A 260,019-nucleotide genomic window follows, 5' to 3' on the forward strand; every position below is an offset into this window, starting at 1 on the left:
AATATCTAAGGGGCTGCCCACAGAGAAGAGGGGGTCACCCTATTCTCCAAAACACCTGAAGGCAGGACAAGAAGCAATGGATGGAAACTAATCAAGGAGAGAATCAAACTAAAACTAAGGGGAAATTTCCTGACAGTGAGAACAATTAATCAGTGGAACGGCTTGCCTTCAGAAGTTCTGGGGGCACTATCACTGGGGTTTTTAAAGAAATGATTGGACGACCATTTGTCTGAAATGATATAGGGCAGGGGTAGGCAACCTTGGCTCTTTTATGACTCGTGGACTTCAACTCCCAGAATTCCTGAGCCAGCATGGCTCAGCATGAAAACCTCTCCCTTTCCCCTCAGCATGGTTGGCTCAGGAATTCTGGGAGTTGAAGTCCACGAGTCATAAAAGAGCCAAAGTGGCCTACCCCTGTTATAGGGTCTCCTGCTTGAGCAGTTGGTTGGACTAGAAGATCTCCAAGGTTCCTTCCAACTTTGTTACTCTGTTATATCTAGTCTGTTTACTTTTTACATTTAATCCAGTGGTTCTCAACCTTTTTAATGCCGCGACCCCCAACTGGTCGTAAGTCGAGGACTACTCAACTGGTCATAAGTCGAGGACTACTCAACTGGGACTTTTGGTGGGCTCAGCAGGGCAGAGACAGCCTGGACAATTCCTATTGGATTTTGAAAGCCAATAGAATTAGACTTTATTCAAGAGAGTCTATTCTATTGGCTTTCAAAAGCCAATAGAATAAAAGGGAGTAGCACAGCTAAGGAAAAGGGGGGGAAAATGGCGGACTATGTTGTTTGGCGACCCGCGTGAAATGCTCGTTTGACCCCAAATGCGGTCCCGACCCACAGGTTGAGAACCACTGATTTAATCCATGCTACACGCTCCAGCAGACATAGGCTAGTTCCTGCCATTGTGAGTGTTGTACAGGAAGAGAGTCTTTTCTCTCGTGACACCCATTTTCCAGCCTTCTATGATTCCAACTGACCCTTTGACCTTTCACAAGGCTATGAAGACCTGCTTTTGTCATTGAGCCAGAGGCCCAGATGATGCGGATAAGCCCATTTCTTGGTTATATTAATTATGAATGATCATTAATTGTTGCTGTTGGTTGCTTTTCCCAGCTGCTATTTAAGTTATTTATAGTTTTGCTATATTGTTTTTACTCTGTTTTTAAGTGTTGTTAGCTGTTCAGAGTCATGCACTTGAGCAGGGAAACCTATTAAATGCATGCATGCATGCATGCATGAATGAATGAATGAATGAATGAATGAATGAATGAATGAATGAATGAATAGTATTAGTAACTAGTTAAGCCTCCTGCTTGCTTTCTCTATTTCTCCAATTGTATAGTGTCATTCCTGTGTTATTGCATCCAATAATGCTCATGTTGTCAACGTGCACAGAATTATCTTGGCAAAACTCTAGTAATAAATCTTCTGTGGAATTATTTATGCTCAAATCTTTCTGCAACTTCAAGTTCCTCTGCTTCTTCAACTTTTATATCTTTTCTAGATGTTTCATTTAGGATTTATTGCTCTTTGCCATAGAAATTCTCAATGACTTATGTCGTAAGTGCATATGCTTGCTTGGCATCCATGGGACAGCCACTCATTCTGATTTACATAATCCTGTTGTTTGTTAGCTGAGTACAAAGCGATGGCTTTTGGAAATCATTAACATTATCTTGTGGCCTGAACTGTACCTTGTTTAATCAAATAATTTGAAATGGTCCATTGCAAGAGACCTAAGTTCATATTCCTAAAAGCATCCAATTCAGTGTGCTTAAACAATTTCAAGTTTTTATTTTGATTCTTGCTTTTCACATTCTGTTGTATCAACCCTTCTTCAAATACAGCCATAGTGAGCGTTCCTCTTTCAACCCAGTTAAAAGACATCCTTGAGACTTCTGCCTATGTCACCACCCATGAAAATTCATCCCATGAAAATTCAGTTTTTTCAATAACTAAAGCAGGTTTTCTCAGCTTGGTCATCTCATTGCCTGGTCCCCCAACACATCTAAATTTACAGTCATATCCATAGAGTTCATCTGATCACGACACAGAAAGCCATTCCTTCCTTCCAAACTGGAGTGTGAAGTTCTTCAGGGACTCTCATTTCTGCAGCCATCCACCTGCTTTCAAGGGTCCAGAATTTTCAGGGGTTCTCAACCTTGGCAACTTTAAGAGTTGTGGATTTCAACTCCCAGAATTCCTCAGCCAGCAAACCTGGCTGAGGAATTCTGGGAGTTGAAGTCCATAAGTTTTAAAATTGCCAAGGTTGAGAACCCCTGGTCCAGATGTTTACCCTCAGTTCACTCTCTACCTCTGATCTTATTGACAAAGGTGACCCCACCAGGACCTCATCCTCCATGGGCATCACTCTCAAGGTCCCTGAAGCTTCTGAGCACTCCTACCCTGTCATGGCAATAATCCCAGTGGGAAAATGTAATGGTGTGTGGGAGTGACTTTGAGGGATGAGAAGAGATTCTGCCTAAGGAATGATCAGGCAAAAGACAGAGGAGCTCCCGGCAGCTTACCAATCAAAGAAAGAAACTTAGGAAGGATCCACCTTCGGGCTGTTAAAAGTGACAGTGTTAGATTTTTATTTTGTATTGTGTGTACTCCAGACTTGCAAGATTCTTGCAAGGTATTTCGGCTCAGTGCTCCTCCACATCTTCATAAATAATTGAGATGAGGGGTTGGAAGAGCATTTGTCAAATTTGTGGGTGACACAAAGCTGGGAGGAATTGCTAAAATTTGGAAGGAGACTCAATATTCAGAAGGCTATTGACAGACTTGAGCATACTGTATATCCTATAGATCAGGGGTGTCAAACTGCCAGCCCGAGGGCCGGATGCGTCATGCTGAAACCACGCCCACCCCATTGCTGACAATGGAAAAAAAGTCGTGTCGTGTGATGTTGCGAGTTTGACACCCTTGCTATAGATTAAGCCCTATTTAGCAAGATGCAGCTCAATGATCCTGAACTTAGGCAAGAAAAACCAGATGCACAGGTATAGGATAGCCTGTATTTGGCTCAACCGTACCACCTGGGAGAGGGATCTTGGTTTCCTGGTAGACCACCACCACCACATCATCATCATCATCAATAACAACATCATCATCATAGATTTGGAAGGGACCTTGGAGATAATAATAATACCGTATATGCCGGTGTATAAGGCAACTTCCGCGAGCGCTAAAATCGGCGCCAAAGACGGGGGTCGTCTTATATGCCGAGTCGTCTTATATGCCGGAAATACTGGTAGTTTCCGGCATATAAGACGACGTTCTAGGAATGCGGCCTGGCGATAAAGACGGGGGTCGTCTTATACATCGGGTCACCTTGTATGCCGGCATATACGGTAATAATAATAATAATAATAATAATAATAATAATAATAATAATAATAATAATAATAATAATTCGCTATTAGTCAATTGCAAAAGGCGGCCTTATTAGGAACTGCTTCCATCCTGCGACGATACCTGTAATACCATCAAACATACACATCTGCCTATCCCAGGTCCTGGGTAAGGACTCGATAGGTAGACAAAATGCCAAATCCAGTCTGAACATCTGGCTGACTGTGCGATGAATGATAATAATAATAAAGTTGGAAGGGACCTTGGAGGTCATCTAATCCAACCCTCTGCTCAGGCAGGAAAACCTACACCATTTCGGACAAATGGCTGTCCAGTCTCTTCTTTAAAAATTTCCAGTGTTGGAGCATTGGAGGCAGGTTGTTCCACTGGTTAATTGTTCTAACTGTCAGGAAGTTTCTCCTTAGTTCTAGGTTGCTTCTCCCCTTGATCAGTTTCCATCCGTTGCTTCTTGTCCTGAAACCCTATACCATTTCAGACAAATGGCTGTCCAGTTTCTTCTTAAAAACTTCCAGCATTGGAGCATTCACAACTTCTGGAGGCAGGTTGTTCCACTCATTAATTGTTCTAACTTAAGTATGAGTCAGCACTATGTCGCAGCCATCAAACAGCTAACAGAGTCCCAGTCTGCATCAAGATCATGGGAAGTGATGTTATCACCCTTTAGAGCACTAGCGGGACCCCATTGGGAATACTGTGTCCAGTTTTAATCACTACAATAGAAAAAAGTTGCTAAGAGCTTAGAACAGTGTTTCTCAACCTTGACAATTTTAAGGCATGTGGACTTCAACTCCCAGAATTCCACAGTCAGCAATGCTGGCTGTGGAATTCTGGGAGTTGAAGTCCACATGCCTTAAAATTGTCAAGGTTGAGAAACACTGGCTTAGAAAGAGTGCAGAGAAGAGCAGCAAAGATGATAAGGGATCTGGAGGCTAAATGGTATACGATGAACAGCAGTGGATGGAAACTAATCAAGGAAAGAACCAACCTAGAATTAAGGAGACATTTCCTGACAGAACAATTAATCAAAGGCGGGATGTCAGACTGCCGGCCCGCGGCCGGATGCATCATAGCAAAACCACGCCCACCCCATTGCCAGCAATGGCAAAAAAAGTCACGATACGTCGTGACACCTCACGTGGCTTTGTGAGTTTGACACCCCTGAGCTAAGGGATCTAGGTATGTTTAGTCCAGGGGTCTTCAAACTTTTATGACTTGTGGACTTCAACTGCCAGAATTCCTCAGCCAGCGTGTTTGGCTGAGGAATTCTGAGAGTTGAAGTCCACAAGTCATAAAAGGGCCAAGCTTGAAGACCCCTGGTTTAGTCTAAGAAACAGGAAGCTTAGGGGAGACCCGATAACAGCCTTCCAATACTTAAAGGGGTGTCACAGGGAAGAGGGGGTCAATTTATTCTTCACAGAATATGTACATGATGGGACAGCTAATACTGATAGCTTCGTCATCCATGATGTCAAAAGAGCCGAGGTGGCGCAGCAGTTAGAGTGTAGTACTGCAGGCCACTTTAGCTGACTGTGTTCAGCAGGTCAGCGGTTCAAATCTCACCGGCTCAAGGTTGACTCAGCCTTCCATCCTTCCGGGGTAGGTAAAATGAGGACCCAGATTGTTGGGGGCAATGTAAATATACACATTGCTTACTGGTGTACACCGCTTAGAGAGTGCTTGCACTTAAAGCGGTATATAAGTGTCATAAATAAATAAATAAATAAATGTCCTGGATTGCTTTTTAATCTTGAAACAAAATGTATGTCCAGCTGGCATTGGAGGTCTATTTTGATCCCATCATCTATCTCCATTGGTTGCCACAAAAAGCAACAACATACAGGCTTATGATTCTAACACAACACCCCAAGCTTTGAAGTTGCCAAGCTGCTGTTACTTCTTGCACTTTTCCTATTTGCTAGTGCAACAGTTCATAGAACTGAGCCGCCAGCTAATGGAATTAATTGATTGAACAAGGCTGATGAGAAGCACGGGAGAACTCCATTATTACAGCAACAGCAGCAAAAAAAAAAAAAAGGGGGGGGGGAAGCAATTAGGATGGGCACTATAGAAGAGAGGCAGAAAATAATCAGCAGATAATTATTTTCCAGTCACCTGTTAAAATTGACTTGACCACCAAATACAATCACAGAACAAATATTAAAAGAAAGGGGAAAAATATCAATAAGCTCACAGAGGGGAACAAAATATTGGCTCAAAGGCGCGTGTTTTGGACAGCAAATAAAAAGAACATGATGACAACAATCAATCATGAACTCCGTAGAGATTTTGTGCAGCAGGGCACCAAGGACTTTTATTATTAATGAGCATAATTTGGTGTGATCTGAAAAAGAAAGGGCCCACGCACATGGCCAGATGTTATTGCTGGTCGCAGTGAACCATTTAAAATACACCCAAATGTGGGAAATTTGTAAGCAAATTCATGTACCTTTACCTCCTTTGTCAATGATGATAATGATGATGATGATGGTTGGTCATGCAGCCAGATGTTTAGACTGGATCTGGTATTATTATCCACCTACCAAATCTTTTCCATGGGCCTGGGATAGGTAGATGTTGTCTGATGGTGTTAAAGGCATTGTCACAGGATGTAAGCTGTTACAAGGACAGGTTCCTTTTGCAACTGATGGTGATTTTGGCAATGTCAGTTGTTTCAAGTAATGCTGAAGAAGGTGAAGGAGGAAGAGGAGGAGGAGGAGGAGGAGGAGGAGGAGGAGGGGGGAAGGAGAAGGGGAGGAGGGGAAGGAGGATGAAGATGAAGATGAGGAGAAGAAGAAGAGGAAGAGGAAGAGGAGGAAGAAGAAGAAGAAGAGGAGGAAGAAGAAGAAGAAGAAATAGAAGAAGAAGAAGAAGAAGAAGAAGAAGAAGAAGAAGAAGAAGAAGAAGAAGAAGAAGAAGAAGAAGAAGAAGAAGAAGAAGAAGAAGAAGAAGAAGAAGAAGAAGAAGAAGAAGAAGAAGGAGAAGGAGGAGGAGGAGAAGTTAATCTATAATTAGATTGACAGTCAAAGACTGGTGGAAACTGAATAATCCAAGTACTAACCAATGAACAAAGAAATATTATTGTAGATAGAAAAATGTGAAATTACAGCTGCCAGGTCTTTAGCTGCTGTAGGCCTTCATGTGCATCAGGTTCATAGAATCATAGGCTGGGAAGGAACGTGGAGGTCTTCTAGTCTAACCCCCTGCCCAAAGCAAGAGTCCTTATACTATCCTGGAAAACCTCCAACAATGGAACACCCACAACCTCGGGAAGCAAGCTATTCCATCGATTAATTGTACTCACTGTCAGGGAATTCCAGGCTGGATTCCCTCCGATGAGCTTAAAGCCATATCTTCTGGTCCTGCCTTCAGGTGTTATGGAGAATAAGGGGATGCCCTCTTCCCCATGTCAGTCCTTCAAGTGTTGAAAGATGGCTATCATGTCACCCCTAACCTTGTCTTTATTAGGTTAAACTCAGCTATTTCCCTTAGCTATTCACTGTACAATTTAGTCTCTTTGTTTAGCCTCTCTTCTTTCTTGCTTTTCTCTGCACTCTTTCTAGGGCCTCAGCATCTTTTTCACATCATCCCTAGGCTCTAGAATGTCATAATATGTCACTGTAGCATATGTGCTGATACAAGCACTGTGGCCATTTCTTTTGGGTCCTCTCCTTTGGGATTGCTCTGTGTCGCCAGGATTGTTTCCAGAACATTCTGTGTGAACAGATGCAGGACATGTGCCTAGGCCAGGGGTAGGCAACCTTGGCTCTTTTATGACTCGTGGACTTCAGCTCCCAGAATTCCTGAGCCAGCCATGCTGAGGGGACAGGGAGAGGTTTCCAAGCTGAGCCATGCTGGCTCAGGAATTCTGGGAGCTGAAGTCCACAAATCATGAAGGGGCCAACGTTTTCCCCAAGCTGGCTCAGGAATTCTGGGAGTTGAAGTCCACAAGTCATGAAGGGGCCATAGTTCCCTCATGCTGGCTCAGGAATTCTGGGAATTGAGGTCCACGAATCATAAAAGAGCCAAAATTGCCTACCCCTAGCCTAGGAGCATGGAAGGCTTTCTCAGATTTGCGGTGCTTATGATTAAGAAAGGGCATTTGTTGAGGAAGTTGAAATAGAAAGACGAATGAGCTGAAAGAAGGATTCATGCTAGTAGGAAACAGTCAAAAAAAAAAAAAGACAAAGCTCCAAGAATTTTTCCCTGGGAAATTCAAGCCTGTGTCTGTGTTTGATGGTTAAGCAAAGCCCTGGAGACCAATATTTCATTATTTGCAATCATTTATTTCATGTCAGTTTCACAGTCTTTGCGGCAACAATACAGCTCATCTCCTCATATGACAGTCCTGTGCATGATTTTAATTGTGGCGCTTTGATCTCCCGAAGCTATTTTCTGTCCCTTCCTGGTACCCATCACTTCCCCTTGAAGCAGTTGGAGGCTGAGGACTGACCGTATGACCAATGGTCTTCTTATTAACCAAAACGTTCAAAATCAATTATTAGCAAGATGCATTCCAGAAGCAACAGGAGAAGTAGTTTATGAGGAGAGGAATGGAAAAAATGAATGAACACGATTTGCAGGGAAAGATCCCATGCCTGCTTCTTGTTTTTCTTGCAAGCACCGTTCCAATATTTGAGGGTCTTCTACAAAGACAAGGGGGGGTCAAACTATTTTCCAAAGCACCAAAAGGCAAGATGAGAAACAATGGTTGGAAACTAACCAAGGAGAGAAACAACCTGGAACTAAGGAGAAATTTCCTAACTGTGAGAGCAATCAACCAAGGGAACAACTTGCCTTCAGAAGTTGTGGTGCTCCATCACTGGAGAACTTTCAAAAAGACTGGACAACCATTTGTCTGAAATGGTATAGGGCAGTGATGGCGAACATTTTAGAGACCGAGTGCCCAAAAACCTTTGCAGCATTGTATGCACAAAGATGTGAATAAAAATATGCGTGTGTAAATATAAGCCGTCCAATCTCTTCTTAAAAACCTCCAGCTTGTGAAGTCAATTCATCCCACTGGTTAATTGTTCTGTCAGGAAGTTTCTTCTTAGTTCTAGGTTGCTTCTCTCCTTGATTAGTCTCCATCTGTTGCTTCTTGTCCTGCCCTCAGGTGCTATGAAGAATAGCTTGACTCCCTCTTCTTTGGGGCAGCCCCTGAGAGATTGGAACACTGCTATCATGTCCCCCCTCGTCCTTCTCTTCATTAAACTAGATATACCCAATTCCAGCAACCGTTCTTCGTATGCTTTATGTTTGCTTCTAGGTGTTTGCAGATCTGTTTCTTCATCTCAGTGAAGTTGACAAAATAACTTTTTTATGTCATTACGCTTCTCATCTTTAAATCCTCCCCCCCATGTTTAAAAAAACTTGTTAGGAACTAGATAAGTGAACCATCATGGAAACCTAGTATGTTGGTTAGAGGATGCAAAATGCAATTTGCAGCAGACAATAGCAACTCTTTAACTTTGTGCATCCTTTGGAATCAGGTTTATTACATCTTGTTTTCAGAGCTTGTCACAGCAATGCGTAACATCTGCGACGAAGACTTGCTGCTCATAAAATCATGGGATGAAATTTCAGCGTTGGAGCTGCCTGACCTTCTGCCAATGTGCCGTTCTTCCTGCTATGGCTACACAATCTGCTGTGGTTTTGGAAAGCTACACAGCTGGAGGTGTATTAGCATGAGCTGGACTTCATTGTTGATTACCTTTTATTGCACCAGGGCTCTGTGGCAGTGAAATATCCACATTTGCTCACAGCAGGAGAGAAGACCTTTTTCTCACCTGTCACCGTTTTTTTTTTTTTTTGGTCATTTTTTTTTAACCAAGTGACTGTTGACTCCGGGAGATGGTCCCTGAAGTTTTAGTAGTAGTAATAATAATAATAATAATAATAATAATAATAATAATAATAATAACAACAACAACAACAACAACAACAACAACAACAACAACAACAACGGCAGGAATTAAGAAGAGGGAATTAAGCTATTTTCCAAAGCACCTGAAGGCAGGACAAGAAGCAACGGGTGGAAACTAATCAAGGAGAGAAGCAACCTAGAACTAAGGAGAAACTTCCTGACAGTGAGAACAATTAATCAGTGGAACAGCTTGCCTCCAGAAGCAGTAAATGCTCCAACACTGGAAGTTTTTAAGAAGAGACTGGACAGCCATTTGTCTGAAATGGTGTAGGGTTTCCTGCCTGAGCAGGGGGTTGGACTAGATGACCTCCAAGGTCCCTTCCAACTTTACTACTATTATTATTACTAATTCAAAGCAGGTATATATTGACCTCAGCCCTTCCCCACAGACACTGACAGAACTAAAACTTGTAAGTTAACACAATCCGTGCCAGTCACTGGCTGCTGATAAGGTTCCCCTATTTATTCATTTATGGGTGCAGAATTGGTAGCTTGGATTCGATGTATATTAAAATATCTCACAGAACTTGTCAATGGATATATCTTATTTACATCTTTATTTAAACTTTTAAACAGTACAACTTTCAAACATTCATGTATTTATACATACAGGCACTGTGCATATATTTATATTTATATATATTTATATAAAAATATTTTTAACCCAAGAACCTAAGAGTCGAGAAGATTTTATTGCTACATTTTAGCATTTACATGAGAACGCAACCGAACAAAACAAATTTGAAAATCTCAAGCTGCTGAATAAACTACACTTGAACAAAAACAAAATTATAAAAATATAGCTTCTGAGACTCTTAAAAGAAAAAATAAATCGTCCAAGTGCCAATGAAGTACCGCTGTGCCTATAATTATTACAATTTTGTAAATAACTGCTATAAAAGCCGAAGAGCATTTTTTTTCCTTGTAGCTTTAAAAGGTATAGGAAGATAAAGTATGACAGAAGCCCTGTTTTCATTTTCTGTACAGAAATATACATTGAACTTGGAGAAAATATCCTATCATCTCTCTGTCTCCTGCACACTCAACAAAAACGCTCCCTTGTTTTCATGTGGGATGATTATATCTGGGCAAAATATGGTTCTGCTCCTAGTCCGGGGGTAGGCAACCTTGGCTCTTTTATGACTCGTGGACTTCAACTCCCAGAATTCCTGAGCCAGCATGGCTCAGCTTGGAAACCTCTCCCTTTCCCCTCAGCATGGCTGGCTCAGGAATTCTGGGAGTTGAAGTCCACGAGTCATAAAAGAGCCAAGGTGGCCTACCCCTGTCCTAGTCTTTCTGACTCCTGGGAGGTCTGTAGGAAAGATGCATTCACATCTTGAATAAATGCGAATTTTGCTGTCCTTGTAATTTGGGAATCTCAAGATGGCATACAGGACTGTATCCCATTCAAATTGCATAGAACTGGCCGAACGGGCGAAAGTCAAGAGAAATAAGACAACAGAATTTCTTCTGCAGTCCCATTCTCTACCCTTACGCCAGTGTTTCTCAACCTTGGCAATGTTAAGGCATGTGGACTTCCAACTCCCAGAATTCCACAGCCAGCAACGCTGGCTGTGGAATTCTGGGAGTTGAAGTCCACATGCCTTAACATTGTCAAGGTTGAGAAACACTGCCTTACGCAGTGAGGAGCACGGATGGAGAAACCTGTGCTGTCCTTATCCAGGGAATAGGTAGATTCTTCCATGCAGTGGGGAATCCATTTTCAAGGTTTCCAATCCTACATTTCCAAGCCTACCAGTGTTGAGTTACCCAAGGAGGAGAATCCTTTTCACGCCTTCTTGTACAGATTGGAAAATGTCAACGGTTGACCACCAGATGCCTTGTAGGTGTTCTGAATGTGAAACAGGGCTAAGGACAGCCTTCTCCAGTGGGGCCATTTAGACCTCTAGCTCTCCTAGCCCCCTCAGCTGGAATAGTCAGTCCAATGACTCCGTTGAGCAGGTAAGGTTTTTTTTAGGTACCCACAAATAATTTGCAGAATCTTCCCCTTTATCAGAATACAGAGATCTGCTGCATGTTGCAAGGAGAACCTAGTACTCATAGAAAGTCTATTCCCTTCACAGAAGAGAATGGGATGCCTGGAGCTTGGACTAAGCCAGTCCCCAAAGGCAAAATTTGGAAAGATGCAACAGGATAACATCTCCAGTGCAAGTGTCTATAAAACTGGCCAACCCACTTCTGTAGCTATAACCTTAAACAACACAGAAGAATACCTAATTATAGATCAGATTACAGAGCGGAGGCTAATGGTATTTAAGCCAAGGAGGACATCAGGAGTGGATTTTAATTATCTTGCATTTGGAGAAGTGTTTAATTAACATTGCAATAGGGCAAATGATTGTTCTTATCAGAAATATATGTAAATGTTTAACAGTACAGTAAAGGTAAATAACAGGATGTGAAGGCCTAGTGCATTCTAAATAAATAAATACTTTAGAATTTGTTAGGAGATTTATTTAGAAGTCTTTTCTGGATGTTTTGCATTTGAGAGAAAGATGCACTTTCCGGAAAAAAAATACCAATGGGCATAGATAACTGGTGTTTACCAGCTAATACTCTGATTTTAACATGTTATTAGTCATTTTTCTCAATGCTGACATACCCAAATACTAAGCAACACAGGTAAATAAGACGTTCCCAGATGTAACTAAGAAATGGTTTACCTCTAATATTTTTTTCAAAGTATAGGAAAATGCACTCCTGATTAAATTTTTGGAATTTATCCACTATATTTGACTGGTTTAAATACACACTGTCACACATATGCACAAATTCAACAAGTAAGCCATCTTTTCACTCATATCAGTTCAATCTACAGGAGCTACATAAAGAATATATCACAATCGCTTTTGAAACACAAGCAGACGTTGTCTTCACCAGACTAGGAAATCCACCATATTTGATGTTACACTTTTTTTTTTACACCCTCTTACAGATGAAGATACTTTGTTAATATGGAAGCCACCATGTGACAGTCCAATTTTTTTTCTTCCCAGTATATGCTGCGGGAAACAATCGGGACTACCGCATCTGAGCAACAAATTCTGAACAACCACTAAATGGCAGCAAAGAGTCACGAACAACTCTTAAAACTCTCTGCTCACACCTAGTGGTTCAGCTGGTAGTTGCAGGCCAGATACAGCAGCCCTGAACATAAGACAAAAAAGCAATGAGAAAGTACTACCAGGTACAGAAAATATATCTCTTAGAACAGGGGTCCTCAAACTTGGCCCTTGTATGACTTGTGGACTTCAACTCCCAGAATTCCATGCTGGCTGAGGAATTCTGGGAGTTGAAGTCCACAAGTCATAAAAGGGCCAAGTTTGAAGACCCCTGTGTTAGAACATGAACCCTGTAAAGAAAAAATGAGGCTGGTAAATTCTTTTTTGTCCCTCTCATGTGATATATTTTCTGCTTAGAGCAGTGTTTCTTCAACCTTGGCAACTTTGAGATTTTAACTTCCAGATTTCCTCAGCTAGCCAGCCGGGTGGCCAAGGATGAGAAACACTGGCCTAGAGTGAAAAATTTGGAAATACTGAACTAAGCCATAAGCAAGGTGGAACTGGCCGTTTTCAATCCCGGAACTCAAAGCTAGGGAATCTGTGGTTCTCCAAAAAGTTACAATTTTAACATCCATGACTACAAGCTTGCTTCACAGCCACAAGTTCCTCAACTTCATACTTGGAATAAGTTCTGTTTGATGCTCATTCAAGATTTATTTCTCAACCAACTGTTACCTCCTTGGATTTGGAATGTCAGTTTTTTGCTTTCACTTCTAACCCCTTTAGATTTGGGAAATAATGGCAATTGCTCAAATATTTGCTCTTCCACGCTCAATACATCAACTTTTTGGACTTCTGATGCCTTTCATATAATGCTCTTTTTTTTAAACACAAAAACAACAACTCATACTTATTTTTGAAACTATTTCCCACTCCCAAAATCTGATTCTACATTACAATTGCCTATAACATAGCAATTATACAAATTCTAGCAAGCAGTGTTAACAATGGTATGGGCAGTCTAATTTTGTATGTGATTAAAAAGAAAACAACACAAAGCAAGTACTGCAGTACTCCTACTAACCATTAGAGCAGGGGTCTTTAAACTTGGCCCTTTTATGACTTGTGGACTTCAACTCCCAGAATTCCTCTGCCAGGCACGCTGGCTGAGGAATTCTGGGAGCTGAAGTCCACAAGTCATAAAAGGGCCAAGTTTGAAGACCCCCTGCATTGGAGCAACAGATTGTCATTTTGAAACCGTACATTCTCCAGCAAGATTGGCTGAGTCTTTTTTCAAACGTCCTCGTGCGTGAGTAAGGGTTGAGTAGATGAAGCGCTGCTACCCACTGAGTTAATTCTTACGGAGTGATCTGTAGCATTTCCTTGACTACAAATGCCATTTGAAACATTTGAGTAAATCTGGAAAAGATATGAATTAGAATCAGCCTATTGGACACAACACCAAACAACCTATACATTTTTTGCATTTAATCTGCGAAAGCGAATGCTGTCTTGCCTTCAACAATCTGATAACGTGTATTATAAAAGCCCAAGCCACTGTAATTTTAGTGACTGCTTTTTACTGGCTCAGAACATTGATTCTGTTTATGATTTCTTGGCTTCATATCTACATTTTATAGAGATTTCAATTACCCTATCATGAGAGGCAATCAACAAACATCTCTTTATAGTTATTTCAATGTACGTATGCGATGCTATTAATAATCTCAATATTGTTCTGTTTTTTAAAAAGATAATTTTTACTTTAACGCAATGCTAATAATAACCTCAACATTTTTTTAAAAAAAAGATAATAATTTTACTTTAAGAATCTGTCTGTCAACGCTGCTAAATCGGATGTTTTTGCATTGACAACAGATGGAAATGTAGCCATCTTTTACTTTTTGCTTTTAGAGTTAGATCAGGGCTTTTCAATCAGTGGTACGGGTACCACCTGTGGTACATTGGCACCTGGCAGGTGGTACGTGACCATCCTAGAAAAGTGGTAGCAGGGGAGGGGAATGAGAGCGCCAGCGGGCGGGTAGGCAGGTGTCTTGCTCAGCTGTGCCTTGGGGGGCACTTTTTTCAGTGCCATTGTAACTTCGAACAATCACTAAGCGAACCATTGTAAGTCGAGGACTACCTGTACTTTATCACTTTTTTCCTTTTTTTGGTCATCAAGTTTTTGACAACTTGCTAGGCAACTGGTGGTACTCGGATACTGCCATATCCTAAAAGTGGTACAATGGGTGAAAAGGTTGAAAAGCCCTGAGTTAGATGATGCTGGGAGGGGGGATGTGAATGAGAGTCCAGCTAGACATAACAACACTAAACCTAGCGTGAGAAACAAGTTTATTGTAACCAGGGCTGATAAGGAATTGGGGGGCTGGAGAACTGGAGAGGAAGTCTGCACTTCAAGCTAATTGGGGAATGTGATTTATGACTGTTATTTGGAGGAGGGAATTGTGTTTTGATACTATGTGCCCAGGGGAGGGGAATTCAGTTTTTGGCTTCAATTATGCAGTGCCGATGTTATACTACTCAAAATAAAGGTTCTTTAAGGTAAACAATGACTCATAGTTCTTTTGAAGAGTTTCATCTGTCGGAACCATGACACTGTCCTCTTAATTTTGCGAGAGGTACAGTTTCCATCTATAAAATTAATAGTGTTTAATTCAAACATCAATTTATATATAGAGAGGGAGGGAGGGAGGGAAGGAGAGGGAGAGGAAAATGCTCAGGGCTGCAAGAACAGTTTTGCATTCACCTTTAAATACACTTGTTTAGATTTGAAAGTCTGCCAAGCACCCCGGATTGTGATCATGTGACCGGAGAGATGCTGTGGTGGCCTGAACTTTGAAGATTGGCCATAAGCACCACTTGCTCAGCACAGTTTTAAGCCTAAATGATTGCTGAAGAAGTGATTAAGTAATGGCCACCTGTAGCTAAAAGTTGTTTGAAGAAAAGGAAAAAAAACACCCTGAATAATGAAGGTAATGTAGGCTGCAGAACATGAAAATGACTAAGAAGAAAGAAAAGCAGTTCAGCGCAGGTCCAATTTTGATTTTGATTTTTAACTTGTAAATGTTAACCTTGTTTCTAACGGCACTTTTAGTCGTGTTTTTATACGATGTTATTTATCTTGCCTGTAAACCACTTAGCGGCGATGAAGCGGTGAGCAAATTTGATTGACGGATTCATAAATAAATAAATGGAAAGGCAGCACATATTGGAAGTGAAGCTGATAGGACCGGGACAGTGAGAAAGAGGGTAAGTTGGGAATTCCCCTAAGTGGGCCGTGTCAAACTCCTAAAGAAGGACCAGCCATGTTACAGACAGCAGTGAATTCAGGCGGTCCTTGAGTTACGACCACAGCTGGTCGTATTTGAGCTAAGTGAAACATTTAAATAAGTTTGCCTCATTTTACGACCTTTCTTGTCACAGTTGCTAAGGGAACCATTGCCTTTGTTATGTTAATGACACAGTTTTTAAGTGAATCTGGATTTCCCACGGACTTTGCTTGTCAGAAAGGCTTTTTGGATTATGATTTGGTGGAACATTCAAAAGATTTTTAGAAGGAAGATAAAGTTCACCCCTCAACTGTTTTTATTGGGTATTTTTGTGGACTTAAATGATAAAGAAACTATTTTGATGTTGAATTTATTAACTGCTGCAAGGTTATTAATAGGTTTATACTGGAAGAAAGATTCTTTGCCTACTTTAGAAGAATGGGTATTTAAAGTATCTAGTTTTGCAGAAATGGCAAAAATTTCTGCTTATTTAAAGGATCATACACAAGAAAGATATATTACTGTACGGAGAAGATGGATAGATTATATTCAGAAAAAGTATGGAACTAAAAAGTTTCATTTATTTTATGAATGAATATTATAGTAAATATTATAGAGAATTTTCTTATAGGTTATTGGAGTTAAAGGTTAAGTATGATATTTTCTTTTTTTCTTATTATTATAAATCTTCTTATTATTAACCCTGTATTCTGCTCTGGGAAGTGAAGGGAGGGGGGTTGGGGGTGGGGGGGAAGAAATGTGGGGGGGTAAGTGTAATATAGATAATGGTTGCTTATAGGGGTGCGGCCTGGGCACTCCCCTTATGCTGCGTTCATGGGTTTGATAGGGATGAGAGGTGGGCAAGTGTAGAGAGGAAGTAGGGCAGTGAGAGGAGAGGGGGAGGGGAAGAGAGTAGGATGGGAGGTGAGAAAGAGGAGGGAAGTAGGGAATGTTTTAAGAGAGGGTGGACGCGGCCTGGGGGGAGTGGGCAGGTCGTACCAATGGTTACGAATTCATCTTATTTCAAAACTGTATTGTATTTTTTTTTAATGTTTACATGGAAAAAATAAAAAACTTTTAATGACCCTGGGACGCTGCAACCATCATAAATATGAATTAGCTGAATTTTGATCATGTGATCATAGGGATGCTGCAATGGATGTTAAGTGCGAAAAATGGCCATAACTCCCTTTTTTCAGCACCACTGTAACTTTGAACAGTCACTAAATGAACTGTTATAAATCGAGGATGACCTATAGAAGTAAATCTTAGTGACTTGCAATAGTCTTTCCAATTCCCAACTAAGTACTTATACAAAGGCTATAGGTCAGTGATGATGAACCTTTTAGAGACCGAGTGCCCAAAAACCGCCCCCCCCCCCCGCCCGCCCCTGCCCACCCGCAGGGCCACCCACGACCTCCACGGCCCACCCCAGCAGATCGCCCAGGCGACCCAGCAGCACCATGGTGGCCACACCCTCTGCCCACGCCCCGCAGCATCATCTGTGCATGACGAGGCGCAAGGGCGGAGTCTTGTCCCCGCTGCGATGTCCTTGGCTGCGCTGCTCTGTGTGGGCTGCGCTCTGGGGTGACTCTCCTCCAGGGGGGCTGCTGGTGAGGAGGCCATGGGGGAGGTGGGGCTGGGGTCACAGCGCACATGCCCACAGAGAAGGATCTGAGTACCACCTCTGGCACGCGTGCCATAGGTTCATCACTACTGCTATAGGTCTAAATGTGGCCTATACCAGTGGCGTCCAACCAGGGACCAGTTCCATGGAGACAGGTTTTTCCCTGGACCGGAGGGGGTGTGGTTTCATGTACTGCCTGCATCCCACGGATGGGGCTTAGCTTTTTTGCACGGCCCCATTTCTGGCATGCCACGGACTGGTGGTTAGGGACCCCTGGCCTATACGGATTGGAATCTACCTCACTGGCCATTTTCAGTCACATTAAAAAAGCCATGTGACACATTCACACCAAAAGAAACATTTCATACTGAATCCAAACAAAATAGTCACAGTGGAAGCAAAATAACTACACACCCGCATGTTTTTCAAAAAAGATTCCACTTGTTTTAACACCCAGCTTCACACTTCCTCACTGATGAACAAAGAGATGGCTTCAAGTGTGAAAACGCAAGGAAGCATCAAGAGGAGACAAAACAGCTGAGTCCAGCTGCAATCTGTGCCTTCAAATGAGAATATAGCCATACCAGCAACAGACAAAAGAAGAGAAAAAGTAATCATGGGTGAATCACGAGCACGATGCCAAAATGGACAACCTAGTACAGGATTTATTAAATTTGTCTGGCCGCCCATTTCACAAGAAGTGATTCTGGGTGGCATACAATGAAAAAATATAAAACAATTTGTTGTTGTTAATTGCGAAGTCGTGTCCGACCCATTGCGACCCCATGGACAACGTTCCTCCAGGTCTTCCTGTCCTCTACCATCTTCTGGAGTCCATTTAAGTTCACACCTACTGCTTCAGTGACTCCATCCAGCCCTCTCATTCTCTGTCGTCCCCTTCTTCTATTGCCCTCAATCTTTCCCAGCATTAGGCCCTTCTCCAGGGAGTCCTTCCTTCTCATTAGGTGGCCAAAGTATTTGAGTTTCAACTTCAGGATCTGGCCTTCTAAAGAGCAGTCAGGGTTGATCTCCTGTAGGACTGACCGGTTTGATCGCCTTGCGGTCCAAGGGACTCGCAGGAGTCTTCTCCAGCACCATAATTCAAAGGCCTCAATTTATAAAACAATAACATGTCAGAAATAGTCATGTTAAAAGGTTAAAAAAAACAGGCAAGGGAGATACCTCAAGATATCACCGACCCCCTAGGCTAGATCACATAGCTAGGTTTTGAGACACTTCTAGAAAATCAGTAGGGATAGAAATGATGTCACTTAGGGGGTGCATGGCAGAGAAGGACCACCGTGTGCAGTTCCCTGACAGATGGGATCCATAACAGGCATCTTGTGCCCAATGTGATGGGACATTTAAGCCATCGTCAAGAAATTCAGTCAACAAGACCGAGGAAGAAGTAAAGTTGCTGATAAACAAAATTATTTGGAAAAGTCAATAAGAATCAAGGATAACTAAGTCCTTATACCTCTACGGCCTGCCGTAAATTGACAAGCCAGAAATCCCTCTGCAACCAATTGTCAGCTTCATTGGAACAGCACGTTGCAAAACATCTGGTCAATATACTAAACTCATATCAGGAAAACACTGAAATCTGCCATAAACAACTGTGAAGTATTTACGGAAAGGATTACAAGAAAAACGATCAAGACTCGGTTAGTAGAATAACAAAATGCAATAAGATCCCAATGTATTGGGGTATGTATGGAAGGAAGTAAGAAGTGGGGTGCCACAGGGTTTCATCTTAGGCCCAGTACTCTTCAATATCTTCATAAATGACTTAAATCAGGGCTTTTCAACCTTTTCACCCATTGTACCACTTTTAGGATAGGACAATATCCGAGTACCACCAGTCGCCTAGCAAGGGGTCAAAAACTTAATGACCCATAAAAAAAGGAAAAAAGTGATGAAGTACGGGTAGTCCTTGACTTACAACAGTTCACTTAGTGACTGTTCGAAGTTACGATAGCACTGAAAAAAGTGCCCCCCAAGCCACAGTCGAGCCTGCCTGCATACCTGGCGGTGCTCTTCCTCCTGTCCGAGGTTTTCATTGTTGTGAGCATTTCTGTTGAGGATTGGCAGTGGGGGTGGGGTGGGGTGTGAGGTGTTTGGTTTTTATTCCCCCAATCTGCTGGGTGGTTGCAGCAGTTTTTGGTCACTTCACATAACCCTGGGACACTGTGACCGTCATAAATATGAATCAGTTGCCAAGCATCTGAATGTAAATCACAAGACCCTGGAGATGCTGCAACATTCCAGCTGATTGTTGCTTCTTCTGCGCTCAGCAGAAGTGCTAGGATCAGCGCCGAGCTCCAGCTGGAGCCTGGCGCTGATTCTGGTGCTTCCACTGAGCCCTGACAGGCCTGAAGAAGCGCTGATCCTGGGGCTTCCGCTGAGCCCTGACAGCCCTGCAGCTCCAGCTGTCTCTTGCTCAGGCTTGTGCGGTGCTGCCACCAGTTCAGCTCATTCCCCTCCCCCGCTACCACTTTTCTAGGATGGTCACGTACTACCTGCCAGATGCCAATGTACCACAGGTGCTACCTGTACCACTGGTTGAAAAGCCTTGACTTAGATGAGGGAATAGAAAGGGAACTCATCAAATTTGCAGATGGCTCTAAGCTGGCAGGAATAGCCAACACCCCAGAAGACAAGGTCAGGATCCAAAAAAGTCTTGACAGACGTAAACAACGAGCCCTATCCAACAACATGAATTTTAATGTGGAGAAAAGCAAAGTTTTACACTTAGGCAGGAAAAACCAAAGGTATAACTACAGATTGGGCAAAACCTGGTTCAAAAAAAGGAACATTGAGAGGGACCTTGGAGTCCCAGTAGATCAGTGGTTCTCAACCTTTCTAATGCCGCGACCCCATAATACAGTTCCCCATGTTGTGGTGACCCCCAACCACTTATACATCACTGGGTGCCAGGGGCGTGGCCAAAGAAAAGGGGGAAAAATGGCGGACAGCCTTGTTTGGCGACCCCCGTGAAATGGTCGTTCGACCCCAAATGGGGTCCCAACCCACAAGTTGAGAACCACTGCAGTAGATGATTACTTAAATATGAGCCAGCAGTATACAGCAGCAGCCAAAAAAGCTAATGTAATCCTTGGTTGTATAAACAGAGGAATAGACTCAAAATTAGTACCGCTTTATAAAGCCTTAGTAAGGCCACACCTGGAATATTGCATCCAGTTTTGGTCACATTACAAAAAAAGATGTCGAGATTTTGGGAAAAGTGCAAAGAAGAGCAACTAAGATGATTAAAGGCCTGGAGATGAAAACATATGAAGAACGGCTGCAGGATTTGGGTTTGGCTATAGTCTAGAGAAAAGAAGGACTAGGGGTGACATGACAGAAATATTCCCGTATCTGAGATGCTGCTACAAAGAGGAAGGGGTCAACTTATCTTCCAAAGCACCAGAAGGCAAGACAAGAAACAATGGATGGAAACTAATCAAGGAGAGAAGCAACCTGGAACTAAGGAGAAACTTCCTAACCGAGAGGACAATTAACTAGAGGAACATCTTGCCTTCAGAAGTTGTGGGTGCTTCATCAATGGAGGTTTTTAAGAAGATACTGGACAGTCACTTGTCTGAAATGGTATAAGGTCTCCTGTTTGAACAGGAGGTTGGACTAGAAGACCTCCAAGGTCCCTTCCAGTTTTAGTCTGATTGATTACTGGAAATAAAAAGGTAGAGCAGCTGAACACTGCATAAAGTGCTACTGCACTGGGAAAAAACATGACATTCCTAGCCTCTGAAGACAATGAACACAAAAGGAATATCCAGAAAACAATTTAAGTGGAAACAACTAATCTGAAAAGGTTTGGAATACAGAATTCCTTGGACAATAAAAAAAACAATCAGCGGGATTAATGACAGGATCTGTCCAATGGGAAATTAAGCATTACTTTTAACTGGCTTGATGACAATTAGTTTATTGCAGAAATGATGCATGGTTATATACTATTATTTGTTTTGTGCATTAAACAATTAATTTTTGTTTTGTTTTTGTTGATTGCAGATGGCAATGAAGGAAGTTCGTATAGAACAGTGCTTCTCAACGTTTGTGTGACGGCGACCCCCGTCACACAAACGTGCCGCGCATGCGCGGTTGCGCCCCATGCGTGGCGCGGTGGCGCCCCATGCGTGGTGCGCATGCGCGGCGGCGCCCCCATGCGCGGTGCGCATGTGCAGCGGCGCCCCTCGAGGGGGAAAAATGGCGGATCGCCTTGTTTGGAGACCCCCGAGAAATGGTCGATCGACCCCAAATGGGGTCGCGACCCATAGGTTGAGAACCGCTGGTATAGAACAACCAAATATTTGGTTATTATGTGACCCACACTGGCCTGAAACAATGCTAGGGGGTAAAGGCTTCTTGTCTAATGCCTAGAATTGTAGGTGCGTAGTTGTTTTGCTGAAACTTTGCATAAGCTATTCCGTTTTAATTCCACCTTTTAATTTGTAAAGTTCTGTGTGGCTTATTGAAATTCGACTGAAAATTAATTCCACTATCCTTAGCATCACTCATTACCACACAGTCATACTGGGAATGTGGTATGCCACTTGGATTACAGTGTGGCTTTGGAATAGCAACTGCTAATTTGTGTTAAGCAACTAAGATGGTTTGTCTCATTTCCCTTCCTTGCCTGGCTGACAGTTGAAAGACTGCACTCACTGTCTCCAATTTCCTAAGATACATATTTTTGACAGAACAATGACAAACAGCACACCAAGGCTGCAAACTAAGATTTAAACTCTGCAGTTGATTAGTTGTGTTCCATTTGTATTATAATGCAAAAAAATAATAATAATCTACACTTGGAAAAGCACTCTTTGAGTGCAAAGTAGTCTCTAGTTTTATTGGTTTTTCCACGTCTTTGCTAATAGACTGGTATTTGCTTACAGGTAGTCCTCATTTAACAACCACAATTGGGACTGGCAACCCAGTGGCTAAATAAAACAGTCATTAAGTGACACCACAACTGTGCTTTGTTCAGCTTACCTCAGCTTTCTTTTGCTTTACAGACTTGCGACGGTTAAACTGTAAAGGTGAGGATTCATCATAAAGTGACCTTTTCATCAGTGTGGTGAATTGTGAAATGGGTTGCTAAATGAGGACTACCTGTACAGATAGGCCTCGACTTACAATAGTTTTATTTAGTGACCTTTCAACATTAAAACAGCACTTAAAAAAAGGAACAAAGCTGTTTTTGCCCACTTACGATCCGTGGTCAGGTGATCAAAATTCAGACGCTTGGCAACTGACTCACATTTATGACGGCTACAGAGTCCTGGGGTCATGTGACTCCCTTTGGCAACCCTCTGACCCGCAAAGTCAACGGAGAAACCATATTCGTTTAACAACTGGGTGATTAATTTAACCATCGCGGTGATTCCCTTAACAAATCTGGCAAGAAAAGCCGCAAAATGGGGCAAAAACTCACTCAACCAATTTCTCGCTCGGGAACATAAATTTTGGGCTCAGTTGTGGTTGTTAAGCCGAGGACTCCCTGTATTACCTTTCACTAAACGGGCAGCTTTCTTTCACTGAGTTCAAGGGAAAAGTGTCAACTGCTTTTTAACTGAGTTCGGTTAAAAGGTTAAGTTGGCCGGGAACTACAGTATATTACAGTGATGATGAACCTTTTAGAGACCGAGTGCCCAAACTGCAACCCAAAACCCACTTACTTATCACCAGGGGCCAGGTGGGCGTGGCCCACTGGGTGGGCGTGGCCATGGTGGTCATGGCAGACTGGTGGGTGTGGCCAAGGTGGGCGTGGTCACCTCACTGTTGCTCGTGGAGAGGGATGCCTGTGGGGGCCAGGCAGGGTTCGGGGAGATCCAGGGGGTCTCTGGCAGGTGGGGCAAGTGGGCAGGAGGCTCGTCCTGAGGGGTGAGGCAAGGCAAGGTGAGGCAGGGCAGGGGGGCCACTGTTGCAGGGCGAGGCAGGGGACGGAGTGGCTGCTGCCTGACACCATCAGCCCCTGCACACAAAGGCCAGCGAGCGCATGGGGGCCAACAGTGTCTGTCAGCAGCCACAGCCTGCTTGCCCCTTGACCAGTGGACTCTGGGGCTCCGGAGCCCGCCACCAGAAGTTCAGAGAAGCCGCCTCTGAGCTGGACAGACGGCCAACAGCTGAGGAGGCGATGCAGGGGGTCGTGCCCGGGAAAGAGGAGAGCATGCAAGGCCAAGAGGGATGGGACAGGGGGGAGCGAAACCAGCCGTGCTGGGATGCCTCCGGCCACGTGGGACCTCGGTGAGTTAGTGGGCGGCTGGTTGAAGAGCGGCAGTTGCCATCTCCGGGGCATGGCACGCGTGCCCACAGAGAGGGCTCCAAGTGCCGCCTCTGGCACGCGTGCCATAGATTCACTACCACTGGTATATTATAATAACATTTGCTGTCCCCGCTGCCAATTCTTATCCTCTGTCCAGTTTGGTTTGGTTTGGTTTGTCCTCATGTGAAGTGGGGCAGACTGAGTAAACAGCAAAGGAACAGATTATTAAACCCTCTGGCTTCACATACTTCATCCCTTCTGGTGGTCACAGGAAACTAAGCCACCCCCCCCCCCCAAAAAAAAGACAGTGATAAGAACGTGCTGAAGTTAGGACAGGTGTGTGTTTTGGTTCTGACAGGCAGTTAGCCCATAAAGTGGAAAGTTGTTGCACAAGTCAACAAAAAGACAGAAAGAGAAGAACACTTTTGTCAAAGCTCATCAACTTCTGCTGAATAACTGGGGGAGGCTGTGTGTTTTGACACTTCTATAAGTAAGTCCTGGACTTGTAACCGTTCATTTAGTGACTTTTCAAAGTTACACCGGCACTGAAAATGTGACTTAGGACCGTTTTTCACAGCTCCCACCTCTGAAGCATTCCCATGATCGTGTGGGTCAAAATTTAGATGCTGGGCAACGGGTTCATACTTACGACCGCGGTTGCATCCCGGGGTCACGTGATCCCCTTTTGCGGCCTTCTGACAAGCAAACTCAATGGGGAAAGCATTCGCTTAACAACCAGGTTACTAATTTATCAACTGCGGCGATTCATTTAACAATGGTGGTAAGAAAGACTGTAAAATGGGGCAAAACCCACCTAACAACAGAAATGTTGGGGGCTCAATTGTAGCCATAAGTCAAGGACGGTTTGTATTGTATCCTTCTGTTTTACTATGGTTGGTACAGCGCAGTGGTTCTCAACCTTTTTAATGTCGTGACCCCCAACTGGTCGTAAGTCGAGGACTACTCAACCGGTCGTAAGTCGAGGACTACTCAATTGGTGCAGCACCGTTTGCAGAATGGGACTTTTGGCGGGCTCAGCAGGGCAGAGACAGCCTGGACAATTCCTATTGGCTTTTGAAAGCCAATAGAATTAGACTCTATTCAAGAGAGTCTATTCTATTGGCTTTCAAAAGCCAATAGAATAAAAGGGAGTAGCACAGCTAAGGAAAAGGGGGGAAAAAATGGCAGACTGCGTTGTTTGGCGACCCCCGTGAAATGGTCGTTTGACCCCAAATGGGGTCCCGACCCACAGGTTGAGAACCACTGGTATAGCGGGAAAGAGAATGGGTCCCTTTTCCAATTCTCTAAACTTACCGTTTAGTATTTTTTTAAAGCTTTGATAAAGCTGTACTTCAAACTCAACCTCTTCCCAAAAAATTCAGCGGCCCACCAGGCGTGCTGAATAAAGTTGAAGGGCAACCTTCTTTCAAAAGCCAGGTCCCTGCTTTTATCTGAAAGTTATATGATTTATCTTTTGGACGAGACGAATGGAACGCCCCATAAAAAAGATCTATGAACAACGAACACCCAACGTTGACCCCCGTGGTCTCCCTTTGGGAGCTTCGCCGCAATACTCAATGCTCACATGACTTGTGGTGTCGGAAATCTGTTGTTCAATCAGTTGTACAATTTGCTTGAAGGTTGGCCTCTTCACAGGATCGGCATCCCAGCAACTCTTCATGGTGTTGAAGCTACAGAAACAGTTAGAATGAACCGAATGGATATCATTCATCTTCTTAAATATCACAATCCTTTTTCGCTAGTTCGTTTTGCTAACCGTTGATAGACGTTTTCCCATGTTTTAAAATAGACTTTGAGTCTTCTTTCTAATAATAGTAATAATAGTAGTAAAGTTGGAAGGGACCTTGGAGGTCATCTAGTCCAACCCCCTGCTCGGGCAGGAAACCCTACACCATTTGGGACAAATGGCTGTCCAGTCTCTTCTTAAAAACTTCCAGTGTTGGAGCATTTACTGCTTCTGTCCATTTCTGCACATTCTAAAATTTTCCTGATTATGAGCTCATCAGATGGTATGTTTTCATTTTTCCAATATTGATATTTAATAAGATGAATGATATCTACTGATTAATTGATACTCTTTGTGATTACTGTTATTCTTATTGACTATAGCTATTTACTATTACATTAATTACTGTTACCGAATATATGTACCTGGACAATAGTCTGCTTGCTAAAGCTTGGAAATGTTATTGGGGCCAACCCCATTGTTGTATCTACCCCTATCCCAACCCCATCCCTGAACCCCACCCTGAACCCCAATACCTATACTGACCCTATCCCTCCCCTAATCTTATAAAACTTAATAAAATATTGTATGTATAAAAAAGAATGAACATCAGTCGTAATTTTTAGAATGTTTTTAGAGCTTTGAGAAAAATTCATAGGCATGCAATTTGGTTCATTTTTCCAAAGCCAACCGTTAAGTTTAATCACCAAAAGCATGAAAATGCCTTCTCAAAAGAATTCTGAAAAATGCAACGTGTGTCTAAAGACCCAGCCTCCCATTTGTCACACAGTACTATATCAAGGATAATCATTGTGCTTTTATATTATATTCCTTAAACACTGAGAGAATTCTGCTATGGAGTGTGCTGGAATTGCATATGCATTTTTTTTTATTCCCAATGCGAATGAATGCTAGTATCACAGTCTGCAAGGGTTCATATCTCCTTGAAGTACATCGTAAGGAACTCTAGAAGAGCTGAACTTATTTTATTAAGTACTGAGATAGGAATTGGTTAATTGTTCTAACTGTCAGGAAGTTTCTCCTTTGTTCCAGGTTGCTTCTCTCCTTGATTAGTTTCCACCCGTTGCTTCTTGTCCTGCCTTCAGGTGCTTTGGAGAATAGCTTGACTCCCTTTTCCTTGTGGCAGCCCCTGAGATATTGGAACATGGCTATCATGTCCCCCCTCATCCTTCTCTTCATAAACTAGACAAGATCAATTATTAAATGGATGAACTGGCTATACACCAGTGAAAGCCAGTTGCACCAGACCATAGTGAAATGGACATAAAATTTGGCTTAACTGTGGTGATGATGGTTGCTGTTATTCAGATCGCTGCTATTTGCATAAAGAAATCAAATAACCTCCATGGACCTTCTATGCATATGAGGTCACACCACAATGGGTTAATTTGAAAACATTTGGAAATATTGGACAAGGTCTACTGACAATTTGCCATGGCCAACTCACCATGGCCAACGCTCCACAGGACAATTTTTTTTGTGGGAGAAAAGTTACACTAATACCGAAGAAATTATGAAAAGAATAATTAAAGAAAGGGTGCAAAAGGAAGAACAGAATGAAATGTAAATGGTAAAAATTAAAATAAATTTTAGTTTATTTTAAATAACTAAATAGAATTGTTAAATCGTCCCGCAGTGAGTTGTATGTGGTGAATTTGCCACGGCGCGTCGGCCCCAGTGAGTTGGCCATGGCAAGTTGTCCCCTTTCCTCAGACAATGCATGCGAGCATGAATAAATGTGGGATATTGACTGAGCAGGACGTGTGGTCACAATGGGACGAAACGAAAGCACCATGGCTAACTGTAACTCTGTTTCTTTTCCCCGGTATCAATTCAAACAGAATTCTACAAAATTGGCAAACATATGAAAATGCGAGAAGGTACCTATGATTTAGTCTATTACTGAAACTTTAAAAAAAAACCAGCCTAAAATAAAACAAGCATTTTCATCAAAATCTGATAATTGGTGTTTTGAAATGTTAAATAAATTCAGACTCACATTTCTGGAGGGGCGTATTCCGGACTAAACATTCTGTATCCTTCCTTAATATTTTTATAGAACTTGGAATCCACAGGCATTCCGGGATAGGGACTGCTTCCTATTCAACAAGAGGCTATCCATTAGTGTATCGTTTTAATTACATATTTATTTGTATTTATTAACCACCCAGTCCAAGGGGCTCTGTTTTTTTTTATACTCCTCCTTTTTTTTACAGCAATTGCGTAACGGTAATCTACTATTTACATTTCCCCCCTTATTCTTCTTTAGAATATTTGTTCTTATTGCCCCGTTATTTCTTATTTACATTTTTCTTCCTTCACGTTCTACTTCTTACTAAGAATAATTCGTATTATTATTATTATACATAAATTTTCAGCCCCCCCGCAAGAGGCTCTGTTTTAAATGGATTTATGTTTTTAAAATGAGAGTGATAAAACATCCGGGAAACAAATACAGGTAGTCCTCAACTTACAATCGCAATTAAGCCCCAAATTTGTGTTGCTAAGTGAGACATTTGTTAAGAGAGTTTTTGCCTGTTTTACCTTTCCTGCCACAGATGTTAAGTGAACCCCTGCAACTGTTGAGTTAGTAACGTGGTTGTTAAATGTATCTGGCTCCCTCACTGACTTGGTATGCCAGAAGGCGCAAAAGGGGATCACATGACCCAAGGACACCACGACTGTCATAAATAGGAGTCATTTGCCAAGCATCTGAATTCTGATCACATGACCCTGGGGATGCAGCAACAGTCATCCAAGTGTGAAAAATTGTCACAGGTCACTTTTTTCTATGGTGTTGTAACGATGAATAGTTACTAAGTGAACTGTTGTAAGTGGAGGACTACCAGTATATAGGACATATTTGATCACCTAAAGAGAAGAGTTCCCAAAGCAGAATTCCATAAGACCAAACGTCGCTCTCAAAGGTATACACACATTCAAAAATACTCTCAGGTGCCATCCATTTGACGGGAAGCCGTGCCTGGGTAGACAAAGGAAGGAAGTGTTACAGAAATAATGGATAAACGATCTTACCCTACCCAAGGTGAAAGTCAACAATTATTTGACAGAGGTTTCAACGGATTAAACATTTAGTCTGATGCCTCCGTTAACTTTCACTACATGTAATTGTTAATTAATCCTATTGTTATAAATTTTGTTGTTGTTGTTAAGTCATGTCCGACCCATCGCCACCCCATGGACAACGTTCCTCCAGACCTTCCTGTCCTCTACCATCTTCTGGAGTCAATTTAAGCTCACGCCTATTGCTTCAGTGACTCCATCCAGCCACTTCATTCTCTGTCACCCCTTTCTTCTATTGCCCTCCATCTCTCCCAGCATCAGGCTCTTCTCCAGGGAGTCCTTCCTTCTCATTAGGTGGCCAAAGTACTTGAGTTTCCACTTCAGGATCTGGCCTTCTAAAGAGCAGTCAGGGTTGATCTCCTCTAGGACTGACCGGTTGGATCGCCTTGCAGTCCAGGGGACTCACAGGAGTCTTCTCCAGCACCATAGTTCAAAGGCCTCAATTCTTTGGCGCTCAGCCTTTCTTATAGTCCAACGTTCACAGCCATACATTGCAACTGGGAAAACCATGGCCTTGACTATACGTACTTTTGTTGGCATGGTGATGTCTCTGCTTTTTAGTATGCTGTCTAAAATTGCTATAGCTTTCCTCCCCAGGAGCAAAGGAAAAATTTGCATGTTATCAAATATATCATAAAAACAGTCTGCTATTGCTGGAAGGGACACTACAAGAATATTAAAAATTAATATACTATTTTTGTTCCCATTCAACAATTAAGAGACCAAATGCCCCTGAGAACTTGTACTTTTTTCCTTTGGGGAAGAATATCAGCAATGGGAAGAGCAGATTGAAACCAAACAAAAAGTGGGAATTATTGTCTCTCTTTTACCCTCCCTTTCAGAATGAACACATTTGATTCTGGAGGGAATGGTCAGTAAATTAATAAATTAAGGATAGTGCCCAAACTTTATAAATACTCTTAAACATGCTGCTAACTTCAACCCCGGGCTAAATTAAAATTTAGCTTCTGGGCTTGTTAGCTAAAGCTTCTGTTGATGAATAATACACGTTATTTAATAATTATGCAGCAAATTGATTCTATCAGAGAGGAAACGTAGAAATGGGCACTGATTGTCCATATAAAATACTAAACAATCCCACCAAGATATTGAAAGAAATGTTATTTCAAAGGATTTTGAAACTTCAATCTGTCAAATAGAAGTGACTAACAATCTGCTTTTCATGAATGAGTGAGTGAATTCCTTTCCTGGCTGCTCCATTGGGATACCCTATTATTTGACCCTGATTCAGTTTTATTGCAGTTGTATCTGAGCGCCACATTCTCAGTTGTGTGGCCTGGTATACATTAGATTTAATTTGCCACAATCCTCCAGTTAAACTGACCAAAGACTTTAACTTGAGGAAAACCATTTTCCTGTATCCTACGGCTATTGTTTTCATGAATCCCATATATTCTGTATTTCTATGAATTTAAAATTCATGTCTTCATCCAGTTGCAAATCCTTTCAAGTCAAAATCTTGTAAACACAGCTTTAAATTATTACCCAAAGAACCATATAAGCCGTTTTAAGTAATCAAGCAAAAGTTGGATCTTGGACACAACTTGGACTAAATTTAAAAAAAAAAACCACTCTGGAATTTGGGTGTTATGTTTTTTTAATCACTACTCTACAATTCGTGTTCTTTGTTACAATTTCTATAGCAAAGTATTGATTATTATTGTTGGCTTTGTTACTGAAGTGTAAACCAGACTACTTTAATGGATCTTATTATACATTTCATCCAATGATAACCACTGCGTGATACAAGAACCACAAATTTATTTTGAAGTTTAGGAAAGTAAACTTCATTCCTATTCTATGAATTCTATGAAGCAACAAAGCCTTTACATTAGAGTGGTAAACTCTAGATCAAGAATGAATGTAAACATTCATGCTAAAAGCCAGAGGAAATGCTGACTCCTGTCATTTCTGAGACGGATCGGTATTTCCTTAACATGTGCTTTAGGTTAGATCAGATACAGAGAAGGAACGTCTTCTGCCTTCTTCAGATTTTTCTAAATCATTCCGACCACAGAACAGGCAATTCAAGAGAGCGAAAGCTCCTAATCCAAGCAAATGGGATGCAATTTACCTACTGTCCATCTGCAAGCTCTTATCCTGCAACCAAGTTGTGGATAATTAGCCAGAGGCTAGAAATTGTATCTGATCTCACCGTTCATTTGGTCAGCGCACACTGTTGTTATTAAGGGGCTTTCAGACACGAGTTTGCGTGCTTTTGTGTAATAATATTGGTTAGCTCTCTGAAATGCCTGCGTCCCATTTTGAATTTAACGGGAAAAAGCAGTGGCAGAAAAAAAAAAATCTGCTAAAAGGAAAAAACACAGGTTTTTGTGTTCCAGCCTAATCATCATCACCACCATCATCACCATCATCCCAGGTTCTGGGTAAGGACTCGATAGGTAGACAAAATGCCAAATCCAGTCTGAACATCTGGCTGACTGTGCGATGAGCCATAATAATAATAATAATAATAATAATAATAATAATAATAATAATAATAATAATAATGGTAAGCTGTTGCAAGAAGATTGCACAGACTGACTACAAGCAGCGGCCTGACAAAGTAGCAACAATGGTGCATTGGAAGATCTGCAAAAAATATCATTTGCCTGTAAGCAAAAACTGGTGGGATCATAAAATAGAGAAAGTCATAGAAAATGATAAAATTAAACTGCTCTGGGACTTCAGAATTCAAACAGACAAGCACCTGCAACATAACACCCCAGACTTAACAATTGTCAATAAGAAAGACAAAAAAGTCTGGATAGTGGACATGGCAGTGTCTGGAGACAGCAGAATAGACGAGAAAGAACTGGAGAAGATAACAAAATACAAAGACCTACAAATAGAAATAGAAAGACTGTGGCAAAAGCAAGCAAGGGTAGTACCAATAGTAATAGGCTCCTTGGGTGCAATCCAAAACAACTGGAGCACCACTTGAACACCATTGGCATTGACAAATTCGCTATTAGTCAATTGCAAAAGGCGGCCTTATTAGGAACTGCTTCCATCCTGCGACGATATCTGTAATACCATCAAACATCCACATCTGACTATCCCAGGTCCTGGGTAAGGACTCGATAGGTAGACAAAATGCCAAATCCAGTCTGAACATCTGGCTGACTGTGCGATGATCCATAATAATAATAATAGTAGTAGTAGTAGTAGTAGTAATAATAATAATAATAGTTGGAAGGGACCTTGGAGGTCATCTAGTCCAACCCCCTGCTCAAGCAGGAAACCCTATACCATTTCGGACAAATGGTTGCCCAGTCTCTTCTTAAAAACATCCAGTGTTGGAGCATTCACAGCTTCTGGAGGCAGGTTGTTCCACTGGTTAATCGTTCTCACTGTCAGGAAGTTTCTCCTTAGTTCTAGGTTGCTTCTCTCCTTGATCAGTTTCCACCCGTTGCTTCTCATCCTGCCTTCAGGCGCCTTGGAGAAAAGCTTGAATTTCATATGAACGTATCAATACATTGGGATGTAGAACCTTAATATGAATAAGCTTGCTTGCTGGAGATGATGGGAATAGTATATAAATACTTCCTCAGCCACAGTGCACACTCAAAGTTTGCAGTGTTGCCTTACTGGACATTGATGTTTCTCCTTAGTTCTAGGTTGTTTCTCTCCTTGATTAGTTTCCATCTGCTGCTTCTTGTCCTGCCTTCTGGTGCTTTGGAGAATAGCTTCACTCCCTCTTCTTTGTGGCAGCCACTGAGATATTGGAACACTGCTATCATGTCCCCCCTCGTCCTTCTCTTCGTTAAACTAGACATACCCAATTCCAGCAATCGTTCCTTATATGTTCTAGCCTCCAGTCCCCTGATCATCTTTGTTGCTCTTCTCTGTACTCTTTCTAGAGTCGCAACATCTTTTTTACATCGTGGTGACCAAAACTGGATGCAGTATTCCAAGTGTGGCCTTACCTTAGATGAACTGAATCTTTATTATCAGGGAAGACTGCTTCAATTGCATCACCAATATACAGGAAGAGATTACAAGGGCAAAGAAGAGATGACATTGGGAAGAAGTTTATATCGGGGAGACCATTTACAACCAAGCTAATGCAAGTCAGCAAGAATCTCCTTTTTAGCTTCTGTTTGGGAAACCAGCCAAATCAGGGTGTTCCCTCCCCAAACATTCCAACTTTAGAGAGAAGAATCACCTACTCCAGAGCTAGTTGGTGTGATTTATGGTCCATAGACTAGAGTTTGATGCTACCACCAACAGATAAGAAAGAGTGGGTTGGATCAAACATACTTACATTTCCTTTCACCACGTAATTTGAGTCATTCCTGATGTCTCTTGCAAGGCCAAAGTCACATATTTTTGTTATCCGTCCATGTGTAAGCAATATATTCCTTGCTGCCAGATCTCTGTGAATGCACTGAAGGAATACATTTCAAGAATGTACATGTTAGGCAAATAAACCAAAATAACCATCAGCACTGCAGATTACTATATTCAGTGATTCATAGCAGAAGGTAAGTTTTTTGAAGGTAAGAGTATAAGGATTCAAGAAAACACAAAACAGGTACATGCAGTCATTATATATACGAGATGGTCCTATATTGACACAAAAAATATGCATTTCAATCTTGTACACATTTTTTAAAAGATTTTATTGAATTTTATAGGGTTAGGGATAGAATAGGATCGGGATGGGGATTAAGGTTTAGGGTGGGGTTAGGATCAGGACTGGGATGAGGATCAACATTGGGGTTATCCCCCAATAACATTTTCAATCTTCAGCAAACAGACTATTGTCCGGGTACATATGTTCAATTAACAATTTGATATAGTAATAAATAATTGTAGTAAATGTAATAAACAATAATCACAAACAGTATCAGTTAGTCAATGCATACCATTTTTCTTACTAATATATATTCAAAATAACATATCACATTCATTTCTCACTAGTTTGTTTTCCTAACCATTGGTAAAAATTATCCCATGTTCTAAAGCAAACTGAATCTTCTTTCTCTTTAATCTCCAAGGTCAATCTATCCATTTCTGCGCATTCTAAGATTTTCTTAATTAAAACCTCTTCAGTTGGTAAATTTTCATTTTCCCAGCATTGGGCAAATGCTATTCTCACTGCTGTCAGTATATGCAATATTAAATATTCATTCTCCTTCTCATAATTAGGCCCTAGTATTCCTAATAAAAACACTTCTGGTTTAAATTCTATCTGTCTTTTAATCATCTTTTCCAACCATGTATGTATCTTAAATCTTGTACACATTTCTGTTCACAAGTCATATCATTTAAGATGGCAGTTGGTTTTTTCCTTTCTCAACCCTCTGATAGGTCAAAACATGCTTCAGAAGAATGTTCTGTGGAAACCAATGGCATAGGCTTCTAGGTAAACTTCAGGTTAGGAATGTGTTTATTCACTATTTCTAAATTAAAGTACAATCTTATGATTTCCGGGACAGAATCTGTGGGCCACAGTATCATTTGGTTTCTTCTTTCTGAGTCTGGAGAGAGGATTTTGATCTTGGGAGGAGTTATATCTAATTTTCTCCTTTTTCTACACCAGCCCACAAGGTTGGATCTTGTTTAGATTTGGAAATTCTTATCGCAGAAATTGACAGAAATTACAGATGTTGGAGGAGGAGGAGGAATAGAAGGATCCCTCCTCCAGGTGCCAGTACAAAAGACTGTGGATATCGACAGTTTTTGCTTATTTATTTCAAGTAACATAGGGCTCCTCACAGCAAGACATTGCATGTTTGAGGCCAAACATGCAATATAACATTTTTAGAAGTTATGTGTAACCGGGCACTGAAGAACTTGCAGGTTTCTTACCTATCTGCAACTGGAGATGCCTTGCCAAAAATTGGTGCTTACACACTGCCTATCTGATATACGGGCAAAGACCTAATGATTTTACAGGATAATACAGGGATTTTACTTCTCTATTTATTAAAAGCCTAAGACTGAAAATCAGGCTTGTCAGTTGTTATATTTTTTCTATCCTGCTCTATGGAGTAGAGAGTTGGTCTCTGACAGAAGGCCACCTGAAGAGACTAGAACAGGGGTAGGCAACCTTGGCTCTTTTATGACTCGTGGACTTCAACTCCCAGAATTCCTGAGCCAGCATGGCTGGCTGAGGAATTCTGGGAGTTGAAGTCCACGAGTCATAAAAGAGCCAAGGTTGCCTACCCCTGGACTAGAAGCATTTGAAATGTGGATTTACAGGCGGCTGTTACATATAAGCTGGGTTGACAAGATCAGAAATGAAGAGGTGATAAGCCGTCTGGGAAAGCCAAGGGAAATCATCAAAACAATTAAAAAACAAAAATTAGAATATTTCGGACATGTGATGCGACACCCAGAAAAATACGGCATACTCCATTTCATCCTCCAGGGAAAGATGGAAGGCAAACGAGGTCCAGGCAGAAGAAGAACGTCGTGGCTTCAAAATCTAAGGGATTGGTTTGGACAAAACTCAGCAGCACTTTTTTGTGCGGCTGCTGATAAAAACAGGATCGCCAACATTATCGCCAACATCCGATAACGGATATGGCACAAGAAGAAGATTTATTAACAACGAAAATACAGAGAATATCATGATTCTTATACGAAAGGCTTTCCTGGGAGGAAGTATGACAATTTAATGTCTGTCTGTCTGTCTGTCTATATCAATTTTCTTGAGTTTCAGAATAGCATATGCACAGTGCTGGAAAAATGAGAATATACCATCAGAGGAAGAAGTAATAAGAAAAATCCTGGACTGTGCAGAGATGGACAAATTAACAAAAGAGATAAAAGAAAAGGAAGATACAGAGTACTATATAACATGGAACAAGTGGTATGTCTGGTTGGAGGCTAGAAATAATAGAGGAGAATAAATATGGAAAAGTCAAAAGTGAAAATATGTGTATAATAATGTATAATAATAATAATATGAATTATTCTTAGTAAGAAGTAGAACATGAAGGGAGAAAAATGTAAATAAGAAATAACGGGGCTATAAGGACAAATATTCTAAAGAAGAATAAGGAGGAAATGTAAATAATAGATTACCATTATGAAATTGCTGTTAAAAAAAGGAGGAGTATATATTGTGTGTGTATGTATGTTATGTTTTGCTTTGTTTTGTTTTGTCTTGTTGATTAAAATAAAAAAAAAATTAAAAAAAAAATTTCTTGAGTTTCTACTTACATTTTTAGATGAAAGAAAGCTCATCCCTTTTGCTACCTGGTAAGAAAAACTTAATAGATCTTCAACATCCAGAGCCAGTTCATCATCTTCTAAAATGGCAACAGTGACATCCTGATTAGCCAATGACCCTAAGCAGAACATGTGGAAACAGTAAGTGGAGAAATTATGCCATTTGGAAACAGAGCAGACATTTTATCAGCAGAGCATGGCACCAAGACCCTACAGAAATGCTATTCAGATACACTGTCATTTAGCTTTTTTTTAAAAAAAACAAACAAACCAAAAAAAAGAATGTAAATTCTCCCAGCCAATATAACACTGTAAAATTGCTTTCACTTCTTTTTAACCTAAATTTTATTTTAAGTGGTTATGTGTAAACAAATATCAACCATTTCAGAACAAAAGCTCCCACCCTTTTTCCCCCCCCAAATTACCTAGCCTTTTAGTGGTTTTGGCGTGGACGATTTGAGAAACCCCGGGTTTCATGTCCATGTACTCATTGGTGGCATCACTGTGTGGAAAGCAGAAGAAATATGAGACTAATCCATACACGGAGTTCTTTGCATCTCAAATAAAGAACATCTTTTATAAGAGCAAAGGAAGCATGTAAAAATCTTCAGTTGCTAAATATCCACATTTCTTGAAAAGAGATGGAAATCTATTATTAACCTGTTGAAAGGTGAAGATATTTGGCTATGGGACTGAAGAGTGCTATATTTGAATTCTGACATTTTAGGGGAAAGGATCTTACAATTAATCATGAAAAGACAGTTTAAATAATAGGTTATTTGAGCTGAATGAAGAAGGTTAATTTTCTTTATGGAGCCAAAAAGCTTTCCCCTCTTCTAAAAGCTATTCTTGTTGTAGGAAATTCCTTTTACTAATTGATTGACCTCCTGAGAAATGATTTGTCACTGACTTTGTTTGAATAACACAAATTAAATAAGAAAGTAGCAGATCGTAATGTTAAGAGGTCATTTTGTGTGCAGGTAATTTTTTTTGTTAGGAGGAATAGTTTATCTTGACCTGATAAGTTTTTTATCTGATTATTTAAACCTCTTAAAAGAATTTCTACTTCATATTGCACACTTTGGGCAAAAATCATTTAAAAAGTAAAAGGTTTTGATATTTTTTAGCTTGGAGCACCTGACCATATAGCTATCTGCATCTTGTCTAACTAGCTGACAGATCCAAGCCAACTTTGGCTAGTTCAAAAAACTAAGAAATGGATTTCTTTAGCACTTTGATAGGAAACCGTGTAATAGTAAGTACAGTTGCTGTGGGCCTGAATAATTTGGATAATTAAATAGAACAATATTTGTGACCCAATGGGTTAGTTGGAAAAGATTCCCGGAGGAAATGAACTGGACTATCATTCTTAAATGAATTTGTAAGTCTCGAACTAAGCAGATTTGTCCCAACAATCCACTTCAACGAGCTGTTTTGCTTCACCAATACGAGTTGCTTTGTTTTAACACAAGGCACCTTGCCATCTCCAAAATGTCAAGGCTGATCTTCCTTGAAATGGCCATTTCATTTTGCAAACTGGGCCTCTATATAGGCAGGCATAGAAATCCTTGTTCTCAAGCAAAGTGAAGCACTGCGGCTTCTTTTCCACTTAGAAGGGATCTGTAGCATATGACCAGGCAGAGCCCAAGGGAAGGGTCAAATGCATCATCAGTCATGAGTCCCTTCGTACCCACAAGAGATGTTAAGTCCAGCCCACCTTGAATTCCAGTGACTCTTTATCTACCACCAATTTGCTTGGGACTGTTAGTAGTTCAGATTCTTGTAGAGCAGTGGTTCTCAACCTTTTTAATGCCGCGACCCCCAACCAGTCGTAAGTCGAGGACTACTCAACCGGTCGTAAGTCGAGGACTACTCAACTGGTGCAGCACCGTTTGCAGAATGGGACTTTTGGCAGGCTCAGCAGGGCAGAGACAGCCTGGACAATTCCTATTGGCTTTTGAAAGCCAATGGAATTAGACTCTATTCAAGGGAGTCTATTCTATTGGCTTTCAAAAGCCAATAGAATAAAAGGGAGTAGCACAGCTAAGGAAAAGGGGGAAAAAATGGCAGACTGCATTGTTTGGCGACCCCCGTGAAATGGTTGTTCGACCCCAAATGGGGTCCCGACCCACAGGTTGAGAACCACTGCCCTAGATATTCTTATTAAACTCCGACTACTGTGCCCATTGTGTTTAAGATATAAATGCTCCCTGTCTGGATTGCAAATATCTTAAATCAGTAGTTTGTATTAAAACTGATGCTTTCCTAGAAAGCTATTTTCTATTCTAGAGCCTCTGTTTGCCTTATAATGGAAACATATCAGGAAACCAACTCCATAGGACTCTATAGCAGTGATGGCGAACTTATGGCATGGATGCCAGAGGTGGCACGCAGAGCCCTCTCTGTGGGCACACACGCCGTCGCCCCAGCCCCATCTCCTCCCACAGCCCCCTCCATACCAGCAGCCCCCCCAGATAAGGAACGCAGCCAAAGAATGGCAGCTGGGCAGCAGGGACAAGACTCTGCCCTAACGTCTCATCATGCGCAGATGATGCTGCAGGCCACGGGTGGAGGGTGTGGCCATGGCGCGACAGGGCAACCTGGGCAATCTGCGGCGGGCTGTGGAGGTGGTAGGTGGCCCTGTGGGTGGAGGGTGGGGCAGGGCAGGGTTGTGGTGGGCAAGGTGGGGCGGGGTGGGGGGCAGGGTGGGTTTTGGGCACTCGGTGTCTAAAAGGTTCGTTATCATTGCTCTATAGGTTACAGCAGGAGTGGGTAACTATGGCCACTATATAACCTGTGGACTTCAACTCCCAGAATTCCTGAACCAGCATCCCTGGGTTACAGTAATACACTATTACAAGTCTGTCTGTATTTTACCCTCCCTCCCTCTTACACCCCACCCCACTGAGTCAGGGAGGAGTCATTGTTCTTAATTCTACCTATTTTCTCGCAACTTAAGGAACGCTTCTGCACATGTTGTTTCTACAAGATTCTGAATATTCCCTTCACGGCCATCTCTATGGCTCCCTATGGTTTGGCAAAGTGCTAAATTATAAACCCCCAACTTTGTTTCTGATCTCAAATCACAATACTCATGTTTCCACAGCTGTGTCTTACAATTTTTTCATGACAAAATAAAGACAAAAACTTAGTTTCCATTCAAGTTTAACACATCAAAGTTACTCAAAAATACATCCCCCAGTGTGAACTACTCAATCCAGCTATTCAGGTGAAACCATTATACAAGTATCTTGACCTATTGTCATTATCTAGGTCAGGGGTAGGCAACTTGGCTCTTTTATGACTCGTGGATTTCAACTCCCAGAATTCCTGAGCCAGCATGGCTCAGCTTGGAAACCTCTCCCTGTCCCATCAGCATGGCTGGCTCAGGAAATCTGGGAGTTGAAGTCCATGAGTCATAAAAGAGCCAAGGTTGCCTACCCCTGGTTTAGGGCAAGGATCTTCAAACTTGCCCCTTTTATGACTCGTGGACTTCAATTCCCAGAATTCCTGAGCCAGCATGGCTCAGCTTGGAAACCTCTCCCTTTCCCCTCAGCATGGCTGGCTCAGGAATTCTGGGAGTTGAAGTCCACGAGTCATAAAAGAGCCAAGGTTGCCTACTCCTGACCTAGACTCTCTACCATTCTACCTCTCTTTTTGAAATATATAGTATGTGGACAATGAACTGTTGCTCAGCCCCAGATGAATGTGTATAAAACTTAACGATAACATCAGAAGAATAATTGAAACTCCCTCTTAAATAGAAGACTAAGTGCTAGACTGGCACCATTAATGCAGAATCTGCATCTTTGTACAGAAATCAGCTTATCTGGTGGATTTTCACCCAGACTATTGAATAAGATTACATGAAAGATGCATAGAGTATATATACCGTACTGGACACGATTCTGAAGAATTAGTGAATTTGTAAATTAAAAAAACCCAACCCTTCCCTGCCTGCCCACCTCTCGTAAAAGAGGCGCAAATCTGTAAAAGCCAAAAGCAAACAAAAATGCACTGTGATTCCCTGGGAATAACTGCCAATTCTGACAATACAGCCTTACTACATGTGCTCTTTTTGATAGAGAATGTTCTTATAAACAGCAGTTTCTTCAGGCCTCTGGAAAATAAAGGATTCCCGTTTCCTCCTTAGGAAATTCAAAAGGTCACCATAACAGCAATATTCAGTGATGACCAGAGTAGGACCTGCAGATGTAAAGGAAGTTGAAGAGTGGGTGAATTCTGCATTCTGTTTGAGACTTTTTTTTTTAAATTAAAATAAAAAGATTATTTGTCTACATATACAAAAATGGGCCTTTTCAAACCACACTACGGATTTGTGATTTTGGCTTGAAAAGTCAGAGCGAAATTACATCAGCAGCATCTTTATTCCGAAACTGGGTTTTCATCCCAATTAAAATGTGGTCATTTCCAATTAATTATTCCTGCACATCAATAGTACTGCAGTGCAAACACACACACACACACACACACACAAAGTAAACTGTGTGATAATGGCACAAACCAGATACATCTGCGTCATTTTAAAGTCTCCTTCCTGAAGGAACATCTCCGTTCCAAATACAGGCTTTTAACACTTATTCTTTTGATTTAGCCCATTTATTATTCATATAGTAATGTTAGAAACAACATTAAATATTATAGTTCTTAGTGTAATAGGGGAAAAAAGCACACATTTGGACAAAACAGCCTATTAAGACTGAAAGCCAGATGCTTGTGACTTTTAGAAAATATTAAAGATTAAAAAAATGGCAGAATCATGTTCTCTATAGTACAAAATATTTATTAGCCTGGCGTCTAATAAAAAAATGGAATATATAATATTATTATCTGGAATTTCAATTATTGAATGCTGGGATGATGCAAGTAGATCGTAACAATTCTCTTAACTAACCTAAAGCTTATTTTGGTAACTAGCCTTCTAGAGCAGTTTTTCTGAACCTTGACAATTTTAAGGCATGTGGACTTCAACTCCCAGAATTGCTGGCTGTGGAATTCTGGGAGTTGAAGTCCACATGCCTTAAAATTGTCAAGGTTCAGAAACACTATTCTAGAGAGTTTGTCAAAGTAAAATTACTGCTTGTTTACGCTGAGATGGACATCATAAAAAGACCTTTAACCACTAGTTGGGGCAGAAAGACACAGATAAAGATACAGATAGCTTTATTTACTACATAATACAGTACATAATCAAAACAAAGCACACAGTTTGAAGGCTCCTGATCAGTATTCTTGTTAAGTCAAATGAATTCACTCTGAAAATACTCCATTTTTTTTTTCTCCACCCACAAAAGGTAAGCCTGCATTATATGTCTATCGTGAGCCTTTGGAGTGCTCTTCCAGTTTGCTCTTGATTAGTATTTGAAGCTTTGCAAACTTTTGTGTTACCTGAACACGCTGATGGCTCTTTTATATTTAGATTAGGCCCATTCTGTCTTTATGACACTTCCCCATCTTGAAGTAAGGTGACCATCAGTACAGTATGCCGACTCGGTTCAAAATGGAAGGATTAATTATTTAGGCTGAGATACACAGACATTAGGACAGGAAGACCTGGAGGAATGTTGTCCTTGGGGTCGCGATGGGTCGGACACGACTTTGCAATTAACAACAACATAACAACAACAACACAGATATTATGAATTCCTTGGGGTGCCAGAGTAACGAGTCCCAGGAGAAATGAAAACCAGCTTTTTCCCTCTTTGCTTGGCCTCAGATACTCAGTCAACTCTGAAGTGTGAATGGACATCCCTCTCTTTTCTTTTGAAGGTACTCAAACACCCGTCAAAATCCTACCTCCAACAGTACAGGCTCCAAGCAGGTTGACAATATTAATGTGATTGCCAAGATAACTCAACACCTTCAGTTCTGACATCAAGGCTTCTTTTTCGGTGAAATGAGCACTGGCTAGAAAAGAAAAGATGGAACTCAACAAATGGACGTGAATAAAGGAAGGAAGGAGGAATGTTAGATACGTTTCCCATTTTTGAGTTTACAGTGTAAAAAAAAAACAGTAAAGGTAGGATAAAAACCAACAAACAAGCCTATTATGTAGTATTCCAGGGGTCTTCAAACTTGTCAACTTTAAGATTTGTGGACTTCAACTCCCAGAATTCCTCAGCTAGCCAATGCTGGCTGAGGAACTGGCTGAGGAATTCTGGGAGTTGAAGTCCACAAGTCTTAAAGTTGACAAGTTTGAAGACCCCTGTAGTATTCCAATGTCCAATGACAAGAATGAATCTGGTCCCATATTGCTGGACAGATGCCAAAAGTCCTACCTATGTAATGTTAGCTTTTAAAAAAAAAATAATTTAAATAAATGATTGGGAAGCTAAGTTAATATACACAAATTCTTCTGAGCAAATAGAGGCCAGGAACATACTTAGGGAATAAAATGATGGCGGGTCTAGCACAGGGGTAGGCAACCTTGACTCTTTTATGACTCGTGGACTTCAACTCCCAGAATTCCTGAGCCAGGAGGGAAAGCAACCAGCTTATAGCCACCACAATATTTTGAGTATTTTGTGAATGGCTTTAAGGCTGCTGTTGTACCTGCCCTTTGGAACAACAAACCCCTGCAGATTTGTTTGGCCCTGGCCCCGCAGCTCTTTCCTATGTCTTTGAAGGACATAGGAGCTTGTAGGTTGGACGAGCCTATCACTGTGATCCTTTTTGACATGATGGTGATGGGTTCAGGTTTTTATTACACTTGAGTACCATTATGTGCCATTACACATGATTAATGCATCGGTGTGGTTTACTGTTATTGCTTTTGTCCTGTTGATTTGAATCTTATGATCTCTGCTACAATTACACTTTGGATGCTATATAATAAATACCTATACCAAGCTCTTAAAGGGCCACAAGTGCCAGTAGGTGTATAATGCTCCTGGGGCATTATGTCAGATTCTTTCCTTCCATGATACAATGGTGTGCAGGAATATCCGAGAGAGAGAGAGGGGGGGAGGGGGGAGAGAGAGAGGGAGGGAGGGAGGGAGAGGGGGATAGAGGGAGGGGGATGGAGGGAGGGAAGAGGGAGGGGGAGAGAGGGAGGGAGGGAGGGAGGGAGAGAGAAGAGAGGGAGGGAGGGAGGGAGGGGGAGAGGGAGAGAGAGAGGGAGGGAGGGAGAGGGAGGGAGAGAGAGAGGGAAGGAGGGAGAGAGGGAGGGAGAGAGAGGGAGAGGGAGAGGGAGGGAGGGAGGGAGAGAGAGAAAGAGAGGGAGGGAGAGTTGCAGCCAGGGCGGCTGGTTAGGTAAGAGGCATCTCAGCCGGCAAAGGCAATAGGGACACGCAAACACCTCAGAAGGACTTCTCTGGAAAGTAAAGGCAAGGGGGGAGGGAGAAGTCCTTTGAGGCTTGCAAGATTGATGCCCGCCTTTCAAGTCAGTTCAGACAAGAATTCAAAGTCATGAGTAGTAACACTATCTTCATTGTCAAGTCAGAGTAGCAGAATCTGGCAGTCTCCTTTTGTGGAGGCTCAAAAACACCGCAGACTGACCTTTATTTAATAAGCGCCTCACAACTTCAAAAAGCAACCTCACTTTGATATATGAACAAGTGCACTTACTGGTTTTGAAAATGTCTTACTATATATTTTAATTTTGAAGCTCTTAAACAGGGGTGTCAAACTGCCAGCCCGCGGGCCAGATGCGTCATGCCGAAACCGCGCCCACCCCTTGCCGCACTGGTGGGATTCAAATATGTAAACAACCGGTTCTCTGTGTGGATGCCGCCTCCGGAAGTCCGTTCTGGCCCTTGGGCAATAAAAAATTAGCTACCGGTTCTGCCGAAGTGGTGCGAACTGGCTGAATCCCACCACTGCCATGCTGGCGATGGGGACAAAAGTCGTGATACGTCGCGTCGTGACACGTGACTTTGCGAGTTTGACACCCCTGCTCTTAAGGGACAAACCCAATTCACTCCAACTGTCCCCCAAAATAAGGCAATGTTATTTAGGATATTGACTTTTCTGAGGAAACAACTTGGTTGGTGCAAATTCTTCTCCAAAGAAGGCCTCCTGATCTACTTTGTAATTTTACAGAGAATTAATCAAGACCATGTGATGTTCAAGGTAAGCTTCAGAGGGTTTTTTTTTTTTTTTTTAAGGAATCCGAGTTTCAAATGGTTTCAAGAACAGTTGATATTTTACAGTAAATATTGAGGGATGGTGCTGACTTTACTGTTTTCCTTTCCACAGGAAATGGAACATGGAAAAAATTCTGGTTACCTCTTTCCTCTTCACAAAAATAAAAAGAACACTAAGAGGTTTTAATGAAGCTTCTTTGTTCTCTTTGCTTCTTCACGGAAGCTTAAACACTCTACACTCAGACCACCCAGTTTTGGCTCACGCATGCTTTCAGTGTGGTTACCTGTCTCCAGATGTGGCCACGTTTCATAGCACTCCACAGTTTAGGCAATGAAAAAGGTTTTATTTTTGTTTTCAGACTTCTTCTATTAACTGGGAACTGTCAAGAGCTTTACCTGACAAGAAAGGAATTCTCCATCCAAGAACAGAACTAGCTATTTCCCCAGGGCATTTTATTTCTGAACGCCTCCTGACCAGGATGAGGAAGTTCAAAGAAACAATCTTCTTCCAGTGTGGCCAATCTGTGGCCTACTTTCAGTCTGCTCTCATGATTTCCTATTTTCCTCTATTCTTCTCCCTGCCATCCAAGCTAGAACCAGATATCTCTCTTCATAGGATTGCCAAGCTCATCTTCAGCCTCTAGAATGAAGGTTTCTGTAGTACTGTCAGCAACCTGATACCCAGCTTTCATATTGTCCCAAAATGCCTTTTCAAGGGGCATCTGGACTTCCTTTGTTTTTAATAATAATAATAATAATAATAATAATAATAATAATAATAATAACAACAACAGCAGCCTTGGGTGCAATCCCAAAACAACTGGAGTACCACTTGAACAACATTGGACTTGACAAATTCGCCATCAGTCAATTGCAAAAGGTGGCCTTACTAGGAACTGCTTCCATCCTGCGACGATATCGGTAATACCATCAAACATCCACATCTGCCTATCTCAGGACTCGATAGGTAGACAAAAATGACTGTGCAATGATTATTATTATATAATAATAATATTATATAATAATAATCATAATAACCACTTGAACACCATTGGCAGTGACAAATTCGCTATTAGTCAATTACAAAAGGCAGCCTTACTAGGAACAGCTTCAATCCTGCGACGATACCTGTAATACCATCAAACATCCACATCTGCCTATCCCAGGTCCTTGGTAAGGACTCGATAGGTAGACAAAATGCCAAATCCAGTCTGAACATCTGGCTGACTGTGCGATGATCCATAATAATAATAATAATAATAAAGTTGGAAGGGACCTTAGAGGTCATCTAGTCCAACCCCCTTATCAGGCAGGAAACCTTATACCATTTCGGACAAATGGCTGTCCAGTCTCTTCTTAAAAACTTCCAGTGTTGGAGCATTCACCGCTTCTGGAGGCAGGTTGTTCCACTGATTAATTGTTCTAACTATCAGGAAATTTCTCCTCAGTTCTAGGTTGCTTCTCTCCTTGATTAGTTTCCATCTGTTGTTTCTTGTCCTGCCTTCAGGCGCTTGGGAGAATAATGTTTTCCTCGAAAACGTTTCACTTCTCATCCAAGAAGCTTCTTTAGCTCTGACTGCAGTCAGAACTGAAGAAACTTCTTGGATGGGAGGTGAAACATCTTCAAGGAAAAAGAAAGTAAGTCCAGTTGCCCCTTGAAAAAGCACCTATGGGTCAACCACGACCTGGATAACTGAGAATCTCCATAGACATTTGTTTGATATTGATACTCGGCTGCTGATAATATGTGCTTGATGTCTGCTTTGGTTCGGAGGGCAAATCACTCTAAGAAAACAGGGTTATAGGAACCTTTGGAAGAGATTTTAAAAATAAACTAAAGGAAATCCAAGGAACTTACGTTTGAGCATTTTCACTGCCACTCTTGTTGCTGCATCAGGTTTGAATAGACCGTAGGCAGTAGCTTCAACCACTTTCCCGAAAGCTCCAGCTCCTAGAATCTTGCCTAAAAGGGCCCCCCCAAAATGTGAAAGATAAGCACAAAGCTTCCTCCAAACAGATCATCAACAAAATTTGACCTCATGTAAACTTTTCTGTTGGGTTTAAGGGAAAAAGACTTGGGAGAAAGGATTTGGAAAATTTTGAGGTTATGGATGTTGCGGGCAGCAAGATTACTTGATGCACAAAAATGGAGGGACGCTTCGATCCCCACAATGGAGGAACGGTTGCAAAAGCTGGTGGAGTTAGCAGAGAGGGCTAAATCGACTGCTTTGATAAAAGGAAAAAAAAAAAAACAACCACAATTACTTTCGTTTCTACTTGGAAACCGTGTCTGGACTTTGTGCTTGAGGTGGGGGAAAAAAATGAAACTTTGATTTTTGGGTTTTACTGATTGGATCAAGGGTCTTCCAACTTGGCCCTTTTATGACTTGTGGACTTCAACTCCCAGAATTCCTCAGACAGGCATGGCTGGCTCAGGAATTCTGGGAGTTGAAGTCCACGAGTCATCAAAGAGCCAAGGTTGCCTATCCCTGTCCTAGCTCCTTGATCCTGCCTTTGTACTGAGATACCATAGGATGGATCCCTTCTCTGGAATGAACTGGTAAATCAAAACAATAAAAAATAGACTAGGAAAAGAAAATATTTATCACTGATGTAAGGGTACTAAAACCAAAATCAGGGCATCCGGCCCTCTCGATTCCTGGCAAATAGATGGGGAAGAAATGGAGGTAGTGACAGATTTGATTTTTCTGGGCTCCAAGATCACCTCAGATGGGGACTGCAGCCAAGAAATTAAAAGACGCTTGCTCCTGGAGAGGAAAGCTATGGAAATCTAGACAGCATACCAAAAAGCAGAGACATCACCCTGCCAACAAAAGTATGTATAGTCAAGGCCATGGTTTTCCCAGTTGCAATGTATGGCTGTGAAAGTTGGACCATAAGAAAGGCTGAGCGACAAAGAATTGAGGCCTTTGAACTATGGTGCTGGAGAAGACTCCTGCGAGTCCCTTGGACTGCAAGGCGTTCAAACCGGTCAGTCCTAGAGGAGATCAACCCCGACTGCTCTTTAGAAGGCCAGATCCTGAAGTTGAAACTCAAATACTTTGGCCACCTAATGAGAAGGAAGGACTCACTGGAGAAGGGCCTAATGCTGGGAAAGATTGAGGGCAATAGAAGAAGGGGACGACAGAGAATGAGATGGCTGGATGGAGTCACTGAAGCAGTAGGCGTGAGCTTAAATGGACTCCAGAAGATGGTGGAGGATAGGAAGACCTGGAGGAACATTGTCCATGGGGTCGTGATGGGTCGGACACGACTTCGCAATTAACAACAACAACAACAAGGGTACTAAAAGCATTATTTGATTGCCAGGAAGATTAAATATCTGCAAACTAACCAAAACTGAGGCAGTTTCTTGGAAATTCCCATTTCTCGTCATATGGAAGCTGTGTTGGATCTATGTAGATATAGTTGTTTCCATTAATTTCATCGACCACTTTCCACTGTACCTCATATTTAGGTTTCTGGAATACAGACGTAACTTTTTCAAGTACTTAAACTGGTAATGCAGTGGCAGCAAAAAATGGCATTCTAACAAGACAAAATTGCAAACAATTCTTACCTGGAGATATTTATAAACAAGGATTATGACCATAACACACATCAGTCCTGCTGCTACACCAAAGCCAATTAACAATGGAGTGAAAAGGCTGCGACTATTTTCTTGTTCTACAGACACATGTAAAAATATGAAAACTTGTTAGCAATTTGGTTTTTTATTTTTTTTATTTTTATACACTTATTTATAAATTGCTTTCATGCTGGCAAGCCTACAAGGCAGCTGGCAAACTTTAAAAAACAAAAGCATTATATGAAAATCAGTAATATTAATTAATTCTACACTAAAATTGACATTCAATTGCTTTAAGAGACTGGTGAAAAAGATGGCTTTTAAGATTTATTCAAATGCTTTAAGAGACTGATGAAAAAGATGGCCTTTAAGATTTATAAATGTTGAAGATTTGTGGTGGTGCAGTGATTAGAATGCAATAATTCAGGCTAATTCTGCCGACTGCCAGCAGTTCGATTCTCACCGGCTCAAGGTTGACTCAGCCTTCAATCCTTCCGAGGTCGGTAAAATGAGGACCCAGATTGTTGGGGGCAATATGCTGATTCTGTAAACCACTTAGAGAGGGCTGTAAAGCACTGTGAAGCGGTATATAAGTCTAAGTGCTATTGCTATTGCAGCAGCAGATGTCAAACACAGGTAGTGAAGGATTCCGTAGCAGGGTTTCTCAACTTCAGCATTTTAAAGATGCATTGACTTCAACTCCCCAGCCAGTATATAAATTCTGGAAGTTGAAGTCAATGTATCTTAATACTGCTGAGGTTGACAAACACTATTCTATAGTCTGGAGGTAAGATAGGAAAGGTCCTCTCCAGTATCCAGAAAGAAGAGCCTTTTGAAGGGTATCTTCAAAGAGGACTCTCCTTCTGGTTTTAACATTTGGATAGAATAATTATTAGGTTATTATTTATTTTATTTATTTAGCGTATGGCATACAAGGCCAGGAAGCTCCAATGTTATGCACACAGTAGAAATCCTGGCAGCCGACAGTCGCTAGTTCATTTGTTGCACCGGTGCATCACAAGAGGGCAAACTAGCTTACACCAACTGGCTTGCAGTGTCAGCTCATCCGGGACTTTCCCCTGCCACTCCTCCACCAATCGCATCTGGAAAGATCCTTGCTCCTGGGGAGGAAAACTATGGCAAATCTAGACAGCATACTAAAAAGCAGAGACATCACCCTGCCAACAAAAGTGCGTATAGTCCAGGCCATGGTTTTCCCAATTGCAATGTATGGCTGTGAAAGTTGGACCGTAAGAAAGGCTGAGCGCCAAAGAATTGAGGCCTTTGAACTCTGGTGCTGGAGAAGACTCCTGCGAGTCCCCTGGACTGCAAGGCGATCAAACCGGTCAGTCCTAGAGGAGATCAACCCCGACTGCTCTTTAGAAGGCCAGATCCTGTTGAAACTCAAGTACTTTGGCCACCTAATGAGAAGGAAGGACTCACTGGAGAAGAGCCTGATGCTGGGAAAGATTGAGTGCAATAGAAGAAGGGGACGACAGAGAATGAGGTGGCTGGATGGAGTCACTGAAGCAGTAGGCGTGAGCGTAAATGGACTCCAGAAGATGGTAGAGGACAGGAAGGCCTGGAGGAACATTGTCCATGGAGTCGCGATGGGTCAGACACGACTTCGCAATTAACAACAATATCCATCTACTCGCAAAAAATGCTTTTGAACTGCTAAGTGGGCAGGAGCTAGGGACAAGAGACGGGAGCTCACCCTGTCCTACAGAGCTGGACTCGAATCACCAGAATGCTGGCAATTGCTTAGCACATCCAGCATCATTAAGCCTCTGTGCCACCATGTCCCGTATTACTAAGTGAAGCCATCTCTTAAATTAGCGGCTCCCAATCTTTTCTACACCCCACACCCCTAGAACGCGTGATATATTCTCGCACGCCTTACAAAAGTTCAAAATAACAAATTGTGCATATACACTATAATTCTGAAACTGCTAAACCCAAGTCCCCCCCCCCAGAATATCGTCTCACAGCCCCCGATTGGGAACCACTGTCTTAAATCATCAGATTTCAAAGCATTTAAGGCTTTAATGGTCAATACCAGCATCTTACATGATTCCTGGGAAGCTCGTGCAATCTTAATATATGCACTATATGATCCTTGTGTTGTACATTAATTTGCAGTTTAATTGCCATACTTTGCATTAATTACACCAGATACTTTCAAGGGCAGCTCTATCTAAATCAGATAGTATTGTAGAAGTAACGGAGGCATGAATATTCACTGTCAAATCCAACCAGCTCAGGAAGGGTTGGAACATTACTAGCCATAACTGTCTGAAAAAGCTCCTTGTCACAGCTGCTACCTGTCAATGTTTGGATAACTGAAAATGAAGGAGCTCTTCTACATTGTGAATCTACTGTCACCCAAAGGCAACCTGAACCCCCAATCCTCAAAACAGTTTCTTATTTGCCCCCCAAAAATTCCCTCAATAGGCCTTCTAATCTCATCTTGGGAAGAATTCACCAATGGCTTTAATTAGATGTTGACTAACATCCGGCCCTCTCAATTCCTGCCATATAGATGGGGAAGAAATGGAGGTAGTGACAGATTTTATTTTCCTGGGCTCCAAGATCACCGCAGATGGGGACTGCAGCCAAGAAATTAAAAGACGCTTGCTCCTGGGGAGGAAAGCTATGGCAAATCTAGACAGCATACTAAAAAGCAGAGACATCACCCTGCCAACAAAAGTACGTATGGTTTTCCCAGTTGCAATATATGGCTGTGAAAGTTGGACCATAAGAAAGGCTGAGCGACAAAGAATTGAGGCTTTTGAACTCTGGTGCTGGAGAAGACTCCTGCGAGTCCCTTGGACTGCAAGGCGATCAAACCAGTCATTCTTGGAGGAGATCAACCCTGACTGCTCTTTAGAAGGACAGATCCTGAAGTTGAAACTCAAGTACTTTGGCCACCTAATGAGAAGGAAGGACTCACTGGAAAAGAGCCTAATGCTGGGAAAGATTGAGGGCAATAGAAGAAGGGGACGACAGAGAATGAGGTGGCTGGATGGAGTCACTGAAGCAGCAGGCATGAGCTTAAATGGACTCCAGAAGATGGTAGAGGACAGGAAGACCTGGAGGAACGTTGTCCATGGGGTTGCGATGGGTCAGACATGACTTCGCAACTAACAACAAAAAAGCATAAGATACAAGACTGAACTTTATTGATTACTATATGATAACAGCCCAGGTACTGGATCGTAGTCTCCTCAAAATCATGTAGATATGGTGCAACAGGAACAATTGGAATCAAGATGAAATAATGTCCCCAATCCTATCAAGTGGTCGACAGACTACCATGGTTGATAGTATCAATACTAGAGATTCACTAATACGAACTCTAATACGGCTCCATTATTATTAATCAATATTAGGATGCATCTGGAGCTATAGAGCCATTAAGCCTTCTAGAAATGGAGTACAGTATTTGAGACTGTCTATAGCTGTACAAAATTTCTCCGGGAAGGGCTTTGTTTTTCAATAATCTTGTAACTCCTCTTCTACAATACAGACACATTAGTCACTCCTCTTAATCATAGGTGCAAGCCCTAAAGGTTTAATTAATTAGCCAGACGAAGCAAAAGTCAAATAAACATCTGCTAGTCGTCATCTCTCTCTATCCCTGTCCGTAACTTTGAGATTGACTGATAAAAAAGATTCAAAAATAACAGGATGAGCAGATGTGCCAAAATTTTCATCTTCCTGCCCTTCTGACAAAATCTACATTGAGACAGATCCAACTGACACTGTCCACAATGAATGATAGAAATCACTCACAGGGGTTCATTGACTCTTCTGCCTCCTCCCCACACAACGTTCTACTAATTCCGCAGTGTGCAAAACCAAGGCTGTTTTGTGCAGACACAATGGAGGCCTCCATCCAGCCACCTCATTCTCTGTCATCCCCTTCTTCTATTGCCCGCAGTCTTTCCCAGCATTAGGCTCTTCACTGCCTCCACTACTATAGAGCAGGATTTCAGATGAGTCCAAGTCCTGTGTGAACTGATCCATCCTTAACATCCAATTTGCTTTACTCTCAGCTAGCAAGTAAACCTTCTTGACCTCAGGGAGGAAGGCACTTAAGTGTTACGGTGACAATACCAGGTTCTGTGTTCCAAAATCCACCAAGGCATCGATAGTACTGTCAAAGTGGGAAAATCCTTAAACATAGTTAAGAAAGCACTCAGATCCTGCATCAATCCATTTTAACCATTTACTCCATCTTTCCAGGAGATCAAAAAACTGGTCAGAAGTGAGTTTTTCATGACTGGAATGGAGTTCCTCCAACTTCAGACCACAAGTTCCACTCAAACAAAATATTGTGCCCTGATGTATCTGTGAAGCCAGATACTAGTTAGGACAGACCTTTGCCTGGCACGATGGATATGTTACCTTTAGTTACTCCTGCTTGGAGAACCTCACATAAACATGTAAAATCTCTAGGGCAGTGGTTCTCAACCTGTGGGTCGGGACCTCATTTGGGGTCGAATGACCATTTCATGGGGGTCGCCAAACAACGCAGTCCGCCATTTTTTTCCCCCTTTTCCTTAGCTGTGCTACTCCCTTTTATTCTATTGGCTTTTGAAAGCCAACAGAATAGACTCTCTTGAATAGAGTCTAATTCTATTGGCTTTCAAAAGCCAATAGGAATTGTCCAGGCTGTCTCTGCCCTGCTGAGCCCGCCAAAAGTCCCATTCTGCAAACGGTGCTGCACCAGTTGAGTAGTCCTCGACTTACGACCGGTTGAGTAGTCCTCGACTTACGACCGGTTGGGGGTCGCGGCATTAAAAAGGTTGAGAACCACTGCTCTAGGGCAATAGGCTTAAGGTAATCCAATACCATGCCTAAGATTATCTGGCTAATTAAAGAAGAGAGGGTGTCAGGTAGTGGTATGGATGCTATAGTAGCAATGTTTCTACACTGGCTCAGAATGTACTGATTGCTGAATGGAGTCTCTGATCAGAGAGATGGAATTATCTTAGACCAGTGTTTCTGAGTTTTGAAAACTTTACAGATGTGTGGACTTCAACTCCTGTAAAGCTGGCTGAGGAATTCTGGGAGTTAAAATTCACACAAAGTTGCTGAAGTTGAGATGCATTGTCCTAGGCTCGTGGATTTCAGCGGCTCAGGAATTTTGGGAGTTGAAGACCACCAGTCGTAAAAGAGCCAAGGTTGCCTACCCCTGTCCTGGACCATAGCTTAGACGGCTGTTTTAAAGAATGGTCCAGAGCTGGCAGAGGTGTTCTTTATTCTTCTGACAGCTACGTGTCTGTTATATACATCAGGTCAATGCTCTGTTTCAGAATTAAATCCTTAGTAACCAAAGTTTTACCAGGAAACAACCTGGCATTGAAGAGGAGGTATTTTAAGTTGACAAGCTCCTAAAATTGTCACCTTGACTTCTTTGGTTAGACTGCCTCTTTACCTGCCCTTGCCAGTTTTTATTTTAAGTTTTGTCCCCAGACCTTGTGACTTCCAATTCAATTCAATGTTAAAGCAAGGAGCTTTCAGTGTGATCTATTCAGGTGAGCACAACAGAGCCTGAAATTTTAGTTGTAAGTTATTCTGGTCTTAAGTCAAGTTACTATGTGACCAGACTCGATATGACAAATATTTTATTATGGTCAATCACATGGCCGTTAAGCAAATCATGTGGTCACTGAATCCAGCTTATCCAAAGGGCGCTTTTGCCAGAAAAGAGCAAAAATATTTGCAAAACGTGATTACATGACCGCAGAGCATTGGAAAAGGTTGCCAAGCATCCAAACTGCAATTACACAACCTAACTTTGATGACAGGTCATAAGTAACTTGAAGTCCAAACAGTCGTAAGTTGAGAATTACCTGTGAATGCAGACATACCTACTTTTGACCAATACCTCATTATCAAAATAATAATCCTATAATAAGAAAAAAATGAATTTTTGGGATGTTTTGATTTAAGCATTTAAATACCGCTTTTCATCTCATTCTGTAGGAAAAGGTAAAAATATTTACGTTTCTTAGAATACTTAATATAAAATGCAAAAAACAAGTATTATGGAATAAGTTGTGACAAAAATATATGCATTTGGTTATCAACATCATGAAGAAACTTGGCGATTTAAGTTTCCAAAAGCTTGCAAGAATAAATACTGTATTCGGTTTCAGAAACTACTCACAAAAATTACCTTTAATGGCAAAGTTAAAGAAAGCTGAACGTCTATCAATGGTATTGGAAGCTTCACAGGTGACGGTGCTATTGCTCTTGAACATGCTGGTATCAATAGTACTTTCCACAATTATATTCCCAAAGGAAGAAAACGTTGAATCTTTATATTTGGTTTTTACATTCGCTGGAGAAATATTTGGTGAATCTGGACACCTGGGGGAAAAAAAAACAAATCACCTGGATGAAAAACAAGAAAAGAAAAACTAGCGTACATTGAGAGGCAAGCAGACTTAGGGACAGCTCTGCTGTTTCTGGCTCCAGATTCTATTAGACACGTTGTTATTCCCACCAGTTATCTTAGCCAGTTGGAGTCATTTTTGCTCACATGGTGCCATGTGCTTCCATTGGCCGTTCTGTACGGCAAGTATAAAAAGACACCATTGGTTGAAAGACCCTATTGCTGTGGCTCAGGATAGGTAGAAGACAGCTGGACACATACTCCTTCGATGCTCTTTTTCTATAGAGATATTTGAAAAAATATATCCTCCCAATAATTGATAGGTATCCTGGCCGTTCCAACACTGCTTATCTCCAGGGGCTGCTTAAGCACAAACCGGCTGTAATTACGGCGCAGGTGGCTAGATTCTGTGCAGCAGCACTGGGGATTTGTCAGAAACATAAATAAGATGTTAGGTTTAGAAACATTTTTCTAATGTTTTTTTTGTTTTAAAATTAATTTTATTATATGTGTTCTAATTCATCATTAGATCACGCTCAGGGCATTTTTTATATATGTACGTATGCAAGTAAACTGGATATTTTACTGTTTCTGGCCATGTGGCTGTACTAAACTGATTTGAATTTGAATAGTACTTTCTACAATGATCTTGGAAAGGAAGAAAATGTTGAATCTCTATATTTAGTTTTTACATTCGCTGGAGAAACGTTTGGTGAATCTGGACACCTGAAAAAAAAATCATCTGGATGAAAAACAAGAAAAGAAAAACTAGTGGACGGGTATCCCAAGGGTTATAATTTGGCATTTGTACCAACTGTTTCTCATCCCAGTTATGCAGCCATCAATATTCTTGCCTGGAAATTCTTGGGAATTCTAGTTTAATGCTTATCCTAATGCAGCCACGGGAGATTTGGCTACTTTTAATTCAGATTCACTGAAATAGTCTTATGTTAATCGTGGCAATCTTAAATCTGATTAATTTCACAGTTTGCGCTAAGTATAATTAAAATCTGGATCCAACTCGGTATATACCTTGAAAGTGAACAAATCTGCTAATCTTTCATTTATTTTCTTGTGAACCTAATTTCTTTTCATTAATTTTCAAAATATAAATAAAAAGTCCAATACTTCTCACTAATTACTTAGGGCATGTTGGTGGGAGTGAGATTAGAAACTTTCAACCTATGCGTTCTGAACCCCAAACATGAGTATACATCAGCAAAATCTATTGTGGGACTGAAAGGCAGAAGACCTAGCATTAGGCAACTATCTGACAAGAGATCGCAGTTGTATAACTTACAATTATTAAGAACAGAATTGGGTTCTTAAAAACTGTTCTTTCTGGTATAAATAGAATTTTGGTCAGAGTGGAGTGGAGTGGAGTGGAGTGGAATGGAATGGAATGGAATAGAATAGAAACAGAATAGAAAAGGGAATAGAATAGAATAGAATAGAATAGAATAGAATAGAATAGAATAGAATAGAATAGAATAGAATAGAATAGAATAGAATAGAATAGAATAGAATACGGAATAGAATACGGAATGGAGAATAGAATAGAATAGAATAGAATAGAACAGAACCAGAATAGAAAAGGAAATAGAATAGAATAGAATAGACTTTATTGTCACTTAAAATGTACATTAATACATTAAAATGAGATTTTGTTGCATACAGCTTTCAAAGGGTAACCACCTCCACTATACACTGCGTAAAGATGACAACAACAACAACAATAAATATACCCACATACGTACACATATACGATCCAGAGAAACAACACAATCTAGTTTGGATGTATACATTTACATGACGAGATAAATGAATCTTGTGAGTTTACAAGACGAATGGCATAAGGAACAAAGCTGTTAACAGAATCTAGTAATTCTGCTATAAATACTTCGAAACCTCCTCCCAGAGGGGAGCAACAGAAACAGACCGCAAAGTGGGTGTGTGGGGTCTCTAACAATGCTCCGAGCTCCAAGCACATATAAGCGCTTGCAGGCAGTATCCTGAATAAGGGGAAGCAGGCTTCCTATAATCTTCTCAGCTGTCTCTACCACTCTCTGTATGGACCTTCCATCTGAGGCTCTGCTATCACCAAACCAAACCATGATGCAGGCACAGAAGAGTCTTTAAGGTACTCTCATTATATACTGCCAACATCACAACCAGAGATGGTTTATGATTAACTTGAGATGTCATGATTGCCGCTATTAATAAAAAAAGGCCTTCGTTAAAATAACTTCTGAAAAATGTTTTGGATAGGAAAAACACGGTAAATTAGCAATAATGTTCAAAACATCACCAAAATAGCAAGTATTTGTATCCCCACTTGCAAATGAATTACCTGCAATCAAAATATGTGCAATCTTGTTAGAAACATGGACAATTACTTTGTAGTTATTGTCTAAAATTGTGATACATTACATGTTACATGATTCTTACAGTTTGATTAGCAGTTAAGGCACCAGCTTAGAAACCAGGAGACTGTGAGTTGTAGTTCCCATTTAGGCCTAACAGCTGGCTGGTGACTTCGGGCTATTCTGTCTCAGCCCAAACTACCTCATAGGGTTCTTGTTGTAGAGCTACAATGTATGTATATGATGCTGCAATCCTTGTGAATAAGGACTAGCGCCAAGTGCTCAAATTGCAAGCATGTGACCCCACGGTACGACGGTTCCAGTTTTGAGGATAGCTCGTAAATCACATTTTTCAGAGTGTTGCCGTAACTCTGAACTATCATTAAAAAATAGTCTCAAGGTCGAGGACGACCTGTACTGTACAGACATCTAATGAAGGTGTAAACACAAACAGAACCCCTCCACCACAAGAGCCTTACTGGCGCAGTGGTTAGAATGCAGTATTGCAGGCTATCTCACTGCTCACTGTCAGCAGTTCAATCCTGACCGGCTCAAGGCTGACTCAGCCTTCCATCCTTCTGAGGTTGGAAAAATTGTTGGGGGCAAGAGGCTGACTCTGTAAACTGCTTAGAGAGGGCTGTAAAGCAGTATGTAAGTCTAAGTGCTGTTGCTAAGGCTACTACTGTCTAAATTGTTTTTATTGATCACGGTCGTGTGTCTCCAACTCCCATGAATGCAAGGCACATTAAAAAGGTCCTTCTTGTGTACTGTTTGCACCTATAAGATTGTGCTGGACTGGATTGTAGCCAGCTAGAACTGTGTTAGAGTATAAATATTTGTTTAAAACCATTTTCGTTGAGTTTATGCTGTCTGGACCCAGAACTACAAGGCATCTTAGTTCAGGTTCCAGAATAAAGATTCTTCTGTCCAAGAAGATATAGTTATCAAGCAAGATTAGTGAACAGAAGTTCAGTCTCTTTTCCTATCTTTCATCCCTTATAGGGGAAAATTATGTCAATGAGAACAGAATTTGCTGTGGGGTAGAGTGGGTTAAGACCCTTCCTTCTCCACCCCACACCTCACTTCCAATGGAAACCCCAAGAAATTTACTTTCTCATGAGGTTTCAAGTCATGAAAAAAACCAACACACATTTGAATGTTAAGAGTTGATTGTATTGCTTCCTTATTCTTTACATTTAATCCAAAATCAAAATAAATGTGTAGGATCTCTTACCTTTGCTCAGTGGCTGGGCAAACATACCAGTTAATAGTAGGAGCAGGATATCCGGAAGCCACACAGAGTAGCATGCCATTGCTAAGTCTTTCCGAAGTGACAATCTCCGGTTTGGCTAGAGGATGAATGAATGAATAATAAAAAAGAAAAAAAGAAAATAAAGAGGACAGTTTATGAGAACTCACTTCCACTTTGCTCACATTTCAGCACAATTCAATTGTATTGCAATTATAGGGTATTATAAGATTTTTTTTCTTGCATTCCCATTTCTTCTTCTTTTATTTGTATGGTTTAGCTAACGGTATAGCTTTTCTTGTAAAATTTAAATCTATAACCTTTGTTCTTGTTATTACCTGTATTTTAAAAAATATAATAAAATTATAATTAAAGAATTAAGGAATTGATGTTAGCCTAAGCATGCATAATCATGCAAGCTGTGACCTAATCATGTGCTTATCAACTTCACATTTTTCCTAGGGACTCAGTGTGTTTGATACCTTTCCCCTCAAAAGCGTTCTTAATAGCACTTGAAAGACACAATAACTTAATTCTATGCAAAGTCACCTTGCATATTGAAATTTTGCACGCTGCTCTCTATTATGCTGCAGCAAAGAGAAATAGCAGGCTTCCGTAGAACTGCTGGATCCCTCTTCCCTGTTCAGCATCAGAAGCTGTTACCTCAGCTGGGGACCAGATACAACTTTTCTGGGTGTTTAGCACCCAGGGAAATGTGGCTTGCAAAAGGGAATTACAGGATGGACAGCAGAATTAAGTGTTCCCCATTGCCTTTTTCTTGCAAAACATCCCTTCTTAATACTAACTTTCCAATGCAGAAGGTGCTGGACTTCAGAACACAGGGTGTTTATGAAACATATAGTCCAGGGCTAAAGCAGGCTAATTTTATATCCCCCATTTTAGAGCGTGTGGCTGAAAAGCAACGATTTTCCTAAGGTAGGTTAGCAATATTTCCAAGACCCCTTTTCCAAAACCCTCTCCAACTTCATGGATTTTTACTAAACCCAAGATTTGCAATTACTGCAGTAAATCTTGCATGAAAATTGAGACTCTAGAAAGAGTACAAAGAAGAGCAACAAAGATGATTAGGGGACTGGAGGCTAAAGCATATAAGGCAGTGGTTCTCAACCTGTGGGTCGGGACCCCATTTGGGGTCGAATGACCATTTCACGGGGCTCGCCAAACAACGCAGTCCGCCATTTTTTCCCCTTTTCCCTAGCTGTCCTACTCCCTCTTATTTGTGGCCACACCCACTTGGGGGTCACCACAACATGGGGAACTGTATTATGGGGTCACGGCATTAGAAAGGTTGAGAACCACTGATATAAGGAAAGGCTGCTGGAATTGGGTATGTCTAGTTTAATGAAGAGAAGGACGAGGGAGGACATGATAGCAGTCTTCCAATATCTCAGGGGCTGCCACAAAGAAGAGGGAGTCAAGCTATCCTCCAAAGCGCCTGAAGGCAGGACAAGAAGCAACGGGTGGAAACTGATCAAGGAGAGAAGCAACTTAGAACTAAGGAGAAACTTCCTGACAGTTAGAACAATTAACCAGTGGAACAACCTGCCTCCAGAAGCGGTGAATGCTCCAACACTGGAAGTCTTTAAGAAGAGACTGGACAGCCATTTGTCCGAAATTGTATAGGGTTTCCTGCCTGAGCAGGGGGTTGGACTAGATCAAGGCTTTTCAACGGGTACCACCTGTGGTACATTGGCACCTGGCAGGTGGTACGCGACCATCCTAGAAAAGTGGTAGTGGGGGAGGGTAATGATCTGAACCGGTGGCAGCACCACACAAGCCTGAGCGAGAGATGGCTGGAACTGCAGGGCTGTCAGGGCTCAGTGGAAGCACCAGGATCAATGCTTCTTTGGGGCTATCAGGGCTCAGTGGAAGCACCAGGATCAGCACCAGGCTCCAGCTGGAGCTCGGCGCTGATCCTGGCACTTCTGCTGAGCCCAGAAGAAGTGCCGATCATATGGAATGTTGCAGCATATCCAGGGTCTTGTGATTTACATTCAGATGCTTGGCAACTGATTCATATTTATGACGGTCACAGTGTCCCAGGATCAGGTGAAGTGACCAAAACCTGCTGCAACCACCCAGCAGATGGGGGGAATAAAAACCAAACACCCCCCCCCACCCCAACCCCACTGCCAATCCACAACAGAAATGCTCACAACAATGAAAACCTCGGACAGGAGGAAGAGCGCTGCTGGGTGGGCAGGCAGGTGTCTTGCTCGGCTATGGCTTGGGGGGGCACTTTTTTCAGTGCCATTGTAACTTCGAACAGTCACTAAGCGAACTGTTGTAAGTCGAGGACTACCTGTACGTCATCAGTTTTTTCCTTTTTTGGAGGGGGGGGTCATCAAGTTTTTGCTTTTGACACCTTACTAGGCGACTGGTGGTACTCAGATGTTGCCGTATCTTAAAAGTGGTACAATGGATGAAAAGGTTGAAAAGCCCTGGACTAGATGACCTCCAAGGTCCCTTCCAACATCATCATCATCATCATCATCATCATCATTATTAAATGCTAAAGTTTCAAGACTCCTAAAAACTTGAAAGATTTAGATTTCAGGCCTGTTTACATAGACATTAAAGTAATAAGCTTACTTTCTATATCTGAACTTAATTCAATGCAGTTGCTGCTGGGACAGGGACAAATATTCTGACGTGCTCAGCTACCAACTTGTTGACTTCTGTCTTAAGTTTCAGGTGACATTTCGGTCTCCCCCAACTATGGCATTGTGCTGGCTTGTTTGTTCTCTCACTGAAGAGATCTGGGATCAGGTTGATACCTAAGCCTGCTACCTCTGCTTACGCTTTAGCTTAAGCGGAGTTAAGGTTATTTGAAAGATTCCAGGATCATCATTCATTGTGCTGGTTTATTTAAAAGATGTTTTCCATTAAACGATAGCAAGACTGATGACTTAGTATGCTGGTACATAGCTAAGACGTATAAACAGATTTAATAAAGTTTGTGATATTTCCGCCCCAAGACGTTATACTTTCTTGTATTACATTTAAGAAATCCCAACATTGTTGCATTTAAAAGATTATTATCTGAGCCCGTGGGAAGACAGAGGCAATAAATAGGATCTGCAGACGTTTAGATTACCTGTCTTTGAAATAGTGTTCAAAAGAAACAGGTACAGCAAGGAAGGCTTTTGACAAACTTTTCCCTAACATCCTGTAAGGATTTATTTAATGGAGCAATTGGACAGCTGTAACAGGAATCAGGGCCAATATAATTATAAGTATCCAGGGCTATGTCTTGATATTCATTGCCAAATCTCAGATGCAAAAAACCCCCAAGCTTTTAACTGTAATTCCTGTACAGAAGTACAGATGAATGTTCCGTTATTTGCCTGAAAAGGCTTCAGCTTATTGGGGCTATCTCAAGGCAACAAGCCAAAAATGCTGGCCTCTCAGGAATCAAGATATAATATGGCCACAGTCTCTAGTGGAAGGTTTCCCCAAACTGTGAGGGGTACTTGCCTTAAGGACTGTCCAGGACCTTTTATACGTCATCCGACTTACAACAGTTCATTTAACGATCATTCAAAGTTACAACAGCACTGAAAAAGTGACTTAGGATCATTTTTCACACTTATAGGGTTGCAGTATCCCCGTGGTCACATGATTTACATTTGGATGCTTGACAGCTGAATCAAGTTTATGATGGCTGCAGTGCCCCAGGGTCATGTGAACACATTTTGCAACCTTCTGACACGCAAAGTCAACGGGGGAAGCCTGATTCACTTAACAACCGTGTTGCTAACTTAACAACTGCAGAAAGATACATCACTGTATGGAGAAGATGGATAGATTATATTCAGAAAAAGTATGGAATTAATAAGTTTCATTTATTTTATGAATGAATATTATAACAAATATTATAGAGAATTGTCTTATAGGTTATGGAGTTAAAGGTTAATTATGATATTTTCTTTTTTCTTTTCTTTTTTTATTATTAAATTTTGTTATTATTAACCCTGTATTCTGCTCTGGGAAGTGAAGGGAGGGGGGTTGGGGGTGGGAGGGAGGGTAAGAGGGGGGGTAAGTGTAGTATAGATAATGGTTGTTTATAGGAGTGCGGCCCGGGCACTCCCCTTATGCTGCGTTCATGGGTTTGATAGGGATGAGAGGAGAGAAGGTGTAGAGAGGAAGTAGGGTCTTGAGAGGAGAGGGGGAGGGGAAAAGAGTAGGAGGGGAGGAGAGAAAGAGGAGGGAAGTAGGGAATGTTTTAAGAAAGGGTGGACGCAGCCTGGGGGGAATGGGCGGGTCGCACCAATGGTTATGAATTTATCTTATTTTAAAATTGTATTGTATTTTTATAATATTTAAATGAAAAAATAAAAATTTTCAATAATAAAAAAACAACTGCAGTGATTCACTTAACCTATGTGGAAAAAAAAAGTCATAAAATGGGGCAAAACACATTTAACAAATTTCTCACTTAGCAGCAGAAATGTTGGGCTCCATTGTGTTTATAAGTTGGGGACCACCGGGAGTTGTACATGTCTTTATTAAAAATAAAGTTTTATTGCTTTCTTTTCCCAGTGTTCATTTGTGTTCAGTTTGGTGTGTGGATTTTTAAGGGATGTATTTTAACATTAGACTGAAGGCTGGTGGGATGGCAAAAACTTTAGGAACCCCCTATTGTAAGTGGAAGGTTTTTCTCTCATTGAGGATAAGGGAGCATACTAAAATTTCTAAGCAGAAAACTTCCACGTATTGTACTCAAATAATTAATATTTGAGTTTCCTGAAGCAAAGCAACTAGGTCCTGTGTCTCTTCTCTGTTCCTTTACCAGACATAACTGGTTAGTCTCTAGCAGGAACTGAAAAAAAAAAATCCTTTCTTTCTGTATCTATTATTTCTGCCAAAGCATCAAACTAAACAACCCACCTTTTGCAAAATTGCCAGGACTGATTTGCAACATGACTCCACTGAGTGAAAAAGTCACACAAATCCTGGACAAGGGAGTGTCAGGTAAAAACTGCCCTGGGCAAGTTTGACATCTTTTTAGTTCACTCTCAAACAATCACAGTCCAAAACAAGTCTCTCTCCCACTCCACATTTCCAGAGTTGTACTTTGACTCTTGCAGCTGAAATGTTGATGCTATTTTGAGAGTAAGATTATATAGACCATGCTAATCAGGACATTATAAAACAGAATGCTATAATGTGTAAGATGTTAAAAAGTTGGAGGGATGGGCTGCACGCTTGTTGGTAAGCCAAAATTCTTCAAAATTATTTGATGTCAACGTGACCACAATCATTGCAAAAATAACTGATTCTATTGCTGTCATGATGGGATGATCAATGTCTGTGGAGAGTCTCAATCATCCAGATCCAGGTTGTCCCAAAAGTGCTTTTCCAAAAAAAGCAACTGGACTTCCTTGATTGTTTTTCCCTGGAAAATATTTTGCTTTCATCTAAGAAGCTAAATGTTTTCAACGAACCTCCCCTCCCCCCAAGAAAGTCCAGTTGTTTTTTGAAAAATCACCTTTGGGATATTCTGTTCAATCTTTTCTTGCATTTTAAGTATTTCAGGCAAGTCCTATTCTGGGCTCCAGGCCTGTATCATAGATACACACTCTTTGTTATTACCTAAAGCAACTGACATGGAACTGACAACATGCAGAATTCTGACAGAGACATCCCATCAAAATTTATAGTATAATAATTCTGGACTATAACAATGCAAATATTGCAAGCATTTCTGCCTAAATTCAGGATAAGCTGAATCCCTCCTTAGCTGTCTACCTCAGTGGTTCTCAACCTGTGGGTCGCGACCCCATTTGGGGTCGAACGACCATTTCACGGGGGTCGCCAAACAACGCAGTCCGCCATTTTTTTCCCCTTTTCCTTAGCTGTGCTACTCCCTCTTATTTTATTGGCTTTTGAAAGCCAATAGAATAGGCTCTCTTGAATAGAGTCTAATTCTATTGGCTTTCAAAAGCCAATAGGAATTGTCCAGGCTGTCTCTGTCCTGCTGAGCCCACCAAAAGTCCCATTCTGCAAACGGTGCTGCACCAGTTGAGTAGTCCTCGACTTACGATCGGTTGAGTAGTCCTCGACTTACGACCGGCTGGGGGTCGCGATATTAAAAAGGTTGAGAACCACTGGTCTACCTCTTAAATATTGGATCAAACCTTTTTCAGTAGTAAATACACAATTTGCTATTAAATCCTGAGCCAGTCTAGATTCCGCAATCTCATTCCTATGCCTCTGTCAGAATCCAATCATATTTCATCTTTAATTATCAAATATAGAAACTCCCAATTCTGCCTTCTTTGGATTCTGCCATAAGAGGGAGAGAAGGGGGAGAACAAAGGGGCTTTATGGCCCTCACTTCCTTCAGTACACTTCAAAGAGCTGAATGCTGAATGTGTGTTTATTGTAACATCAAAGCGTTAGCACTAGAGGACCTTATCATAACAAAGCAGGGTATTTGCCTTTCATGTAGTTACCTGAAGTCTCCATCCAGACGGAAGAAAGAAGAAAGGGGGTGGAATTGTGATACTTGAAACTATCACTGGAAGGGGGGTTGATTGGGTGGGACTACTGGGGAACCCCTTAAAACCTTGAATGGGAGAGCTTGAACCCCAAGTCCTGTCTAGCATGCCTGCAACCATTTTCTCTTAATAAAGGATTCCTGTTGGAAGAATTATTCCAAGAGTTCTGTCTTCTTAAGATGCAAAGTGGGGTGGGTCCTTACAGCCTCATTATTATTTCCCCGCAGTTCCAAACATTGAGAAATAAGTCTAGAAAATGGCACATCCAGCATATATGCTTTGCACTAACTTTGAAAACTCTGCCTCAGACAACAGAACAGGTTTTAAAAGCCCATTTTTTAACTGACAGCTACTTGATCATGATCAACCATTCCTACATTGCAACATAAAGTAGTGGGCATCAGGAATAGACCAAAGAGAGCTTGTTGGATGTTTCTGTAACTGTGGGCCAAGTCATCATATGCTGGAAAGAGATTGGCTCTGTATGCAATAGCCCAGCTGCCTGAACATTTCACAATAAGGTGGATGGGAATTTTGTTTAGCGCCACGTTCAATATCATTTCATTCCTCTGGATCAATATTGCAAACTGAAATCGCGTTGGAACCATTAGCCTTTTCATCAAACATTAATGGGCATCTTTATCTTTGAAAATAGATAAGCAAAGAGGGGAATTCCATAATCAAAGGCTAGAAGTTCTTTTTCTCTAACCCAGAATTATTTTGATGGTTCTTGTTGGGGTGGAGTGACTCTATTCACGGTCAAACTGGTGTAATATATAGTTGGCTCTCTATTCATATCTTACACTGGGAACAAATTCCCTCCAGTAGGCAATGATGATAAAACACATACTACCTCCATATTTATTTGTTCTACTAATTAGCAAGGAAAAAAAGAGAGAATTCGATAGTAAACTGAATGCAAATCAACTCAGTGACACTAAACGTGCAACTCCTAAGACAGAGAAATGCTGAAGCAACTTTTTTAAACCTCCATTTAACCATGCTTGGAATCTGTCTCAGCAGCGTTTAATAAAACTAATGAAATTAGAAATTGAAAGCATTTAATGGCAAATTATTGATAAGAGGAATTGGAGTATGCAAAACAGCTTAATGAAACATTCAATAATTAATCTGCTGTAGTTGAAGCCGTCAGCAATATATAGCTATTAGCAGGTTTTTTCTCTCTACATAATAGGGGCAATTAAAGACAATGGAGTGTATACAGCCCATCCTTGCAAAGTAGCTCCCAGGATGAGGGTTTGGGGCTTCTGTTTATACTGTCTGGATCAGGTTGTATCACATTCCTTTGGCTACAATACAGATGAAGATGTCAACAGAGAAACAAAGAATTCTAGGAAATTGCAGGTTAGAAGCATTTCCATTGCTCGTACAAGACACTCATTGTTAAGTGTCAGTGAGTCTCTCCTAGTTAAAGCCTGCCTCTCAGGGATGCTGTGTCTTAAAACAAAAATAATCTTAAAACAAAAATAATCTAGTTTTGGAAGGAAACGCAGTGCCGCCGCAGCTTCAGGATGCTGCTGAGTAAAAATGGCCTAAATGGAGGACACTCTGGTCGTTCGAGTACGTAACACTGCAGGAAGGGATGAGCTCCCGTCATTCGTCTCTAGTTCCTACTCTGCACACCCAGCAGTTCAAAAGCATTATTGCGAGTAGATAAATGGGTACCACTCTGGGAGAAAGGCTAGCTATGAAAAGAGGAGGTGCGAAACTGAACGAACTAGCAATTACGCTGTCAGGACTACTCTGTAAATCAGAGGTCCTCAATCTTTGGGGCACCAGGGACCGGTTATGTGGAGAAAGGTTTTTCCATGGACCGAAGGGGGCGTGGTTTTGTGTGCTGCCTGCATCCTGTGGATGGGGTTGTCCTTCTTTGTGTGGACTTTTTTATGGCATGCCATGACCTGGTACTGGACCTGGACTGGGGATTGGGGACCCCTGCTGTAAAGTGTAGCTTTCCCTGACAAATGTGTGCCATATGAAATAAACAGATAAACCTAACTCTTGCAAGAAACTGGAAATATAAAGGCAGTAATGAATGATAAAATATTTGAAGCTGGACATATTTTAAATTTTAAAGACATATACGGGTATGCAATTCTTCCATGTTTAAATAGACCAAGCAATTTTTCCTTAATTGAAAATAAAACCCTTGTAATTGACAATCAGAGAAAGTATTCTGAAAACACTGTAATTATACAGTAATTCCAACTTATCACATATTTTATGTCAGACACACTGGCACTGAGCATGCAGTATCTTTTCAGAAACTAAATAATATGATTGACATGTTAGTTAAAGTTTACAGCTTAAGGCCAAAATATCCAACCTAACACAGTCAGCTGAAAAATAACAGTAGGGGAGAGAGGTTGAAGAAATATTAAAATTAAAATACATTTTAAAATTATGTAGAGAAAACCATGAGACTGTATTCTGGTTAATTCTAAATAGTAGTTCTGTAAATGTAGGATTTTTTTTCTTACTGGAATTCTAAATAAGTAATATAGCTACTCAATAGTAACTTAATGGCTTAAACTCTTACAATCTTGTCTTACAAAGTGGGGACATGCAATATACCTTACATACAATACAACACATCTTACATAGAAAAATGTTTTTGCATATCAAATTTAAACATTTAGTTCAAATTTAATTCAAACTTTTAATTCAACTTGGCAAATGCAGATTTAAGACTGACTTTAGTATTTGCAAACTAAGGTATATACCGTATATGCCGGCGTATAAGGCGACTTCCGCAAGCGCTAAAATCGGCACCAAAGACGGGGTCGTCTTATACGCCGAGTCGTCTTATACGCTGGAAATACTGGTAGTTTCCGGCGTATAAGACGACGTTCTAGGAATGCGGCTCGGCGACAAAGACAGGGGTCGTCTTATACGCCGGGTCGGCTTGTACGCCGGCATATAAGGGTGCTTTGTTATTTACTCCTGATTTTTTTTTGAGGTGGGGTACTTCTGAAATAATTTAAATTGCAAGTCACCTTGTTGAAACAAGAGATTGTCACAACTTAAAGCAGGACTAACGATGGCAAAAGAGGAGAGAGATTTTGGCAAACTTCATTTTGAAATAATACAATTAACATGTAATGTTATCTACTAACATATAACATTAAGATGTGGTTCACGCTAAGAAAGTAAAACATGATTGGAAAACCAATTGTTTGATGAAATTCAATACACAGCATTAGAAGTAGGCAGCTATTTTAGTGCTTCATTAGGAACAGGGACACAAAGTTGTACCACCAAGAATCACCAATTTGCTGTAAGGTTTCAGTGGCATAATATTGGGATATTTCAAGGGCTGTAAGAAAGGAATTGAGAGTCATATCCATCTGAATGATATTGAAGCCATTTGCATTCAAAGGAGCCGTGGAGGCGCAATGGACAAAATGCAGTATTGCAAGCTAATTCTGCCGACTGCCAGCAGTTCAATTCTCACCGGCTCGAAGGCTGACTCAGACTTTCATCCTTCCGAGGTCAGTAAACTGAGGACCCAGATTGTTGGGGGCAAGAAGCTGACTCTGTAAACCACTTACAGAGAGCTGTGAAGCACTGCGAAGCGGTATATAAAGTCTAAGTGCTATTGCTAAGGGGCTATCTCCTAATTTGCAAATCTTACTTTATAGAACGCCCTTCATTTCAGCCATCAAATCAATAGAATCTCCATGTGCAATTTGCTTTAGTTAAAGGCAAAACTTGGTGGCAAAGAAATGTCATAGACTGCTGTTACTTACTGTTTACATAGACATTAAATGTTATAGAGGAATTGGCGTCTGAGTTGGAGACAAAAAATGTATAAAGACCTCCTTCTATTTCCTTTAGCCGCGTAAGGTGAAGCTCACTGGAATAGCTACAGGAGGAATAAAACAGCAACCTTCATTATTCACCTCATGGCAGGCAGTCTAGGTGCATTTTATAATATACTGCTAAAATTAAACAGACAGCTTATGCATGGGTTTATACAATCAGGTGCAGTGAGAACTGTGATTTTTTTTTCTATTTAGTCCCTTTGAATCATTTCGGTTTGCTACATGGGAAGCTGTCTGAAAGCTCCTAAATTAATATATTTATATATTTTAAAATGTCAATGTGCTTTTACAATTTGCATAGTTCATGTACACATTTTAGAGAAAATTAAGATTTAAGAAACTATGTGAGTTCAAGTTGTATTCAGAGTACTCAGCGTGAATTGGTTCTAGGAGGTGCAATGAGTACCAAAAACAATTGAGTACCAAACAATTTTTTTCACATAAGGAATAATGTAGTGCAGGGGAGGTCTTCAAACTTGGCAACTTTAAAAGTTGTGGACTTCAACTCCAAGAATTCCTCAGCCAGCCAGGGCTGGCTGAGGAATTAATAATAACAATAAAATTGGAAGGGACCTTAGAGGTCATCAAGTCCAACCCCCTGCTCAGGCAGGTAACCCTATACCATTTCAGACAAATGGCTGTCCAGTTTCTTCTTAAAAACTTCCAGTGTTGGAGCATTCACCGCTTCTGGAGGCAGGTTGTTCCACTGGTTAATTGTTCTAACTGTCTATCTGTTAATTGTTCTAACATCAATTCTGGGAGTTGAAGTCCACAAGTCTTAAAGTTACCAAGTTTGAAGACCCCTGATGTAGTGAGTCACAAGGCAGCCAACAATGACAAGATCTAGCTTGTGCATTGAGTACCAAACAAACGATGAGTAATGGGACAAATTTTTGAGTTGAAGTCCACAAGTCTTAAAGTTGCCAAGTTTGAAGACCCCTGCACTACATTACTCCTTATGTGAAAAATTTGTTTGGTACTCATTGTTTTTGGTACTCATTGCATCTCCCAGAACCAATTCACGCTGAGTACTCTGAATACAATCAAATTGTACCACTGTATTTCTCAATTTGTTTTACAAATTCCCACAGCGAAAGCCAGACAAGTTGCCACCAATAAAAACGAGCTTGCCCCATCGTTTCAAAATAAATGCTGCAGAATTGAGCTCAGATTGTTTCCTCTGGAACAGTGGTTCTCAACCTGTGGGTCGGGACCCCATTTGGGGTCGAATGACCATTTCACGGGGGTCGTCAAACCATGCTGTCCGCCATTTTTTTCCTTTTCCCTAGCTGTCCTAATCCCTCTTATTGGTGGCCACAACCACTTGGGGGTCACCACAACGTGGGGAACTGTATTATGGGGTCACGGCATTAGAAAGGTTGAGAATCACTGCTCTGGAACAAAGGTTGAGGGGATGTGCAACATTTTTCTGAACACACAACACCGCAGGTTCATATCTGTGTATGTCACTGAATCTCTGGTTGCTGCTCCCCCCCCTCCCCACATGCAGAATAGGCTTTACCTGACTAGCAAAAAAGCTTCTCCGGACACTGACTATCCTTGAATGAAGGATAACATGGAAACAAATTTTGAAGCTATTTCTTATTACTTAGCAAAACTAAGCACTATTATTTGCTATTTGGAAAAAAAGGACCCAATCTACAGGCAGAAGTGGCAATATCACAGTTAATTTTATCTCACATAAGCGACTGGCAACAGTGGCTGAGCACCAAGTTTACCAAAATGATCCATCTGTAGCCCCCCCCCCCCAAAAAAACCATTTAGATCCAACGCTCCTTGTAAACACGGAACAAAGTGAAAATAACCTAGAGTTAGATACTTAGCTACTGCCCACTGTTTTAATTTCCTCCAAAGTGTCTGGACAATTCGCCACAGCCAACTTGCCATGGAACAACTTGTGGCGGGATAATTCAATGATGTATTAATCATTTCATTCAGTAAACTTTTTAATGCAGGCATTATTAATGCAAGAAAATGAAAAATTAGAACTAGTAAACCAAAGCTTCAACCTTGACAATTTTAAGGCATGTGGACTTCAACTCCCAGAATTCCACAGCCAGCAATGCTGGCTGTGGAATTCTGGGAGTTGAAGTCCACATGCCTTAAAATTGTCAAGGTTGAGAAACACTTAGAAGGAGCAGTTGCAGCTTTGGAAGTGGAGAAAGTTGTACACTATCTAAGATTCCAACATCTACCTGAAGATAAACAAGAAGATATAGCAGAAGTGATTATTAATTTACTGGCGGAGGCCTTAAAAACAGAACGCAGGCTACTTCTGCTGACTGCTGGCTGCCAGCAGTTCGAGTCTCACCAGCTCAAGGTTGACTCAGCCTTCCATCTTTCTGAGTTGGGTAAAATGAGGGCCCAGTTTGTTGGGGGCAAGAGGCTGACTCTGTAAACAAGCTGTAAAGCACTGTGAAGCAGTGCTAAGTGCTATTGCTATTTCCGGATTGACTTTCTTTATTTTATTATTACTGGGCCATGGTTCCGTTGAAATTAATTTAACTTTCGCATTTGTTGAATTGTCCTGCAGTAAGACGTTCTCACAGTGAGTTGGGCATGACGAGTTGTACCACAGCAAGTTGGCTGTGGCGAATTGTCTCATTCTGCCTCCAAACTGCTACAGGAGTTTTTTTTTTAAAAAAAAATGGAGAAAATAAAATAGCAAGATAACATCCTGGCTAAGCCTCTTTTTAAACATCTGATGTCTCATAGTTTTCAGGTAAAAAGGAAGAGTGGCCAACATAGTGTATCCTAGGAAAAAGAGATTCAGTTAGAGAAGGGGAAGTTGGCAACCATTAGATTCCAAAAAAATCAGGAAGATCTTTTCCAAGCCAAGTCTGTATAATGCAGTGGTTCTCAACCTGTGGGTCGGGACCCCATTCGGGGTCGAACGACCATTTCACGGGGGTCGCCAAACAACGCAGTGCCATTTTTCCCCCCTTTTCCTTAGCTGTGCTACTCCCTTTTATTCTATTGGCTTTTGAAAGCCAATAGAATAGACTCTCTTGAATAGAGTCTAATTCTATTGGCTTTCAAAAGCCAATAGGAATTGTCCAGGCTGTCTCTGCCCTGCTGAGCCCGCCAAAAGTCCCATTCTGCAAACGGTGCTGCACCAGTTGAGTAGTCCTCGACTTACGACCGGTTGAGTAGTCCTCGACTTACGACCGGTTTGGGGGGGGGTCACGGCATTAAAAAGGTTGAGAACCACTGGTATAATATATTCCTACAGAAAATTAACAGAACGATCTCCGTACATTGATACTTTGGTTCCACATCTTGCATTACCTGTTTTTTTTTTTATTGAAAAGTTTTATAAAAGTTACAATATACATCCCAAAACCCACCCACCCAAAACCCCCCCTCCCTCCCCCACTTCCCAGAGCTGAGTACAGAGTTACAAATATAATAATCATACTCTAACTAACATTAACCAACTATATAAATAACCAGGTCCATAATGCGCTTTAACTCCAGGAAACATAATAATATAAACAAGTTAATATCCTAATTATTAAACAATACAATATCCAAATTGTTAAACAATACTAATACTAAAAATAATAATAAAACTAATAAAAATTCTACTATAATAAACTCATAATAATAATAATACTCTAAAATTTACTCATAAACTAAATGGAACTTTTTAGTCCCATATTTATTCTGAATATAATCTATCCATCTTCTCCAGACCGAAATGTATCTTTCTTGTGAATGATCCTTCAGATAAGCAGAAATTTTAGCCATTTCTGCTAAATTTGACACTTTAAGCGTCCATACTTCTATAGTAGGCAAACAATCCATCTGTTTTCCTTACCTGTTTTTGTCTATGTTTGTGACTCTCACATAATGATCAGATGAATTCTGCAGTGTTACATTCATGTATAGCCACGTTTCTTCTTCTGGTTTAGGATACGCTTCATACGTTACTACCAAGCCCAGACTTTCCCCGTCATTGACATAGAGTGTTGTATTTGTTGAAGTTGATAAACTGACATATCCTTTACCTGGTGGAAAATTTTTAAAACCTCTCTTGAGAATCTTTGTATATTAACATTCATAAAACGCTAAAGCCAAGATCAACGAATAAAAAAATCCAAATAAATTGCAACTTGCAGAAAAGCAAGCCTTATTAGTTAATGAGTGCTAATGACATTTTACTGAATGAAGGGAACAAAATAATGTCACATGCTTTGCACGCAGACTGTATCTTTATATACCATCTACACCTATCGGATCACCACTGATTTCTGGAGGCAATTCAAATCAATGAGTATTTATTTTTACTTTATCCCATTAATACAGCCTACTACTTGCCTGGATGGGTTCCCAACAAGGTTGGCATGAAAAAAAAAAAAGACCAATAAACATAAAACAAAACCAGCAATAACTAATTATCAATTATAAAGATAACTTCATATTAATATCACAGAAAAATCATATTAGCTCCAGAACAGCAGAAATTCCCCCCCCCCGTTTCTTAAATAACACATGTCTACAACAGATACTTCAAAACAAATGACTACGATTAATCAAGAAAATCATAACAATTGGAACAATCACTCTGAAAGCGTTACCTTGTTTTAGCTACTAGCCTATCATTTAAGGATTTTTTTAAAACAATGATGCATCTCTTTGTATTTCTAGAAATGTGTCCATCATATTTGTCACTGTTAATGGCAAATATTGTATCTTCACCGTCAAAAAATTCTGCAATATGACATCTAGATTTTATTTACTTCCTATGTAAAATAATACGTAGCATCTAAGCAGCAGAGCAAGCAGGGAGGGGAAAAAAGCCCTTTTTGCCAATTACAGATAAAGACATGTTCGGAATACTTCTGCTAATTACACTACCTGAATATGCTGCTAATCAGTTTAGCACTTATGGTAATTTTAATATTTAAAAAGTATTACGTGTCACAGCAATCTAGCACTCTGGGGTGGCTTTTCAAGAAAGCATGTTAATAAACAGCAAAGTGTAAACATCTTTGATGGCTTCTGGCAAAGGGTGTGCAAGACACAATGGACCCAGCTTTTTAGCGAGGCTCTGGAAACCAACACTAAAATGGATTCTTTGGGCATAATCCAGTATAATTCAGGGAGCAGTTTCTCTGCTCAATTACCAGATGAGGCTTTATTCCACAGGCTTCCCATTATGAAAGTATGTAAGAACCGTACTTTTTCACAGTAACCATCGTAATTTTATAGTCCCTTCTCTCTTGTCTTCTTAAAAAATTGCTCCGCAACATTTGATACCCAAAACGTTTGCACTCACATGACTGCAGTGTTTCCCAACTTTGGCAACTGCAAACTGTGTAGACTTCAACTCCCAGAATTCCTCAGCCAGCAGGATCCAAAGCCTTGTCCTTTAGTCAGTACCATCTTTTTTTTTTTCTCTTCCCTTTTTTCAATTCAAGATTTACGTGATTTTTTTTTTGGAGTGATCTCATGCTTTAAAGACAAGGCAGAACTTGGATAAAAGCTGCTAATAGGGGCATGCCAAGGTCTGGATTTGAAGGGCAAAATATCATTAGTTCTCTATGATCTGTTGAGAGTTCTCAGATCAAACGTATTTTCTCTTGGAGTTGCATGTCCATTGCAGAAAGGAGCCCTATGAACCCAGGAAAAGGAAAAGCTACTTCCAGGCATTTATTATTGGGGCTACAAGCAATATACTACATGCTCCTAATCCCATTTTGCCTTTCAAATCTAATTCTCTGCACAACCAAAAAACTGTTATTTAATATAGTATTTAAGAACTTTAGAAGTATTTAAGACTTCCTAACACTCAGAACAATTAACCAGTGGAAGAGCTTGCCTTCAGAGGCTGTGGGTGCTTCATCACTAGGTTTTTAAGAGACTGGACAACCACTTATCTGAAATGTAGAGGGTCTCCTGGTTGAGCAGAGGGTTGGAATAGAAGATCTCCAAGATCCATTCTTATTCTGTTCTGTTCTATTCTATTCTAATTCTGTTCTTATTCTATTCTGTTCTATTCTATTCTGTTCTGTTCTATTCTATTCTAATTCTGCTCTTATTCTATTCTATTCTACTCTACTCTTGTTCTGTTCTGTTCTATTCTATTCTAATTCTGCTCTTATTCTATTCTATTCTATTTTCTATTCTATTCTATTCTTGTTCTGTTCTATTCTAATCTAATTCTGCTCCTATTCTATTCTATTTTCTATTCTATTCTATTATTGTTCTGTTCTATTCTAATTCTGCTCTTATTCTATTCACTTGTTCTGTTCTGTTCTATTCTATTCTATTTCTGCTGTTATTCTATTCTATTTTCTATTCTATTCTATTCTGCTTTTGTTCTGTTCTATTCCTATTCTATTCCTATTCTGATTCTGATTCTGATTCTGATTCTATTCTATTCTATTCTATTCTATTCTATTCTACTCTTGTTCTGTTCTGTTCTATTTTATTCTAATTCTGCTGTTATTCTATTCTATTCTATTCTAATTTAAACATTACTAGCAAGATTTCTTTTCAGGTAATTTATGTATTTTCCCTTTTAAACACATTAAAAAATTAATAACAACTTTTAAAGGAACTCAGGGCTATTTCTGACACTAAGGCAGGGATTCTCTGATTTTTTTTTTAATAATTCTGTCTCAAGTTTTAAACCTACTTCTTATGTCACACAGCAACCTTCTTTTGTTGTGGAAACACAATGATATAGACATTAAGAGATACATAAACAAACACTTGGGAGAAATTTCTTCACACAACCTGTTGTTCTGACACAGCTCACGTTCATCTTAAGGCGAGTTTGAAATGAAAATATTCCTGACTGTACCCCATGACCTAATAGGTAACAGGAAACTTTCATAAAAGACACAGTATGTTTCTAAGATAATTACAGGTGCTCCTTTACACAATATAAATTGGATGCCAAACAGTAAATAAACCTCATGATAGCTCTGTGTCTATACCAACATTTTATTGTGTGTTTACAGTGTTCCAACCAAGACTGATTCTTTTTTGTGTGTGTGTGTAAAAGGAAAGCAGGCTTTGAATCTTCATGCTTACCAAGCCTCATACAACACTGGAGAAATTTTGGAGAACACTGGGGACCCCCCCATCCAGAGCCTTATTCTGCCAGCAGACTAATGGGATGCTTTTATGGATTACAGTCAGGCTCTTTATGTTTGATCTGCCAAGTATGTTTTTTGGCATATCCATGAGGATGTGATGGATTTTCACAGTGCATGAAGGTAAAGGCAACTGCCAAAAAGTCACATCATTCTAGAAGTATTGATTAGGCCTTTCAAAGGGACTTTAGCTAAAGGAATACTTTTTTTATTAGAGGTCTATGGAGATTCTCAGTCATCCAGGTCACAGTTATTCCACAGATGCTTTTTCACGAGGCAACTGGACTTTCGTGTTTTTCTTTGAAGATGCTTCGCTTATCATCCAAGAAGCTTCTTCAGCTCTGACTGGATGGTGGGGAATGGGAGGCTTTATATTCAGAGCTGAAGAAGCTTCTTGGATGAGAAGCGAAACGTCGTCAAAGAAAAACAAGGAAGTCCAGTTGCCTCGTGAAAAAAAAAGCACATTTGGGACTTCTTTATAGACTTCCAATTCTTCAACTAGGTAGACCTAGGAGCAGATCTCCAGTGAATGGGGGCATGTCGTTCCTACTTCTCCCTTTTCCATAATAATAGAGTAAGAGTTGAAAGGGACCCTTGGAGGTCTTCTAGTCCAACCCCAGCTCAAGTAGGAGTCCCTATACCATGCCACACAAATGGCTGCCCAATCTCTTCTTAAAAATCCCCAGAGATGGAGCACCCACAACTTCTGGAGGCAAGCTGTTCCACTGTCAATTGTTTTCACTTTCAGGAAACTTCTCCTTAGTTCTAGGCTGGATCTCTCCTTGGTAAGTTTCCATTCATTACTTCTTGTCCTGCCCTCAGGTGCCTGGGAGAATAGATCAAACCCTTCTTCTCTGTAACAACCCCTCAAGCACTGGAAAACTTGCTATCATGTAATCCAGAGGTCTCCAATCTTTTGAGCACCAGAGACCAGTTCTGTGGTGAAAGGTTTTTCTGCGGACCGGAGAGTGCATGGTTTTGTGTGCTGCCTGCACCCCATGGATGGGGCTTTGCTTGTTTGTGTGGACCAGTTGCTGGCATGCCACAGACTGGTACTGGTCGACAGACTGGGGGTTGGGGACCCCTGATGTAATCCACAGTCCTTCTCTTTGTTGACTAGCTATACCTAGTTCCCACAACTATTTGTCATATGGTTTAGCCTCTAGAGCCCTTAGCATCTTTGTTGTGGTTCTCTGCACTCTTTCTGGAATCTCAACATCTTTTTTAATTAAAACTGGATGGAGTATTCCAAGCATGATCTTGAAACCAACACTTCACGTGATCTTTAGACTATCCCTCTGTTAGATGCAGCTGAGGATTGCATTGGCTTTTTTGGTATCTGCAGCACACTGTTGGCTCATACTTAAATGATGTCCATTAGAACTCCTTCATCCCTCTCAGTTACTGCTGTTGAACCAGGTACCACCTATTCTATAGCTGTGCATTAGAGTTTTCTTGCCTAATATAAAACCTTACTTTTCTCAACACTGCATTGCATTGTGTGAGATAAGGCCCAATGTGTGCTATCCCGCTCATGCATACACACATACGCATATCATGGGTCTAAGGCAATGTTTTCCAACCTTGACAATTTTAAGGCATGTGGTCTTCAACTCCCAGAATTCCACAGCCAGCATTGCTGGCTGTGGAATTCTGGGAGTTGAAGTCCACATGCCTTAAAATTGTCAAGGTTGAGAAACACTGGTCTAAGAAATCTTTATTAAGGCTTCCAAGCCTGAATGGGTATTCCCCAGCAATTCCCTGTGCTGGCACCAGTTCAATCACAGCAATTTCCACAGGCTATTCAAATGAAGGCAACACTGGTCCTCAAGGCAAAGGCAGTGTCAAGGTTCTGACTGATGAACCCAACCAAGCAAACACCTTCAAGACTCTCCAGGCTCTTAATGCAAAGCTTTATTAAGTACACTGTTTTGGCACATATGAAAGTAAAACCAGCTCTGGCAGGACTCCTCCCAAACCCCTATAGTAAAAGCATTAATTTATTTCTCCTCTCTCTGAATCAGGTCATGTTGCCCAATCAATCGCTGCATTAACAGAGGGATAAAATCAAGATCACGTGTAGTGTTAATACCACTTTACAATGCCTTGGTGAGGCCACACTTGGAATACTGCATCCAGTTTTGGTCACCACGATGTAAAAAAGATGTTGAGACCCTAGAAGGAGTACAGAGAAGAGCAACAAAGATGATTAGGGGACTGGAGGCTATAGCTTACATGGAACGGTTTCTGGAATTGGGTATGTCTAGTTTAATGAAGAGAAGGATGAGGGGGGACAGGTTAGCAGTGTTCCAATATCTCAGGGGTTGCCACAAAGAAGAGGGAGTCAAGCTATTCTCCAAAGCACCTGAAGGCAAGACAAGAAGCAATGGATGGAAACTAACCAAAGAGAGAAGCAACCTAGAACTAAGGAGAAACTTAGTTTCCATTGTCATTGGTTCCCACAGTTTGCTTTCTTAATCTTTGAAATCTGCATTCCAAACCTCTGCCCTCCCCCTGAGTTTGTTGGCAAACTGAGAAGCAATATCAGACTGGGCTTTGAAACTTGACAAGTAGGTCCGGTCCACCAGGCAAAGGCAAGTTCCAAGACAAAGGCAAGTCCACAGCTGAAGAGACACGATCCAAAGTTCAAGGCAAGAAAACACAGCAAAGAAACAAACACATTGCTCCCAACATTGTCTCCATCTGTCTGCTGTGCTAAATAGCCAGCTTCTGGTGGAGCCCATCAAGAGGGGCAAGGCTATCTCCTCACGAGTAATTGAGCTGACCTTCACTGTTCTTTGCCTTTTCTCTGCCCTACATGTTCTTGGATCAGGTGCAGAAGGCAGTTCCTCTTCCTAACCAGTTGCAACTCTGCTTCAACCAAATCATTCTCATGGCTACTCACAGCCACTGACCAACTCTCCTCTTGACTTGCCTGGAACTGGTACATCCTCCTCTGAGCTGACATCTGGAGAGGTATCTAGGGAAGCGTCCGGGGGAAGTCATCATACGGTGTTCAAGTCTATCATGGTCTTCTGAATCTTGAGCCTATCTTCCAAAGTGCTAGCTATTCTCCTCAGCTTGCTGTTGTCTGCAAATTTGATGAGTTCCCCTTCTATCCCTTCATCTAAATCATTTATGAAGATGTTGAAGATACTGGACTTTAAACAGAACCTTGGGGTATCTCACTGCTTACTTCCCTCCAGGCAATTAAAGTTCTATTGAGGACTATACATTAATGCAGTTGGTCAGACAGTTACGAATCCACCTTGTGGTGATGCTGTCTAGCCCACATTTTTTTATCTTATCAAGAAGTAGGCTGTGGTCTATTTTGTCAAATGCCTTGCTGAAGTCCAAGTATACTATGTCCACCACATTTCGCTGGTCTACTAATTTAGTCACTTTTGTCAAAGAATGCAGTAAGGTTTGTCTGGCATGATCTGTTTTTGACAAACCCGTGTTGGCTTCTAGTAATAGCTTTGCTTGTTTCAGTGTATTTGCAGATCCATTGTTTGATTATCTTTTCCAGGATCTTCTTAGAAATTGATGTCAGGCTGATTGGTATGTAGTTTCTTGGATCCTTGTTTTTTTTTTCCCCTTCTTTGAAGATGGGATCACATCAGCTCTTTCCCAATCCCCTGGAAGTTCCCCAGCGATGACTGGGCCTAGTTCACTTCAATATGGCACCAATATGACTCTAACACCACTCAAATATGGCTTCTTCACTGACTATAGAAGCATTATTGTAAAAGAATACAGGCATCCTTTGCCTGCAATTACATCTTTAATCCCAATTGATACATTACATACTTCATCTGAAAAATTTACATTATGCCAGGATTTCCCACTCTCAAAATACAAACTAAAACTAACCCAAGCTTCCTTTGCAACTGTATGATCCACAAATCATCACATTCCAAATACTGAAGAATCAGCCTGATGATTTAAATAGGACATTCTTACATACATGCAAACTATGCAATGCCATTCTTAATTATGATGCACATAGTTACATGTAACTCACATAATTGTTTAAGTAGAAGCACACAGCTAATACTTAGCACTGACACATTTATTCGTTTAGAATTATTTATATCCCATTTTTCAACTTGAAAACTCTTTTAGTACAATTTATCAATGAAATACTGGTATTTGGCACTGATCCTATCAGAAAGTAAGTAAGATCACCTGAATTTAGAAATTTGGAGATGTGAGCTTCCACCAATCCCCAGCAAAGGTTTGTGACGATGGCAGCTGAACTATCTGGAAATTATAATCCTGGCTAATATGATCAAATTATTTTCAATTTCCCAAGTGTGCGCGTGTGTGTGTGTATATGGCATCATCACAAGAGTTTTATAATTATGGCATTGTGGAAATATGACTATTACTACCCTACGACTACATACATGCAGAAACTCAAGGAAATGTTCTTTTTTACATGGACTTTGTTTTTACAAAGAACTATATCTGTATTGCAAAACAGGAAGTGGGAGGGTTAGAGTTAAAAACATATTGAAATTTACATTTCAACATATATTCCAACAATATAAAATGTGTAGCTTTTGCTTTACCCCTCTCGTCAGCCAACTACTGACATCATCAGGGCTTAAAATAGGTCAATGGGAGTCTCCTTTATAGTGTTAGTCAGTTTTTGCACACGGCTCCTGGACCTCGTCACCGGTCCATTTGGTAGTCCTAATTGGTTAAACTGTATATTGGTTACTTTCTTGATGTTGTTTGGTGCTGCTGCTCCGTTACTTGCTTCCCTTCCTCCACTCTCCCCCTTTGTGCATATGTTGTTATCTATCTCCCCACTGCAGGCTCCTAAGGTCCGCGTAGGAGGTCTAGGAGCCATGCGCAAAAACTGACTAACACTATAAAGGAGACTCCCATTGACCTGTTTTAAGCCTTGATGATGTCGGTAGTTGGCCGACGAAAGCTTGGCATTAGATTAAACATTTTTAGTTTAAATTTTTCCTGGTGTTCGTGTTTATTTGTTTTTATAATATGACTCTACCCAGGATTCGTGTTTTTAATGAAATGAGCAACATACATACATACATATATACATAAATACATACACACATACATATATATTCAAGAAGATAATCGAACACCAGGATAAAATACGAACAAAACTGCTTTAATATACTTAGCTTTTGTCGGCTAACTGCCATCGTCATCAGAGTAAAATGCCGGTGTTTTGGGAGCTTGCTTATAAAGCCAGCTGTTTTTACGCTATGCTCATGGAGCGAGTTACCGGTCTGCCCGTCCCAATTGGCCGTATTGTTTCTAGCTGTCCTGCATCAGTCCGTGTTTTCTTAAACTCAGGGATCATCCCTCCCTTACGGTTGCTCTCCTTGTTCGCCTAGTTCGTGTCCAAGTGCCTGTTGCTGTGGGTTGGTTCTCTAACGCCTCCTGTCCTATGGCCACCCCTCCTTTTAGCTGTGCCCTAGCGTAATTAAGAACATACACACACACATACATATATACATGTGTATATATATATATATATATATATATATATATATATATACATATATACATATACATGTGTATATATATGCACATATATACATATACATATGTACACACACACATATATGTATGCAATGTTAATATTTACCTATTACATTCAAGGTTAGCGTGACATTAGAGGTTCCAAAAGCATTGGTTGCTTGGCATGTGAAGGCTCCAGAATCATTAACTCCCACTGAACGGATGCTCAGCGTTAATTTTTGTTCATATTCATAATCACGCACATTCTTGCTTTTGCTGGAAAGATTCTGTCGGCAAGGGAGAGGAAAAATTACCATCTAAGATACAGTGTACATAGCATCATTCTCAAATAAATTAAAAATAGACGTAATTATAACTTCGCCATATTAATATTCATAACTTAAAACTTGAATAATAAGACATCATGACAAACCTGTCACTGGAACCTCTCCATAGAAGACATCTATAGTCTTAAAACTGTCTTTTTTTGGGGGGGGGGGGGAGAAAAATATGAAATATGAAGAAACCTCCTTAGGATTGTTCTTACTCTGCTCGCTTTGCTCTATATTTTGTATTTTTGGTATATGTGATGGTCTCTTGAGGTAATAAACCCAGAAGGAAATGTGTCCTAAAAACATTCCCTAACGCGAAGTGCTTTCCAAATTAAGTTTGCAACATGGCGGCCCTCATAAGCCGAGGGTATGTGTGTGTGTCTGTCTGTGTGTCTGTGTTTTAAAACTGGTATGTGAGCTTCTTATAATTGGGAATAAGTGGTATGAGAGAAGAACAGAGAAAGTTCAGTAGCTTCTACAATGTTCCTGAGGTAACACTGAAGAAATTTCAGACTCAGAGGGGTTCCTGATCAAGAAAACACAGCTGTCAAACCACTGTGGTATTTTTTTTTGGTTTGGTTTGTGAAGTTAGCATGGACCAATGACCCCTGCTGTGGGGGTAACAAAAGAAGAATGTTCTATTCAAGGAAGGAAAGATCCTATTGAGTTGGAATATCTATTTACAAACTAAGCATCTGACTTCCCAACTGCGTTTAACAGGGAATCTGAGTGTTACCAACACAGTACTGAACATGCTTTTTTTTTTTACACAACGCAAATTTCAACTCTACCCAAATATTATGATAGCTTTTTATTAACATGTGTTAAAGCAAATTTAGTTTTAAACTGCTGAAAATTGGTTTTCGAATGTAATATTTAAAATGATATTGGGACTGTTTCAGAACTCTTTAAGATGTAGGCCCTGTGTGGACCACATACGTCAGGGGTCTTCAAACTGGGCCCTTTTATGACTTATGGACTTCAACTCCCAGAATTCCTCAGCCAGGCACGCTGGCTGAGGAATTCTGGGAGTTGAAGTCCACAAGTCATAAAAGGATCAGGTTTGAAGACCCCTGACATACGTTATATGTCTGCTTTACTTCAGAATGGATGAATTAGGATCAGTCAATAAATAAGCACTTAAAAGACAGGAATTATGCCAGCACCAGTGGATTAGTAGAGAATGGCCGGTAGCACTCTTGGGATGTATTATCCAAATTGTTACTTTCTTGAGACTGTATCTCCACCATTGCCACACTGCACCAGTCTTCCTATTTACATGAGCGGCTGATTATATAGTTTAATCACTGCCATTAACAGTTGTCAATTAAGACTGAAATGGCTGTACTTAGCAAGGTTAGCTGGACTCTTTGGGGAACTTTTCCTATATAGTGAAATTTAACTATCTACATATTTTTAAGCTATATAGGGCAACTCTGGGCAACTTACAATATAATGAAAAGCTTAAAGGTGTTTTAAAAAACTATTAAAATTAGAATGAAAAAAATTGAAGGTTAACAACCAAGTCGATGGGCAGCCTGGGTGTGACCCTGTCAGTGACCACCAATGTACCAGGACCATCTCAGGGCCCCAAGGCAAGCAGGAGAACCAAGTTTTTAGATTTTTCCGGAAGCCAGGAATACGGGGGGGGGGGGCACATCGCAACCTCTGACGGGAGAATATTCCGTTCCAGAGGGTGGAGGCCACAGAAAATTGTGGTTAATTTTAATAGCAAGAATGGCTGCTATTAAAAGTATTTATTTAGAAGTGTGCCTTTTACGGGTGCCATATCGGAACTGAACTCCTTATATATAATTAATCTTAGCCAAAAGGCCAAGCAGCCTTATACCCTTTTGAGCCAACTCCAACTTGCCCCATGTTTGATTTGAGCTTGGCTTAGATCAGTGTTTCCCAAACTTGACAATTTTAAGGCATGTGGACTTCAACTCCCAGAATTCCACAGCCAGCGTTGCTGGCTGTGGAATTCTGGGAGTTGAAGTCCTCATGCCTTAAAACTGTCAAGTTTGGGAAACACTGGCTTAGATCACCGAAACTTTTCATTAAGAACTAGAAACATGCGTATATAGACACACTATGTTTCAGTTGCCTACCACAGGGTTGTTTCACATATCCAACAATCCAGAACAACTTGTGTTCGTTTCTTCTGTTTCTCAACTCTCAATTCCATACAACAACTGGACAGAATGCCCCCTATTATTTTCCTTTAATCTGACCACATCCTTGCAAGAATTGATCTCTTTGCTCTACTTTCCTGTCATTTATCACTTGGGTTTACAACGTGACATTCATGTACATTCACACCCCCACCAAGTCACCTCTAATGTACTTCAAACATTCCTTATCCATAAATACAGAACACGGTGTAAGGGACATGGAATACCCTAGTCCAGTGATGGCGAACCTTTTAGAGGCCGAGTGCCCAAACTGCAACCCAAAACCCACTTATGTATCGTTGGGTGCCGGGTGGGCGTGGCCCATTGGGTGGCCATGGCTGCGGTGGTAACGGCAGATTGGGTGGGACTAAAAAATTCAATCAATCAATTCCAACTCTGAAGATCTTTTTTTTCCCGTGAGAAGTTGAAATTGATTGATTGATTGATTGAACCTTTTTTTTTTGTACATGGCGGGGGAGGCCTAAACGAAAAGGTTTTATAAAACTGAGCTGAAGGCCCAAGACTGGGGCGATGGCGTGCGTGCCCACAGAGAGGGCTTTGCGTGCCACCTGTGGAATGCGTGTCATAGGTTCGCCACCACGGCCCTAGTCTTACACCACACTCCCTGTTGAACCATTCACATAAGCAGGCCATTTATTTTTAATCATGGTTTATTTCCACTATATGTGGTCTCTTATCCCATTCAGCATTCAACTTTCAACTCCTTCTTCATACAAAGCATTCCATACACTTTGCTAACTATATTGTATACTTTCTGTAACACATGCACAGTAATCTTCCTTACTCATATCCATGCACTTCCCAATGAGCAAAATTTTGTTTTCTACACCACACAATTTGAGAATAGCATTCTATATTATGCTCAAATGGTGCTCATTTTCATTTCTTGTACTCTTTCAATCACAATTCTCTCAAATGCTGTCCCTGGAACACTTAGGAAAGTTATTTTTTCTTAGGCGGCCCAGTCCAGTGACATGGGTGGTATGGGCAGCCCAGCCCAATTTTTTTTCTCTTTTTATGATCTCATAATCCGCTGCATAGGGATGAGTTGGGGCAATGGGATGGAGCTGAGCGTTTGCTGGCCAGATGCCCTTCCTGATGCCTACGTGGACCTCACAACAGATATTTTCTCTTTGCGCCCAGAGAGAGAAATATCTGCCGCTACCTAGGATCGAACTCACAGCCTCCTGATTGTGAGGTGAGAGCTCCATCTCTAAGCCACCACACCACTCTTGGAGTAGAACTTTAATAATAATAATAATCAGGGCTTTTTTGTCATAGAGCTCCCAGAACGGAGTTCCGGCACTCTTTTTGGATGGAACCTTGTAGAGTAGGCAAGGCGGGTTATATGACGTGTGTGAGTTCCACCACTTTTTTTTTTTTTTACAAAAATGCACTGATGATAATAATAATAATAAATAAAAATAAAAAAGTGCTGCCTCCGTTTTTTGAATCCATTCTTGTTATCCTTTAACACAGGGAAACAAAAATATTCTTCCAATCACCAGGCACAGCTACAATCTTCACATGCATTAAACATGTTGACAACAACTCCACATAAACTACACCCAGTTTTAACACTTCTCCAGTTGTATCAAGTCTACCTGCACTCTTCCTATTTTTCAACATTCTCGCAGTATTTAGGACAGGATTTTTATTGTTCTTTTTTTCTTGAATGCTAAACATTTGTAGTGTTTGCTACAGTTCTATTCTTTGACATTCAATATCAGTGGCGTTACATAAAAATTTCAAACCTATTTTTTCCAGCAATTCATTTGTTTCATTCAAAATCATTTTGAGTATTTAAAAATAAACTTATATACTTCATTCCACTTATTTTGCTATGGATTCCTGCTTCCAAAACAGTTATTAATTTCCGTCAAAGCTTTTTTTTTTTTTTTTGCATTTTCTCTGTTTCTTAATTTTGACTATTCCTTGCTTTCTTGAATTACATTCTTTGTGACTACCTTTGCGATCTGTATACACATATTCTCTGCTCATCGTTTATTGCAGCAATTGTTTTCTTATATGTATCCCTTTCTCATCCATATCCTCTTTCATTTCCTCATTGTACCAAAACTTTTTTCAATTTCTTACTTCCCATTATCTTATCTTCATGCAGCTGTTCTACTTTCACTTCTATTCAAGATTTGTCAGTGCTATTATTCCAACAGTGATGCCTTGCGTGAATATTACTTTATCAAAGCTGATATATACATCTCAGACATGTTTTTAAGTTATTTTTTAGAAAGACTATTCTTTCAAGTACATTGGTACTTATTAGGTATAATAAACTCACCGCATTGCCTTGAAAAATCCAATTAGCTTGCAAAGAACTATCTATATCCCTGATTGTACATGTAACTTCAAATTCTTCACCTTCTTTGAGAAGTTGGTTTGTTTTGGATAAGGTGATGGATGGTAAGGATTTGTGAACTAAAAAACAATCCAGATGCACATTGTTGTCATTATTTGCAAAACCTTCACAAAAAGGGAGTTGGAATCGACAGTTCTTAATCTTCCAATAAAGTATCAGATTTGCTAAAGATATTTTAAATATCGTTGACATATCACAGTTGTACTTTAATCCAAATGAAAATGTAAAAACATTTATAGGCACTACCTAACAAACACAGATAATAAGCCTGCCCTGTATTTAATCTTTCAAAAAGACTGATGGTGAATTAGAAAACTTTCTAATACCATTTTATATGGCTACTATTCACAGTCTTGAATCCACTGATGGGATCGGAGAATATCTATTAGTGTGAACTGTTTTTCTAATTATCTTACCTTTAAATACAGGCAGTCCTTCACTTATGACCATAATGTAGACATTTGTTAACTGATTTTTTTCCCCTGATTTATGACCTTTCTTGCCACAGTTGTTAATCACCACAGCTGTTAATTAGCAACACGCTTGTTAAGTGAATCTGGCTTCCCCATTGACTTTGCTTGTTGCAAAAGGGGATCACATGACTCCTGGTCACAGCAACCGTCATAAATATGAGTCAGTGGCCAAGCATCTGAATTCTGATCATGTGACCATGGGGACGCTGCAACGGTTGTGTGAAAAATGGCCATAACCTCGTTGTAAACTCGACTGATCACTAAACCAACCATCAGTCAGGACTGCCTCTAAACTAGATACACACTGTTTGCAAAGCTGTACAAGAAAAGGGATTATACACAATGGTACGACCATAACAGATATTTGAGTTCAATTGAATGTATTTTCACCTGGTCTCACCACAAGTGTTATATCTTTCGATCTTTTTTCAACTCCATCTTGTTGTGCCACACACCGGTAACAACCTAGAAATGATCTCTGTACATTTTTTATGGTGATTCCCTTCTGAGGATCAGGAACTAATGTCATATGCTCAGGCAGAGATTTGTAATGGCATCTTTTCAAAGTGAAATTCGAAACATCTGGATCTGTCACTGGGCACACAATAAGAGCATCGCTGTCTTCCATTTCAAGTACTGTGGGCTTGTGAAAGAACAGAACCGTTGGGTCTGTAATAAAAATTAAAAAAATAGACATTAAAACAGAGTAATTCCTACAAAGGTATAATGAGCCACACTTAAATTCATGCGATATTTTGAATAACGTCTAACTTGGATCCAAAGTTGTTGTACACTTTCATGTTTTTTTATACCGTACTTGCATTAGAAGCAACTTTTTATATGCATATATTTAATGTTTCCTCTATATCAGAAATGTCAAACACAAGGTCCGGGGGCCAGACACGGCCTGCAAAGTAGTTTCATGTGGCCCTTGAAGCCATCCTGGAAACAGTGAGGGAACGGCCCCTATTGCCTTGGCCCTGGCCCAGGCCGGCTGGGAGCCAATGTACAATTTTGTGGTGGCCATCTATGCTGAAATGCATTCAGTCTTAGCTCTACAAGGCCATCTAGAAACAGCAAGGAACCAGCCCCTGCCATGTCGGCCCCACCCCCTGGGTGCATGCTGGGGAGGTGTCACCCTTTCTGAGGAATGAAGAAATGGACCATGCCTTGGCGTTTGCCCCGGTCCCACCACCTTCTGCCAGAGATGCTCAGATCTGTCCCACTCCTGCCCAGGCCCCCACAGGCACCCTTGACGCAAACGATGTAGAGCTGGCCATGCCCACCCAGTAGGCCACACCCACTCCATCCACACCCACCCAGTAGGCTACCCCCACCCTGGCCACACCCACCTGGCCCCCCAAGGGCAACCACAATGCTGATGCAGCCCTCAATGAAATTGAGTTCGACACCCCTGCTCTATATGGAGCATCAATGAAATGTCAAAAAGAAGGATTGCAGGAATAGGGTACGGCTAGTCTAGAGAGAAGAAGGACTAGGGGTGACATGATAACAATATTCCAGTATTTGAGGGGCTGCCACAAAGAAGAGGGGATCAACGTATTATCCAAAGCACCAAAAGGCAAGACAAGAAAATGGATGGAAACTAACCAAGGAGAGAAGCAACCTGGAATTAAGGAGGAACTTCCTAATAGTGAGAACAATTAACCAGTGGAACGGCTTGCCTTCAGAGGTTGTGGGAGCTTCATCCCTGGAGGTTTTTAAGAAGACACTGGACAGTCACTTGTCTGAAATGGTATAGGATTGCCTGCTTGAGCAGGGGGTTGGGTTACAAGACCTCCAAGGTCCCTTCCAGCACTATTCTGACTGACTTGATTTGTTTTTAGAAGCAGGGTGCTGCAGTTGCCAAAAATGCCACTGCAGTCCTAGGCTACATCAACGAAGGGATAACATCAAGATCACAAGCAGTGATAGTATCACTCTGTACTGCACTAGTGAGGCCACACTTGGAACAGTGTGTCCAATGCTAGTTGCCAGAATACAAAAAAGATGCTGAGACCCTAGAAAGCATGCAGAGAGCAACAATGATAAGGGATCTGGAGGCTAAACTGTATGAGGAACAGTTAAGGGAACTAGGTACAGTATGCCAAGCCTAACAAGAGAAGGATTAGGGGTGATATGATAGCTGGCTTACGGTACTTGGGCTGTCACAGAGAAGAAAGGACCGATTTATTCTCCAGAGTACGTGAGGAAAGGACAAGAAACAATGGACAGAAGCTTGCTTTAAAAAGTGTTCTATCCCAGCCTATAGCCGTCCTTGTTAAAGGCACGAGGACCAAACCTCTGTTGATAAAATAGGCTGGAGACTTTAAAACAACACAAACCCTTTTTAATATGGGTGACAAACCTGCCAAATAGGCCAAAACACAAACAGCAAAACTCAATCCAAATGAAGGAAATAGTCCACAGGGAAACACGATGCAAACAGAAGAGTAGTCACAAGCAAGACAAACAGACCAGGATCCAAAGAAGTACTTTGCAAACGGTTGCCTTCAGCAACCAGCCCCGCCCACACCTCCTCTTTTTATACAGCAGTCCCAAGGCGTTGCCTCTCAGTGCCTTCTCCTTTTACTCTGGAGTTGCCGTATTGACTGCTGCTGATTTACTCTCGCTAATTGACGACGTGTGCGTGCATCAATTAGCATGTCCATCAGGTGTGAGTCCTCCGAGTCTGACTCATTCTCCTCACACAGCTGAGCTTTATCAGGAACACGACTGGAGGGCCCCGGCTCTGCATGTGAGTCCTGTAATTCATCACAGCCTCCCTCTGCCCCTGATGGCCCTTCAAATGCCTCCTCCACCTCCTCCTCAGATTCCTCAGACTCAGCTGTTGGGAGCACAGGCCAGCACGGAATCACAACAAAAAGATCCAAAACATTGGACATTGGTAATGGTATAATAAGGGCTTCTGCTTTAGGCAAAGAGTTGGATTAGGAGACCTTCCAGGTCCCTTCTGGCCCAAGTATTCTATGATACTATCATAGAGTCAAGGAGAACAACTTAAGGTGAAACATATTTAGGATTTCCTACACAGAAGAGAATTTTGAGGACAGGAAGTAGATAACTGATAATGAAATACTTGAGATTTGATGTGTCTTCCCCACTTTTCCATTGTACTCAACAAGAGATGGGTTTTTTTTTTTCTTTTTTCTTTTTAATGTTGGACACGTCTATTTTCATTCTGTAAGAGATTTCTGCTCTGGACAAACAAAAGGAAAAAAGAAGCAGGAACTTGGCTTGGTGATCATATTGGAAAAAAAAATGGACATTTGTATGAAAAAAAAAAATGAGAGGGTACCACGATGAGGCCAAAATGGAATATTCTAGTTGAAGTGTTCATGGAGAGAGAGGCTATAAAACAAGGAGAAATAGCTTAAGCGAACTAAATCATAATTTAATGATAATTACTATCTTATCAACTGTACTGCTCACAGTTTGAACCATCTGGCACTGTCTTTCCTGTACAACATCTTCACTGCAGAGCGAAGCATAGAATATTCTGATTTATACTGAGATCACAAAGCACCATTTCAACCATTCTCCAATTTCGAAGAAGTAACAGCCTGTCAGGTGCTGCTTTGAGGTTAGATATGATTCTCTTTTGGCACTTTGAAATGCCACGGTTTCATACGCTGTGCAAATGTGAACCCCACTTGTTACAGCAGTGTTAATGGGAGATGCATTTGTTAATCTCTTCTTTATATAAAGAATATATAGGGCAATTCAAATCTTTGCACACATACTTAACCAGTTGCACAATCCTTAACTAGTTTTTAATTCCAGTTAAAATCCTTCCTTTTCTACTTGGAAAATTAGTAAGAAAGAAAAATAACATGTTTTTTTTTATTCTGTCACCAATATAGAACAATATAATGTAAGAATGTAGTATAGGGGGAAAATCTACAAGATATTTAAAGTATTCTTCCCTAATTCCCATAATTGCTTACTTATTGGTAGTTGCATTGTAGTTGAGCAGACCTGGAGGCATTAAGTTGGAGAAGATCAAGAGGTTGATAAAATGTTTAGGAAGAAGGCTCTGAACATCTTCTCTAACCCAATGCCTCCCAGTATAGGTAATTACAACACACATACCAATGAGCATGCTGGCTGGGAATTATGGTAATTGTAGGTGAGGATACTCCAATTCTACCTCTATAATGTCATAGTTCTCGGACTTCAGTGATAGACTGTAGCTGCTGATTCATATTCTGCTCAGAATTAAAAAATGTTATGGCCTAAAATATTTGATTCTCTTAATTCAGAGAAGAGCAACTAAGATGATCAAAGGCCTGGAGCCTAAAACATGAAGAATGGCTGCAGGACTTGGGTTTGGCTAACCTAACCTAACTTTAACTCTAAAGAAAAGAAGAAACAGGGGCAACATGATAGCAGTATTCCAGCATTTGAGGGGCTGCCACAAAGAAGAGGGCATCAAACTATTCTCCAAAGCACCAGATAGATAGAAGGACAAGAAACAATGGTTGGAAACTGACCAGAGAGAGAAACAACCTGGAATTAAGGAGAAACTTCCTAACGGTGAGGACAATTAACCAGTGGAACAGCTTGCCTCTGGAAATTGTGGGTGTTCCATCACTGGAGCTTTTTAAGATGAGACTAGACAGTCACTTGTCTGAAATGGTATAGGTTCACCTGCTTGAGCAGAGGGCTGGACTAGAAAACCTCCAAGGTCCCTTCAAGCTCTATTCTATTCTATTCTATTCTATTCTATTCTATTCTATTCTATTCTATTCTATTCTATTCTATTCCTTTCCATTTCATCCCATCCCATCCCATCCCATCCTAATGTTATTGATTGGTAACTTTTGTTACAGAGGACTCGTGTGTGTATCCCATACACACATATGCTTTGCATATACTGTATGCCAGCACCGAGAGGAGAATGCTGCAAACAGCATTGAACTGTTGTGATGCAAACCCCACCTCTTTTCTACATATGCCTCAATGTCACACCGGGCTCCGAAGGGTGCTGTTCCAATAAATCCGAAAGACCCAGTAGAATACTACAATGCACTGTCTTATAAATAAGTCAGCTCCCTAGTCTTAAGTCTGCAAGTGTAATGACAGAAAGGTCCCATGCAGATCAATCAATTTTAAACTCCATTCAGACATTAGACAAAGGATTACAAGTCACCGGGGACTTGTTGAGCTGGTGATCTTTGATCATCAAAAGCATCCTTACTTTCAGCAGTGATGTCCGTCACACAAGGAGAGCTCACACAAGACACCCCACCTTGGATTCCTTTGCATGCACAGGTTTAAACACAAAGGTTTCCTGACGTTGAAAGGAAAGATGGCCTAGATTAGAAGGTGAGACCTCATCTGTGTGACTTTCAAAGGCTTATCACTGCTGTCCAAATCACAGCATTAACTCTATCGAATGCCTGAGCAGTGTCTTCTTTGTGGTCTGGCGAGGGGTCTCCTTTGTCAAACCAGGAATCTGTCTGCTTTAGCAAAATGTAAAGAATTGAATGACGGCTTGTCCAGGTTCTGAGAAGACTTCTTACTAAGTTCAAAAGCAAATCTATTGACGATTATGATTTTAGCTTCTGGATTTCAACAGAAATAAAGGTTTTTAAGTAGGGAATGATTTAGGCTGTTGCTCATTCTATGCCAGTGTTTCTCAACCTTGACAATTTTAAGGCATGTGGACTTCAACTCCCAGAATTCCACAGCCAGCAATGCTGGCTGTGGATTTCTGAGAGTTGAAGTCCACATGCCTTAAAATTGTCAAGGTTGAGAAACACTGTTCTATGCAAACTCAAGTCCAGAAGAAATAGTACAACTGTATCTTTCCTCTACTGGAAATCAATGAGCTATTTTTAACTACTGCGGGGACAGTATCACAAATGAAACGGTGTAGCTCTGACACACACTCACAATCACAACAATTAATTATTCGGCTCCCATTTTTCATATCATCCTAATCTGTCCGGTGGTGATGGAAAACAAGGTTAGTGTTTCCAACAAGGTTCAATTTCCTCCTGTTTGTTTAGACCAGGGGTAGGCAACCTTGGCTCTTTTATGACTCGTGGACTTCAACTCCCAGAATTCCTGAGTCAACCATGCTGAGGGGAAAGGGAGAGGTTTCCAAGCTGAGCCATGCTGGCTCAGGAATTCTGGGAGTTGAAGTCCACGAGTCATGAAGGGGCCATAGTTCCCTCATGCTGGCTCAGGAATTCTGGGAGTCGAAGTCCTCGAATCATAAAAGAGCCAAGGTTGCCTACCCCTGGTTTAGACGTTAGTTAGAAATGTACCTTAAACAATACAATTCATATTTCAGTAGATTCCTCTGAATAGATTTTTCCATTTCACAGATGTTTAATCCCTTTTTAATTGAGCAGAACATTAATAGAGCTTAATTGATAACATAGTTGTAATCTATTTGCCAAACCACTCTCTTCCCAACCCATATCCTCAGCCTTTCGATAAAGTGCTAAAATCTTTCTTATTTTCTTGTTTATTTGCCAGGAGATGGTACATATATCTGTGTTTGCTGCTCCTTTATATTTTCCATCAAATTTCCACAGTATCTTGATGGGATTTGTGGAAAAGCAGTATAGAAATTACTGTTAATAAATTTAAAAATGCAATCTAGAATGGTAACAAAATTCTTACATGCCTACATTTGTTTGATGGTAAAGTCTATAGACTCAGCACCACAGAAAAGGGGTTTTCTTAGATTTTAAATTATTCAGTAAGTTGAATGCTATACTCAAGTATCGCTAAAGAGCAGTTTCCAATAATGATGTTTTTTTAAAAGGTAAAATGCAGCATCAGAAAATATGGATTTTCAAGCAAAATACCATCAGGTTCCCATACCTAGACATTGCTAAATGTTGTCTTTACTTATGAGAAAAAAAGTCACAGATTGAAGTCTCCTAATAATTGCTCCAGATTATTTCATATCAGCAAAACAACGGTTTTCAGTGCAATCTACTCATTCACTCAAATGCCAATTACTGGCTGTTGAAGAAATGTAAAACGGCGCATACATGTGTGGAACAGTCCTTAAAATATGCCAGCAGAAGATTATGGATGTTCTGGCAAAACACAGAACTTATTTTTGTGGACGCTTCCAAAAATCCCTTTAGAACTGTAAAAGCCCATGGAACAGCTGCCCACTGTCCCAGAGGACTCATCAGAAGCCTATAATCCAAGTCTTCTCATCTTTTATTTCATTCTAGTCTCCAAAGCCTTTGGCTTCACTGGGGCATCGTTCCAATCTGCATATGCAGACAGGCACAGTCTGAATATCAACGAGGAGAACCAAGCCTCAACAGGATCCCTTTGGAGCCACACTGCTCAAGGCAAATTTAGAATAAAATCCTATGGACTTCATCCTTTATGGAAGCTCTGGAGTAGCAAAGGGAAGGTGTGCTACAGAGGGCATCTATGGTATTTTTCTATGGCTGCCCTTATCTTGCTTTTGGCCTTGTAGAAGACCATCAAAGCCTGTTTTTCTACCCAGAAACTGGAATAGAGTGAGGAAGTTTTGCCTTGGTTGCTGGGGCTCCCAAGGGGTGACTGAGGCAGCAGTTTTGGTTGTGTTTTATAGATTTGTGGTTTGTGGCTTTTATAGTATGGGACTTTATTATTATGGGCTGCCCAGACTTGGGTTTTAAAGTGGGCAGCCCATGCAAATATAAGAAAGAAAGAAAGAAAGAAAGAAAGAAAGAAAGAAAGAAAGAAAGAAAGAAAGAAAGAAAGAAAGAAAGAAAGAAAGAAAGAAAGAAAGAAAGAAAGAAAGGAAGGAGAGAGAGAGAGAGAGAAAGAAAGAAAGAAAGAAAGAAAGAAAGGAAGGGGAGAGAGAGAGAGAAAGAAAGAAAGAAAGAAAGAAAGAAAGAGGAGAGAGAGAGAGAGAGAGAGAGAGAGAAAGAAAGACATAGATCCCAGGATTCGATCCTAAAATTTAACTTGGGTCAAATAACATCTTTCAACATTGGTGTCAGAAAGGGGATGGGGGAAATTGTGGAGACTTTTTCAGCTTATTCTTCACTGAATTAGCGTAGCCTCACTAGAGGGCTGGTACATATGAGTCAGCCCTAAAAGGTCTACAATATAAACTCATAATTATGTTCAGCATCCTCTTGGCTTCAAATGCCAAGATGCTCGCCAACATCTAGTTGCCAGATGCATGGGATAGAGAAATCAAGCACTAATCCGTTATCTAAATATTCCAAAATAAAAAAAAATAGATATTTCTTTACTAATACTATGAGAAAAAAAAAACTATGCCTGGTAATCTCAGATGGCACAGCATATTCAGGCCTTATCTTATACAGCTACCAGATCAAAAATCAATACTGCTTTGCCCTAATCACATACCTTTTGTGACGAATGAATGCCACAGCACAGTTCTCTGATGTCAAAACAGAAGGCAGAGATTCCCCTGTCCATATCTAATTCGAGTGGCTACCGGGCCAATTAAGTTCACCCACTTTTTGACTAAAAGGGGCGTTGTCTTACCTGAACGCCTTTTCTCAGCATGTAGATGTAGCATCCACCGGTGGGTTATTTCAGCCTTCCTGCTCAGAGAGACTAAGTTCAAAGTTCAGCCACACCTCCCTTAGGGCGGTCCTTCCCCAGTTTTAATGAGGCGAAGCAAATCAGACGCAACAGCTCCTCCTGCAATCTCACCTGCCTAGACTGACTGTTAAGGGTGGGTGTGGATGCTACATCTACATGCTGAGAAAAGGCGTTCAGGTAAGACAATGCCCCTTCTCCAGCAGATGTAGCATCCACCGGTGGGACATACCAAAGCCACCCATGTCCCTTACGGGAGGGACAGTCTAGGCGTGTGTCCCCTGGGAGGAGACAACCTGCTGCAATACCCTTCTGCCAAATGAGGCTTCCGCAGCAGCAAACCTATCAAGTTTGTAATGCCTTATAAATGCTGGAGAACAGAATGTGCCTGACCATTATCTATGCTTTATTTTCCTGGCTAGTTTAGATCAGGGGTCCCCAACCCCCGGTCCGTGGACGGGCACCCGGACGGTCTGCAGAAAAAACTTTCTCTGGTGCTCAAAAGGTTGGGGACCTCTGGTCTAGATAAACCACTGAATGTCACTCAAGCATACCTTATGCCAGTGGTGGCAACCCTATGGCACGCGTGCCAGAGGCGGCACTCAGAGCCCTCTCTGTGGGCACATGTGCCCACACCCCAGCCCCACCTCCCCCTGTAGCCCCCTCACCAGCAGCCCCCCAGAGGAGAGTCGCCCCCAGACGCGGCCTGCGCAGAACAGCGCAGCCAAGGACATTAGCAGCCAGGCAGCAGGGACAAGACTCCGCGCTCATGCCCTGTTGCCGCAGATGATGCTGTGGGGTGCAGGCGGAGGGCATGGCCACCATGGTGTTGCAGAATTGCCTGGGTGATCTGCTGCAATGGGCCGTGGAGGCGGTAAGTGACACTGTGGGTGGACGGGACAGGGAACAGGATGGGGTGGGTGGGACGGGGTGGGGCGGGTTTTGGGCACTCGGTGTCTAAAAGGTTTGCCATCACTGCCTTATGCCCTTATTTATTTATCACCTATCGGGCATGTCTGAGGCTGTAAGACAATCAATCTTGCCACTTTTAGGTAGAACATAGAATCTGGAACTGTGGCTATGTTGGGTTGAAGGAGAAGAAGTAGAATACAACGAACCTGGGTGCATAATAAACTCTTCTGCTAGTTATTCCGAAGTCATGCTGGATTCAATCAGGCTTACACCTTGGTAAATGCGTTTAGGTTCACCCTCTAGAAGTGCCCTTTGATTATGGTTTTGGAAGCCAAAGTAATAAACAAGGCCTGTTATAAAGACATCATATGATTTCCTGTCACTAGCTTCCCTTGCAGGGATGTGTGCTGAAAAACAATGACTCCTTATTTTCATTACGGCAGAGGTCGTACCGGAGGGAAATGGAAGGGGAAGCATTTTACGCACGTGTGCGTTCACACAAATGGGGCCGCGAGCAAGCGTGACGCAAACAGGGCAGTGCTAGCGAGTATCACACGGGCGCTAGCACCACCCCATTTTCACCGTGTGGTGCCCTGGTTTTGCTGCATAGTGCTCCGTTTTCGCCGCAGTAGTGACGCTAGCACAAGTGGTGGTGCGTGCCCTGGTCAGCCTGTTCCATGGCCCGCTGGCCACGGCCCGGTAGTGGGCCACAGCCCACAGTTTGGGGACCCCTGATCTACGGTATGAACTTGCCTGAAGGACAGCAATCTTTCTCTAAGAATCTCTGAAATTTAAAAACAAGGTTGACTTGAGAGGCAGACTGAAAGTCTTATCTGAGATGGCAGATTCAGATTTGCAAACTGATTCACCTCTGCCACTTGTTTACATCTCTGGACCGTCTCTAACGTCAAGTGGCAGTTTCAAAAAGAGAAGACATTCTCATTTAGGGCTATGGTGTAGAGCAGGGATGTCAAACTCGCAACATCACATGACGTGTCGCGGTTTTGCCATTGCCGGCAATGGGGTGGGTGCGGTTTTGCTATGATGCGTCGGGCCCGTGGGCCGGCAGTTTGACACCCCTGGTGTATACGAAAAAGAATTAATCTACTCTTCTCATGATCCTGAATGGAGCCAGGAGAACTCTTGGCTCATAGAATATTTAAAATGAATATTTAGTGTCAATCTATAATTTTCCATGTTATCTGTCTTCAATAGCCAGAAAGAAATACTGTATGTTGATTACATCACAGACACTCACAGACACTTTCCCCCAAACAGCACCTTGAAACTGATACCATTTTAGATCAATATTTTGCCAGTGTCTTGCAGCTGTCCAAGAAGGCATGTATCCTGTTTTTAGAAGGTGGAGCATCCACCAGAAGTAATAGCTATCTTTCCCAAGTCAGCGCTGTCCAAATGGATTGGATTGCTATGACTGTACTAGCTGGAACAACTGGGCAATCAAGCTTTGCCTGGTTTTTATGTTCATGTGTCATTCATAAGAAACAGGTGGAATTCCAGTCACGCTGTCATGACCACAACTTGAATCTTTTAAGCATACTTTGTGGAACCCCCGGTTGCAGAGATAAGGAGTGTTGTCTTACCTGAACGCCTTTTCTCAGCACGGAGATGGATAATCCACCAATGGGTTTAGACTGTGTTCCTGCCCAATCAGATCAAGTCAGCCAAAGTTGCAATGCCTGTCCTGGGCTACAGTAACCCAGTCTCGACACAAGCAAAGCCATGACTGACAGCAAGACGTGTTGGCTCATAAATCTAGCCCTAGGCCAGTGGTTCTCAACCTGTGGGTCAGGACCCCATTTGGGGTCGAACGACCATTTCACGGGGGTCGCCAAACAACGCAGTCCACCATTTTTTCCCCCCTTTTCATTAGCTGTGCTACTCCCTTTTATTCTATTGGCTTTTGAAAGCCAATAGAATTAGACTCTCTTGAATAGAGTCTAATTCTATTGGCTTTCAAAAGCCAATAGGAATTGTCCAGGCTGTCTCTGCCCTGCTGAGCCCGCCAAAAGTCCCATTCTGCAAACGGTGCTGCACCAGTTGAGTGGTCCTCGACTTATGATCGGTTGAGTAGTCCTCGACTTACGACCGGTTGGGGGTCGCGGCATTAAAAAGGTTGAGAACCACTGCCCTAGGCCTAAGTAACCTGCAAGGGCGGGAGTGGATTATCCATCTCCGTGCTGAGAAAAGGCGTTCAGGTAAGACAATGCCCCTTCTCCAGCACTGGAGATGGAGAATCCACCAATGGGACATACCAAAGCCTACTGTCCCTGAGGGAGGGGAGCAGGCCGGTCTGGTGTGGCACTTTGAGGTACGACCTGTTGGAGAACCCTCTTACCAAAGGAGGCCTCCGCCAAGGCGAACCTGTCAATCTTGTAATGCCTTTCAGCATGACAATGATCCCAAACACATTGCCCGGGCAACGAAGGAGTGGCTTCATAAGAAGCATTTCAAGGTCCTGGAGTGGCCTAGCCAGTCTCCAGATCTCAACCCCATAGAAAACCTTTGGAGGGAGTTGAAAGTCCGTGTTGCCCAGCGACAGCCCCAAAACATCACTGCTCTAGAGGAGATCTGCATGGAGGAATGGGCCAACATACCAGCAACAGTGTGTGCCAACCTTGTGAAGACTTACAGAAAACGTTTGACCTCCGTCATTGCCAACAAAGGATATATAACAAAGTATTCAGATGAACTTTTGATATTGACCAAATACTTATTTTCCACCATAATTTGCAAATAAATTCTTTCCAAATCAGACAATGTGATTGTCTGGATTTGTTTTCTCATTTTGTCTTTCATAGTTGAGGTCTACCTATGATGACAATTACAGGCCTCTCTCATCTTTTTAAGTGGGAGAACTTGCACAATTGGTGGCTGACTAAATACTTTTTTGTCCCACTGTATTCAGACATTCTGTTTAAGTTATGAGGAAGAGTTACACACAGTAGCTCAAAAGTGTTTTATTTGACATGCTGCTTTCCTAGGATTATATACATATATACAGTAGTGGCCAAAATTATGGAACAGTAGAAATGCCACCTTTGGTTACGTTTCCACCACTTTTTCTTCTAATTTCTTTATAACTGTAGCCTTGTTCACTTAATAATACTATTTTACATCGCTTTCTGGGCAACCAATCAACTCTTTGCACCATTACTTTAATTTTATTATGTTTTACAAGCTTACTAAATGAAAGAACACAAAAAAACCCAACCAACTTGATAGCGATCACATAACACACTGACAAATGTCCTCCTCTCAGCTTCAATACAGGACATCAATCACTGAATCCTACTGTGATCTGATTGGCTCATTGCCAAAACAAGATGACACCTGATTGGCTCTCTAAACACTCAAGCTCATTGGCTACAATCAGATGAAGGAAAGCTACCTGAGATCAACCTAAGCAAGTTGTGCTTCCTTTTTCTGGTTATTTGGCTATAACATTTCACAGAATACAGTACAGATAACTGAACAAACTATGTTGCATTACATTCTTGATTAAATTATCTTTCCATTGATATATAATTTTATGGTACTACTCCAAAAAAAGTGGTGTTATTAGCCATCAAACCTCAAAAATACACTTTTCCCAAAAGGTTTCCACAATTTTGGCCACTACTGTACGTACATACATACATACATACATACATACATAGTCCCTGCAGATTTTACTCCACTGGTCGTTGCCAACTCTAGGCAGTAGTGCTCATTTCCATTTCAAGACCTTTTGAGCCAGCATTGTTCAAAGACATTTCCACATCACATGGCTAGTGTGACATCACAGAGTGCTGTTACCGTCCCACTGAAGTGGTACCTATTTATCTACTCGCATTTGCATGCTTTCAAACTGCTGGCTTGGCAGAAGCTGGAGCAAGGACGGGAGCTCACCCGGTCACATGGTGCGCGGGTCTCAAACCTGGGCTGCTGGTTTCCCAGCCAACAAGCCCAATGTCTTAACCACTGAACCTATAAGTATCAACGGGATGACTATAAACGTAAACCAAATCCAGCCTTCACGCCTAATGCTTTTTAGAAAAGGCCTATTTGCGATGAAGAAAGGGAAAATGAGGAAATAAAAATGAAATTACCTTTAACAAAAACATAAACGGAGCTGTTCAAGTTTCTTTTGTTCTTGCATATATAGGTTCCTGTGTCTGCTGGTCTTGCTTGAGTAACATGCACTTCTTTCGTTCTGAAATTCTTTAGCCTCGCTGAGGGGTCAGCGCTGTAAAACCGCCAGGTCACTGGGCCACCGTCAGTACAGGTCAGCTTAAATTCTTGCCCGCTATTCACAACCAAAGGAGATCCTGATGGGAAAATGGACAGTGCACCACCTGCCAAAAATAAATGATATTGATTAATGTTTTGTTATAGTCTCCACTGTTTTTTTTAAAAAAAGATTGCAGATTTACGTACCGTACTTTCTGGTGTATAAGACGACTTTCGCAAGCGTTAAAATCGGCGCCAAAGTCGGGGGTTGTCTTATATGCCGAGTCGTCTTATACGCCGGAAATAACAGTAGTTTCCGGCGTATAAGACGACTTTCTAGGCATGCGACTCGGCGCCGAAGTCGGGGGTCGTCTTATACGCTGAGTCGCCTTATACGCCGGAATATATGCTACATGTAATTGGTTAAGCATCTTTAAAGATGAGCAAGGAGTAAGGAGTTTGTGCCTACCACATTTTTTGACTGTTCCAATACATGCAGTCCTCGACTTACGACAACAATTGAGCCCAATATTTATTTTACTGAGACATATATTGAGTTTTGCCCCATTTTATGACCTTTCTTGCCACAGCTGTTAAGTGAATCACTGCAGTTGTTCAGTTAGCAACACGGTTGTTAAGTGAAACTGGCTTCCCCATTGATTTTGCTTGTGCAAAGGTCACAAAAGGGGATCACATGACTCTCGGGACATTACAACCGTCGTAAGTATGAGTCAGTTGCCAAGCATCTGGATTCTGATCACGTGACCACCCTTACAACAGTCGTAAGGGTGAAAAACAGTCATAAGTCACTTTTTTAAGTGCTGTTGTAACTTTGAACGGCCGCTAAACGAACTATTGCAACTCGAGGGCTATCTGTATTTTTATCCTACTCGCTGTTTTCTTCAGCCCAAGCTGATCAAAGTCTAGCCAACCTGAAAAAGTACTATGCATTTATATGTGACGCTCTGATATACCATTATTGTTCTTCTACAGATCTCTAAACTCCTTTCAGCATCTCAGCAGAATTGCAAATCACATTATCGCTTTTATTAATAATTCCATTTATTCTATTAGAGGGAGCTTGTTTAACTTCTTCACCCATTTCCAAACATTTTGTCCTCTGTCTCTTTTAACATTCAACGTTCCTTCTTCTCTTTTGACTATAGGGGACTATTAGGGGACTGGAGGCTAAAGCATATAAGGAAAGGCTGCTGGAATTGGGTATGTCTAGTCTAATGAAGAGAAGGACGAGGGGGGACATGATAGCCGTGTTCCAATATCTCAGGGGCTGCCACAAAGAAGAGGGAGTCAAGCTATTCTCCAAGGCGCCTGAAGGCAGGACAAGAAGCAATGGATGGAAACTGATCAAGGAGAGAAGCAACCTGGAACTAAGGAGAAACTTCCTGACAGTGAGAACAATTAACCAGTGGAACAACTTGCCTCCAGAAACGGTGAATGCTCCAACACTGGAAGTTTTTAAGAAGAGACTGGACAGCCATTTGTCTGAAATGGTATAGGGTTACCCGCCTGAGCAGGGGGTTGGACTAGATGATGTCCAAGATCCCTTCCAACTTTACTACTACTACTACTACTACTACTACTACTACTACTACTATTATATTTTTCATTACACTGTGTGCGATCTTCCTTTCAACTTTTTTTTTGCAGCCATCGTTTTCTTGTGTGTGTGTTTTCTTATCCACAGACCCTTTCATTTCATTTCATTCCATCTAGCAACCTATTTTATAATTAAAGCATTTCCATCGCCTATTTTTGTTCACCCACTTTCCATTCAACAAAAGAACGATCTGTCATCTAAAGTTTTGTACAGGATTCTAGTCCTGCTTTCACTCTCGTAAAATTATTCCCTTTATCTTTTATGTTTCTTATTCCACTCTCTGAAACTATTAAGAAGCCGTTGTCAAGTTCCAAAAACCAAGAAAGACACATTGTGATTCTTCCAAGCTGTTTTTCTTAATTGTTCCTCATCTAGACAGATTACCGCCAAAGTAAAGCATGCTACCGCTCTCATAAAGCATACATTTTGGGAACTATTAGGGAGGAACCATCTTCACCCTTTTTCTCTCACACAAACTATCTGCGCTAAGTTGTCTCTTTCTCCTCTGAAATGTATTCCCACCATCCTGGGAATCCAGGCAACGTTCCATCACACGGTATTGTCTCATGCTGGGAGCCTCTAAGAACCTCTTTCATTAACACATCTTTTACCACAATCATTTTTATGTACATTATTGTGTTGTTTGTCATGTATATAAATGGTCCTTAACTTATGATCACAATTGAACCCAAAATTTCTGTTGCTAATCGAGACAGTTGTTAAGTGAGGTTTGCCCCATTTTACGACTTTTCTTGCCACAGTTGTTAAGTGAATCGCTGTGGTTGTTAAATGACTAACACGGGGTCGTTAAGTGAATCTGGCTTCCCCATTGACTTGGCTTGTGAGTCAGTCCCCAAGTGTCTGTATTGTGATCACGTGACCGTGGTGATGCTGAAATGGTTGTAAGTGTGAAAAAGAGTCATAAGTCTTCCAATCCTTCCGAGGTTGGTAAAATGGGGACCCCAAATTGTTGGACGCAAGATATAAATCACTTACAGAATGCTGTAGATCACTATGAAGCATTATATAACTCCAAGTGCTATTTCTATTGCTGTAAGTCACTTTTTTCCAATGTTGTCATAAGTTTGAATGGTCATTAAATGAACGGTTGTAAGTTAAGGATTACCTGAATTTAAACCACGAATCTGAAAGAAAAAAAAATACTTTTTTTAAACTGAACACTCACCAAACAGTCCCCATTCTCTTTCACTGTTAGGTGTCAAGTTTCGAAGCACGATTTTGTTGCTGCAGCACTTATTTGCTTATCAGCTTGCCAACAAACTCGGGGGGGGGGGGGTTGAGAGGGAAAAGAATGGAATGCAGACTTCAAAGATTAAGTGAGAAGACCATGGGACCCAAGGACGTTCATCAGGTGTCTGGCCAGACCCAGAAACATTTTCTCATAACAATGTTTTTCCTTCTAATTGGACAATGTGACCTGATCCAGGGGGAGGAGAGAGAATTCCATGCTTTCACTATGTGGGGTTTAGCCAGAGCTGGTTTTACTTTCATACGTGGCGACATGATGTATTCAATAAAATTTTACATGATGAGATTGGAAACTCTCAAAAGCGTTTGCTTGGTTGGGTTCATCAGTCGTAACCTTGACATTAGGTCTCTAAATAGCTGAATCACTTTTTCTCTATCCTCTCCTCTGATTTCCATCCATCCATCAATTCATTCATTCACTCATGTATGGTAGGCACTCCCATTCATGCATGGGAGACACCTAGCAGAATAACTCTCCCCCCCCCCAATCCCATTCATTTAGAATGTCATACAATTCTTCCCAAACTCAATTTTTGTTCTTCCATTATCTCATTCACTAGAGCACAATATATAATTATCACTAATCTATGAATTCTTATTTCTACAGATTCCCCCAAGAACCAAAATGATGCCAATTCATACTTACTAATGTACATTTTAGTTTTTTCATTCATAGTTAACACCTTCACTTTCATGCAAATAGCAAAGCAGTTAGCAACGTTTGACCCAAAGTGCAAACTGGCTTTATATCTGCAAACATCGTTTAACCTGCTTATGTATTATGTGTCCGTTGTATTTTCTACACACACCAAATGCCTATCAGCATAAACTCAATTGTGCAAATCCCAACTTTCGTTGTTCCAACTGTCTGTGACAAATATTTTTCGAAGTCTAGATATACCATATTCCTATTTGGTTACAATGAAGACAATAGAGGAACAGCAGCATCCAGTAACTGCTTACCAGTTACTGCCATCCAGTGAGAACAGATATTTCTCAACGAATAATGGCTTAACTGCTAGCTAGTCTGTATGATTCACATTGACAAACCAATCTATTTCAAGTAAACAAACCCATCATTAAAGGAAACACTCTGTAGGCCTTTTATTTCCCTAGAAAGATGGGCTGCCATAAGGGCACATATGAGAAAGGACATAGCACAGAAGCGTTGCTTGAGAAGGGTCCGTAAGATTATCTGGGACACTACACATCCTCTTCACAACCTGTTTTCCTTGTTACTTCTGGGAGGAGGCTTTGTGGTATCTGAAGCAGAACATCCAGATTCAGCCAGAGTTTCATTCCATACAGCATTAACCTTGTGAACTCTCAAGCTTCCTCCTTCCGTTATATATTCAAGATGGACAGTATTTAATATTTATTGCTACGTATATGTAGGGGTGTGGGTCTACAGCAGTGGTTCTCAACCTTTTTAATGCCGCGACCCCAACCGGTCGTAAGTCGAGGACTAAACCGGTCGTAAGTCGAGGACTTTCCCTGCCCGGGAGAACCGCACATGCGTGGTGCTGCCCCCTGCGTCGGCCGAGGCATAGCTGGCAAGCGGCAGAGACGGAACAGGCCGACCACCGGCTGGGCCACCAGCTGGCCCAGCCCAAGGGAGGTAAGGCACCCGCCGGAAAAGGAGAAAAAAAATGGCGGACAGCCTTGCTTGGCGACCCCCTTGAAATGGTCAATCGACCCCAAATGGGGTTGCGACCCATAGGTTGACAACCGCTGGTCTACAGTATATATATGTTGTTCATAGTATGTGTGTCATGTATGTGTTTCACTTTGAGAGAGGCAATTAAATTTTATTTTTGATGTGTGCTGTTGTGCCCACAGTAAAAAAAATAACAATAAAGGTTATCTCATCTCATCTCATCTCATCAAATTTTAGCAGGATAAAATAACGTGGGTAGGGGCCAGGCCAAGCAACCTCTCCATTGATTGCGAAGACCACCTTGTATGGAACACTGTAGAGCGGGGGGGTGAAACTGCCAGCCCACGGGCCGGATGCATCCTGGCCAAACCACACCTACCCCAACTTCAGCAATGGGAAAAAAGTCACGATACGTCCTGACATGTCACATGATGTGGCGAGTTTGACAGCCCTGCTATAGAGATTCATTTTGGTTTCTGCAACAATATTCAAAAGCTCACAACAGCAGGAAGAGGAAGGCAGGCCCAAGCCTCACTGGAAGTCCCTAAGACAGTGTTTCTCAACCTTGACAATTTTAAGGCCTGTGGACTTCAACTCCCAGAATTCCACAGCCAGCATTGCTGGCTGTGGAATTCTGGGAGTTGAAGTCCACAGGCCTTAAAATTGTCAAGGTTGAGAAACACTGCCCTAAGAGAATGCCAACTGGGAGATCAAATAGCTTTCTAAATGGATCTTCGCTCATGTCCACTAATTTATTTGTCCAACACAGACAGAACACATCAATTAATTATTCCTTTCCAAAGCTGATTTTTTTTTTCTCACTATTGGAGACAAAAGTCTACAAATGGAATTGCAGAGACAATAGCCCGGTCTCGGATGCATTAGCTTACCATCTTAGCAGTTCTTAAATATACAGAAGTATTAAAAGGATGTCAGGTAAATATTTTGGATGGTGGGAAATCCAATGAAAGTAAATTACAGTGGGACTCAGAGGGAGGATCAGATTCTTAAAAGAATCTAATCAACTTAGTCAATAAAGGGCTTTTCAAATCAACAGTCAAGTATGGCAGTATAATATGTTGAATTTGGAAGGTCAGAATTTAAATTTCAGCAGAGACATGAAATGCGAGAAGGCCCATTGTGTACCAGGTCCAAATGGAAACATTCCCCCTGCCAGAAAAAGATGATAACAGATCACAAGTAGCACCATTTCAGTAGGCAAAAGCAATGTACTGGTTAGTACTTGGACAAGAATCATTCAAGAAATGCAGTGTGCTATTATTTAATCCATGCACTATAACAGAATAACAGAGTTGGAAGACACCTTGGGGGTCATCTAGTCCAACCCCCTGCACAAGCAGGAAACCCTATACCATTTCAGACAAATGGTTGTCCAGTCTCTTCTTTAAAACTTCCAGTGTTGGAGCATTCACAACTTCTGGAGGCAAGTTGTTCTACTGAGTAATTGTTCTAACAGTCAGGAAATTTCTCCTTAATTCCAGGTTGCTTCTCTCCTTGATTTGTTTCCATCCATTGCTTCTTGTCCTGCCTTCAGGCACTTTGGAAAATAGCTTGACTCCCTCTTCTTTATGGCAACCTCTGAGATAGTGGAACACTGCTATCATGTCAGCTCTAGTCCTTCTTTTCATTAAACTAGACATACCCAATATCTGCAACCGTTCTTCGTAGGTTTTAGTCCCCTAATTATCTTTGTTGCTCTTTTCTGCACTCTTTCTAGAGTCTCAACATCTTTTTTACATCTTGGTGACCAAAACTGGATGCAGTATTCCAAGTGTGGCCTTACCAAGGCATTGTAAAGTGGTATTAACACTTCACGTGATCTTGTTAATGCAGCCTAGCACTGTGTTGGCTTTTTTGGCAGCTGCAGCACACTGCTGACTCATATTTAAATGATTGTCCACTAGGACTCTGAGGTCCCTCTCACAGTTACTACAATTGAGCAAGGAACCCCCTATACTATACCTGTGCATTTGATTTTTTCTTGCCTAAATGTAGAACCTTACTTTTTTCACCATTGAATTTCATTTTGTTAGATAGCACCCAGTGTTCAAATCTGTCCAGATCCTCCTGTATCCTAAGCCTGTCTTCTGGAGTGTTGGCTATTCTTGCCAGCTTGGTGTCATCTTCAAATTTGATGAATTCCCCATCTATCCCCTCGTCCAGATCGTTGATGAAGATATTGAAGAGCACCGGGCCCAGAACAGAGCCATGGGTCACCCCACTACACACTTCCCTCCATGTAGATGTGGTTCCATTGAGGACCACATGCTGAGTACGGCCGGTCAGCCAGCTATGGATCCATCTGGTGGTGATGCTGTCTAACCTGCATTTTTCTATCTTATCAAGTAGTAGGTTGTGGTCTACTTTGTCAAATGCCTTACTGAAGTCTAAGTAAATTATATCCACAGCATTCCTCTGGTCCACTAATTTTGTCACTTGGTCAAAGAATGCAATAAAATTTGTCTGGCATGATCTGTTTTTGACAAACCCGTGTTGGCTTTCAATAATGACTTGTTTGCCTGTAGGTGTTTGCTGATTCGTTGTTTGATTATCTTTTCCAGAATCTTCCCAGGTATTGAGGTCTGTAATTTCCTGGGTCCTTTTTTTCCCCTTTTTTGAAGATGGGAACTACATCAACTCCTTTCCAGTCCTCTGGTAGTTCCCCAGTGCTCCAGGATCTTTGAAAAATATAGTTCAGTGGTTCTGAGATCACATTTGCCACTTCCTTAAGAACCTTGGGGTGTAATCCATCTGGTCCTGGTGATTTGAACTCGTCTAGGCTGGACAGGTGTTCACTTACCATTTTCTTGCCTATCTTAACTTGTATTTCTATTTTGTTTTTTATGGCACTATTTTTGATAGGTTGGTCTGTTTTTTCCCTTTGTGTAAAGACAGACGCAAAAAAGGAGTTAAATAGTTCTGCTTTCTCCCTGTTGCTTGTCACCTTCTTGCCACTTTCACCCACTAATAGACCAATCGGTTCCTTCACTTTTTTCTTGTTCTTTACATGTTGAAAGGTTATAAAAAGGCTCTTAAAGAGACACAAACCCTGCTGAGTCATCCTCATCATTACATTACATTTTACATCTTACATTACATAAGCTGGTTAGCTGTTAAATCAATACTTTGACATAACGAAATCTGGGGCTCAATTGTGGTCATAAGTTGAGGACTACTTGAACTAGTGTTAAGTAGATATCCAGCTTTCACCTGACATTTGTGGCAGTGTCACAGCTGGCTGTTGGACCACAAAATATAGACTTCCCTCTTTTTTTTCCCCTTTAAGCATTTTTCAACTTTCTGCTAAGGGCTGACCAGCACCAGGGTGGCTAGGTTTGCAGGGATGAACAACTTCCATTGATTTTAAAGACTACATCATGCTTGATGTAGCATGTTGACAATTACATTTCGGTTCACTAGATGCAATTTAAAGATGATTTGATAGTCTCTGAATCCAATTGATTTTCTGAATTTTTAATTTGGATCAAATCACGTCTAAAATATCAAATCATTAGATGGTCTTATGTGCATTTGCAAAACGTTTTTTTCTCATATCTGAATTTAATCACTGTAATTATCCGAAACAAATTCGTAACTGAACTGATTTGCAAATCCAAATCAATCTGAATTGGGCCCAATGTAATCAATGGTGAAAAAAAGTAAACTTCTACATTTAGACAAGAAAAACCAAATGCACAGGTATAGTATAACTGGTACTTGGCTCAATAATAGTTACTATGAGTGGGGATCTTGGGAATCCTAGTGGACAATCACTTAAATACGAGCCAGCCGTGTGCTGCAGTTGCCAAAAAAGCCAACACAGTGCTAGGCTGCATTAACAGAAGGATAGAATCAAGATCATGTGAAGTGTTAATAACACTATACAATGCCTTGGTAAGGCCACATTTGGAATACTGCATCTAGTTTTGGTCACCACAATGTAAAAAAGATGTTGAGATTCTAGAAAGAGTACAGAGAAGAGCAACAAAGATGATTAGGGGACTGGAGGCTAAAACATATAAGGAACAGTTGCTGGAATTAGGGATGTCTAGTCTAATGAAGAAAAGGACGAGGGGGGACATGATAGCAGTGTTCCAATATCTCAGGGGCTGCCACAAAGAAGAGGGAGCCAAGCTATTCTCCAAAGCACCTGAAGGCAGGACAAGAAGCAACGAATGGAAACTAACCAAAGAGAGAAGCAACCTAGAACATGACCACAAATTAAGCCATCAACACTCTCTGGCTCTTCTTAAAAGAAAAATAAATAAAAAAGCTCTGAGCTCACAGTACACAATATTTGCAGAAAAGTTGCCTATAGCACATAACTCAACTAGACGAGCCTCAAGTTTAGAAATCTACAAATCTACAATATATGCAAAATCACTGTAACAGTTGTTGCACCTTTGATTGATACATTATAGGGCAACAAAGATGATCAGGGGAGAGGATAAAATATACGAAGAACAGGTGCAGGAATTGGGTATGTCTGGTCTAATGAAGAGAAGGACGAGGGGTGACATGATAGCAGGGTTCCAATATCTCAGGCTGCCCCACAAAGAAGAGGGAGCCAAGCTATTCTCCAAAGCGCCTGAAGGCAGGACAAGAAGCAACGGATGGAAACTTATCAAGGAGAGAAGCAACCTAGAACTAAGGAGAAATTTCCTGACAGTTAGAACAATTAACCAATGGAACAACCTGCCTCCAGAAGCTCCACACTGGAAGTCTTTAAGAAGACACTGGATAGCCATTTGTCTGAAATGGTATAGGGTTTCCTGCCTGAGCAGGAGGTTGAACTAGATGACCTCCAAGGTCCCTTCCAACTTTTTATTATTATTGTTGTTGTTTTGTTGTTGTTGTTGTTACCATTATTCTTATTCTTATTAACTATTATTATTATTACCATTATCATTAACTATTATTATTATTACCATTATCAACTTATTATTATCATTATCATTATTACCATTATCATTAGAAAAGTATATGTTATACTGCATCACAGAAATATAATGAAAAATAAAGGCACTCCATCTGTGATGGGGCTAACATAGTAAGTTATAGACGCATGCAGTCTCACGGCAAGTAAACATAATCATCTATCGATTAAATAACACTGGGACTTCCACTAAACTAGCATTTTCAGTTGCTCCTGAATGCCACCTGTTGGCATGGTTCTCTTTTCCACTGCAGTAGAGTTGCACCTGGGCTGCATGTGCGTTTTGCACATGACTAACCAAACACAATGTTATCAGGGAGTGATTATCACCCCTATTTTTCCCTTGAGCCAATGAGGGGCCCTCTAAGATCTGGGCTTTGATAGTCCTTCATACATTCTCAATCCTGATGAAGGGGGACAACAAAGACCACAATCCCTCTTCACTGTTTATTGGGACATACACTCTACGGAGTCTTCCCTGAGAACAAAGCGCTTTGCTGCTACAGTAAATAAATCAGGTAAATTATCCCTCACAACTACTGTTCCCAACTATCCTAACATTTGCAAATCAATAGTGCTTTCTCTCTTTGGCAACTCTTCAGCCAGGAAGAAGATAAAGAGACAGGATCAACAAAAGCTCCTGTGTTTACCAAATGGGGATGTTTACACCATTTGTGAAGTTAATGTGATCGTAACTTCCGCCCACCCTGTTCTTTTAATGAATCCCTTTATCTTTAAAACCTGAAGCAGAAAATACCATACACCAACTACAAAGAGCTGGAGAGAGAAATAGGAAAATCACCATCTTTTAGAACGCCCGATTTTGCCAACCAAGCTAAATAAAAATGAAGACAACCTAAGTGAAATCGTCCTTTTTGAGAGCTGCTTTTCCAGCCCTCCTAATGTATTGGATTAAGTTCTCATCATCCTCAAAGTCTAGGCCAGGGGTAGGCCACCTTGGCTCTTTTATGACTCGTGGACTTCAACTCCCAGAATTCCTGAGCCAGCTATGCTGAGGGGAAAGGGAGAGGTTTCTAAGCTGAGCCATGCTGGCTCAGGAATTCTGGGAGTTGAAGTCCACGAATCATAAAAGAGCCAAGTTTGAAGACCCCTGTTATAAGCTCTCCTCAATGTTAAAACTATGCTGAATGCCTAAAAATGGAGAAAGGATTTCTTTCTATTTCTGAGGAAAGAGTAATTCATTTGCAGACAAGCAATCCTTAATGAATGGATTGCCAATATAGTCAATAATTAGATGATACCCAATTTAAATATTAATCCACATAGAAACCAGATAATCTCATTAACTTAGCCCAGGGGTAGGCAACGTTGGCTCTTTTATGACTCGTGGACTTCAACTCCCAGAATTCCTGAGCCAGCCATGCTGAGGGGAAAGGGAGAGGTTTCCAAGCTGAGCCATGCTGGCTCAGGAATTCTGGGAGTTGAAGTCCACCAGTCATAAAAGAGCCAAGGTTGCCTACCCCTGGTCTAGACCAAAATGTTTGACAGGTGTGCCTTTGGTATGCTGTGTAGATGGTGGCATATTCCAGTAGCGATATACAGGAGGAACAGGAGGCAGGCAGGAATAAACAGCACGAAGCGAGATAAAAGGCTAGATAGCCAAAAATGCTACAGAACAGAATGCAAAGTTCAGTAGGCAAATATATTGGGCTTTTGCTTTTTTCTATTTATTATAATCTTCGCTGGACATTTTGATTAACATTTCTTTATTCCCTACTTTTTTCTTAGGAAGCGCTTTTCCAAAGTCCTTTTTTTTAAAATTTGGCTTTTATTTATTTCAATGAATGCACCAACAAGAAACCTGGAATCCATACAGCGGTCTTGCCTGCCGTTTCAATCCCAGTCCCTTTAAAAAACAGGGAACCAAAATGAACTGCAGCTTTTTTAGTAATATGAATGCTAATTATTTCAAGGGCTGGCAGCAATTTAATCAAGATATTGAAGTTTCATTAAAGATATTCTGATCGTCTCCTAGATAAAGCCTTTATAAGAAGGAAAAATAGCAATAACTACATAATTATTCTACTGTTGCCATTTCGCTATCTCTTGATTTTTTTTCTCTCCTCCCGTGGCAGTATCTCATTTTGAGAAAAACACGACAATGAATAATACATGCAGATTAAAATAATCTACACAGCTAAATTGGGGACAAAAGAATACTAATATTGTATCCTAAGTAAAATTGACAATGGGTGGCCTCAGAAGAGGCAACTATATCACGCAGGCTTTCCCCGGCAGTAAAAATTCAGAAGTGGCAGAACTATTAGGGCTGAACGGTGCTTCAGATTCAATTCCTGACAGAATGCAGGGGACCGTGAACGTAAGACCTGTCAGTTGCACCTTAGAACTGAGCATATATGATCCTGGGGGGGGGGGAAAGATACAGCTGCTCAAAACAGCTGTAAACAGGTGCTACATTGGTGCTGCCATACACCTGGAAGCATTGCATTGGAAATTCTTCCAAGGCAGTTCATGGACCCAGAGTCTTTCTAGAGCTGTAGTCTTCAAATCTGAGATACCCAAGATGTAATCTAAGATGTAATGATGGGAATGACTCAGCAGGGTCTATATCTCTTTTTGCAAGCAGGGTCTGTATCTCTTTAGGAGCCTTGTATTAAAAGGGAGGCTCCACAGATGTGTTTTCTCTCTTCCGTTTTCCTGGTGTAACTGTGGTTTGTTGGATCCTGCTGTATTAGCTCGCCTATGTATATTGTTCCTGGTGTATAATATTGTAGATAGTGTAATATAAACCACCATGTAATATAGACCACTGTTTACTGTGTTTACTCCTGGGTTATCTCAGCGCAATAAGACTGTGCATGGCTTAAGAGACATGCATAGCTGGAAAAGATGACTAAAATACAGATAGAATTTAAACCAGAACTATTTTTGTTAGGAATATTAGGAGCCAGGTATGAGAAAGAGAATGAGTATTCAATAGTGCATGTATTGACAGCAGCAAGAATAGCATTTGCCCAATACTAGAAAAATGAAAACTTACCAACTAAAGAGATTTTAATTAAGAAAATTTTAGAGTGTGCAAAAATGGATAGACTAACCTTAGAGATTAAAGAAAAAGAAGATTCAGTTTACTTTAAAACATGGGATAATTTTTACCAATGGTCAGGAAAACGAACTAGTGAGAAGTGAATGTGATATGTTATTTTGAATATATATTAGTAAGAAGAATGATGTATTGACTAATTGATACTGTTTATGATTATCGTTTATCGTATTCATCACAGCTATTTACTATTATATTAACTAGCGTTATTTATTTATTTATTTATTTATGAAAATTATATACCGCTTTAAGTGCAAGCACTCTCTAAGCGGTGTACACCAGTAAGCAATGTATATATATATTTACATTGCCCCCAACAATCTGGGTCCTCATTTTACCTACCCCGGAAGGATGGAAGGCTGAGTCAACCTTGAGCCGGTGAGATTTGAACCGCTGAACTGCTGAACACAGTCAGCTAAAGTGGCCTGCAGTTATTGAACATATGTACCCGGACAATAGTCTGTTTGCTATTTACAAAGCTTGCAGTGTCTGGAGATCATGTAATTGCCATTTGCGACCTTTCCTAGCCAGCTCCTGACAAGCAAAGTCAATGGGGGGGCAGCCAAATTCACTTACTAAACACTAAACAAACCATGGCAAAAAAAGAGGCATGCCTCACTTAACCATATTGCTCAGCAATGGAAATTTTGGTCCCAATTGTCATAAATCGGGGACTAGGTGTAAATGCATTTTGTATAACATTTTGTGAGAGACTTCTCTGTTTTAAAAAATGAAACAAAGGGATGATGTCTTACACCATTTCGCTGTAATCCTAAGAGTAAATTATCATGTAGAACCCCTGGGTGATTTTGGGGGAACCCTGGAATTTCGGGCAACACAGTTTGAATACCACGATTTTGGAATATGGGATTTTTTTTTAATCTGTAGTTCAGTGGTTCCACAAAAGGAATTTCAACTAAGAAGAGAGATTACTCCAATTAGGAGTTAATGCTAGGCCAGTGGTGGCGAACCTATGGCACGGGTGCCAGAGGTGGCACTCAGAGCCCTCTCTGTGGGCACGCGTGCCGTCGCCCCAATCCTAGGCCTTCAGTTGGGTTTTAGAAAACCTTTTCACTTTAGACTTCCGCTGCTGTGTACAAAAAAAAAAAAGGTTCAATCAATCAGTCAATTTCAACTTCTCGCGGAAAAAAAAAGATCTCGCAAAGTTAGAATTGATTGATTGAACTTTTTAGTCCCACCCAGTCTGCCGTTACCACCACAGCCACGCCCACCCAATGGGCCATGCCCACCCAATGGGCCACACCCACCCGGCACCCGACAATGCATAAGTGGGTTTTGGGTTGCAGTTTGGGGAATCGGTCTCTAAAAGGTTCGCCATCACTGTGCTAGGCTATATTGTGGAATCTAGTTGAGTGGTGGGTGCTTTGGATTCAAAGGCAAAACAGGTGTATCAGAGCAGGTGTCTACATCTCCTTCAAGCAGCAACATCTTTTCCCTGCTTTGTAGCACTGCCCTCTGCAACTTCCACGCAATCCCAGGGAAAAGGCATACATGTTTGTGGCAGAGCTTTTCCAACTGTGGATTAGAAGGATCAGAATAATTCCTTCTCTGTCGAGATGGGAGTGACATGCTCCAAGGGTCACACGTGGGATCCAACATCGACAACACCTTGAATGGTATTTTTGCTCCCAAACCTAACCTCTGCAGCAGCCTCAGCCTGCTCCTAAGCATCCCAAAAAGTGACCTGGGCAGGATTGAGGTGCCCTTGCCTACTCTCAACTTTCCCTTCTTCCAAGGATGACTTTTCTTGGGAACATGATGCTTATGCCAAGCGTGCCCTGTCCTGCAAGCATCCAGAGTGTGCTCTCTTCTCGCAGGCATTTTCTTTGTGCAAGGAAAGAAGAGCTGCAGTCCTCAGGCTGCCGTGAGTAAGCAGGTAAGCGTAATGTCAGTATCCACCGTGATATTTCATCCAGAAGAAGCCTCGGAAGAGCTGCCCTTGAAAAAGGAAAGAGGAAAGGGCAGATCCACTCGGTCAGCACTCAGGAGCTGTTGCTATGAGCACAAAGGCCATTTAAATGGCAGCAACTCCTAACACAATGTTTAAGAACCAGAGAAGAGCTGTAGACAGTACCAGGAGACTCAAACTCATTGGTAGCCTCACACTGTAATGAACAAGGACATATATTCAACTTCGCCGCTACTAAGATTGTTGGTCGAGCAGGTACAAAGATAGCCAGGGAAATGATTGAAGCCTGGGAAACGTGAATCTTGTCAGCCAACAGGAGTGCTGATTTACCACCAGCTTATCAGGTACTTAGGAGCCAAGGACTTAGCAGCACAAGGAAACAACAGCCAATTGCCGGCCATCAACACACCAATCAACCAATAGGAAAATACCACATAAATATGACTCACAGAATAGCCCAAAGCACACATTCCAGTAGAGAGAAGTTCCCTAAGGATGGGCTCCAGCACGATCCAAAAGCTCGGAAGAGTAAACCTCTAGACCCGGTGACTGACGCAGACTGGATTTTGCAGTACTGGGAATCCCTCTCCATGGCGCCAAAGTATTTTTGTCTTCAAATCCAAAGTAATATTGGATTAACATGGTTTAACATGGTTTCATGGTTCTTATTTAACTTAAGAAAACATTATTTTTTCAAAGATATATATTCAAACAGGAGGTACATTTAAAAATACATAATGCTTTTCTTCTGCCATTATGCAATCTATTTCAGCAGGTTTTGAAAATAGCCTTTTTTAAAAAAAAAATTGTAATATTTACAACCCAAACTGAAACATGGAATTTGGCGTAACTGGTTTCAAGTTTTGAAAGCCTATTTACTGAGAATTAAGCACACCATAGATGAATTTCATATCCTTCGATATGAAAGCATCTATAAACAGTTTTAAGACTAATTCATAACATTAAAAATAGGCTGCTGCAAGTCAATCTATCAAAGTATAAAAAATAGTTTGAGTTGCAGAATGAATATAACCTGTTTTTCACTGATCTTCTCACTGACATAACTAATGAAGGAGTAGATATTGTGCCAATCTATAAAGCACTTGCCCAACGCACAGGAGCCACTTCTTCCACCCCTATTTTCCTTGGAATGGCAACAGCCAGAAACTTTCTGTGTTTGTGAAGACCAACCAAAGGAAACATAATTAATTGAAACAGTATTATAGCCAACCACTTGAGCACATGAGGAGTCTCCTCATCTGATCTGCCTTTGTCATAGTCAAAGGCTCTACTCTTACGTTGGGAAACCATGACAGATTAGTTCATGGGTCATTCCCAACTTCATTGCACATCTGCAAGCTGCAAAACTACTTCATATAATATATATATTGTGGGCCGTTTCCTAGACACAAACTAGAATAAATCTGGAGATCTCCAGAGATGAGTAGCTTACTTGAAGCACCAGGATCAAATGGGCCTTGGCACAGAATGGCAAGCGACAAAAAGCAATTTCCAAGCTTGTATTTTTATGGAAATCCCAAATTATTTTCTCTGTCTTCCGGCGAAGATAAACACCCACATTAATGTAACAGCCTCAATTAAGAATAAAATAGCACTCTCTCTTCCCCTCAAAAACCTCGGCCAGAAGCAGAGTCATTCTGTTCCGTTTGCAAGGAATCTGCCATGAATTCTGGAATCTGCAGAATTCTTTTTTTGTAGAGGTTTCTTTGTAAGGTAAAAGCTTAATGAAGTACTTCCTGTTTTGATGAGACAGTTGCAACTCACATGTCCAGGATTAGGAGAATCTGTTACTGCCATAACCTCGCAGTTCAACAGGAAAGGTGGAGAATCAGCATTGGAAAGGCATAGTGCTGACTCAAGGTACTTCTTCACCTTTGGCCACCATTTACAAACTAATTCAGAAAGAAGGTAGGAAGACAAAAAATGAGCATAAATGCAAAGCTATCAACATATCAATAGCACCTAGACCAGTGGTTCTCAACCTTTTTAATGCCGTGACCCCCCCAACCGGTTGTAAGTTGAGGACTACCCAACTGGTCATAAGTCGAGGACTTTCCCTGCCCAGGAGCACCGTACATGCGTGGCGCCACCCCCTGCGCCGGCCGAGGCGTAGCTGGCAAGCAGCAGAGACAGCGCAGGCCAACCACCAACTGGGCCACCAGCAACCCTCCTTGCGCCCGCCGGCCTCCCACCTCCCACCCCTGGCCCTCTTTTACTTACATTTTTAGTAGTTGTTCAGCAGGGAGGGATGGAAGCTTCCAGACAGCTCGCCTTCGCTGCAGACAACTTGCAGCACCGTTTGCAGAATGGGACTTTTGGCGGGCTCAGCAGGGCAGAGACAGCCTGGACAATTCCTATTGGCTTTTGAAAGCCAATAGAATTAGACTCTATTCAAGAGAGTCTATTCTATTGGCTTTCAAAAGCCAATAGAATAAAAGGGAGTAGCACAGCTAAGGAAAAGGGGGGGAAATGGCGGACTGCGTTGTTTGGCAACCCCCGTGAAATGGTTGTTTGACCCCAAATGGGGTCCCGACCCACAGGTTGAGAACCACTGACCTAGACTTATATACCACTTCATAGTGCTTTACAGCAGGGGTCCCCAACCCCCTGTCCATGGACCAGCACCGGGCCGCAGCATGCCAGAAACCAGTCCACGCAAACAAGCAAACCCCCATCTGCGGGATGCAAGCAATACATGACACAACGCCCCCTCCGGTCCGAGGAAAAAACTCTCTCCACGGAACCAGCCCTTTGTGTCCAAAAGGTTGGCGGCCTCTCTTTACAGCACTCACCAAGCGGGTTACAGAGTCGGCCTTTTGCCCCCAACAATCTGGCTCCTCATTTTACTGACCTCAGAAGAATGAAAGGCTGAGTCAACCTTTGAGCAGGTCAGGATCAAACTCTTGGCAATGAGCAGAGTTAGCCTGCAATACTGCATTCTAACCACTGGGTCACCACGCACATAGGTCACTTACAAGGAAGGGCATAAGTTTTAATTTAGAATAGAATAGAGCTGGAAGGGACCTTGGAGTCTTCTGGTCCAGCCCCCTGCCACCAAGAAGAGGGGGTCACGTTATTCACCAAAGCACCAGAGGGCAGGACAAGAAACAATGGCTGGAAACTGATCAAAGAGAGAAGCAACCTGGAATTAAAGATAAACTTCCTAACAGTGACGACAATTAACCAGTGGAACTGCTTGCCTCCAGAAATCGTGGGCGCTCCATCACTGGAGATGTTTAAGAAGAGGCTAGACAGTCACTTGTCTGAGATGGTATAGGTCAGCGATGGCGAACCTTTAAGAGACCGAGTGCCCAAATTACAACCCAAAACCCACTTATGTATCGTCGGATGCCGATGTCGGGTGAGCATGGCCCATTGGGTGAGCATGGCCCATTGGGTGGGCGTGGCCCATTGGGTGGGTGTGGCTGCAGTGGTAACGGCAGACTAGATGGGATTAAAAAGTTCAATCAACTTTGCGGGATTTTTTTTTCCCATGAGAAGCTGAAATTGATTGATTGAACACGGTGGCAGAGGCCTAAAGCAAAAAGGTTTTATAAAACCCAGCTGAAGGCCTAGGACTGGGGCGACGGCGCGCGTGCCCACAGAGAGGGCTCTGCATGCCACCTGTGGCACACATGCCATAGGTTCACCACCACTGGTATAAGTCCTCCTGCTTGAGTAGGGCGCTGGACTAGAAGACCTCCAAGCTCCGTTCCAGCTCTATTCTATTCTAAGATCTTCTCTATCTTAGTGAAAAACGTGATGTGATAGTAATTAGCTGATCCAATTTCCTTGATCTGAAAGCCACCCCTTCTCAAATTTGTGAGCAATATCTTTGACAGCTATACACAACCTGTAATTTGACATATCCATTTACAGAGCTGCTCTGACTAATCAATCAATCTGATTCACCATTTGGAAATGATTGCCTTCTTTAATTTTCCTTTAGCTTTGAAAAAAAAAAGTCAAATCATGTTGTGACTGGCACCGGTCAGGATAGATGTTTACACGTCCATGGGCTCCTCATGAGCACCCTTTCATAATTTTATTCTGAAATAACGATACTTAGAGGCAGGTGGCTAGTAGGCAGCACTCTTCATGAGGAAATGATTCATAAATGCTGCCCAAACAGATGGAAAGCCTTAGAACCTATAATCAGTCTGTTACATTAAAAGCAGGGGTTTTTTTTAACTCCACCTGCTGATAATATTCAGAAGTTTCAAAATCAGAAATGCTAAGAGACTAAGATAGCTATTACAAGGAAAGCACTGATTTTTGACACATGGAATAATACCACAAGACAGAAAATTTCATTTCAGCAAATGAAATTTGGCAACAACCTATTCTATCAAAAATTTAAACTCTTAGCAATCTTTTCACCAATATTCTTTTTGCGGTTTCTGTTTTCACTGTATGGGCCGAAAAAAAAATATTATTCAGCTTTGGGCTGTTATTTATTTATTTTTTATTTGTATCCCGTCTTATCTACAATAACTCAAGGTGGCAAAGATATCCAATACAACTTCCTCTTAGTTTTCTCCCACAACAACTCTGAGGTGTTTTGAACTAAGACAGGGGTATGCTGGCTCAGGAATTCTGGGAGCTGAAGTCCACAAGTCATAAAACAGCCAAGGTTGCCTACCCCTATACTAAGAGAAAGTGATTGGCCCAAAGCCACTCAAGCTGATTTTCATGGCTAAGGTGGCATTTGAACTAATGGTCTCCTGCTTTCTAGCTTGGTGCCTTGATCACTAGACCAGGGATAGGCAACCTTGGCTCTTTTATGACTTGTGGACTTCAACTCCCAGAATTCCTGAGCCAGCATGGCTCAGCTTGGAAACCTCTCCCTTTCCCCTCAGCGTGGCTGGCTCAGGAATTCTGGGAGTTGAAGTCCATGAGTCATAAAAGATCCGAGGTTGCCTACCCCTGAACTAGGCCAAACTGGCTCTTTGTAAAACAAAACAAAACAAAACAAAAACTAAGTGCTTTTTTGATATGACAGTCGAACTTGGTTTTATTCCTCCAGCTCTATATTTCCATCAAATCTTTGTCTGTAATAATATCAAGCGAGCTATGAGGAACATCCGTTCTCAGTCACAAGCTGAAGTGCCAAGTTGCAATTACTGCCCACAGGAAAGAAAAAGCCCAGCACATCCGAATACCTTTGTTATCTCTCCTCCCAAACAGCACAAATCATCTGTCGTGTTTCCAAATAGAAACGTTTAATAGAAAGGAAGAGAAAAACCCTTGATGTTATTAAGATGCAAAGTTGAATTCTTTTATCAGAGAACTCTAAATGCCTAACATATTTGTAAATCTAAGTACAACAAAGAAACGATCCATTAATACTGTGTTCATTACAGCTTCTTTCTTCAAAAGTAAACTTCAGATGTATCTGTGAGATCAACGGAAAGAGGTTTTCCTACCGTCAAGTAATTCAAACAACAGCTCAAATGAAGAAATAGAATAGATCAACATTTGTCCAGTCTCATCGGACAAGTTCCTGTTGCACTCTAAACAATCACACTGATTGTTACAATTCAGAGATGAACACACCAAACCTTGTTTTTTTTTATTAAAAGTTTTTTATTTTTTCCATGTAAACATTAAAAAAAAATACAATACAATTTTGAAATAAGATAAATTCATAACCATTGGTACGACCTGCCCACTCCCCAAACCTTGTTTTTAATGAAATAAAATGTAATCAGTTATGTTCACAGTCCGCTTCTGTTACTAAAATAATTCAGTAAAATCACCACATTGATTGTTGTATTTACATCTAAATGAAAGCGCTCTAAAAATATTTTTATCTCTCCTATCATTTACAAAGATTCACCATATCGCTTTAGAAAAAAAGGAATAATTTCTTGGTGTTTTATTGTGCAACCATATTTTGGGTAACCAAGGAAGGATAAACCCACAATCTTTCTTAAGACTTGGATTCGAATCCTAACCACATTTATAAAATAGTCCTACTGATTTCAGAAAAGCTCTCTTTCAAGTTAAATCTCAAGAAACCTACTAGAACATTAGAAGAGGCATCTAATGTATCTATCTATCTATCTATCTATCTATCTATCTATCTATCTATCTATCTATCTATCTATCTATCTATCTATCTAATTTATTGGCTGCCCATCTTCCCATAGGATAACTCTTGGAGGCTTTAGTTAATTCCTGCTCAGTATAAAATTTAAGAGAGCATCCCTGACAAATGACCATTCAGGCTTTGTTTAAAGACTTCTAGTGAAAGAGGACTCACGCCTACGTGTTGTAGCCTGTTCCACTGGCTGACACTTCATACTGTCAGAAGATTCCTTATGAGATCCAGCCTCATCCTCAAACTACATTGTAGTTTTAAGGCAAATGGTTCTGCTCCTGCCTCTGGGACAACAGAAACTGTCCATTCCTTCTTCTAAGTGACAACTCTTCAGATATTTGAAGACTGTGACCATCCCCTCAAGTTCTTTATGTAGGTTTATGTAGGTTAAACATACCCAGAGAAGTTAACCATTCCTCACAGGGATTGGTTTCCAGACCCTTCACCATTTTCGTAATCCTATTTTCATCACTTTTGGGGGGGAACTGTAGTGCCCAGAAATGGACACCCTATTCTAAATTGGCAAGGGTAAACTGGCATGAAGCAGTTAATTCCTCTGATCTGTATACTCCTGTTCATACACACCAAAGCATTTGCTTTGGGGTCGGGTGTCAATTCACCATGTTTCATTTGTGGTCAACAAAAATACCCAGATCCTTTTCATCTGCACTGCTGCTAAACCAGGTCTCTCTCTGGTGTCTTTCAGATGAAGAACTTTACATTTTACTTACTAAATTCCATTCTATTCATTTCAGCCTAGTGATCATTTTTTCTGAATCTTCTTTTTCTAAAGTTTTGCCCAAACCTCCCAGCTTTGGGTCATCTGCAATTTCTTCAAGTTAACTCAAATCTTGGCAATTTCAATTCTGTCATTTTCTTGGTTTCTCATTGCATTCCTCCAGGATATTTCCTTGTTTTACTCCCAATCTACCATATAACCCTAGGACTCTTTGCTGTATTCATCTCATTTCCAAATCCAGACAGGTGCTGCTACCTATTAAATATGAGTATCTTTCTTTTATGTTATCAGGCTGTAATAATCCTCCTTATGTATTTTCTACAAACATGACAAGTCTTTCAAAAGAACTATTCCCACTCACGTATTCTCAACAGTCAAGTGATTTGGGTACTTCTAAGAAAGAATGCACAAAAGATAAATATTATTGGCAGATTATGTTAAAGGAAACCATACTACAGATAACTCTATATCAGTGACACAACCACAGTTTTCAACATAGAATTTGCCAGAAGATATGGTACAGGATCACATGATATCTGTATCTTAGATTCTACAACCCAGGGAAAAAAATCTCTTTCATTCCAGGCCTATTATGTTCTGGAATAGAACAAAACCATCCTGGCATGACAAGAAGCAATATTAAATAGAGAAGACCTACAACACATGCTCTGCTCCGGGTTCAATTCCTGTCTGAAATTCTGAAGAACTGACAGCCCATGTAGAACAGAGATAGATGATCTGGTGCCCTTGTTTTGCATTTCCTCTCATATCAGTAAGCCTAAAGATTGCGAAGTTCTAGGATAAAACATCTGGAGAACATCCAATGACCTACATAAGCAACACTGATGTAGACAGATCAATGTTTTTCACATGCACTGTGATACACGCAGAATCTCAAGAATCTATGTGATTCATATCAAGGACTCCCATTTCAGAAAAACAAAAATAAAAGGAATAAAACTTTTTAAGACTCCAAAAACGGGGTTGTCCATAGATTTCACTTGAGGAAACAGTCAAGAGAAGTGCTTTGAGATCACACCTATGTATCAATATGAGTACAGAGATTTCACTGCAGTCGTTCATGTATGATGATGCTGTATCCATTTTGTGTCGTTTCCCCATCCAGAAGAAAATAACAATAAAACATACAAACAGTAACATGAATTTTGCGTAGCTCTTAGGCCAAGGGTAGGCAACCTTGGCTCTTTTATGACTCATGGACTTCAACTCCCAGAATTCCTGAGCCAGCATAGCTCAGCTTGGAAACCTCTCCCTTTCCCCTCAGCATGGCTGGCTCAGGAATTCTGGGAGTTGAAGTCCACGAGTCATAAAAGAGCCAAGGTTGCCTATCCCTGGCCTAGGCCTAGACCGCTTTATGACTCATGGATTTCAACTCCCAGAATTCCTGAGCCAGCATGGCTCAGCTTGGAAACCTCTCCCTTTCCCTTCAGCGTGGCTGGCTCATGAATTTTGGGAGTTGAAGTCCACGAGTCACAAAAGAGCCAAAGTTGCCTACCCCTGTCTTAGGCTATCATTTAATGACAATGAACTATTTAGAAAGTTGTGAACGATAGCAATTCTAGCATTACTGCAGTTCTACAACCATCCCCAGAGCGCATCCAATTACCGCTGTTAAGATAGCAGAACAAAAACAAAGGGAGCAATTTTATTAACGTTTAAAAAAAAAATGTAATTAAAATTCAATGCAATATAAAGCAAATCACTGATTCACTTCGTTAGAGTTTTATAGGCAGGACCCAAACATAATATGGCCCTAAAATCAAAACTGATTGTATATTGCTCCTCTTCAAATGCACCAGACTTTTGTTCCAATAATTCTCGGCACAGTCAGAAATGAAGGAGAATATTTGTAGCTCAGGGTTGACATGAGGGGTCCTTGGTGCTCTCTGAGCTTGCTTTTTTTCTTGCGGACGTTTCATTACCCAAATTAGGTAACATCATCATTCCCACTCAAAAGTATTCTCAATAGTCAAGTGATTTGGGTACTTCTGAGAAAGAGTACACAAAAGATCAATATTATCAGCAGATTATGTTAAAGGAAACCATGATGTTACCTAGTTAGGGTAATGAAACGTCTGCAAGAAAACAAGCAAGCTCAGAGAGCGCCAAGGACCCCTCAGAGTCAGAAATGTAAACTCTGAATAGAATTAAGAAGACTAAGAAGTGGGGAACATTATTTTGGAAAAAAAAAGAAAACCCTAAATATGATGTGAAAATAACTGCATTTCAATAAACCACAAACTGCATATTTTGTGTGTTTACGGATTTTTTTTTTTTTAAAAAAAAGAAAGGTTCCTTTCAGGATATTGGAGATAATTTCCTCTTGTCCTTTTAGAATTGCTAAAAGAGACTTGAGGAAGTGAGTCAAAGTCCTGGAAGATGTTTGTACTATATTATAAAGAAAAACAACATCTGTAAAATGGTATGCAAATATAGAGAATAAGGCTGCGAGGGATGGAGAATTGAAAATTACAGAAGCAGAAGGAAAAGATCTACTTTAAGTAGTTTGTTGTGCAGTATTAATCACAGTTATGTGGAATAAAATTTCAGAGGAGCTCTGAATTTGTAGACACATTCTTAACTCTGAGATATGAACATTTGCATTTGTAAAATATTTTCTGTGAATAGTCCAATGATCCATAAATTAATACTCCTATATTAATTACAGTATAGAGAGATGGAAGCCAAAACAGAAGAATGTAAACTTGTATTAAACACAGTCATTTTTTAATAAAAAGTATGAAAAATGCCAAATTTGATTGAAATCATTCCAAGTATTTCAGTACTGCTAAAGTAGTATTTTTAGTATTTATTTATGAGTGTATTTGTGCTGTGATTTCTGATTTCACATCTGCGCATACCTGAATAAATCCCACTGAATTCAGTAGCACTGACTTTTGAACTGTGTAAAATAAGGAAAATAGCAGTTTTTAATGTACATATACAGAAACACATATACACAAATGGAGGGGGGGAGTGAGAGAGTGTGTGTGCATGCTTTTATAAGCAGAGGTCCAAAGCCTTTTAGGCACCAGGGACCGGTTCCGAGGAGAGAGGTTTTTCCACGGACTGGAGGATGCGTGGTTTTGTGTGCTGCCTGCATACCGCAGATGAGGTTTTGCTTGTTTGTGTGGACCGGTTGCTGGCATGCTGCAGCCCAGTGTCCCACAGACTGGAGTTGGGGACCCCTGATAGATAGATAGATAGATAGATAGATAGATAGATAGATAGATAGATAGATAGATAGATAGATAGATAGATAGGAAAGCAGATTCTACAGATCAGCAACACCAACCATTTTTTGTCAACTGTGCTGAACATTATATCCAATGTCTATTTTTACGATAGGAAATTCCTACAAATGCTGTCCTACATATTGTTCCTAAACCGCATTGCTTTGCTTCTACAGGTGCCTCAACTCTGATCGTTAAACTGAAGCAACGTCAGCATGCAGAAATGAAGATCCCCTGCCTCAACCCCAGCAGTGGAAACACGGGGGAAGGTTCATATGTTCTATCCAGCCAGTTCATATCAGCAGAAATTACTTTAGTTCATAGGTAGGGAAGCCAACAAAGAAGTCACTTTGAGGCAACAGACACAAAAAAGGGCATTGCTTTGCATGGCATCACCGCAGCATCTTGTTGAAGATCAATGAAGCGTCAACTTTCCTAGAGAGTTTAAGATGCATCTGAAAGTCAGTAGCTCTTTATTTTGCAGGGCTGAAACTGAAGGAGTAATCAAAGAAAGCAAAGGTCCCCTTACTCTATATGTGTAACCAACTTTAAAAACACCCAAATTGAAACAATCACATCATCATTTCTCTGCTAAGAAGATCTTGTCTTCTCCCAGTTCTGAATTTTAGATTGTTAGCCTCTTGACCAAGACTGTTCTCTTGGATTCTATAAAATGCCACGCGCTTACTTAACTTGCTCAAATTCTATATCAGGGGTCTTCAAACTTGGCAACTTTAAGACTTGTGGACTTCAACTCCCAACTGCTGGCTGAGGAATTCTGAGAGTTGAAATCCACAAGTATTAAAGTTGTCAAGTTTGAAGACCCCTGCTCTATATAAGTATAGGCAGTCCTCAACTGACAACCACAGTTGGATCTGGAGCTTCCACTGCTACGTGATGTGCTATGTGATTGAGTCACCCCTGATTTTAATACATTTTTCCATAGTTATTAAGCAACACAAGTCACTAAATGAAACCTGCTTCCCCACTGACTTTACTTTCAGAAGTACCCTAGGAAAGTTGCAAATGCTGGCCACGTAGCTTGTAACCACCGTGAGTACATTCTGGTTTCCAAGATCCCAAATTTTTATCACTTTGCCACCATGATACTGCCGTGGTCATAGGTGTAGGGACTAGTAGTCATAAGTATCTTTTCTCAGCAGCATCCTAACTTCAAACAGTTGCTAAACAAATAATTGTAATTATTAGGAATTGTTATGTGCCTTATGGCAGGGCTTTTCAACCAGTGGTACGGGTACCACCTGTGGTACATTGGCACCTGGCAGGTGGTACGTGACCATCCTAGAAAAGTGGTAGCGAGGGAGGGGAATGAGCTGAACCGGTTGCAGCAGCGCACAAGCCTGAGCGAGAGACGGCTGGAGCTGCAGGGCTGTCAGGGCTCAGCGGAAGCGCCAGGATCAGTGCCGCTTTCTAGCTGATCGGCGCTTCTTCGGGGCTGTCAGGGCACAGTGGAAGCACCAGGATCAGCGCCAGGCTCCAGCTGGAGCTCGGCGTTGATCCTGGTGCTTCTGCTGAGCCCTGAAGAAGCACCAATCAGCTGGAAAGCAGCACTGATCCTGGTGCTTCTGCTGAGCCCAGAAGAAGCGCCGATCAGCTGGAATGTTGCAGCATCTCCAGGGTCTTGTGATTTACATTCAGATGCTTGGCAACTGATTCATATTTATGACGGTCACAGTGTTCCAGGGTCATGTGAAGTGACCAAAATCTGCAGCAACCACTCAGCAGACAGGGGGAATAAAAACCAAACACCCCCCCACCCCACCTTTGCTGCCAATCCTCAACAGAAATGCTCACAACAATAGAAACCTCGGACAGGAGGAAGAGCACCACTGGGTGGGCAGGCAGGTGTTTTGCTCGGCTGTGGCTTGGGGGGCACTTTTTTCAGTGCCATTGTAACTTCGAACAGTCACTAAGCAAACTGTTGTAAGTTGAGGACTACCTGTACTTTATCACTTTTTTCCTTTTTTTTGGGTCATCAAAGTTTTTGACACCTTGCTAGGTGACTGGTGGTACTCAGATGTTGCTATATCCTAAAAGTGGTACAATGGGTGAAAAGGTTGAAAAGCCCTGTCTTGTGGATTTTGTACCTGCTCTGCATTCCTAACCAAAGTTTAAAATACAACATAAGGACAATTTTCTAAAAAGGGGGAAGTTATAAACAGAGCAGCTCAAAACAAAGACAGAGAAAGCCAGAAACTCAGGTAAGTGGAAAGAGTGAAGAGCTTATTTGCAGAAGAGTTGGATTTTTTTCCTCTGAAGAAGCAGCAGCTGCTGCCAAGAGTCTAATTTATCCCTTTAGAATTCCTTCTCACATTAGGGTAGAAGTGATCTAACCACACAAAATGGATCAATTACAAAAGGAGCAATGTCTATTCAGCCTTTGATTATAGGTGAATTTTAAAGTCGCAGAAGGGAATATTAGATTATTTACACCAGGGGTAGGCAACCTTGGCTCTTTTATGACTTGTGGACTTCAACTCCCAGAATTCCTGAGCCACCCATGCTGAGGGGGAAAGAGAGAGTTTCCAAGCTGAGCCATGCTGGCTCAGGAATTCTGGGAATTGAAGTCCACGAGTCATAAAGTGGCCTAGGCCTAGGCCAGGAGTAGGCCACCTTGGCTCTTTTATGACTCATGGACTTCAACTCCCAGAATTCCTGAGCCAGCCATGCTGAGGGGAAAGGGAGAGGTTTCCAAGCTGAGGCACGCTGGCTCAGGAATTCTGGGAGTTGAAGTCCATGAGTCATAAAAAAGCCAAGGTTGCCTAGACCTGATTTAGACCAAGGCTGTCCAATCTTGGGAACTTTAAGACGTGTGGACTTCAACTCCCCGAATTGAATTCCCCATGTTGACTGGGGGAATTCTGGGAGTCGAAAACATATACATTGTAAATTGGAGCGAAACTCACTTAACACGGTCTTGCTTAGCAACAGAAATTTTAGACTCAATTGTGGTTTAAGTCAAGAATTACCTGTATTAGTTTTTTCCACTTTTTTCTGAATTTTTCTGAATTCTAAGAAGTTGGAACATGGTGGAAAATGTTGTCATTTTCCCATTCTCAAAGACATGGTGCTTGTGGGAGAGAAACCTAGACGGTGGATTTGCCTTTTTCTCTCTGCACTACTCTTTCCCTTTTTTCCTTCATCAGATTTCCTGATTTATCTTCCTGTATTATGGTGACTAAATAAGCCTTTTGTTGAATAAATCCTGTTTGTTTTCTCCCTTCGCAACTGTAAAAATTTGGTGAGAGGTTTGCAATGATGCAGCAGGAACAGCCTTACCTGTTTGTGCTTGCTAATGACAAAATACATTTAAAAAGCCAGAAAAATTAAACAAAGATCCAAGGTGGGAATACATCAAAGGCATCCACAATTGCAATCATCCACTCACTAGTAGGAAGCATCTCTGAATCTCTGAACAAGTTGGCAGATTTCTCTCCCACAAGCACCATACCTTTGAGAATGTTTGAGGAAATGCCAACGTTTTCCATCATGTTCCAACTTCTTAGAATCAGAAAAAGGGGGGAAAACTAATGCAGGTAGTCCTCAACTTACAATCACAATTAAGGCTAAAAATTTCTGTTGTCAAGCAAGGCAATCGTTAAGTTAGTTTTATTCCATTTCACAACCTTTCTAGCCACAGTTGTTAAGAGAACCGCTGCAGTTGTTAAGTTAGTCCAGGGGTAGGCAACCTTGGCTCTTTTATGACTGGTGGACTTCAACTCCCAGAATTCCTGAGCCAGCCTGGCTCAGCTTGGAAACTCTCCCTTTCCCCTCAGCATGGCTGGCTCAGGAATTCTGGGAGTTGAAGTCCTCGAGTCATAAAAGAGACAAGGCTGCCTACCTCTGAGTTAGTAACACAAGTGTATCTGGCTTCCCCACTGCCTTTGTTTGTCAGAAGATCGCAAAAGGGGATCACATAACCCAGAGATACGGCAACTGTCCTAAATATGAGCCAGTTACCAAGCATGTAAATTTTGACCAATTGACCGCAGTTACTTCTTTCAGTGTTGTGATAACTTCAAACAGTCCCTAAATGAGTGGTTGTTAAGTCAAGGATTACCTGTAGAAGTAGGAACTGTGGGAAATATATGCAGGTAAACATCTACAAATGTAGAGGGGGAAGAAAGCAAGTGATGGTGTTAGATCAGGGATCCCGGCCTTGAGCTATTTGGAACCAGGCTGCAGAAGTGATGGGCAAGCGCACATGCACATCCTCACTTGCGTGAGCACCAGGCGAGCCCACCACTCAGGCAGATGGAGCTGCACACGCCCGCTTGCCGGCCGCTCATGCGGAACCATCCACTGCTGGGCCACAAAGCCGGAAAAGTTGGGGAATTCTGTGTTAGATGGATGGTCACTGGGCTGTCTGAATTGCCTGCATCCTTGAAATATCTACCGTATATGCCGGCGTACAAGGCGACCCGGCGTATAAGATGACCCCCGTCTTTGTCGCCGAGCCGCATTCCTAGAACATCATCTTATACGCCAAAAACTACCAGTATTTCCGGCGTATAAGACGACTCGGCGTATAAGACGACCCCCGTCTTTGGCGCCGAGTTTAGCACTTCCGGAAGTGGCCTTATACGCCGGCATATACGATATTCACCCATTCCCTACCCAAGACTGTATATGAATGGAATGGAACAGAACGGAACAGAATAGAATAACTTTATTGTCACTTTGAATGTACACTAATCGGCATACATTAAAATGAAATTTTGTTGCATACAGCTCACAAAGGGCCACCACCTCCAAAATACACTACATAAATATAACAAAAATAAATGAATACGGAATTATGCCTATAGTCACCTATATTATATGACACAGAGAAACAACACAGCCTAGTTCGGCTTATGTATACTGTATATGTGCATGGCGAGAAAAACGAATCTTGCGAGTTTACCAGACGGATGGCATAAGGAACAAAGCTATTACAAAATCGGGTAGTCCTGCTATAAATACTTCAAAACCTCCTCCCAGAGGGGAGCAACAGAAACAGACCATAAAGTGAGTGTGTGGGGTCTCTAACAAAGCTTTGAGCTCTAAGCACAAAGCACTTATAAGCAGCATCCTGAATACCAGGAAGCGAGTTTCCTATCATCCTCTCAGCTGTCCTTACCACTCTCTGTGTGGACTTTCTATCTGAGGCACAGCTGCCACCAAACCAGACAGTGATGCAATTCGTTAAAATGCTCTCAATCGTGCCTCTGTAAAAAGTGGCCAGGACAGAAGGAGAGAGATGTGTACATATCAGGAAACCAACAAGGCAAACAAGAGACACATAGAAAATTAAAAAAAAAAAACATGTCAACCGACAAAAATAAAAGTCTCCCTTGAGTTGGACTTGTTGACTCCTAACAACTGTATGGACACAATTTCAGAAGCTAAGCCAGATTGGAAAATCGGGGAGGGGGGGGTCGCGGGAGGAAATTCCAGAAGGTGGCAATAAAGCCACTTTTGTAAACACTCCAAGAAAACTGCAGGCAGGCATCATCAGCAGTCAAGTCTGACTTGAGGGCATTTTTACCTTTTTTTTTTTTTTTTTACATTTCCCACAAAACTAACATCCTTGCCTGCAATCATACAACACAGCAGGTAAGGCGAAATAAACATTAGTTAACTAGGACAAGTGGCAACCGACTCATGATAATAGCATTCATGGAGCTTTCCAGGTTCATCAACACAACTACAGTACATTGCCAGAAATGTAAAGACTGCTCACTCCAGATTGCCCCGTGAGATTCAAAAAAAACTGGAAGGCAAACAGAAGCTAGAATAGGATGAAAAGGAAACTCATGAAGTGGAAGGAACTGTATTGGAAGAGCGGATATCTAGCCAGCGTGCCGCGTGAACCTATATCAGTGATGGCGAACCTTTTAGAGCAGTGGTTCTCAACCTGTGGGTCGGGACCCCATTTGGGGTCGAACGACCATTTCACGGGGGTCGCCAAACAATGCAGTCCGCCATTTTTTTCCCCTTTTCCTTAGCTGTGCTACTCCCTTTTATTCTATTGGCTTTTGAAAGCCAATAGAATATACTCTCTTGAATAGAGTCTAATTCTATTGGCTTTCAAAAGCCAATAGGAATTGTTCAGGCTGTCTCTGCCCTGCTGAGCCCGCCAAAAGTCCCATTCTGCAAACGGTGCTGCACCAGTTGAGTAGTCCTTGACTTACGACCAGTTGAGTAGTCCTCGACTTATGACCGGTTGGGGGTCACGACATTAAAAAGGTTGAGAACCACTGTTTTAGAGACTGAGTGCCCAAACTGCAACCCAAAACCCACTTATGCATCGTCAAGTGCCGGATGGGTGTGGCCCATTGGCTGGGTATGACCCATGGGGTGAGTGTGGCCCATTGGCTGGGCGTGGCTGTGGTGGTAACAGCAGACTGGGTGGGACTAAAAAGTTCAATCAATCAATTCCAACTTTGCAAGACCTTTTTTTTCCCGTAAGTTGAAATTGACTGATTGAACCTTTTTTTTTTTTTTTTTTTGTACACAGTGGCGGAAGCCTAAAGCGAAAAAGTTTTATAAAACCCAGCCAAAGGCCTAGGACTGGGGCAATGGTGCGCGTGCCCACAGAGAGGGCTCTGAGTGCCGCCTCTGGCACCCGTGCCATAGGTTCGCCACCACTGACCTATATAAAAAGCCACAAAATGTAAAGTTAAAAAAAATACAAGAGTTTTTATTTGAACAACTCTATAGGTAATCCTCAAGTTACGACCACAATGGAGCCCAAAACTTATGTTGCTGAACCAGACAGCTGTTCAGTGAATTTCACTCCATTTTATGACCTTTCTTGCCACAATTGTTAACTGAATTATTGCAGCTGTTAAATTAGTAACCCGGTTGTTATGCGAATCTGGCTTCCCCATTGTTGACTTTGCCTGTAAGAAGGTTGCAAAAGGGGATCACGTGATCCCAGGACCCTGCAACGGTCATAAACATGAATCTGTTGCCAAGCACTTGAATTTTGATCCCGTGATCATGGAGATGCTGCAATGGTCGTAAGTGTGAAAAATGGTCATAAGTCACTTTTTTTAATGGTCACTAAATGAACTGTTGTAAGTCGAGGACTAACTGCATTTCACAGGAAGGCTCCATCTGACGTTCTATCAGATGCCAATTCTCCTCTATTAGAAAAAGTGGAGCCGAACGGTAAACAAAGAACCTCACCTTTATGTAAAGGTCTATCTTATATTTGCTTAGGTAGAGATCTATTAGAGCCGTGCGTCTCTCTCTCTCAAATCTGTGCTTCCCAGTATTAATAAATTAATCGCATGTGTCTCTCTCAGCAAAAACAAACAGACATTCTCAAGAAGTCATCCAATGTCAGTATGCAAGTAAACAAAGAATGGAAGGCAGGATTAACCTCTCCAATAAACTCTAGTTTTGCGTACAATAATGAGTACACTCATGAGTTTTGATCTTCTAAAGAAGCTATTAAGTTTGGACATGGTTTCCCAAGTTTTCCTTAAATAACATTCTCTCAAGAAATTATAAGATAGCTAATCTTTCTCTAGGAAATAAATCAGATATCTCTAATGCGCCTAAACCAGTGGTTCTCAACCTTTTTAATGCCGCGACCCCCAACCGGTCGTAAGTCAAGGACTACTCAACCGGTCATAGGTCGAGGACTACTCAACTGGTGCAGCACCGTTTGCAGAATGGGACTTTTGGCGGGCTCAGCAGGGCAGAGACAGCCTGGACAATTCCTATTGGCTTTTGAAAGCAATAGAATTAGACTCTATTCAAGAGAGTCTATTCTATTGGCTTTCAAAAGCCAATAGAATAAAAGGGAGTAGCACAGTAAGGAAAAGGGGGAAAAATGGCGGACTGCGTTGTTTGGCGACCCCCGTGAAATGGTCGTTCAACCCCAAATGGGGTCCCGACCCACAGATTGAGAACCACTGGCCTAAACTAAAACACTTGATGTCATTTTCTAATATAGGCTATTATCAATGGACCCAACGGTAATCAGGTTCTTAGAGAAAATATTCTGAAATATATTAAAAAGAGATTTCGGAAGAATCTCTGGAGCTAGGGGAAGGAAGGCCAAACTGAAAGAATTGTCCAGGATTCCTATTGCATGAACAGGCACAAAACGTTGCAAATATCGACAAAGTCCCATTTTCTTCTTAGACACCCCCCCCCCCACTTTCTCACATAATCCCACATCTTCCCCCTGACTGCCTAAGGCAGTGGTTCTCAACCTGTGGGTCGGGATCCCATTTGGAGTCGAACGACCATTTCACGGGGGTCGCCAAACAAGGCTGTCCGCCATTTTGTTCCCCCTTTTCTTTGGCCACGCCCCTGGCACCCGGTGATATATAAGTGGTTGGGGGTCACCACAGCATGGGGAACTGTATTGTGGGGTCGTGGCATTAGAAAGGTTGAGAACCACTGGCCTAAGGGAATCCATTTTTCCTGCATTCTACATGAATATCCTCTTAGACAGCAGTCAAAAGCAGATGTATGAAGGTAAGATAAACACAGTCCACAAGGCCACAAATTTGCATGGAAGAAATGAGCATCTTTCCCATTCAAGGGCTTTGTGAGATGTATTCTTTTCAGCCTTATCCAAACTGGGTGCCCCCCAAGAAATGTTGTGGCAAGCTGGCAGGAATAGCCAACATCCCAGAAGACACGCTCAAGATGCAGAAGGCCTTGAACACAGCCCCCTATCTAACACAATGAAATTCAATTCAATTCAAAAGTAAGGTTTTACACGTAGACAAGAGAAACCTAATCTATAGGTATAAAGTACTGTGTTTCCCTGAAAGTAAGGCCTACCCCCAAAAATAAGCCTAGCTTGATTTTGGGGGGGTGGGACTAATACAAGCCCTACCCCAAAAATAAGCCCTAGTTTTGGGGCAAGGTGCATGCCTAAAAATCAAGCTAGGGCAGGGGTGGAGCTGCCCCACACACCCTGCACCCACTTACTTTACCAGTAGAACCACCGCAAGCAGGCCTCCTACGCCCCGACACTTGTTGTGCTGCGTGGCTCATTGTGCCATTGGCGCTCCTCATGGCAGGAGGCCACATGGTGCTTCGGGCCATTGCTGCTCTTGGTGGCAGGCCACACGACAATTCAGGCTGCTGCCGCTGGTCATAACAGGAGGCTGCGTGGTGCTTTGGACCATTTGCAGGAGGCCACATGGTGCTTCACCCCAATGCTGCCGGTCACAGCACGATGCCACTTGTCGCTTCAGGCAGTTGCTGCTCCTCACGGCAGGAGGCCGCATGGTGCTTCAGGCTGCTGCCACCAGTCGCAAAAGGAGGACGTGTGGTGCTTCATTTGCAGGAGGCCGCCTGGTGCTTCGGGTCATTGCTGCCAGTCGCGGCAAAATGCCACATGATGCTTCGGGCCGCTGCCACTGAAGCACCATGCAGCCTGAAGCTCTGTATGGCGTCCTGCTGCAACTAGTGGTAACGGTCTGAAGCACCAGGCGGCCTCCTGCAAATGGCCCGAAGCGCCATGCAGCGCCTTGCCCCAATGGGTGACAATGGCCCGACGCACCAGGCAGCCTCCTGCAAACGGCCTGAAGCACTGTGCAGCATCCTGTCGTGTCCAGAGGCAACAACCTGAAATATCATGCGGCCTCCTGCAAACGGCCTGAAGTGCCACGCAGCGCCTTGCCGTGATAGGCGATAGGTGACAATGGCCCAAAGAACTGTGTGGTGTCCTGCCGCAACCGGCAGCACTGGCGTGAAGCATCATGCAGTGTCCTGCCACAACCGGCAGCCCTGGCGCAATGTGCCACATGGCATCTGGCCGCAAGTGGCCGCTGAAGTCAAGCAGTGGTGCGACAGGTGTTGGGGCATAGGAGGCCTGGCTGCGGTGGTCCTAAGATAAGACATTCCCCCCAAAATAAGACCTAGTGCCTGAGGCAAAAAATATATAAGACTCGGTCTTATTTTGGGGGGAACACGGTAGGTGGAACCTGGCTCAATATCAGTAACTGTGAGAGGGACCTTGGTGTCCTAGTGGACAATCACTTAATGAGCCAGCATGTGCTGCGCCTTCCAGAACAGCCAATGCAGTCCTAGGCAGCATCAATAGAAGGATAGAATCAAGATCACGTGAAGTGTTAGTACCACTTTATAATGCTTTGGTAAGACCAAACTTGGAATAATGCATCCAGTTTTGGTCGCCACAATATAAATAAGATGTCGAGACTCTGGAAAGAGTGCAGAGAAGAGCAACAAAAATGATTAGGGGTCTGGAGGCTAAAACATGAAGAATGGTTGCAGGAATTGGGTATGTAGTCTAATGAAAAAGACTAGGGGAGACAAGATAGTAGTGTCTCCATATTTGAGGGGCTCCTACAAAGATGAGGGGGGGTCAACCTATTCTCCAAAGACCTGAAGGCAGGACAAGAAGCAATGGATAGAAACTAATCAAGGAGAGAAGCAACCTAGAAATAAGGAGAAATTTCTTGACAGTGTGAACAATTAACCAGTGGAACAACTTGCCTCCAGACGTTGTGGGTGATCCATCACTGAGGTTTTTAAGAAGAGATTGGACAGCCATTTGTCCAGAATGGTATAGGACCCCCTGCTTGTTCATGGGGTTGGACTAGAAGACCTCCCGTCCAACTCAGTTATTTTCTTGTTATTCTGTTAACACCAGGGTTCTTAGACCATGTAAGAATTCCAGAAATTTTAGCTCCAATACACCCTGAAAGGCTTAACTTGGGGAAGTGGAATTTACGTCCTAATTGGTATAGTTTTACATATACCTCTCAAACAACATCTGAGCTTTCAAATAATCCTAAACCATAATATGGCATGTTGTCTTAACACAAACACACGAACCCCACTACTGTGGCTTATTAAACAAATGTATTTTGAATTAGTACCGTGTGAACTCAGCTAGCAAATGCCTATGTCTTCTTCATTAAAGCTGCACACAGAAGTATGCAAATTGAATCACAGTGTGGTACAACTTCTTGTATTGGGGAACCTGCTTATGTAAAAGGAGCAACAAAGATGATTAGGGGACTGGAAACTAAAACATATAAAGCAAGGTTGCTGGAATTGGGTATGTCTAGTTTAATGAAGAGAAGGATGAGGGGGGACATGATAGCCGTGTTCCAATATCTCAGGGGCTGCCACAAAGAAGAGGGTGTCAAGCTATTCTCCAAAGCACCTGAAGGCAGGACAAGAAGCAACGGATGGAAACTAATCAAGAAGAGAAGCAACCTAGAACTAAGGAGAAACTTCCTGACAGAGCAATTAACCAGTGGAACAACCTGCCTCCAGAAGCTGTGAATGTTCCAACTCTGGAAGTTTTTAAGAAGAGACTGGACAGCCATTTCTCTGAAATTGTATAGGTTTACCTGCCTGAGCAGGGGGTTGGACTTGATGACTTCCAAGGTCCCTTCCAACAACAACAACTACTACTACTACTACTACTACTACTACTACTACTACTACTACTACTACTACTACTACTACTACTACTACTTTTCTTCTTCTTCATCATCATCATCATTATTATTACCGAGAGAGAGAGAGATACAGAGCAACTCCTTCGTTATGTACAATAGGAACATTTTCACAGCTTCTATTATTCCAAGCAAGGAAAACATTGCACTCCAAGCTCAGGAAAATGCAAATGTCTTCAAAAATATCTAGATGATAAATGTTTTCATGAGTGGCTGACTTCAATTGGACTTCACGTAGGTTTAACTTCTTCAGGTTCTTATTCTTGATTTGACTTCCACTGCAGTTGCTATAGCAGCCTCTTTTGAAAGACCAGATGTCAATCTAGTAACAGCAGCTTGCTGTAGTATACCACATTCTCGGGGCTCACCTAACTGGGAAAAAAAAAACCTAAAGACTTTCAAGATGCAACATAGGGATGTCTGTCTCCTTATCAGTGGACTTTACTATCACTAACCTCATATTTCTCTGGCTGCCTTTGGGTTGCACAGATACTTTGTTCATTGCTGTTTTTTTCAAACGGAGCATAACATTGGTCTTCAGTTGCCACTGGAAGCTAATAAGCAAAGCACGGCTGAGACTGCCTTCTGCCCTGATAGAATGACTCATAAAGTTATTCGGATCCCACTGATTCTAAACAATGGCTAGCCCAGGGGGTCTTCAAACGTGGCCCTTTTATGACTTGTGGACTTCAACTCCCAGAATTCCTCAGCCAGCCTCCATTTTGTTGGTTAGATTTAAGACAGGGGTCTTCAAACTTGGCTCTTTTATGACCTGTGGACTTCAACTCCCAGAATTCATCAGCCAGGCAAGCTGGCTGAGGAATTCTGAGAGTTGAAGTCCACAAATCATAAAAGAGCCAAGTTTGAAGACTAGCACTACTCAATACACATTTGCCTGCAACGAGCATCAATCTCCAGATATCCTCACATGAATATGAGAGTTTTTCACTCAAGGCACAAGAGCCAAAGATTCTGCCTCCACTGTAGGCCCAATGTGCATATAATTTACACCTACGGAGGGTCCTTTGACCCAATTTTGGATCAACTGAGGGCCCAAGTCATACTTTTTTCTTCAAATCTGACGCACCGGGCAGCCCTGATGTTTCAGATTTGAAGAAAAATGTATTTTAGAGCATGTGGAGCTCTCAGGAAGCACCTGCCTTTGATGCCTAAGCAGCTGCAGCAATTTCTGTCCTCCCTCCAGTGATGTAGCACAATCCTGGGAAAGGATGCATTTGGCTTAAAGAGTTGGAGACATTTGCCATGTCCACATCCTACCCCTCCGAAACTTTTGATCGCAATCCATTGTACAACCCAAATGCACATCAATACATTCACTGCCTTACAAAGTATCTTGATGCTTCTGTAGCTCAAACTTTGTGATGCCACAACTCCTAAAATGAGAAACAAACTGGTGTGATCTCCCCCGCTCCGTGAATTAAACTAATGTTACCGCTGTAAAGGCTAGGCCAGGGGTAGGCAACCTTGGCTCTTTTATGACTCGTGAACTTCAACTCCCAGAATTCCTGAGCCAGCATGGCTCAGCTTGGAAACTCTCCCTTTCCCCTCAGCATGGCTGGCTCAGGAATTCTGGGAGTTGAAGTCCACGAGTCATAAAAGAGCCAAGGTTGCCTACCCCTGGGCTAGGCAATAAGTAAATGTACCGCTTCCATTTAATAATTACATTTTAATCTATTTAATCCTCAAAACTTTGCATTGCAGCAACTACTCACACCTCCTCTGCCCAAGCAAAATGATGGTGCAAAGCCCTGGTCAAGTTGTGGGCAGTGTTCTTGTTTTTCTCTGCACAAGCCGGTTTTAAAAAGTTGTGGCCCAAGTAATCCCAACTCCCATTTGTAAGCCCTGTTATAATGGAATGGGAGCAAGCTTAACTCTGGAAGAATAATGATGATTACTGCTAATTTAGTACGATTGATATTTGAAACTGCTTGCACTAATGGTGCAATTATGCAAACCGTGACGCTGTACTAGAACAGCTGCCTGTCCACCCAGAGCTATCACAAATTACTTTCAAACTAATGTCCCATAATTCTGACTGTACTCTAGAACAGGGGTCCCCAACCCCCCGGTCCGTGAACCAGCACCGGTCCGCAGCATGCCAGCAACCGATCATCACAAACAAGCAAAGCCCCATCTGTAAAAATACATTTTAACGGGTCACAGTCTTGTTGTGTACATGATATTCTTTCTCAAACCTGCAGTTAATATATGCAGACCGAAGCTAAATTGATAGTGGGAAGTGAGCCTATAAGTCATTGAAAATTTGAATTAAGAGAAACGTCTCATTTGCATACTGTTCTTTATAAATCTTTTTTTTCATTTTGATGAACACATATCACCTATCTATAAGCATTTTTTTTAATCTATCACATATTGCCACTAATGATTATATCACAGTCACTATTTCCCCAACTGATATTCTCTTGATGTCTCGAATTGCAACCCTTTTGCCCATTCCCCATAGCCAAACGCCACATGGCTGAAAAACTATAGGAATTGGAATCTAGCTTGTGGATACCTGGATGGCAACAGCATGCGGAAGCTGTAGTACCCTTTTACAATCCACCCTAATACAGTATATTATAAAGTTAAGGGTAGTTACTGCAAATGATTTTTAAGTAAGCCCAATTACGTATCTTTTAGGACAGGGGTCCCCAACCCCCGGTCCGTGGACCAGTACTGGGTTGTGGCATGCCAGCAACCGGTCCGCACAAACAAGCAAAGCCCCATCTATGGGATGCAGACAAATACAAAATCACGCACTCTCCTGTCCGTGGAAAAACCTTTCTCCATGAAACCGGTCCCTGGTGCCCAAAAGATTGGGGACCTCTGCTCTAGAACATGGTTGCCCAAACCTTTGGCTTGCTGGGCTGCATTGAATGAGGAATTGTCTTCAGCTACATATTTATTTATGGAAGAAAATTTATACGGCCGCCCAACTCACTCTCAGTGACTCCGGGCACCTTACAAAAATAAAATGTACAATATAGTTAATTTATATAAAAAAAACAAACTTCCTTGATTTTTTTTTATATTTATTACTTTATGGGGTGACATTACTAGCTATCCAGGGCTGCATGCAATCTGTGGATTGGACATGCCTGCTGTAGAATGCATTGGCCAAAGCATTTTTGTGCTAAGAATCAGTTCTAACTTAAATAATAATAATAAAAAAATAACATTTAGCTAGTAGAAAAACAAATGATCTCTCCATAAAGACAGGCTTGATTTTTGATTCAAAGTTGTTCTTAAATTATGTATGCTCATAAATACAGAACAATAATAGAGTTAGAATGGACCGTGGAGGTCTTTTAATCCAACCCTTTGGTTGAGCAGGAAACCCTATACCATTTCAGACAAATGGCTGTCCAGTCTCTTCTTAAAAACTTCCAGTGTTGGAGCACCCACAACTTCTGGAGGCAGGTTGTTCCACTGGTTAATTGTTCTGTCAGGAAGTTTCTCCTTAGTTCTAGGTTGCTTTTCTCCTTGATTAGTTTCCCTCCATTGCTTCCTGGCCTGCCCTCAGGTGCTTTGGAGAATAGCTTCACTCCCTCTTCTTTGTGGCAGTCCCTGAGATACTGGAACACTGCTATCATGTAATCTCTCATCTTTCTTTTCATTAGACTAGACATACCCAATTCAGCAACCGTTCCTTATATGTTTTAGCCTCCAGTCCCCTGATCATCTTTGTTGCTCTTCTCTACACTCTTTCCAGACTCTCAAAATCTTTTTTATATTGTGGTGACTCATAATAAATAGCAGTTTTGGTGTCTCTTCCCAACTTACATAAAGAAAGGGTCCCACAAATTAGTTTCCTGAAGATGGCCAAAAGTGGATACTCAGTGCAGTGCTCCCAATGAACTGAGCAGAAAGGTCTTTGTGAAACTGAGATCAACCTGAGGCCAGGTAAATCCACAGAACCATTAATGTATCTTTTAACACTGGAAATGCAGAATGAAGAAAATCAGCTACAAATTCCGTAGCCTCCATTATGTGCATTTTCAGGGCAGTTAAAATTGTTTTGGCACACTCTTGACCACAAAAACATGATGTAGCGATATGTGGGCCTCAAGCACAGTCCTGGGCAAAGAGATTGGTACTCTTGAAGAAGCATAAATCAGCTCTGCAAGCAGAAAAGGAGAGAGAAAAGAACTTGCAAAGGCTTATTAGCATAAGCAACTTTACAACTGAATAGGAGTGATAAATGAGAATAAATATGATTAACATCTCCTCTCCGTGGCAAATTCTGAAACTGCAGTTACATATTCTACAACCCCTCATCATTCATCAAATACTATACCTTTAGCAAAAGTATTAGGAATGTGTTTAGTATTTTAAGGAACCCATCTGAGCATTCCAATATTAATATTTTGGAAATAAAGCCAACTAAGATCTGCAAAGTGATTGCAGAATTGTCTTTTGGGGAGATTACCTAAAGTAGGAGAGATGCAAGGACACACAATTGTATTTGGAGCACCAAGGGGAACACTACACGGAGTGCACCTAGGAATTATTGCAATGCTGTATATATGTCCAAAGTCGTTCCAATTATTATTATTATTTATTTCTAGCACATGAATTTTGTTTGCAGTGATTTCTTAAAAGAAGTTAATGATTGGGAAAACATCAATAATTTCACTGCACTGCAACTAAAATAATTGTGCTTTGTAGGTCTTCAGACTTGTGTCAACATACAGCACAGTCTTTTTTTAAAAAAAAAGTTAGATTGGATATGGTTAAAGAGCAACAGATAACTAATCTATCAAAGTTGGTTTAAAAAAATAACTAAGAAGATTAGTCAAATCTACCAAGTCAGGAATCAACAAACTAAACATAACGCGCTAGTACATAACTATTGTCCTATGTATGGGTTCTCTTTCAGCCTACACTGGAAATAAGTTTGAGATGACATACTCAAAGCTGGCTCTCTCATGAAAGGGTTAATGTGTGCAAGATTAATTCTGCATAGGCTGAGTATTGGTGCAAACAAGATTTTGAAGCAGCAGCCAGAAGGGTAGTGTAAATCCACTCAAATTACTACCTCAACTTGCTAGTGTTGGTGTAACTGATCACTTTGCAAAGGTTAGTACAAAAAAACCTTGCAAAAATCAAGAGAGAGACATCTGATAGCCTACCTCAATTTTTTCATGGCAGGTCTCTCTGGAATCTTTAAAGCAAAGGTTTTCTACACCCCATTCTCTCTTAAGTAATGCCATCCCACCTCGATTTTCCAACTGGGACTCCCCAACTCACAAGACTTCGAAAATATCAACGCTTATTTCAAATCACCTCCACTTGGTTTTAATTGTGTAGTGCAATCCCACACAAGTCGGAGAATTACACGGAGCAGACTCCTCAATAAGGGTGTACAGGACTGTAAAGATATACGTTTGAATATACACTGGCTATTGTATTTTTTAAAAAGCGTTTTTACCAGACCTCTATGCACTTTCTATTTGAAAATATCGCAAAATCCAGCTGTATCTAAAAGCTGCACATTTTATCTCGGGAGTGTGTGGCAACGAAACGAAGGGGACGCGAAGCTTAGTAGACCCGGACGGGTTGAAAGGGCAGGATGGAGCTACGAAATCCCCACGGTTTTCTTGCATTTTTCCGTGTAAGGTGGTGGGTGTGTTCCTTAAACAAGTTCTCCTCGTTTTCAGATCGCCGGGCAACAGCCCACCGGTGCGATTCAAGGAGGCGCGGATTTGACTCCTCAAACACTTCACCCCTACTTCTCCCTCGGAGTCAATCAATGGAATTATAACTTAAAAGCGGAGCCGGAGCGCGGAAGAACGCAAACTTCCACCTCCGGACTCGAAATGGCTTGCGGGATTTGGGGAAAGGAGCGTCAAAGGAACACGCATCTCGAGATTGAGCTGGGAACTTCACGCCTAGCTTAAAAATACAGCATTTCTGAATGGAGGAGGAGGAGGGAGGGAGAGAGAGAAAGACAGAGAGAGAAAGAGAGAGGGGGGGAAAGAAGGGGAAAGACAGAGAGGGAGGGAGAGGAAAAGAGGGAGAAGAGAAAGAGACAGAGAGGGTGGAGAGGGAAAGAGGGAGAAAGAGAGACAGAGAGGGAGAGGGAAAGAGGGAGAGAAGGAGAAAGACAGAGGGAGAAGGAGAGAGGGAGAAAAAGAGAGAGGGTGGAGAGGGAAAGAGGGAGAAAGAGACAGAGAGGGAGAGGGAAAGAGGGAGAGAAGGAGAAAGAGAGGGAGAAGGAGAGAGGGAGAAAAAGAGAGAGGGTGGAGAGGGAAAGAGGGGGAGAGGAGAAAGAGGGAGAGGGAAAGAGGGAGAGGGAAAGAGGGAGAGAAGGAGAAAGACAGGGAGGGGGAAAGAAGGAGAGGGAGAGAAAGAGACAGAGAGGGTGGAGAGGAAAAGAGGGGGAGGGAAAGAGGGAGAGGGAAAGAGGGAGAGAAGGAGAAAGAGAGGGAGAAGGAGAGAGGGAGAAAAAGAGAGAGGGTGGAGAGGGAAAGAGGGGGAGAGGAGAAAGAGGGAGAGGGAAAGAGAGAGAGGGAGAGGGAAAGAGGGAGAGAAGGAGAAAGACAGGGAGGGGGAAAGAAGGAGAGGGAGAGAAAGAGACAGAGAGGGTGGAGAGGGAAAGAGGGGGAGGGAAAGAGGGAGAGGGAAAGAGGGAGAGAAGGAGAAAGACAGAGGGAGAAGGGGAGAGGGAGAGAAAGAGACAGAGAGGGTGGAGAGGGAAAGAGGGAGAGGGAAAGAGGGAGAGAAGGAGAAAGACGAAGGGGGGGAGAGACAGAGAGGGTGAAGAGGGAAAGAGGGGGAGACAGAGGGAGAGGGAAAGAGAGGGAGAGGGAAAGAGGGAAAGAAGGAGAAAGACGAAGGAGGGGGGAGAGAGAAAGAAAGAGGAGAGAGAGAGAGAATGAACCAAATCAGCTACCTCAATGCGAATCCACCAAACACGGGAGAACTGACCGATCTCCACCCCAACTTGCGCGGAAATTCCCCGCTTTCCCATGCTCCCTGCACACGCCTTTCTGCCCTTCGCATCTACCTTCCGCCACTTCCCGCTTCCCTGCCTAATCTGAGGCGGGGGTGGGTGGCGGCGGTGAGGGAAGGCTTATTGCGTTTCCACCGCTCCTCGAGGCTTACTCTCCCCGGGGCCACCTTCCAAAGGAGAAGCGCAAAAGCCCGAGGGCGCGCCTGCAGGCTCCTGCGCGGCACTGCGCTCGCCTGCCTGCCTGCCTGCTCGGCGCTTTCCAGGTAGCGCCGCCAGCGAGTTCCTGCGTTATCAGCCCGCCGGAGAAGAAGGCGACGAAGAAGAAGCCCGGTGCCCACCTGTGGATGCGCCCAGAAGCGCCAGCAGAGCCAGGCTAAGCGCCCCGCGGCCTCCCATAGCGGGCTGTCCCGGCGTCCGAGCGGCGACTCCCGCCTCCAGCCTTGACCCTTTCAGGCGAAGCCTCCCGGCTCAACAGTAAAGGGGGCGAGCCGCACGCGCGCTTCTAACGCCGCGCGCGAAGAGTTCCACTCCCGCCACCTTCTCCTCCTTTCCCCCCCCCCGCCCGTCTCCTCCGGCCACGCCCCTGCCCCTCCCTCTCCTGCAGCCCACTGGCTCCGGCGGGCAAGATTCACGCTTCCCAACGCCGGGAGGGGGGCGAGGGGGGGGGCTTTGTGTGTGTGTGTGTGTGTGTGTGTGTGTGTGTCGGAGTGCGAGCGGGGTGGGGTGCAAGGCAGGAGGGGGCGGGGTTACCGGTAACCTGGAGGTGCCGCTCGGAAGCTGCGATTGTCTGGAGTGGTTTTGAGCGAGCTTCCAGGGTTTGTTTTCTCCGTGCGAGTAATGTGGGGGGCGGAGGGAACCGACCCGGCCCTAGAAATAAAAGTTTATTTACTAGTTGTTGTTGTATTTTTTAAATGGGGAGGTCGAAAGAACCATCCCGTCCCAGTGCTTCTACAGGTAGTCCTCCACTTGCAGGAGAAGAGAAGTGGGGAGAAAGTGGTGAAGGAAAGAGGAGAGGAAGAAGAAGGGAAGGGAAGAAAGGGAGAAAGAAGGTAGAGAAGAAGGAGTGGGGATACAGTGAAAGGGGAACTGGGCGAGCGACACCAAAAGTCATGTGTATGTATTTATTTCATTTTATTAAAAGTATCTTATGTATGAATGTAAAAAGAATGTATCTTAACATCTGATAAATATCATATTTTATTAAAAGTATCTTATATATGAATGTAAAAAGAATGTATGTTAACATCTGATAAATATCACATGTTATTAAAAGTATCTTATATAAATGTAAAAAGAATGTTAATATCTGATAAATATCACGGTATATGTATGGGGGAGAGTTTGGAAAAATAAAAAATTAATCCTAAAAAAAAAAGGTAGCCCTCCACTTGCAACGCTTCATTGAGTGGCCGTTGGAACTCATCACCGCTGCGAAAAATATGACTGGTGACCCTTTTTCACACTGAGGACCCTGGCAGGATTTCCACCACCCCCCACACAGTCATGGGATTTACTTGCACAAAGCTGGATGCTCTGCAAAATGTATGGGCTCCACACGTTATTGGCAAACTGACATGTGCGGTCTTACGCATGGGTCATTTTTCAACAAAAGGCTGTTATACAGTACAACTAGTCCTCGGCTAACAACCACCATTGAACCCCATATTTCTGTTGCTAAGTGAGACATTTAAGTGAGTTTTGCCCCCTTTTACAACCTTTCTTAGCAAAGTTGTTAAGGGAATCACTGCAGTTGTTAAATTAGGAACACAGCCATTAAGCGAATCCCGTTTCCTCACGGCCTTTGCTTGGCAGAGGATCGCAAAAGGGGATCACGTGACGGGGGGGGTTCTGCAACCGTCATACATGTGAGTCAGTTGTCACAAGATCTGAGTGTGTTTTTCTCTTTGCCAAAGAAATGCAAGCAAGACCAACATTTGACCTCACCTTCTCCCCCCAGGCAATCTGAGCAAGGAAACATCAAGGCAAAACAAGAGAATCCATAGCTCTGTTTGTAGGATCTTTGCCAGTGATCACGTTAGACCTTGTTTATGGAAATAGCCTGTATGGGTAGGATTCACCCAACTTGAATTGCACTGACTTAACCCTGAGTGTGGAAATCCAGTTTAAGACTATATAAGATAAGATAGAGATATTGTATTTGGACATTTCTTGGATAGTGTTGTGTGTTCTCCCAGAAATGAGGAGGTGATAAGCCGCCTGGGAAAGCCAAGGGAAATCATCAAAACAATTAAAAAACGAAAATTAGAATATTTGGGACACGTGATGCGACACCCAGAAAAATACGGCATACTCCATTTAATCCTCCAGGGAAAGATTGAAGGCAAACGAGGTCCAGGCAGAAGAAGAACATCGTGGCTTCAAAATCTAAGGGACTGGTTTGGACAAAAGTCAGCAGCACTTTTTCGTGCGGCTGCTGATAAAAACAGGATCACCAACATGATTGCCAACGTCCGATAACGGATATGGCAGAAGAAGAAGAAGAAGAAGAAGAAGAAGAGGAAGAGGAAGAAGAAGAAGAAGAAGAAGAAGAAGAAGAAGAAGAAGAAGAAGAAGAAGAAGAAGAAGAAGAAGAAGAAGAAGAAGAAGAAGAAGAAGAAGAAGATAACCTTTATTGTCATTTTTGTACTGTGGGCACAACGGCACACATCAAAAATGAAATTTAGTTGCCCGCTCTCAAAGTGAAACATGTACATGACACGCCCTAAAAACATACTATATACAACATATGTATAGGCCCACACCTCTACATATACAGTACATAACAAATAAATATTAAATACTGTCCATCTTGAATTTATAACGGAAGGAGCAAGCTTGAGAGTTCACAAGGTTAATGCTGTATGGAATGAAACTCTGGCTGAATCTGGATGTTCTGCTATGGATACCATGGAGCCTCCTCCCAGAAGGTAACAAGGAAAACAGGTCATGAAGAGGATGTGTAGTGTCCCAGATATGGACCCTGCTCAAGCAACGCTTCTGTGCTACGTCCTGGATAGGAGGGAGGGGACTGCCAATGATCTTTCAGCCTCCTCACCACTCTCTGCACCGCCTTCCTGTCTGAAGCAGGAATGCTTCCAAACCAGACGGTGATGCTGTATGACAGGATGCTCTTGATCGTCCCTCTGTAGAAAGTGGTCAGGACAGGGGAAGGAAGTTGTGCTTTTCTCATGCGATGCAGAAAATGCAGGCACTGCTGTGCCCGCTTTACCAGTGTCTCACTGTTGAGCAACCAAGCCAGCCTACTCGTTAGCTGCACACCCAGGAATTTGATGCTGGTAACCATCTCCACAGGTGAATCATTTATGCACAGAGATGTGTGGCTGTGCTTGCCTTTTCTGAAATCAACAATGATCTCTTTGGTTTTTCCAGTATTTAAAACTAGGCTGTTTTCCTTACACCAGTTCACCAATCCCTCAACCTCCTTACAGTAAGCTTCCATCTTGTCATGAATAAGGCCCACTGTTGTTGTATCATCTGCGAACTTCACAATATGGTTGGTGGCAAACCTAGCACAAAGTCATGGGTCAACAGGATAAACAGCAGCGGACTTAAGACGCAGCCTTGAGGAGAACCTGTGCTCAAGGAAATGGTATTAGAAGTATTTGTTCCAACTCACATATATTGGGGCCTTTACTTATAATAATCTGAAGTGCTTACTAATAGAAATCAGTGTAGACAATTAAGGCTTATTGTATACCTAAACATGGTTTACTTCATCGTATCCTAATGTAATTTCATAATATCCATCATCATTTCAATGTAGACATTTAGGCTACACTTTCATCATCCTTGAGTTCCAAGCTAGAACTAGTAGCAGCTATACATCCAAAATAAATAGTGAGAAGTAGGTTGGAGAGAGTGTGACAGAAGCAGCCAAGATTAAACCTTTTTACTATTACTGAGTTTTAAAAGTTAGAGATTTGTTTGGTAAATAAGCAGCATGCTTTTACATGTACCAGTCCTTTGATTTTATCTATGATTTTATCCTTGGTTTTTTGTTTTGTTTTTTTGCCTCCCTAACTGTTCTATACAGAAAGAAGTCGGTCCAGCTGACTTAAGCATTAGAGAGTTGCAGCCATAATCAATTATAATGTAGTTTTCAAACTGTATGTCTAGGAACACTAGAGGGAATATGACATGTTATCTGACATGATTGTGGGTCTTCCTTTGCTTTCAGTAAAAAGAGGCCCAACACCACCACATCAAACTGATGTACCACGTGATTGCAGACTAGGGTGGGCAATCTAAGCCCCTGGGCCTAATTTTATATGCTGTCAGCGTGTGAATGGTTCATTTTTCTAACAAGAACAATCTGTCATTCCCTCTGAAAGAAACGGAGAAGAAGGAATGAGAAAACAGATGGCCCAACACAGGAAGAGGTGGGCCACCTTTGTTCTGTGGATAAGTGCAAGCCTTCAGGCATAATCTTTTTGGGGGGTGTCACATAATAGACAAACCTGAAACCGGATCCACAAAGTGGATGAGAAATTTATTATCTGTCTGACATATTCCTTTTCCTCTTTCTAACATCCTCTTTTCAGAGAGATGTGGCTTCCTGAAAGGTGTTTCAAAATTGTATCAAGGAGGGCCACGTGAAGCCAACTTGAGAACGTCTTATAGCCTTCTCTTGGCATATATTTTTTTTATCCCTCAAACTGTGAGATGTGCCAAGATTTTTGCACCATTCCAGTTTTTGGTTTTTTTTTTTTAGGGAATGAGGGTTCACATTTGTAATGTTAGGAATCAGAACTCAAGGCTGAAGGACGAAGTAATATTGGTTCTTCCACATTATTCCAAAGTAACGTTGCTCATTCCAAACATGGAGCGTTGGAAGCATTGGGAAGACAGCCGTGACTCCCTCAGTTAAAATGCGACAGCCGTTCTATGGGGTCTCAGTAGGGCATGGATAAACACCTGGAATGCTAAATATGTACTGCTGCCAGGGTGTTTATGGGGAAAAAAAAAAGAATTGAGTGGGCTTGTCACCTGATTTTACAGCCACAATATTTGGTAATGCTGTGCATTCAACTTGACAGGTCAGCTCTGAGTAGAGAGTAGTAGTGAGTTAAGTAATTGAGTTAAGTAGTGAGTACTAGTTAAGTGAGTAGGGTCACTTAAGGCCACGAAGAGCAAGGTAAATCATACCAATCGGAAATCCACGTTAAGTAAGCCATTTAATAGAAACTGTAAGTTTACACAAATATTGTTCATTTGTTTGTTTGTTCGTTCATTCATTTGTTCGTTCGTTCATTCATTAGACTGGAAGATTTCTCACCTTAGAATTTTCTTCCCATTCCTTAATATATTGTATATAGAGAGAATCCCAAATTAAGTAAATACAGCTGGAAGAGTTGGGGGAACGAGAAACCTCACACAAGCCCAATTTATTTTTGTCCCAAATGTGCTTTTCCAAAGGGAACAGGACTTCCTTTGTCCAGAGAAAAACAAAAAAAGTCCAGGTGCAACTATGACCTGGATAGACTGAGGATCTCCATAGACATCCAACTTGTTTTGATACAGCACAGACATTAGATTTCCCCAAAGACAAGATTTGACTTTCTAAAATTTGATTTTCCTTTTCCTAAATATTTCTCCTTAATTTCATGCATATTTTTTCCTTATTTCCTATAGTATATAGACTGATAGCCAACAGCTAACTTCACTGGGAATGTTTAGGAAGAAGCAACAGAGCAGGATATGCCAAGGCACCCTCTTATTGGCTGAAGTGGGTTTATAATAACGTCATCATATTCGTCACAGAGCCACTTGGCATCTTGCTGGGGTGAGCTGCCATATATCTTAGTAAACAAATCAATCCATAATTTCTCCAGGCTAGTACTTGGAGAATCCCAGTTAATACTTTGTTTCTGGAATTTCTAGTTGTGAGCAGTCCTAATTAACCTGCTTTATTTATTCATCTAGACCAGCGGTTCTCAACCTATGGGTCGCGACCCCATTTGGGGTCGATCGACCATTTCACGGGGGTCATCAAGCAAGGCTGTCCGCCATTTTTTTCCCCTTTTCCGGTGAGTGCCTTACCTCCCTTGGGCTGGGCCAGCTGGTGGCCCAGCCGGTGGTCGGCCTGCTCCATCTCTGCCGCTTGCCAGCTATGCCTCGGCCGGCACAGGGGGCAGCACCACGCATGCGCGGCGCTCCCGGGCAGGGAAAGTCTTCGACTTATGACCGGTTGGGTAGTCCTCGACTTATGACCGGTTTAGTCCTTGACCTATGACCGGTTTAGTCCTCGACTTACGACCGGTTGGGGGTCGCAGCATTAAAAAGGTTGAGAACCACTGATCTAGACATATGAAAAGCTCAAATTTGGGTAGGAATGGGGTCTATATGCTATGCTGCCCTTTCTCTTTCCAATTTCTTTAAACTTCACCAGGAGTTTCAGAATGTCTGTTCTCCTGCTTTACTGGGGTCTCAGAAGTCAGACAGACATTCCCACATACAAGGCCTGGTGAGTACAGGTGGTCCTCGACTTACATCTGTTTGTTTAGTGACCATTTGAAGTTACAACGGCATTTAAAAAAGGGACATATGACCATTTTCACGCTTAGGACCGTTGCAGCATCCCCATTTCCACTCAGATGCTTGACAACTGACTCATGTTTATGACGGGCTGCAGTGTCCCGGAGTCATGTGATCCCCTTTTGCGACCAAAGTCAATGGGGAAGCCAGATTCACTTAACGACCCTGTTACTACCTTAACAGCTGAAGTGATTCATTTAACAAATGTAGCAAGAAAAAAAATCGTAAAATGGGGCAAAGCTCACTTAGCAAATTTCTCACTTAGCAATATAAATTTCGGGCTCAATCATGGTTGTAAGTTGGGGACTACCTGTATAGTAACTTCAGATATAATTAGATAACCTGTGATCCACTGGGTCTTTGTTGCGGAGATATTTCCTTACCTAATATTTGCACACTATCACACAACCTCCCTAACGCTTGCTGTGGTTTCCTCGCATCCTTGCTTACCCCTGAACAACGCTTCATATCCTCTCCAGTCTACGTGGCAGCCCCATGCTCCCTCCCCAATCCACACTGCTCCTCTTGCACATGTCCTTGCCTCTCGTGTACCCCAGTGCACTCCTGCATGTCCCGTCTGATGGGGAGGGTGCAAGAGGGTTGTAAGAGTGGGTTGGAAGGAGGAGTGGGGCACATGAGAGGTCCCACGTGGGGGAGGCAGGGTGCACGGAGGTGCCATGCAGGTCAAGAATAGTATGCAGAGTTGCACAAGAGGAGCTGTGGGGGTGTGCCAGGAGATGCTGCACAGAGGCAAGAGGGTGTGTGGGGATGCTCAAGTAGCTGGTGTGGCACCAGCACAGAGAGACTGGGGAGGATACCTGGGTGGAGGGGACTTTGTTGTTGTTGTGAGTTGCGAAGTCATGTCCGACCCATCCCGACCCAATGGACAACGTTCCTCCAGGCCTTCCTGTCCTCTACCATCTTCTGGAGTCTGTTTAAGCTCACGCCTACTGCTTCAGTGACTCTATCCAGCCACCTCATTCTCTGTCGTCCCCTTCTTCTCTTGCCCTCAATCTTTCCCAGCATTAGGCTCTTCTCCAGTGAGTCCTTCCTTCTCATTAGGTGGCCAAAGTATTTGAATTTCAACTTCAGGATCTGGCCTTCTAAAGAGCAGTCGGGGTTGATCTCTTCTAGGACTGACCGGTTTGATCGCCTTGCAGTCCAGGGGACTCGCAGGAGTCTTCTCCAGCACCACAGTTCAAAGGCCTCAATTCTTTGGTGCTCAGCCTTTCTTATGGTCCAGAAGGGGACATACCCAAATAATTTGTCATCTTCTCTGCTGGCTTTTTCATCACTGACACTGTAGGAAATCCCCCCCATCCCCAGATTAAAATATTCTTTATTCTTAATATTAAAAAGAGGCAGAATATTGTATTTCCCCAAAGGAGAAATGGAGAAAAAAATCTTAACAAAGGCAGAAAGCAGCCCCAGGAAAACACCTTCAAACTAAGAAACCTGAAGAGGCTGACCCTTTAGGAATGCAGATTTTCTAATCCATTCAGAAAGACTTGGCCAAACTATTCACCAACAAAATGCCTCCAGCCACAGAAGGCTGGAGTTGATGGATTAAGAATTTACATCCCCCCACCCAAATTCTAAGGACAGGACAGGACCATAATAGGATTTCCCCATCACCATTACAATAGCAAAAGACACAAGGCTCACTACATTGCACAACCCGCTGGAGCATCTCAATCTGAAACTGATAAAAGATTCGTCCGCTCACTCAGCCATTTTGTCAGTTGTCCCAGAACGGCATGCTTTGCTGGTTCTGCTCATCAATAAAGAGAAATCTTCTTTCCTAAGCAGCCTCCATTTTATTTCCAGTGTCTTACTCCCGGCTTGGAACTGGACCTGATTTTTCTTCCCACAACACTTTCTGCCATCTTCTCACAAGCAACAACTTTGCTGAACGATTGAGTTTACACTTCCTGCCAATTTTTCATCGATGTCCGAGAAGATGGCAGGGAGCATAGGAAATTGCAGTCATGTCACTGCAGCTGACCATGGCACTGTGGTGGTGCTGAAGTAGCAGCAATATGGCAGCATTGAAGCGGTCAAAACTTTCCCACATTTCATTCCCGTGGGATTCTGTAACAATAACAACAATAACAATAACTTTATTGTCACTTTGACAAATGAAATTTCGTTGCATACAGCTCTCAAAGGGCCACCACCTCTGATATACACTCCTTGTTCGTGGCTTCCAGCTGAAGTTTCAGATCATCAATTTTAATCTCTAGGGAGCGAACGATGGCAAACAGGACAGATGGAAACGGAGCTCCGTGTGGATTATTTATTTATTTATGAGACTTATATATCGCTTTAAGTGCAAGCACTCTCTAAGCGGTGTACACCAGTAAGCAATGTGTGTATATATATTTACATTGCCCCCAACAATCTGGGTCCTCATTTTACAAGGCTGAGTCAACCTTGAGCCGATGAGATTTGAACCGCTGACCTGCTGAACACAGTCAGCTAAAGTGGCCTGCAGTACTGCACTCTAACCGCTGCGCCACCTCGGCTCATTCAAATTAGCCCTCAAATTAGCTTGTATTCCTGCACGACATTCTCGCCTCCTTTTCTTTTTTCTGATCCTGTCTCTTCCACCTTTTCCTTAAAGGGGCCTTGCTCCTTTTCACCTTGGGAGCACGCTGCTATTGCCACCAACTCCTCCAAAAGCCTCTCTCCCTTCCTCTGGGCCTGCTGACAGCCTCATCCAGTTCCTTCACTCCATAAGCCCCGGACCTCTCTTCTTCTGTCTCCTTCAAAACAGCCCTGGTTTGCAATAGAATCCGTCACTGGGCCAGCAGTCAGATTTTGCTGCCGTCAGAACAAATTCAAACAGCACCAACGTCTTTTAATGATGTCACCAACAGTTCCGAAAGAGCTAGAAACTCGCCATGCCAGCAAAGATTGTCGGTCGTAAGTTAGCACCTTTGAAGTACCTTGATTCAGAAACTGTTCCCTTATGATACTTTGTTTGGCTGAATGTAAGGTTACAAGCAAAGAAATCAACTCAAGAGTTTTAGTAGTGTAGGGATACCCAATGTTGTGAAGCAAGAAGAAAATGATAAACTGATAAGAACAGATGCTGTACTACACTTGATCTTAGCCAAAAGGCCGAGAAGTGTATATAAAGACCCAGGATGTAAAAGGCCATAACTCTATGACTTTATGCTGCTTGCAGACGCTAATCCTGCTACTATAATCCAGAAACTGCCTCAAACCGGCTTTAATGAGCATTTAATTTGTTAATTAAGAGTGTTCCGTATAGCGATAGATTTAGTTAGCCATAGGTATTAACTTTTATGTTCTTCTGCATTTATTTGTTTAAAATATATTTTATTGATTTTTTAACATAAACACCTTAATATTTGGTAAACCCCGTGTTGTCTGGGCTTATATTTACAAAGTAATCGCTAACAATCAGTTTTCATATTCCAAAGTCTACATAATAGCTTTGCTTGATTTTCTCTTCTTCCAATAATAATCTCTTTGCCAACCTTGAATTAATACAATTCTTATTCATTCAATAGGTAACAATTTAAATATGATTTTTTTCCTGAAATTTCTACCAACAACAATCACATCAATATCATGCTTGTTTTCTGTCCAGTCATCTTGGTTGCCTCGTCATGAATCCTGTTTATAATTCTTATTTAAATTTGTTTTCCCTACAATGTTCAAAACATTCTTACTGGTTAAAAATTTCTCAAGGTTAATTACATTTAAATATTTAAGTCTACTTTCATATCTTAAAAAGTAAATGAAGAAAGACAAAGGAAAAAAAAAAGAAAAGATACACACATACACACACACACCGTTTATATATCACCATCATTTTAGCCATGGGCTGTCCACTGCAGGATGAAGGCCTCTTCTACATGTTTCCAACCTATACAGTCCTGAGCGTTCTTTTGCCAGTTGGACCCGCCATATTTGCTGATGTCATGGATCCATCTTGTTTTAGGTCTCTTTCATGGACGATTTTTATCAAATGGGATCCATTCTGTGACTGCCTTGATCCACCTACCCTCGGTTCTTCTTGTTATGTGACCATTTCCATTTCCATTCTTTTACTCTCTTGATGGCATCGTATGTTTTTATTTGTTCTCTAATCCAGGGTTTTTCAACCAGTGGTACGGGTACCACCTGTGGTAGATTGGCACCTGGCAGGTGGTGTGCGACCATCCTAGAAAAGTAGCGGGGGAGGGGAATGAGCTGAACCAGTGGCAGCATTGCACAAGCCTGAGCGAGAGATGGCTGGAGCTGCAGGGCTGTCAGGGCTCAGCGGAAGCACCAGGATCAGCGCCAGGCTCCAGCTGGAGCTCAGCACTGATCCTGGTGCTTCTGCTGAACCCAGAAGAAGCACCGATCAGCTGGAATGTTGCAGCATCTCCAGGGTCTTGTGATTTACATTCAGATGCTTGGTAACTGATTCATATTTATGATGGTCACAGTGTCCCAGGATCATGTGAAGTGACCAAAACCTGCTGCAACCACCCAGCAGATGGGGGGAATAAAAACCAAACACCCCCCACCCCACCCCCGCTGCCAATCCTCAACAGAAATGCTCACAATAATGAAAACCTCGGACAGGAGGAAGAGCGCCGCCGGGTGGGCAGGCAGGTGTCTTGCTCGGCTGTGGCTTGGGGGACATTTTTTTCAGTGCCATTGTAACTTCGAACAGTCACTAAGCGAACCTTTGTAAGTCGAGGACTACCTGTACTTTATCACTTTTTTCCTTTTTGGGGGGGGGGGCGTCATCAAGTTTTTGACACCTTGCTAGGCGACTGGTGGTACTCGGATGTTGCCATATCCTAAAAGTGGTACAATGGGTGAAAAGGTTGAAAAGCCCTGCTCTAATCCATGTGCGGGTCTTTCTAACTTGTCTTGTGATGCCGAGCATGTATCTTTCCAGGCTCTTTGCGCCGCTCCTAGCTTTTGTGTCAATTGTGAGGTTAATGTCCGTGTTTCACCGCCGTAAGTTAGAGCAGGTAGCACAAACTGATTGAAAACTTTTCTCCTTAGGCTTAGGAGGTGATTGTTTTTGAAAATTATGCTTAGCTTGCCGAATGCCTGCCGACCACATTTGAACACGCCGTTCAATTTCCTAACTAATATGTGTGTGGGTGTGTGTATACAGTATATAAATATTAGTTTTATAAAATGTATTTTTATGCTTTTAAACCTTGTGCAACTTTTGCTTTTACATCTTTTAGCTTTTAAAAAGTTGTTAATTGTTTGTGTCCTATTCTCCTTATCCTGGCTTATAACCATAATAAAGATTTGATTGGAGTTAAGTTTAGCATCACCGTTTATTCAGTTTTAAGGCATTCACGTGTAGATGAGTGCATGAAGCTAATTACTCGTTCTTCTCTAAACAGGAAATTTCCAAACAGATTGGACTTGTAGTGACTTCCTGGACATTTTGATATAGTTTTCTTGGTGAAAAAACAGAAGTTTGCATTCTTCTGAACTTTTTTTTTTTCAACACAGTCTAGAATTCTGTTGGGTTTTTTTTTTCTGGTGATCTCTCTTCCATGTATTCAACTACTTAGGCCAGTGGTTCTCAACCTTTCTAATGCCACGACCCCATAATACAGTTCCCCATGTTGTGGTGACCCCCAACCACTTATACATCACCGGGTGCCAGGGGCGTGGCCAAAGAAAAGGGGGGAAAAATGGCGGACAGCCTTGTTTGGCGACCCCTGTGAAATGGTCATTCGACCCCAAATGGGGTCCCGACCCACAGGTTGAGAACCACTGCCTTAGGTTTTTGAGAACAGTCAAAGTAGACAAAATGCTGCTGCCTGATTGGGCTCTCTAACTAGCAGGCAAAAATTTGGGCATATATTTAGCAAACTTTAAAACAGATTATCCTATCCTCAAAGGAAAATTGTAGGATATCTCCTCTGCAAGCAGAAAAACTGCAAGGAGTTTCAGCAAAGTTTTTTTAAAATTTTTTTATACTAATAGAAAATATATTATCAAATCTATTGTTCTGCCCTTGTTTTTGCTTCATGTAAATTCAGCATGATGGCCCTCTTGGAATTTGCAGACAAAAGTAAATTTGTAAGAACTGTAGAAAGGATTCGTATAAATTGATCCACATATACATGTAACTTGCCACTTTTGCTGGTGATGAACAGGGCTTCCTCATAAGCAAAAAGAAAAAGAATGAAAAATAATTTTTGATCGCTTACTTGCTTAGCTAAATCACACAGGTACCTAGTAACTGAAACTGTGAGGAAGTAACATCACAGTTGTAATATCAATTAAAGCAGATAGAAGGAACAATCACAAAACAATACTATTATAGAAGATTGGTTGCTTAAAGTTTCTAATTTAGCAGAAATGGCTAAAATTTCTGCTTATTTGAAGGATCATTCACAAGAAAGATACATCTCGGTGTGGAGAAGATAGATAAATTTTGTACAGAACAAATATGAGATTAGAAAGTATCATTTAGGTTTTGAATAATTTAAAGTTTAAAATCAAAATTATTTATATTGTTATTTATGTTTTTACTTGAAAAAAATTTTTTTTATTAGAGTTAAAGTATTTTAGGGATTTTATTATCTGTATAGTTGGATAAGTTTAGTTAGAATTTGTTTGTTTATTCTTTGTTAAGCCTGTAATCAGCTCTGGAAAGTAAGGGGGGGAGGGTTGGGGCGGGGGGGATGGGGAGATATTGTATTAAAAAACTTGTATAAAACTTTTCAATAAAAAATATTGATTTAAAAACTGTTCAGAGAGTGCGGCCCCCAAGCTTTTGGGCATCAGGGACCAGTTCCGTGGAGAGAGATTTTTCCACGGACCTGAGGGGGTGTGGTTTCATGTGCTGCCTGCATCCTGTGGAGGAGGCTTTGCTTGTGTTGAAGGAAAAGTCTTCATCGTGGTTCAATCAAAGCCGGGAATAAACAACATGGTGACTGCTTTAGAAAGAAGGTTGCAGTTTATTGAAGTGGAAAGCCAGACAGAAAGATGGCTCTGGAAGAAAAGAGAGCAAGCACATGTAGGGAATGGGTTTTTATATCCTCTGGAGCCTTTTGTTTGGAGTTGTTCCTGTGGCATGAACTTTGACCTGAGTCTGGATGTGCCCTTTGGCATCTGTGGGTTAATCCTATTATGTCCTGTCTTAAGAGTTTGGGTGGGTGTCTTGGTCTTTCTAAGCTTCTAGCTGGGGGCCTCCAACTTCCTGGATTATTTACATTTCTACAGAGCTGGTTTCTGCTTGGGGGAGGGAGACTTGGGACTATTAAGAAAACTGGACATGCTTTTCTGCCTCTTTAATATTTCCTTCTCTGAGGGGGGCTGACTTCCCACACTTGTTTGTGCGGACTGGTTGGTGGCATGCTGTGGACCAGTGCTGGTCCATGGACTGGGGGTTGGGGACCCTTGCTATAAAGCATAGAGAGTGCTATAAAGCATTATGGAACAGTATATGAGTCTAAGTAATATTGCTATTGCTCAATGCTATTTTAAAAAAAAATTAATGTTATTCAGCTGCAAAGATGCATCAGACTAGCTTTCATGAATACACAAACTGAGTGCTTGTTGTTTGCAAGCTGTCCTGTAATCTAAAAACTACTAAGATTCCAGGAAGCCAAAAATGCCAGGACCCCTGGAACTTGCAGACGGAGCAAAAATTAAATAAAATCAAATGATAAGATGAAGTTTGCAATATGGCATTATGAAATGTTTTTCAAGGCTGCTGTTTGAATTTGTTAAAGATTTTGGTGTATACCAGTGGTTCTCAACCTGTGGGTCGGGACCCCATTTGGGGTCGAACGACCATTTCACGGGGGTCGTCAAACAACGCAGTCCACCATTTTTTTCCCCTTTTCCTTAGCTGTGTTACTCCCTTTTATTCTATTGGCTTTTGAAAGCCAATAGAATAGACTCTCTTGAATAGAGTCTAATTCTATTGGCTTTCAAAAGCCAGTAGGAATTGTCCAGGCTGTCTCTGCCCTGCTGAGCCCGCCAAAAGCCCCAGTCTGCAAACGGTGCTGTACCAGTTGAGTAGTCCTCAACTTACGACCAGTTGAGTAGTCCTCAACTTACGACCGGTTGGGGGTCGTGGCATTAAAAAGGTTGAGAACCACTGGTGTATACAGTTAAATTGATTACTGAGTTCGATCAATTCTCTCTGTCTTTCTCTCTCTCTCTCTGAGTTAATAGTAGCCCTTTGGTTGGAATAGGTAATCATTTAACCTTGAGTTTCTATTTTTTTTTTTCAGTTGCTAAATGTTGGCAGAATGATCACTCCAGAACAGGCTACTACAGCTAGGTCCTGCAAAGGAATTAACTTGAGGCTGCTCTATAGTCAATTCTTAATCACATTGGCCTTTATGATGCTGGTACTCACAATGAAGCTGTAGTGAGTAGCTGGTACCAGATCTGGTCAGACCAAAATGAGGAAATACCTGCAGTTCCCAAACAGTAGTTTTTACACACACACACACACACACACACACACACACACTGGAGCTGTGATTCCTGAAAACAATGGACATGCATTTTGAGATAGGAAAAACCATGAAAATGGTACAGTAAAGTTGCCCACAATACAGCAAAGAAACCCATGGATCTTTTTCTCTAAAACCCAGGAGAAACTAGGCCAGTGGTGGTGAACCTATGGCACGCGTGCCAGAGGCGGCACTCAGAGCCCTCTCTGTGGGCACGCACGCCGTTGCCCCAGCCCTGCCTCCCCCTCCTCACCAGCAGCCCCCCCTGGAGATTCACTCCTGGGTACGGCCCGCGCGGAGCAGCGCAGCCAAGCACATGGCAGCCAGGCAGCAGGGACAAGACTCCGCTTTCGCACCCCGACGTGTGCAGATGCTGCTGCTGGGTGCAGGTGGAGGGTGTGGCTGCCATGGCGCTACAGGGGTGCCTGGGCGATCTGGGGCAGGCCATGGAGGCAGTGGGAGGCCCTGCAAGTGGGTGGGGCGGAGCAGGGGGGTGGAACGGGGGTGGAGCAGTGGCAGGCGGTGGAGCAGGTGGGCGGGGCGGTTTTTGGGCACTCGGTCTCTAAAAGGTTCGCCATCACCGAACTAGGCCATCCTAGTTGTGATCCATATTCTTTGTTCAACTTTGTACTAGCCAGAACAGAGAAGACTCCCAACGAGTCTTTTGTCCAAAGGGTGCTTGTTCTTGGTGCTACTCAGAAAGAGCTTTTGATAAGATGGGCTTTGCAATTTGCTAAGGCAAATTGGTGCTTTGTTTCATCCTCTTTCTTGGCATGAAAACCACTTCTGTGGGACTTCTTCCCTGGTCCTTCAGTATTTTGTCTCATCTCAGAACTATGTGGATAAGAGAAATAATATTACCAAGTTAGTCAGCATGGAAATTGTGTCTCTTATAAGGCTGACATGATAGGGCCATCATATAGATTAGTCATACATGATTCATTAACTACATTTATGTGAATGAAGTCAAATAAAACTAAAAGCTAAATTTATGCGAATGAAGTCAAATAAAACTAAAAACTAAATGTATGCGAATGAAGTCAAATAAAACTAAAAATCACATTAAATATAAAAGAATCATATGGGTCAAAGTTATTGTCAATTCCATATAAGTTATTTTAAGGAATGAGACATGGCAAAATCTATTGGCCAGAATCTGTAACTCGTTGATTCATTAGACAACTTTCATGTGTTTTATTAACTTTTGTTGGTCAAATTCAGTCAATTTAATGCTACTGGGTCTTCACTTTTCACTGTATTGTACAACAAATTTGGTTTATGCCGCTTGCTAGCTTGCTTTTAATAATTTAAGGTATGATTTGAATTGTATGATTTGCTGCGATCTCATAAATATATATATATATATATATATATATATATATATATATATATATGTGTGTGTTTCTGAGGTTTTCGTGTGTGTGTGTATGTAGGTCTTTGGTTGTTCGGGTTTTCTCCCGCGTAAAATTGGAAGTGTCTTGGCGACGTTTCGACGAAGTCCCATTCGTCATCTTCAGGCTGGTGTTTTCAGCTTCGTGCTTTGAGCAGCAATGTGTGGTCTTAGCTGTTTCTTCCTTTTAACTGCCAGTGGGGGTATGAACTGATTGGGTGGGAGCTTGGCTGTGTTCTGATTGGGTGGAGGTGTGTTCTGAATGGTTAGGGGCTTGGCTGTGCTCTGATTGGCTGGGGGAGTGTTCTGTTTGGTTGTGCTCAGGTTAGTCTGAGTTGCAGAGGGGTTTAAGATTTTGGGCTGCCTTGCTATTTTTTGGCTTCTCGTTCGTGGTCGTGCAACTCAGACTAACCTGAGCACAACCAAACAGAACACTCCCCCAGCCAATCAGAGCACAGCCAAGCCCCTAACCATTCAGAACACACCTCCACCCAATCAGAACACAGCCAAGCTCCCACCCAATCAGTTCATACCCCCACTGGCAGTTAAAAGGAAGAAACAGCTAAGACCACACATTGCTGCTCAAAGCACGAAGCTGAAAACACCAGCCTGAAGATGACGAATGGACTTCGTCGAAACGTCGCCAAGACACTTCCAATTTTACGCGGGAGAAAACCCGAACAACCAAAGACCTACATACAAATACCCGCGAAAACCTCAGAAAACAAATATATATATATACAACACACACACACACACACAAACATATTTGTTTTCTGAGGTTTTCGCGGTGTTTGTATGTAGGTCTTTATATATATATATATATAATATATTATATATATATATATATATATATATATGTCTTTGGTTATTCGGGTTTTCTCCCACGTAAAATTGGAAGTGTCTTGGCGACGTTTCGACGAAGTCTCATTCGTCATCTTCAGGCTGGTGCTTTCAGCTTCGTGCTTCTAGGAGCAATATGTATATGTATATGTATATATACATATACATATATATATATATACTTATTGTGTACCGTAAAATGCTTACGCCTATATTGAATGGGGATTTCATTAATGTCTAAGGAAAGGAAACCAAAATATGTTTGTGATAAAAATGCTTATCGCTAATATGGCTTGCATATTTACATACTGTTTGGTTTGGCTAAGTAGTAGCAGAACTAATTTGCAGTTCATGGCTAAGATTTAAAGGTTCAAAGGAGATAAGTATTTTTGTGGTGTGACATCCGCACTGAATGACTTTTTTAATTATCCCAAGAAGCAGTTTAGAAACATTTTAAGAAATCTTGATGGATCTAATTCCTGTGTCCAATCAAACCAGACAGAACTGGAGATTTTATGCCTTTAAACTAAAAGAACACTCTGTGTGACCAAGCTCCTGAAAACAACACAGACTTTTAAGATAGGGCTCTGAAAAATCAGATTACTGCAAGATGATGAGTGAGACATGAACACACAATTCAGGAAATTCAGCAGTATGCTTCTTTCAACAACTGCTAGGTCCATTTTTATATTTTATGTCCTTGTAAATATTAGGCGTGCTTACTTATTAGGCAGAAGGAATGGATCAACATTGAAAAACATCACTTTTTTTAATTTCCTGACTTTGGTGATATTACATGCCCAACTTCTATATTTCAGATGCATCATGTTCTCTTGCAGTAATTTGGAATTTAAAAGCAGTCTGCAAAAGAGTGTATCAGACATCTTTCAAGTCATTCTTTGTATTTGTGTAAAGGGTGGGCCAGTGAATTTACTTAGTCATGTCTGAGTAACTGGAAAAGTAAGGGTATACATTAATCAGAGAAAAAGCAAGACTTTGGCTTGATGTAAAATACTACTTGATTTCTTTTACTCCTCCTTCTTCCAGCCTACATTTCTTTGTGTTTTCCACCCATGAATAAATATTAGATCTGCAAAAATGATTCTCGTGTCTGTCTGTCCATCTATTCTACAGTGATGCAGCTGTAGCAATGGATCTGAAGAACAACTTCACGGAAAGCATGTTTTGAATGACACCGAGACATTTTCTGACAACAGATTTTCTACTTGCTGTGAATTTTGAATACATTAGAAGTAGAGCAAGACATTTTATCCAAAGTTACAATAACCAGAGAATTTGTTGTTGTTGTTAATTGCGAAGTCATGTCCGACCCATCGCGACCCCATGGACAATGTTCCTCCAGGTCTTCCTGTCCTCTACCATCTTCTGGAGTCCATTTAAGTTCACACCTACTGCTTCAGTGACTCCATCAAGCCACCTCATTCTCTGTCGTCCCGTTCTTCTATTGCCCTCAATCTTTCCCAGCATTAGGCCCTTCTCCAGTGAGTCCTTCCTTCTCATTAGGTGGCCAAAGTATTTGAGTTTCAACTTCAGGATCTGGCCTTCTAAAGAGCAGTCGGGGTTGATCTCTTCTAGGACTGACCTTACATAATTTGTTTTAAAGGCAGCTGCACAGTGCTAATTTTGAGACTGAGGTCAAAGTACGCATGTTAAATAAAGTCTGATGGACATTATTTTGGTTTTGATCCTTATGGCAAGGTAAAATGGTGTCCTGTTTTCGGACCTGTCAGCTATACGTCCTTGATAGCATCTACCCCAAGGTGTTGTTGACAATTGCTACTTATGCTAAACAGAAGGGGACCATCTTGTTCTTCCAACTGTGTCTTTTGTTTTGGTTTTGAAACTTATATCCAGCTCCAGTACCTAGAGGCTTCGGGGAAAATAAATGGTCTTATTTTTTTCTTTTTGACTTACCTGGAAAAAAACAGTTTCTTAAAAGAAACCTATTGGAAAGGACAAGCAGGTTTATTTGATCCTAATTTACTTTGAATGATGTAAGGAATAAAAAGATCCTTACACATACTGTATACTAAGTAAGGGTAGATCTTCTTACGTCTGAGGTCAAGAGGCTTTTTAGCAGACCAAGGCTGTCCTATTTTATGAAACTTCATAAAGTTTCAGTGGAAACTTAAGTTGTTAAAGTGTCGATTTAGGACTAGGTAAACTGAGACTCAAATGAATCTCTTCATTTTGGAAGCTCACTGGGTGATTTTGAACCAGCCATTATCTCTCAACCCATTTACCTCATCATAATTGGTGCGGAGAAAAAAATGGAGGATGGCTATCTGTGAAAGTCTGAGGAGAGGCAGGATAAAAATTCAGCAAATAAATAAGAAGTAATTAAAATGTTGTGTAGACCAGAGGTCCCCAATCTTTTGGGCACCAGGGACCGGTTCAGCGGACAGAGGTTTTTCTACAGACCGGAGGGTGCGTGACTTTGTGTGCTGCCTGCATCCCGTGGATGGAGCTTTGCTTGTTTGTGCAGCCCGGTTGCTGGCATGCTGTGGCCCAGTACCGGTCCACGGACTGGAGGTTGGGGACCTCTGGTGTAGAGTGATTTCATTGAGATCAACAAATTTACTGGGGTTTATTGTTAACTCCTTTTTTTTTAATCCCATCACATTGTTTCTAAAATAAATTTGTTATGTGTATATTTGCTGGAGGTGAAAAAAGTTAAATGTATTATTAGTTTCCATCCATTGTTTCTTGTCTTACATTCTGGTGCTTTGGAAAATAATTTGACCCCCTTTTCTTTGTGGCAGCCCTTCAAATATTGGAGCGCTGCTATCATGTCCACCCTAATCCTTCCTAGACAAATCCAATTCCTGCAATCGTTCTTCATATGTTTTAGCTTTCAGGCCCCTAATCAACTTTGTTGATAGGTATAATATGAGGAATTATAATATGGCCAGGTGATGTAAAAGAATTTTAAGTATATTGTTATTCCTCAGCTTTTATCAGAATGTATTTGGGTCTGGTATTCTTCCAGCTTCTCTAAGCTTCTATTGCGGTCATTTCTAAAGCAGATAAAAGTTTATACATGCTGTGCTCATTATACTTATTTCACTAATAAATGTCAAATGTTAAAATAACATCTGGGATTCTTGCTAACCTATTCCAGAAGCAGTAAAAAAATTCACTAATTACAATGATCATGCAGGATTTATTCACGATAGGTAAGCAGCTGAGAATGGGAGATTATTAATACATTTTGAAGCTTAAATAATATTAAAGTAAGGCTTGCTAATATGAGTTCACTGGATACAGAGAAGGCCTTTGATCAAATCTATTGGCAAGTCTACGATTTATTCTTTATTTACGTTTTAAATGATTACAATTTTATTCTTCTCCTAAAAGACAGGAAAGAGACTTTATCCAAAGCCTTTTTTTAAATTACTGAAACTACAGTATATTTATTGCCAGAATGATTGGGATCTAATTGCAGCATTTATGTCATCATGTCACTGCATATGTGTCATCTTTTTGCTGTCCCTGAGGTTTGCTGTACATCATGCTGGATTGTCTTTTTCATTTGTGTTTGAATCTTTAGCCCCAGCATTAGAAAAAGTAGTCCGGTTCATGGATTGATATAAAATATAGTCCTATTTGCAGATGTCATAGTTGGCATTTCTTGATAAACCTGAATCTTCTACATTAATTGTATTAATTGAAGGGTTTGGTCTGGAGGCCTAGTTAACTATAATGTTAATTGTATAGTTTGGGTCAATGCCATCCTTCACTCTCAGCCTGAGGACATATGAGATTACTTTATGAAAATTTTGGTCATATTACTCATCTTCTTAATGCCAAACCCAATCTGCAGTTTTCACGCCTTTAGATCTATGTAGAAAGATCCATCTGCATTCTTATTTACAAAGCATATCCTATATTCTGCCACTTGAGACAGAAAACACAGACTTCCAGTTAGAATGCTAAGGGCTGGTAAACGAGCAGGGTGCAGCGAAACTGCTGAGGATTTTATTTATTATAATAAATAAAAATAAACTCAGTTCTGAATAGCAAGTCCACTAGGAACCTTGCTTTGGTCACGATTTCACTGTTAAATAAAATACAGTCTCTCATTGTCAATTTTTCCATCTATAGGAGGGTGAAAAATAACACTGGCAGAATTGTTATAAAGATTACATTTGTTGAGTATTATTGGAGGTGCTGTTTTTCTCTAATTTTTTTTTTGGAGGGGGAGATTAAGATAAGAATATATGGGTATGTCTAGTTTAATGAAGAGAAGTACGAGGGGGGACATGATAGCAGTGTTCCAATATCTCAGGGGCTGCCACAAAGAAGAGGGAGTCAAGCTATTCTCCAAAGCACCTGAAGGCAGGACAAGAAGCAACGGATGGAAACCAGTCAAGGAGAGAAGCAACCTGGAACTAAGGAGAAACTTCCTGACAGTGAAAACAATTAACCAGTGGAACAACCTGCCTCCAGAAGCGATAAATGCTCCAACACTGGAAGTTTTTAAGAAGAGACTAGACAGCCATTTGTCCGAAATGGTATAGGGTTTCCTGCCTGAGCAAGGGGTTGGACTAGATTTATTTATTTATTTATTTATTTATTTATTTATTTATGAGACTTATATACCGCTTTAAGTGCAAGCACTCTCTAAGCGGTGTACAGCAGTAAGCAATGTATATATATATATATATTTACATTGCCCCCAACAATCTGGGTCCTCATTTTACCTACCCCGGAAGGATGGAAGGCTGAGTCAACCTTGAGCCGGTGAGATTTGAACCGCTGACCTGCTGAACACAGTCAGCTAAAGTGGCCTGCAGTACTGCACTCTAACTGCTGCGCCACCTCGGCTCTTAGATGACCTCCAGGGTCCCTTCCAACTACTACTACTACTACTACTATTACTACTACTACTACTACTACTACTACTACTACTTCTTCTATTATTATTATTATTATTATTATTATTATTATTATTATTATTATTATTATTATTACAAACACTTTCTTGGAAGACATTTTGAACCTATTAGCATAAAAAAAACAGGAAAGTAAGTCTAATGACTTTTCCAAATAGCAGCCTTAAGGTTCCTGGTCTGTAGCACTGACATTGGTTGGAAATGAAGCTGGCTTAAGAAATTGCTGTCCTATTTGAAATACTTTCTTCAACTTTGGTAGCAAGGCTGACCAGGAGTTCTGTCCAGATGGCACTTACCACAGGCCTTTGATTTGTGAATTTTTCCACCTGTTACTTGTCAAGAAAGCAAGCACCAATCACTCTTCTTGCCCTGGATGGGTCTTTGAAGTCACAAGTTTCCATGGACAGGCTTTTAGGTGAGACCTACTTTGTGATATCTCCTCAACTTGATATCTTTCTGTCTGGCACATCCACCCATAGACCAGTGGAGAGAAAAAAATGTTCCAGAGAAGAAAATTATATTAAGCAAATTCTTCAACTGACACAGATTAGAAAAATGCGGGCTTTTTCAAAATAGATATTAATTTAAGGGCCACATTTTTCTTATTTGAAAATGGTGTGGAGATCAGAATGTTCTAGTGAAATCTGCATCCGAAAAAGATCCCGAAAAAGATTTAGATGAATAATGCTTCAGTCTTTTCAATTTAATATTTTGACTGCCCTTTTTCATTATTTCTGCCCATTTCTTATATATGAAAGTGTTCTGTTTCATAATAGCTGTAGCAAATATTGTACAGAAATATTCATTTGTTCCAGGGTCATTTATAAGCGACACTGCAACTATTAAAGTTGTTTCAGATTGTGTACACTTCAAAATAGCGTTGATCATTTCACTGAATTAGGTTTTGCCCCAGACAAACAAACACAAACAAGTTTTAAAAAACCAGACAAACAAAGAATATTGGAGGTTGTACTGAATTAGGATATCCTTAGACCATCAGCTTTGAAAAGGCAGGTGATGAAGAAACATAACCTGTTTCCTCCCCTTAACCATTGGTGGTTCATTTAAATTTACGCATTATTGGTGGTTCATTTAAATTTACGCATTATATGTACTAAATGAGTCTAGGTCCAAAACAAATTTGCAAAATTTCCCCTTAAAATCCATATATCTGCAATGTTTGGATCAGTTTTGACCAAGTTCAAAGCCAGCACCCACTGCCATTTGTGCTCTGAAATAATTCACAAATGGAAGAATATATGCATGTCTTGAGTCAATAGTGTTCCAATATCTCATTGGCTGCCACAAAGAAGAGGGAATCAAACTATTTTCCAAAGCACCTGAAGGCAGGACAAGAAGCGACGGGTGGAAACTAATCAAGGAGAGAAGCAACCTAGAACTAAGGAGAAACTTCCTGACAGTTAGAACAATTAACCAGTGGAACAACCTGCCTCCAGAAGCGGTGAATGCTCCAACACTGGAAGTTTTTAAGAAGAGACTGGACAGCCATTTGTCCGAAATGTATAGGGTTTCCTGCCTGAGCAGGGGGTGGACTAGATGACCTCCAAGGTCCCTTCCAACTTTACTTTACTACTACGACACAGGTGCAGCCTTGGCTCTTTTATGACTCGTGGACTTCAACTCCCAGAATTCCTGAGCCAGCATGGCTCAGCTTGGAAACCTCTCCCTTTCCCCTCAGCATGGCTGGCTCAGGAATTCTGGGAGTTGAAGTCCACAAGTCATAAAAGAGCCAAAGTTGCTTACCATTGCACTAGGGCATATTTGATTTTTTTTTTGTACCTTACATATTATGAATGTGATTACATTAATGGGCAGAAATCAAAGTTACTTTTTTATTTCCGTATGAGATGCATGACTGTCCAACGCATGACCCTCCAGATGATATTAAACTACAGCTCCCAGTATTGCTCATGCTACCTGAATCTAGAGGGCCAATGGGAAATGAGAAGCCCCCCCCAGCCACCATCACTGCTCTGAGCTTTGCCCACCTGTTCTTTCACCCAACTGCCCAGCTCTCCTTCCAGTGGGAAGCCCCCTGCCACTGCTACTCTGTGCTCTGCCCACCAGCTCTCTTGCCTGCTCGCCCTCTAGCTGCCCACGGCGAGTTGTCCCCATCGCAAAGTGGTTGTGTTGAGTTGTCCTACGGCAACTTAGAAATGGCAAGCTGGCCGCAATAACCTGGCCATGCCGAGTAACCCTATTCTGAGGCTCATGGTTTCTAGGTCAATGGATTTATGAACACATTCTCACTCCAGAACGTGCAACTAGTACAAGACTTTATTTCCTCTGGTCTTCACAAAATATCCATCATTAATTGCTCCCCAAATGTTCATTGTTAACAGCTACTTTTGTTGCTGTTCTTGTTTGACACTTAGGAAGCAGAAATCCATGGGTGGTTCTGCAAATTACCTAACAGTTCTGGAACTATCTTCTGGTCTGTTATTGAACTACATTATAATAAGTGCCTTCAGAATTAAAGCTTTAGTTGTCAACAGATGTTTTTAATAAGATATCAGGAAGTCATATAAATGAAATTGCTCTAAAATCCAAATGGAGGCATTATTAGCCATTAATAGCCTTTTTCTCTATCAGGCATGATGTCATATAACTTGATGCAAGATTGCTTTGTTTGCCACAATATCTCCATTTGCTGTGGAATTGCAGTGCATATTTCCATGACTCAATTTGCCAAGATGGCTTCCTGCTTATCCGTGGAAGAACTATAGCACAAATGTACCACGCACAAAGCATGTTAAAGATAACGATTCATAACATAACATTGTATTGTGGAGTCCTTGGTGCTCTCTGAGCTTGGTTGTTTGCTTGCAGATGTTTCATTACCCAACCATGTTGTATTCTCATTTGTATTCTAATTATCCAACTAAGTTGTGTGTTTTTCTGAAAATCTATTCGGTTCTAAAAACTAATTAACTAAGGAGGCATAACCTGACTTCCATTATCTTTAGATGCTCAATGGATCATATGAATAAATCTTGCTCATGCTTGCTTCATTTACCATAGAACACGTTTTATTCAACCTATGCAGTTCATTTTTAATAACATAGAAAATATTTTGCTTGAAAATGGTAGAAATATATGGAGAAGTGAGAGGGACATCCATCTCGGCTAGAATCCTGATGTTCTTATAGTTTCTAGTCCCATTTCCTAAGATCCAGGAAATTTTCAAATATCCAGCTCATTCTATTTCCAAGGTTTGGAAGGGAAAAACATTTAGTTTTCAGAGGCCGCTTCTTGCTATTTTGAATTCATAAAACTCTCTTATATCCACAGGAATGGCAGGCTGTTTCAGGAGCAGCAGGTGTCTGCCAATCCACAGAGACATCTCTTTGTCTTGTAAATTCAGAACAAGCTCTTTGGAAACTATCCAGGTAAGCAACTTGAAATCATGGAATCATATATGAACTACTTCATATACAACTGAATTATCCCAGCCAGGCCCCATTGATAAATTTGTATTGAGGAGAAGGCAATCACTGTTGGATTTAGAGTTGCCTAGAGGATTTAGAGCAGTGGTTCTCAACCTGTGGGTCGGGACCCCATTTGGGGTCGAACGACCATTTCACGGGGGTCGCCAAACAAGGCTGTCTGCCATTTTTTCCCCCTTTTCTTTGGTCACACCCCTGGCACCCGGTGATGTATAAGTGGTTGGGGGTCACCACAACATGGGCAACTGTATTATGGGGTCGCGGCATTAGAAAGGTTGAGAACCACTGATTTAGAGAGATCTTGGTGTCCTATGGACCATCACTTAAGTATGAGTCAGCAGTGTACTACAGCTGCCAAAAAAGCCTAGAAAAGCCTCCTAGAAGCACGAAGCCAAAAACAACAGCCTGAAGATGACGAATGGGACTTCATCGAAACGTCACCAAGACACTTCCAATTTTATGCGGGAGAAAACCTGAATAACCAAAGACCTACATACAAACACCCGTGAAAACCTCAGAAAACAAATATATACACACATATATATATACGTATATGTGTGTGTGTGTGTGTGTGTGTCGCAGTGCTTTTTTTCTAAAGAAAAAAGGTGCCAGAATTCACACATGTCATACAACCCGCCATGCCTACCCTACAAGGTTCCATCCAAAAAAGTTGCCAGAACTCCGTTCTGGGCGTTCTATGAGAAAAAAAGCCCTGCGTGTGTGTATATATGTGTGTGTATATATGTATGTGTGTGTGTGTGTGTGCACATGTGTATGTATGTATATTTACTGTATATATTATACACAGTAAATGTATATGTATACATACAGTATACATATGTATACATACATCTGAATATAAATTTCAGATAGTACCAAGTGATGGTCCTGACACCAAAAAGGTTGCCATAAAAAAAAGAAATCCTTAAAAAAACAATGTTCTACTGCTGGGTGTGACAATTTCTTTACGTTATTCAAATTATTATCATGTTTTTTGCACATATTAAGTAAGCTGCTTTCTTCAGAGTTATTGTGTGTTAAGTAAATTAATTTTTCAGCAAACCTTCATAATATAAGGTTTATTAGCCTGGCCTGCCTTAAACCTTGATATGTCAAGGAAGATTCGATAATTCATAATATGTAGGAAAACAAAGAATGATTACCTGTTTTTCATTCCATACTGTAATTTTAATCTCCAAATATTTTTTTTCCAAAGAAAGCAAACCAAGTAGACAGGGGGAAAAACAAAGCTAATAGAAAAACTCTCATCAATTTAAAGCCAGCCTCAATTTAGAAGGAAATGTCATTATTTTTTTCTCCTCTAGGCAAGCTGCTTTAATACTGTATGATTACAAAACCATATTGAATACACATTATCTTAAGTACTGACAAATTTACACATGCCTACAGGTCTGCTTATATAAAATTATGATTATTGAGGAATTATGTCCATTTGCATAAGAACCAAAAGATCGTCAAAACTTCTGAAGAAGCATATGTCTGCCAGCCACATCTCCATGGCATAATCAGTTGAAGTCAATTTTGTTTATGGGGAGACAGAGGAACTGGGTCGCGAGTGGTGGGCCAGTACTCAGGTGCATGTGTGCACAGGCCCACCACTCGTGGGGCCCGATTGAAAATAGGCTGTTGTTGTTGTTGTTAGTTGCGAAGTTGTGTCCGACCCATCGCGACCCCATGGACAATGTTCCTCCAGGCCTTCCTGTCCTCTACCATCTTCTGGAGTCCATTTAAGCTCACGCCTACTGCTTCAGGGACTCCATCCAGCCACCTCATTCTCTGTCGTCCCCTTCTTCTATTGTCCTCAATCTTTCCCAGCATTAGGCTCTTCTCCAGTGAGTCCTTCTTTCTCATTAGGTGGCCAAAGTATTTGAGTTTCAACTTCAGGATGTGGCCTTCTAAACAGCAGTCGGGGTTGATCTCCTCTGGGACTGACCAGTTTGATCGCCTTGCAGTCCAGGGGACTCGCAGGAGTCTTCTCCAGCACCATAGTTCAAAGGCCTCAATTCTTTGGCACTCAGCCTTTCTTATGGTCCAACTTTCACAGCCATACACTGCAAATGGGAAAACCATGGCTTTGACTATATGTACTTTTGTTGGCAGGGTGATGTCTCTGCTTTTAGTATGCTGTCTAGATTTGCCATAGCTTTCCTCCCCAGGAGCAAGCGTTTTTTAATTTCTTGGTGCAGTCCCCATCTGTGGTGATCTTGGAGCCCAGGAAGATAAAATCTGTCACTACCCCCATTTAACCACTGGCCTAGCTGCATGTACAAGGATTTCTAGTACATAGCATTTAATCTCCTTTGAGGCAAGATACTTCATAGCAACAAACACGAGTCCTGAAGTGAAGTTGTGATGGCTCTCTCTAAAAAAAATAAAAATCAGTTTTTGGCTGTTCAGTGCTGATACAATGGACTTCTGACGTAGGAGCCACATCTGCATCATATTGTATAGTTCTGGTTTTGGCTCACAGCTGGGATGAAGTGAAGTAGGACACACCCCGAAGCTATCTCTGCACATGGCAGGACCTGTTTACTTTGGGCTGTGAAGGTGAAGAGTTGGATCTGGCTATGGTTTGATTGGACGCTTTTGAGAAGTTCCAGGACTACCCTGGGATAAAATGTTTTGGAAGAAAACAGCAAAAACTATTTCTACATTAGGTGGATATGGAGCAGGCTTGAGGGGTTCAGCTTAGAGGAGAAATTGTTCTATATCAATCTAATCCAGAGATCCCTAGCTTTGTCAACTTTAAGCCTTGTGGGCTTCAACTCCCAGAATTCCTCCCAGCTTGGCTGGCTGAGGAATTCTGGGAGTTGAAGTCCACAAGGCTTAAAGTGATCAAGGTTGGAGACCGCTGATCTAACCTATCTGTTTTGGCTATGTATGGATAGCAGAGAAGGCAAACAAAGTCCTGTTAAAAAGAAGCTAATTCTTGGTTTCTCTTTTGAGGTTGCAACTGTGGGAAGTCAGCCCCCCCCCCAGAGAAGGAAATATTAAAAGGGCATAAAAATATATTTCCTCAAAGGATCTTAAAGAGGCAGAAAAGCATGCCCAGTTTTTCTTAATGGCCCCAAGTCTCCCTCCCCCAAGCAGAAACCAGCTCTGTAGAAATGCAGATGTAAACCATCCAGGAAGGTTGGAAGCCTCCAGCTAGAAGATTAAGAAGACCAAGACACCTAAAATCTACATACCCCACTCCAACTCTAAGACAGGACATAATAGGATTAACCCACAGAAGCCAAAGGGCACACTCAGACTCAGGTCAAAGTTTATGCCACAGGAACAACTCCAAACAAAAGCTCCAGAGGGTATAAAAACCCACTCCCTACATGTGCTTTCCTCTTTTCTTCCAGAGCCATCTTTCTGTCTGGCTCTCCTCTTCAATAAACTGCAACCTTCTTTCTAAAGCAGTCACCATGTTGTTTATTCCCGGCTTGGACTGAACCATGATGAAGGCTTTTCCTTCAACACAACCTTAGAATTATTGAAAGAGAAAGCATATCTTGGTAGAAATGTCCACAGCATTTCAGATTGCAAAACAAGTACTGAGCAGTCTTTAAAATGGTTGAGGAGAGAAACATTTTTACCTCATCAACCATGAGCTATTTAATGGATTGTTTTAAGACGGGCTCCTCAAACGTTGTGACCCAAGGAGCCCAAAACAGTATATGAATTTCTCCTCCCATGCATAAAATCAATGTGTCACTCCGTAGTAGTAGCGAATGTGGCAACTATCCAATTAACCCGATTTTGCTTTTTTACCCCGTGCATTATTTCCTTTCTACATCCAAAGTGCAGCCATATCAAAACTTGGACCTACTGCCAGCTTGTCCAGCTGGAGCAGGACCAAATTCTGGCAAAAATCCAGCTTTGCAAGCCATCGCTTCTCCATTCTTCATGCAAAGCTAAATTGCTCCCCAAATTCTCTTCCATTCTGCCTGATCAAGTTCCAATCTTCTTTTTCCACTCCTCTGTATATCCTGGGCACCACTGCATCAGGAAGAATTTCATCTGCCCTTATAGCCTGCATGCCAGTCTGAGCTTGCAGGATGTGCACAGGGATAATGGGTGGAAACTAATGGAAGAGAGAAGCAACCTAGTGCTAAGGATAAATTTCCTAACAGGGAGAACAATTAATTGGTGGAACAACTTGCCTCCAGAAGTTGTGAAGGCTCCAACACTGGAAGTTTTTAAGAAGAGATTGCACAACAAATTTTTCTGAAATGGAATAGGTCTGTCTGAGTAGGGGGTTGGGCTAGAAGACCTCCAAGATCCCTTCCAACTCTGTTATTCTGTCCTGTTCTGTTAATTCCATTGCTTCTTAGAACCTTTTGCTCTTTCACTTCTACACCATCTATGCAGCTGTAGGCTTTGTATGGTTACTGAACTAAGCTGGAAACTTCTTTGGTGGTCTAATTCATATATTCGTTTGTTATGCCTATGACAACAGAGTAACCCGTCTCTTCCCACTCTTCCCACTCCTATTGGTCACCTGGCCTCTCTCCCATAGAAGAGTGTTGCAACCACTGTGTGCTGAACCAGTTTGGGGAGGGGGGGAAATCACACAGGTGTGCTAACTTTCTAAGACAACAGGTTGTGCAGAGAAAGCTGCAACTGTGTGAAAACGCAGTTTCCCCTCCACCTGATTAAGTTGGCATAATGACTTTGTGATAATCCAGTTTCATGTCCCCCAAATCGTGACTTTCCTCACATTTGTTTTCAGTCATCCCTTGCTTGCAATTGTCCTCATTTAAGAAGCTCAGGTTTTAACGCAGGAGAAATAACAATAGCGCGGGTGGATAATGTTGTCTTGTGATCAGTTTGTGCTGGATAATATTTGCATAAGTCAGGTCGGGATTAAAGGCAGCAGGATACTGTTGGATATCGGCGGTTTGCAAAACCAGCTATGCAAATAGAGTTAGGTCCTGTCAATAGTTGAATAAAGGCCAATAACGGGTAGTCTTTGTTTAACCTTTCCTTTCTCACATAGTTTCTGTTAAGATGTCACCTGTGGCATTGTGCGCCAAAACAAAGAGATTGTGTTCATCTGTTGCATTTCTGTGTGACACCTTTCAGCTTCTCGAAGCAGATGCAGTAAAATTATGACCAATGCTAAAAACTTTACCTTCCAAGTGGGAAAATAAAAGGATTGTCTTTCTTACTCCCTATTCTGGGATCAATTAATCTCCAAAACCGAAGATTTTATATATATATATATATATATATATATATATATATATATATATATATATATATATATAGGACTTTGGTTGTTCGGGTTTTCTCCCACGTAAAATTGGAAGTGTCTTGGCGACGTTTCGACGAAGTCCCATTCGTCATCTTCAGGCTGGTGCTTTCAGCTTCGTGCCTCGAGCAGCAGTGTGTGGTCTTGGCTGTTTCTTCCTTTTAACTGCCAGTGGAGGTATGAACTGATTGGGTGGGAGCTTGGCTGTGTTCTGATTGGGTGGAGGTGTGTTCTGATTGGTTAGGGGCTTGGCTGTGCTCTGATTGGCTGGGGGGTTGGCTGTGCTCTGATTGGCTGGGGGGTTGGCTGTGCTCTGATTGGCTGGGGGAGTGTTCTGTTTGGTTGTGCTCAGGTTAGTCTGAGTTGCAGAGGGATTCAAGATTTTGGGCTGCCCTGCCATTCCTTGGCTTCGCGTTCGTGGTCGTGCTTCCTCTTCATGGAGGGTGTCAGTTTGCTTCATGTATGGATTGGGGGGGTTTAAAGTGGCTAATGATGCAGCTGTGGTCTGGCTTCTGGTTTGTGGTCGTGCCTCATAGTCAGTGTGGCTTTGGGTTTGTTTTTTGCGTGGATGTTTGGTGGTGACATCCTGTGTGGTTTTTGTGAGTGTGGGTCTGGTATCATTTTTTGTGTTAGGGAGTCGTTTGTCAATGAGGGCGGGTTTCCAAATGGCTGGTAGGCGGGAGGTATCATCTCGCTTGTTCATGCTGTGTGGGCGTTTTTCTATCTCGATGGCTTCTCTGATTATTCTGTTATTAAAATGTTCACTTTTGGCAATGGTTCTGGTATTTTTAAAGTCAATTTCATGTCCTGTAGCTTTAAGGTGTTGGACCAGGGAAGATGTTGGTTCCTCTTTTTTGACTGATTTCTTATGTTCTTCAATGTGTGCACTTATTCTTCTGTTGGTTTGTCCGATGTATGTGGTGGGACAAGTGGCAACCACACATTGCTCCTAGAAGCACGAAGCCGAAAGCACCAGCCTGAAGATGACGAATGAGACTTTGTTGAAACGTCGCCAAGACACTTCCAATTTTACGTGGGAGAAAACCCGAATAACCAAAGTCCCATATATATATATATATATATATATATATATATATATATATATACACACACACACACACACACACACACACATACATATATATTTATATGTGTGTGTGTTTGTATGTATAATGTGCTTTATTAAGAGTTACATATTAGTGCTTGACTTCTGTTAGATGCCGTACACTAGATAAATATAATAAATAAAAGTGTGCCAGAAATAAAAAATTCCTTTTAAAAGGAAGGCTCCTCAAATAGAAAATTGAGTGACTCCTCCAGCAAACAAAAAGCCACTCCTTCCCACTGTCAAACATTGTGTGCTATTAGGAATGTTTTTGCGATACTTGTCTGAAACTCACCTCCATGATATTTTTGTCCCTAAATTCTAGTCTTGCTGTCTCAAGTTACAGAGAAATCAGCACAACAAATAACACTTCATTTGCATGCTTTTTTTCCCCGTTACTCTTTTTTTTTTTTATTGAAAATTTTTAATTTTTTACAAAAACAAATCCCCTTCCCATACCCCCCCCAACCCTACCTCACCCCCCTCCTCCCCAACCTCCCAAACCCTCCCCTAGACTTCCCAGAGCTGAGTACAGGCTTAATTGAGAAAAAAACTTAAAACACTTTTAAAACCTAAACAAATTTAAATACAATCATCATTCTATATAAACTCCCTCCAAAATCGCAAATTTAAACATTACTTTCTTTGAATATCTATAGCTATAATGTAAAATCTAATTTCTCCCTCTTTCTTTATCCTAATACAAAAAGATAAACATATAAACCTTTGTTGTACCATTAAAACTAAATACTCTTAGAAAACTTAAAGTAAATACATATTTCCTTCAATCTTCATCATCTTCTCACCTATCCAAAAAAAAAAAAAAACTTAAAAATCCTAAACAAATCTAGACACATTTAGTTAAACAAATTATTTTCTCTTAAAAATATTAATAATAATATTTAAAAGCTTGAAACACTTTTAAATCCTAAACAAATCTAAATACAATCATCATTCTATATAAACTTTCTCCAAAAACACAGATTTAAGCATTACTTTCTTTCCTAAACAAATCTAGACATTTAATTAAGCAAATTATTTTCTCTTAGAAATATTAATAATAATATTTAAAAACCAAATTTAAGCATTACTTGAAACTTAAACAAATTATACTCCCTTCGAAACACAAATTTATTAGAATCCCCTCACTGAAATAAACAAATTATAATCCCTTCAAAACACAGGTTTAAACAATATTATCATTAAAGGTTTAAAACTTAAAACTGAAATATATTATTATCCCAAAACACATATTTAGACATTACATAAGACATTTTCCAAAAACGATATAAGTTTTACTTCTCCCACAATCTCAATAGTAAACTTCTTGTCTAAAGTTCTCATTCAATGTCCATAATTTTCTGTCCAATAACCAGTTGCACCCACTATAAACACAAACTTCTTATCTAAAATTTTCATTCAATATCCATAATCTTCTGTCTAATAGCCAGTTGCATCTACTATAAGCACAATCCATATTGGTCTCTCTTGCCCGCAAGCATCGAAAAAAATGCGTGGAATTCTGCCCTTGAAGATCGCTCCAAAGAGTTTGTAAGTCCTGGTTGACCCACCAGCTCAGGAATCAGTACCTGTGAAACTTCCTCAACCTCCTTCTTCTGTTGGTCTTTCTCTTTACATTTATATGTTACTTTTTCTTTACATTTATATGTTGCACAAGTCTCAGGGACCGATACCTGTAAAACTTCCTCAGTGAATTCCTCCTTGTGTTGATCTTCACAGTTGTAAGTTGTACAAGTTATCCTCTGCCCGTTCCTCTCTTGTTGGTGCCCCTCAAGCTGAAATTTCCCAATTTCGATTTCAGGCAGCAATTCCACCCTTGAAGATTGCTCCAAAAACTTTGTAGGTCTAACTTCTCCCAGAGCCACCCTTGAAGATTGCTCCAAAGACTTTGTAAGTCCAACATCTCCCAGAGATTCAGAGACCGCTGAATATGAAACTTCCTTAACTTTCTTCTGTTGCTGCTTTTCTTTGGAGTTATGTGCTACACAAGTTGTCTTCTGCTCCTCAATCTGGACTTGTTGAGACCTAATAGATGGCGATGCACATACCCCCAGGACCGAAGTATAAAAATCTTTTGCTTGAGAAACAGTATTAAGTCTATGACATGTCCCCAGGTAGTTCACCACCATTCCAGTCGGAATATCCCATCTGAATAGAATTTTTCTCTTTTTAAGTTCATTTACTAGAAAAGCAAACTCCTTTCTTCTTCTTAAAATTTTAGATGGGATCTCCTTAAAAATTATGACATCTTGTGAAGCAATTTGAAATCTCTTCTTATAATAGGCTTGCACAATTTGATTGCGTAAGGATCTTTTACCAAAGTAAATTACCACATCTCTTGGCAGATTCTTCTGTGCTGCCACCACAGAGTTAACCCTAAATAATTTTTCAATTTCACTAAGTATTCCCTCTTTTTCTTTATTCAAAATCAATGCAAAGTCCTTTGCAACCATTTCTTTCAAATCTTCTTGCAAAGACTCTTCCAGGCCTCTGATTCTTAAGGCATATTCCATTTGTCCATATTGAAGCATAAGAATCTCATTTTCCATTTCTTTTTCCATACTTTCAATTTTCCCCTCCATTATGTCCACTTTTTCAGCTACCTCTTCCACATGGGAGTTCACCTTTTCAAGAACAGAAGCAACTCCTTCTAAAGCCAAAACAAAATCTTGTCTCAAGATCTTATTATTTTCCTCTAAAATCTTTTTCATTTCTGCCCTAATTTGAATTATAACATCTCCCATCATGTTTTGCAAATCCTTCATAGTTATTAGCTGACCCCCAGAAGAGGGTGAAACTGTTGATTTAGAAGCTGTAGAAATCCCTGGACGCTTTGGAGCCATCTTAAAGAAAAACCTTTAGTCCTTCTTAAAAAATTATAAAAATTCCTTCAAAAATCATAACTCCCTCCAAAGAAGGTCATTATAATAAAAAGAAAAAAGGGAAAAAAAAAAGGAAGAGAAAAAGAATTAAAAAAAGCTTTACTCCTTCTTAAAAATTGCAAAAAATTAAACAGAAAAAAGTCCTTCAAAAAAGAGTCATTACAATATAAAGAAGGGAGAAGAAAAAAATAATAATAATAATAATAATAAATAGAAAAAGTCCGTTCCAAAAAAAAAATACTTAGAGATACCAAAAACAACCATTCCAATCATAAGAAAATAAAAAGGGAAAGGGAAAGGAAAGAAAAAGAAACACCAAAAAGCCTGCCGGTCAGCATTCTAACTTCAAAAAAAAAAAACACCGAGAGATTTGCCGATCGCCATTTTACTTTCCCTTTCAACAAAGAAAAAAAAAATAAAAAGAGAGAATAAAAATAGAAGCAAGTCTTAAAACTTAAAATCCAAATAAATCAAAGAAAGCAAAAACTAAATCCTCTACTCAGCTCTGTCCGTTTATAAAAAAAAAACTCACCAGTTCTCTTTAAGCACGGAGGTGTTTGCAGCGGCTCGTTTTGTCCCTGAGGACAAAAACAGCTGGGAAGCGGAGACAAGTCCGAACTCCGTGGGAGCACTCCTTTCACCCCCCCCAAAAAAAAACTTGGGGGGTGCAAAAGAGGCTCTACCACTATTCAGACACTCTCTACCCCCCCCCTTTGCCCGGGAGGGGGATTTTGAACCGCTGAACAGCTGGTGTCTGCTGTTCATAGCGGTTCTTACACTTACCCAGGAAAGACGGCTACAAAGTAGCCGCCATCGCGCGCGCAAAATCCACCGGAAGTCCTTCCCCCTGTTACTCTTAACAATCTCTACACCACTTGATGGCAGAAAAAAAAAACGATAAAGTCTGTTTCAGAGGAAGCTTAAGTATATTCAAATACGTGGGCTGGCAATGTTATTGATTTTGTCTGTCTGTCTCTCTTGCTACCTTCCTTCCTGCTGAATCCAGAGCAACTGTTACCCAAGTACTAACCATTCTTGGTTTGCAAGATCAACCAAGATTGCTTCAGTGCTGCCACCTGCTGAGGCAAGAGAACACATTTTATTTATTTAACTTGTACTTTTTTTTTTTAATGTACTGCAGCGGTCCCCAACCTTTGTGGCCTGGTGGCCTGGTGGTGGGGGGAGGGGAGAGAGGGAACCAGGTCGCGAGTGGTGGGCCGGTGCTCAGGTGCATGTGTGCACAGGGCCACCACTCGTGGGGCCCGACTGAAAATAGGCTATTGTTGTTGTTGGCACAAAGCTGAAAACACCAGCCTGAAGAAGACGAATGGGACTTCGTCGAAACGTCGCCAAGACACTTCCAATTTTACGCGGGAGAAAACCCGAATAACCAAAGACTTACATACAAACACCCATGAAAATCTCAGAATATATATATATATATATATATATATATATATATATATATATATATATATATATATATATATATATATATGCCATTATGGGTATTTTAAGATGCAAGCTCTCATGTTGCAAAACAACCCATTTTTTTTTTCAGTTTTCTGTTGCAGGTAATCAAAGTGTTTTTCTCAACTGCAATACAAGATAAAGGCTGGCAGTTATTAATTACAAGAACATATTAAACAATACAGAAGTGCCCTCGTTTACTCTCCCCCCCCCATGATGTATTGTGCATCTCAAGAACCGTTGGTATAACTGGAAGAACGTGATGTTTTCAACAAAAAGAAGTTCAGGGGGGCCAAATGAATGTTGGTGTCTTGACTAGGCACTGACAGGGTTCTTTGGGGGCTTTATACCATTCAGTGGGCCCCCTGGTAGGTATTGGGCTGAAGCACCATGCCAGCCCCTAAAGCAGTGGTTCTCAACCTTTTTAATGCCGCGACCCCCAACCGGTCGTAAGTCGAGGACTACTCAACTGGTCGTAAGTCGAGGACTACTCAACTGGTACAGCACCATTTGCAGAATGGGACTTTTGGTGGGCTCAGCAGGGCAGAGACAGCCTGGACAATTCCTATTGGCTTTTGAAAGCCAATAGAATTAGACTCTATTCAAGAGAGTCTATTCTATTGGCTTTCAAAAGCCAATAGAATAAAAGGGAGTAGCACAGCTAAGGAAAAGGGGGGAAAAAATGTCGGACTGCGTTGTTTGGCGACCCCCGTGAAATGGTCATTCGACCCCAAATGGGGTCCCAACCCACAGGCTGAGAACCACTGCCCTAAAGAATAGGATTTCAGACTCTGTTCAAGCTCTGAACAGCTACTAGATGGCATCAAAGGTTTCCAAGATCCAAGATTCTGCCTGGAATCTTAGGCAATGGAATCTTGTCCCCTACCAATTTAAAACATTACCCACCCATTATTCTGAAGAACGTTAGACCGGTGTAGAGAAGGCGTAATGAGGAACACCAAAGGTTCCTCATTACCCATTCACTGCTTCATCACGGCAGCTTTTTAAAGGAGAGATTGGACAGCCGTTTGTCCACAATGATATAGAGCAGTGATGGCGAACCTTTTAGAGACTGAGTGCCCAAAATCCACCCCGCCCCCCATCCACCATTGCTCTGCCCCCTGCTCCGCCCCCACCCTGCCTGCCCACAAGGCCACCCATCGCCTCCACGACCTGACCCAACAGATCGCCCAGGTGGCCCTGCAGCGCCATGGCGGCCACGCCCTCCGCCTGCATCCCACAGCATCATCTCTGCACGATGGGGCGTGAGGGCAGAGTCTTGTCCTTGCTGCCCGGCTGCCATGTCTTTGGCTTCGCTGCTCCGCATGGGCTGCCCCTGGCGGAAATTCTCCTCTAGGGGGCTGCTGGTGAGAAGGGGGCTGTGGGGGGATGCGGGGCTCCGGCAACAGTGCGCGTGCCCACAGAAAGGGCTCTGAGTGCCACCTCTGGCACGCGTGCCATAGGTTCGCCACCACTGATATAGAGTCTCCTGCTTGAGCAGGAGATGGACTAGAAGACCTCCAAGGTCCCTTCCAGCTCTATAAATCAGTTATTCTAAAAAAATTAACTTTTAAGAATAGAAATGTTTAGTTTCATTTTTTAAAAAAAAAAAAAATTCTTCTAAATTTTGGGGAATTTTTGATAATGTTTATTTTTAAAGGACGGATTTTTTAAAAAAAATTAAAAATCCTTTTAAATTCTTTTAAAAATTAAGTTTTTAAAAATTTTTGAAATGATTTAGACATTTTAATTTTTTTATTCAATTTTTTTAAATTTCAGGGAAAAGATCCTTTACACTTTTGAACATTTTGAAAACTTTTGAAATTTTTCATTTTTAAATGAACCAGTCGTGAAAAGAAACAGAGACGGATGTTACTGGTAGATGGAACTTGAACAACTGAATTGTTGGTGCAAGTATTTCCAACTCTGTTACAATCCTGAAAGAGACTACCGTAAAACCACCAACTTACAATAGCCCAAAGGAAACCACTGAATAATAATAATAATAATCATGATGATGATCATGATAATAATAATAAACGTTGGAAGAGATCTTAGAGGTCATCTAGTCCAACCCCCTGCTCAGGCAGGAAACCCTATACCAGTGGTTCTCAACCTTTCTAATGCCGTGACCCCATAATACAGTTCCCCATGTTGTGGTGACCCCCAGCCACTTATACATCACCGGGTGCCAGGGGCGTGGCCAAAGAAAAGGGGGAAAAAATGGCGGACAGCCTTGTTTGGCGACCCCCGTGAAATGGTCATTTGACCCCAAATGGGGTCCCGACCCACAGGTTGAGAGCCACTGCCCTATACCATTTTGGACAAATGGCTGTCCAGTCTCTTCTTAAAAACTTCCAGTGTTGAAGCATTCACCGCTTCTGGAGGCAGGTTGTTCCACTGGTTATCGTTCTCACTGTCAGGAAATTTCTCCTTAGTTCTAGGTTGCTTCTCTCCTTGAAGAGTTTCCATCTGTTGCTTCTTGTCCTGCCTTCAGGTGCTTTGGAGAATAGCTTCACTCCCTCTTCTTTGTGGCAGCCCACATGAACATGAACCCAGAAACTCTCAAATAAGACTGCCACTAACAAATAAAAAGCTGCTGGAACGTATGAAATCATAGCAGAAGTCCTAAAGGCTGTTAATGATTCACTAAGTTATCAGCTCGACTCACTCCTTCAAATCACTTGAAAGTCTAAAGAAATACGAAATTCATGCAAATAGGCAACAGTAGTGCTGTTTTTCAGGGAAGGGGATCAATCAGAAATGCAAAATTTATAGTACGATTAAGCGGTTATCAAGCCCGAACAAGGTATTTAAGAATGTAACCCAACTTAGAGAAAAGCTGGAAGCTATGACCAAATATTTGTAGTATGACAATTGCTCAAGGAACAAATCAGGTGCTGGAAGCAACTTTGTTCATTGACTTTGCAGTAGCATGACGTTATGCTTGCTAAAAAAAATACAGTATGCCTCCTGCAGCAGGTGCATGAGGGATCATGAAGCGTTGTTTGTGCTAAAGATAAAATGATCAATGTTCTGTATCAAGCAAGGAGATTGCTGGATATTACTTGATACAGGCAGAGTAACTCCATGGAAGGGTTTTATGCAGACTACTTTATTCATCAGCAATTCTCAAAACATTAACTTGCAGTTACTGAAGATACATCTGACATTCTTTGCATAGTCTTTACCCATCACATAGGTAAAAAAAAGAATAGCTTCTTCCATACTAACATAGTTAACAATCCTCACGGCTGGACTTCATAGAGACCTTGCTGACTGGCACGTAGCCAGGATATCCTGTAATTAAACAGAAGTCCCTCCCAGTGGCCAATCCAAACACAGATATGACCAGTAACATAAACTACATTACCTAAAAGGCCGTCCCTTAAGGGAACAGTTCTTAATTCCTAAGCTAGCTATATGTCAACACTGCAAATATTGTATATTCTTGCTTTGACAATATGCAGAACTGTCTGGCATTTTTGGGGTTAATACAGAGCAGAAGGGGATGGGGGTAAAGCCCGGGAAAGAAAGAGGAAGGAAACCTTTGACCTTCACACTAATTGGATAATGTGATATATGACAGCTAATTTAGGGAGGGAACATGCTGATAATTTAACTGCTCAGAGGAAGAGAATTTAGATCTTAGCATAAACCTTCCGTTATGCCTGTGCTGACATTTTGAAGCAATAAAAGACTTTTAGGGAAATCAATGCCTGGAAGTTCTTTGAAGTGTTTCGTTAGCCGGAACCATAACACTATATACTCTGACAGATAGCTACCGTAAATGCCGGCGTATAAGACGACTTCCGCGAGCGCTGAAATCGGCGCCAAAGACGGGGGTCGTCTTATACGCCGAGTCATCTTATACGCCGGAAATACTGGTAGTTTCCGGCGTATAAGACGACGTTCTAGGAATGCGGCCCGGCTATAAAGACGGGGGTCGTCTTATACGCCGGGTCGCCTTGTACGCCGGCATTTACGGTATATACTCTGACCAGCACACTCAAAGATTTCCCGATGACATATACTAGCATGAGTCAAGATTAAACTGCATCTTTCCCTTGCTCTCCATCATTGTATTTGATGCACTCGTGTAAAAGGACTTTGCCAGTCAACATGGTGTTAAATTTGAACACGTTGAATTCATCAGGGTGCAAATCTTTTTGATGTGATCTGTGCAGGCAGTGAATGCCTGTGGCATCCTATCTGATATAAGAATTCCTGCTTATTCCTATGGCTTAATTATCATCACTGACAAAACCAAGGTATTCCCAACGGATGGTTTTCAAGCAATCGGCCACATTGATCAAGTTCAGCATGAGCTCGAATTCAATTATTCAAGGATGGAAAATGGCTGCCATAGCCAATGGCAATAGTTGAATTGGCCCGACTGTTTCAGCCTTTGGAGCACTGAAATGGCGTCTGTGGGAAAAAAAGCTACCAAAATTCACACGAGTTGGTCACTAGTGCTTCTGATACAAATGTATATGATATGGTATTTTACAGGTTGCTTCAAATTGACTTGGAAAAGCTTGAATGTTTTTTTTAATGTGCTGACTATTTAAATGAAAATTAAATGAAAATTTAAATATTTGTGAAGAGCAAAAGAGTCTTGTTCATTTTAGTCTGTGGTCTCACCACCCTTTTGTGTATGCATCATAAGGAAAAAAATTCTCACTCTTAATCTATACCAGGGATAGGCAACCTTGGCTCTTTTATGACTCGTGGACTTCAACTCCCAGAATTCCTGAGCCAGCCTGGCTCAGCTTGGAAACTCTCCCTTTCCCCTCAACATGGCTGGCTCAGGAATTCTGGGAGCTGAAGTCCACGAGTCATAAAAGAGCCAAGGTTGCCTACCTCTGATCTATACTATCTAAACATCCAAACAGTACTTTTTTACATGTGAAGACAAATTTATTATTATTTATTAAATTTGCTTGCTGTCCATCTCGCTGTGGTATACACCATGAGCAGCCAATTTGACTACTTTCCAAATATTACACACTGTGAAACCTGACTGTCCAAGAATACTTCATGGCAGAGTTCAAAGTGTGTGCATGGAAAAGATTCCAGCTCAAGATTCAGGGCACACCGCTTTGATATATAATACATTCAAGCTGAACTAGTAAAATCACAGTTGTTCCACAGTCCCTAGGAATACCTCAGTTTTCCTCCCCAAATTAAAGTCAGGACCCAAACTGGAACTAGAAGGAAAATCTGTTGATACATGGTGTGGGAAGTCAGCCCCCTCCCCCAGAGAAGGAAATATTAAACAGGCAGAAAAGCATGCCCAGTTTTCTTAATAGCCTCAAGTCTCCCTCCCCCAAGGAGAAACCAGCTCTGTAAAATGCAGATGTAAATAATCCAGGAAGGTTGGAGGCCCCCAGCTAGAAGATTAAGAAGACAAAGACACCTAAAATCTACATACCCCACCCAGACTCTAAAACAGGACACAATAGGATTAACCCACAGATGCCAAAGGAGCACACCCAAACTCAGGTCAGAATACATGACACAGGAAATACAAAGCCTCAAACGGGAACAGGAAACAACTCCAAACAAAAGCCCCAGAGGGTATAAAAACCCACTCCCTACATGTGCTCTCTCTCTCTTTACTTCCAGAGTCATCTTTCTGTCTGGCTCTCCTCTCCAATAAACTGCAACCTTCTTTCTAAAGCAGTCGCCATGTTGTTTATTCCCGGCTTGAACTGAACCATGATGAAGACTTTTCCTTCAACAATGGCATTACACCTTTCAGCTTCCATTATTGGGAGGCACAAGAAATTCTGTCCTCCTTCTCTACTCCAGAGTAAACCAAAGGGCTAAGGGTGGAATAGGAACAAGCGTGGATCCAAAGGATTAAAAGCCCCAGCTTTGGGAAGATTTGTGGAGGTTTTCAAGAAAAGATTGGACAGCCATTTGTCCAGAATGGAATAAGGTCTCCTGCCTTGGGTCCCTTCTAGCCCTAGGATTCTATGATTCTATACTAGTTTTTAGTGCCAGGGTTTAAAAAAATAAACCCCAAAAGGAAAACAATCAACATGGAGTCTACTGCAAACAAGGGTTATGGCTGTAGAAGACGCTGGATTTAGCTTCGGCTTAATCTGTCTGAACATGTACTATGAAGGCTGTTATTTTATTCAATGTAATATCCAGAACCACAGAAAACATATATGTTGCAACCCCTCTTAAATGATTATTTGTGCATTGAACCAGCAGCCAGAGAACAGCTTTACAGAAGTGCCTGTTTGCTTTTCATTTCACTAGAGGATTCTAAATGCAGTGTAAACACTATAATGTGGCTTGTGGAAATGTGTACCAAGCTTGTCAGTTACTGAAACTTGGAGAAAAGAATCAGCCAGGAAAATCAAAAGACCCACCGCTCTCATTCCAAAGACTTCAAGCCTTAGTCCTTTCTCTTGGTTATCTTCCTTTTCATTGCATCTAAATAGTCTCCCGCACCAAAACCTAGGTATGACTCATCCTCCTTGCTGTTGTATCTTCACAACTTGAGCCTAAAAGCTGGTAACCCAGGACCTTCCCGGGTGAAGATGCCCTACCTAGTTGAAAAAGCTCTGGAAGTCTGCATTGTTATCAGAACTCGATCGCTGAAATGCAGTTCTCTTTTTTTTGGAAGGAATCTGTTTACAGATTATTTTTGCTGAGCTGGATCTACAGTTGTTTCTTGTAGATTTTGCTTCACTTAAGCAATTGGAGGAGGAAATGAAGAAGAAAATGCATTTCTTGTCCGCTTGTTCTTGTGATATAATTCTTTGCCAGAAATCCCGGAAGGATTAAAGTGACACACTTGCTGTCCAATGATCCTTTCACGATCTTTACTTTTTGTGGCTTCAATGCAGAATTTGGACACATCAATTATTGCAGAGGGAGGGAAGGAAACTGATGCCAAAACACTCAGGATAAGAGAAAAATGCATTAGTCAGTTTAGAATATGAAGGATAGGCACCACATTGATATCTTGTGACCAAGACACATAAAACCAAAAAAAGTATAAATGGAAAGCCAAGCCCAAACTCCACACTCCAATCCTTAGGACACTTCAGGGAAATAGATGTTGTTTTTATGTAGGTGTACTTGTCTCTATAAATGTTAGCACCTGGCTCACCTCTGGACTTGGAAGCTAAGCAGGATCAAGCTTGGAAGGGAAAGCATCAGGAAATCAGAGCTATAGGTTAGACCAGTGGTTCTCAACCTTTTTAATGCCGCGACCCCCAACCGGTCATAAATCGAGGACTACTCAACTGGTTGTAAGTCGAGGACTACTCAACTGGTGCAGCACTGTTTGCAGAATGCCACTTTTGGCGGGCTCAGCAGGGCAGAGACAGCCTGGACAATTCCTATTGGCTTTTGAAAGCCAATAGAATTAGACTCTAGTCAAGAGAGTCTATTCTATTGGATTTCAAAAGCCAATAGAATAAAAGGGAGTAGCACAGCTAAGGAAAAGGGGGAAAAAATGGCGGACTGCGTTGTTTGGCGACCCCCGTGAAATGGTCGTTCGACCCCAAATGGGGTCCCGACACACAGGTTGAGAACCACTGGGTTAGACCTATATGTTGGCTGGAGAATTCTGGGGGCTGAAGTTCATACATCTCAAATAGAGCCGAGGTGGCGCAGCAGTTAGAGTGCAGTACTGCAGGCCACTTTAGCTGACTGTGTTCAGCAGGTCAGCGGTTCAAATCTCACCAGCTCAAGGTTGACTCAGCCTTCCATCCTTCCGGGGTAGGTAAAATGAGGACCCAGATTGTTGGGGGCAATGTATATATATATATATACATTGCTTACTGATGTACACCGCTTAGAGAGTGCTTGCACTTAAAGCGGTATATAAGTCTCATAAATAAATAAATAAATAAAGTTGCCAAAGGTAGAAAATACTGGGTTAGACACAGAAGAAGAACTAGACATAAAGCTATACTGGACTTAATCCTTACTAATAGAGAAGAAGTGATAGAGGGAATTGAAATTGCCAGAACCTTGGGTGAAAGTGACCACGTCATACTGGAATTTAGTATAATGCAAACACTAGCAATAGAAAACAATCCAACCAGTGTCTTAAACTTCAAAAGAGCTGACTTTACCAAACTTAGAGAGAATCTGAGAAAGATCCCATGGATGAAAATCCTAAAGGAAAAAAACAACCCAAGAAGCGTGGGAAACTCTGAAAAATGCAATCATAAAAGCCCAGACCAGCACAATACCACTGAAAAAAAGAAAAACAAGAAATTCAAGAAGAAACCAGCATGGCTGCACAAAGATCTCTCTGACAAAGACAAAAAGGACAAATACAAAAAATGGAAAAATTGATTTGGCTGGCTCATAATGGGAATGAAACCACCATGGGAAATAAGGGATGGTAAAGAAAGCAGAAAAGGAAAGGAAGAAAGAAAGAATAAATGAAAAAAGGGGCTGGAAAAGAAAAGCTATCATAAATATTACAGTAGCCTTGGAAGAGCTGTAGGTATAAGTTGGGGACAGATTATAATAAAGAAAATCTATTTGTGTGGTAGCTGACAGTTGACAATGACTCAATAATGATATTCACGATACAAATGCAAATAGCAAATGAATGGAGACAAGTATATGCCTTTCACTGAAAAAAGAGTGTAAAGATTCAGAATGAACGAGAATGACCTGTGGAAGAACAGAACAGAAAAAAAGAGGAAGATGGAAATAGGGACCTATCTGCACTGTGCAGAGAGATGTATGTATAGTGATGTATTGATGCATTACAGAAGGTGTTCAGTAATACCTAAGACTAAAATCACGTGAAGTGTTAATACCACCTTACAATGCCTTGGTAAGGCCACATTTGGAATATTGCATCCAGTTTTGATCACCACGATGTAAAAAAAAGATGCAGATAAGAGCAACAAAGAGGATTAGGGGACTGGAGGCTAAAATATATGAAGAACAGTTACAGGAATTGGCTATGTCAAGTCTAGTGAAAAGAACTAGGGGGGTGACATGATAGCAGTGTTCCAATATCTCAGGGGCTGCCATAAGGAAGAGGGGGTCAAGCTATTCTCCAAAGCACCAGAAGGCAGGACAAGAAGCAATGGATGGAAACTAATCAAGGAGAGAAGCAACCCAGAACTAAGGAGAAATTTCCTGATAGTTAGAACAACCTGTCTCCAGGAGGTGTGACTGCTCCAACACTGGAAGTTTTTAAGAAGAGACTGGACAGTCATTTGTCTGAAATGATATAGGGCGAACCTATGCCACGCGTGCCAGAGGCAGCACTCAGAGCCCTCTCTGTGGGCACGTGCGCCATGCTCCGGAGATGGCAACCGTCCCTCTTCAACCATCTGTCCGCTAACTCGCCGAGATCCCACATGGCTGGATGCATCCCAGCACCCATGCGCTCACTGGCCTCTGTGTGCAGGGGCCGATGGTGTCAGGTAGCAGCTCCCCTGGCCCCTGCCTCACCTTGCCCTGTGACAATGGCACTCCTGCCCTGCCTCGCCTCTCCCGCAGGACAAGCCTCCTGCCTATCGTCCCACCTGCCAGGGATCCTCTGGATCTCCCCCAACCCTGCCCGGCCCCCACAGACGTCCCTTCCCACGAGCAACATTGAGGTGACCACGCCCACCTTGGCCACACCCACCCAATCTGCCATGACCACCATAGCCATGCCCACCCAGTGGGCCACGCCCACCTGGCACACAGCGATAAATAAGTGGGTTTGGGGTTGCAGTTTGGGCACTCGGCCTCTAAAAGGTTCGCCATCACTGGTATAGCGTTTCCAGCCTGAGCAGGGGGTTGGACTAGATGACCTCCAAGGTCCTTTCCAACTCTATTATGGTTATGGCAGTGTGTCCCAAACTTGACAATTTTAAGGCATGCATTGCTGGCTGTGGAATTCTGGGAGTTGAAGTCCTCATGCCTTAAAATTGTCAAGTTTGGGAAACACTGGGTTATGGTTACAATAGAAATTTCACATTTCACATCTGTATCTTGTTTTGTTTTGTTTTCAAATAAACCCTCCCCCCATCCCCATATCTTACATGGAGATATTTTTTTTTTTTTAAACTACTTGACCAGGGTCCTGTGCTCTTGTGGCTCCTCTGAGTCTAATTGGATATGGTTTAAAAAAAAAAACCCAAACCCCATGACAGTCACCAACTGCAACATAAGTTGTGATCACAAAGTCATCAGTAATCAAGTGGAACTTGTGGGAATCTTAATGTTACCCTTTTAAAAATAAGCTAATGCAACTTAAAACAATGGAGAAAGCTTACCCATTCAACAGCCCTTCTGAAAATTGCAATTATGTAAATAAGTGTGGCAAAAGCCATCACTTGTGATCGTCCTTGTTTTCCCCAAAACTAAATCTTTGCCCTAGTTACTTCACGAGAGTACAAAGAAGAGAGAGGCAGTGTTCTCATTTTCTTTTCCATATTATTATTTTTTCCTCCTATGATCTAAATACACTTTAAATGTTGTCTTAAAAGGAGTGTCTTTATTTCCTCAGAGAGGGAGACATGGTTGTTATACCATCCAAATGAGTTAGAAATTAATTAACTCTGACCGATTTAAACAGAGGCCATACAGTTTTGTCCTTTTCTACTGAAAGCACAAAGTTTCTTTAACTGCTGGACTTAACAGCTGAAGAAAATGTTCTACTTTTGTAATGATTACACCTCTCATTGTATTTCTTGCTTGGTATTTTTTGCCTCAGATGGGACTGTTAAATCAGGGGTCTTCAAAGTTGGCCCTTTTATGACTTGTGGACTTCAACTCCCAGAATTCCTCAGCCAGGCACCTGTGCCTGGATGAGGAATTCTGGGAGTTGAAGTCCACAAGTCATAAAAGGGCCAACTTTGAAGACCCCTGTGTTAAATACAATGGAGACCAACATTTCCGTGGCTAAGTGAGACATTTGTGAAGTGAATTTTGCCCCATTTTACATCCTCTCTTGCCGCAGTTGTTAAATGAATCACTGCAGTTGATAAGTTAATAACCCGGTTGTTAAGTCCCCATGAACTTTGCGGGTCAGAAGTTTGCAAAGGGTGATCACATGACATTGGGACACTGCAACAGTCATAAGCATGAACCAGTTGCCAAGCATCTCACCACTGGGTGTAGGTATATATATGTATGGTATGTATGTAGCATGTGTATATGTGTGTTATGTATGTGTATGGGTAGATATATATTTTCTTTTGAGAGCCCGGCCACAGAATTTCATTTTTAATATGAGCCAGTGTGCTCATAGTAAAAAAAAAAAAAGACAATAAAGTTTATCTTATCCTATCTTACATATGATTCTTGTCTTTTGTTTAGTGCAGTGGTTCTCAACCTTTTTAATGCTGCGACCCCCAACCGGTCGTAAGTTGAGGACTACTCAACCGGTCGTAAGTCGAGGACTACTCAACTGGTGCAGCACCGTTTGCAGAATGGGACTTTTGACGGGCTCAGCAGGGCAGAGACAGCCTGGACAAATCCTATTGGCTTTTGAAAGCCAATAGAATTAGACTCTATTCAAGAGAGTCTATTCTATTGGCTTTCAAAAGCCAATAGAATAAAAGGGAGTAGCACAGCTAAGGAAAAGGGGGGGGGGAATGGTGGACTGCGTTGTTTGGCGACCCCCGTGAAATGGTCATTCGACCCCAAATGGGGTCCCAACCCACAGGTTGAGAACCACTGGTTTAGTGGAATGGGCGTCCTAGCCAGAAAAAGAAAAAAAGATTCAACCCTGTTGAATCGAGGGAAATGAATTATTGTATTTTTATATCCTCCAGCAGATTCCAAGGTTCTGTGGTTTTCTTCACAGCTGTAAAAGGTGGATTCAAACCAGGGAGAAAAGTAATGCAGCTGTATCTTCAAAAGCATTTTCCCTATGTAAGTTGAGCCTTTGCTTTGTAATTGGGGATATATTTTAACGATCACATTATCTCAGACTTTCCCAATGGAGTTTTTCTGCCAGTGTAGAGTCACGAAGGGCTTTTAGATGACGCTTTAATCTCGTGGTTCTCCTGGTGATGCTTGTCACAAAATTTTACAGAGGGCAAAGTTTTAGGCAGGGGTCGTTAACTTCTATTTCCAATTCCTTTTGATAGCTTCCTTTGGGTTTTGTCATTTCTACACACCTATGCACACACACAAATGCAAATAACAGACACAATCCCTCAATACCATTTGATTGATACGCTCAGGGCACTTCCCTTGAAAGCATCCATTGTCTTCTGTAAATGAGGAGCGCGTTTTACAAGAAACAGGAATACGTTCCCGTTCCTAATTTTGATACTGGGCATTCATTTCCCTGGCCTCCTTCATATAGACGACAAACCCAAATCAGGTTACTAGCTTGCATTTATACATTCTCCGTCTGACGTTGCATATAATTAAAAAGTGTCGAGATTTGCAAGCTGCAGTCTGGGCAATCCATTATATCACCTGGACACGTACATGATTTTATTTAATTAGCTTTGATGTTTTAATGTTTCTCTGGGTTTTATTGCCTTTTGTGGCAAAATTAAGGATATCTTCCGCTGGCCTGTTATAGGCCAGACTTCAGATTTTAAATCTTTACTTTTCTAGAAAGTCAAACCACCTTCTGAAACTTTTAAGTACCTGAAACTACAAAATAAGTTCTTTACTGCAGAGAAGAAATAAGTTGTGTAAATGCTGAACTTCTGTCTGCTATAGCACAAATAAATTAAGAAGTATGTATGTATGTATGAGTGCCAGGGTTTAAAATCAAGGGTATCCAATTTTGGCAACTTTAAGACTTGTGGACTTCAACTCCCAGAATTCTCCAGCCAGCATTCTGGGAGTTAAAATTCACAAATCTTGAATAGAATAGAATGGAATAGGAATAGAGTAGAGTAGAGTAGAGTAGAGTAGAGTAGAGTAGAGTAGAGTAGAGTAGAGTAGAGTAGAGTAGAGTAGAGTAGAGTAGAGTAGAGTAGAGTAGAGTAGAATAGCAGAGTTGGAAGGGACCTTGGAGGTCTTCTAGTCCAACCCCCTGCTCAGGCAGAAAACCCTCTACCATTTCAGACAAATGGTTGTCCAATCTCTCCTTAAAAACCTCCATTGTTGGAGCATTCAGAAGTCGTTCCACTATGAGAAGGAGAATGAATATTTAATATTGCATATACTGACAGCAGCGAGAATAGTATTTGCCCACTATTGGAAACTTACCAACGGAAGAGGTTTGAATTAAGAAAATCTTAGAATGTGCAGAAATGGATAGATTGACCTTAGAGATTAAAGAGAAAGAAGATTCAGTTTACTTTAGAACATGGGATAATTTTTTGCCAATGGTTAGGAAAACGAACTAGTGAGAAATGAACGTGATATGTTATTTTGAATATATATTAGTAAGAACAATGATATGCATTAACTAATTGATACTATTTATGATTATCGTTTATTACACTTATTACAGTTACCTCTTAATATATATATCAGCTATTGTTAACTGAACATATGTACCCAGACAATAGTCTGTTTGCTAAAGATTGAAAAAGTTATTGGGGGATAACCCCAGTGTTGACCCCAACCCCTTCCCAACACCAATCCTGATCCCAACCCCACCCTAAACCTTAATCCTTATCCCGATCCTATTCTATCCCCAACCCTATAAAACTCAATAATTTTTTTAAAAAAGAAATTGTTCCACTGATTAATTGTTCCCAAGGTTAGACACACCTGGTTTAAATGCTAGCACCTTTGCTTCTGCCCTTTCAAGCCAATTAATTCTTGGCTGTTCTTTTCCCAGCCTGAGGTTGGAATGCACCTACTCCTTGTTTACACAACAGTTCTGCCTAGCCTGAGCACCACTAGTTCCCACATCATTAGCTTAAAAAAAAAACATAGAAGCCTCTCCCAGAAGTATTTGGTTAATATTATCAGGGCCTCACTGAGAAGGACTTTTATATCCCTATGCCAGCAAATCTTGCATTCAGCCTATCTCCATGGCAGGTCCTGCAAGCACCTGATAATAACATCTCTGTCCTTGGGATGTTGGTTAAGTAGAGGACCTTATGGTGGCACAGTGATTAGAATATAATATTGCAGGCTAACTCTGCTGACAGTCTCGAGTTTGATCCCGATGGGCTCAAGGCTGACTCAGCCTTCCGTCCTTCCACAGTTGGTAAAGCGAGGAGCCAGATTGCTGGGGGCCTTAGGCTGATTCTGTAAATCTCTTAGAGAGTGCGGTTAAGCACTGTGAAGCGGTATATAAGTCTAAGTGCTATTGGTATTGCTGTTATCCATTGTACCCTTCACCGCCCCTTTTACAATCAGATTCGGGCCATATTATTGATATCAGGGGGACTCTAGGGCTTGGACCTTGAAAAATGGAATTATCTTCTTGCAGACATGTTCCCAACTGCCAGCAATCAAGCTGCTATTTTTTATTCTGCTGTCATTTAAACTTAGAACACAGAATCATAGAGCAGGAAGGGATTGGGGGGGTCTTCTAGTCCATCACGATACAATTAATCAACGGAATAGCTTGCCTCCTGGAGTTGTGGTGCTCCATCACTGGAGGTTTTCTAAAATAGACTCGACAGTCAAATGTCCAGCTATTGCGTTGATTAATTGTTCTCACTGTTAGAAAATTTCTTCTTACTTCTGACTCTCTCATTAATAACCTCCACCCATTACTTCTTCTCCTACCTCTAGGTACCATATATTCCGGCGTATAGGGCGACCCGGCATATAAGACGACCCCCGAGTTTGACGCCGGGTCGCAAGACGATCGACACCGAGTCGCAAGACGATCAATGCCGAGTCGCATGCCTAGAAAGTCGTCTTATACGCCAGAAACTACCTTATTTCCGGTGTATAAGACGACTCGGCGTATAAGACGACCCCCGAGTTTGGAGGCTGTTTCGACGCTCTCAAAAGTCATCTTATACGCCAGAATATATGGTACCTTAGAGCAGGGATCCCCAACCCCCAGTCCGTGGACCAGTACTGGGCCGCGGCATGCCAGCAACCGGTCCGCACAAACAAGCAAAGCCCCATCCGTGGGATGCAGGCAGCACACAAAGCCATGCCCCCTCCAGTCCGCAGAAAAAACTCTCTCCATGGAACCGGTCCCTGGTGCCCAAAAGGTTAGGGACCTCTGCCTTAGAGAATAAGTCAATCCCCTCTTCTTGGTGACAGCCCCTCAAGAGCTGGAAGATAGTTATCATGTGTGTCCCCCCCCCCCAAATCCTTCTCTTCAGTAGACTAGACCAGGGGTAGGCAACCTTGGCTCTTTTATGACTCGTGGACTTCAACTCCCAGAATTCCTGAGCCAGCCATGCTGAGGGGAAAGGGAGAGGTTTCCAAGCTGAGCCAGGCTGGCTCAGGAATTCTGGGAGTTGAAGTCCATGAGTCATAAAAGAGCCAAGGTTGCCTACCCCTGGACTAGACATATTTAGTTCCCTCAATATGTCCATTCATCTTACGGTTCAGCCTCCAGACCTTTTATTATCTTAGAAAGAAGTATATAAGTTCCTTATTGTTCCTTATTCCTTATTTCAGCCCTGGAGGCACAGTGGTTAAAGCGTGGCTATTGCAGGCAGTCTGGAATTCGGTCCTGACGGGGGGCTCAAGCTTGATTCAGTCTTCCATCCTTCCGAGGTCAATAAAATGAGGACCCAGATTGTTGGGGCAATAGGCTGACTTTGTAAACCGCTTAAAGAGGGCTGTGAAGCACTATGAAGCGGTATATAAGTCTAAGTGTTATTGCTATTGCTGTTGGCTTTAGCTCTGGCTTTATCTTATTTTAACCTTCTTACCTCAAATGCTCTTTCTTTTTTATGATTTCATCTTACTATTTACTGATACTTTATTTTATTTTAGAGCCACTTTGGTCTAGTGGTAACGGCACCAGGATAGAAAACGGGAGACCACAAATTCTAGTCCCACCTTAGCCATGAAAATGGACTGAGTGGCTGATTCTCTTTGCTTGCATAGTATTCACAGTATTCTTCTAGATTGGCTACAGGACTGGAAGGCACAGTGTAGTGGTGGGTCTCCTCCTTCTTCCATGGGTGATTCAGTCATCAATTAGTGGGGAAAGATCCAGAAATTCAAACTGCCTCAGCACTCAGGGTTCTTGCCCCTCCTGTTTAATATTTACATGAAACCACTTAGATGAGGTCATTCATTGACATGGGGCCAGTTGATGAAATTCAAGTTTATATCTCAATTCCTGCTTCCCTAAGAGTTGTGGTTGAGACCTTGTCTCCCTATCTGGAAGCTGTTCATGTCTGGATGCATGACAAGACCAAGTGTTTATGGGGGCATGGTTACTCCAATGCCAGAAATTCTCCATCTTTGGATCTGAATGGGATGTGTCTTCCACTTACAGAACTGGTGCACAATTTCACGGCCCTCCTGGACCCACCATAATAAACAAGTGCTATTTGTGGCTAGTAACATCTTCACCCAGATTCACATGATTGCACTCTTTTCTGTGCCAAGAGTCCTTTCTTCATGTCCCTTATGGCTTGGTCACCCAGAGTTCTGAAGGAGCTGGCAGATGTTATCTCAGAACTGTTGTACCATATCTTTCAAAAATCCTGGAGCACCAGGGAAGTAGCTGAGGATTGGAAAAGGGCTGACGTGGTTCCCATTTTCAAGAAAGGGGAAAAAAACAGACCTAGGAAACTACAGACCAATCAGTCTCACCTCAATACCTGGGAAGTTCTTAGAAAAGATAATAAAAAAAACAACAGATCTGCGAACAACTAGAAGCAAACAAAGTTATAACCAGCAGCCAGCACAGGTTTGTCAAACCAATCTTATTCCATTCTTTGATAAAGTGACTAAATTAGTAGACCAGCAAAATGCTGTGGACATAGTATACTTAGACTTCAGTAAGGCATTTGACAAAGTAGACCACAACATGCTGCTTAGTAAGCTAGAAAAAAGTGGGATAGACAGCAACACCATCAGATGGATCTGTAGCTGGCTGACAAACCATATTCAGCAAGTAGTCCTCAATGGTACTACATCCACATTGAGAGAAGTAAGCAGTAGGGTACCACAAGATTCCATCTTAGGCCCATTTCTCTTCAATATCTTCATTAATGACTTAGATGAGGGAATTGAAGGGGAACTCATCAAATTTGCAGAGGACACCAAACTGGCAGGAATAGCCGACACCCCAGAAGACAAGCCCATGATCCAAAAACATCTTGACAAACTTGAACAATGGGCCCTATCCAACAAAATGAATTTTAATGTGGAGAAAAACAAAATTTTACATTTAGGCAGGAAAAATCAAAGTTTTAAGTACAGATTAGGTGAGACCTGGCTCAAAAACAGCAACTGTGATAGGGACCTTGGAATCCTAGTGGACAATCACTTGACTATGAGCCAGCAGTGTGCAGCAACAGCCAAAAAAGCTAATACAATCCTGGATTGTATAAACAGAGGCATAGAATCAAGATCACGTGAAGTATTAGTACCGCTTTATAAAACCCTAAGACCACACCTGGAATACCGCAGCCAGTTTTGGTCACCATACTACAAAAAAGTTGTTGAGACCTTGGAGAAAGTTCAGAGAAGAGCAACTAAAATGATCAAAGGCCTGGTGACTAAAACATATGAAGAACAGCTGTAGGACCTGGGTCTGGCTAGTCTAAAGAAAAGAAGAAATAGGGGAGACGTGATAGAAGTATTCCAGTATTTGAGGGGCTGCCACAGAGAAGAGGGCATCAAACTATTTTCCAGAGCACAAGACAAGAAACAATGATTGGAAACTGATCAAAGAGAGAAGCAACCTGGAATTAAGGAGAAACTTCCTAACAGTGAAAACAATTAACCAGTGGAACAGCTTGCCTCCAGAAATCGTGGGTGCTCCATCACTGGAGATTTTGAAGAAGAGGCTAGACAGTCACTTGTCTGAGATGGTATAGGTTCTCCTGCTTGAGAAGGGGCTGGACTAGAAGACCTCCAAGGTCCCTTCCAACTCTATTTTATTCTCTATTCTCTATTCTCACCTCACAGGTGGATGCTTGCAATATGTCTTTATATGGAGCTGCCAGCAAAAGCAGCTTTGGCAGAAGCATTTTCAGGCATATCTCAGTATGATCACGAAACGTTTCTGCTATGTAAGTTGGTTAGTGGTGAACTTCCAGATACAATTCAAGCAACTGGTTATCATCTATAAAGCCCTTTATGGCATAGAGTCTAACTTTCTCCGAGACCATCTCTCTCCTGTCATTGTGGGAGTTTTGACTGCTTCAGACATTGGGAATGAATATAGACCTTTTTTAATGATCCTCTCTAATATGTATTCCATCACCTGTACTCTCATCTGAATACCTGCGACATCAGAGCTAAAAAAAAAAAAACAGGAACAAATGTGACAGTTTTACATACATGAAGCTAAGGTATAAAGCAGGATAATGATTTGTTTATCTTTCAGAGGAAACATTGGGCCAAATATTGGCAGAAGAATTAATACTGATGTAACACTCAACTTAGCATAATACGTTTTTTCTTGTCTGTCATTGTTTATGGAATTATATGTCTAGCCAATTGCCAGTTAATGCAGACAGACTGTTGTAACTTTAAGTGATATGGATGACATGGAGCTTAACTTATTCAGTAGTGCAATGGAAAGGGGCTGGCTATGTTGTTTTATATTGAAAAGTCACAATCCCTCTTGCTGTTCGAAACAATCCCACCACATCTTTTAAAACAAATAAAGATAATATTTTAACTATTTTATTAAGGTAAAACATTATCACTCTATGCAGCTCCAGGAGAACTTTATCAATAATGGTGGGATGAAGTGGCATCAGTCTGTAGTTAAGTTGCCTTGTCTGTTCTTGTGGTAATATGCCCAGAAAGTATTAAACATATGTTCCTAAGGCCTAGTAGTGTTCCTTCAAAGGCAAAGAAATTTGTCCTTGTTGAAATTCAATAAAATCAGGATCACGTGAAGTGTTAATACCACCTTACAATGCCTTGTTGAGGCCACACTTGGAATACTGCATCCAGTTTTTGTCACCACGATGTAAAAAAGATGTTGAGACTCTAGAAAGAGTACAGAGAAGAGCAACAAAGATGATTAGGGGACTGGAGGCTAAAACATATAAGGAACAGTTGCTGGAATTGAGTAAGTCTAGTTTAATGAAGAGAAGGACGAGGGGGGACATGACAGCAGTGTTCCAATATCTCAGGGGCTGCCACAAAGAAGAGGGAGTCAAGCTATTCTCCAAAGCATCTGAAGGCAGGACAAGAAGCAATGGATGGAAACTAATCAAGGAGAGAAGCAACCTAGAACTAAGGAGAAACTTCCTGACAGTGAGAACAGTTAACCAGTGGAATAACCTGCCTCCAGAATGCTCCAACACTGGAAGTTTTTAAGAAGAGACTGGACAGCCATTTGTCCGAAATGGTATAGGGTTTCCTGCTTGAGCAGGGGGTTGGACTAGATGACCTCCAAGGTCCCTTTCAACATTATTATTATTATTATTATTATTATTATTATTATTATTAACAATAAACCAGATTTTAAACGAGGCAGAAGACAAGAATTCAAACAAATGACAAACACTTTTATTATGGCAACCAACCAGAACCTCTAGGCTACTTTATGTATTGTATGGGCTTCCATTCTTATATATCTGGAATGAGAGACCAGCTTGAATTGGGCTATGACACAACCCTGGGCTTCTACTTGGATAGACCATCCTAACTGACGGTCACAACAGTGTCTTCACTGTCAAAATTGCAAGATGGCAAAATGCTGTGAGCCCTCTTTGGCACATCAGTTGACATCTCATGAGAGAGTTTGCATCACAATACTATGTTTGCCGACTTCCGTGTTGGGTTCTTCTCCATGATTGCTGCTAGTATAAAAGTTTTGCCTGACCTACTTACAAAAGTTAGGTAGGAAAAATAAGAGGACAATTTAGTTGACTATAAGACGCAAGGAGTTCTAATAGCAGGATAAAATGTACCAGCTGCACAATGGCTGAGAATGTAGCCAGACAAAAGTTACTAGATTCATAAAAACCAAGCAACAGAATCCTTGGCCTACAGAAATGGATGTGTCTGTGAAAGAGTCTGTGAACAGCAGAACTTCAGTTATTTATCCTTGCACCCATAACAAAAATGAAATCACATATAGAGTACTGTAAGGCCAGAACTGAAGAAGAATTCACATGAAATGATGCAAGGGTGTAGTTCTGGGTTTTTTTGGTTCAGAATCTGAATTTTCCAATGGTAAAACTTTATGCTGTTTCTACATTTTGAATACATTAACATAAATACATGGCTCTACTTAAAACTCACACTATCCTCCTGTAAGACAAATAGATAAATGTGAAGGACAGGTACAGACACAAATGGATAGTTAAGACCAGTGGTGGGATTCAAATATGTGAACAACCGGTTCTCTGTGTGGATGCTGCTTCTGGAAGTCTATTCTGGGCCTGGGCAACAAAAAATTAGCTACCGGTTCTGCTGAAGTGGTGCGAACCGGCTGAATCCCACCACTGGTAAAGACTGCAGAAAAAAACATTGCAACCAGCCTGCCTTCCACTGAGGTTCTGCACCACTCCTGCGAGTCCCCTGGACTGCAAGGCGATCCAACCGGTCAGTCCTAGAGGAGATCAACCCTGACTGCTCTTTAGAAGATCAGATCCTGAAGCGGAAACTCAAGTACTTTGGCCTCCTAATGAGAAGGAAGGACTCACTGGAGAAGAGCCTAATGCTGGGAAAGATGGAGGGCAATAGAAGAAGGGGACGACAGAGAATGAGGTGGCTGGGTGGAGTCCCTGAAGCAGTAGGCGTGAGCTTAAATAGACTCCATAAGATGGTGGAGGACAGGAAGGCCTGGAGGAACGTTGTCCATGGGGTTACAATCGGTCGGACACGACTTCGCAACTAACAACAACAACACTATACCAGCCAGAAAGAGGGCTGTGAAAAATATCTACAATCCCCTCACATGGTATTTTATGATTATATTACTTTGTGGTTTGTATGTACATTGAGACCTTACTCATTGGAGACAAATTCCTTGTGTGTCCAATCACACTTGGCCAATGAAGAATATTCTATATATCATTATCACTTCTCTCTGTGCATCATGGCTTGAATTAGTCCACAGGGAAGTGGAAAATGCTTTATATATTTGATAATCTCTTCTGTCCAGTTGTCCCAGCAGTTCTGTTCTCTCTTCAGCCTCGACTTTCATTATTGGCTTTCTTTTATGTCCAGGAACTCATGCATGTTTTCCTAGCTGTGACATTTGCATCTGCGCTTTTATCATGCCTATTCATGCTAAACAAGCATATCCGTTGCAAATACATTAGCATGGATTTATTTTTCATCGCTCAACTTTTTTTTCCAGATCAATAGCTGTTTCTCATGTAGATTTTTCTGGCTCTCCCATCTTTCATTATTTTGTTTCCCAGATATTTGAATACATAGATATGTTCAGGTTTTTCCAGTATGTGAAAAATGGAAGTTAACCCATCATTAACAGACTTGCCTTATTCTGGTTTATTTCTTGGTCATCATAGTGAAAAATGAGAAGCTGTCTAGGGGGAATCTATTTTTTTTCTAGCCAAAAGGTGGATTTTTTTTTCCTTAAAAAAAAAAGACAAAAAATTTATCACTGTCTACTTCACAATATATATATATATATTTTACTTACAAAACATAGAGCGCAATCCTGCATAGTCCTCTCAGGAGTAAATCTAGCTGAAAATAGATAACAAATACATTTAACTAAACCTAATTCCAGGTAAATACAAAAAGGATTGCAGCCATAATTTATTTACTGTTAAATTGTATTTTCAGGACGTACCTTCAATGGGGTGTTAATATTCATTTTGGATTTTTTTTATTCATCTTGGCTAGGGATGTCAATAAAATTCACATTCCAGACAGGAATATGAATCTCAGCAATCCATAATGCTTGTTTCAGTATGAATTACGATTCTATAATCGTTCATAATTTCATGTAGATAAGGTGACCAACCATCCTCCTTTAGGGAGGACAGTCCTCCTTTTGTAAGTTCTGTCCTCTCTCAAAAAGTGTCCTCCTACATGTCCTTCTTTTTGATATTTGAAGATTAATCTGTAAATCTCCATATTCTATCGATGCCGATCCGATCCGTTGCATGTGATGTGACATATTTGTATTTGACATGATGATTCGTCAAGGCTCAGTACAGTGCGGCAAGGTGCAATTAGAAGATGCATGCACTCCGCACAGGAGAATTGTTTTGAGAGAGTGCGCCGCGTGCAAGAGTGCGCCGCGTGTAAGAGTGCGCCGCGTGCAAGAGTGCGCTGCGTGCAGGAGTGTGCCACACGCAAGTGGTTTTGTTTACATCTTACCGAAACACGGCACGGCACACACGCACGCATTAGACTCACTTTTTTTTCTTCAATTTATTTGTGTCCGCCTTCTCATTGTAAAAAAGTTGGTCACCTTAATATAGAGCCAAGCAAGGAATCTTTCCATGTCTAAAATGACTCTTTTCCTGCATCACCATTGTTCCCTTAAGCCTTAGCTACATGATTCTGAGCCATGATTGTGTGGATTACATCATGTCAGAATGACAGTTGCCTTAGCCATGCAGGACATGCTAACCCAGCGGTTCTCAACTTGTGAGTCGGGACCCCATTTGGGGTCGAATGACCATTTCACGGGGGTCGCCAAACAACGCAGTCCACCATTTTTTCCCCTTTTCCTTAGCTGTGCTACTCCCTTTTATTCTATTGGCTTTTGAAAGCCAATAGAATAGACTCTCTTGAATAGAGTCTAATTCTATTGGCTTTCAAAAGCCAATAGGAATTGTCCAGGCTATCTCTGCCCTGCTGAGCCCGCCAAAAGTCCCATTCTGCAAACGGTACTGCAAGTTGTCTGTAGCGAAGGTGAGCTGTCTGGAAGCTTCCACCCCTCCCTGCTGAGCAACTACTAAAAATGTAAGTAAAAGAGGGCCGGGGGGGGGAGGTGGAAGGCTGGCGAGTGCAGGAAGGGTTGCTGGCGCGTGTGGGGCCCAGCAGGTGCCTTACAACCCTTGGGCTGGGCCAGCTGGTGGCCCAGCCGGTGGTTGGCCTGCGCCATCTCTGCCGCTTGCCAGCTACGCTTCGGCCGGCGCAGGGGGTGGCACCACGCATGCGTGGTGCTCCTGGGCAGGGAAAGTCCTCAACTTACGACCGGTTGGGTAGTCCTCGACTTACGACTGGTTGGGTAGTCCTTGACGTACGACCGGTTGGGGGGTTGCGGCATTAAAAAGGTTAAGAACCACTGTGCTAACCTCTTTTTTTAAAAAATGGGTATTTTTCCCGTTGTTTTTTTTTTCTGACTTGAGACGTTTACACATTCACAGCTTTTGTGTGCTGCAGAATTTACATATGGGATTCTGCCGTGGAAGAGGGCGTGCAAAATCTGGTACAATCATGCTAGTCTAGTGAGTTTATTCGGCTAGACCTCAACTTATAACCAGTTGCTTAGCAACTGTTTTACGTTAGGATGGACCTCCCCAGGGCTACCTTACAATCCAGATTTAAAGTCCCAACAGCTGCCTCTGAGCCCAAACCCCACATTTAGAGCCCTCAGCAACAGGTCCCCATTGAAGCTGTTTGCATCATCCCACATTGACGTAACCGGGGTTTACAATGCTTTTTGGGCCGAAACTTTTTGTTTCCAGCAAAAAAAACCCAGTTGCAGACAATGACATTCCACTTAATGGCCCACGGTGTTCATTTTTAACAATTACTGCAGAAAAGGTCATAAAATTGGACACGGTTACAGGATGACCCACTTAACAACTGGTTTGACAACTGTAATTCCAGGTTTATTTATAGTCTTATGTCAAGGACTACTAATATTGGCAAACAACACTGGAATGTGGTAATAATTGACTCTAGGACAGGTAAAACACCAAGGGGACACTAGAAGGAAAAGGGTTCCTTCTGTTCGCTGACTGGTAAGCAGGAAAGAATGGATTTCTTTCACGCAGCCTACGCCAAATAGGCAGAGAAGATGACTCACATTTGCAGATAGAAAAATTCGCTAAAATTTTAAAAAGAAAACATGGCAGCAACTTAACAGTTTTGAACCTACATTGCAGGAAGGAGCAATAATAGAGCTGCCAGCTGGATTCACGTAATAGGGATTCTCTGTCGGGGCTATGGAGTCTTAGTGGACAATCACTTATATAATTAATAATAATAATAATAATAATATAACAATTGTCGATAAGAAAGACAAAAAAGTCTGGATAGTGGACGTGGCAGTGCCTGGAGACAGCAGAATAGACGAGAAAGAACTGGAGAAGATAACAAAATACAAAGACCTACAAATAGAAATAGAAAGACTGTGGCAAAAGCAAGCAAGGGTAGTACCAATAGTCATAGGCTCCTTGGGTGCAATCCCAAAACAACTGGAGCACCACTTGAACACCATCATCGGCATTGACAAATTCGCTATTAGTCAATTGCAAAAGGCGGCCTTACTAGGAACTGCTTCCATCCTGCAACGATATCTGTAATACCATCAAATATCCACATCTGTCTATCCCAATGCTTCTCAAATAGTGGGGCGCGCCCCCCAGGGGGGGCGCGAGGCTCCATAAAGGGGGGCTCATTTGACCTCGGCAAATACTGTCATATTGGATTTCTAGATCGGATCCGACTCACTCGCAAACGGCAGCCCGACGCGGAGGACAACATGACCGCCAACGCACGTGACACATGCAAAGGACCCGATTGGATAGACATGATGCTCTACCCTGATTGGCCAAACCCGCCCGTGTGACTTTTAGACCCGGAAGTCGGTCCTCTGTACAGAAAAAAAAATTTTACAGTTGCGCGGGGGGACGCGAAATGTTTTCTTCTTCCTAGGGGGGCATGACAGAAAATAATTGAGAAGCACTGGTCTATCCCAAGTCCTTCGTAAGGACTCGATAGGTAGACAAAATGCCAAATCCAGTCTGAACATCTGGCTGACTGTGCGATGATCAATAATAATAATAATAATATTGGAAGGGACTTTGGATATCATTGAGTCCAACCCCCTGCTCAGGCAGGAAACCCTACACCATTTTGGACAAATGGCTGTCCTGTCTCTTCTTAAAAACTTCCAGTGTTGGAGCATTCACTGCTTCTGGAGGCAGGTTGTTCCACTGGTTAATTGTCCTAACTGTCAGGAAGTTTCTCCTCAGTTCCAGGTTGCTTCTCTCCTTGACTAGTTTCCATCCATTGCTTCTTCTCCCGCCCTCAGGTGCCTTGGAGAATAGCTTGACTCCCTCTTCTTTGTGGCAGCCCCTGAGATATTGGAATACTGCTATCATGTGAGCCAGCAATTTGCTGCAGCTGCCAAAAAATGCCAACACAATCCTAGGCTGCATTAATAGATGGACAGAATCAAGACCACATAAGATGTTAATACTACTTTATGATGCCTTGGTAAGGCCACACTCGGAATACTGCATCCAGATTTGGTCACCGTGATATAAAAAAAGATGTTGAGACTCTAGGAAGAGTGCAGAGAAGAGCAACAAAGATGATTAGGAGGTTGAAGGCTAAAACATATGAAGAATGGTTACAGGAACTGGGTATCTCTAGTTTAATGAAAAGAAGGACCAGGAGTGACATGTTAGCAGTTTCCCAATATCTAAGGAGCTGCCACAAAGAAGAGGGAGTCAAGCTATTCTCCAAAGCACCAGAGGGAAGGACAAGAAGCAATGGTTGGAAACTGATCAAAGAGAGAAGCAACCTGGAATTAAGGAGAAACTTCCTAACAATGAGAACAATTAACCAGTGAAACAGCTTGCCTCAGATGTCGTGGGTGCTTCGTCACTGAAGGTTTTTAAGGAGAGACTAGGTAGTCACTTATCTGAAATGGTACCTGTGTGAGCAGAAGACTGGACTAAAAGACTTCCAAGATTCCTTCCAGCTCTATTCTATTCTAAAGAAGAGGGGGTCAACCTATTCTCCAAAGCACAAAGAAGGCAGGACAAGAAGCAGTGGATGGAAACTAATCAAGGAGGGGAACCAACCTAGAACTAAGGAGAAATTAATAGTGGAACAACTTGCCTCCAGAGATTGTGGGTGCTCCAACCCTGGAGGTTTATAAGAAGAGATTGGACAACCATTTTTCTGAAATGGAACAGGGTCTCCTGTTTGAGCAATGGGTTGGACTAGAACAGTGGTTCTCAACCTGTGGGTCGGGACCCCATTTGGGGTCGAATGACCATTTCACGGGGGTCGCCAAACAACGCAGTCCGCCATTTTTTCCCCCCTTTTCCTTAGCTGTGCTACTCCCTTTTATTCTATTGGCTTTTGAAAGCCAATAGAATAGACTCTCTTGAATAGAGTCTAATTCTATTGGCTTTCAAAAGCCAATAGGAATTGTCCAGGCTGTCTCTGCCCTGCTGAGCCCGCCAAAAGTCCCATTCTGCAAACGGTGCTGCACCAGTTGAGTAGTCCTCGACTTACGACCGGTTGAGTAGTCCTCGACTTACGACCGGTTGGGGGTTGTGGCATTAAAAAGGTTGAGAACCACTGGACTAGAAGACCTCCAAGGTCCCCTCCAGTTTCACAGCGTTATAGTAGAGGTGGGGGGGACAGAATCTCCTTTCCTTCTCAAAATGTCCTGCCCTTGTTATAAAGAACACCTTTTCAATGTCTCAGGAAGGAATTAGAGAGAAGGAAGAATGAATTACATTTGGAGGAAGACGTTAACTCTTCTTTCCCCGCTGTCAACTCTGTGAAGGTCACTCCCTACATTGGAACAGTAGTGGGATTCAAACATGGGAACAACTGGTTCTCTGTGTGGATGCCGCTTCCGGAAGTCCATCCTGGGCCTGGCCAACAAAAAAATTAGCTGCCGGTTCTGCCGAAGTGGTGAGAGCTGGCTGAATCCCACCACTGCATTGGGACCACCAAGAATGTTTCCAGGGAAATCTGCAATGAGGTTGAGATCACGGTGTATGCCAATACAACAGATACAAACACATCCACAAACCACATTTCCTGCATGCGTGCTATTGGCCATTTTTAGAGAATATCACTCCTTATGACTCCGTATGAAAACTTCATGTGATTTATTTGCAAAAGAAAGATTGTCCCCCCTACAACATGAACATGAGAAACTGCTTGTGCTGAATCAGACCCTTTGTTTGTGTCATGTTAGTTCCCAGAGAGTCATTTTCCTAGATTATTTTCCCAGAAAAGAGTAAATCTTCAATGAGGTTTCTTATATGCGTCTATTGGGTGTTTGGGGGCAGTACCACTGCTTTTGGTCAATCCGAAAATTTGCAAGACTCACATTTTATACTATATCAAAACACCTGGAACTGCATGCTTGTTCCTTAGAACTGCATCATTTATGTCCGGTTGCAGCTTTTATTTTTTCTTTTAAGGCCCAATATCATAAGAGAACAGATCCGCAGTTCTGGGGAAGCCTGAGCAGGCAAAGTGGAGTGGAGTGGAATGGAATAGGATGGGATGGGATGGGATGGGATGGAATGGAATGGAATGGAATGGAATAGAATAGAATAGAATAGAATAGAATAGAATAGAATAGAATAGAATAGAATAGAATAGAATAGAATAGAAAATAGAGTGGAGTGGAGTGGAGTGGAGTGGAATGGAATGGAATGGAATGGAATAGAATAGAATAGAATAGAATAGAATAGAATAGAATAGAAAATAGAGTGGAGTGGAGCGGAATGGAATGGAATAGAATAGAATAGAATAGAATAGAATAGAATAGAATAGAATAGAATAGAATAGAATAGAATAGAATAGAATAGAATAGAATAGCTTTTATTTTTTCTTTTAAGGCCCAATATCATAAGAGAACAGATCCGCAGTTCTGGGGAAGCCTGAGCAGGCAAAGTGGAAACTGACCATGCATCACGCAGGATATTTAGGACAACTCACCAGGGCCAACTTGTTGTTGCCAACTTACCACGGGACAAGAGTTACACTAATATCAAAGAAAGGTGGAAGAGAATCATTAAAGAAAGAATGAAAGAGGAGGGACAACATGAAATGTGAATGACAAAAATTAAAATAAGATTTTAATTATTTTAAATAATTGAATTGTTGAATTATCCATGGTGAGCTGGCTGTGGTGAGTTGTCCCATTCAGTCAGGCAGGACAGCATACAGACACAAACCAGATGCCAACAGAAAGACAGCAGGAGAACTGAATTACAATCAGGCCAGGAAAGGACAGGAAAAGGAATCTTAGGATTTAAATCTTGGGATACTACACCTATAGAGAATCAGATTCATAAAATGCTCTTCATTTTACCAAGCTTGCTTGTATCTACAATACTCCATCTTTTCTACTTAATGCAAAGTTAATATATATTGCTAGTCCATGTATGATAAAATAGAGTAGAGTAGAGTAGAGTAGAGTAGAGTAGAGTAAAATAGAATAGAATAGAATAGAATAGAATAGAATAGAATAGAATAGAATAGAATAGAATAGAATAGAATATATGGGATAGGATAGGATAGGATAGAATAGAATAGAATAGAATAGAATAGAATAGAATAGAATAGAATAGAATAGAATAGAATAGAATAGAATAGAATAGAATATATGGGATAGGATAGAATGGAATGGAGTGGAATAGAAATAGGAATGGAATGGAAAGGAATGGAGTAGAGTAGAGTAGAGTAGAGTAGAATAGAATAGAATAGAATAGAATAGAATAGAATAGAATAGAATAGAATAGAATAGAATAGAATAGAATAGAATAGAATAGAATAGAATTATTTATTGGCCAAGTGTGGCTGGACACTCAAGGAATTTGTCTCTGGTGCAGAAGCTCTCAGTGTACATACAAGTAATAGTGGTAATCATGATCATATACAACATGAAAATACATTCATCATAAATCGTGAAATACAACACCTCATCATAAATCATAAGATGGAACACTTAGTGACAGTCATAGAGTACTAGCTAAGCAAACAACATAAATCATACTAGGGTACCAACCCCCCTCCCCCAATATAAATTGTAAGATACAAGCAGCAAGTTACAGTCATAAGAAGATAAGGATAGGTAACAGGAAAGATGAGGAGTATCATAGTAATACAGTATTTACTAGTATTTTGACAGTGTTGTAAGAATTAGTTGTTAAGCAGAGTGACAGCATGGGGTGAAAAAACTGTCCTTATGTCTAGTCGTTCTGATGTACAATGCCCTATATACGGACCATACGCTAAATGAATAAATAAATTTTCTACTTAAGTTGAACATCCGTGTACATTTTGAGTTCCAGAAAGAGAACTGGTAATGGTATTTGGCAGCAACTTCCTACATGAGACAGAAGAAGCTGCTGCATCTTTGGTATTTAATACATGAGCTTTAGGCAGACACCACAGGAGTATCCTAAGTGTGGAAGAAGCAGAAAGTGCTAGAAAAATTGCAGGAATTTAGGTCTTTTGCAAAGCAATTGCTTCCCCCCCCCCCGTATTTGTTTTGGCTGCTGTGTTTGTATTCCTGTATTGTATTTGTATTATGATATGCTGTATTGTATTTGGCAGCTGTATTTGCTTTCAGTCCAGTAGTTTCTGGGCAGTTAAAATATTTAAGGTAAATAATCTACGTGCTTGAATATATTTGGATTCATCTTCTTCGTATTTTAAGTGCTTTTTTTTCCTCCCCATTACTCTCTTCTTCCCTTCTTGTCCTCCGATTATATCTTCATTTTGTTAGTCCCTTCTTGGCGCTCAGCTCCTCTGTGGCACTCAGAATGGAGGCAATTTTCTCAAGGAGATTCTGTCCCTCCAGTTGTGTTCATTACAGGAACAGGTCTTACCAGACAGTTAAAATGCCACCGACTGGAAAAACTTTCTCCAGCAGCGCATGGAAGCTGAAAAATGCTTCAGAGAATCATCATAAAAAAGCAGGCAAAGAAACACATGTTATCTCCAGAGAAAGAGTGCCAGAATGACAGGTTGAAGAATGCGTCATATGAATCGAGAATGAGAGAGAGAAAGAGAGAGAGACGTCTCCTTGCCAGCGTGGAACACTTTTGTAGTTCTATCAACAGGCACAGAAGTTGTACTCCCACCATTTCCAAGTCCTCAAATTCGGTTTTTCAATCTTCTCAATGTAAGAAAAAATTGTAAGGTTAAGCTACTATTTCTTATTCAGCTTGATCTGCTGTTCAAATGACATTTCCAATCACTGCAGAGCCCACTCATCCTTTCTGCTTAGGTGCTTACTTTCCATTGTCTAACTGCTGAATGGACCCTTGACAATCATCCAAGGGGTTCTCTGCTGGTCCCAAAGCAATAAATCTAAAGGATAGGATAGGATAGGATAGGATAGGATAGGATAGGATAGGATAGGATAGGATAGGATAGGATAGGATAGGATAGGATAGGATAGGATTGGGCAGGGTAGGGTAGGGTAGGGTAAGGTAGGGTAAGGTAGGGTAGAATAGAAATAGAATAGAATAGAATAGAATAGAATAGAATAGAATAGAATAGAATAGAATAGAATAGAATAGAATAGAAACAGGAACAGGACAGAATAGAACAGAACAGAAGAGAATAGAATAGAATAGAACAGAACAGAATAGAGTAGAGCAGAGCAGAACAGAACAGAACAGAAAATAGAGTGGAGTGGAATAGAACAGAACAGAATAGACTAGACTAGAATAGAATAGACTAGACTAGACTAGACTAGACTAGAATAGAATAGAATAGAATAGAATAGAATAGAATAGAATAGAATAGAATAGAATAGAATAGAATAGAAAAGAAAATAGAGTGGAGTGGAGCGGAGCGGAGCGGAGCGGAGCGGAACGGAACAGAACAGAACAGAATAGAATAGAATAGAATAGAATAGAAAAAAGAGTGGAGTGGAGTGGAATGGAATGGAATGGGATGGGATGGGATAGAATAGAATAGAATAGAATAGAATAGAATAGAATAGAATAGAATAGAATAGAATAGAATAGAATAGAATAGAAAATAGAGTGAAGTGGAGTGGAGTGGAGTGGAGTGGAATGGAATGGAATGGAATGGAATAGAATAGAATAGAATAGAATAGAATAGAATAGAATAGAATAGAATAGAATAGAATAGAATAGAATAGAAAATAGAGTGGAGTGGAGTGGAATGGAATGGAATGGAATGGAATGGAATAGAATAGAATAGAATAGAATAGAATAGAATAGAATAGAATAGAATAGAATAGAATAGAAAATAGAGTGGAGTGGAGTGGAATGGAATGGAATGGAATGGAATGGAATGGAGAATAGAATAGAATAATAGAATAGAATAGAATAGAGATAGAAATAGAGTGGATGGAGTGGAGTGGATAGATGGAATGGAATGGAATGGAATAATAATAGAATAGAAATAGAAAATAGAGTGGAGTGGAGTGGAATGGAATGGAATGGAATGGAATGGATGGATGAATAGAATAGAATAGAATAGAATAGAAAATAGAGTGGAGTGGAATGGAATGGAATGGAATGGAATAGAATAGAATAGAATAGAATAGAATAGAATAGAATAGAATAGAAAATAGAGTGGAGTGGAGTGGAATGGAATGGAATGGAATGGAATGGAATGGAATAGAATAGAGTAGAATAGAATAGAATAGAATAGAATAGAATAGAATAGAATAGAATAGAATAGAATAGAATAGAATAGAATAGAAAATAGAGTGGAGTGGAGTGGAATGGAATGGAATGGGATGGGATGGGATAGGATAGGATAGGATAGAATAGAATAGAATAGAATAGAATAGAATAGAATAGAATAGAATAGAATAGAAAATAGAGTGGAGTGGAGTGGAATGGAATGGAATGGAATGGAATAGAATAGAATAGAATAGAATAGAAAATAGAGTGGAGTGGAGTGGAGTGGAGTGGAATGGAATGGAATGGAATGGAATGGAATAGAATAGAATAGAATAGAATAGAATAGAATAGAATAGAAAATAGAGTGGAGTGGAGTGGAGTGGAGTGGAATGGAATGGAATGGAATAGAATGGAATGAATAGAATGAATCGAATAAATAGAATAGAATAGTAATAGAATAGAATAGAATCGAAAATAGAGTGGAGTGAGTGAGTGGAAGTGGAATGGAATGGAATGAATGGAATAGAATAGAATAGAATAGAATAGAATAGAATAGAATAGAATAGAATAGAATAGAATAGAATAATATGGAGTGGAGTGGAGTGGAGTGGAAGAATAGAATAGAATAGAATAGAATAGAATAGAATAGAATAGAATAGAATAGAATAGAATAGAATAGAATAGATAGAGAGGGAATGTGAAGAATAGAATAGAATAGAATAGAATAGAATAGAATAGAATAGAATAGATAGGAGAATGGAGTGGAATGGAATGGAATGGAATATAATAGAATAGAATAGAATAGAATAGAATAGAATAGAATAGAATAGAATAGAATAGAATAGAAAATAGAGTGGAGTGGAGTGGAATGGAATGGAATGGGATGGATGGGATAGGATAGATAGTAGAATAGAATAGAATAGAATAGAATAGAATAGAATAGAATAGAATAGAATAGAAAATAGAGTGGAGTGGAGTGGAATGGAATGGAATGGAATGGAATAGAATAGAATAGAATAGAATAGAAAATAGAGTGGAGTGGAGTGGAGTGGAGTGGAATGGAATGGATGGAATGGAATGGAATGGAATAGAATAGAATAGAATAGAATAGAATAGAAAAGAATAGAGTGGAGTGGAGTGGAGTGGAGTGGAATGGAATGGAATGGAATAGAATAGAATAGAATAGAATAGAATAGAATAGAATAGAATAGAATAGAATAGAATAGAATAGCTTTATTGGCCAAGTGTGATAGACACACAAGGAATTTGTCTCCGGTGTATAAGTTCTCAGTGTACATGCAAAACCACGAAGTAATAGTAATCACAATAATGATACCAAAAAGGGGAAATAGTGGAACAGTTGAAAAGGATAAGCTGTGAGCTCTCCTTCAGGAAGCAGTTGAAATAGTGAATTGCAAAATTGGTTCAGAAACCTTAGAACTAGAGCAGGAGGAGCATGATGGTTCTTTCCAAGTCCCTCAAGGAGATCAAGAGATCAGACAAATCACACAGTGGCTAAGAGCCAGTTTCAAGGCCACTTCAGCCTAATTGCATTCCAGGAAAGCACTCAAACCTCACGCTTAACCTTGAGTCTGAAGAGAGCGCATGTAATTGCAGGTCTGAACGCCAGCCCAAGCTTCATTCTTGCTCCCTGAGCAAATAAGCCTGTTTATGTTACTGTGGTGGCTAAATGTTTTGTTGCCAAGGAGTTGCCATGCTCCCCTTGAGTATGATGCCCCCGTGTGCTCCGTAGGATCAACTCAAAAAGAATCCGGAGATGACAAGGGTTCACAGATCAACATAACGTCATGATTTCTCAGCTACAGCACACCTCAGCTTTTTCTCAAATTACAACTCAGAGAAGAGCCTTATTTGTTGCCTTTGCACACCACCACTGGAGAGGATTTGGAATTGGTGAATAATCATCCTGGCGGGTGATAACACTCTTCATCCAGAGCCGTGGTGGCGCAGTGGTTAGAATGCAGTATTGCAGGCCAACTCTGCTCACTGTCAGGAGTTTGATCCTGACCAGTTCAAAGGTTGGTTCAGCCTTCCACCCTTCCGAGGTCGTTAAAATGAGGACCCAGCTTGTTGGGGACAATATGCTGACTCTGTAGACCGCTTAGAGAGGGCTGTAAAACACTGTGAAGCGCTATATAAGTCTAAGTACTATTGCTATTGCTATCCAAACATTACTCTTAAGGTGAAAAAAATTAAAATCCAGCAAATCCCTAACAGCCAGCCACTCACTTTAGGAATCTCTTTGCTGGCTGAGGAATTCTGGGAATTGAAGTCCACAAGTCTTAAAGTTGCCAGGGTTGAGGACCCCAGTGCCCAATAATACTAAACTGAATGGTGATTAATGATCCAATAGCCCCTGGCTAACCTTGGCTGTTCAACTAAAAAACTAAGTAGTGTCAGATGCTGTAAAATCTTGGATGGGACGCTCCCAGCCATCCTAACTGTTCAGACAGGGAAATCAACAAACAATCTAGAAAAAGACAATGGCAAAACATTTCAGTGTTGCTTCCAACAAAAGACTCATTCCTGTGTTATTTTTGTCAGGAGATGAATTAAACTGCTGAATGCATCAAATATATGCCTTGCATAACTTTTTCTGTTTGCTCTCTCTATTTCGTATTTTGTGAACCCTGGAGGCATAAAGGGCCAGACTCAAATAATCCTAGTTCAAACACATGTTATGCGAGAAATTATTCAGACACATTATGTTAGGCAAGATAAACCAAATGTACCGGTCCAGATTAGGTGAAACCTGGCTCAATAGCAGTAATTGTGAGTGGGATCTTGGAGTCCTAGTGGACAATCACATAAATATGGGTGAGCAATATGCGGCAGCAGCCCAAAAAGCCAGTGCAATCCTAAGCTTCATTAACAGAGAGATAGAATCAAGATCAGGTGAAATATTAGTACCGCTTTATAAAGCTTTAATAAGACCATACTTAGAATATTGCAGCCATTTTTGGTCACCATATTATTAAAATAAATGTATAGTTCCGCCGGTATTCCATCTGGACCAGCCGCTTTATTGATCTTTTGTTTATTTATAGCCCTGATTATTTCAGGCATTCTTATTTCCTCATTTAACATAAATTTTATTTCCTCCGGAATCTTTGGTATGTCTACCTTCCCTAAGTATTCTATTATCCTTCTTACATTTTCCCCCTCATTTCTCTTATTGCGCAGAATTAGATAGGATAACTCAAAGATTAAAAAATCAGGAAGAAACAGAATTTTATCTAATATGGAATAAATTTTATAGATGGAGGGGAAAAAATGGAGGTCACAGTAAAGAGATAAACTGAGATAGAGACTAGAAATGTATAGTTGTATATAGGTATATTATATGTAATATAATTGAGGCCTTTGAACTATGGTGCTGGAGAAGACTCTTGCGAGTCCCTTGGACTGCAAGGCGTTCAAACCGGTCAGTCCTAGAAGAGATCAACCCGACTGCTCTTTAGAAGGCCAGATCCTGAAGTTGAAACTCAAATACTTTGGCCACCTAATGAGAAGGAAGGACTCACTGGAGAAGGCCTAATGCTGGGAAAGATTGAGGGCAATAGAAGAAGGGGACGACAGAGAATGAGATGGCTGGATGGAGTCACTGAAGCAGTAGGTGTGAGCTTAAATGGACTCCAGAAGATGGTAGAGGACAGGAAGACTGGGGTCGCGATGGGTCAGACACGACTTCGCAATTAACTACAAGAACAATATGTAATTAATGTACAATATGGACTGAGATGTCAGTCAAAGACGATTTATCATGTTCGATGTTTTTAATCCTTTTTTTTTCTTTGTACTTAATAAAATTTTTTTTAAAAATGTAGAGACTCTGGAAAGAGTGCAGAAAAGAGCAACAAAGATTATTAGAAGGCTGGAGGCTAAAACATATGAAGAACAGTTGCAGGAACTGGGTAGGTCTAGTCTAGTGAAAGGAAGGACTGATAGCAGTGCTCCAATATTTGAGGGGTTGCTACCAAGAACCCTATTTTCCAAAACACCAGAAGGCAGGACAAGAAGAAATGGATGGAAATTAATCAAGGACAGAAGCATGCTATAATTAAGGAGAAATTTCCCGACAGTTGGAACAATTAACCAGCTAACTTGCTTTCAGAAGTGGTGGGTGATCCATCATTGGAGGTTTTTAAGAAGAGATTGGACAGCCAGGAAGGATAGACGGTCTTGAATAGGGGGTTGGACTAGAAGACCTCTAAGGTCCCTTCCAATTCTGTTTTTCTGTTATTCTGTTATGTGAAGACCTAACTCTTTGGAGAAAGCCCTAATGCTAGGAAAAGAGGAATAAAAGAGCAGCATATTGAGTGGATTCAATTTCAGTGGTGACGGGGGCCCCATTGGAAGACTTGAAGGACCAAATCAGAGACTAGTGATTATGGGCAATATGTGATAATCAAGAATTGACACCCGCTTGATGGCCTATAATCAACCAGTTCCTATTAGTTGGCAATTTGATGGTAAATTACTAACCATGCTATCTAGCATGTTCCAAAGCATAGCCTTGAGTTAAAACTCCCCACTAACATATTTTTTTAAAACATATTTGAACCTATTACAGCGGCCAGGTTGTTAGTAGGGCAATGTTGGAAGAAGGAATCTTTGCCTACTTTGCAAGAGTGGTTTCTTAAAGTTTCTTATTTGGCGGAAATGGCAAAGATTTCGGCTTTCTTGAAAGATCAATCGCAAGAGAAGTATTTTCTGGTATGGAAAAAATGGATAGATTTCATACAATATAAGTTGGATATAAAAAAATATTACTTAGTTTTTGAATAATTTATATTTAAAATTTAAGATATTTTATAGATATTTTTTTTAATTTTCTTTTTATTTATTTTTTATTTGATTTTTTCTTTTTCTGTTTCTTTTTTCCTTTCTTCTTGTATTTTTTTTATATATATTGTTGTTAACTATTTTATAATTTGTTTAATTAATGTATTTAGATTTGCTTATGGTTTATATGTGTTTTAAGATCTTTTTTAAAAAAATTTAATTAAGCCTGTATTCAGCTCTGGGAAGGTCGGGGGAGGGTAGGGGAGGATTGGGAGGGTTTGGGGAAGGGAATTGTCTTGTAAAACTTAAAAATTTTCAATAAAAAAAAAACATATTTGAACCTGCCAGGGAACAAAGATGCTGCTTGCTTTCTCCTTTATGTTTCCTTCCATCAGTGGAACAGGCAGAAGATCAGCCAGAGTATTTGTAGCACTTCCTTGGGACTGCATTCTTGGTTGTTCCAAGACACAGGAAGAATTTAAAAAAAAAAAAACAACCCCGAGCTTAACTGTACAGGGAAGTGAGTCAGTCCAGAACTGAACAGTTACATTAATTAATGAGACTCTGGTGGGATAATGAATTTCCAAAGAGAACATAATCCACGAAAAGCAATCATTCATGTTCTCATGGTGTGATTGAGAGAGGCCGACAACAGCAAAAAGCTACATAATGCGTTAATGGTTATTTTGTGAAAATACAAATACTAAGAACCAAGTTAGGCTAGCAAGAACATAAAAGATATCTGATATCAACCTAATGATGCTAGCTAAGACATCTGACAGTTTGATGCTAATAATTACAGCTTTAATGAAAGTTAATCAATATAAAGATACTTAGTAATAACAAAATCCATCCGATATACATTTAACAATGCTACGTCACATATTAAAGCACGTGACATCACGTGACATGCCATGACGTATTGTGACTTTTTTCCCCATTGCCGGCAATGGGGTGGGCGTGGTTTTGGCATGACACATCCAGCCCGCAGGCCAACAGTTTGACACCCCTGTATTAAAGAGTGAAGACGAAACAGAAAGAGAAAATAGTGAGTATTATAGCACTAAACTCTAACTCAGGGGTAGGCAACCTCGGCTCTTTTATGACCTGTGGACTTCAACTCCCAGAATTCCTGAGCCAGCCATACTGAGGGGAAAGGAAGAGGTTTCCAAGCTGAGCCATGCTGGCTCAGTAATTCTGGGAATTGAAGTCCACGAATCATAAAGAGCCAAGGCTGCCTACCCCTGCTCTGTTTTTTCTCCCAAGACCCATTCACATATCCTCACTCACTCCATCCATTTCAAGCAGTGAAATCTCAATTTTCCAGGATTGTCAGAACATTCAGTATAGAGTCCGGTTTGAACCACAATAAAAACAGTTCCCTCTTAAAAACTTAGAGTTCTTAAAAACTCTAATGAACTCTAGGTCTTCTCTTTATGTTTAATGCTATAACAGCACAATGATTGATAATTGACAATGCAAGATAGCACTGGTTAAAAATTCAGGAATCAGTTTGGGGTACTGGTTAAGGTTGATTACCTAAAAACAAGGAGACCGTGAGTGCTAAACCCACATTATGCATGACTCACTCTCTCTCTCTCTCTCTCTCTCTCTCTCTCTCTCTCTCTCTCTCTCTCAGCCCAACTTAAGGTAAGAAGGGAAATTGAGAAAAAGAAGAACTATGAGGTATGTTTGTTGCCTGGAGTTGTATAAATTGAGTGTTCAATCCTAGGCAGCAGCAAATATTTTTCTATCAGGGCGCAAAGAGAAAATGTCTGCTGTGAACTCTGCATAGGCATCAGGAAGGGCATCCGGTCAATAAATGCTCAGCTCCATTCAATTGCCCTGACTCCATAAGATTATCTGGGACACTACACACCCTCTTCACAACCTGTTTTCCTTGTTACCTTCTGGGAGGAGGCTTCGTGGTATCCGTAACAGAACATTTAGATTCAGCCATAGTTTCATTCCATACAGCATTAACCTTGTGAACTCTCAAGCTTCCTCCTTCCGTTATATATTCAAGATGGACAGTATTTAATATTTATTTGTTATGTATATGTAGGGGTGTGGGTCTATATATATGTTGTACATAGTATGTTTAGGTGTGTGTCATGTATGTGTTTCACTTTGAGAGCAGGCAACTAAATTTCATTTTTGATGTGGGCCGTTGTGCAATAGTAAAAAAATGACAATAAAGGTTATCTTATCTTATCTCTTATCTCTTATCTTATCCAAATAAGGGATTAAAGGGTTCATAAATAGATAGATAGATAGGTAGGTAGGTAGGTAGGTAAGTAGGTAGACAGACAGACAGACAGTATACAGTTCATTAGCTTTCACTAGTTAATTGAGGTCATTTTTTTAAAAAAAAAACTATTTCAAATTATGGGTGAAACAATGAAGTACCCTGCACTTAGTATTCAACGTAGATAATATATGTGCTATACATATGACTCTCGGCTAGCAAAGAAAGGAAGCTAGCTAGAAGGGAAAGCTCTTAACATCTTTAAAACTATGCCCCTTGTATAATGTAGTTCAGTGGACACTAATGTCAGATCATTTTCATTCCATGTTCACTTCTAGGGTTTCACAGAATAGCAGCTAATAATGACCAGACTATTTCTGTTCAGGAAAAATAGTGGACCTGTTTTGTTTTGTTTTGTAATGTGTTTGGCTTACCCTGTTGTGGGGAATAAATTATGAAGCAAACACTAACAATAGTTGGCAGTCTGTTTTTAAATTTCCCAACCATTGAAATAAACAGGACTTTCTTGCGCCTGTCTATTCATTTGTTTGTTGGGTGTGTATATGTGCTTTTAACTATGTTTAATTTGTCATGATAATTTTTACCAAAAGAGACAGAGACAGTTTCACTTTAACTTCACGCTCGTTTTGACATTTAAACAAACTTAATAAAGTCCTTTTGAATTTGCTTTGATAGCTAATATAAATAAAACAGTACATTTAATCCCTCTGAAGCTGATGAACCAGACTCCCTCCCCAAATATGGCTTTGGTGCTTTTGACAAACAAGGTCGCCTAATTAGAGCTTGTAAATAAGATTATGGGGCTTTGAAAAGGGTAATTTACAAGTTTTTGCATCTGGGAAGAGCAGCTTTTCTTAACTGCTGATTGTGCTGTCTCCCAGCTATATCAGAGATCCTTACTCTCAGAATATGTATGCAAACTTTGGAAAAGATAAACATGTCAAACTATCAACGATACATAAAATCTTTTTAAGATTTCCATCTGAGATTTAATGAGGCAGAAACAGTACACATGCTGGTTTTGTTTTAAGGACTGGTTTGTTAATAGCTGCTTGGCACTGGTATATTATTAATCAATTTAAGAAAAGGATAATGATGATACTAATACTGGTATTATTTCTAATAATATGCTATTGTAGAACTTTGCATAGATAAGATTGAAATCAGACACTAAACTACTGATAAAGGGAAACAGGCACCTTCAGTATAGTAATATAAAAGGCTTTGAAGATGTCTAATTCCATTTTCAGCAGTTTCTCTTGCAACATGAAATAGAAGCATTGATTAAATGTGCTGCATTCACACATTCATCCAATATGCTTAATCTAGTTAATGAATTAAGCTTTTTTTCTGGGTTCTGGGGAATCTATAGAACTAAAAACTAATCCAGTAGGCTGAATTCGCAGTACATATTAGCTGCAAAAACAAAATAAAACAGAAGATTCACGATAGTGAAGATGCGGATAGTTTGAGTACAATATATATACTCCATATGCTGTGTGAACATAGTGATTACTCTGTCTGGTAGATTAAATTATAATGGGGGTTCTTTGGTTTAATATTTAGCGTGGACTTAGTTTCTGGTTTGTAAAGGTAGACTTAGCATGATTTATTATGTTACATTAATCCAGTCATAAATTTCATTTCAGAGACCATCTATTTTGTTGAGTGATAAAATACAGTCTGTGTTTCCTTTGTTTATTCTGACAAGACAGAGCTGATATTTTGTTCAGGATTGTGGAGTCTGGGCAATTGTAGTGGCAGGATTTTGTTGTTTAAGATACACTAAAGTTGGCCTTAAAAGGTGACAGTTCTTGACTGACTCCACCTGGTTTAGATGCTAAACAGTCTTGTGTTATTACAAGCCGTAGATAGGTTGGGCCTAGGATCTGGTAAACTGTTAGGTTAGATTTGGAAATAAAAAGTCCAAAACCAGACACTTCTGTACTATTGTCCAGAAAACTATGCTTATGAAATAAGCCCTTGGCAATATATACAATTAAAATCTATCTTGACAAAACAATTGAGGCTGGATGTCTTAGGAATTTCAGAGATACCTGGAATATTATGAGTTTTAAGAGACACTATGTTCAAAGTGAAACTAACAATCCATTTTTATAATAATTATTCTAAAATGCAAACACTATATTGCTCTGTGGTCCAGATTTAATATGTTGAAGAATTGCTGAATGATTGTTTATTATTCATAGACCAGCATGGGACTGATCTAATGATGCATTGGTGTTATATCATTTTTTTTTCTTTCATTCTTTCTTTCCCTTGATAGGTGGATAACAATGCCAAATCCAATCTGAACCCGGAATGATTGTGTGACCAACTGTAATAAATTCAATAGTGCAAACCTCTGGCTGTTTAGCATGGAGGCATGTGATACAGCCCTTCCTTCTCCCTATTAAAACTGTGAAACAAAGAGAAAGAAAACTTGAGGTAAAGAAATCTTGAGTTAGATAGATAGGTACATACTGTAGGTAGGTAGCAGTTGGTAGGTAGGTAGGTAGGTAGGGAGAGAGAGAGAGAGAGAGAGAGAGACAGACAGACAGACAAAGATCATACATAAATAGAGATAGACAAACAGAAGAGATGATAGATAGAGAAGGTACGATAGATAGATAGATAGATAGATAGATAGATAGATAGATAGATAGATAGATAGATAGAGAAAAGCTTCTACTCACTGGATCTTATTTTCTTTTAAATAGTAAAATATATGGACATAGACATAGATGAAAATAAATTGCCACTTGGAGACCAAAAAATGGTGGTCTGTTACAAATCATCATTCTTCACCCCAGATTTCAAATGTTTCAGGCTAATACTACAAATTAGAAGGAAATTAGAAGGAAAAATCTTTGGCTCTTAGGCTTTAATTTAAGCCACGGACTAAAAAAAACAACAACAAAACAAGGTATTTTAGATACTATATTTCTGATTAAAACACAATATTTTTCTATAAAAGCAGGTTGATATTATTTGCATTAAGAAAGGTTAAAGGTGAGGCAAATTCTGAGGTTTTCTTGCTCTGAGCAAACAGAAAAAGAAAAAAGAAACTTCATAGCCAAACAATATTGCAAATATATGGAAACAGAATACCCAAATCAGATCGTTTTGATGGCAGTACATCCCTTAGTATAAAGATAGGTGGGTGCTTGTGGTTTTATTTAGGGGAAAAAAGTAAACCTCTGTTTTGTTGATCAAGTAAAATGTCAAATCTAATTATTTAAACTAATATCCTACGGAAACCTTTAGGAAAATCAGGATTGCTCTGCAGGTGGGCACAATGATCACATCTTCATTTGCAAGGCCAAATGTGGTTCAGGCTCCTAGATGTCAACAGAATTTTATTAGCAGAATTAACCCGGCGGTTCATTATGGGCTTGTGTAGGATTTCATCAGTATATTATTAGTTTAAAACAGTAAATACATAGGATGAGCCAGTTTAGCCTAGCAGTTAAGCTTACAAAATGCTACAAAGTGGACCTAAGAATGACATAGGAATAGGAAGATGGGTTGGATATGTTCACTGCCTTGAATCTTTGGTAAAAATAATAAAAACAAGATGTGAATAAGTTAAATAAATGCTGTACCTTCTACATGCTGTTAAAGTAACTACTGTATTAATCTCTGACATCCTGCAGTCAGCTTTTACAGTTTGACATGCAATCAGAAAGATAGGGAACAAGATAGATAGATAGATAGATAGATAGATAGATAGATAGATAGATAGATAGATAGATAGATAGATAGATAGATAGATGGTAGATAGGTAGATGATAGATAGGTAGGTAGATGATAGATAGGTAGGTAGATGATAGATGGATAGATAGATAGATAGATAGATAGATAGATAGATAGATAGATAGATAGATAGATAGATAGATAGATAGATAGAAGGTAGGTAGATGATAGATAGGTAGGTAGATGATAGATAGATAGATAGATAGATAGATAGATAGATAGATAGATAGATAGATAGATAGATAGATAGATAGATAGATAGAGATGGATGGATGGTAGGTAGGTAGGTAGATGATAGGTAGGTAGATGATAGATAGGTGGTAGGTAGGTAGGTAGATGATAGATAGATAGATAGATAGATAGATAGATAGATAGATAGATAGATAGATATGGATGGATGGATGGATGGTAGGTAGGTAGGTAGGTAGGTAGGTGATAGATAGATAGGTGGTAGGTAGGTAGATGATAGATAGATAGATAGATAGATAGATAGATAGATAGATAGATAGATATGGATTGATGGATGGTAGGTAGGTAGGTAGATGATAGATAGGTGGTAGGTAGGTAGGTAGATGATAGATAGATAGATAGATAGATAGATGATAGATAGATAGATAGATAGATAGATAGATAGATAGATAGATAGATAGATAGATAGATAGATAGATAGGCAGGCAGGCAGGCAGGCAGGCAGACATAGATGACAGAGAGATATAGACATAGAGATGATAGATATAGAGAGAGGAGATACATAGATAGTATAGATAGAAAGATAGGAGACTTGAACACTGGGCATTATCTAACAAAATGAAATTCAACTTAGATAAAACAAAGGTTTTACACTTAGGTAAGAAAAACCAACAGTATAGGTACAGGCTAGGTGAAATCTGGCTTAATGCCAGTAATTGTGAGAGGGATCTTGAAGCCCTAATGGACAATCACTTAAATATTAGCCTGCAGTGTGCCGCAGCAGCCAAAAAAGCCAACTCAGTGCTAGGCTGCATTAACAGAGGGATAGAATCAAGCTCACATAAGTGTTAATACCACTTTATAATGCCTTGGTAAGACCACACTTAGAATACTGCATCAAGTTCTGGACACCACAATACAAAAATGATGTTGAGATTCTAGAGAGAGTGCAGAGAAGAGCAACAAAAAATGATTGGGGGGGGAGGCTAAAATATATGAAGAACAGTTACAAGAATTGGGTATGTCTAGTCCAGTGGTTCTCAACCTGTGGGTCGGGACCCCATTTGGGGTCAAATGACCATTTCACGGGGGTCGCCAAACAAGGCTGTCCGCCATTTTTCCCCCTTTTCTTTGGCCACGCCCCTGGCACTCGGTGATGTATAAGTGGTTGGGGGTCACCACAACATGGGGAACTGTATTATGGGGTCGCAGCATGAGAAAGATTGAGAACCACTGGTCTAGTCTAATAAAAAGAAGGACTGGGGGGGGGACATGGTAGCACTGTTCCAATATTTGACGGGCTCCTATAAAGACAAGGCAATCAAACTATTTTCCAAAATACCAAAAGGCAAGACAAGAAACAATGGTTAGAAACTAACCAAGGAGAGAAGCAACCTAGAACTAAGCAGAAATTTACTAACAATTAGAGAGCAATTAACCAATGGAATAGCTTGCCTTTAGAATTTGTGGCTCTTTTTGAAGGCTTTCAAAAAGAGACTGGACAACCCATCTGTCTGAAATGATATAGGGTCTCCTGCTTGAGCAGGGGGTTGAGTTAAATCAGGGGTTCTCAACCTGTGGGTCGGGACCCCATTTGGGGTTGAACGACCATTTCACGGGGGTCACCAAACAACGCAGTCTGCCATTTTTTCCCCCTTTTCCTTAGCTGTGCTACTCCCTTTTATTCTATTGGCTTTTGAAAGCCAATAGAATAGACGCTCTTGAATAGAGTCTAATTCTATTGGCTTTCAAAAGCCAATAGAAATTGTCCAGGCTGTCTCTGCCCTGCTGAGCCCGCCAAAAGTCCCATTCTGCAAATGGTGCTGCAAGTTGTCTGCAGCAAAGGCAAGCTGTCTGGAAGTTTCCACCCCTCCCTGCTGATCAACTACTAAAAATGTAAGTAAAAGAGGGCCAGGGGTGGGAGGTGGGAGGCCGGCGGGCGCAGGGAGGGTTGCTGGCGTGCGTGAGGCCCAGCGGGTGCACTTCCCTTGGGCTGGGCCAGCTGGTGGCCCAGCCAGTGGTCGGCCTGCTCCGTCTCTGCCACTTGCCAGCTACGCCTCGGCCGGCGCAGGGGGCGATACCATGCATGCACGGTGCTCCCGGGCAGGGAAAGTCCTTGACTTACGACCGGTTGGGTAGTCCTCGACTTACAACCGGTTGGGGGTCGCGGCATTAAAAAGGTTGAGAACCACTGAGCTAAAAGATCTCGAAGGTCCCTTCTAACTCTATGGTTCTATTCTAATCCTAAGAAAACTGAATATCTTCTCTGCAGTCAAGATTCCTCCCTTCTGTTTCACAGGCAGATGTCACAGCTTGAGGGCCTGTAAAATTAGCTTATTCACAACATGGAGAAGAAACGGATCCCTTCAACCATTTGTGGGGCCAGACGGTGAGAACGGATATGCTGAAGTGGTGTCCGGCATATTTAGATGTGCTTTTTCCTCAACCAGTTCATCCTGCTGGCAAACTGTCTACTTTCAGAAGGAATTTCCATCATCCTGGCCAACTGCAAATGAAACTTGAGGTAGAGGGAATATAAACATTTATTTTATTTGCTAACAGTTGCTAATTCTATCCGATTCTTTCTTGCAGCTGTGTATCCAATTCATTGGACATACAGGTGACGAGACCTTTGTTGCTTGATTGGAACATGTGTAAATTGCACTGGAAATACAAATTTGGGAGATCACTGATCACAGGAGGAAGTAAAAACAGAATAATTAAGAACACAAATCAATATCAATTGTATATAGTTAGCATCTGCTATGGAAGAGAAATGCTATTGAAATTGATTATATCATATTATTTTGAAGTTGCTGGATTCATGTTGTCTTTTTTTTATCTACAGATTAAATTATTGGACTTAGCATTATTTATATGAAACTTCTATTTTACTTTATCTTTCCCCTTTCTAAAAAGGGCAATGGTCTTAACATTGCTAAACCATCAAAGCCACAAGCTGTAAAGCAAATGAACGAATACACATGGAATATCAAACCGTGTTAGGAAGAAAAGCCAATTAAAGAGATGCAAAGCCTGGGTTAAACAAGAAGAGCTTGCTTGCTTAAACTCTGGTTATTTTTTTTTTAATTCCAAGTGTCAAGTATTGCAAGGCTGGGCCTCATATACTTTTGATGCACATTCAAGAATATTCACTTTGCTCCTCTAGTGCGTTTCTATTGATGGGCCCTAAAATCTAAGAACAAAGATTTCTGCCTTCTACAGTAGTAGTAGTAGTAGTAGTAGTGATGATGATGATGATGAAGTTGGAAGGGACCTTGGAGGTCATCTAGTCCAATCTCCTGCTCAGGCAGAAACCCTATATCATTTCGGACAAATGGCTGTCCAGTTTCTTCTTAAAAACTTAAAAACTAGTAAAGGTGTTTTCGTGAACGAAGTATTTGCTTTTCTATTTTTGTTTTTGTGTTTTATTGCGTATTGTTTTGTTCTTGTATATCTCTTGAAATTTGTGGTAAGAAAAGTCAGTAAAGGCATACGGAGAGCTGTTACCTGCCTACCAAAGTGGTACCTATTTATCTACTCGCATTTGCCTACTTTCAAACTGCTGAGATGGTCTGGCGTTCTCACTACATCAGTGGTTCTCAACCTTTTTAATACCGCGACCCCCAACCGGTTGTAAGTCGAGGACTACTCAACCGGTTGTAAGTCGAGGACTACTCAACTGGTGCAGCATCATTTGCAGAATGGGACTTTTGGCGGGCTCAGCAGGGCAGAGACAGCCTGGACAATTCCTATTGGCTTTTGAAAGCCAATAGAATTAGACTCTATTCAAGAGAGTCTATTCTATTGGCTTTCAAAAGCCAATAGAATAAAAGGGAGTAGCGCAGCTAAGGAAAAGGGGAAAAAAATGGCAGACTGCGTTGTTTGGCAACCCCCGTGAAATGGTTGTTCGACCCCAAATGGGGTCCCGACCCACAGGTTGAGAACCACTGCCGTACATGAAAAAGAACGTAAGGACAGAGAAAACTCGTCTAGAAGAGAAAAAGTGTAGATTTCCAACTTCAAAGTGAGTGTAAGATAGAAATTAGAAAGAATATGAAATAAGAATGGAAATGGAAGTTATGTTATAAATAGACGTAAATATGTATGTAAATATATAAATATGTAAATAGTATAAAATGCAATATGTAAGTGGTATAAAAGATCAATGACTAGGAAGATATATGGTATATGGTATAGTATGTATGGCAAAATAACAGCCAGAAAAGTCACACTGTGTTCAACCTGTTTTTAAATGTTTACTTAATAAAACATTTAAAAGAAAAAAAAAGAAAAAAGAAAAAGAATGTAAAAAATCCAAATTGAGCCATACAAAACCAATGCTGCAAAAGGGTGCAATTTTGAATTTTTATGAGGGCTTGTGGTACAAAAAGATGAGGAAAAGGTGATGGTGGGATTCCAGAATTCCACAACTGGCCCAATATGATCATGAAGTTGCAATTTAGGTTCCTATTGAAAATGGACCCTGTAGACTGAGGGCAAATCTGCATTGCCAGATCGTATTCGCCTAACAACGTCTGGGCGACAGGCATGGGCAATGTTATCTTCTCTTTTCCCACAACCCATATGACTATGACCCCACCCACCCATGATTTCCTGCTACAGGGTGAAAGTACAATATCTTCTGGCTTATGCCAGTTTAAGGTTCACTGCCTGATTGGACTGCTGACCATTCCTTTCTTCTAAATAGCCTCTTGCTGCTAGGTCTGTGGTCACTTGCCTGCCTCTGTCCAGTCTTTGCAGCAGCTACTGTTACCAACGGTACTGTAGAACCACAATAGTTGTACCATTTGCCAGACATGCAAAACATCAGAGGGTCAAAATCTGGCATATTTTTTTATAGTTACTATTTTTTTCCTTCCTTCCTTCCTTCCTTCCTTCCTTCCTTCCTTCCTTCCTTCCTTCCTTCCTTCCTTCCTTCCTTCCTTCCTTCCTTCCTTCCTTCCTGGTGATGTAGTGATTAGAATGCAGTACTGCAGGCTATTTCTGATGACTCCCAGTTGACAGCAGTTTGGCAGTTCAAGTCTCACCAGCTCAAGGTTGACTCAGCCTTCCATCCTTCTGAGGTCGGTAAAAAGAGGACCCAGATTGTTGGGGGGCAATAATGCTGACTCTGTAAACCACTCAGAGAGGGCTGTAAAGCACTGTGAAGTGGTATATAAGTCTAAGTACTGTTGCTATTGCTATCTAAGTGATGCAGTGAATAGAATGCAGTGTTGCCGGCTAACTCTGCCCAGAGTCTGGAGTTCGATCCTGACCTGATCAAGGTTGACTCAGTCTTCCATCCTTCTGAGGTCGGTAAAAGAAGGACCCAGATTGTTGGGGACAATAGGCTGACTCTGTAAACCGCTTAGAAAGGGCTGTGAACAGTGGTAGGATTCAGATATGTGAACAACCGGTTCTCTGTGTAGATGCCGCTTCCAGACGTCCATTCTGGGCCTGAGCAACAAAAAATTTGCTACCGGTTCTGCCAAAGTGGTGCGAACCTGCGAACCGGCTGAATCCCACCACTGGCTGTAAAGCACTATGAAGCGGTATATAAGTTTAAGTGCTAGTGCAAGTGCTAGTGCTAGTCCTTCCTTCCTTCCTTCCTTCCTTCCTTCCTTCCTTCCTTCCTTCCTTCCTTCCTTCCTTCCTTCCTTCCTTCCTTCCTATCACACTCTGCTTCCTTATTTTTTTTAATCACTTGAGGTAGAAGGAAGGAAGTTACCATATTTGTTCCATGGGAATAGCAGTCTTTTAGTTTTTGCTACAGGAGCCAAGCCAAGCTATAGCCCATGGGTAGGCAACTTTGGCTCTTTTATGACTCATGGACTTCAACTCCCAGAATTCCTGAGCCAGCATGGCTCAGCTTGGAAACCTCTCCCTTTCCCCTCAGCATGGCTGGCTCAAGAATTCTGGGAGTTGAAGTCCACGAGTCATAAAAGAGCCAAGGTTGCCTACCTCTGGCCTAGGCCTAGGCCGCTTTATGACTCATGGACTTCAACTCCCAGAATTCCTCAGCCAGCATGGCTCAGCTTGGAAACCTCTGCCTTTCCCCTCAGCATGGCTGGCTCAGGAATTCTGGGAGTTGAAGTCCACGAGTCATAAAAGAGCCAAGGTGGCCTACCCCTTCTATAGCCTCGCAGAAAATGTGTAAGAGTAAGATGTCCAGGTATGTGAGCATGGCAGTAATTTTGGCTTCTTCCACTTTTTGTTAAGACAAGTTAGATGCGAGCTCCAACAGATGAGAACAGATTGGGATAGATTTAGGTAGATTTGCATACTTTCTGCTTTGTTTTGCACGCAGAAATTGAAATTTAAATAACATTAACAAACATATCCCATCTTTAAAGAAGCCATCCCCATGCAGTGTTAAGAGAATGGGCATACAGGTTTATGAAGTACCTCTTGCTATTCCTTTTCTATGGATTAGAACAGTGGTTCTCAACCTGTGGGTCGGGACCCCATTTGGGGTCGAACGACCATTTCACAGGGGTCGCCAAACAAGGCTGTCCGCCATTTTTTTCACCCTTTTCTTTGGCCACGCCCCTGGCACCCGGTGATGTATAAGTGCTTGGGGGTCACCACAACATGGGGAACTGTATTATGGGGTCGCGGCATTAGAAAGGTTGAGAACCACTGGATTAGAAAATAATGGTCTTTCATAGGAGAAATCCACCTGAAACAATGTCTTAACACAAAAAGATTTAACACACAAGGATCTAAATTTAAATATTTATAGGAAAATGACATCTGCACTGTATCAGTAAAACATGGTATTTCATTCAGGTTTGTGAAAGAATGCATCAGCTTGTTTCATTCAATTTTTTAGGGATCTTTTGGGGAGTTAATTTTCCTACTAATATGGTTTAGATTTTTTTTTTTAAAGCTTCGTGAAAGAAGTCAAGGACTTTTGTCTATATTACATGACATAAGGTTATAGAAGGAACAGGAAAGGATGTGTATTTTAGATACGGCAGTCTGGTTTCTATCTGATGTATTTTTAGATGTTAATGCTAGCATGCGCTCAATCAAAAATATGACTGATATTTAACTAATGTCGTGAAAAAGCATCATACATTCTCTAGCTAACTTGCAAGGCAGAGATTTACATTTAAGGCTAAGTCACGAGTTAGAACAGGATTAGCAACATTTTAGAGTGTCATTGTCTAATACAGTGGTTCTCAACCTTTTTAATGCCGTGACCCCCAACCAGTCGTAAGTCAAGGACTACTCAACCGGTCGTAAGTCGAGGACTACTCAACTGATGCAGCACCGTTTGCAGACTGAGACTTTTGGCGGACTCAACAGGGCAGAGACAGCCTGGACAATTCCTATTGGCTTTTGAAAGCCAATAGAATTGGACTCTATTCAAGAGAGTCTATTCTATTGGCTTTCAAAAGCCAATAGAATAAAAGGGAGTAGCACAGCTAAGGAAAAGAGGGAAAAAAAATGGTGGACTGCGTTGTTTGGTGACCCCCGTGAAATGGTTGTTCGACCCCAAATGGGGTCCCGACCCACAGGTTGAGAACCACTGGTCTAATACAGGGCTTTTCACCCATTGTACCACTTTTAGGATATGGCAATATCCGAGTACCACCAGTCACCTAGCAAGGTGTCAAAAACTTGATGATCAAAAAAAAAAAGGAAAAAAGTGATGAAGTACAGGTAGTCCTCGACTTACATCAGTTTGCTTAATGATTGTTCGAACTTACAATGGCACTGAAAAAGTGCCCCCCAAGCCACAGCCGAGCAAGACACCTGCCTGCCCGCCCGGCGGCACTCTTCCTCCTGTCCAAGGTTTTCATTATTGTGAGCATTTCTGTTGAGGATTGGCAGTGGGAATGGGGTGGGGGATGTTTGGTTTTTATTCCCCCTGTCTGCTGGGTGGTTGCAACAGGTTTTAGTCACTTCACATGACCCTGGGACACTGTGACCGTCATAAATATGAATCAGTTGCCAAGCATCTGAATGTAAATCACAAGACCCTGGAGATGCTGCAACATTCCAGCTGATCGGCGCTTCTTCTGGGCTCAGTGGAAGTGCCAGGATCAGTGCTGAACTCCAGCTGGAGCCTGGCGCTGATCCTGGCGCTTCCACTGAGCCCTGACAGCCCTGCAGCTCCAGCCATCTCTCGCTCAGGCTTGTGTGGTGCTGCCACCGGTTCAGCTCATTCTCCTCCCCCGCTATCACTTTTCTAGGATGGTCGCGTACCACCTGCCAGGTGCCAATGTACCACAGATAGTATCCGTACCAATGGTTGAAAAGCCCTGATCTAATACGGTGGTTTAAAGACGATGGAGAAGGTGTGAGCTCTGCCAGTACAAGTCCTAGCACCACATGACAGGGTGAGCGCCCATCACTTGGTTTTTGCCAACCTAGCAGTTTAGAAGCATGTGACACGCAAGTAGATAAACAAGTACCACTTCAGTGGGAAAAATAATGGTGCTTGTGTGGAACCCAAATCGTGTCGGACATGCTTGAATGTGAGGTAAGATCGGTGGAGGGAAAAAGCCCCAGATGCTGCTGCAGAATGCTATTATCCATTGTGAGAGAGGAGCTAGTTCACCCTCTGGGATGCACTTCTAGATAGTGCGCAAGGGTATTAAACCGAATGGACTAGCCATCGTAGGCAGCCAAACAACTACAATAGTGGCCAAAATTGTGGAAACCTTTTGGGAAAAGTGTATTTTTGAGGTTTGATGGCTAAAAACACCACTTTTTGGGAGTAGTACCATAAAGTTATATATCAATGGAAAGATAATTTAATGAAGAACGTAATGCAATAAAGTTTGTTCAATTATCTGTACTGCATTATATGAAAAGTTACAGCCAAATAACCAGAAAAAGGAAGCACAACTTGCTTAGGTTGATATCAGGTAGCTTTCCTTCATCTGATTGTAGCCAATGAGCATGAGTATTTAGAGAGCCAATCAGGTGTCATCTTGTTTTGGCAATGAGCCAATCAGATCACAGTAGGATTCAGTTATTGATGTCATGTATTGAAGCTGAGAGGAGGACATTTGTCAGTGTGTTATGTGGTCTCTATCAAGTTGGTTGGGGTTTTTTGTGTTCTTTCATTTAGTGAGCTTGTAAAACGTAATAAAATTAAAGTAATGGTGCAAAGAGTTGACTGGTTGCCCAGAAAGTGATGTAAAATAGTATTATTAAGTGAACAAGGCTACAGTTATAGAGAAATTAGAGGAAAAAATTGGTGGAAATTTAACCAAAGGTGGCATTTCTACTGTACACTTTCCCCAAAAGGTTTCCACAATTTTGGCCACTACTGTAGTCTAGTAACACTGTAGTCTTCTGGCTAATGTGCCATCACTATTTGCTAAATAAATGAACAGTACGATGCAAACATGTCAGTTATAAAGAGGGAAAAATAAAGCAATTTTTAAATGGCTGATTTAGTGACGTTTAAGTGATTTCATCTACGAAACTGCATGGATAGATAGTCCCCAACTTACAACCAGCTTTAGGACTTGTGGACTTCAACTCCCAGAATGGCTGGCTGAGGAAGTCTGGGAGTTGAAGTCCACAAGTCTTAAAGCTGTCAAGTTTGGAGACCCCTGGTCTAGATGATCTACAAAAAGCACTCCAGCAACACAATTGCCTTCTTGCAAAATGCATTTTGCCAGAGTGCTCCTGATTTGCTTTAAAATACACTGTAGCAACATTTGGGTATCAGCCTGTAATGTATTGGCCACAACTATTTTAAATCACTTGCTTAATGTCTGACCTACATTGCTGTATTGTTTAACAGTTGCTATTACTGAAAGCCAGACTGGCTGTCTCCAAGATAATAATGAGGTTGGGGTGGGAAACTGTTACTTTAAACCTATTGGTTGCCACCTAGAGGCTAACTGTACAAATAGCTATGCAGCAGCCTTTAGGGCTGCTTCTGTTCTTGAATTAATAAATTTGTTGCTGTTTCAACACTCTGCCTCATTCAATGCCTAAAGAACCGAAGACAACACAGCCCAAAAATGTTGCGTTCTTTTGGTCTGAGGTGTAACCATGTTCAGCTGAACATGGTTGTGAGTCTTCCAAGTAATGAGCTAGTTTGGTTAATTCCCAATCCCTTGGAGTCATAATATTTATATCATAACAAAAGCCTGTGCAGCTGTAAGGTACTCAAGACTCTGTTGTGTATGAAATTGTTGTCAGGAAAATAGAAGGAAGAAGGTGTGTTCGCTGTCTTGAATTACTTGCAAAAATAATATAGGTGAAATACTGTACAAATGAATAAATAAGTTCAGGGAACATTCATCAACACACAGATGATCTTTGTTGAATGACTGCCCATTTAGCAAACTTATGATGGCACCAGACAGGCATTTGACTGATCCTCAACATTTTGGCTTCCCCCAAATGTTCCAGCATTTTGCAGTCAAATGGCAGCCAGTTTCCCACAAGCAAAGTCAATGGGGGGAAATTACAGGAAGTCAAAAATTGTGGCCACATGATATCCTCGTGTCAACGCTGCTAACATTGGATGTTCTTGCTTTGACAACATATGTAGGTTTCAAAACCCTCCTGCTTTTGCTGGCTATTAAAGGTCATGGCAGAACAGACAGTCATAGCATCGTATCAGCCTGGAGAGAGAGTCTCCAGGAATAGCAGGGATCATGTGAGATACAGTCTGAATAAATGGATCTAAATTTTTTTCCTGTACACAGACCAGTAAAATAAAAAAAAAAGCAACAGATTTAATATAGGGTTTTTGCAACCCAGAACCAATACTTCCTGTAATTTATTATGTAGCTACTGTCAGTCAGGTGAGTTGAATAACTGAGCTTCACGTTTGATATACAATGCATCTCTCGGGGCTAATTTATAGCTGATGGTAAAGCTGATAAACAGGTAATGGAAGATAGACCACTGATAAACATTTATAAGGATTGTAATATAGTCTACTGTAATATCTCTAATAAAAATACATATAGGACTCTCTCCCTCCACCCAACTTACCTCACAGGGTTAATAATAATAATAATAATAATAATAATAATAATAATAATAATAATAATAATAATAATAATAATAATAGTGGACTGGACTCAAGCAGAACTAAAAGCAATGGATAGGCAGACCAGAAAAATAATGACAATGAATCACGCCCTTCATCCACGCAGTGACATTGATAGACTTTATCTTCCAAGGCAAATAGGTGGGCGTGGAATGCTACAAGTACATCAGATGGTTGAAGAAGAAAAAATGGCTTTGGAAGAATATCTGAAGAACAATGATGAAGATGCACTGAAATTAGTATATCAGGAAGGCTTACTAACTACTGGAGAGGCCAAACTGGCCTACAAGAAAGACCAAATGAAGAACAGAATAGAGGCATGGGAAGACAAAGCACTACATGGCCAATACATGAAAAAAATAGCTGGGAAAGCAGATAATAATAAAACTTGGCAATGGCTAAGAGCAGGAAAATTGAAGAAAGAGACCGAGGGACTAATTCTGGCTGCACAAGACCAAGCCTTAAGGACAAATGCATACAAAGTCAAAATTGAGAAGACAGCAACAGACAGTAAGTGCCGCCTATTCAAAGAAGCTGAAGAAACAGTGGACCACTTGGTAAGCTGTTGCAAGAAGATTGCACAGATTGACTACAAGCAGCGGCATGACAAAGTAGCAACAATGGTGCATTGGAAGATCTGCAAAAAATATCATTTGCCTGTAAGCAAAAACTGGTGGGATCATAAAATACAGAAAGTCATAGAAAATGATAAAATTAAACTGCTCTGGGACTTCAGAATTCAAACAGACAAGCACCTGCAACATAACACCCCAGACTTAACAATTGTCGATAAGAAAGACGAAAAAGTCTGGATAGTGGACGTGGCAGTGCCTGGAGACAGCAGAATAGAAGAGAAAGAACTTGAGAAGATAACAAAATACAAAGACCTACAAATAGAAATAGAAAGACTGTGGCAAAAGCAAGCAAGGGTAGTACCAATAGTCATAGGCTCCTTGGGTGCAATCCCAAAACAACTGGAGCACCACTTGAACACAATTGGCATTGACAATTTCGCTATTGGTCAATTGCAAAAGGCGGCCTTATTAGGAACTGCTTCCATCCTGCGACGATATCTGTAATACCATCAAACATCCACATCTGCCTATCCCAGGTCCTGGGTAAGGACTCGATAGGTAGACAAAATGCCAAATCCAGTCTGAACATCTGGCTTACTGTGCGATGATCCATAATAATAATAATAATAATAATAATAATAATAATAATAATAATAATAATAATAACAACAACAACAACAACAACAACAACAACATAACATAACACCCCAGACTTAACAATTGTTGATAAGAAAGACAAAAAAGTCTGGATAGTGGACGTGGCAGTGCCTGGAGATAGCAGAATAGAAGAGAAAGAACTGGAGAAGATAACAAAATACAAAGACCTACAAATAGAAATAGACAGACTGTGGCAAAAGCAAGCAAGGGTAGTACCAATAGTAATAGGCGCCTTGGGTGCAATCCCAAAACAACTGGGGCACCACTTGAACACCATTGGCATTGACAAATTCGCTATTAGTCAATTGCAAAAGGCGGCCTTACTAGGAACTGCTTCCATCCGGCGACGATATCTGTAATACCATCAAACATCTACATCTGCCTATCCCAGGTCCTGGGTAAGGACTCGATAGGTAGACAAAATGCCAAATCCAGTCTGAACATCTGGCTGACTGTGCGATGATCGATAATAATAATAATAAGGTAGTGCCTCACTGGGGGTTAATAATAATAAAAAAGTTGGAAGGCATTTTGGGGGTCATCTAGTCCAACCCCCTGCTCAGGCAGGAAACTCTATACCATTTTGGACAAATGGCTGTCCATTGTTGTAGTGAGGAAAATAGGAGTTGGCTGTTTGCTGCCTTGAGTTATTTATAAAAATAATAAAAGCTGGAAATGAATGAATGAATGAATAAATAAATAAATTTTAAAAAGAGAGAAGGAAAAGAAAGAGGACACATATTTCCATAAAATTGGCAGCAATAATTTAGGTTTAATCTTGGCTGCTGTAATGATTAAATCTGTACGGTTATTAAAGGAACAAGCAGCAGATATATTTCCTCAATGAACATATTTAAAACTTAATTGCCGTATTTTAGGAGTGATCCTATGGCTCTTAGAGCTAAGCTAAGTTTAAAGGGAGAATCAAGTTTCTTCCCTCATTTTTTTTTTTTTTTTTTTTTTTTTTTTGCCTTTTCATCCTGGTCTACACTAGGAATGTTATGAGTTTTTCAAAAACGTCCACATTCTGTTTTTGGTCTTCGGTTCCTTACTGTTCATGTTCTGTAATCTTGAACTCCTTGGAATACACTTTCTCACTGATATTTCTAAGCGCAGAGGAACAGCCGGATGTTTGAGCACAGTCTTTGCTGATACTGGTTATTATAGTTAATAATCATATTTTGATTATTAACAATCTTACAGGAAGTCTGAGTAGAATTGTATGCATTGTGGACACTGAATTCGTCACATCACAGTGTTTATTTTCTTCTTTAATCTTTGGGTTGATTTATGCTCTGCAGTCTTCGCCACAACGCCCCAGGAAAGGTCCTTGAAAGAGATAGAGGCTTTCAGTTGGAACTTGTGACACAAATCAAAAGTGGCCTATTTTCTCTTGAGAGAGATTCTTCTTTTAAAAGACACCAGCAACACATTCATGAAAGCAGGGAGGGGGGGAAAAAAACCTTCAATGCAGTAGAAATAGCCCGTGGCCATCATTAGAATTTCATGCTTGACTGTTTAGTAGCTGTAATGATTGGCCCTGAGCTCAGGCTGTCGCGTCTGAATGGAAAGTAAAACAAAATATTTGTGTCCCTTTGTTGCTACAAACAGGCTCCTCTTTTAAATATTGATAACCATTCCAACATCTGCTTGGTAAAATGCTCTTGCACGTTTGGCAGAATGATTCTAAAATGAGGCTTTAGGAGTCTTGTGGCTCTCGAATGGTTTCCGTGTAGATAGAGGTGTCAGGGTTCCAACTGATGAACCCAACCACGCAAACAGCTTTGAGACATTCCGATCTCTTAATATAAAATGTTATTGAGTACATCACTTCGGTACTAATGAAAGGAAAACCGGCTCTGGCAAGACGCCTCCCAAACCCATATTAGTAAAAGCACTGAATTCTCCTCCCTCCGTCTGGGTTGCCCAATCAAATAGAAAAATATCGTTATGAGAAAGCATCTCTAGGTCTGGCCAAACACCTGGTGTGACGTCCTTGAGTCTCACGGTCTGGCTTCTTAATCTTTGAAGTCTGCATTCCAAACCTCTCTCCTCCCCCACAAGTTCGTTGGCAAGCTGAGAAGCAATATTTGTCGCACCAGCAAAACTGTGCTTCGAAACTTGAGAGGAGACTTTGATTGATCGTTTACTTCCATGAGGACAGATCGTGGCCACAGCTTCCACCCAAATTTCACCTTCTGGTGGAGCATATTTGTCCATGTGATAAACTGCAATGCAGGTATTGCAATGAAGCCCAAAATTTCTGTTGCTAAATTAAACATTTGTTAAGTGAATTTTCCCTCATTTTATGACCTTTCTCGCCACAGTTGTTGAGTGAATCACTGCAGTTATTACATTAGTAACACGGTTGTTAAGTGGATCTGGATTCCTGATTGACTTTGCTGGTTGAACGATCGCAAAAGCTGATCACGTGACCCCGGGACACTGCAAGCATCATAAATATGAACCAGTTGCCATATGCCCCATGGGGATGCTGCAATGGTCATGCGAAAAACAGTCTTAAGTCACTTTTTTCAGTGCTGTAGTAACTTTGAACTGTCATTAAATGTCGTAAGTCAAGGACTATCTGTACAACAGCTTGTAGGCAAATATTCTGTTTACTTTGCATTTATTTGCCGAGCAATCCTATGCATGTTCACTCAGAAAAAAAATCTCTGCTGAAAACAATGGGTCTTATTCTCAAAAATGTGTGCATAAAAGTCCTTTTTGCTTTGCTTTGCTTTGTTTTAGGATAAAGAGATCAGACCAGTGGTGGGATTCAAACATGTGAACAACCGGTTCTCTGTGTGGATGCCGCTTCTAGAAGTTCATTCTGGGCCTGGGCAACAAAAAATTAGCTACCGGTTCTGCCAAACTGGTGCGAACCGGCTGAATCCCACCACTGGATCAGATCTTCCAGAAGCATGACCTGTACTAATGTACTCGAAAATGTGGCTGTGAAATTCTCAGTTGCTGGAAGTAATGTATAGCATATTTAATAGAAGAGAATATACATAGCTCGGATTGAACGGTGGGCTGCTTGATGCTCTATAAGCTTGATCGTTTGCTTGCAGACGTTTCATTACCTGACTAGGTAATATGATCAGCACACTGATGATGTTACCTAGTCAGGTAACGGAATGTTTACAAGAAAGAATTCCACATGAGTTATTTAGCTCAATCAAACTTAATACTTTGAAGAATTGCTGTTTATTCCAATACTTATGCCAAGCGGATAATCTTGAAAATCTCTTCTGGTAGAATGAGGAGAGAAGCCCAGTCTCTTCCTTTGCTTTAATTAAGAGAACGGCTGTTTGATCTACACGCAGGCAGAAAGTAGCAATAGCAGCTGAAAAATAAAAGGCAATGAAAGAAAAAGAACTGGCGCTCTGAAGCAGCCATCTGCACATGAAGATTCATGCTGGACCAGGAACTGTTCACACAGACTGAACTGGGACACACATTCAGCTGTGCACCCTTCCAATCTGTTCACACCTGCAGGTACAACCAGAGCTCTAAATCCATCTGTATATTTATTGATTATCAAATTTATAGGCCCCTCCGCTCCCGCCCCCCACCCCTCAGGAGGTGACTCTGGTTGACGAACGACAATCCAACAAACCGGTAAAATAGATCAAATGAAATGACCGGAAACCATTATATAACAACTACGAAAAGACCTGTAAAACCATTAAAAAAATATAAAAGGAGAGACAAAACCCCAGGATGAGAAACCGCCCCCCCCAAAAAAAAATCTACTGGATCTGGTGGAGCAGATAGATGAAATTGGGAACGAATCTCAAATGTCCCGGTCCCTTAAATGGTCAACATCAGCACATTGAATTGGACCTGAAAGCAAACCGGTAACCAAGGCAGAAGCACAGGTGTGACGTGCAGTTTGCCATGCCTAACGGCTCATGCCGCTATACAGGTAGGCCTCGACTTACAACAGTTCACTTAGTGACCATTCAAAGTTACAACGGCACTGAAAAAGGTGACTTATGGCCGTTTCTCACACTTACGACCACTGCAGCATCCCCAGGCAACTGACTCCTAGTTGTGACGGTTGCCATGACCTGGGGTCACACAACCCCCTTCTGACAAGACAAGCCAACGGGGAAGACAAATTCACTTAACAACCGTGTTGTTAACTTAATGACTGCAGTGGTTGGCTTAACAACGGTGGCAAGGAGAAAAACATAAAAGGGGGCAAAATTCACTGAATGTCTCATTTAGCAACATCAATTTTGGGCTGGGTCATAGGTCAAGAACTACCTGTACTTTGCACTAGCCGGCGTTTCCGGATATACTTTGGGGATAGCTCCATGTAGAGTGCATTTTAAGTACAGGTAGTCCTCAACTTAGGACCACGACTGAGTCCCAAATTTCTGTGGCTAAGGGAGACATTTGGGAAGTGAGTGTTGCCCCATTTTACGGCATTTTTTGCCACTGTGGTTAAGTGAATCCCTGCAGTTGTTAAGTTAGGAACCGGGTTGTTAAGTGAATCTGGTTTTCCCATTGACTTGGTTTGTCAGAAGGTGGCAAAAGGGGATCACGTTATGCAACCAGTCATAAATATGAGTCAGTTGCCAAGTGATCACATGACCACGGGGAAGCTGCAACGGTTATATGAACAATGGCCGTAAAACACCTTTTTCAGTGCTGCTGTAACTTTGAATGGTCACTAAATGAACTGTTGTAAGTGGAGGACTACCTGTTTAGCGGCATGAGCCGTTAGGCGTGGCAAAATGTACGTCACACCTGTGCTTCTGCCTTGGTTACCGGTTTGTTTCCAGGTCCAATTCAATGTGCTGATGTTGACGGATATTCATCTATGTCAGTGTTTCTCAACCTTGACAATTTTAAGGCATGTGGACTTCAACTCCCAGAATTCCACAGCCAGCAATGCTGGCTGTGGAATTCTGGGAGTTGAAGTCCACATGCCTTAAAATTGTCAAGGTTTTGGGTATTGTTACTGATTGTGATGTTAAGGAGGTTATACTGATGTTAAATTTAATCACAGCCGCAAGGTTGTTAGTAGGGCAATACTGGAAGAAGGAATCTTTGCCTACCTTGCAAGAATGGTTTTTTAAAGTTTCTTATTTGGCGGAAATGGCAAAGATTTTGGCTTTTTTAAAGGATCAATCGCAAGAGAAGTTTTTTGCGGTATGGGAAAAATGGATAGATTTTATACAACATAAGTTGGATATAAAAAAATATTACTTAGTTTTTCAATAACCTATATATAAATTTTAATATTTTATAGATTGTATTTTTTTTCTTCTCTTTCCTTATATTTTTTATTTTTATCTCATCTTATTTTACTTCTTTTTTATATATATATATCTTTTCTTCTTTCTTTTCTTTTTTATTCTCTTTCTTTTTAAGTAATTTTTTTTCTCTTTTTTTAATATCTATGTTTTTTTTACATATATATTATTGTTAATTATCTTATAAGCTTAGGTAATGTATTTAGATATATTAATGGTTTATATTTTTTTTATTTTTTTTAAGATTTTTAGAAATTTTAATCAAGCCTATATTCAGCTCTGGGAAGGTGGGGGGGATGGACTGGGAGGGTTGGGGTGGTTGGGTAGGGTTGTTTTTTGTTTTTTATTTTTTTTTCTCCTTATTTGTAAAAACTTTTAAAATTTTTCAATAAAAAAAAATTGTCAAGGTTGAGAAACACTGATCTATATGTTGGACATGTAAAAAAGAAAAGGGCGCCTTTTTTCATGTATGATGGACATGTAGAGAAGCACAGGTGTACTGGCGTATGGTCTGGGATTGGGCAATAGAAATGACTAGGCAAAACATTCAACACAAACCGGAGACATTACTATTAGGAATACTAGAGACAAATGTAAATAAAGAGGACACATATTTAATTATCCATATGGTCACAGCAGCAAGGATACTATTTGCTCAAAAGTGGAAAGCAATGGAAGTACCGAGTGGGGAAAAGCACTAATAAAGAAAATTATGTATTGTGCAGAACTAGATAGGATAACTCAAAGATTAAAAAATCAGGAAGAAACAGAATTTTATCGAATATGGAATAAATTTTAGAGATGGAGGGGAAAAAATGGAGGTCACAGTAAAGAGATAAACTGAGATAGAGACTAGAAATGTATAGTTGTATATAGGTATATTATATGTAATTAATGTACAATATGGACTGAGATGTCAGTCAAAGATGATTTACCGTGTTCAATGTTTTTAATCCTTTTTTTTTCTTTGTACTTAATAAAAATTATTTTTTAAAATTTTTTTTAAAAAAGGGACCGGGACATTTGAGATTTGTTTCCAATTTCATCTGTCTGCTCCACCAGATCCAGTAGACTTTTTTGGAGGGGTTGTTTTGGGGGAGTTTTGGCTCTTTGGGATGTGACCCACGTATGAATGATGATAAGGAAAGCACCTTGATCCAGGAATGGGCACAACTAGCACACAATACAAAGTTGGGCTAGAGCAGTGGTTCTCAACCTTTTTAATGCCACGATCCCCGAATGGTCATAAGTCGAGGACTACTCAACCGGTCGTAAGTCGAGGACTACTCAACTGGTGCAGCACCGTTTGCAGAATGGGACTTTTGGCGGGCTCAGCAGGGCAGAGACAGCCTGGACAATTCCTATTGGCTTTTGAAAGCCAATAGAATTAGACTCTATTCAAGAGAGTCTATTCTATTGGCTTTCAAAAGCCAATAGAATAAAAGGGAGTAGCACAGCTAAGGAAAAGGGGGAAAAAATGGCGGACTGTGTTGTTTGGCGACCCCCGTGAAATGGTCGTTCGACCCCAAGTGGGGCCCCGACCCACAGGTTGAGAACCACTGGGCTAGAGTTTCCACCTTTTCCCAGCCGTAACTGCCACCTGCCCCTCAGTCAGGAGCCAGGAATCCAGCAGGACCTCCAGAATTGCACACAGAGTCCGTTTGGGGCAGGCGACCCTATCCAGCACGAAAGATTATGTAGTCCTAGAACCGAAGGGCTCCAAAATGTTGGGCTATTAGTCCTTTGCGTTGCATGAGGTAATAAAAACAACATCAGTTGGGGTCAGCTAGTTATTTAATCTCCTGGAAAAGAGATTTTCTATCAACTACAGGCTTCGGGAACGGAGAGGAAGTCGGTGTGCTGAATCGTGTGTTTCATTTACTCCTAGTTCACAGCAGCAGGTGGGAAGTAAACAGAAAGACTAGTGTTTAAAATATATTCCAAACTTCCTCCAAGGCTTTTCTGTACCTTGCTTTATACAAGTAAAATACATGTCCGAAGTCTATAAATGTAGGGGATGTTGGCCAGATATGGAAAGGTTCCAGTTAGGAAGAATTAGAGCTTGATATTTTTTTAAGGAAGGGAAATATTCCTGATTGTTTATATTTTCAGGATATGCTAGTTGAAAATCAATTTTAAGAAATATATGGTCTAGCTCCTCTATCCCAAACAGGGTTAATCATGCATTAACTTTGCAAAAAAAAAAAAAAAAACACCCACAATTAAACCTAATTAAACCTAATTTGACCCACTGATGTATCATCACCTGCAAACTATTCCTTCCAGATGCAGAAATAGGTAGCGAAGATCAAGGACTTTGGATGGGATTCCAATCCATACAGCTGAAAAAGGTGGGAAGTCTCCCACAGCAAAAATAACAGCAACATCTGGAGGGCTTCAGGTTTTTCTTCCACTCTGGAAGCATTTCACATTTCACAGAAGCTCAAAAGGTATTAAGACCTCTGCAGAAATCACACATTCGCTGAAAAGAATGATTTAGGCCTAACCTGTACATAGTTTTTTGAAGATTCTCCAGGTTAAGAATATGTGTGGGGCCATAGACTGTGAAAGCATAAAGACTGAAATTGTTCATTTGTTTATTAAATTTCACTATCTCATCTTCTCTACCTATTTCCCAAAGTTACTCTGGGCAGCTTACAATAAAACCCATAAATATAAAGACATTAAAATGAACAGGTTTGGGTAACAAAATAGAAAACCAAGAACGGTATGGTGTGATCTTTTCTCTATTAGTCCATGAGCCACCCCCACCAAGACCACAAGCCAACAGGCAGAGACAGGTTTTAATGCCCTTCTGAAAGGTTTTTTTATTATTTATTAATAAATTTTAATGGCCACCAATTTTACTACAGCAGACATGTCAAACACAAGGCCCGAGGGCCGGATGCAGCCCACGAAGTGGTATAATGTGGCCCGCGAAGCCATCCTGTAAACAGTGAGAGAACGGCCCCCACTGCCTTGGCCCTGGCCCAGGCCAGCCAGCCGGGAGCCAATGTACAATTTTGTGGTGGCCATCTATGCTGAAACGCATTCAATCTCCCTCTGACTTTACCCTGGTACCCATCATGAACAACCTGGCTAAGGAGAGCAAGCACAGCAGCAGCAGCTTTGAGGAAGAGTTAAGTGCAGCTGGGCACTCCCTTGGGGAAGTGGGGCTGGGCTTGGTGCCGCGGGTGCTCAAGGGCCAGGTTGGTCATTTGACCTGTGCTGCCCAGGGCTCCGGGCAGCCCGCACCACCATCCAGCCCCCCTCCACATGGTCTGAGAGGAACAGTGAGGCTCCTCCAGTGGACCATGCCTTGGCGCTTGCCCCGGTCCCACCCCCTTCTGCCAGAGACCCTCAGATCTGTCCCATTCCTGCCCAGGCCCCCACAGGCACCCTTGACGCGAATGATGTAGAGCTGGCCATGCCTACCCAATAGGCCACACCTACTCCCTCAATGCCCACCCAATAGGCCACACCCACCCTGGCCACACCCACCCAGCTCCCCCAAGAGCAACTGCAATGCTGATGCGGCCCTCAATGAAATTGAGTTTGACACCGCTGTACTACAGGATAACTCTGGGTGTTAAAATGCTGGAGAACTCACCTCTGGGGACAAGATGTTCCAAGGGCAGGAGCCATAGCAGAAAAGGCTCTTCGCCTAGATCCCATCAGCTAAAACAGGGGTCTTCAAACTTGGCATGCTGGCTGAGGAATTCTGGGAGTTGGAAGTCCACAAGTCATAAAAGGGCCAAGTTTGAAGACCCCTGAGCTAAAACTCCTTTACCAATGGGATCTCCAGCATGCTCCTTCTTAAGATGGAGATATTTACTGGATACTCTCATATAACTTACTGTGGGAAGTCAGCCCACCCCCCAAGAAATATTTTTGGAAATATTTAAAAGGCAGAATATATTTCCCTAAAGGATTTAAAGATGTGATAATCTTGTCAGAAAGATTGGAGTCAGGAAACAGGGATTAGGAAGAAACATCCCTAGAATCAACACCAAAAATCTAAGAGTCATAAGCCACAGCCCCAGGGAAGCAGGATATGACCCTTGGGACATAATAGGATTAACCCACCACCATCAGAATACCAAAAAGGCACACTCAGACTCAGGTCAAAGTTCATGCCACAGGAATAACTCCAAACAAAAGGCTCAAGAAGATATAAAAACCCACTCCCTACATGTGCTCACTCTCTTTTCTTCCAGAGCCATCTTTCTGTCTGGCTCTCCTCTTCAATAAACTGCAACCTTCTTTCTAAAGCAGTCACCATGTTGTTTATTCCCGGCTTGGACTGAACCATGATGAAGACTTTTCCTTCAACATTACTAAACCACAATGTGCTTTGCTTGGTTTTACTTTTAGCATGGCAGGAGAACAGAGGTGTTGTAGGAAGGCAAACTGTATGTGTCCTAGTATAATGATGCAAAATCAAATTTGGATCAGTCACCAGGACCAAAGGTTTATTTTTCCAATCTTTTGGACTCATGCTGGAACTGTTATGGTTTACAGTGTGTGGTATGAAGCCAGTCACAATTTTAGTCTGTAAGCTATATTTACAGGAAATGTGGGATTTGTGCTTCTAGTCATTTGGAGAAGTTTTCTATTCTTACATTTAAAAAAGCCTACAAAGTAAAAATACATAAAAGAGATTTTTCCAGTACTGGATAGTTTGGATTTAAAAATCTATTAAATGATTTATTGCTTGATAAGCATGAAAAGGCCCAAATTGCAAAGATTAACGCAACATGGTTATTTAAATCATGCACATTCCACCGTACTTGTGCAATAAAAATCTTAAACATTGCCACCCCACACCCCCGTTTATTTATTAAATTATTTAAATCATGCATTATATAATTCACTTAATTTTCTGGTTGCACAGATCACACAGTATGTAATATGTACAGCTTGCTAGTATGTAATATGGTTGGCGACTTGGCAGTTCAAGGTGCCAATTTCAGAACAACAACAGCAACTATAGACAGCCAACATAACATAATATTTTTTGTTTAAAACATACATCCCTTTTAAGCAAAGATTCCTAGCTTTTTAAAACTGAATTGTTCAATTATTTTGCACAGACTTCTATCATAGCTCAGTTGAGAATTTGGTAAAATAAAAAAAATTACTAGTTCTTTCACTGTATAATTGGTTAAAGGACAGAGGCATAATCAACTTTAAACTTCTTTTATCTATTGAAATTCTTAAAGCGTACATTGACCGGAAAGAAATTAAATCTTTTTTGATAGCTGTGCTCTCTCTCATTCTTTTTCATTCATTCGTTTAAGAAATTGGTTTTTGATAAAGGGGAGGGGCTATCTCAGACCGTTACAAATTTCATCAAGGAGAGGAAAACATATCTATATAGAGCAGTGGTTCTCAACCTTTTTAATGCCGTGACCCTCAACCGGTCATAAGTCGAGGACTACTCAACCGGTCGTAAGTCGAGGACTACTCAACTGGTGCAGCACCGTTTGCAGAATGGGACTTTTGGCGGGCTCAGCAGGGCAGAGACAGCCTGGACAATTCCTATTGGCTTTTGAAAGCCAATAGAATTAGACTCTATTCAAGAGAGTCTATTCTATTGGCTTTCAAAAGCCAATAGAATAAAAGGGAGTAGCACAGCTAAGGAAAAGGGGGGGGGGGAAATGGCGGACTGCGGTTGTTTGGCGACCCCCGTGAAATGGTCATTCGACCCCAAATGGGGTCCCGACCCACAGGTTGAGAACCACTGATATATGGCACTATGGCTTAAATAGTACAGAAAGTAGAATAAAGTTCCAGCTATAGCAATAACAGCTTGTAGGCAAGTGAATCCTTGCACCAGCAGAATGGATAAAAAAGTACAGAGTGGACGAGACCTGGCTTAAAAACAGTAACTGTGAGAGGGACCTTGAAGTCCTAGTGGATAATCACTTAACCATGAGCCAGCAGTGTGCAGCAGCAGCCAAAAAAGCTAATACAATCCTGGGTTGTATAAACAGAGGCATAGAATCAAGATCATGCGAAGTATTAGTACCGCTTTATAAAACCCTAGTGAGACCACACCTGGAATACTGCAACCAATTTTGGTCACCATACAGCAGAAAAGATGTTGAGACTTTGGAAAAAGTTCAGAGACCAGCAATTAAAACGATCAAAGGCCTGGAGACTAAAACATACGAAGAACGGCTGCAGGGCTTGGGTTTGGCTAGTTTAAAGAAAATAAGAAATAAGGGAGACATGATAGCAGTGTTCCAGTATTTGAGGGGCTGCCACAAAGAAGAGGGGGTCAAATTATTCTCCAAAGCACCAGAGGGCAGGACAAGAAACAACAGTTGGAAACTGACCAAAGAGAGAAGCAACCTGGAATTAAGGAGAAACTTCCTGACAATGAGGACAATTAACCAGTGGAACAGCTTGCCTTCAGAAACTGGAGGTTTTTAAAGAAGAGACTGGACAATCACTTGTCTTTAATGGTATAGGCTGTCCTGCTTGAGCAGGGGGCTGGACTAGAAGACCTCCAAGGTCCCTTCCAGCTTCATTCTATTCTATTCTATTCTATTCTATTCTATTCTATTCTTTTCTATTCTATTCTATTCTATTCTAATTCAAACCATTTTGGCACATTGTAAAGGCCTCTGCGAGTTAGATGAAGAAAACCACAGACTAGTGGTACTATGAGATTTGAAAAGGTATGAAAACTTAATGCATTTTCATTTTGAAGCTGAGCAGCCCTTAACAATTTTGCTGTTATGTCAAATACATCTGACTACAGCCTCTCTATTTAATTCATAAGTTATCTATCACGAATGTAGCATTCTGTGAAGATCAGATAAATCTGATTCTGCCTCCCTTGCTGTAAGGATTATGGAGAGGATGTTACAATATATGAAATATTCAAATACCCCAGTCTTATTTATATAACCATGGTTGGTATAACCATGACTAAATCAGCCCAAATTGGCGACATTTGTATAATATCTTGTCATAAACCATAGTTTGTAAGCCATAATGCTTTGTGTTCATACAATTCTCTAAGCTACAGAAAAGCAAATCAGCAGTTGATATATGTTCCACGGTCTTAGTAGTTCTACAAGAATGCCATTATAAGAATAATAATGCCATATATTAGAAAAAAGTAGGATTATTCTTAAAAAGAATAAAAAATGAGGAGGAAAATTTGTTACTTGCATGACCCCAAATTTTTATTTGAACTGGGATTATATTTTTTCTGTCCAATTCTTTTATAATGTCCTCTGGACTGCTACATTCTTACATATAAATACCTTAAAAATAATTTGCACAAAACTTCTCTGATGTTCATAAATTGAAGCGGCTTGTCATTTTTCACTGTGAGCCTTGACTAGAAAACAAGTGAAGCTGCTTTAACAGTTGCATTAATGGATTCTTTAAAGCAGCTCTAATTTCCATGCTCCCCTAGAACAATTTCATACTTCGTTAATGGTCGTTAAGGAGAGGTGCTGTGCTGATGTCAGACTAAACATATTGCTACCTAATTGCTTTATAAGCCCTACTTAATAGTGCAACCACAAACTATCTGTAGCAACCTTTGCTCATCTTCTAATTCCTTGATTTTTTTTTTCTTTTGTGAAGATTCTCAGTCATCCAAACAGAGTTGTCTGAAAATTGAATCGTGGCAACTGGACTTCTTTTTGTTAATCTGAAATATTTCTCTGCTGATCCTCAATCTCAGCAATTTGGCCAGGTGGAGAGTCATTAGAATGTAACAGTTCCTCCTGGAACTGGTTGAAGTAGTTGCTGGAATTGGGTATGTCTAGTTTAATGAAGAGAGGGACGAGGGGGTGACATGATAGCAGTCTTCCAGTATCTCAGGGGCTGCCCCAAAGAAGAGGGAGTCAAGCTATTCTCCAAAGCACCTGAAGGCAGGACAAGAAGCAACAGATGGAAACCAATCAAGGAGAGAAGCAACCTAGAACTAAGGAGAAATTTCCTGACAGTTAACAATTAACCAGTGGAACAACCTCCCTCCAGAAGCGGTGAATGCTCCAACACTGGAAGTTTTTAAGAAGAGATTGCACAGCCATTTGTCTGAAATGGTATAGGGTTTCCTGCCTGAGCAGGGGGCTGGACTAGAAGACCTCCAAGGTCCCTTCCAATTCTATTCTATTCTATTCTATTCTATTCTATTCTATTCTATTCTATTCTATTCTATTCTATTCTATTCCACCAAAACTCACTACCTTTCCTTCTGAAAACCGACTTTAGTTAACCCAGAATACAGGCACCCCTATGGTAATAGAGGAAGACCAGTGTTATGTTTGAAAAATGACGGTACTGCCTCTCAGATGATATGAAACCGCAGGATGGTTAAGGAATAATGTTAAGCTATCAACTGGTTTAGAAAGTTGAGTCAAAGCAAATTTATCCGGCATTGTGTGCACGTTGGCAATAAGTCCATTTCAAATAAAAGAATGAATGCCTTAGGGAACGTAAAACTAATATACCATTTCCCACTATCCTAGCCAAAGATGAAGGCATAGAAGCCTTTAATAAAAAGTTCATATAAATCCACTGAATTTGGATGGATACAAGGTTGGTTTGTTGCTAAGGGAGCTGATAAGTACCTATGGGTTGATACCATCTTTGGAAGAAACTTCCATTAAATTTAGTGTAGCTGGTTTCTGAATAGAGACGCAAAGGAATATACTTCCAAACATTTTTAAAAGTGCTCTCCCCTTACCGTGTAGTGAATCTTCTTATATTTCCATCAGTCACTTGCCAGATTGGCCCAATCAGTGCTATTTAACGTGGCTAGACTCTTTGTCCAATGGTTGACGCTTTAGCAGAAGACTTCCGTGCTCAAAAATGACTTGAGCTAGAATAAAAAAAATAAACTGAGTGCCAATTTCTGTCTAATAACTAAAATAGTTCATAGGATTGTCCACCTGGATTTGACATTTTTTCTATCTTTCCATTAACTATGACAATTTAAAAGCATATTTTGCAGTGCTGGCATGTGAAACGTTGAGGCTTTTGGATTTACAGCTCAAGAAGCACCTGGATACAAGCCAATGGTTTGTTGGGTGCAGCCAAAGTCCTTGAAATAGATCTAACCTTGAGAAATTAGCTTAAACATTCAAAGACACCCAGCCAGGCAAAATTTAACCCCCCACCTTTTTTGCACTAGTCTTCGTGCTCTTTTTTCCAAATATTCAAACTATTCTATAGGTAGTCCTAGACTTACAACGGTTCATTTAGTGCCCATTCAAAGTTACCATAGCACTGAAAAATGTGACTTATGACCGTTTTTCATACTTACGACCGTTGCAGCCTCCCCATGGTCATGTGATCAAAATTCAAATGCTTGGCAACTGGTTCATATTTATGACGGTTGACATGTCGCGGGATCCTGTGATTCCCCCCTTTTCAAACTTCTGACAAGCAAAGTCAATGGGGAAGCCACATTCACTTAACAACCGTGTTACTAACTTAGTAACTGCAATGATTCACTTAACAAACGTGGTAAGAACAGTCATAAAATGGGGCAAAACCCACTTAATAAATGTTTCACTTAACATCATCAATTTTGAGTTCAGTTGTGATCCTAAGTCGAGAACTTCATTTATTCCAGTGGTGGCGAACCTATGGCACGGGTGCCAGAGGCGGCACTCAGAGGGCATGCGCGCCATCGCCCCAGTCCTAGGCCTTCAGCTGGGTTTTATAAAACCTTTTCGCTTTAGGTCTCTGCCGCTGTGTGCAAAAAAAAAAAAAGGTTCAATCAATCAGTCAATTTCAACTTCTCGCTGAAAAAAAAAGATCTTGCAAAGTTGGAATTGATTGATCGAACTTTTTAGTCCCACCCAGTCTGCTGTTACCACCGCAGCCACACCCACCCAATGGGCCACACCCAGCCAATGGGCCACACCCAGCCAATGGGCCACACCCACCTGGCACCTGACGATGCATAAGTGGGCTTTGGGTTACAGTTTGGGCACTCGGTCTCTAAAAGGTTTGCCATCACTGATTTATTCTACTTCCCAGTGTGGGAAGTCAGCCCCCTCCCCAGAGAAGGAAATATTAAAAGGGCACAAAAATTTGTTGGGTATTGTTTCTGATTGTGATGACAAAGAGATTATTTTAATGTTAAACTTAATTACAGCGGCAAGGTTGTTAATAGGGCAATATTGGAAGAAGGAATTTTTGCCTACTTTGCAGGAATGGTTTCTTAAAGTTTCTTACTTAGCTGAAATGGCAAAAATCTCGGCTTTTTTGAAAGATCAATCGCAAGAGAAGTACCTCTTGGTGTGGAAAAGATGGATAAATTTTATACAATATAAGTATGATATAAGAAAATATCATTTAGCTTTTGAATAATTTATATTTAAAGTTTAAGATATTATTTAAGTGTAGAATAGTTTTGGTTTTTTTATTTTTTTCTTTTCTTCTTTTTCTCTTTCTGTTTTTATATATAATGGAGTTAAAGTATTTAATAATTTGTTTACTGAATGTAATTATATTTGTTTGAGGTTTATTTGGGTTTAAAAGTTTTTTCTTTTAAGTTCTAGTTAACCCTGCATTCAGCTCTGGGAAGAATGGGGGGAGGGGGGAGGGTTTGGGGGTGGGTTGGGAGGGATTGGGAAAGGGGTTTTTATTGTAAAATTGTAAAAATTTATAATAATAAAAAAGGGCACAAAAATATATTTCCTCAAAGAATCTTAAAGAGACAGAAAAGCATGCCCAATTTTCTTAAAAGTCCCGAGTCTCCCTCCCCAAAGCAGAAACCAGCTCTGTACAAATGCAGATATAAATAATCCAGGAAGGTTGGAAGCCCCCAGCTAGAAGATTAAGAAGACAAACATAACTAATATCTACATACCCCACCCAAACTCTAAGACAGGACATAATAAGATTAACCCACAGATGCCAAAGGACACACCCAGACTCAGGTCAGAATACATGACACAGGAAATACAAAGCCTCAAACAGGAACAGGAAACAACTCCAAACAAAAGGCTTCAGAGGGTATAAAACCCCACTCCCTACATGTGCTCTCTCTCTTTTCTTCCAGAACCATCTTTCTGTCTGGCTCTCCTCTTCAATAAACTGCAACCTTCTTTCTAAAGCAGTTGCCATGTTGTTTATCCCTGGCTTGGACTGAACCATGAAGAAGACTTTTCCTTCAACACCAGCAGCAGTTACCCATTTTTCTTGCACAGCAGTTTCAAAGGTTGAGATCAGAAAGCGATTAAACCTCCCCTCCCTTTGCTTAAACATTTACAACAGAGGTGTCCCACCTTGGCAACTGTAAGACCTGTGGACTTCAACTCCCAGAATTCCCCAGCTAGCCATGTCCACAGGTCTTAAAGTTGCCAAGTTTGGACACTCCTGATTTACAGAGAATACAGGATAAGAGAAAAACCATGTTAGTCTATGGTAGCAAAAAAAAACCCCAGGAGTCTGACAACACCGTTTCCAGCCAGCAAATATCGTTTAAAGGCATAAGATAACAGTTGGGTTGGAAGAAGGAGAAGTAGGACTGTATTTTTACAAGTCACATAATGCTGCTGCCTCATATTTTTGCTGCAATAACTTTGTCATAGGCCCAAAGTCACCAAGCTGTCTTTCAGGCCTGGTCACCTGGTTTTATCAGCCTGAGGAAATTCAGTAAATACAATAAGGAATACAATGACGCTTCTAAGAAAAACTGGGGGAGGGGGACATCTTATTACGGTCTAATATTTGCAGGTGTTCATGTAAGGGTGTATAAACATATATGCTTGTATGTCATTAAGGTGACCAACCGTCCTCCTTTAGGGAGGACAGTCCTCCTTTTGTAAATTCTGTCCTCCCTCAAAAAGTGTCCTCCTACATGTCCTCCTTTTCGATATTTGAAGACTAATCTGCAGGGCTTTTTTTCCACTCATAGAACGCTCAGAACGGCGTTCTGGCACCTTTTTTTGATGTTTTTTTTTTTCAACTTTTGCTTGAGCTGTGCTACTCCCGCTATTGGCTTCCGAAAGCCAATAGAAATTGCTGCTGAGCGCGCCAAAACACCCGGCCGGCAAACTTTGCACATGCAAGTTATCTATATTATTGTTCCAATGAAAAAAATGTTTCTTTTATTTACGATATTTTTTTCTTCAATTTATTTGTGTCCTCATTTTCATTGTAAAAAAGTTGGTCACCTTATGTATGTGCATACAAAAGGAAGTGGCGTCTCCCTAAAACGGATCTGCTCAGTAAGGGTGGAATATTTTCAATAGTCGCAGAAGGTTGAATACACTGGAAAAAGAAAACAGACCACTAGGAATGGAGTCTGCTGCAGATGGGCGTAGCGAGCAGGTGGGACTTTGAATAATATGAAACTTCCCTTTCTGGAGTGACTCATTTTTCATCTGGGGTACGCGTGCATGTTTTTGGTTTAGCACAGTCCAAAAGTTAATATATTTCCTCTGAGTCTGATGGAAATTTCCCAAAGATCATAACTGCTGATAGAGTTGGGACTTTTTTTTTTATTGTATTTGTCTGCACAACAATCTGGTATGTTTGAGAGAGAAAGAGAGAGAGAGAGAGATGCTTTGTTTTATTTAATAAAAAAAATAGAAAGATGTCTTTAAGTGCTTTTTTGAAAAATAGATGGGGCCGGTTCATAGATTTGGCATACAAACGCAGAAATTGTTTTGCAGATCTCGGGAGTCATCGGCACCACCCACCCACCCGGCACGTGCTTGTGATGTTTCTGCTGATTATTTACTCAAGTCCCTTCTCAAAATCACCTCCCTCTGCTGGGCTGATCCAGGGCCAGCTTGTATGCCACGTTGAAGCAGCTGAGCCCAAGGAAAACAAACAAAATCATTTGTTGAAATGCTGGGTTTCCAATTCCTGAAGCCTTCACAAGGAAAGAGAAGGCAAGTAAGAGACCAATTTCCTGATAGCCACGAAGGCACGCGTTTCGTTGAATGGATATCCATAGCACCTTCTGATGCTTTAGATCAGGGGGTCTTCAAACTTGGCCCTTTTATGACTCGTGGACTTCAACTCCCAGAATTCCTGAGCCAGCATGGCTCAGCTTGGAAACCTCTCCCTTTCCCCTCAGCTTGGCTGGCTCAGGAATTCTGGGAGTTGAAGTCCATGAGTCATAAAAGAGCCAAGGTTGCCTACCTCTGGCCTAGGCCTAGGCCGCTTTATGACTCGTGGACTTCAACTCCCAGAATTCCTGAGCCAGCATGGCTCAGTTTGGAAACCTCTCTCTTTCCCCTCAGCATGGCTGGCTGAGGAATTCTGGGAGTTGAAGTCCACGAGTCATAAAAGGGCCAAGTTTGAAGACCCTCTTGCTTTAGATTTATTAAGCCTGGAGTCAGAAAATGGGCCTAGTCCTCGGCATACCACCGCAATTGAGCCCCAAGCATCTGTTGCTAAATGAGACATTTGTTAAGTGAGTTTTGCCCCGTTGAACAACCGTTCTTACCCCAGTTGTTAAGTGAATCACTGCAGATGTGAATTTAGTGTTAAGTGAATCTGGCTTCCCCATTGACTTTGTCACAAAAGGGGATCACGTGACCCCGGGACACTGCAACCGTCATAAATATGAGTCAGTTGCCAAGGGTCTGAATTTTGATCGTGTGAACATGCCGCAACAGCCGAAAGTGTGAAAAATGGTCCTAGGATACTTTTATCAGTGCCGTTGTAACTTCAAACGGTCACTAAATGAACTGTTGTAAGTCGAGGACTACCTGTACATTGTTCAGGGGACTCAGTCCTTTTCGTCTTTGCCAGAGAAAATTCCTTTCCTCCTTTTCAGCCAAACCTACTCTGTCCAGCCAACCAGATGCATCCGGTGTCCATTTCTCTGGCTCTGCCTGTTGCTAATTGGTTGGCCCGTATGTCATTCTTTCCCTTGGAGCATGTTTCAGTCCTTCGTAGGCGTGTGCAAATGCCTGCAAAATTAAAATTACAAGCTGAACAAACATTTGATCAGTTAGCCACAGCATGCCATAAGAATAAATGAAATAAACAAACACACAAAGAAGCACCCAGCCTCCCCAAAGCACGGCTGGGCATGGTTGCTTTCTGGCCCTTTTGCAGAAAAAAGGAGAGAATATCAGGTTGGTATCTTTATCCACGATTCTGTGCCTGTATGTCCAAAAATGATTTAATAGTTTGCAATTGTGGCAAATTTCTGTAGGATAATTTGATGATATTTTTGACAAGGGGGTAAGTCTCTGCCTGGTTGTGCTTGTAATCGTGTTGTTCATTCTTCTGAATGGCCCAGGAGAGCAGCAATCACTTTCACATTCATTTCCTGAACAAGTACAGGTAGTCCTCGGGTTACGACCACAGTTATACCCGAAAACTACGTTGCTAAGTGAAAAACTTGTTAAGTGAGTTTTGCCCCATTTTACGACCTTTCTTGCCGCAGTTATTAAGTGAATCACTGCATTTGTTAAGTTGGTAACATGGTTGTGAAGTGAATCTAGCTTTCCCGTTGATTTTGCTGCCACAGCCGGGAGTGTGAAAAACAGTCAGCTTTTTTAGTGTAGCTTTGAACGGTCACTAAATGAATTCTTGTAAGTTAAGGACCACCTCTATTGTTGGGCAACTGTTTCTTCTGACTGGCTACATCAAAAGAAAATTGTTTGGCATATAGAGGCCCTTGACTACTCTGATAGCTGTCTGATCCCCACCCCCATCCCTGGAGAAAATCTAGTAGCCTTAAAAATAGAAACAGCCTGATCTCAGCTATTTGGCAGATCCAGGAAAATATTCCTATTTAAGCTTCTAGATCACTGAAAACTGGAGGCTTTCAAACCAATATCCTCATTTGGCTTCTATTACAGTCATTTTATGCAAAGCTTCTAAAAGCATGAATCTGGGAAAATAATAAAAAGGTATCCTTTTTATTTTCTTCCGTGTTTTTATTTTTATTTTTTTGTTTAATTTTAATTATTGATGGGGTAGTTGGGATAAAAAAAATTTTTTTTAAAGTCCAAGATCATGGTTCTGTTTTGGAAATATATTTGAGAATCACCACCATTTTATTTAGTGGCTCTTTCCTCTCATTAGTATATGTGATATCTGGATTATTTAATTCCCTCTTTTGGATTCTAAAACATTGGTAAATATTACTGAATATAAGAGGCAGACTCATTAAAGAGAGCTGATCGTGGATTTATTGAAGCTTTCAGTTGGCAAACTGCCTAGAGAAAATTCAAAAACATTTCCCCTCATAGCTAAGTAGGAAGTTAGACAAAATAAATTGGCTTTCGCTATAAACTTCTACATGAGGTTTTTATGAGTTAACTCATGACAACTTATGGATATCTAGTGATGTGGGGAAAAGGGTGAGGTAGGATCCAAAGAGACAAGGCATTATTTTTCAAGAAATAAAAGGTTTCTCAGAAGGAAACTTCGTAATGCCCACAGTAGCCATGGTGGTGAAGACTCTAAAAATATCTGAAATAGACAATGACTCATTCTCCATATGCTGAACAGCTGACAGATGGTTGAATGTCCATTTCATTGCTGTTATTTGTGTTGGCAAACTGGTTTGGTTCAGCACAGCTGATATGCCATCCAGTCTCTTATTATGCCTCCGTTTCCTCTACCGCATTTAAATAAAATTATCCCTCTTTTCTGTTTAGAGATGTGAAGGAGCTACCGTGACAAATACAGTAGTGGCCAAAATTGTGGAAACCTTTTGGGGAAAGTGTATTTTTGAGGTTTGATGGCTAATAGCACCACTTTTTTGGGGGGGAGTAATACCCTAAAATTAGATATCAATGAAAAGATAATTTAATCAAGAATGTAATGCAACAAAGTTTGTTCAATTATCCGTACTGTATTCTATGAAAAGCTATAGCCAAATCATCAGAAAAAGGAAGCACAACTTGCTTAGGTTGATCTCAGGTAGCTTTCCTTCATATGATTGTAGCCAATGAGCATGAGTGTTTAGAGAGCCAATCAGGGGTCATCTTGTTTTGGCAATGAGCCAATCAGATCACAGTAGGATTCAGTTATTGATGTCATGTATTGAAGCTGAGAGGAGAACAATTGTCAGTGTGTTATGGGATCGCTATCAAGTTGGTTGGGTTTTTTTTTGTGTTCTTTCATTTAGTGAGCTTGTAAAACGTAATAAAATCAAAGTAATGGGGCAAAGAGTTGACTGGTCGCCCAGAAAGCGATGTAAAATAGTATTATTAAGTGAACAAGGCTACAGTTATAAAGAAATTAGAAGAAAACGTGGTGGAAACTTAACCAAAGGTGGCATTTCTTTTTGAAGAGGTATAAGGAGACTCAGTCACTACAAAACCACACTGCTAAAGGCAGGAAGAGGTGCACAACAGCAAGTGATGATAGAAGAATTAAGAAACTGTGCCTTCGTGACAGAAGAAAATCATCTGGGGGTATACAAGATGAAATGGCACAATGCATTGTGAAGTTGAGTGCAAGGACTGTTCGGCTTAGACTGCAGGAATTTGGCCTAAAATCTAGAATTCCAGGAAAAAAAGCCACTTTTATCTCTCAAACAAAAATTGACAAGACTAAACTGGGCTAAAACCCATGTTACCTGGACAGAGGAACAATGGGACCGTGTTATTTGGAGCGATGAGACCAAGATCTCCTTGTTTGGTGGTGATGGCATAAAATATGTAAGGAAAAGAACTGGAGAAGATTTGCATCCTGATTGCATTACATGTACCGTGAAACACCCAGTCAGTGTTATGATCTGGGGATGTATGACATGAAAAGGTGTGGGCAGAATTTGTGTGATTAATGAGAATATAAATGGCCAAAAATACATTAATGAAATACTTGAGCCCAAATGGAAGCCTTCCGCACATGATCTTTTGCAAGACAATGAAGCATTTATATTTCAACAGGATTCAGCTCCATGTCATGTTGCTGCTGTGCAAAAAGTGGTTTCAAGATAATCATATTCTATTGCTGGAATGGCCTGGAAATAGCCCAGACCTTAACCCAATTGAAAAATCTATGGAGCTGATTAAAGAAACTTGTTAGTCAGAAGCAACACAGCAATAAAACCCAGTTAATAGAAGCAAACATTCAATCTTGGTTTCACATTATAACAGCTGCAGAACTAAAGGACTTGGTTCACTCCATGGGAAGATGTTGTAAGACCGTAATTCATGTTAAAAGTTACCCAACTATTCACTGACATGATGATAATTTTTGTATATCTCATTTTTTCTATGGTGAAAATTTTTGTATATCTCACTTTTTCTATGGTGAAAATTTTTGTATATCTCGTTTTTTCTACGTGTTTCACTTTTCTTCTTTATAACTGCTAATCTAATAGCAAATCCTTCATAAAAGTTATTGCTTTACATTCTTCATTAAATTATCTTTCCATTGATATATAATTTTATGGTACTACTCCGAAAAAAAAGTGGTGTTATTAGCCATCAAACCTCAAATGTACACTTTTCCCAAAAGGTTTCCACAATTTTGGCTACTACTGTACTAGCTGAGTACAAATGACGGGTTCCTAGAGCCTTGTGAAGATCATGGGGGAAAGCAGAGGAGAACAAAGGACAATGCAAAGGCTTGTAAAAAAAACCCCAAAAGGAAAGAGGGATTTCTCATCACCCTTTATAGTGGAGAGAAATACAGTCTGCCTCTTGGGAAAAAGTCATATCCTGTCATGCCCTCCCATTATCTCCAGCTATTAGTGATGCTAGCTGAAGAGCTTGGGCCAATAGAAGTGTACAATTTCTTTGAGCTTCAGGCTTTGCGTGTCACACCAATGGGGTTATACTACAAAAGTGGGTGGGTCCAGGGCTTTTTCTTGGGTATTTTTTTAAGAACAAGGGGAGGGGGGTATCTCAAGATTTTGAAGTCTAAAGGCATCAATAGGGCTCACTGTTGTTGTTAGTTGCAAAGTCGTCTCCGACCCATCGCGACCCAATGGACAACGTTCCTCCAGGCCTTCCTGTCCTCTACCATCTTCTGGAGTCCATTTAAGCTCACGCCTACTGCTTCAGTGACTCCATCCAGCCACCTCATTCTCTGTCGGTGTGTGTCATGTATGTGTTTCACTTTGAGAGCGGGCAACTAAATTTCATTTTTGATGCATACCGTTGTGCCCACAGTAAAAAAACATTACAATAAAGGTTATCTTATCTTATACAATTTCTGACAGTTCTACCTTTCTTTTAGCTCCTGTAGAAGGAATCATGAGATAAATTGAGACTTTAGTTGGTGTTATGCCGCATCTCTCCTTAGCAGAGTTCGTTAAACTAGACATACCTAGAATTGGGTATGTCTAGTTTAATGAAGAGAAGGACAAGGGGGGACATGATAGCAGTATTCCAATATCTCAGGGGCTGCCATAAAGAAGAGGGAATCAAGCTATTTTCCAAAGCACCTGAAGGCAGGACAAGAAGCAACGGGTGGAAACTAATCAAGGAGAGAAGCAACCTAGAACTAAGGAGAAACTTCTTGACAGTGAGAACAATTAATCAGTGGAACAGCCTGCCTCCAGAAGCAGTAAATGCTCCAACACTGGAAGTTTTTAAGAAGAGACTGGACAGCCATTTGTCCGAAATGGTGTAGGGTTTCCTCCCTGAGCAGGGGGTTGGACTAGATGACCTCCAAGGTCTCTTCCAACTTTACTACTATTATTATTATTATAGCAGTCCTTAGAACACCATCTAATCATGACAGGCTCTTTGTTCTAAGTCGTAGCTTCAGAACTGGAGTTCATGGCTCTGTTACCTAGATATGATTTTAAGCATTTTGTTTAAAATCAATGAACTATCCACATATTTGCGGAACTTCTTAGGATATGCAGTGAAATGAATAATAGAAAGGGAAACCTGTTCCGCGTAGATACATTTCCTAAGATTGCTGGCTTAGTTTTGGTTTCTTCCAGATATCAAGTTAGATTCATCCAGACTATCTTCTTGTTTAACTAGAAAGGAAGTCAGGTATGTTGATTACTGTAAACAAGTCTTAAAGAAATGGTCACCAAGAATAGTTGGTTGCCAAAAGACAATCACAGTTCAAGAACTGACCAGTGACCATACAGATACTGTGTCCCAATCTGGTAAATCTCAACGCAATAACTTTTTGATACTTTATCAACTTCTGAGAAATGATCCGGAGCAGCTCAATTTAATCCCGAAGAACCATAAATGCGATACAACCAGTGGTGGGATTCAGCTGGTTCTCACCGGTCCGGCAGAAATGGTAACTAAATTTTGCTGAGTTCAGAGAACTGGTTGAATGCACACTGCTTCCAGAAATCCAATCTAGGCCTGGGAGGCCTGGAGGAGACCTCCCAGGCCTAGAACGGCCCACCAGAAGTTCATGGATGCCACTTCCGGAAGTCCGTTCTAGGCCTTGGAGGCCTGGAGGAGACCTCGCAAGCCTAGAATTGCCCGCCAGAAGTACATGGATACCACTTCCAGAAGTCTGATCTAGGCCTTGGAGGCCTGGAGGAGGCCTCCCAAGCCTAGAATTGCCCGCCAGAAGTACATGGATACCACTTCCAGAAGTCCGATCTAGGCCTTGGAGGCCTGGAGGAGGCCTCCCAAGCCTAGAATTGCCCGCCAGAAGTACATGGATGCCACTTCCGGAAGTCCAATCTAGGCCTTGAAGGCCCAGGTCTAAATCCAACAAGAGAACCAGTTGTTCAGGTATTTCAATCCTACCACTGGATACAGCCTTAAACAGAAGGTTGTACATTCTTTGTCATTGATGTACCAGAAAGTAGGATTTAGCAACAGAAGAGAATATTTTAGTTCAGGGTTGAACCATAGAGACTTGGCGCTCTCTGAGCTTGTTTGTTTTCTTGCAGATGTCTCATTACTCAGTTAGATAACATCTTCAGTCCTAGCACTGAAGATGTTACCTGAGTAATGAAATGTCTACAAGAAAGCAACCAAGCTCAGAGAGCCCCAAGGACTTCACAACAGGATTTAATTCAACAAGTAACAGGATTTAATTCAACAAGTTTCTTTGACCAAATATGTAGGAAACAATCTGCATGTAGTAAAATGCCTGTTTTGGCAAGCAATCTGTGATTTTAAAGGCTTGCAGCCTCTAATTATTAATTTTCCTTCAGACTGAAAATCGGACTGACCACTTTGCTTCCTTTTAAGGCATAACTGATTTATATTTGGGCCATTAATTATTGGCAATTGTTTCAGATTACCTACGAGTAGGCTTACAATGCCCATCACACTGTTTCCAGTAAAGGTGCATATGAATGAGTGCTATATGAGATTAGTCAGTGGACAAAGAAGAGGAATATGAACCTACGAAGACATCTTATCCTTTAAAGCTTTGCAGTAGGATAATTCTCCTTAATATAGTAGTGGCCAACATTGTGGAAAGCTTTTGGGAAAAGTGTATTTTTGAGGTCTGATGGCTAATAACACCACTTTTTTTTGGAGTAGTACCATAAAATTATACATCAATGGAAAGATAATTTGATCAGGAATGTAATGCAACAAAGTTTGTTCAATTATCTGTACTGTAGTCTATGAAAAGTTACAGCCAAATAACCAGAAAAATGAAGCACAACTTACTTAGGTTGATATCAGGAAGCTTTCCTTCATCTGATTGTAGCCAATAAGCATGAGTGTTTAGTGAGCCAATCAGGTGTCATCTTGTTTTGGCAATGAGCCAATCAGATCACAGTAAGATTCAGTGATTGATGTCATGTATTGAAGCTGAGAGGAGGACATTTGTCAGTGTGTTATGTGATCACTATCAAGTTGGTTGGGGTTTTTTGGGTTCTTTCATTTAGTGAGCTTGTAAAACGTAAAAAAATTAAAGTAATGGTGCAAAGAGTTGACTGGTTGCCCAGAAAGCAGTGTAAAATAGTATTATTAAATGAACAAAGCTACAGTTATAAAGAAATTAGAAGAAAAATGGGTGGAAACTTAACCCAAAGTGGCATTTCTACTGTACACTTTTCCCAAAAGGTTTCCACAATTTTGGCCACTACTGTATACAGCAAATCTTCACTTATTTTGGGAGGTGGGGTTCTTAACCCCAGTCAGGACAGTGGGCAGCTCAGAACTGGA

The 260,019-nt window shown here is 41.2% G+C and overlaps 1 protein-coding gene and 1 pseudogene across 1 annotated transcript; both read right to left on the bottom strand.

Annotated features, from left to right (window-relative positions):
- Positions 1-9,847: 9,847 nt before the first annotated feature.
- Positions 9,848-143,010, bottom strand: KIT (KIT proto-oncogene, receptor tyrosine kinase). Its single transcript, XM_039362885.1, has 21 exons — positions 142,812-143,010; positions 99,270-99,515; positions 86,071-86,349; positions 85,130-85,266; positions 80,431-80,590; positions 71,516-71,705; positions 67,600-67,715; positions 57,291-57,405; positions 53,475-53,668; positions 47,279-47,385; positions 47,054-47,180; positions 45,557-45,661; positions 41,411-41,521; positions 39,658-39,799; positions 36,019-36,095; positions 35,585-35,712; positions 32,676-32,798; positions 28,175-28,286; positions 27,303-27,402; positions 25,121-25,226; positions 9,848-13,751 (listed from the first exon to the last, which is right to left on the bottom strand). The coding sequence occupies exons 1-21, from the start codon at positions 142,867-142,869 to the stop codon at positions 13,626-13,628; spliced, it is 2,859 nt and encodes a 952-aa protein (XP_039218819.1). The 5' UTR covers positions 142,870-143,010; the 3' UTR covers positions 9,848-13,625.
- Positions 143,011-152,022: 9,012 nt separating this feature from the next.
- Positions 152,023-152,163, bottom strand: LOC120316835 (annotated as a pseudogene).
- Between the last annotated feature and the right edge of the window lie 107,856 nt (positions 152,164-260,019).

The sequence above is a fragment of the Crotalus tigris genome, unplaced genomic scaffold, assembly GCF_016545835.1.
Source record: "Crotalus tigris isolate CLP2741 ecotype Arizona unplaced genomic scaffold, ASM1654583v1 scf7180000019483.1746242, whole genome shotgun sequence".
In the NCBI taxonomy this organism is placed as follows: Eukaryota; Metazoa; Chordata; class Lepidosauria; order Squamata; family Viperidae; genus Crotalus; species Crotalus tigris.

What these genes read in the sequence shown, in the direction of transcription:
- KIT (XM_039362885.1), bottom strand. Translation starts at nt 142,869, where the DNA reads ATGGGAGGCCGCGGGGCGCTTAGCCTGGCTCTGCTGGCGCTTCTGGGC. An exon ending in GCTAACCTTGAATGTAATAG is followed by an intron (nt 71,706 to 80,430) that starts GTAAATATTAAC and finishes ATTTTCCACCAG; the next exon opens with GTAAAGGATATGTCAGTTTA. An exon ending in AAGAAACTGCCTCAGTTTTG is followed by an intron (nt 45,662 to 47,053) that starts GTTAGTTTGCAG and finishes GGGCCCTTTTAG; the next exon opens with GCAAGATTCTAGGAGCTGGA.